The 221,020-nt window shown below is 42.7% G+C and overlaps 2 protein-coding genes and 1 long non-coding RNA gene across 5 annotated transcripts; all 3 read right to left on the reverse strand.

Annotated features, from left to right (window-relative positions):
- Positions 1 to 1,364: 1,364 nt before the first annotated feature.
- PRLHR (prolactin releasing hormone receptor) lies at positions 1,365 to 9,182 on the reverse strand. Of its 3 annotated transcripts, none has more exons than XR_005257477.1 (4): positions 9,039 to 9,182; positions 7,664 to 8,872; positions 3,733 to 3,783; positions 1,365 to 2,669 (listed from the first exon to the last, which is right to left on the reverse strand). XR_005257477.1 is itself a non-coding variant. In XM_038141537.1 (3 exons), exon 2 carries the CDS (start codon positions 8,738 to 8,740, stop codon positions 7,706 to 7,708), a length of 1,035 nt encoding a protein of 344 aa, XP_037997465.1. In that variant the 5' UTR covers positions 8,741 to 8,926; positions 9,039 to 9,182; the 3' UTR covers positions 1,365 to 2,669; positions 7,664 to 7,705. The 3 variants fall into 3 exon arrangements, 1 of the variants encoding a protein (XP_037997465.1); XR_005257476.1 differs by having other exon boundaries at positions 7,664 to 8,926; XM_038141537.1 differs by lacking the exon at positions 3,733 to 3,783 and having other exon boundaries at positions 7,664 to 8,926.
- Positions 9,183 to 68,589: 59,407 nt separating this feature from the next.
- Positions 68,590 to 112,284, reverse strand: CACUL1 (CDK2 associated cullin domain 1). Its single transcript, XM_038140417.1, has 9 exons — positions 111,848 to 112,284; positions 105,620 to 105,746; positions 101,311 to 101,413; positions 92,355 to 92,450; positions 87,815 to 87,917; positions 76,738 to 76,827; positions 74,227 to 74,365; positions 72,071 to 72,114; positions 68,590 to 71,626 (listed from the first exon to the last, which is right to left on the reverse strand). The coding sequence occupies exons 1-9, from the start codon at positions 112,107 to 112,109 to the stop codon at positions 71,586 to 71,588; spliced, it is 1,005 nt and encodes a 334-aa protein (XP_037996345.1). The 5' UTR covers positions 112,110 to 112,284; the 3' UTR covers positions 68,590 to 71,585.
- Positions 112,285 to 112,646: 362 nt separating this feature from the next.
- Positions 112,647 to 192,819, reverse strand: LOC119702402. Its single transcript, XR_005257352.1, has 3 exons — positions 192,628 to 192,819; positions 113,622 to 113,751; positions 112,647 to 113,149 (listed from the first exon to the last, which is right to left on the reverse strand). It is a non-coding gene; the product is annotated as an uncharacterized LOC119702402 (long non-coding RNA).
- Positions 192,820 to 221,020: the final 28,201 nt, after the last annotated feature.

Consider the following 221,020-nt stretch of genomic DNA (forward strand, 5'->3'; position numbering starts at 1 on the left):
CTGCAGCAACACTGTCAGTTTTTGGCGGGGGGGGGGGGGGTCCTGTGTGTGTTTAAAGGCTCTGTCTGCTGGGCTGAGGGGCAACTGATGGTGGTGGAAGGGCACCATGTTCATCAGAGGTTGAGTTCTGCTGGGAAATGGGATGTAAGGGATGCTGGGGGTAGGGAAAACAAGTTTTGTTTCTCTGATGAGGAAAGAATTAGTTAAAAAACAGCTGACTAACAGGTTCCAGGGAAACAAGCAATAATTTACGAGAATACTTTGGTGAATAAAGACCCAGCCACTTTATCAAATGTTTTAATGTTGAGTGCTGAAGGGTAGCTGGTATTAATTTCTTGTGAAGAGGTGGTGCTGGATAAACCTACTAGCTCAAATTCAGAGTTTGGATTTAGCTCTGTATTAGGATGATAATTACTTGTATTTGTGCTCAGCCTCATGGTTTGTGCCACATCTCCCCGAGCTGTTGGGAGGAGATACCTCAGACCTGGAATTCTTCCTCTTCCTAGAAACTGTACGAAATGTGTGGAGGGAGAAACTGCAGCATCCTGAGGCCTTCTGATCTAGAGGGAGACCAAAACAAACTTTTCTAATTCCCAAAAGGGAACCTGGGAATATTGTATAACAGGAAACAGGTTGGAACTGCCCTTGTATTCTATTTTCTCTCTGCTAATGTAGCTTAGAATAATCTGTAGGGTTTGCCATTTTGGCAACTATTTTTAAATAGATGAATTGTGAAACTCAATGTAGCTCCACATTACCTTTTATCCACCTCATTGATTCTCAATATTTGAATGTAAATAGCTTTAGATTTAGAAAGTTGTACTGACACTCTTCATTTAGATTTCATTCACAACTGTTAAAAATTTTAAAACCATTCTGTCAATCCAGCCTTCTCCAAACCCACCTTCCATCCCTGTTTTTAAATACTTCATGTGAGAGCTGGAAGAGAAATTGCTTGCATAATTATCCCTATTTTCAACGCTGTGAATTAAGCTGTTCATGTGAATAGTTTCTTCATTTAGCAATATGCAAAGAATATTAAGAACTGTGAAATAATGCAAATTTTGCCAGACACTACACAAGGTTTTTGGGGGGTAAGAACTGTTTGGAGCAGTGCTTTCCACAATGCCTTAAAAGCAAAGAAACCCATATTTTTGTCACTACAGCAAAACACAGGTCTTCAAAATCTTCCCTTCACTTTGTCTGTGTTGTTGTCAGAACTTTGACAGGTGATGATTTGCATTTCCTCTGTCCTCAGTCTGTGACAATTTTTCAAGAGGAGGTAGTATCAAAGCAATCTAGAATTAGCTGTGACAAGTGACAATTGCATCGGTGGCACAAAAGGCTTTTGCAAATAGACATTATTTTATGCAGCAGACATTAATACATGTTTTAATGAAGGAATGATTCACAATGATAATATTATTGACTTGTTAAGATTAAACAGGTCTGCCATATGCTGTCAAGTGCTTCAGATGGTTTCAAATTTATTTTTATTTTTTTAATCTGTGCATATTAACAACAGATGTTGAATTTTAAAATGATCCAGTAATCGAGGGGAAATCATTCCAAAGCTGAGTGATAATTTTGTCATGTAATTATTTGAAACACTTTGTATGTATTATATATTGGTTATTTAGCTCATAGCTAGCTCTTGCACATGATGTTTTTTGTCATCTTACTTCTTCCAGAGTTTCCTCCAGTTGCTGAGGAATGGGTTAGTTGAACATTTGCCTTGTAACTCCATCCCTAACCTTTCAATTCCTTTTATTAAAAAGAACAAAACGCTGTCACAAGTGCATCTGCCTTCAACTCCTGTGCCTCTGGACTGTACAGAAATGGGATGTGGGCCTCACCCTAATGTTCCTGCTTTTGCCTGGCTTGCCCCTGTTGCACTGAGGGGGTGAGGGGAGGGAAGAAAGATACCAGAAAGCAAATACACCGAGCTGACATGCCACAGGTCAGGGACCCCACTCTCAGAAGGCTTGAGTGGCTCCTACATTGGTACAGGAACAGCCTCTGGGTGATTACAGATTCACCCTTTGGCTGGTTATTGTTAGCTTGAAGATCAGAAATTTGGTTTTTTGCTTTCTTTCTTGCCCTGCCTCCAGGAGCCCACGATGGGGTTGGTTCACAGCACAAGCTGTTGCTTCTCCTTCCCACTCCCAAGCACAGCAGGTCACAAAGTGGAGCTGTGGGTGGTGGCAGCCTGGGACAGTGCACCATGGCTCCCATGTCGTTTGCTCTCACATTTTCACCTCTCTTGTGGGTGTGCTGGAGTAAACAAACACATCTCCCTGTGGCTGGGAAGCTCTGGAAAGTGAGACAACACCTCGAGCTGATCAGCCTCCCCAGAGCAGAGCTGCCCTGGGCTGAGCAGTCACCTTCTGGTGGTGCTGCCCAGCCCACACCCAGCACCAGCTTCTCCCAAAGCACAACATTCAAACCACTCCTACTGCTGTGAGCCACCAGCTGCCTTTCCAGCATGTTTTTTGGAGACCCAGAGCTGTGCTCAGCAGGACAGGCAGAGCCCATCTCCACGCTGAAAGCTGCACGCTTCTCTTTGCAGTCCTCTTGATGCTGCTTGGCTCCAGTGCCTCATGGAAATGTAGGAATTGTAGGAAATGTAGGTGTAGAGATTTTTGGCATCATCTCCTTCTGGATATTCCCTGCAGAAATTAGAAAAAAACAAAAAACAAACAACAAACAACAAAACCAACAAAACAAAACAAACAAGCAAGCAAACAAAACCCAACAAAAACCAACCAAACAAAAAAACAAACAAACAAAAAAAAAAAACCACCGGGAAGTTACAATGTGATAATTAACATAAACAAGATACAAAGGATGGAGAGCCTAGTCAACTTCAAACAGGTAGTAGTCATCTCAGATTGATTTCCAATGGACTGGGGACGTGAATTGGGGAGCTCTTGAGTTTGTGCTTTATTATTTGTATAGATTACTAGCTTCATTGACTTAATTTGACAGAGCAAGCTGTAGAAAGGGAAAGTCAATCCCATCTGCTTCTTAGTGAAGAGAGTCAATTTATAGATCCTAAAGGAACATAACTACCATAACTTGAGCTTCGTGCCCTTTACCTCTCACTTTTTGCCCTGCGGGGAGGCAGCCTGACTATCAAGTAGTTAGCCCTGAATCATTTAGGTTGGAAAACACCTCTAAGATCAAGTCCTTAGTCACTTGTGGACTAAGACCTCAAGTCCAGCTGTTAACCCAGCACAGCCAAACCCACCACTAAGTGTCCCCAGGTGCCTCATCTACACATCTTTTAAATCTCTCCAAGGCTGGTGAGTCCCCCATTGCCCTGGGCAGCCTGTTCCAATGCCTGACCAGCCATCTGGAGAAGAATTTTTTCCTACTATCCAATCACTGTGTAGTCCTGTGTGGTTTCCTTAAAGAGTGAGTACTTAGATGTATTTTTCTTCCCCAGGGAGCAATGAGGAAATGCCAATATTCCTAATTTCAAGTGGCAACAACCTTGAGGCTCCTGCTTCCACTGAGTAGCTGATAATGGCTTCAAAAGCCTGGGGGAGAGTTAGGAGAGCAGGGAGCAGAGAAACAACTAATACAAAATTTTATTGAAATCAACCTGGGGAAGCCTGTCCCAACTGGTTATGTCACTACACAGTAAGAATAGACTTCAAACCTGCTCTTGAGACAGAGATTGTGCAAATGATTTCCAAAGGAAAAGTCCTGTTAATATAGGGTGGATACCTCAGATGCATCTGCAGCTCCTCTCTGGACTTTCAGTGAAGCATCTTGTTGCTGTGGAGGGAAATCAGGAGCAAAGGATCAGAGTTAGTAATGGTTGTGACCCAAAATGTGGTCACTGAGCATGGGGAGAGGTATTTACTTGAGGTAAACACTGAAGCCTGAGCTCCAAGAGTCAGGCCAGGCCAGCTGAAAATCCTCACAGCAAATTGGTTCACTTCAGAACCCGTGTTTCTTGTATAAAGAAGAGAGAAGAGGATATTCTTCATTTTAGGAAGCCCTTTTCCCTTTAGAAAGCTCTCCCTCTCTGTATGCCTTCCATGAGGCAGAAATGTTTGCTTTGACCCTTGAGCAACCTTTTCTCCAGGGTAAGGAGGAGGCATGTGATTGATTGGGTTTTTTCCCTGAGAAAAGAAAAAGCTAGTGAGCAGTGGGAGGGAAGGGCTGAAGGTAAAAGTTTGTAATACATTTCTTCATGCAGAAATGGCCAAGATGGCAGTGGCTTTACCACCAGCATGTTGTTTTTGTCCCAAGCCTCTTCTCATCTGGTGGGGAGATTGATTGATGCATTGCATAGTTCTCTCTTTGACTTTTTTTTTATCCCCAGATGCAGGTGTACCATTTTCAGCTTATGTCCCCTTAAACAACTAATTACAACTCACCATTGACATCTCAACAAGGAAAAATTGCTCAATTAAAACTGTACAGAGCACCTGCTGTCCAGCAGGTATGAAAGCCACCAGCTTTCCCCAGTCCATCTATCAGCTGTGAAAGGCTCACCCTGCTCCTGTGAGGGATGCCCTTATGGCAGGAGCTGCTTTTGCCCCCCAGATAAACTGACATTCCCCAAATGTGATAAAAATATGAGTTTTCTTTAGCCAAGAACAAGGAAAATGTATTTAAAGCAATGCATTGCACAGACAAATTAGTATTTGGTGACTGTTCTGAGTAGATATCCCTGAGGTGGGGAAAGACCAACTCTACCTGACCCTAACTGAGGTTTCATTGTTTTCCTTTGGCTGGCTGATCTCAATTTTAGTGAATTTGGGTCACTTTCTAATCTAATTCCTGATCAAACACTGGCTTACTTTTCTATGTGTTTCATGAGTCCATTGCCTTTTAATGCCAGCCCCACTCTTTACTGCAGGGAGTAGTTTATGTTTGATCAAGCACTAGTGTAGTTTATAGGTTTATCACGTTTTGAGCCGAGCTACTCTACAAAATGAAAGCATGCCATGATTTCTTAAATTGAAATAAAAAAATATACACCAAAAATGCCTCAGTGATGAGCCCTGGTCCTTCCAAGAGCTGCAGCAGTTCCCTGGAGAGGAGTGGAGATTAGCAAACACGTTTCACATGACAGCTTTCAATATATTTATTTGAATAACTGGATTACAGAAGTGCATCAACATGCCTCTAAATCTTATTATTGTTTATTACTCTGGATATCAAAACAATAATTAAATTGGGCAGAGATTCTTGGGGCTCAGTTAACAGAACTGAGGCTCAGTGAATGTGGCTGTGCTTTGTTCTCTGCCCTATGCCACCCCCAGACCTCAAGCTCAGGACTGGACCTCCTTTGTGCAGGGAAAGCCCAGAAAATGGCATTACAGGACACTGAGGTGGACCAAGGGTGAGGTAGAGGAGAGAGAAGGAGCTTCAGGAGCCCACAGCTGGGGAATGCAGATCTTTTCAAGGTGCATCTGAAAAACTGCTTGTAAGGAGGGCCTGAAACAAGGGCAGGCTTTCTGCTGCAAATTCCCATCCTGATGGAATCAGGGCATGTACAGGTTAAACCAGCACTTAGATGAGAGTGCCAGCTGTGCTGGGCATCTCCAGGAGCTGCCAGACCTTGGCACTGTTCTAAGAGCAGCTCCAGAGGCAGCCTGAAGTGAGATTGCATTTGTCACAGTGGGAACAGTCTGTGCACTGAGCTGCCCTTCATTTCTGTCTCAAGGAAAGCAAATAGAGAGAGAAATCCTTGTTTGCTTCATGCAGCTCTTGGCAGTCACCATCTCCAGTCATTATTGTTCGAGAGAACATGAATAAGTCAAACTGCAGTGATGTCAAATGAGGGAAAAAATATAATGTGTAAGGAGGAAAAGATCCCAGGACTGCTGTGGTTTAGAAGTCTGGGAAGACTCCACTGGGCTTTGGATCCCTCTGGGTGACACCACTGTCTGTATTTAGTGCAGGAGGTTGTAGACATTGTGAGCCACCTCAATGTTAATTGATCTTTACAAACTGAAAAATTAGCAGTTTGAATTTACTTCATTTCACAGAAGAAAAATATCTAAAAATCAGGATTTTTTGTTATTTGAAGCTGCCTTTTGTGCTGTTGTTTCAGTGCTCTCTTGGTGTCCTGCTCTCTGTACTCTTTTAAAGAGTCCTGAAAATGAGATCAAAAAGCTTTTAAAATTAGGTTGGTTTGTTTGGAAGTGGGCTTTTTGCCTTTTCAAAGTGAATAGTTATTCCAATAACTTACTATATTGAGCTTCAAGGAAAAACCATTTCCTGAAATTCAGCAAAAGCAAAACATTCTTCAGAAGGTCACTCAAATCTTTAAATAGAAGTAAGAAAGGCAGGCACACATAATCACAGAGTGAATGCAAGTAATACCCAATTTACATGGACCTTCTTCATTCAGTGCCTCTGTAATCAGCTTTTAATGTCCTCATTACCAGCAGTAGAACAACTTGAAATTGTAGCAACTTTGTGAAATGGGACTTCAAATATTTTCCCAGCACTTTTCCCAGAGTGTTCATATGAATCTGGGGGATTTTTTAATCAGAATAATTTTACTGAAACACGATGAGCAAAATGATTTTCACAGATTCACTGTAGGATTACATTTACAATCTAAAACAGCCATTCTCTCTCTTCCCCCTCCCCTCCTGTCCATTTGCACTGCCCCCAGCAGAGAAGTCTCTGGCCATGTGCAGGTATGGTCAGAGAGATGCCCTTGCTGACCATGGCCAGAGCTGCCCCTGGATTGTGCTGATTTTTTAGCTGATGGCAGTTCAGTGCCAGGAAGTTTCTCATGCTATCCCAGATTGCAGCTGAGCAGGCTGGAAGAAGCCTCTCAGAACTCTGTCCTCTGCACTTAACTGTTATATCAGATATTTTCAGGGAGGAAGAAACTAGAAACCATTAGGCTGATTATAGCTTCTAACTCCCTTTGAAAGGTGAATGTCAAAGGAAATTGTTTCTTCACAAAAGACTCCTCCAAAGGAGAGTGCCTGCCCCTCCCCTGTGTTTGGCAGCTCTTTCTTCGACTGGCCATGCAATGCTCATGCTTGGCACAATATCCATGGCCCCTTCAGCCTTCTGTCTCTTGGGCCACCTCCAGAAGGGCAATGCCAAAGCCTCTGGCTCTCTCTGGAGATCAAAGCTGATGGCAGCATTGCCACATGTCCAAATCAGCTCCTCAAGGAATGATGGAATTCATCTCGGCGCCCACAAGGCTGTGAGGACAATGCAGCTGACTTGCAGTAGGGTCAGCGAACTGGGACTGTGTGAGGAAATGGCCCTAACCCAAAAAGGACTGCAGGAGTGCTGTGAGTCCTCTGCCTAGAGCCTGTGCTAAGGAATGGACTCTGGGTAGACACACAGATTTAATTTTTACCCAATCCAAAACACTCCCTCTTTGAGATATTTCGGTTTCCTATTCATCCTTACTTCTCTTTGTCCCCAAAACCCATGTCTGTACTGACAGTAATATCCAACACAGACAGAAAGGATCCTTGCATCTTACTGTGCTTACATCTCCTTGGCTTCTAACTCCAATTAAAGCAATAAAGATATTTTTGAGGCATGACATCTGCCTGCCATTCTCCATTAGAAGTGGAGGTGCACATGGGACTTGCGTTGTTATAATTGAGCCCTAAGGGCAAATGTCAGGAATGAGGACTAATTAAAAGCGGAAAGGACTTACAATGTTCATGTACAAAGGAGGTGCACTCCCACCAGCTCTCATTTACAGCACCACACTGGCCATAATGCAGTTTGTAGCGGGTCCAATTTTCTTCTTCCTCCAGGCAAACATTTTTTTCAGCTCTCCCCTGAAGCTGTCGTGGAGCCAGGCATAGAGGAAGGCATTGGTACAAGCAGACATCATTGCAAACCAGTGGCACAGCAGCTGGATGAAGTTGAAGTACTGCTTGTCAATCAAGCTGATGTCGATGTCCTTTATCATATTGAAGATGTGCAGGGGCAGCCAACAGACTCCAAAGGCTGCCACCACTAAGACCAGCAAGCGAAAAGTCTTTCTCCTCCTGGCACGGTCCCACTCAGCTTGGCCCTGGGTGACGTTGCCTGGGACTACACGGTTCTTCAGCTTGACTGAGATCCTCAGGTAGGACAGGGAGATGACAGCCAAAGGCAATACATAGGTGATGATGAGGGTGCTGTAGGCATAAGCCAAGCGATCTCTTTTCATGTGGAACCAAAACTCCTCGCAAATGGAGAAGTCCAGCTCTGGGAACTCTGCGTGGTAGGTGTGCACCAAGGCTGGGGCAGCCAAAGTGCAGCTCAGCAGCCAAATAGCAGCCAGGATGTAAGCACAGATGGGGATGGTGAGCCTCCTGCGGAACGGGTACACTGTGGCACAGTACCTGTCCACAGCTATGACAGTCAGGGTGAAGACAGACACAAACACCGTGACAGGTTGCATCAGGAAAACAAAGTAGCACATGAAGCGCCCGTAAACCCATCCCCGGGGCTCAAAGGCATAGGCCAGGGTCAGGGGCACACAGGTGGCACACATGAGCATGTCTGAGAAAGCCAGATTGCCTACCAGAAAGTTGGTGACGTTGTGCATTTTTTTTGTCTTGCAGATGACATAGATGAGAAGGTAATTCCCGATGACACCAATAAAAACCACCAGCGAGTAGCAGGGGATGATGAGTGGCTTGAAGGACTGAACAAACTGGAGCCCTGAGAATAAATTGCTGGTGTTTCTGTGAATTGCAGAGAGGAAGCTTTGGGAGGTTAAATTGTCCGAATTCATCATTTTCCTCCTTCTGTTGCCTGCCGTCAGCTGAGTGAAGTAGTTAGCGCTGCGCTGCTCCTGCGCTCAATCAGTGGGGATAATGAATGGATCACTGGCTGTCCAGAGGTTGCCACATGGATAGTAAACAAGCAGCTGGAAATGCAAAAGGTGAACTTGTAACCCTCGAGAGGCAGCTTTCGGCAAATCCTAAGAAAAATCAAACACAACCAATTTCCATTAAAGTCCTACTGTATTTGCTATTAAATCTAGCTTTTGACAGCATGCCACTTAATAAACATTTAATGCAGTGAGTACTTACTGCTGGGGGTTTTTAATCCCATATGATCTTCCTGTGGATGCCAAGAAGTGCCCTAGATGTCTGTCTTCTGCAAATCCAGGAGCGTGTATGTGTGTGTGTGTCAGAGAGAGAGAGAGAGAGAGAGAATATATGAGTGAGAAAGAGGGCGATGTGCATTTACAAGCTAAGTGGAGATCACTGTTTTTAAACAGTCTTCACTACTAGGTCATGACAGATTTATGTATAAGCTTTTATCCCCATTGGCTGCCCTGGGTATTACGTTGGTCTTTGTGTGCTTTTTACTGATAGCAATTAGTTCTAGAATATCCTTTCAAAAATTTCCCTCTCCTTCCAGTGCATCTATAATTGCCCCTCACATCTAAAAATCAATTTACTTTCATTAACATGAACCTGCACAGTATCTAATCCTAGATTAGCTTTTCCAGAGCCCCCAGAGTGTCCAAAAATACTACCTGTAATTTTGTTGCTATAATGTGACGGTAAAATAGAATTTTAATCACATGCTGAAGGTAAATAAGTGTTTATGCCACTAGAGGGTCTCAGCTGTGTACCTGTGAATGAAGTTAGGATTAGAAATGTGCATTTAGCTTGCAGCACAAAGGATCTTATTTTACTTAAATTTATTTTCCACTGGTGCTACAATGTTTACTCACCTACTGTGGCTATTTTCAGTAGGGTTTACACATCTTTAAAAGTAAACAAACATGTGTGAGCATCTCAAAGGAAATATTAGCATCCAAATAAGTTAGATGTAAGGGTTTACCTACAGAGAACTACAGCAAACTTCTACTAGTATTTCAGCTATCCAAAAATATTTGGGGTGTTTCTTCATTCTTGCATTAAATTTGTTAAACTCTTCTATACCAGACAAGTGCCAACCAGTCTGCAAAACAATCTATAGTTGTTTTGCTTGGTTCAGATATTAGAAAGCAGAAAAATCAGGATAAGTGCTTACCAAGCATTTAATTCGACATCCCTATCCAGTTCTTATCTATTTTTCTGATTCTCCCTTAACTCATCTCCATTTCAACCCAGGACCAGGATCTCATCTGGTGAAATACAGTGAAAATCCACTGCATCCATTTGTACCAGCTAGAGAAAATAAAAAATATCCATGGAACAGGCTAACTTCTGAATGCTTCAGAGCAGAGACTATTGTTAGATTTGTTAGGTTCTGCAAGGCACTCAGGGGATTTAGACACAATTTTAAATGACCGTTTATGTCCTAGTCAGACTAAGGAAATATTAACCCATTATTTTCTGGGAGGCTATGGGCAGAACCATATTCTTTTGATTTGATGTCATTTGACATAAATCAGAAGCCTAAATAGACTTCATTTTTTTGTCCTACTCCTTTCTCTAATCCTAAAACAGAAGTTAATGTTGTGTAGCCCTTGTTAGATCAGAGACATTCTGCTTGTGAAGGATGGGAAGTTCAAGCATGGCGAGAGCTGGCTCTGTGCTGCTGCAACCAGGGCTAGATTACACCATGGACTGGAATATGGCTGTAATTCCAGCCTGAGGGGAGAACAAGCATGTAGTCCCATTGCTCAGGAGTGGCATCCTTCACTGCATGGCTATAGTCACCTAGCCATGACCCAGACTATAAATGGGATGTTATAGCCCACTTCAGAGTCCAACCTCACCTCTCTGAGCCACATGGGGCCCAGGTGAATTCAGTACTTGTTTATCTCCACATACCCAAATCCAGAATAGGAGAGGGACCTGAGGGGAGAGGTTGCAAAGAGGCAAGGATATAGGAAATTCCTACTGCTGTCACCACCCAGTGCAACCACACTGCTTGGTGATAAGCAGCATGCTACAGAAATCCTAAAACCCATCAATTCAATTGCTCCATTTAATGGGGGAGAAAAGCATGGCCTGGTTTAAAGTAGGATTGCAGAAGGCTTTGTACATGGCCCCTTATAGAATCCAAAACATAGAAAAAATTAAGGGGGGGCATATGTAACACGCTTTCATACTGCCCACATCCCTTCATACTGCCCACATCCTCCTGGAATGACAAGCCTTGCACAAGGAAAGAAGCCTCACAATAATATAATTGCAAACAAAATAATTGAAAATTTCATTTTTAACTAAGTGAATTTTTTGTTTAATTCCCAAGAGCTGCAGAGTAGATCCTGTAAATATCCTCATTGTATTCCTATGAGAAAAAGGTTAATTCTGCGCTCTGTGAGAAAAATCAAACACAGTATCATCTCAAGAAGCCTTCAAGGTCACCTTAACACTCAGATCACAAAACCAACCTTACACATTCTTTTATTTTAAGCTGTAGCAGGCAATGTTCCTGCATTTTCCCTTGTCTTTAAATTTATTTTCTTCACCTCCGAAACCAGTAACTGATACACCTTTTGTTTGAAGGCTCCCACCTATTTCTCTTAGTGATTTTCTGTTTGTTTTGGCTTCAGGCAGAAAATGTCTTCAGTTCTGCTGTATGCCACAGTCAAGGTCTGGAAAGATAATATTTAATAAGGGCTTGAATAGAAAAAGTATTCCAGCAATTTATCCCAAGGAAATAATCTTTTCTCCTTCTAAAACTGCAAATATTAATTTTGTTTAGAATTTCCAAGGCTATCTGAGAGAGTCCTTCCTGAACGGACTATGAGTCCTTTTCACATGCAGAATTTCCTCATTAAAAGAGAAAAGGTCACAGAAACTGCATTATTGTCGTATGAGAACTATTTTGACATTCCAAGTGTATAAGAGTGTCACACACAGGAATGATGATGAGTGTCTGGTTGAAGCCTGGGTTGTCCCTGATGTTATGTTGTATTTAGAGCCAGACCAACACTTCACAGAAATGTTTCACAGCTGAGCTTTCATAATCTCTTACGCTAGCCTGTCCAGCTCACAGAGAAACTGAGTAAAACACATTGGAAGATGCTTTAAAGCTTTACAGACCAAAACATTTTCTTCTGTCATTAAAGTCACACACAGTTTCAGCTGTTAGTTTTCCATGTTCTTGTTCATTTGTCTTTTTTTTTTTCCATAAACCACAACATTTTTTGTATCACAGAGCTATTTTAAAAATTCTTTCGCATTCTTCCAGGATTGTTCTGTGCAGAACAGCTCAGGTAATTCTTGCAGAGTCTATAATAAAAACAGATAATTTGCATATTTTGAATGATGTCAGGCTGGGGGTTTCCTTTACCCAAATTCTTCTTTTGGCCAGCCAAGGAATAGGATTTTATTTCACACAACAATTTCAACTCAGGGAAGCTTGTACTTCATCCATTTAAGCATATAAATGCATCCTGTCCGTCCCTGTGAGACATCACAGTCCCTAAACTCTAAGAACCATGTTTACAGGGGGAGTTTTTGATTTGTTGTTTTGGGGATTTTTGTTGTTGTTGTTGTTGTTGGCTAGGAGTTTTTTTGGTTGTTGCTACTGCTTTTCTCAATTTCATGGCATCAAACTTTGATAAACACAGGATTTTGATTAAAATAATTCACTATAGATGAAAAAGAGTACATAAAGTGAAAGTAGTCTGTTAGCAGATTTATAGGAGATTTTAGACTAGATTTAAGGACAGAAGAAAGCACACAAGAGAGAGAGTAGACAGAATAGATACAAAGGAAGACTTTGTGAAATTAACTTTCCATCTATGTTGTTAAAATAATTTTCTCAACATAGAATATGTAGCAGTTCTCAGTTTGGGTTTGTGTAACTTAAGAGAAACCATCATCTATACCAGAGGAAATATCCTAAGAACTGTAAGGCAGGCAAAGAACAGCAGCACCTGCAAAGAAATTGGACCAGAAGACAGCAGCTATTCATGGTGCTCAAGAACCTTGTTTAGGATTGGCCAGCCTTGGAAGCTGTTTTCACTTTACCATGTTAGCACAAAAAACAGGACTGCACCAAGTAAATTTGGTAGAAACACCAAGTTTGGAGTCAGAGATGACATAGCAGATGACTGCACAATTAAGCAGTGAAACTTTGAAAGCCTGAGGGAGAATAGAAGAAAAACCTGTCATAAAAGAGAAAATCAATGTCACCATAATAATAATTTTCACTGTGGCTTAGGACAAAGCAAATTGTGTTGTGGGCCTATAGAAAGGAGCAGGCAGTGCATTTGAAATGCAAACAAAAGAAAATCTACTGCTCTGTGAGAGTTCTCAGGCTGAATTCACCTCCACTTTCTACAATCTCTGGACAATTTTGCTCCTATAAGTGTCTATTCACCAGGGCAGAATTGTACTGTATTCTTTAAAAGCACTGGGGAGGATGGTAAACTCCAGGGCAGGAAAACATATATTTAGAGAAAGGAATAACACTAATGAAAGAACAAATTCACTTTGGGCAAATTTAGGATGGAAAGTAGAACACTTCTAGGTTGGAGGGCAACAAATAGCCCCTTGTAATTGCTTGCCTTTTTAACAACCAGTGTATTATGGGGGATAAAAACATCCATGTGGACTGTTTTCTTGCATGGGGCATGGGTTTCAGGAGGTTCCTTTCCATCCTTCATCAAAACTGTACTCTCTCCTACTTGAAAATAACTCCACTATCACCTTTTTCAGCAGTGTTCCCATTGATAGTAGGAAGATAGAATTCAAAAGGTAGAATTAAAATTTGTATACCTGCACACCCACATGCATGGGCACAGCTCACACTCAGTCTTATTATGTTTGTAGTATTCTTTGTCATTTTTCAATGGGGAGGTTGTCACAGTAGTGCCTGTCAAGAACAGCACTAGAGCAGCACTTAAATATTTCCCAGACAAACTTTTCCTGTTGCTGGTCTCGGCACCTGCTCACAGCAGCTGATTTACAAAGCAGGGAGAAAGGCAGGGTCAGCACAGTCACTCTGTAAAATCATTTCAGCCACAAGGCCCTTCAGTCAGTACAATCACTGATTCTTCTTTCTCTAATCTGCCTTCCTACAAAATGACTTCTGAGAGACTTGATACATGCAGCCCTGATTCCACCATGTCCCCAAACCCTTTTCTTTCTCAGCCAAACCCATGCAGGAATTATTGACCAAGAAAAGCTGATTTTTTTTTTTTTATGTTGGGTTTTAGAATGCATTTATGAGGGACTTTTTTGTTTCTCTGTGTGTGTGTGCTGTGTTGTTGTGGGAGGGGGTTAAAATTTTTTTTAATTTTTAAGTAAGCGCAGGAGACATAGGTTGAACATTAGGATGACTAAAGAGGTATTTGTGTTTAATATGTTGCTTGAGCCTGCTAAAGTAGAATTTTGCTGAAAAATAGGGTCTGGCTAACAAGTCTGACTGTCTCTGAGTTGACTGGACAAACAGCAATAGAATTTCAGATTTTTACTACAGATTCTTCAGTAAACCCACAACTGAAATGGACCCTTTTCATGTTACAGTAAGAGAATGCTGCTGTCTTCAGCATTCCCATGGACAGGACTAGGAAACAAACAAACAAACAGACAAATCCAAGGGGCAAAATCTTTAGGAATATCAAAGCAAGAAATTTTTTTTTCATCTAAAACTGTAATTTTAGGCAATACTGCTGATACATCGTGGTAAAATGAGCTTTTATTTTTATAGCTCAGTCAGAACTCGCCTGGGAAAAGGTATCTGAATATCTCTGATCTAAAGGTTGTGGCAAGGAAGGATAAAAATGGAAAAGTATGCAGGCAGATTTGCATACTCATCTGATCCAACTCCTACCACTCCAGAAAAACTGGCATTTCTCCTTTGCTCACAGGTCCTGAAGGGATGCAGAGAGCAATACAAACATGTGCCCCAAGCCAGAGCAGACCGTGGGAACTGGCTGCCACAAATGTCTGCAGATTGGATGCTGAGCCCTGGATAAATTTCGTGATCCAGCTGTTCCCTGCAGCCCTGAAGAGCCGGGAGTCAGGCTCCCTGCACACTTTAGGGTCGTGCAGGCTGTTCAGCCTGGAGCAGCCGAGGGCTGCCAAGAAAACCCAACAGCTGAGGCTTGATGGGACAAAATGCTGCCCTGCCCATGACACTACTCTGCAGCACCGTGGAGAAACAGTGCACCAAAAAGAGGTGAGAGTGTGAGTGGAGAGGACTTTGAAAACCTTCCAGAGGTTTCCTGACTCCTGCAGCACCAGGGACAGCGGCACTCCAGGACTAGGGACAGCGACATTTCAGCATCACAGGCACAGTGGACAGCGACATTTCAGCATCACAGGCCCAGTGGACAGCGACATTTCAGCACCACGGGCCCAGTGGACAGCGACATTTCAGCACCACAGGCCCAGTGGACAGCGACATTTCAGCACCACGGGCCAGTGGACAGCGACATTTCAGCACCACAGGCCCAGTGGACAGCGACATTTCAGCACCACAGGCCCAGTGGACAGCGACATTTCAGCACCACAGGCCCAGTGGACAGCGACATTTCAGCACCACAGGCCCAGTGGACAGCGACATTTCAGCACCACGGGCCAGTGGACAGCGACATTTCAGCACCACAGGCCCAGTGGACAGCGACATTTCAGCACCACGGGCCAATGGACAGCGACATTTCAGCACCACTGGCCAGTGGACAGCGACATTTCAGCACCACGGGCCCAGTGGACAGCGACATTTCAGCACCACTGGCCCAGTGGACAGCGACATTTCAGCACCACGGGCCAATGGACAGCGACATTTCAGCACCACAGGCCCAGTGGACAGCGACATTTCAGCACCACGGGCCCATGGACAGCGACATTTCAGCACCACTGGCCCAGTGGACAGCGACATTTCAGCACCACAGGCCCAGTGGACAGCGACATTTCAGCACCACGGGCCAATGGACAGCGACATTTCAGCACCACTGGCCCAGTGGACAGCGACATTTCAGCACCACGGGCCAGTGGACAGCGACATTTCAGCACCACAGGTATAATGGACAGCGCCATTTCAGCACCACAGGCCCAGTGGACAGCGACATTTCAGCACCACGGGCCAGTGGACAGCGACATTTCAGCACCACTGGCCAGTGGACAGCGACATTTCAGCACCACGGGCCAGTGGACAGCGCCATTTCAGCACCACTGGCCAGTGGACAGCGACATTTCAGCACCACGGGACAGTGGACAGCGCCATTTCAGCACCACAGGCCCAGTGGACAGCGACATTTCAGCACCACAGGCCCAGTGGACAGCGACATTTCAGCACCACAGGCCCAGTGGACAGCGACATTTCAGCACCACTGGCCCAGTGGACAGCGACATTTCAGCACCACGGGCCAGTGGACAGCGACATTTCAGCACCACAGGCCCAGTGGTGCTGAAATGTCGCTGTCCACTGGGCCCGTGGTGCTGAAATGTCGCTGTCCACTGGGCCAGTGGTGCTGAAATGTCGCTGTCCACTGGGCCGTGGTGCTGAAATGTCGCTGTCCACTGGGCCTGTGGTGCTGAAATGTCGCTGTCCACTGCCCAGTGGTGCTGAAATGTCGCTGTCCACTGGGGCCTGTGGTGCTGAAATGTCGCTGTCCACTGCCCAGTGGTGCTGAAATGTCGCTGTCCATTGGCCCGTGGTGCTGAAATGTCGCTGTCCACTGGCCAGTGGTGCTGAAATGTCGCTGTCCACTGGGCCGTGGTGCTGAAATGTCGCTGTCCACTGGGCCTGTGGTGCTGAAATGTCGCTGTCCACTGGGCCTGTGGTGCTGAAATGTCGCTGTCCATTGGCCCGTGGTGCTGAAATGTCGCTGTCCACTGGGCCTGTGGTGCTGAAATGTCGCTGTCCACTGGGCCAGTGGTGCTGAAATGTCGCTGTCCACTGGCCAGTGGTGCTGAAATGTCGCTGTCCATTGGCCCGTGGTGCTGAAATGTCGCTGTCCACTGGGCCTGTGGTGCTGAAATGTCGCTGTCCATTGGCCTGTGGTGCTGAAATGTCGCTGTCCACTGGGCCCGTGGTGCTGAAATGTCGCTGTCCACTGGCCAGTGGTGCTGAAATGTCGCTGTCCATTGGCCCTGTGGTGCTGGAAATGTCGCTGTCCATTGGCCCGTGGTGCTGAAATGTCGCTGTCCACTGGCCAGTGGTGCTGAAATGTCGCTGTCCACTGGCCAGTGGTGCTGAAATGTCGCTGTCCACTGGGCCAGTGGTGCTGAAATGTCGCTGTCCATTGGCCCGTGGTGCTGAAATGTCGCTGTCCACTGGCCCGTGGTGCTGAAATGTCGCTGTCCACTGGGCCCGTGGTGCTGAAATGTCGCTGTCCACTGGGCCTGTGGTGCTGAAATGTCGCTGTCCACTGGCCAGTGGTGCTGAAATGTCGCTGTCCACTGGCCCTGTGGTGCTGAAATGTCGCTGTCCACTGGGCCTGTGGTGCTGAAATGTCGCTGTCCACTGGCCAGTGGTGCTGAAATGTCGCTGTCCACTGGCCCTGTGGTGCTGAATGTCGCTGTCCACTGGGCCCGTGGTGCTGAAATGTCGCTGTCCACTGGGCCTGTGGTGCTGAAATGTCGCTGTCCACTGGCCAGTGGTGCTGAAATGTCGCTGTCCACTGGCCCTGTGGTGCTGAAATGTCGCTGTCCACTGGGCCTGTGGTGCTGAAATGTCGCTGTCCACTGGCCAGTGGTGCTGAAATGTCGCTGTCCACTGGCCCTGTGGTGCTGAAATGTCGCTGTCCACTGGCCCGTGGTTCTGAAATGTCGCTGTCCACTGGCCCTGTGGTGCTGAAATGTCGCTGTCCACTGGCCCTGTGGTGCTGAAATGTCGCTGTCCACTGGGCCCGTGGTGCTGAAATGTCGCTGTCCACTGGGCCTGTGGTGCTGAAATGTCGCTGTCCACTGGCCAGTGGTGCTGAAATGTCGCTGTCCACTGGCCAGTGGTGCTGAAATGTCGCTGTCCATTGGCCCGTGGTGCTGAAATGTCGCTGTCCACTGGGCCGTGGTGCTGAAATGTCGCTGTCCATTGGCCCGTGGTGCTGAAATGTCGCTGTCCACTGGCCCGTGGTGCTGAAATGTCGCTGTCCACTGGGCCTGTGGTGCTGAAATGTCGCTGTCCATTGGCCCGTGGTGCTGAAATGTCGCTGTCCACTGGCCCTGTGGTGCTGAAATGTCGCTGTCCACTGGCCTGTGGTGCTGAAATGTCGCTGTCCACTGGCCCTGTGGTGCTGAAATGTCGCTGTCCACTGGCCAGTGGTGCTGAAATGTCGCTGTCCACTGGCCAGTGGTGCTGAAATGTCGCTGTCCATTGGCCCGTGGTGCTGAAATGTCGCTGTCCACTGGGCCGTAGTGCTGAAATGTCGCTGTCCACTGGGCCTGTGGTGCTGAAATGTCGCTGTCCATTGGCCCGTGGTGCTGAAATGTCGCTGTCCACTGGCCAGTGGTGCTGAAATGTCACTGTCCACTGGGCCCGTGGTGCTGAAATGTCGCTGTCCACTGGCCCGTGGTGCTGAAATGTCGCTGTCCACTGGCCCGTGGTGCTGAAATGTCGCTGTCCACTGGGCCAGTGGTGCTGAAATGTCGCTGTCCATTGGCCCGTGGTGCTGAAATGTCGCTGTCCATTGGCCCGTGGTGCTGAAATGTCGCTGTCCATTATACCCGTGGTGCTGAAATGTCGCTGTCCACTGGCCAGTGGTTCTGAAATGTCGCTGTCCACTGGCCCGTGGTGCTGAAATGTCGCTGTCCACTGGGCCAGTGGTGCTGAAATGTCGCTGTCCACTGGCCCTGTGGTGCTGAAATGTCGCTGTCCACTGGCCCGTGGTGCTGAAATGTCGCTGTCCATTATACCTGTGGTGCTGAAATGTCGCTGTCCACTGGCCAGTGGTTCTGAAATGTCGCTGTCCACTGGCCAGTGGTGCTGAAATGTCGCTGTCCACTGGGCCAGTGGTGCTGAAATGTCGCTGTCCATTGGCCCGTGGTGCTGAAATGTCGCTGTCCACTGGGCCCGTGGTGCTGAAATGTCGCTGTCCACTGGGCCAGTGGTGCTGAAATGTCGCTGTCCACTGGCCAGTGGTGCTGAAATGTCGCTGTCCACTGGCCCGTGGTGCTGAAATGTCGCTGTCCATTGGGCCCGTGGTGCTGAAATGTCGCTGTCCACTGGGCCCGTGGTGCTGAAATGTCGCTGTCCACTGGGCCAGTGGTGCTGAAATGTCGCTGTCCACTGGCCCGTGGTGCTGAAATGTCGCTGTCTATGGGCCCGTGGTGCTGAAATGTCGCTGTCCACTGGGCCGTAGTGCTGAAATGTCGCTGTCCACTGGGCCTGTGGTGCTGAAATGTCGCTGTCCATTGGCCCGTGGTGCTGAAATGTCGCTGTCCACTGGCCAGTGGTGCTGAAATGTCACTGTCCACTGGGCCCGTGGTGCTGAAATGTCGCTGTCCACTGGGCCCGTGGTGCTGAAATGTCGCTGTCCACTGGCCCGTGGTGCTGAAATGTCGCTGTCCACTGGGCCAGTGGTGCTGAAATGTCGCTGTCCATTGGCCCGTGGTGCTGAAATGTCGCTGTCCATTGGCCCGTGGTGCTGAAATGTCGCTGTCCATTATACCCGTGGTGCTGAAATGTCGCTGTCCACTGGCCAGTGGTTCTGAAATGTCGCTGTCCACTGGCCCGTGGTGCTGAAATGTCGCTGTCCACTGGGCCAGTGGTGCTGAAATGTCGCTGTCCACTGGCCCTGTGGTGCTGAAATGTCGCTGTCCACTGGCCCGTGGTGCTGAAATGTCGCTGTCCATTATACCTGTGGTGCTGAAATGTCGCTGTCCACTGGCCAGTGGTTCTGAAATGTCGCTGTCCACTGGCCAGTGGTGCTGAAATGTCGCTGTCCACTGGGCCAGTGGTGCTGAAATGTCGCTGTCCATTGGCCCGTGGTGCTGAAATGTCGCTGTCCACTGGGCCCGTGGTGCTGAAATGTCGCTGTCCACTGGGCCAGTGGTGCTGAAATGTCGCTGTCCACTGGCCAGTGGTGCTGAAATGTCGCTGTCCACTGGCCCGTGGTGCTGAAATGTCGCTGTCCATTGGCCTGTGGTGCTGAAATGTCGCTGTCCACTGGGCCCGTGGTGCTGAAATGTCGCTGTCCACTGGGCCCGTGGTGCTGAAATGTCGCTGTCCACTGGGCCAGTGGTGCTGAAATGTCGCTGTCCACTGGCCCGTGGTGCTGAAATGTCGCTGTCTATGGGCCCGTGGTGCTGAAATGTCGCTGTCCACTGGCCTGTGGTGCTGAAATGTCGCTGTCCATTTTCCTGTGGTGCTGAAATGTCGCTGTCCACGGGCCCGTGGTGCTGAAATGTCAGTGGACAGCGACATTTCAGCTACATTTCACTACAAAGTGTGTTTTTTTGCCTCTATGTGGAATCCATTGAAAAAGTTCAGACAAGAAGCTGTACTGAACTCTGCCCTCATTGGAGATCTCTCCCCAAGAACTAAAGAAGGGAAAAAGGATTACCTGCTTCCTGAATTGTGTGGTTTATCCACAGCAACCAGGCCCCGCACAGCCACTGCCTCATTTCCATCTGGTGGGAACCAGTAGAGTAAAAGTGAGAAAACTCATGGGTTGAGACAATGACAGTTTAATACCTAAAGTGAAAGCTGCCCCCTTCCTTCTTTCCCCAGCTTTACATGCTCAGCACAACACCATATAATAGGGAACACCCCTGTGGACGGTTGGGGTCAGATGTTCCAGATGTGTCCCCCCAACTCCTTGTGAACCCCCAGCCCCCTGACTGGTGGAGTGCAGTGAGGTGATGAGCAGAAAAGGCTTTGACTCTGTGTTGCTCAGCCATAACAAAAACCTCTCATTTTATCAGCACTCTTTCCAGCTCAAATCCAACAGCCCTGTATCAGGTACTGTGAAGAAAATCAGCTCTATCCCAGCAAAACCCAGAACACTGCACCATCCCAAAATTTCCATTTACCCTGGAGATGGGTAATGGACAAAAGAGATCAACAGCTACCTGATGTTCTTTAGCAACCATGTTGCCATGAGCAAATTTGCTGATTTCATGGAACAATGAGTTCAATTAATATTTGTCAAACAGAAAAGAAAAAAACCCGGAGGACCAACATCATTCCAGCTGCCCTACGTTGTTTATAAATAGTAATAAAATCCAACTTCCATTTAATTAACTATCCCACTAACAACAATCTGCCTGGGAGCTTTAAAAGCTCTTAATACTAAAGGTTTGTCTGGAGGACTGTCATCTAGTTTGATTATAGTTTGCATAATAATATTATGTAGAGATAAGAACACTATTTAGAATTGAGTTGTTCTGCTCTCTCATGCAAATTCCTGTTTAAAGGGAAAAAAAAGAGAAAGAGGATAAGAGATATTGGGCTTTTATAACCTACATCATCAGAATAAAATTAAACAGAACTTCTAATGAAGGCTTATGCATGTTTTCAGCATGCTTACATTAATAATAAGGAAAGGATGTTTTAAACAATAAAATAAAACTTTTTGTAGCATCTTCACAGCCAGGCTGGTTTATGATCATCTCACCTCAAAATGTAGAGATCTATATTTGCTCTCAGGACTATTGGCTCTCTGTGTGTGTGTGTGTGTGTGTGCATTGATCCTTTCTACCTACACTTCAACACCTGGATTTATTATCTTTCTTTGTCTGCATTTCTCATCCATAGTAGAATTTGGGTTTTTACTTTTCTCTGCTCACAGCAGCCATTAAAGGCATCTACTGTCAGATGAGTAAAAGAAGTCAAGGAGCTAAATGTGGAAGGAATTAAAGAAACACAGAAGATCAATGATCAGTTCATGAGGACTCCTACTCCATGACTTGACCCCCACACACCATTTCTGCTGTTTATTCTTTCTTGCCATTCTGATATGTGTAGCTGGTTAAAAATGGCAATATTACTGACTGAAGATTCTCTTCCTTTGAAAATCAATGTGAATTTTGCTGCCGATTTCAATATTGTCCAGTTTCTCCCATGCCCTTTTCTTTAACATATTTGCTTCAGAATGTTTCTCTCCAGCTCTGTCAGCTTCCCCCATTTTTTATTGAACACAAGAAGTTTGAAACCACAAAGACCATCAGATTTCCTTTACTATGACTCCTTCTGTCAGACCTCTGTCAGCCTCTCCTTTGGATATTCTTCCACTCTTTAATGAATCTTACCAAGAAGGTATCCAGCTCCATCTGCAGGGTTCCTCAGCTCATGTTTGTAAGTCCTATCATTCCCCATGAATACTCTTCCATTACCTGATTGCTCTTAGATTAAGAGTTTAATCTCATAGTACGTTTCTCCAAACATTTTTCTTAAAGAATTGTGGGGTTTTTTAAATTTTGTGACAGCATTTGTGATGGGAGAATTGTTCTTATCCATGGGCTCTGTCAAGCAGAGCAGCACTAAGAGTCGTGGTTTAGCTCTAATTTTATGAACACTCTTGTTTCAGCTGAACGCACTGGTTGAACTCCCATCAATTAGAAGACTTCAGCATGCTATAGTTGCTACTATAAATACCTATCCCATATTGTATCCATTTTTCCACGGTATTTTTATTCCAAAGAACAAGTTTGTTTTACTTTACAAGATTTCTAAGTGTTTGTTATCCATGGTCACTCACTTCAGGGCTGGATGTGACTGCCCTCGGAGGATGATGAATTATGGTGAAATCATACTCATCAAACAAAGCAGCTGGGAGACTTAACCTGGAAAATTATTTTGCCAGAAACTTGCAGTTAAGAACTGTAATGTCAGAATAACTAATGGATGAGAGCTTGGCTGAAATCTGTGAGGTCCATCATGCTCTGGGTATTTACAATTCTTACATCACTGTACATATATTTTGTTTCATCACGGCAGCAAAATAAATCTTTCCTATTAAGAAACATAAGTGTTGTTCCAGATATTTCATTCCCAGTAGTAGTGACTCATGAGAGCCATATCCTAATTAGAATAATCTAAAAAAGCACCATAAAAGTGAGCTGATACTTGTTATATGGGACTCATTTATTATTTTAACCCTATTGCTCAAGCAGTTCTCCAGGTGTGCAGAGGGACTTGCAACGGAACAAGGCAAGACGTGCCCAAACAGAAGACAACTTAATCACTGCAAATGGAACAAGCCCAGAAGCTCACAGCATTTTAAACATGATAATGAACAGGTCTTTCTGACACCAAGCAAAGATCACTGTCAACTCCACACCAGGGAGGATGACTCTGAGGCTGGGTAATTTTTACCCTGGAGCAGGACAGATGTTCCTGGTAGAACTGACAAGGGAAACCAGATCTGCTGATGTCTCATGTAGGCAAAGCACCTTTCCTTACTGCTGTGTGAGGTGTCATCACTCAAGAGGAGCAAGAAGACAAAAATTTCTTATTAACCATTCTCCCTTTCTTCTGCTTCTTTTCCAACATTCTAAAGCCAGATTTGAGCAGACAAAATCAAAATACACAGCTCTAGGCAACAAACTACTCCAAAGCCTCTTCTGAAGATGCCCACATTATTGTACTTTCAAAAAGGCCAAAACTCTTTTCTGTATCAGTAATGGTTCCTATTTTTGTTCTAGTAGGAAAAAGAGCTTTTAAGCCTGGTTAGAGTTTTACTCAGCAAAAGTATTACACAATATTCTGTCGAATAGAAAATGAAGCAGGAAAAAAGCCCCACTGAATTCTTGCCTCTCAATTATTCTTTAGGACCACTGAAATATTATTCCTATTCTTTTGAAAGCTTGGAGGGAAGTGGTGTACCTCAAAAACAGTGAAGAAAGCATTGTTGATGGGGGGTGATTATATAAGATGTATAGTTAAAAGCTCAAAAGGACTGAAGTACCTATATTTATTTAAGTTTTTCTTTCTTTGTTGTTGTTCCCATTGAGTATTTTAGTTGAAAAATACACAAGAGCTTCTAGAATATTCAGGATAACATGCTGTCAAATTGTAACTTTTTCCATTCTGTGGAATCCTGAAGGAACAGCAGCAGTTTGATTCTCTGTCAAAGGAAATGAAGCATTTGGAGGAGATGTGGGATGACACTGTCATTGACAGAGTTTTTTGCAAGTCCATGGGTCACAACCTTCAAAACAGAGTGAAAGGGCTACTCCTTGCAGCCAGATCTCAAGCCAGAAGAAATCAAGAGGAAATCAAGAGTGGACCAATAGATCAGTGCTCACACTAGCTGTTCCTGGTGTGCAGACTTCATTTTTCAGGGTAGAGTTTGTAAAATCTCAACCTTTGTTCTAATTTATAGTGAAAATTAGGAGTTTTGAAATGATTCTTAAACCATTTTTTCTCCGCTTCCCCTGAAGCACGTTACCCCAAAAAGTTCCAGCGAAGTCAACAGCTCAAAACAATGTGTTCCAAATCTCTTCATTTGTATCCTTGGGAAAATGGAGCTGCCATGAATCTGGAGTATGAATACCTGGGGTGTATTCCTCAGTCAATAATAACTTTCTGCAGCTCAGACTCAAGATCCTGTTTTAATCTGAAAACTCCATCTTTGCCATAGGTGCAATAACAACCCCCCTGCACCCTGGCTTTAAATATTCAAGGCTGTAATTCCCCTTCACATGACCTCTGAACCAACCCTACACAGCCCTGGGTTCACACCTCGCTTCATGACAGAAAGTTTTAACAAATTACGATGAAACCTCAATAGCTGAAAGCAAGACAAAGGCATCTTTTAATCGTCAAATTAGCTGGAGGGAAGAGCTGGAACTGCTTTCAGTCAGGAAAGAAGGGGAAATCATTAAAGGAAATCATCCCCTTTTCTTTCCCCAAGTAATTAGAAGAACCATCTGTATGTTCATTTCACTACAGTGAAGGGTGTGGATTAGCATTTCAGAGAGATTTGAGTTCAACCAGCAATACTTTGATGTGTTAAAGTGAATGATGGTAAAATTTCTAAGGCTTTCAATGTTATACAAGTTAAAAAGGGTACACATGTCACTTTCCAGTCATTCTTTTTAAATTACTATTCAGCAGAGCCAAATTTACATTCAGAGAATTTTCCTTTTATCTCCAAAAGCATATTTAAAAAATAATATGTTCCCATTAAAAGAAATTGTTTACAGAATGCCCAGCTACAACCTTTTGGATCTGTAGACTATACAGTGAGCACTGCCAGAATGAAATGAAAATTGTACAAAAGGCTGATAAAAAGAATCCAGATGTAAAAAAAAGCTAAATAAACCTTTCAGTTATGACTGCTTTTACTCAGTGGGAAAAGTAACCTTTGAAATATTTCTTTGGTGATTTACAAAGGTATAGCAACATTTCAGGCACGAAATCGTGAATCACTAAAGCACACTGAAAAGTGAAAATGAAGAAGAGCTACAGGCCTGGTTTCACATATATAAAACAACAGTCTCTAGCGTGGGACCAGCTCTGGTTAATCTGGAGACAAATCTTTCCCACTATTAGTTATCCAAGCACTATAGAAATCTGCACTTGACCTGAGGCAGAATGGAAATTATAAGATAATATAATAGACCCTACAGACCTCATAGATAAAAGGCCATGGGATGTCTAAATCATTCAATCAAGACCCCTCCATGATTGAAATTAGGTCCTATGGGTAAGTGGAGCTGAATTCAGTTTTCCCAAGATCTTTGTAGCCGTCCAGTTCTCTTAATATACTTGTTCAGGTCATTACACAAAGTTCTCTCTATTTATTTACCAAGAAATGGTAAACTCCAGATTCATCAAGCTTAAAATTGCCTTCCATGAGCCCAAGTCTTCCCTCATCATCCATCATAATAACTAACCAGTTAACTGAAAACAAAAATGCACATTTGAGGAAAAAGAGCTTTGAGACTTGGCCACATCTTTGAAATTCCCAGCCACATCAAGGAAATAGCATCTTTTCCCTTGAAACAAAATGAAATTTCCACGTATACTCTAGATCTGGGCATTGCAAAACACTAGCAGCTCTCACCATTTCTTACACAAATAATTAGGGAGAGGTCTCAACCCCCCCATTACAAATCTCTGCAATACCTTTGCTCTGTAAATGAAAACAGAATATGAAGGATGTTTGTCCAAATGGCAGCAGTTCAAAACAAGAAGAATGGCAGGGGAAGATAGAAGTAATTTGTTTTGCTGCATTAATTTTTTTAAAAGAGCTGATGTTGTGGTGTCATTTTACCACCATGTCGAGTTTTGTTCTTAAGTTCTACAGGCCAAGGATTTCACCAAGACAATATTCAAATGAGGTGGCTATTTATTAATTCTATTCCAATTAAATGGTATCAACCTGATTGAATTTGAACACGCACACACACACACGCACACGCACACACACAAAGAAATAATCTGTAATGCTTCTCAGTCTTCATAAGTCATAATAAGAGAGTTCTCTACTAAAACAGATGTCCACTAATACACTATGATATTGTGGCAGAGGTTCACAAGGGCTGAATTTATTCCAGAGAGCTATATCCCTGTCAAATGTGACACTGAGAGAAGGTAGTTAAAAAGCAGCAAAATTCATCTATTGGAGGGTTTGGAACCCAAATTTATCAGTCCCTTATCAAATAGGTTTTTGTTAGTTCTGGGTTGTTTTTTTTATTCTGTTAAAAGTAATTTCTTTAAAACTTAATAAGTTTCAGGGTTATGTTCTCTGATTAGCACACTTGATTCAATTACTCAGACACTCTTTAACACACTTTATACTGCACACCATATAACTTCAACCTCAGAAGGGTCAAGAAGGTTATATCTGAATGAGCAGAGTACAATAATTTAGTATTGCCACACTGCCTGCCCACACAAAACACCCCATTACCAACAGAGTAGTTTCCCTTCTGTCCCATTTCTCTCTGAAATTAATGCTGCTTGACTACGATGACTCACAGTACACAGTGCCCCATTATCAGCAAAAGTAGTCTATAATTCATAATAAAGCCATTTTTGACCCACTTGAAATGCTTTTTTGCACTTAGTTATTCTTTCCTTTTTCCACATTCAGCATGAGTTGCCTCTCTCCAGTCTAGCAGCTTAGTTGCTGTGCACAGACTTAATTCACAGCACCGAAATTGCACAGTGCTCAAAGGCTACCAAAATGCTGCAGGAGCAGTGAGGAAGAAGCACAACTAGCAAGAGATGACAGGAGCAGAGACCAGCTGAAAAACATGCTTCATGTCACTGGGGCTTGGAGGAGACATTCACAGCCATTGGCTCATTTGTTAAATGTGAAAGAGGAACAAAGCTCTGAGAGCCTGAAATGCAAAGGCTGGGACAGCTGCATGTCCTTGCCATGGGAAAAGGCACATCTAAGCTGGGTGAGGGATTTGTAGGCACCAGGTTATCAAACACCTTGTGCATAAAAAGAAGAGCGAGGTCTAGAAGGCTCTGCAGAGGAGTGTGTGTGGTGTAAAGGAGGGGGCAGAAGAAGGCGTGTAGATTCCCTTAATTTTCACCACACCAGACTGATAGAATCTTCCAAGTCACCTAACAGGGCCACAGCCTTGCTGTTTATAGCCACCGTCACCCCTGAGAGCACAGCTGGAAACAGGCCGAGCCAGCTGCCACACAGGGCTGCAGCTCAGTGGCTCCCAGAGCGTGAATGTGTGGCAATTATCCAGCTGGGGAGTCTAAAATTATTCAGCTGGAAGCACAAGACATTAACTCCAGCCAAAGAAAGAGTTATCCTGCTGTAAGGCTCCTGAAGGGAGGCTCGGAGACTCAAGCTGCTTGGCAGGTATTTTTAACACCAAGCAGGCACAATGTGGTCTGCACTGTCCCCACACATGTTGAGGTGTTTGGAGTCTTCCTTTTTAGTGGTCTTCTGTCACTTAAACAACTTAGGGGCCTCATTATCACAGACATCTAATAAGTTGTTCCATAAAAAACAGAATTACCAAATCCTGGTCACATAGATAGATCTCTTCAATTTCTCACACCACAGATGCTGTCTCAAAACTCATGTCCTTTATGACCCTCTCACCACATTGCTCTGGCTCCCCATTGAAACCTCCAGCTGGTGAGGACTCGCTGGCACTGGGAACCTCTCACAGTAAAGTCAGTATTAGTGATGGAGATGAAAAGACACTGAATAGCAAACTCTGCTGTGGAACTCATTTGTTAACCAGATGTTTGCCAGGTTTTCTAATCCCAATGTAACACAATCTGTCACAGGAACTCCCTTCAACTCCAACACATTAACAGCTGCTTAATTTTTCAAGTCAATAAAAGTTTGGTGTTGAAAACTTGATATTTCTGCCTAAAATTATTATGCTGAATTATTTTGTACAGATGTTACCTGTTATCTATTATTATCTATTATCTATTATCAATTATCATGTATGTGGTTATTATACAAACAGAGTTATAATATCCACACACTTTGAAAGAGGAAAAAATACAGGTAGCTAAAAAATAAGTGACATAGATAATTTTGGGTGGCAAAGAGGCACAGTGGTGAGTCCAAAAAGGTCTATGAGAAGGATCACGAAGAATAATGCAGTTAATGGAATATATAAATTATTATTCATATGCCATATGTAAAGCATGACTCACACATGCTTTCAATACTTTCATAATTTGAGCTTGTGTCTCATTAGGAATATGATTCAGGTGTATAAATGAGACTTCAAAGATTTTAACATGGGAGGAGAGAAATAGTCCCATAACAGCAGGTTGAAAAGGCAAATTGTGACTATCAAGTGAGGTGTGGCAAGGTAATGACAAGCCACCACTGACCAAATCTTCCTGTTCTTTCCCCTTTAATAATGTTGTGCTTTTTAGAGTCACAAACTAAGTTTGTGATTAAATTAATTTTAATTTTGTAATAGAAGAATTGTAGCACTAAGTTAATGTATCTACTCCAGCAGCCCATGTCTGGTAGGGACTTTTAGGAGAAGAGAAAAAGGATATGCTGATGCCTTCCCTGTAAAAAACCTTCCAGTGATCAACATTCCAGGTTCCTCTAAGGCAATGGTTTAATTCAGAGAGATTTGTTCCGTGGGGTTTTCTCTCACAGATTTCTCTGGGTTTTATTCATCCGTATCCAAAACAAACTACTAAAAACATGCCATGTTTTCACTTTGCAACTTTGGGTTTTAAGCTGACCACCTGATTGATAACTTTAGGATTTTTTTTTTCCTGGTTTCTGCTTCCTCAAGTTCTACCTCATAGTTTACTTGCTGCACTGAACCCTTAAAGTTATCCACTAGTCAATAGGCTTAAAACCAAAGACATGCAATTAAAACATGGCACTTTTTGGCAGGCATTCTGCCTGAATTCCTGCCTTCTTTCACCTACAGAAGAAGTCAAAAAAAATTATTCTTGAGTACTGCTAAAGATGCAGCTTGAATTTCTAAACAGGAGAGTATAGACCCACGTACCAGGCATTTCTGCAGAACTAGAAAAAAAAAGAATGTTCTGATGTTGAAAATTGATCAGCATAAAGATATAACATGAAATACAGATATCTAGTAGTTAAATTTTAACAAGTTTTTGTTCTCCATCTCTTCCTCAGCAATTTTCTCCTGCCTTCATTAGTTAACTCACTCTGCCTGAAGCAGTAAGCTTCTGATGCTTAAGAAAAAAACAGAAAACCAGTAACTCAAGAGACCCTCAGAAGCTTTGATCATTTTTTCACTCATGCTAACCTGCAAATCTTGCCTTTTTTCACTTTGAAACTTCTCACTATAAATTCCTGTAGGAGAGTCTCCCTCTCTGCTGCTGGGGTCCTTTCAGGTGAACTTCTTGTAAACACTTTCATTCTCAGGCTGCTGAGGAGAGTTCTCCAAAGCAGCTGAATGCCACAGAATAAACACATTAACCAGAGAGTCAGAGCTTCTCCAGATCATTAAGATATCAAAGATGTGAATAAGCTCAGCATTTTTGACTTGTGATTTCTCTCCCTCTGCAAAAGCCAGTAGAAGGCAGCCCTGAAACCATGTTGAGCTGGACAGTTACTCACCAAGGTTAGCCCTGCAATAAATTACCAGGAGTCTCATCCAAAATCAATGACAATGTTCATTTCTTCATAAAATGATCACTTACCATTTTTCCTCCAGTAACTTTATTAAGTCATGGTTCAGTAATTAAGAGCATCTTGCATGTATTATTCATCTTTAAAAGATCAGATGCTAAATCTCAGATGAAAAGAAACTTAATATTTTTGAGAACTCCAGCCATATGATCTGGAAACAATATTGATTTAGTTAGCCTGGTTAGTGTTAATGGCAATAAATACTACTGGGAAAACACAAAATAAGTTTAAAAACATTTCTTCCTTTTCCAAGTAATAAACTGCATCATTGACCTTTTTGTTCAAGTGCTATCTACATGAGATTCACACATTTCCCAGCAGAGCCACTGCTTTCAAATTAGGCAATTTATTGGAATTAAAACTAATTTGTAATTTAAAACTATTCATAACAGCATTAGGATTATTTTATTTACTGGATGACTGGAAAGTTAATACTGCAATGATGAGCTTCTCAAACTGCTTCCAGAATAATAATCATGCTGCAAAAACCTGAATACAACTGTCTTAAAACATTTATAAGTAAAATTCCCAACCCCAGACAGTTACATTCTCCAACATCTCTGTTAGAGAGGATTTATTTGTGATATCAGTCTATTAAAACATCAGATTGAGGCCAATTGAGGAGAGCAGCATTAGGAGTCAGAAATTCCTGTGCTGTCCTTATTATACCTTTGCTTGAACCTCAAGGGAGAAAGCTGTCTTGTAAGGTCTTTTAAACATACAGAGTGCCTCAGGCACTTACCCCTGCAACCATTAATCACAGAATTTTCTATTCTGAAGTACTAAAAGAACAAGGATTTATTAGTACTTTATTCTGAGGATGTACAGGAGTGACTTTTCTTGGGAAGCCAGCACTCCAGATCCTCTCATAAACCTACCCAAACAGCATCTGACCTTTCAAAAATGTGTGCTTTGCTAAAGGTTACATATTCTGACCTTCCCAGACCTGTCAGTGGAGAGGAATTTGCCTGACTCAGCACTTGAATTCTGAATCTTTGAAAATCACATTCTTTTTGATTTTCAATCCCCCTGCCAGCTCATAGAGACTGCATGACAAGTGTACAGCTTGAGATACGGTGGAATAATGGTTTATGTTGAAAGGGGCATAAAGATCACCTTGTTCCAACCCCCTGCCATGGGCAGGAACCAGGAACACCTTCCATCTGACCAGGCTGATCCGGGCCCCATCCAACTTGGTGTCAAACATTCCCATCCTTCAAAACCTCCCAGCTCTGGTCCTGTGCTCAGCTCTGTCAGAAGCAGGGGAGAATTTTTTTCTTTTGACATTTTGATCATGTCCAGACCCAAATTTCCAAAGGCCTGTGATGAGTTAACCATCCAACCAGTTGTAATGTCACAGCTGCCATTAGAGCTCAGAAGTTGTTTTCCTTGGAAATGCAGAATTCCCCTAAATAGCAGATCCAGCTGATGTAGCTCCCAGTTACAGCAATATTCCTGCCCCCAGAGCTGCCCTGCTGGAAGTGTTTGGGCAGCTGTCCAGTGAGCTGGGTTGGGCAACTGGTCTCATTGAAAAATAACAGTGTGAAAAACAAAATTATTAATAAGTGGGGTTGGTTCACAGGCTGTTCTCAAAGCATCTCTGACTCACTACAGAAGGCTGGAGGTGGACAGACCATGACCCTGACACCATCCCTTGTGCCTTTCTGACAGTGGCAGGAAACGCGTGGGTGTATGCAAAGCCACAAAAACCCAGGGTGCCCACGGTTCTGATAGAGGTCTCCAGACTGAAATTCAGAAGATTCTATTAACAGCTCACTGGCTCCCACATTTAACCAGATTATTTGCCCCCAATGCCCACATTTCAGTGTTCACATATTTATCTTCTCCCTGCACGTATTCTACCGCTACCCAATGGGTCCAGCTAATTTTTGCAACATCCCACATGCACACATATTTTTCAGCAAGTGGCAGCCAGATCCACATGACTCATCCTCAGAAATTATCTTTTCCTACAAAGCTCCAAGGGTACAAAATTTCAGCCATCTCCTAACAACCAGCCCTGTTGTTGAGTCCCTCTGGTAAGTGGTTGCTCCAGTCATAGACGTGGCAATTAGTGGTGATGGAGAAAGAGCCTTTAATGCACAATTCCCAGCTGTGAGCAGAGTGATTCTGGCTCTTGGCTGAGCTTATTGACACTCTGCTTGTTTCTCTCTCCACACACGGGAATGGAGAAGAAGATGAGGTCTGTGTTAAGAATTCAGCACAGGCTCGATGCTGTTTTCAGCAGAGATTCAGTGAGGCCATGGCAATATTCATCTGGTTCCACGTGACTAAATCACAGTATAGGTAAATAAATATCATCTTATAAGCTTCCCAGAGGAAGCAGTCTGAGAAATAGAGGTAATACAGAGCTACTACGTCTGCAGGGAGTAAAGTTCTGCCTGTTAATGAGACAACTAAGAAACAGGAAAACCTTTTTTGTATGTGCATGACACAAAATAATTTCTAATTCTTCTTCCCCCCCCCCCCCCCCTCCTCCCAGCTCATCAGCACCCAGAAATAAGAGGAACTTCTAGAAAGGTTTTTCAGACCCTTTTGTCAGACAACAAATATTTCTTTTTTTCTCCAAGGCATTGTCTACCCCAAGGCTGTGCAGGACAGCAAGAACTGGTTGTAATTGCAGAGGGAATAATCAGCCATGCAGAATTTCTGTCCTCCCACTGGCCATGGTCACACTGAGCCATGCTGGGCTCTGCACCAGCCAGACTCTGCACCCACCTTTGATCACACAAAGGGGCCTTCACAAAGGTTGATGGGGCAACCCACAGTTTGCAGAGAATCAGCACGGAGCAGACATCAAAGGTCACACAGCAGTGTCCCATTGAAAAAGTCTTGTCCCATAAAGGAGGAATCAGATTTACCAATATGCAGCCTTGAACAATCAATAGAAATCCTTTGAACAGTTTGATCTGAAGTTCAATGATTGCACCGGATGATTTATTTTTCTAATACTTTACACATTAGCCTGTCTTCACTATTTCTTTAAGCCCTGGCTGCCCTGTGTACAATCAGCTTTAATGGGTGCAATCAGGTATAAAAGGGATGTTCATTTCCACAAAAATATCACTAAGGATTTAAAGTGTCCTTGAGTAAAATTAAATAAAAAAAAAAGAGAAGTAAATAAAAAGAGGAAGTGAATGACATTGAAAACCATTTGCGCTTAAAAAATATAATCCTATTGATGTCCATAGAAATTAAATCAAATGGAGAACACTGAAATGAAAATTATCCTTTCATCTACACAAATTATTGGAAAGTAGTTAGACAAGGTGATTGTTATGCAAATGTAGATCCAATGCAATCACAAGGCCTGGGAGTATTTTCCAGGAAGGCACGTTAACTCTTTCTAACACATTATATCTGCTTTGTCCAGAAGCCCTTGAGTCTGGCTTTTCTATTCATCCCCATGTGCTTTGTCTTGAACAGAAATATTTACAGTTATGAGCATTCACACACAAATTCATTTGATGTTTTGCATGAGTTACAAATGTGGTTGATGAAGAAATGAGTGGTAATGTATATAAGCTTCTGTAAAGCATTTACATTACTGGCATATGGCACTTGGATTAAAAAAACGGAATGTACACAAAAGTAATTCATTTTAGAAAGTGAGCTCAAATGTAGATGACATATACTTGAGGGAGTAAGAGGTTATCACACCATCTCTGGGGAAAGGTTTATGCAGGTGTTTCGTAAAATAAAATTTTATTTTATAAAAGTCACAAGGGATAGGTTTGTACCCGCAGAGCAGCAGCAGAGAATGAAGCAATGACTTGTACCCCAGAGAGACAAAAAAGCAGATACCCCTGCACACATGCCAGGCTTCCTACAGCCTTGGCTAGGAGTATGGGGGCAGAAATGGCCACAGATCCCAGATTCGTACTTGTCAAACATAAAATTTTAACTTTGTGGTATGAATAAGTAGCACTTGGAGGAACCTGAGGGAGAGAGAGAATTGTATCCCAGTCACCAAGCAAGGCTGTGTGCAGGCACAGAGCAGCCAGAGAGGGCTCTGGTGGCTCCCAGCTGCTAGAGGTCCAACAGGAGCCTCTGGGATCCAAGCAGAGCAATATCATGCTGAGGGAGAGAAATGTTTGGTGGCAAATGATCCAGCCTCAGCAGCAGCAGAGCCACAGCTCAGTTTAGTGACAGCTCTCATGGGTCTTGTCGATGGATCAGCTGCAGTTCTTGACACCAATGTTTTTCCAGCCCTGTCCTCACCCTCTGTGTGGCCCCGTTGCTCAGACCTAAACCATCCCATTTCTGGAGGTGCACTGTCAGCTCCCAAGGTAGTCTGGCCTTCCCAGAGTATCCATCTCCCTCAAACAGCCAGGAAAACCCTGTTGCACCAGGCTGCTGGCTGTGCCTGCCCCACTCCCATTAATTGCACCATGGCTGGCTGCTGGATATTTGTGGGGCTATTTAATCTTTCCCAGTTTCTCCCTACCCTCTAAAAATGCCAGAAAACAAAATACTCTGTAGTTGCTTTTCCTAGAATTCACTGTTATCAGGAAAGCCTCAAGGGACCTCCATATGAGTGCATGCAAGAGGAGGTTAAAAGGTGAAGATGTTCTAATTCATGCAGACATGATGGGAACATCTGGTAATGGAGGGACTATTAATCAGCAAAAGGCATAATGAGAGCTGTAGGCCAAAGCTAGAGCTGGATAAATTGAAGCTAAAAATAAGGCAAAAAACATCAGGTATGAAGTTTATTGGGCATTGGAGAAATTTTCTGAGAATATGGGATTTTTTGTTGCTCAAAGTCTTCCTAAATATGATTTAAGGGCTGGTTGTCTTTCTAGAAGAAATTCTGTTCCTGACTAATGGATTACAGACTTCAAGTTATGACTGAGGCTGCTTGTGCCATACACAGCATCCAATTATCCAGAGCAAGTTCCCCTTTCCTTAGGAAAATGCACTCCTGTGGAAGTGAGGGAGGATAAACCCCTGCGTGCATTAAGAGTTAAACCCTGCATCGCTCTCTGATGCACATGCCCTTCTTCCTTGCCTGGGATTTGATTGTGAATCTTGCTAAAGAACTTTTACTTCTATTTAAAGCCATGGGTAGGGATGTTCACGAATCACATGCTACATCCCTGGGTTACAGGGACACGAATTTCAGATTGGAATAAACGGATCTGTGACGACAAAGGCTCAGGAGTGAGATTAATTTAAACTACAGGGACAGCTGCTGAGCATTTCCCAAACAAAAGGCTGCTGTTGGAACAAACCCTGACACGTTTAAAAGCTGGACAGAAGGAATCCAAGAACGCTGAGTGTGTTCATTGTACTTGCTAAAAGCATGCCTCACTCCTCATGCTATTTTAATCAGGCAGCAATACACAGAATTAAGACACACGTCTCCCACCAGACTGTCTCTTCTCCGTGTGCCTCTGCTTCTGCTCCATCTGTAACTTTTCCCAGCATAACGAGAAATTGCCTCACAGCAGAGGAATTATGCAGATTTTATTATAAGGTGAGGGGAGGCAATTCCAGCTCCATATGAGCTAAACAAGGGATCTGCTCCCACACTGAGGGACGACCATGGAAATGCTCCTGCTGCTGACAGCACACTGTGTATCTGACCTACACTCCAGTACCATTATTTTAAACAATGCAACATACTTGAAACAGCAATGAAAATTACACAAGTTTAGTTTAGCACTCTAGTTTGAGTTTTGGTTTTTTTTTTGGCCTCAGTTGTTAAAAAACCACATGATTTTTCCTACCCATTGAATTTATTTCTTGAATGTCATCCCAGAGGGGAGTTAGAACTGTGTGAAAGCCTTAAATGGATCCATAGTTAGCCAAAAAAAAAAAAACAACTCTGTAGCATAAAACATGTGCAATGTTTTTATTAGTATTACAAAATAATTTGTCTATTGAACACCTACTCAAATCCCAGCACCTGAACCTTCCCAAAGGAGTCCATAGTTAGTTTTGAGGCAGAAAATAAAAAAAAATTCCTAAAAACTTGACTCCTAAAAAATAAAAAGAAAAAAAAAGAGGGGTTTGATTGGAGTAAAACAAAAAAGAATCTACAAAAATTTCATTTTGGGCTGTGTTTTGCCCATCTGGGGTTACTTCAACTTTTCATCCAACATCAAAATACAACATGTCAGTATGAAAAGCCAAGGTTGCTTTTTGAGAAAAAAACCAGAGCAACATGAAAATTACCTATGTGGACAACTTCAGAGTGAAGCTTTTTCAAAATACTGAGGAAAGGCAGGTTTTTAACATTTCTTCTTCTTCTCTTCCCCTCTGGCAGAATCTGTTTCCTTAGTTCAATTCAAACTCACAAGTAATTTCTCTCCTCCCCATGTTCTCGAGAAACCCTCCAGTCTTGTGAACCTGCTACTTACAAAACAGACTTGAAAGACATAAAATGCATAGGAGTTGCTACTGTTCAGAGCTGGAGTAATATAAACAGGAAGAAGTTACAAAAAAAGAAGGAAATTTACTTTTCCCATGGTCAGGTAATCATTGGAAAATGGGGAGCATTTTTGAGCTAAAAGAGGAGAGATTTAGATCAGCTGTTGGGAGGAAATTCTTTACTCAGAGGGTAGTGAGGCACTGGGACAGATTGCCCAGGGAAGCTGTGGATGCCTCATCCCTGGAAGTGTTCCAGACCAGGCTGGATGGGTCTTGGAGCAACTTGGGATAGTAGAAGATGTCCCAGCCCATGGCAGGGGGTAGAGCAAGATGACCTTTAGGATTTTGTGGTGACTAGGATCTCCTCGATGCAGTTGTTCAAATAAAAGCCCAAGTGTTCTCCTGACGGGATTTGAGTCCTCAGCCAGGGGTTTCCAGCAGTGTTTTGTTAGATGGTCTCATGGAACAAAGGATTAGGGTGAAGCATCCTCTCCTTTTCCCATTCCTCCCTACATTTTTTTCAGTGTTACAAAAGAAAGGACATCTGTAACACCAGAAAAAAGGGGTGATGCAGGGAAGTGGCTCCTTCATCCTCACAGCTACACCTCCTCATGCTCCTGGCAACCTCCTCTCAAGATGATGGCCATCAGGTACACTCTGTGCCCATCTGTATAAATAGATCTATTGCCCATGAGGAGTAAATCATGCTGATACAGGAGCTGGGGCTCTGAGTTTAATCTCTGAGTTCGTGTTCCTTAATTAACTTTAATATTCCCTGGGGCTGTCATGCCTGCAGACCCACGGCGCCACTCGGATAATGACTCCGTTCCTCTGAGCAGCAACGGCTCCACGCTCCTGAAAACTAAACCCAGGCCAGTCCCTGCCTGGGGCAAGCTGACAAAGCCCTGCTGAGGTCAGCAGAGCTGGGCTGAGGAGCTCCTGGTTGCAGTTCTGTGCCTGCAGTTCGTCAGATCAAGGGCTGTACCCTCAGACAGCTGCCAAGTGTTTCACTGGTGAGCAGATCCCTCCCATCATGAACCCACATCTCAAACCGGTCACTGCAAGCCTCTGAAAGGAACAAGAAATTCACACCAGCAATGCCAAGTAAGAGGAAGAAATGCCATATAGCCACCTGCAAAAAAAAAAAAAAAAAAAAAAAAAAAGTTATTTTCAATCAAGGAGCACAGTAAATTCTGAAATTAAATGGATTCATCCTGTCCAGACTGCTGCTCTTCTCAGAAGGTGGCAATGCTGCCCAGACCACACTAAAGCAGCAGCTGGGCTACTCTGGGGTTTGCAGTGCCCAATGCCAGGTGGCAAACACAAGTAGCAAAAAGCCCAGCTGTCCTCTAATTGTTGACTGATAGTTCTATTTCATAAAAGAGACTAAATCAAATTCTCTTCCAAGTAAGTCCAACTGACGTGGCAAGGAGTGACCTTGGGGAGAGCTTTAGACTGCTAGAGAAATAAAAGGTTCTTGTTGACATTTTTCAGGGCAATGATGCCAGAAATCTGGCTCTCACCTAAACAGAAATTGTAGTACAAAGTATCTGTAGCCCATAAAAATTTGTATTCTGACTGAAAGATGAAAGCCTCACAAATCTGAAATATCCTTCTTCCCTGTCAGCTTAAATTTAGGGTTTAAAGGGAAATCTAAGGTACTACCCCCAGCTAATTAATAGAGCCCCCTTCAATAAATAGATTCAGCTAAATATTGAGAGCACGTACAATTTCTGTCCATGACCCTCTTCCAGAGACTCTGGTTCAAATTCAACAGCTTCAACAGGACCCTCACCAACTTGCAATTGAATAAGCCTGGTGACAATTTAATGATAACATGATCCTGTCCTCCAGCAGGGGGAAGGCTCAGCAATGAGACCTGAAACGATGGCTGTGCTTTGGTGGTTCTGGGTGTCCAGGCCTTACACAAGTTATAAAGGGAAGCCACGGTGGCATTAGGGGAACACCAGAGGAGGCCAGAGCAGGCTGCTAGTTGTCCTCCTGTTCCAGTTCTCAAAACCTGTTAATTTTCTACTCTGAGAGCTGAACACAGGGTTACACAGGAATTCAACCTGAATCAAGGCTGTCTCATGCACAACCCCATCTCCAATGGGAAACAATTCAGGGTCTAAAGAATTATTCAAATCATTTTATAACAAAGTAAAGAATACAGAGAATTTGGGAAAATGTTTGTTTTGTCAATATTTGGCTACTATGACAAGATTTCAAAGGAAAAGTTGTGAAAATCCTTGATTGTTTCAACTGCAATCCAGTTCCATTAATCATTTGCAAAGCACCTGGGTCTACCCTACAACCTGGTTTTCTAATTTGTGGGACAATTACAAAATAAATCCCCTGGGCAATTTAAAATCTGGCTGGAATAACCTGGTGTTTTCCAAGATTATGACAGAAAGAAGTGTAATAGAGAAATCGTTCATCAGCAAAATGACAACAGCTGGCCACTTTTGCTTTTGAATGTATATCAGCACTGCTGGCCTTTGTCAGACAGACTGCAAAGAGTGAGTGGAGGCTCTTTTTAAATGTGCTTGTTTCCACTGGCAACCAATGGAGCAAAAGGGCAATCAGACTGAATCAATTGATCTCAATGCGCCATGTTCAAAGAAGTTTTCTTTAAATGATTCAAGAGACAAAAGGAGGGAGAGAAAAGTCAAGCAATAAACTGTAATGGTTCTCATTAATGGCTATGAATCAACTTCTTCATAGTTTAATTTTGTTAGGAACTTCTGAGCTTTTCATATTGTCATCAGATAAAATCTTTTTTTCCAAGTGAAGACACAAAACTTAAATGTAGGCTCCAATCCCTTTGCTTGGACGCTGATTTTTCAACTCAGTTTTCCCCAGAATTGCAAACAATCAAAATACCTTTTCCTGTCTAAAATGCCATCAGCATTTTTCTTAAATACCTCTCCATACATGAATCATCTGTATTTTTATGCTGTTGCCAAAACGACATAAAAACCTTCCACCCAAATTGGAAATGCAATGGGGCTGGATGACATTTGCAAAGAACACTTCCTCAGAATAACCTAACCTTTAATAAGTGTATTTTCCATATATTTATTAACGTCAGTAGAAGAACACGATGTTCTGGAATCAAATATTTACGGAATTTCTGTGTCTTTGTTGCGTGGGGCTCCTGGTTCCAAGAACCACTCAGAGGCTTTTAAACTGTTCACCATGTCACTCCTGTCAAGTGGCACTTTTCAAGTGCTGAGCTCTCTGCTCTTTTTTTTTTTTTTTTTCCCTGTGCATTAATGTGCACTGGCATAATTTTTCCTTGAAATTTAAAGTGACTCTTAACAGCACCACAGAACACATCCACCTCACAGACCTTGCATTACTCTTGCTTGATTTAATTTTTAAACAGACCTAAATCTCTGTATATCCTGTTCAGACTCCTCAGCTTCCAGTTCAGCATGTTTAGGGCAGCTCCTGACTCACAGCCACCATGGAACCAAGCCTCTTATCCTCTCTTCCATGCTGCTTTCCTATTTATATTTCTCCACCTTGCATTAACCCTCATGTTCTCTGTTTAATTTGCCTGTTCATTAGCAAAAGGGCACACACACAGTGGTGGTTCTTTCTGCAGGAGATGTAACATGCTCTGATGCCCTGATCTCACAGCAGCACTTTTTGTGAGTGTGGTATTTCTCCGGGTGTGTTTTACCCCATTCCTGGGCAATACCCAGTAAGTTTGTTATGAGGAATGTGAGTAGATAGGGAGATCCTTGCACTTCCATCCTGGATTTGTTTTACTTGTTTCCCTCTGATTTCCCCTGTTATTTTCTTAACCCTGATTCTTTTCTGTTTCCTTCCATGATTCCTTTTAAGCTGTTTCACAAATGCACATTTCAATAGCCTAACACTGTATTTCTTCATACCTCTCAGGAGGAAAGAACATAAAGCAAGCAAAACACTTGCTCTTTGATGAGAGAAGAGTGCGTCTCATGTTTTCCAAGCCACCTCCTTGTGATGAGATTTCACTAGCTGGGAATTTGACATGATAGCCTAAAGTGAGAGTAGGACGTGCTCTGCCAGCCCACACTATTCTCAGAGCTTGCAAACCAGTTCCAGTTCCTCTTTGGAACAGATCTGTTGTTTCAAGTGTTTGTCAATATTCATAGCCTTTCTTCAGCAGTTGCACAATTCTTCACTTTCAATCAGGAGGTTGAAATGTTGGCAAACAGGTTGAGGAAGGTGTAAGATAATAAAAAGGTCAGACTGAACAAAGATTACGCTGCATGAAGGAGGAATGTAAAATTACTCTTTGTGATTTCTTCAGTGAAACAATGAACCAATCCAGATTTCTGCATTCTCAGGAAAGACAGTAATTCTCTGCTGGACTGAGGGTGACATGGGGTGCTGGTACACATGAAAAGCAGGTCAGGAAAACTTTAATTACATTGCAAAGTACTGGTAAAAACATCCTTTCCAACAGTCATAGCTGGTAAGAGAGCAAGAACAGGAGATCAAAGTTCAAGCAGGATTTTAATTAGACACCTTGCTTACTGCGGTGTGTCAGACACATGGAAAGAAGAAATTTTCTCATCTGCAGCCATGCTCTACACTGCACTTTGTTCCCTCTAGCGTGCTGGAAGTTGGTCAGATGCAGAGGAGAAATACAAACAGGTAACAGCACAGAGGCGTTCAGGAGACTGACACTGCCTTTCCCCACACTGGGCACAGCCAGACTCTGATCCCAGCCTGAGGTCACCCACCTTTTGGGGACAACATGCTTTCCATTTGTTTTGGATCCTGACAAAGCTCATCTGCCAGATTCACTGTGCTTTGGCACAACATAAACAAGCCCAAAGGTGAAAATAGAGGTGTCAGAGCTGGACCTCAGGGACAGGACCAGGACCTGCAGTGCCACAGGACAGGCAGGAAGCTGCTCTAGCAATAAGGTTTCTTATCCTGCTTTCTTCTCTCATACTAATTAATTTTTTCACTCTGAGGAGGAAGGACAACTATTCATTTTATAAGATTACAACAGATCAATAAAGGGAAACTATGATTCATTCAATACTTGGCAACAGATTAAATAAAAATCATCATTCTGGGTGTGCTCTAAAGTAAAAAATTAAAAGATAAAAGTAGATGTCTAGGGAGATATAAAATCACAGCAGTTTTCCTCCCTTTCCTCCTTTTCTGTCTCATTAAAACAGAAATTACAAATGGTTTTATTATCCTGTGTTCAGCAGACAAGCATCATGATGGTGAACAGTAAAGACATTTTTTAAATGAAATTCACACTACTGCAAGAATACAAATGTAAAAGTGAAGCAAAGAAAACTTTTGGGAGAAGACTGTTATATTCTACATAAACCTCGAAACATTGCTGGCTGAGTCACTGAAGATTTACTGAGTCACTGAGATTTAGCAGAGAAGGAGGCAGCTCTCCAAAGTATTTTACAGCTCTGTATTTTGCAAACCACAAGCCAGATTTGCTGTTCCTCTCATGTGCTGTCCTTCAGCCAACCCTGTTGCTAAATCCACTACACAACAATTTGTCAGGGACTTGAAGTTATTGCAGCTTTTTCATGCTTTTCGGAGAGATTGTCAAACAGATATCAATCTGCTGACTGCTCAGTGTTTTGGGTAACAGGTAACCTCTTCTGGAAATATTTGTGGCTTGATGAGCTCAATACCATATCAAATAGGGGACTGTGTGCTTTGCAGGTGGTCTGTTCAGCTAGAGACAAGGATTTTCCATCTCCAAAGTCAGGAGATTGCTCTTGATCTTCTCCATTCCACACAACTCACATCCACAAGACAGAGCACGTTGAAATAGGAATACGACAGTGAATATTTCTGAATTATAATCATTAGGCTCCGGCTGTTTTCATTATCCTCTGATGGGGATAGAAACCAATCACACTCAATTTTAACCACAATGAAAGACACTCTTCTTGCTCATGGCAATGACTTTTAAAATGTGCCTTGCATTGGGGTATAGGAATATTAGAAACGTGTCTGCTTGCTTCTGTGAAGAGCCAAGTATTGTGCAACACAATATTGAATTTCAGTAATTAATTACATTCTGCCAAATTCAGCTGTGGTTTTCCTGAAATGCTAGCAGTTGTTCCAGCTAGTCTTTATGGCTCTGCCTCAAAGCCCTTTAAAATGGATCAAAATCTCTCCATTGACTTCAAGTGGCCATAAAGCTGATCCTCACTGTCTGGGTGGTGGCTGGGAGAAGAAGAAAGGGACCAAGAGTTGTCTTACTCCCAGAGGAATAGAAATGAGAGCTTTGGAGTACAGCATTCGTTAAAGTATCAGTTAAAAATAAATGAAATTACTACTACTGCTACTAAGAGAGAAAATACCTGAAAAAATAATCTCTGGACCTCAAAACAGTGTGAGGATTTTTGGTTAGTTTTGCTGTCCAAAGCCAACAGAAATGTGTTCTCTTTTCCCTGCAACTGAGGTAAAATAGTGTCTCATCAAAATGTTCTGCAGGTGGTAGATTTCTTTTCAACAGTAATTTCAGGAGAGAACTGAAATAGTTTAATTTTTTTTTTAAATGTTACTTTGGTGCTTTATGGGAATGGAACCTTGGCTTCTTTACACTTCCAGTCTCCTATTAGAAAAAGCAGCAGCCAGCCAGACCTGGAAAAACCTGCAGTTAAAGGAATGTGATCCTGGTGCTGCCTGAAGAACCAGGAAAATGTATGAAAGGAATCCCATTAAAAAAAAAAAAATCAAACAAACAAGCAAACAAACAAAAAAAATATAAAAGGAACCAAAGAAGTAGATTTTGGGCTAAAAGAGTGGAATCAACAGTCCTGGGAACTGCAGGGGAATTGTGTCTCTGGAGGCTGGGCTGCTGTGAGCCCCAGCAGAACACAGCAGGAGCTGCCTCTTGGCTCTGTCCCCCTCGGGGCTCTCTGCTCTCTCAGATGCACTGTGAGAGCCTGCTTGGGAAAGAGCTGCTGAATACTTTGAGGAAAAACCAAACACTTATTCTAACGAGCAACCTTGTATAAAAGACATGCTAATTCACTTTTAATTGTAGTGTTGACTTTAAATGTGGGACTTGGATTGCATGAGCAGACATCCAGATATCTGAGCAAACCTATCCAAGCTGCAGGATGCCTCTGTGACAATTAGCATGGGCTGCTGTGTGGCTCAGGAGCCTGCACACATCTCTTGGATCTGTGAATCCATGTCCAGCTGAGCACAAAGGAATTCTGCAGCTCACTGAAACCTGCCCAGGAAAACAACTTTGGGCAATTCAGGGAAAAATTTGTTTTCTGTAATTTTTCTTGTCTATTGAAGTAAACTCACCCCTCCTTGATAGAGTGAAAATAGCTGGGGGGGAAAAAAAGTGCAGCAGCACAAGTAGGGATTGTAGAAAAAAAAACAGAATTCAGGGAATGAAGAATTCTTTTTGCTGTATCCACAGCAGAGGCAAAAAGAAGCCAACAGCACAAAGGATTCCTGGAATCTGAGAAGTCACATGAATAAATAATGTGTGATTTTTGACTCCTTGGAGCCCTGAGACTTGAGGCCAAGAATCTTTCAGAACAATCAAGAAGAAATTCATGACGTTGTTTTGATTAAGATGTGAATGGCTGGATTTTGAATACTGCAGAAAGCTCAGGGGTCTGTTGCCTCTACTGTCACAAATCTGTGTTGAATGTCCATGGTCCAAGCTCTGAGAATGGGTGCATAAATTGCAGAGCTCTCCCCACAGAGCAGGGTGAGTCTTTGTTTGGAGGGTGAGGGACCACTGGAGCAGAATACCCCATTTCCTTGCAGAGGTGAGACAAGTGACCCCTGCAAGGAGATTAATATACCAAAGAGGTGCTGCTGAAATTATTTAAAACTGTAATAGACTGACCATGGCTGAGTGGGGAAAATTCAACAGTTAAAGTGTTATAGGGATATTCTTCATGAGAACTTTCCTCAGTACTGATCTTACTTGTGGCTTTATGACAAAACATACCAAAGTGATAGAACAGTGGTAGAAACACAGGGATAGGATGATTTTGAGAGCAGGAGCTGTAATTGGTCATGCCTCTTGGACTGATTAAACATCACCACCTTGTTAGCACCTTAACAAGCAGAGAAAAAAAAAATTAAAGTTTCACATGATGTGCACTTGTTTTTGCAGTTGTCTCACCAGCACACCTGGGAACAGATGTGCCACACCGAGACTGTTAATCTCTGTGTCTGCTGCCTGAGATGGTAAAACTGTCCTGGTGAATCAGGTGGCTCAGTCAGTCTGAATGATTGAAGCTGCCAATGAATGCCATAAATCTGTAAAATAATACCCCTGGAGGTTAGAATTTATCAGCTGCAGGTTTGCCTGAGCTGGGAGCAGCCTCTGACACCATCAAGCAGATCACTACACACTCTGTACAGAACACAGAACTACAGAGCACCAAGGCTGATTTTCCTCAGTCAGGCAAGTAAAAGAGACAGCAGTAGAAGTCATGTTTGCATTTCTCTGTCTAAATTCCTCACTGTTTTCAAGCATTTTGAGATTTACAGTTAAGGATCTCCTGTTCTCCCCACAGCTTTTCCACAGGCAATTCTTGTGCAGCCAACTTGTTTTAGTCCCAGCTGAAACTTAAAAGAATCCTTTTGCCCAAAGCATGTTTCTCTGGGGATCATTCTTGCTCAAACTTGTTTGTCTCTAAGCCTCACATTTAACCATGCTGGTAAGAGTGCAGGCCAGATAAGTTTTTTTAATAAGTTTCTTTATAAAAAAAAACTTTAAAAAAAAAATCCTAAGGGAATACTTATGTGGAATTTGCATGTTTATATTCTTTTATATTCTGCACTTTATTACATGGATTGGATTTTTATATTCTGCACTTTCATATTCTGCACTTTATTAAGTGGATTGGATTTATTAAGAAATAATAAATGTCCTGAGAAGAGTCATTTCTGAGTCTTTTCAGTCACCTGTCCCATCCAACACACTTGGAGCCCATGGATGCAGCTAGAGAGCCTGAAGTACCACAACAAGAGAGATCATTGTGGGGCTTTCTTATTTCTGCATGGTGACAAATGGCTGGCCTGGTTTGCCAAGGTTTATCTCGTAGGGTGGCACTCCACATCTGACTCTGGATGAATTCAGATGTGGCAGCAACATGGTTAATCCAGTAACCATAACAACCATAATACTTGCTGCAGGACTCTAAAAACTTGTCTTGCTCCTATTTCTTCCTAAAAACACTTTTGCTCAAGGAAGATCAGGGTTTGCTGAAGTTTGGGGAGCACAGAAGAGCACAAATTGAAACGAGGAGGGTGAGTGAGGTTAGAATGAAAAGAGGATAATGAACAAATTATCAGGATACAAAGGGCTGTACAAATATCAGAACAAAGCACCTCCTTTGGTCCTGCAGCAAATGAGATATTAAATACCCCCAGAGGCATTTTGGAACACCTAAAGGAACAGCTTAGCCAGTCAGGCACTTTTCTGTTAAATCACCTTGTCATGTTTACAGCTCCCCAAAGCCCTCCTTAAATATGATAATAGGACTCTGTCATTTTAATTAAAAGCTCTATTCCTCATGGCAGGAGCAAGTAAAAAAAAATACAGTTCCCACTGCAACCCTACTGAAAATATGAATGTCTTCCTCTATAAAATTGCAAGCTTAGGGATTGGTCTGCCTCTGTTCCATATGTAAACATCCATAATTCACCTTCAAAAATGGGAATTTAATGGTTACTTTACTAACATGAAAATAAAAAGCCAACCATGAACCCTTTTTCACCCCGCAGAAAAACTTTTGTTTTTCTCTCTAGAAGATTTTTCATCCAGAAACTTCCAAGGTTTCCACCAATAAAAATCAACTGAAGCTGCCAATTTTATAAGAAAGTTTCCACTAGCTTGAAATTTGTTTTCAGAATTTTATTCTGCTTGAAACTGTCACATTTTAGCCAAACTATGAGTTACCCATTAAAGAGAAAATCCAGCTTCCAGCCTGTTCCATTAAGCCACATGACTGTGCAGAATAGAACAGCTTCAGTCCATATCCTTACATTTCTCAAGCTTGTCCAAAGCCACAGATTGCCAGGCACAGCAGACATCCCACTGCCACCAAACTCATTCCCACTCCCTGGATCACAGCTCCTACAACTTAATTCCCCCTTTCTCACACCTGGAGAGCTCCTTCAATAGTCACTAAATCCAGTTTGCACCTATTAAAAAAAAAAACAACAAACTTTTAAAACTTTAAAAAATTACTTTTAAAAGTCACTCTGGCACACATAACGGGGGAGGACAACCTTATCAGTCATTAAAAACATCATTTTCCTAAGTGATTGCTGGCAGCTGATGCTGCCCTTTCAAAGGGCAGAGATATTTATCTGAATAACTACCAGGTACATCCAGCTCTCGCTGTATGTGACCCTGGTCCTTTTTGGTGCACACAGAGAGGACTGGGGTATTTTCAGATGGTTTCTCTTTATCCAGCTGAGCAGTTCCATTGTCCCCCGGGTGCTCTGTGAACCCAAGAGGTGTCAGGCTGGCATTGTCATCCAGCAGCGGGTCAAGAACACTCTCAAGGGAGAAATCAACACTCTGAGAGTTCAGATGACAGCAGCAGAGACCAACAACAGCTCTGGCTAAGAGGGGTGACAGCCAGGAGCGTTTTGTGCAGTAAACTTCTCTATCTGCAGAGGACAAAGGGCAGCTCACACCCTGAAATGTTTTTGCTGCTTGGAAAATAAGGATGTGCAGACATTGCATCTTCAGCCCAGGCCGTGAACTGCTGCACCTTTAGATGAGGGACAGAGGGCAGCCGGGGGACAAAGGGACAGACACAAACACCTTTTCCAAGAAGAAGAGTTAAAAGATGAACACTAGAGCAGTACCACACAAACATCCTTCTTTAGCCAGCACAGCCCATGACTTGCAGTCCAGATATAGATATTTCTGTTTCCTAGAGCAAGCTGGAAGAAAAGATCCATCAGCAACATTCCCTTGTCCCTTGAGCTCACCATAAACACTCATGCTCTTTATTAATTCATTTCCTTTGCTGTTATTTAATAAAACTTTATTCCACTCTGATTTCAGATGTTACTCTACAGCAAACCTCTTCCCACAAATCTGTTGGTTTCTTTAGTGCACAGTAAAACCCTTAAATAAAACATTTAAGGGGAAAAAAAATGGAAAATTAATTAAGATATCCTCAAAAATCTTATAGCACTATGTGTAGGTACAAAATGAGTTCAGATATAGGCTGGGATTTTTGAGGAAGGCTGTCACCTGTAGGCAAGCAAATCTCCTGCCTGCCTTGGATCAAATCCCCTGGGGGAATTAAAGTGGGCAGATCAGTTTCTCCATCACATGTTTTTCCAGTAAAATCTCAGCTTCTTGTAATAAAAATAAAGCCTAATTGAAAAGCAAACCCAAGTATGCTTATGAGATGAAATTCTCTTGCAAAGCAGTCCATCACTACAAGAAATGCAAATCCTTGTCCATGGAGCAAGTCTCAGGTGGCTGCCAGAGGTGTCTGTGACCTGTTCAGGAGGGTGTGTGATGCACTCACCAACCTGCAGCAGCCTGCTGTCCAAGAGCCAAGGGAGCAACAGCCCAGCTTTGGTCCCAGGGGAGGAGCAGGAGTGTGGAAGTCACCTCTAGAATGGGATGTTTCAATCTTTGCGCTTTTCTGCTGCTCAGATTTTCAGGGAAGAACACAAGTCCCACAAAGCTCTGCTGCCTCCTCTTCAGGAATGCACTGCTGTCCCACAGGGCTTGCCCACTCTTTATAAAGAGAATATTAACAAAATCTGGCATTAGACTGCAAGAAATGAATTCACTTCAACGCCTTGAATAAGAGTTTTCTCTCTCTTCTGAGAGCACTGGAAGTAGAAGCACAATTTGCTTCCTGATGTTACATCAATCTTGTTTGACCAGGCAGTTGGGGAGACACCTAGAAATGAAGTCTGTGACTGCAAACACCATGCAAGAGAATATCTATTTTCACCCTGGCAGCATTAAGAACTAAGACATTTTTGTGGGAGGAGATAGTAGAAATCCTTGGAGAAATCCAGAGACTAGGTTTTAGGCTTGGAGGAGCAGCTAGGAAAGGTTTCAGCGAGGCTATGAAAATTTTCAAAGTGGTCCCAGACAAATCTAGACATCTTTTAAATCCCTTCAGGGATGGTGACTGCTTTGATGCCCTGGGCAGCCTGTTCCAATGCTTGACAACCCTTTGAGTGAAGAAATTTTTCCTGCTACACAATCTAAACCTCCCTTGTCACAACTTGAGGCCATTTCTTGTCCTGTCACTTGTGACTGACCTTCACCTCACTGCAGACTCCTTCCAGGTAGCTGTGACAGCCAGTGGCATATCCCTTTTTTTGCATTATATATCCTTTTTATACACTCTTGGCACAGCCAACACTCACTGGCAGAACAAAAACACAGCCAGACAGAAAAATAAATATCTAAGAGTTGCAGGTGCAATAGAAAAGCCACTGAAGTTTGAAATTAGGGCTGCATTCACTCACTGGAACCCAAAGAGAGCACTGAATTTATAAGTTTCTGTTTTCATAAGAGCTGTTCATTAAAATGAAGATCACATAGTTTGGAAGTGCTCTATGATAACCAGATCAGGATTTATGACATGGTATCTAATTTGCAGCCAACTGTGAAAGCCAAAACACTGGAGGCTTAAGAGTGACTGCAGGGAATGCTGGGGGCTGTAGGTTTGGGGTTTTAACAAATGCTTTCACCATCACATCCCCTTCAACACCCAATTTTCACCATCTCCATTGCCTTTCTTATAGAGTTTGCTAAATCACTAATGGACAAAAAAACATCCCTAGGTCCAGGCTGGGCACTGCCAGCTTCTCCTTCCCCCGTTAGTCAGAATTTTATGTAGTTTGGCTTTCCTCACATTTCAGGATATTTATTTTTAAATTAATCCAGCAGGTGTTGTGAAAATAATTGCAAATAGCAAATGGCTTCATGGAACCAATTTGGCTCCCTCAATGGCCAGAGCAGATTGTACCCACCCTGGAGAAAACCTTCTTCCAGCCCAGCACTGTGAGCCACAGCAACAGGAATTAAACATCCTGGTCCAGAATGCCCTTGGTGCCCTGCAAGGCAGGCACCCACAGGTTTCACACAGTGTTCTTCTTTCCAGATGTTCTTTTGTCTCCCTGCTATTGATTTTCAGTGTGATGGTGAGGGCAGGAAGCTGTTTCAGGGTGCATCTGGAATGACAGAAGCACCAAGGACTGGATCTTGTAACCTCTGTATTTAATAACATTCAGGCTCAGCACATGGAGAAGAGCTGAGCTGGGCTTTGTTGGGAGTTCTTCAATTTGCATACTCTATTATAGATTTAAAAATCAAAAGCAGGAACTCAATAGACCCTCCTCAACCTATGGGTAGACAATTAAAAAATCCCAAGAATTCTGTCAGTAAGTGAACTTGTCACATGCAGCATCCTGCTGCCTTTTTCTACTTTCATTTCTACTGAAGCTGCAGGTTCCTTTAATTATCTAAGTGAATAACTTAATGATAAATTCCATTCCATCTCTGACAGCTGAATAATTCAGGAGAATTTTAATAGGGAACAATAAAACATTCACTTTGGTTCCATCTCATCTTTAATTAAGTCAGTTCTGGAAAGATCCAAGTTCTAAAGGTCATTGAAAGATGTTGGCAAATTCATCAGCTACATTAAATTCTAGGGAAAAAAATACATAGGTTCAGTTTCAGGGCTCTAAGGTAATCTTAAAGGAAACTGTATTTTGTCATGACCAAAGTATCCCTCTATATTAGTTTGACATGTAAAAACTACCCAGGGTTAATTGTAAAATAAATACTTATATTCTTAAATTGCACTTGCAATAAATTTGCTTTAGCCAAAGTACACAATGTTGTTTTTCAATTAGTGACCAAAACTTCATTAATAATGATTTTTTTTCAGGGTTTGGGGGTGAACTTTGGAAAACAGTCCAGACAAATAAAACAAGAAAGTTTTGTTTTCAAGTCATCTCTGAGACAAGCAAACAAGAGCATTCTGCTTGGAGTCAGCCTGCAAAATTGTTTGATTTGAAAGGTTGTTAAAACCCATTTACTAACATTTGCTGTTGGATCAAAGTTTAAATAAGGGAAACTGTTCAATAAAAGTCAACATTTCAAATTAAGCAGTCAGTGCTTCCAAATGACAAAGTGATTACTTTCCCCCCCCCCAGCTGCAACAATTCACTAACCTTTCTCCAAATTGATTTTTTGGGGTCAGTTGCCTCTGTTGAACCCTTCACCAGATCAAGTTAAAACCTGGCAAGCCAGCAGAGTCTCCTGCAACCATTAAACGGAATATTAAAATATTCATCTGCTGCTCAGGAGGGCTGTTACAGAGGTAATCTAACAGGGGTGCACTCCTGCCTGACCAGACTTTAGGCAATGACAAACATTAATGAAAATTAATTCATGTATTTAGAATGACTTTACAAATATATATTTATGGGAGACATTCACTGCATCAATAGATACATTTTTATGGGAGGAGATAGTAGAAATCATAGAATGGGACTGCACTTAGCAAAAATCCTCTGGAATCACATTTTCAGCCTAAATGGATTAGTACCTAAACGTATTACCTTCTTAGCTCAGACTGGACAGGAGCAGAGCTGCTGTCCCACAGGAAAATTCATCATCCCAAATCATCTCAGCAGCCAAGAAGAAGACAGAGTGCAGATCTCAGAGCAAATGCAGCTGCACAGCATTCCAAGAACTGGTTTGTGCCTGACTTCAGGCCTGATGTTCACTCTCCTGTTTCCAGATGAAGCGAGTTCCCAGCAGCTAAACAAGCCCTGGCTGATTTCCTGCTGTTGTGGAAATTGACTCCATATCCACATGCCTGGTGAAAATGTATTTTCTCCTTGTGACAACCCAAAGTCAGGGAAGGTCATTTACAAGTAATGATGATTTAATGTAAAAATTAAAACAAATCTTGCGGTGAATTTGCGTAATTTGGGGGTTGGGGATTTTCAGCCTGTTCCAAGAAGCAAGATTCCATGTAAATTCCAGTTAAGACAAGATTCCCCATCACCAGTGCCATCCAAAAACCACTCAGGATTAGGAGCAAAGCAGTGTCTGGAAAGCAACGTGGCTGATCAGCATTGCCTGCTAACACTCTATGCCTGGTGATTTCCAAATCACCTTATCTGCTCCTCCAGCAGGAGCCTGCATGCCAAAGCTGGGGCCATTTATCTCCCAGCAGTTTTCATCTGCCTTCTCCTTTGGATGGAGGCATGCTGGACCCACCAGGGACTGTGCACCAGCCCCACCCTGCACAGGAGGAGCTGCTGTCACCACGGAGGTGGCTGTGACTCTTGTCACCACAAAGGTGAGCTGCTGTCACTGTCATATTTTCTGGAAAAATCCCCTTGCCCAGGATTCTTCTCCTGGGAAGCTGAGAAGCCTCAGAGAAAAAGGAAAACGATATTATCTCATTTGCTTCTCCTGTGTCTTGCTGCTTTGGAATGTGTTTGGAGATTGTTTATCCAGCAGGTGGTTGTTTCATTGGTTTCATGTGAATTGTTTTCACCATGAAGGTGACTTTGACTGTTGTCACCATGGAGGTGAGCTGCTGTCACCAGGAAGGTGACTGTGCCTGTTGTCACCACGAAGGTGAGCTGCTTCCTGCTTCCACAAGGGCAAACCCATAGTCACAAGCCAGCAGCACAAATCCCTCCCTCTTCTCTGTTGTTCACCCCCTTTTCGGGAGCTAACTCCGCTCTGCAGCGTGTTCCAGACAGAGTCTGCCCTGTGCAACCACTGCTGAGAGAGAAGGGCTTGCCCTCTTCACCACAGAAGCCAAGGAACAAAATCCCCAGTCAGACCCAAAGCATCAGGTGAGTGGTGTTAGCCAAGGCTGGAAATGTGATGCCATGCTGCCACTTCAGCAATTCCAGAGAAGGAGAAAGAAGGAGAAAGAAGGAGAAAGAAGGAGAAAGAAGGAGAAAGAAGGAGAAAGAAGGAGAAAGAAGGAGAAAGAAGGAGAAAGAAGGAGAAAGAAGGAGAAAGAAGGAGAAAGAAGGAGAAAGAAGGAGAAAGAAGGAGAAAGAAGGAGAAAGAAGGAGAAAGAAGGAGAAAGAAGGAGAAAGAAGGAGAAAGAAGGAGGAGTCTCTTTTGGGCAGATAGAGTCAAGAGGCAGCAGAAGCTCCCCCAGGCTGCTGGGTTATTCCTGTGAGGAGGAGAGGACGGGTTTCACGGTGCAGGCACAGCTCCTTGGAGCACTCCAGAAGGGAGGGATTTTGCCAGAGCCCCTGCAGGGGTGGGGAGCCCCATTCCCCCCACCCAGCTCCCACCCATCCCCATGGCCCCAAGGAGGAACTGTTCCTCCCAGAACAGTTTGGTGCCTCCCTCAGCTCGTCCCAGCAGGGCCCTGAAGGGAACACCCACAAAGGAGCTCTGTGCTGGTACAGTGTCACATCAGCCACTGGCACATGACAGGCAAACCTGGGTGATGATTCATGCATAACTGCACCACCTCATTTCCATAGACCTATGTGGCTGTGGGGTCAAATTAGGGAAAAAAGGCTCTTTGCATGCAAGATTGCCCAGGTGTGTGTACAGGCAAGACAAGAGAGCGCCCAGGACAGCCAAGCAACTGGAACATTTCCACAAAAATGCAGAAGGAATGAGACTGAAATGAGATGCAAAGCAAAAGAATAAATCTGTACAACTTCTCCTGGTGGGATTTACAGAAATACCAATTTGTCTTTCAGACTGGGATATTTCCTACTGCCAGAGGCCGTGGCTTTTTCTTGTTTGCTTTTAATAAGACCAGGTTGTTTTTTTTTTTTAATGTCTACAAATCCAGGCATACATTTTAATGCAAGCTATATTCCCAACATTTTGTGAACTTGGACCACCACCTCAGAATCAGGGAGCAGCTCACTATCTCAAGTCCTCCTGCTTGAAAATGCTTCCCCTCACATGTGAAGGGGAGCAGTCAAACCCACTGCTTGGATTTGGACCCTCCACTCAGGGGTCCTCCAGTTTTTCTTGGCTTGCTTTGCTAGGGAGAAGAACACAACATCAATATTAGGCCAGGCTTTGATTTCTGAGACATTGCATCTCTTTGGCTCAAGCTGATGTTCTCATATTGAGGGTGAGCAGATGATCTCAAATACAAAGAACAAGCCCATGAAGCCCGGGGGCTAACCTGGGGCTTTGCTTTGAGCTTGGGTGCATTCCCCAGCTCAGCAAACACATCCTGAATGCACTTTCTGCAGCTGCTCAAGAACTCACTGCAGCAGTGCAGCCCTGGGTGGGAGGGAGAGAGACAGGCAGATGCAGAGTCATTGCCCATTTGTTTTCCCCCTGTAGTTTACACCAGATGCCTGGAAGGAAAGCACAAATCAAACAAATACCAAACCTGATGTATTTCATTCCCCTCCACACCCAGAGCTGACTGCTCTTTGGTTGCCCTGAGTGTCTTTCCCCTCTCTTGAGGAATCCTCTCTAAAATGAAGGTGAATAAATCCACTCCTCCCAGCAGAGCCAAGGCAGGCACTGATCCCAGGCTTGCTGCTGACACTACTTCCCCTGCTGGACCCACTGGATCTGCACAAGTACCCACCCTGGCTCCAGCATCCCCCAGATCTGAGCACTCACCAGGGCTGCACCCAGGGAAGGGGCAGCAGCCCCAGATCTCCAGCTCAGGAAAGCTGTGCAGACTTCCCAGAGGGCTGCTTCCTACTGAAAGGAGTGAGTGATGACAAACCTGTGTCCAAGGCCAGAGAAACCCCTCAGGACAGGAGACAGAGCCTTGCCCAGGGCACAGGACTCTTCACACCGCCCCATTCCCAGCACAGGGGCTGCTGAGCTGGCTCCTCTGCCTCACGGGGCACATGCCATGACTGACTTCATCCCCCAAAATGTTTATTTTGAAGGCAGTGGTTCCAGAGTTTGACTTCATCAGTGCCACCATGCTGGGTCTGTCCACATCCGCGCTGGGCACTGCCACTGTAAATGTCAGTGCAGCTCATCCTGCCCCTCAGCACAGCCTGCATTCCCAGCCAGCTGACACGGGCTGAGCTCATCTCCTCTGCCTCAGAGACAGAATTATCAGCATCAACATCAGCCACAGGAAGTTCTCCTTAAAGGATCAGCATCTGATTCCTCAGCAGCCTCAGAGGCCTCACCCGTGTGACACAGCTCATTAATTAGGGCTCACATGATGGCTGTGGGAGTTTCACCATGCAGAAACCTGCCACTTGCCAGCTCGAAAGCTCACTAAAGGGTTCTCACAGGCATTTTTAACTAAAGCATCTCTAGCTCCTCTTGGAAAAGTTTTTCTTCAGCAGGATCTGTGGGCAGGACCAAGCTCAGCTGGAGGTGATTTCTGCCTTACCTGGCTCTGGCCCACTGGGCTGGGGGATGTTTTAAAGCCCAAGGACTGGGCTTACCACAGCAAATCTGTTCCCCAGGCCAGTCCATAAACAAGAGTCACACAGAACCCATGGTGGAGCAGGAGGATGAACACACAGAGGTTCCTGAAACACCCTCACAGCAAAGTTGCAGCTGACTGAGGTACAACTTGGCAAAAGATGGAATTCTTAACAATGAGCCAGTCTAGACATGGAGACATCTGGATGTGACACCCGTGACCCTCCCAGCAGCTTCTTCCTGCAGTTCATATCACAAAAATAAATTGCTCTTAATTCATCCAGCTTCACTTCTAATCAGTCCCCCTCTCCCTCACTTCTGTTGCTGTATAAAAAAGCCCTTTTATCACCAAGAATCATCTCCAAGGCTTTAGCTTGTTCTAATCAAGTCAGTATTTCCATTAGATAAACAGGCACGCCTGCTTCACCCTTCCAGGCTGTTTTCTTGTCTCTGGTTCTTTTCTGCCCACACTCGACTTTTTCTCCTTCATTTTAAGCACCTGGAGGCTGACCCTGCCCAGGGGTGCTCATACCAGCAGCCTGCACAGCACCACATCCCCTCCCTGCTCCCACACACTGCTTGCCTGCTCACCCAGGCTGCCAGCCTGTTTTGCCATCTACTTTGCATCATGATTAGCAAGACAAAAAAAAAAAAAAAAGACACCAGCAAAAACATAAGTGCTGAATGGTTCCTGCTCATCTCAGCACACTTCTCTGCTTTCTAGCAATTCATCTTGGTATTAAAAACAAAGTACTAATGACCATCATCCCATCAGTAATTGCCCTAATCTGATCAAAATTCCTGCACTTATCAATCACTACAAGTCCTCATTACCCTTTTCTCTTTCTGCTCTGTTATCCCAGAGGCATCTCCACCACCAACAGGAAAAATTTTCTTTTATTCAGAGAGCCTGTTAAGGATCTGTAAATCAGAGCTATCAATTTCCTAAACACGCAGCAAAATCACATTTTTTTTCCTAGTCCCAGAATCAATCACCTCAGAGTGATTCCAGTGATAAATTAAACTTCATATCTTACGTGCAAGATAGTGAAAATTATTGTTTTCCACTTGAATAGGTGCACAAAGGGGTGTAAAAGCCATTCACATGCCACTCACACAGCAACAGGTATCTCCAAGGACTCCTGCTTTCAATTAACGGCTTGAACAGAACACCCTGGCCAGGAAGAAAGAGTGTTACACAAATAACTGCTGTAGTCAAATTGCTGGATAATTGAAGAAGTTTGGGAATATTTATTTCGGTGAATGTAATCCCGAACAAGCCAGTGTAGGATGCCAAGGTGTAAATAGCCTTCCTTCAAGCAAAAAATGGAGTCTTTTAAGAACTTTTAGGCACGGTGAAGGTGAGGTTTGCAGCATCTGCTGTTCACAGGGCAGGGATGCAGCACCCTCAGCAGTCCGTGGTTCAGGGCCTTTTTGGGATTCTGGAGTCTGTCTTTGCAGAGAAGCACTTGCCAACAATAAAAAACAAAGCCCACAGGTTTCCCTGAAGCCTGTCCTGAGCAGCAGGCTCACAGACACGAGTTTAGATTGTGGTGTTTGGTGGATCTGCAGGAAGAGGGAAGAGATTGAAAATCTGACTCCATGTTCCTCAGAAGGCTGATTTATTATTTTATGATATTCTATTATATTAAAAGAATACTATAATAAAACTATACTAAAGAAATTGAGAAAAGAATACATCAGAAGGCTAGAAGAGAATGATAATAAAAACCTGTGACTCTCCAGAGTCCCAACACAGCTGGACTGGGATTGGCCATTAAGTAAAAACAATTCACATGGAACCAATCAAAGATTCACCTGTTGGTAAAGGATCTCCAGACCACATTCCAAAGCAATCAGATAATTATTGTTTACATTTCTTTTCTGAGGCTTCTCAGGAGAAAAATCCTGGTGAAGGGGTTTTTCATGAAATATCACGGTGACATTAGATGGTTTTACCTTGGCTGCAGCAACGAGCCCGAGGGCACAGATGAAGATGTGACAGTGCAGACCTGGGGGAAATGAATGCAAACAAAGGAGCTGGTACAGCACAGCTTCTAAATAGAGACAATGGAAATGACCCGTTCCCAGACAGCCCAGAAACTGAATTCCTGCCGTCAAAAGGCATCCCTAATCTCTTAATGCATTAAGGGATTCAGCAGTCCTTGCAATTGCCCAAGCATTTAAAGGTTAATTGCAACCAGGATCTTTCAATGAAGTTATGTCAGAGAATAAAGGTTTCAGGAAATTCAGCCGCTGTAATTAAGAGATTGATATCACAGATTCACATCTTCCAGAGCTTTGTGCAGTGCCTAACTCTGACTCCTCAGCTTTTCTCTGGGATTCAGAGCAACTCAAATAAGTATATGTCTCACAAATAAGTACATGACTCTGTGAGGCTGAAGGCTTCAAAATCCAGCTGATCATTTCTTCTGGGTCTAATCATTAAACCCAGGGCTGTATTGGAAGATACCACCCATTTCTTTAAAACTCCTGGATGAACAACAGCACCCCAGATACAAACATTATAATCTTATTTCTTGTGGCCTTTTTGTTAAGAGTTTTACTTTTGCTTCTCCTGAAGACGTTCAAATTCCCACAGTGACCCACAAAGGGATGCCATGAAAAGCTCTAGGGATGGGGTGCTGCTTCTCTCTACAGCAAAAAGGAACTTGTTTTGTTCACTTGTGGCAGCAAAAGGATTCATCACACCTATCTCTTTGTGTTTCCTGGGTGACTGCTACGAGGCCTTTGCCTGGGGTTAAGGAACGAGGGGAAAGATGTAAAAAAGCTTCTGGATGTGACACCAGGAATGGCTGAAGGTGATGGCTAGGAGTGTGAGAAGCTGATGAGCCAGACAGCACGGAAAGGCAGGTCTGTGTTTGGAGTGGTGGCAGAGGAGTTACGTGAGGAATAGCAAATTTGACATAATTGAGGGCCTGAGCTCCTGGTGGGGAGCAGAGGCAGCACTGCCCAGGTAATCAATCACATCTGTGCCTTCAGCTGCAGAGCTGACAGCTGGGACATCCACAAGCAGAGCTGGGTAACAATTTCATGCCCCAGCCCTGCCAGAATCAGCTCATTCCTTTAGTGCTCAGCCCATTTCATCCACCAGGTTTTCTGAGAAGAGTGTTTAGGAGCAAAGCAGACAAAACTCACATCACCTGCAGATCATCTGCCTGCTTGAAAAACTAGAAAATACTCTCTTAATCAACTGGTGTCCCATGGCTCAAAGGCTCCTACTTTGGGACAGTGATTTTCCTTGTGGAGCAAGGTGAGAACAGGCTGGCACCCAGATTCAGAATTTATTCTTTCTGGATCAGTCTCTTTCACAAGCCCAAGTCCATTTAAAGAGTAAAAAAAGAGATGCCCCAGAACAGAAACAAGGAAAGCCCTTGGCCAAGCATACAGGATCATTAGGACCAAGCTGGAGCACCTAAAGCCCAGTTTTTCCCCTGCTGCCTTCGCACAAGTGCCCAGCAGGAGACCAAAGAGGTGCTGGATGCTCCATCCCTGAAACATTCCAGGCCAGGCTGGATGAGGCACAACTTCTAGCAGCCCACATCATTACTGGGATTTCATTAGCAGGGTTGCCAATGAGAAATGGGATTGAGATACAAGTGAGCATTTTCCTCCCAGGGACAACAGATTGACCAATACTCACTAAAAGAAGCAGTAAAAAGCAGGCTGTGGGTTCTGTGCCATCTGGGCAGTTTCCACAGAGAACGTGTCTGGAGTCCTGGCAGACCTGGAGGAATCCACCTGGCTTCTGGTCAGAGAATGTGTTGCAAGATGCATTTGTACCTTCATATTTCAGTTTTAAGGTGCTCCCTAAGCTCAGAATTTGGAGTTGATGGGTGAGAAGGGAGCACAGTCCAGGCCTCTCTAAACCTGGCAGCAGCCACTGCTTTCAGACCGAGCTGAAAGGCTTCACATCCTGCAAAGCCTCACTTTCCAGGAAGAGCAGAACTCCACAGGCTGGCAAAGGTGAGCCTAAAACCTCATCCCCACGAGATGAAAATCAAGAAGAGCTCATACGATCTTGCCTTGGCAGAAACAGCAAAACAAGCAGCCCTTGGCAGGCAAGAGAGACGCTCTGTAATGCACTCTGGAAAGTGCCCCGCGGTTGTACTGACACTACCTGCTCAGCTCAACAACTGCCACAGAACACAGAGCAGGCTGTGGAAGGTCAGGTGGAAATTAGATTCCAAAAGACACACTGCACATTTAAAATTCTCCAGCCTCGGGAGGACAGAATTGAGTTGTTTGTTCAGGAGGAAGCATGTCTGGCTAACATTGAGTTTGCGTTTAATTGGCACTGATGAACAATAAAGTTGCAAACTCCTTTCACCGGTGCATGAATGTGCAGAAAACAACCTGCCACAGAGCATCATAGAGGAAATACTGTCCTTCAGCATCCTGCAGCCTTCTGCCATGTGAATCACAGCCCATTTAACAATGGCATGGATGCTGGGCTGCTCCGGGGAGGGAAGGGCAGCTCTGACCATTACACACCAGCCAACATCATTAGAGTCAATTACCCTATTAGCACTGAAACAGACCTGAAACGTGCACAGGGAGCCTCAATGCCCTTCAAGTGCTGCTTTCAACTGGAGATCAAAAATGGGCACAGGAAAACATCCAGCTGCTTGCAACCAGCACTCAGCACCCGGCAGCATTGGGTCCCTAATTAGGATTTAATAAGCTGGTAATTGTAATGGCAGTGGTCTCATTAGCCTGATACCTCATTACTGTGAGCACAGATCAAGTTGAGAAAGCCAGTCAACCTTGCAAGCCTTTCCAAACAACCAGACAAGAGCTGATTAAAGCAAGAGCTGCTTTTGAGGCAGTTCCTAATGAAAAGTCCAAATTCATGGCCAATGGGAAACCAACAGTAATTTGTGTCACTCTTTTAAAGAACATCTTTAGTGAGAGGCATGGGACCAGGAAGTTTGTTAATACTAAATAAATGCCCAAAATAAAAAGGAAGAATTTGTAGTCAGCACTACAAAACAAGGAGCAGCGAACTGGAACAATGCTCGCCCCAAAGACAGTCCATGGAAGTTCCTAATGAGTGCTCAGGGAAAAATCTCCAAAGCAGACCAACACATTTCTGAATCTCAAAGAACTTCATGGCCCTGGGCTACTCTCCGTGTTTATTGAAGGTGTCACTTCAGGTGCACACTTGGGCACTGCTCAATAGCAGGTGAAATCAGGCAGTTTTCACCGCAGTGCTCAGAGTGTCTTTGATCAAATGTCTGTGTGCTGACTCTCCTCTGCCTCTGTTTGTGCCAGATCACAGCTAAAGGTCCAAAATAAAGTCTTGCATGTATCAATAACAGAAATCCAATGTGTTTTATAAATACTTTTGATTTCAGGAGTTTAGCTAAAAAGTTAGACTATTTCATGAACAAAGTGGAGCACAGATGCCATCTCATGCTGGGCAATCCCCTAGAAACCAATCAATCAAGAATTTCCGAATGCAAATCAAAAAGCCTTTAGGCTCTGTTGCTCACCTTTATTCCAATCAAAAACATTAAGTTTACTGAGGCCAGGATTTTGCAGCAAGTCATTTTATGCCACCTTTTCATCTCAAGAGAGCAACATGAGCAGGGAGTTAGTAAAATGAATTCAGAATAACCAATTCATTAAAACTAAATATCAAAGTGGCTTCATGAAAATCAAATCTCTAACAAAAAAAAAGAGCATTTCTGAGCTTGATTTCTAAGTATCCAACTAGACAGTTTTAAAATTCCTGTGAGTGGATACCAAGGCAGAGACATGTAAAAAATCTTATACAGGTGGGAATGGAGGGATTAACCTTCTTTATTTTTGTGAAAAGATGCCTGCAGAACAAATCTTTATATAGGCTACCTTTCAGTCATAAAATACCTTGACCTACCACAGAGAGAAAAATGTGCTCTTATCCTCATGGGTAATTTTGGGATGGCAGAGGATGGATTTGCACAGAGGCCTTGGAGCAGCAGCCACCCCATGGGCTGTCGCTGGTGTCACTCAGCAGCTGTTACCTTCCTGCTCACAAAACTAATGAGGTTCATGGCCACCAAAAATGGAGGAACCCTTCAGGAGCCCGAAAATGAGATTTTTTAAGCACTTGAGGGGGCCTTCTTTACTATGCTGATATCAGCACTAATACTTCCTGGAGCCATGAGCTGGTGTCTACCTGATCCTGCAGGAAGCTGGTGCAGGGAGGGCACACAGCAGAAATCCTCTCCTTTGCCTGGTTTTGTGTCTTTCAGCATCAGGAAACGTGTACCTTTGTGGGAAAACCCCCAATGAGTTTTGATAAGTAACTTTATGGCATTACCATAAGGGGACCTTTTGTTCCAGTCCCAAGGTCTCCTTTCCTTCCCCTAAAATGAGATTTCTTTGGTGTAACTCAATGACCTCCACTAAGCAGAGCTATTCACTAACATCAAAATTAATGTTAATTCTAGAGTAATGCAATTTATGGACAATCCAAAAAAGCATTCAGCACTTACAATTAGGACATAATTATGAGTTTGAAAGGAACCCAAATAACTATACCTGCTTTTCCTCACACAAGTTACTTGTCTGACAGTCCCTTGCAAAACAATTCCACAAATCCTTCTGGAGTAATCGAGTAGGGAAGTCCTGGTCTTTCTAAAGGTATTTTTGTGTAACATTATGTTGCTACTGGAACCCACAGGTTTCCCTATATTTACCCAGAGGCCAGGCAGCTCTGTTATTTGATGGAGAAATCTATCTATCTATCTATCTATCTATCTATCTATCTATCTATCTATCTATATCTCTCTCTATTTCTTTATCTATCATCTATCTATCTATCTATATATCTATTTATCTCTATATCTCTATCTGTATCTGTCTATCTCTCTATCTATATCTGTCTCTATCTATCTATCTACCTCCATCTCTCTATCTCTTTATCTATCATCTATCTATCTATATCTATCTCTCTATTTGTCTCTCTATCTCTATCTATATCTGTCTATCTCTCTATCTCTATCTCTCTAGCTCTCTATTTATCTATCTAATTATCTATCTATGCACTATCTATCTATATATATATTTATCTCTCTATCTGTATCTGTATCGATCTCTGTCTATATCTGTCTCTCTATCTCTCTATCTATCTATCTATCTATCTATCTATCTATCTATCTATCTTTCTAGCTCTCTATCTAATTATCTATATATCTATGCACTTGTCAAGACAAGATGGGATGAATTCTGCCTCCTCACCAAAGCAGTTAGGCATTTACCTCATCGACTCCTCAGCCAAGGAATGGCCCAAAGAGCACCAGGCAATCTGTGTTTGGCAGATACTGCAGGCTGAGCACCTGTATGGCCACTGATGTGCTTTCTTCAACTGTTTTGGTACTGCCATCCCTCAAGGGCTGTGAGCAGAGCCATTTCCTCAGGGAAAGCCTTTCCACCCCTCCACCACCAAGGCTCAGAGAGCAGAGCAGGCAAGCTGAGCCCACAGCATCTCCTTTACCATTCCTTGGTGAAGGAAAGGATCTGCAATGAACTCTCTGAGGTCACAGGCCTCAGCAGACTCTAATAAATTGTGTAATTTATTGTCTAAGCAGACTCTGCATGGATCTTTCTCATGTCCCAGTTTCACAGAACATCCCTATTTGGTTTGTGCATATTTTGAAGAACAGCTGAGTGCTGTTTCCTTCCTTGTGCAAGACTGGACACAGCCATGAGTCTGAGCACTTCCCTGCACAAACACCTCGGCTCAAAACTGCAGCATTTGGTGTTTTGCAGGGAAGTCCCTGCCAAGTTCAGCAGGGTCAGAGCTTCACTCTGTCTGTACCCCTGGAATCCTCCACCACTGGTTTCTGCTACTTTGTTTCACTGTTTTCCTGACAACCACCACTTCATTTTGTGGTGCCAGGTTTCTTCTGTGGTTTAGAGGAACTTAAAGTATATTTTCTTACTAAAATATGGACAAGAAGTCACTCTGGGGTGACACTAGCCCCTGACATGCTGAAGCAATGGCCAGCACTGCCAGCTGGCCAGACACATCCATCTTCAGCACAGATGTCCCCAAAGAGCCCCTCTCAGTGTTTTTCAGTAATGAGGCAGATTACTGAAAGTTGGGGATTTTTATCTCCTCAACTTCCAGGAATTCTCCACCAAGTGGGAATAAGCCTTTCTGACAGCTCTGAGTCAGAGTGAAAGGCAGAAAAAGTGACAGGTTTCTATGACTTGAGAATAAAACCAGAGAGAACACATCTGCAACTTCATACATAGTGAAGTAGTCTACAAAAAAAAGTGACAGCAAAAGAAAATCATACAATGTTGGAACCTACAAATCAGGAGAACCTGAGTGACAGCACAGCAACAACTAGAGAATAACAGACTAGATATGCTGGTAGAAAATTTAAATATATTTAAATTAATTCCCCCATTCCCGAGAAAGCAATTATGTTGACGCTAGAAGTACCTAAGATTTCAATCTGTTTTGAAATATCAAGCTGTCAATATTTTCATCCATTTTGCAAATAACCATTAAGGGGAATTAAAATGCAACATTGCTCAAGGATTGCCAGTACATCATCCACAAAGGAGAGAGATTAAAGCTGCCTTGACAGCTGCAGCCTCGCCCAGCTGCAGCACATGAGCTGCCCACTCCAGAGCAGCACTCAAGGAGAGGAACGTGGAGAGAAAAGGAAGCAGACAGCTCTGACATGGTGTAAAGGCTCTCCAGAGCACATCTGGACTGCCAGAAGCACAGATCAGGATTATTTAACCCAGAGGATTTCAGGTCATGATGTTTCTCCTCAGGAAAAGGCAGACACTGTCTAGGTGCACTGCTGCTCTTCCTGAACTAAGCAGTCCTGTCCTGTCCCTGCCTTTCTCCTCCAAACATCTGATTTTGGAGACACACAAAGCAGTCCAGACTGTGCCCTGGCTAGGGGGGAAGATGGGGTTTGAAGGTGTCCAGCATGATCCAGCCAGAAGGCACTGGACAGCTGAAAAAGAGACAATATGTGAAAACCACATGAAAAGTTACAAATTTCAGACACATCTCAGGCAACACACTGCAGAAGCTAAAAAGGCTGAAATTGTGCCTATTGGGGCACACACAAGTTTTGCTCAGTCTCTGTGGTCAGAGATAAGCTCTCCCAAGTGGTGAAGTGCTCTCTCCATTCTGCTCATGAGTTGACATATCCAACATGACCCAGGGCTTTTTTTATGAGCTCTTTATGACTCTGAAAATTCTCAGAGATTAATATTGAGGGCCAAAGCTGTTGTTTAAAAATTATCTAGGCAACAAAAGAATTATTTCTTCTGTATGAATATCCTTCTTTTGCTTTAAATTCAGTTTATTAGCCTTAATTTGACTGATGAAAAATCAAATAAGTCACATGGTTCAATTAAAAGCAGCCAGACATGTTGGGCTTTTTCCTGTGCATATGTAGCCTACAAACAAAGAGAATAATATAATAATGGCCAAAGCATTTGTTTGTATTCAACAGAAGAAGAATTCATCAGACAAAAGCAATCTTGAACTAAGTCACTCTGAGGATGCAAACCAGCAGAAAGTTAAATTAGCTCCCCTAGGAACTAACTTCAAATGTATTGTGATTTCAGGATGCTTTTAAAAATCAATAGAGTTCTTGAAGTACTTTATATACAACCAACAACAGGCTGCAAAGCATCTAAATCAGTTTAAGGGTGGTTTGTCCTACCCTGGGAATGGCTAAAGGGGGAAAAGCACCATTTGTTGGTACAAAGACACCCTGCCCTCCCCAGCACACAGCTCCCAGCCAGGCTGGGCAATCCCACTCTCCTCAGAACACTTTTACCAGTAGCTCTAAACTCTGGAACATGTGGAAAAATGCCCACCACCAGCCAGGGGCAGTCCCTGCTGCTCTGGCAGGACAATGCTTTGTAGTTTGCCCAGTTTGATTCAGGTTTCTGCTCCTTTCTTCTCCAAAGCCCACGGGAGAGTGATGTTTTCATAGAATCACAGACTGGTTTGGGTTGGAAGGGATCTTAAATCCCATCCAGTGCCACCCCTGCCATGGCAGAGACACCTTCCACTGTCCCAGGCTGCTCCAAGCCCTGTCCAGCCTGGCCTTGGGCACTGCCAGGGATCCAGGGGCAGCCACAGCTGCTCTGGGCACCCTGTGCCAGGGCCTGCCCACCCTGAGAAAAGAATTTCTAATATCTAACCTGCTCTCTAACAGCTTAAAGCCATTTTCTGCTCACTTACATAAATACAGAGCAAAGGATAATCTTTTGTTTCCCTTTATCAGGCAAACCACCTCCCATCCCTGAAGGTTAGCCCTGGGCATACACACACTGTCATTAAACCTGTAATTAAAAACCTTCCTGCAGCCCATGTGGCCCAGGCCTGGGGCCCACTGTGCACCCAGCCCCTGCACAGCTGAGCACAGGCCCTCCAGCCCATCCCACCCAGGGAGTTGGATTTTTCCAGGATTTGGAAACAGGAAGCCACAATTTTGATTTCTTACAGAGATGATTTAGCTCAGGAGGGGCACGGTGGCTTTGGTAAATGTGTCTCAAGAGATTCCTGACATTTGCAGACCACTCACTGTGACTTATTTAAAGTAAAAATCAGAGAAGCAAGTGTGACAATGAGGCATTGAAGTTTCCTGTAGATGAAACAGCAGCAGGTGTGGATGTGAGACCTCAGCCAGAACCACTGGGGCTGCTGCACTGCTCTGCTCAGTCTCCTTCACTCAGCTTGGACCTTCAGGTGCCAGGAGATTCTCCCAGGATGAGCAGCTCTGCTGGCAAGCTGACAAGAGGACCTGGCAAGTTATAAACTTATCAGTCCAAGTTCAGAGAGTTTGCAGCAGATTTGCAGAAACTCTTTGCTAAATAGAGCAGATGAAATATTATGCTATATTTTTTCTTGTTTCCTTTTACCCAAGGAAATCCCCAATTCATCAGCAGGGTCAGACTGTGACACCGCAAATTTCCACCTGAACTTTTGTCACCTGTGATGTGAGAGTTCAGACCCTTAATTCTGCCCAGCAATTCCTATAATGATGAAGCTTTTCCACATAAATGGGAAGCTACACAGCAGGAACTGACTGTGCTCCCAACAGAAAGAGGTCAGCATCACATTCCCACAGCACTGGGGTCCTGCTCATTGCAGTGTTCACAATAAGCTGACAAGGAGGTGAACAGTGAAACATGAAGTTCATGTGCCATCATCACCCAGGGAAGTGCAGAACACTGGCTTCAAAGAGCCACAGGACTTCATTCCACTCAGCAAGGGGGTGAGAGCTCCAAACACACCTGATTGCAGTGACTTACAAAGAGAAGCACTGGGAAAAGGTGATCCTAATTCTGCTTTCACGAGGAGGAGCTGCTGCTACCCACAAAGGGCATCTTGGCACTGTAACAGCTGTAAGAAGGGTTAGCTTGATATACAGCAGCTAGTAAGAAAAGGCAAATTCAATGCTGGGAATTATTAAGAAAGAAATAGTAAAACATAATTATGCCAGAGCATGAACGAACTGAAGATGCAGTTTTTCATTCCATGTCACATTCCCCAGAGGGAAACAGAAGTATGGAAGCAGGATTTCACTTCATGGGTGTCTCTTCCCCTGCATATCTGTAACTATGGCACTCTCTGAAGCAGCTAACTGGCATGACTGGCAAGCACATTTCACTTGAATATGCATTCAGAAGTTGTAACTGAGGGAACAAATAGGATAATGAGATTATTTCCAAAACAAGTGGATAATCACCAGGTATGACACATCTCTGCATTTTAAGGGAAATGATTATTTTACAGCTTGGATGGAATTCTGCCCCAGATCCATTCCAACAGACATCCAAACTGTGTACCTGAAACAACTGAGGTTGTCTAAGCAACTGGGAACAGCAGGTACCTGCTCAATAAAGACTTAATACAGAAGCAATTAAGAAAAAGAAGCAAGCAGGCCTGTTTTCCTTCTGCTCTTGCACAGGGAGGACTGGTTCTGTCTGCCAAGTTCTGCTTCCAGCTCCTTCCACGAGGTGGGTTCAAGTACCAGCAGCCCATGGCCAGTAACTGAGGCCTCAAACCAGCAATCTGGGAGCACATCCATTTACTGATGGGTGGTACCTGCTGCGGAAGTCTTTTTTTTCACCTTGACCACACAGGGAATTTGAGTCAGGAATAGATAATCATTAGATTTCAAGCCCTGACCTGTTTCAAACTGAATGTCACTGCTCAGCCACTCCTGCCACAGGAACAGGCAGCTGCAGAGCTAAGAGGTGAGTTTGCAGTCCCTCAGCTCTCCCACGGTGGCTGTGCAGAGGCATTTGGGGTGTTTGCTGGCAGTGCAATTCACTCCATGGTCACTGGATGTTTCCACAGGACAGCAGTGTGACACTCACCCCAGGGATCACCTCAGCACAGCCTTCAGACCTCTCCCATAATTGAACAGGAGCTCTCTTCCTGGCAATGCACCTCGTGCGCAGGGCAGCCTCTACCAACCACCCTGAGATATTAATTCACAAACTGATCTCTGCACAAAGCCATCCAGTTTGCTGATAAATGGCCAGTGGTGCAAACCACAAATAATAACAAATAAATTATCCACTGCTCTCTAACAGAATCCTGCGCTGACCCAGGTCATCACTGAAACTGGAACAGCTTCTCATAAGGAACACTAATTGAAAAACAATACTAATGAGGCAATAAGTGCCATTACTAAATCCACTCTGTTGTCATCATTAGGCAAGACAACATTCCTGTTCTGTGCTAATTAGGTCAGATAGCAGAAGCTCAGAAAGATTAACATTAACCAAGTGCATCTGGAGCATTCCAGAGACAGCCAGAAGGGATTTCTGAGTACTCATTGCCTATGGAATTTTGGAATCCCTTTAACAAGTCATTCCAGTTAGATCAAGATACATCGGTCTAATCCTTTCTCTCACTCTCTCTAGCAAAGCACTTCATCAAGGAGTTTTCAGCTGAGGCCAAATCAGCAAGTTTGTCCTGTTTTGCTCATGCAGTAATGCTGATTTTCTGACCTTCCTGATAGACAGGGGACAACTTCCCCTCACAGGTGACTCTGGTCCCCATTCAAAGCCACTCTATTTCAATGCTACAAGGGTGAAATTCAGATTCTCCACTCTTTTTCTTTTAACAGTACCTTGCTGGGCCAGTATCACACTGACTTGTGCTAAATTTACAAAGTAAATTCCCATGGCTTGTAACTACTGGAATGACACCTGCCAGAGTAAGTCCACACCTGGTTCATGCCTGCCATGGTTACCCATACCTGAAGTTTGTAAGCTACCAAAAATATCCTCGTTTATCCCAGATGAAATCCAGGATGGTTGTTGTCAACTGACCCTAAAGGCCCACACTGTGAGCTGAACTAAGTGCCCTCTGGATACCTTGTGCATGTCAAGGCACCACAGAAAAATAAAAAACAAACAAACCCAGAATTCTTTCTTTTCTCTCTGCTGGAGCTGGGTTGATGACAGGACTCAAATTCAAGTGGTTGTTTTTTATTCCATAGTTCTACAGAATATTCCTTTCACTAGGGTTATCACAGTGTACATGAGAAACATTTTTCAGTCACTCAAAACATGCCCCTTGTAGTTCTTGGGGGTTTTGTTTGGTTTTTGTAATTTTTAGAAAGTAAATAATCATGTCAGGGACAAATTAAAAGGGATGAGTTTGGCTGACCACATTTCTAACAAATGACAGGAGTCAAAAACTTCAATGCATTAATCTGTAAACATTTCCCCAACAACTGCAGGAAGGAGATGCATCTGAAGAAGAGTTGGGTACTTGGTTACATCTCCAACCCCATCATTTGTACCAAAGACCATCTTAACCATGTATCAACAACTGCCAACCATTAGTCAGCATGCTGAATTCAAATATTTCAACTTTTCAAATAAAGAAATGAAATTAATCTAAAAATATTTTAATGTAGCAAGCTTGGCTATAGAACCAGTGCAACATAAAGAGGACACCCATTGTATAACCAACTTCACTGCTTAACAGAGTAAGCTACAGATGCAACAGATTCACCACAAGTTATTTGGTTAAATTAAATACTGAAGTTAGAATCATGCTGTTGGTAACTCTGGTTTTACAGTACCAATGCTCAAGTTGGCTGAGTTAGTTTGACTGTTAAGTAAAACGCAAGTTTACAGAGAAACAAAAAAAATTTAGTATAGTATCCTGTATTCTGTTCCATGCTCAGTCACAATGATAATGTCTTCAACAGATAAACAAGATTTCAGCATTATGTAAATAATGCCAAAACATACAGGAATTGTAATGTCAAATTTACAACATAATACAGTGCTTAACAAACAGATTCCTCAGGCATGGGGGCAGCGGTGACAATGCTAAACAGGACTAGAAGCATCCAAGCCCTACTCAGTGCATACACAGTGGACCACACTGACAGGAATGCTTTACCTTTTGATGGAATTGTCACTAGGAGTTTGTGTCCCAAACACAATGCAATGGAAAAGGAATGTTAAAGCCTTGCCTCAGACATGAAGCAAAAGCACTACATTTACAAACCTGAACCAGTAAAACCACTTTAAGACTAGAGAAAAACTGTGATCACTTGACAGAGATGACAGAGCTTGGTTACTGTACTGTGTGAACCAGGATGGTCCTGAAGTTGTAAACAAATTTAACCAAATTAGGTTAATGCATCTATTCTTAACTCAAGAATATTGCCATTTCAGCAGACAGTGATTTTTAAAGCTAAGGACACAATCAGAGGTTTTATTTTTGTTTAAAGCCAAAACTTTAAAAACCTGGAAGATGGCAAATTATTTTTGTTCCTTATTAACCTTCATTAACATCTCCACAGCACACTTCAACAAAATTTTCAAACCCCCTGATTTTATCTAATGCTGCTCCAACTTAAGTAGCTGGTAGCAAAGTTGAAGCAGACACTACCAACACCTGAAAATCCCTTTCAGGGAGGCTTGGTTTACAGCACTGGGGATGAGTTCAGATTGCTGGCATTGCTCTACATTGAACACAAAACACTGAAGCATTAGGTCTTACTTGGAAAAGAAACACTTCCTCAAAATTAAACAGGCTTTGCAAATATGCAAAGAAAGACACAGGAAAATCATATTTGAATCTCTCAATCCCAGCAGTGTCAAACTCATTCTTCCTCGCCACCCTCCAACCACCACATTGCCAAAGTGGCTGGTGAGACACTGATGGAATTAAATCCTCTGACATAAAGCCTGGATACAAAACAAAAAGAAACTTTGTCCCTGCCGCATCTATATTTTTCTTTTTTTCTTGCATTTTGTAATGAACCCATACAAGCATGAAAGGAGTTGTGTTGGTATTTGGTCTTGTTTTTTAAAACAGGCATAAGAGTTGTGCCAGACAAAACTGAACAAACTTTTATTTCACTTCAGAAATATTTTTTTATATTACCAACTTATTTCTGTTCACAACTAAATGTGATAAAAAATAAATCCATAGTAATGAAAAAAAAGCCCAAACCCTGTAATCAAACTGCTTTTTCAAGTATGTTTCTCCCCTCATGAAAGAGCTGCATTAGCCATACTGCTGATTAAAACCCACATCACAATGAGAAGGCTTAGCCCCTGGGCCCAGATCCCCTGGAGATGAATCTCCAGGACACAAAACTGGAGGCAGGAGGCAGATGGGCACATGCACACTTGACAGCACTCCTGAAATCCCTGATTCTGACTACACCCACTGTCACAGCTCCATCCCATCCCCCCAGCAGGAGAAATGGCACAGGAGCCACACAGCGATGTTGGACAGGTACCGTTGCTCAGCCCAGTGCAAATCTTGTGCTGATGGAGATGCACTTTGCAGAGCTACCAGACTGGAGAGTTTTGCCCGCAATGTTCTTACAGAGCACAACATAAACCACATCCTGGTATTTTGTTCAGTCTGGAATTCTCATCTTCATCTATTGCAATTATGGAATCACAGAATGACAGAATAGGCTGAGCTGGAAGGGACAAGGATTATCCAGTCCAACTCCTGAGGCCAATGAAATATCAGTGAGGGGGATTCTATAAGAGTTGGTCCCTGCATTAAACACTTAATACACGTGAAAAATAACTGGGGACAATCTTTCAAGTCACTGTTAGTGATGGTGATAGGTTCAACTTTCCTTCCTTCCCCCTTATTTTCACTTCCTATTAATGCAAGAGAAAAGTGCAACTTTGCAGCATGTTTGTTCACATCAAGTTTTTTCCTCAAGAACACATTTTGCAGTAACAAAATATGGTCTATAAAGTCGCAAAGTGCACAAGCTGAAGGCACAGAGTACAAACACATAGGAAAACAGATTTCAAAATATCAAGTAACAAAAAAAAAGAGATAAAATTCTGGAATTCAAAACTCCCTGACAGAAGATACATTTATATGGGACCAACTCTTGAAAGGTGACAGGTTTTAAACTAACAAACAAATATTGCAAAATAATGAAACTTTATTCTTATTATTTAAGTAGAAGCTCCAGAAAATAACTTGAAGTTTAAAATCTAATACACGGACATGTTAACTAGTTTTAAGAATGTCCTTAATATTAAGAAAAGAGTGCAAAAAGGATTCTTCCGTTCTAATGCTTTTGGAAGCTGCTGATTTTGGCTGCCCATTCCCACTTTGAAAGGATTGTTTTTCAAGGTGCATTCCTCACAAAGGTCACAGAAGAAGAGCTTGTTGATAGACCAGACCAAGGAATTTGTCTTTCAAAGTCATTCCAACTGTAGCAGCAACTGACATTTTTATATATCAAGAAGAAAGTCCAAAACTCTTCTTTGAGGCATAGTTTGTGTCAGAGCTTGAGTATCAGCAGTTGCCAAAGGAGGCTCCAGATAACACCTGTGCTCCTCCAGTGTCTGTTCTGGCTAGGAATAGAAGCTGATCCAGTATATTCACTATCTGTATCCCCTGGAGCTTGCACAAGCTGATGAGCCATCTGAAATAATAGAAAAAGTTAAGAAATTCTCTCATGTTAAACTTCCACGTTACGTCCCCCAAAACACAGCAGCGTCTGCAAAACATTCACACAGAAATGTCCACTCAGTCATTTCAGCCTGCAATAAGAGTTCATCATAAAACAGTGACATTTCATGGCAGGGAATAAAGTGAACACACTCAGCTGAAAGCACATGAGGAAACTTGGTGGTAAGAGGGCCATACAATGAGCAGAAGTTAACAACAGTACCAGAACAGATACCATTCCCCAACAGCTCCACATCCAAGCAGTTTGTATCACTTCCTGGCATGGGAAAGATTACATAGCAGACAGATGTTCCATGTGCAGATGCAGCCTCTGACACCTGTCCCCACCCTGAGAACCCAGAAGTGCACCAGGAGCTGTCTGGCCAAGCTGTGAGGGCAGGGCTGAATCTGTACTTACTGTAAGTTAACTCTTCTCCAGCTCTCTTGCGTGACTGGTCACCTCTGTGGGAGAAGGCAAAGAAAGGTGTTTTCAGGAGTCTCAGTTAAAGATGTCCCTGCTCCTCTGGACCTTCAAAGGTCCCTACCAACCCCAACCATCCTGTGAACTTCAAAACAACAGTGAAACACCTCAGCACAATCAGCAGCTTCTAGAGATTTAGAAAAAAAAAAGCAAACACAGTAATACTACTACTCCTCAATTTACTGGAAGTATAAGCTATATTTCATAGATTTAATTAGCACATCCTTTTGCTACAGACAGAAGGCTTGATCTCATAGGATAATTTTTTACTAAATGAAGATGAGGAAAAAAACGTTCATACGCAGTTGGAGCTTAAAACATGCATTAAATTGTTTTCCTCACTTTCAACTCCTCAACCAAACTTTACAGAACTATGTGAAAAAACTCTGCATCTGTCACTCTGAAAAGATGCTCCTGAATCTTACAGACTCTAAGCCAGTCTGAGCTGACAACACTTGCTCTTTAAGCAGAAGATTTTAGCACTTAATGGTGTTGATAAGCTGTTGTTCTTCAACTAGAAGCTGATGTGCAATTACTGCTGCTGAATACACCTCACTGTGCTGTGTTCCTCGTGGTTATTGCTTTCAATCTTACTAATTCTGTAGGTGGCTGATAATAGCTCTGCTTACAAGTGCATTTCACCAGTTTCACACTGCTTAGAGAACTAAACGTGACATTTCAAGTACTAACAGCCTCTATCCACAAAACCAACTGGTTTGAAATATGTTTTTCTTTAGTTACCTGAAAATGAGAGACTTGGCTGTGAAGTTCTTTGGCTGGTTCTGTAAGGATGAGAGACTATGAAAAGCTGGGAAGGGTAGTAAGGGACACTGACCATTGCAAGGCAAAATGCATTTCAAAAAACCAGGTGGTTTTGTGGATATAGACTGTTAGTACTCGAAATGCCACGTTTAGTTCTCTAAGCAGTGTGAAACTGGTGAAATGCACTTGTAAGCAGAACTATTATCAGCCACCTACAGAATTAGTAAGACTGAAAGTTTGACAACACCAAATTGTTCCCTTTTCTGTTTCGCTCTGTACATTACATTCTTTTGTCAGCATTACATGCCTACTCAGTTACAGAGTCTCACACTTCTGTTTCTTGGGCCAAATGCACTGCTTTTCTCAGCCCAGAGTCTGATGGTTTTATTGTTATGCTTATCTCTCAAAAAATTCTTTTCCTCAACAGCCAGCCTTTACAAGGAAAGAGTCTGCACCACATCATTTGCATTTGGGTCAATGGTACAGCCCTGCAGCTCAATAATTTACCAAGCTGTGAAGAGGGAGATGACCTTTGAGGAAAACCTTGGGGTATGAAATCCAGAAATACACCCAGCACTAAACATACCCACATCTAGTGGATGTTTAAACTACAGGGCCAGACTCACAGCACTGCACAGGTAACAAGGAAAAATGAAGATGTTTTCTCTTGATGAAGAAATTAACTTCTTGGGAGTAGAGCACCAGGCTGCCCCAGCCTGATCTTATATTGTGAGAGCACTGCAGAAATGGTGAAAAGTGCTGTGCCTTTGTCTGGGCAGAAAAATAGAACAGCACAGAGCAGCAGGCACTGCCCAGAGGGAACAATTTACAGGATGAACATTTTCTGCTGTGTCTTTTACTGTTTGTTCCTCCCCCTTTTCCCCCTCCCCGATTCAATACTCTGATGGGAAATGTCTATTTAAAATAAACACCTTGCCTGTATAAATAACTCTGAAAGTGGAGTAAGGAGAAAACTGACATTTCCAGAAGCACCACAAATAAAAGAGAGCTTATAGAAAATAAACAGCCAAAGTAAAGGTTAAAGTTGAACCATGATCATGCAGTAAAAGCACAACCAAAACCCAGGGATGCATGAACTGAAAGCAACCTGATCAAAAAGTGTTAAGCCTTGCATTTATCTACTTATTAGGTACCATCTGCAGAGCTGTTAGTGCTCAAAACACATTGAAAATAAGGCCATATTTCAGATAATGAATTGTGAAGGTTCTGCATTAACTCTTAAATTATTTCTTCAGTATTTTTAGGTGTATGCATTTTTACCATTTCAGCACTGTCCTGCACAACCACTACTAAAGATTAATAATGATTACCTAGTAAATCCATTCTGAATAAGCTCTCTTTGAAGTTTCTGGTCTTGAGCAGCATATTCCTGAAGCTCAGATTCCACAGCAGGGGGTAGAATATTTGGGATGAATTTAGAAAATAAAGCTGGTGCCATCTGTACCCATTCTGTAAGAAGAGAGAAAGCAATAAAAAAATACACAGAAGAGATATTTTGTGACATTTTTAGTGTTTGACAAATGTAACTTTATTTTGAATACATTTTAGGATCTTGAATTTAAAAAAAGAAAAGAAAAAGAAAAACCCCCAAATCCACAGAAACCATGCCTTAAAGCAGAACAAATAATGAGACAGTTGAAATCAGATGTTTACATGTAGATAGAAGAATTACTATTTTTCTCAACCTCCTCATTAAATTGAAATTCAGTTCTTGCTGCATCTCCCAGGACCTGCTGAGTCTCTGGACACTCTTAAGGACAGGCAACTGATGATCAGCAAACTCACTTGCATAATTACATCATGACTGTAACACTACTCCAGGAAATTTATCCCCAAAATGCACCCTTCTCTTCCCTGAGCCTTACTTCTAAAAAGCACAGTAGTATCATCATACAACCCTACTCCTCCAACCCCATTCCAAAGGAATTCCTGCATTTCTCTCACTGATCTTCCAAAGCTTAGAAAAACACTTTTTTAATGCTCATAATATAAGTCTAACCTGTACTAGTTCAGCTTCAGGACAGAACTGTGATTTAATTTCACTACACTGAACACTGTGTTACAGGAGCAAGACAATTTACCTTGAAGCTGCTTCAAGGCTTTAAGACTAAGCAAGTGATGAAAATTGGGTTTACAGCAACTATTTAGCAAGTTCTGAGAAAAATAAATAGCCCTCAACTATTTCTGCAGCCAGACTTTCCACAGGCTGTAGGAGTTACCTGAAATTTGATCTTTACTTAGAAAAAAGGGACATTTTAAAATTCACTGAAGAACATCACAAGTTTTTATACAATTCCCACAGTCCTGCACACCAGCTGAGGGAGCACTCGACCCCCTCATCCAGAGCAGTGACAGAGGCTTTAAAAAGGACTGGCCCCAGTACTGAGCTGGGATTAAAAGAGTTTGGAAGTGTGACAGCTGTTGGAAACCTTCAACCTGAAGAGGAAACAGAGGAAGAGAATGAGAAGGGGAAGCCCCTGGCTGCCCGCCAAGGCATTCAGACACCCACAGGCTGCTCTATTCCCACAGCACCTTCCCCTGGCCCCAGTTACCTGCTCACAGTCCCACCACACACCCAATGGAGCAATCCCACAGGGAAAGTGAGCAGCACTGCCTCTGACTGATTCAGAATTCATCCCCAAGAACTAGGATCACCAAAGAACAGCCTTTTACATCAAGAAGTCTATCCTGGGCTCTTCAACTACTCAAAATCTGCTTAGTCCCATGGTACCAACCCAAAGAAGTGTCTGCTGTGCTGTGGACAGCAAGACAGGGATCATCTGAAATGGAAAACTGTGAAATCACAAGTCCATCACCTACAATATGAAGTGTGTTCAAAGAACAACCACCTTGAATTGCTTTTAAAAGAGTAATACTTTTATACTTATGTATAGACCCTTCCTAACGTAGGTCCTGAACAATTTCTAAAACTGAAATTAGCATTGCCTTAAAATTGATGATGGAAGTATGTTCATTTTGGTGATGTAAACATAGTCTTTGCTTACAGAAAGTGCATTTTGTACATGTAGGGTCCACTATATTCCTGGTTTGTACACATACTAAATATTGCACTAAAGCTTTTTGTAAAGGATCCCAATTCTCATTTCTATTTCCATAAATGGGGGCTGCAAAAATAGACTGAAGCTCAGGCACAATCCTCTCAGGCACGCCACAGTAAGAAACTGTCAGTACTGTAAAAGGAAGGGAAACAGGTACCATTTATTTATGGATATTGTGAACACTTCCTGTTTCTAATAACTTCTCAAATACAGGGTAAGGCCCTCCTCAGTTCTCCAAAACTTGGAAGATTTTCATACAAAACTGACTGAAATCTGCAACACCATTTTCCTTTCAATATAATTGTTATAGCATAAAATGTCACAATGTATTCACAAGTTAAATTAAGCTCTTCCATGAAATAATACCAACAAAACAATGGCCTCCTAAAAGAAACAGTCAATCATTCACCTCAAGCTAAACATCTGATTGTTTGAGGAGTGACTCTAAATACAACTCCCACCTTGTCAAAACCATGACTGACCCATTAACATCCTTCTTTCCTTATTTCTACAGAGAAGGAATGGACCTTCTCTTTGTCTCCAGAACAGAGGGCTGGGATGTTTTTTTTTCTTTTAAAGTATTTGGTATTCACATGGTGCCTTGCCCAGATGACAGATAGGCAACAAGAAGCAGGGTGGAACTGAGCATTATGAAACAACACACTCTGATTGTTAACTGTTCATTAGTTAGAGAGCAGACACATTTTGGCAAACAAATGACAATCACAGGATGAGATCAGTACAAACACTTTTCCTTTTTACCTGGTCGTAGTGTATACAGGCCTTTCACAATATTTGCCATGGTTGAAGGAGTTATTTGAAACGGTGTTGACTGAGCTTCCAAAAGTAAAGCTGGAACAAAATGAACACAATCAGCAACTTGTTCAACCAAGCAATACAGGCTCTTACACACAGATTTTTTAAATCAAAATAATACAATAATGGTGCTTTTTTTGGCATCCGATGTCCTCACAAAGAAAACAGCCACATATCTGACTTCAGCTTGTTCTCAAGAGTAATAAAACATCACCTTTAGATAGAAGTATCCTGCTCAAATTACATATAATGAAAATGTGTTATAACTTCTTTTTCATTCATTGGAGGTAGCAGAGGTTCAGTAAACCAAGAAGGTAATGGCTCTAAGTATTCAGACACAGAACTGAAGCAAACTCATACCAAGCGTGTCAAACACCTGAAGATCCACAAATCCTTACTTTACAGCATTTAGAATCCTGCAGGCAAAACTAAGATGGATTGAAAGTCTATGCATTTGTAGTGCAAAAATTCAATAAACGTTCAATAAGGAAAGTTGTTCTTTTAAACACAAGTTAATAATTGCACCTTCCCCTTGAGGAAAACCCTGCCAGTAGCACATTCACTGTTTATGTTGTGATGTAAAGGTTTTTATCCTTATTTGTATTTATATGAGCTTTGTACATACATCTGAATTACAGAAACACACACACACAAAAGAAATAAATAAAGAAAGTGTAAACTATCTGCCACATCTTGACTTTTATTTCTCTACCAAGCAGTTGAGCACCTTTCTGTGCCCACCACAGAAGGAGAAATGACTCTTACAATTCTACCCACGGGACATGTCTCTTGGGCTAACATTGGAGAAGCTCTGCTTTTTAAGCTTCAGAGCATCTCTAGTTCTGGCTTCAGCATCTGCCACTAGGACACTTAAATAGAAAGAAACATCTTCAGGAAGATGTTTTTTCTTCTCTTTCTTAAACTATTTAAGTGGCTCATGTCATAGGGAAATTAATACAAAGTACTTTTTTAAACTGTCAAGTAATCAAAGTTGTTATATTTAACTGTTATGGATGAATTTGTTTTACAAAGAGCCATCTTCAAAGTGCTTGCTCATTTCAGCAGAAGCCATGAGGGTGTGAGAGCCTGTGATTTGTTCTGTAATGACAAATTTACAGACCCTTTCCTAGAGGTTTGACAAACAGTCTCTTAGCACCAAGAAAGTTGGAAATCACAGAATTAAAATGGGCATAGTACTTTATGTGACAGTAATGCACAATCCAAACATTTATATATTTAATAAGACTGTGGCCACTTCAGCCTAAGCATCACCAATAGATTCGCAAAGTATCCAAAGGACTGTGAATTTGTTCTTCATATGAAGACATTAAATTATGCAAAACAAATTATTTGAAACAAAAAATCTTCATTACTTTATTGCAGCTTCAGAAATTAACATATCTTGCTTCCTGCAAATGCACACATCACCTGCTACAATGCAGATTTAAATCACTCACTCCTGATTTACAGTCAATAAATACAAGCATGACAGTATTATGTTCAACAATATAACAAAGTAATAGCATTTATTTCCTGATTCTCAGTGAAGAAATTAAAGAATATCCTGTTCAAGAAGCCACACAGTATGAACTAACCCAGCTTGTCCAAAAGCTGAACATCAAGCCTCAAAAAATGAATGGCACTGCTGTAGGATTTGTGTTTTCAGAATGATTTCTGTAAGAGCAAACAAGACTCCTCTCTGGATAGAAGCAAAAGATCTCAATGTAAATTTAAAGACAAAGTTGTAAACTAAGATGCAAAGATGTAAAACTTCTTTGCACACAAATTCTTCTTCAGTTTTGCAATGAAACAAACTTAAGACATTCATTCAATCCTGCATTACTTCTTGAGAGGCTCACTCAAGGAATAGAAACAGCTCTGCCAGACGTGCTGAAATAACCCCTGTTGTTATTTTACAATCTTACAAAAGACTAACAAATACTAAGGCTTTGACTCTTGCTTTATTAGAATAATTAGTCAGAGTCTACAACACAGAAATTCCACAGACTCCTTGTACCCACTCCCAGAACTGCACCTGCAGCATTTACAAAGATAGAGGAGGGAGAGGCAAAATAAAGCTGAACCTCAGCTGAATGAGGGTGGCAATGGCACCATGATACCATCTGACCACCTCCACAGTGCTCACAAATTAATACCACATTCTACAGACTACATAAGTAACATGCAAACAAGTTAATTAACCTGGAAAGAGTCTGGGAAATAACTCCTGGCAGAATCAAAGAAGAGAAGTGTGGATTCCCATTATGAAAAGTATTAAACACAGAAAGATACAGAATACTTTGAAATATTCTTGAAGACAATATCCAAAATGGCCTCAAGGATTCTTGAGAAACAGTGAATGAACAGTACTGGAGTAGGTGAGGAATGAACCTGCAACACTTCAGGTACTCTGCAGTAACCAAGTTACCCCAATACTGCACAGCAGCACTGGAGAACCACGGCCCTTGATAAACATTTAAGGCACTTCCTAATTACAGTGAGGCACTTGGGGCAAGATCCAGGAGCCCAGTAATTCCAGGAGTAGCAGATGATATCTCAACAAGCTGAAATTCACTTGTTCATAACTCCAAGACTGACTTGCAGAAACTAGGGTTTAGCTGCTCTAAAAAGCTTTTTCTATCCTTCAACATTTGCTTGAAAATAGGTTTATTTTACTTGCTGAAGATGTAACTTTTCTGGCAGAACAGTGAAACTTCTGCAACAAGGGCTTTTTCTTCCCTCTGTAGTAACCTAACAGAATTTCTAAGTAAGCTATTTTAACAAATCATACCTAAGTGTGATTTAAGCAGCTATGTTCAAAGTCATAACTACTCAACAATGCACCTCAAAAAAAACAGAAACCATATTCCCACTAAAAGCAGCCCCAACAGCTTCCACACCAAGGCATTAGTGAGCTGTGCTCTCCAGTCTCCAACAGGAGCAGAACCCACTGCTAAACATAAACAGATGCTGGAGACCATTGTCCTGCTGTACAAACTGTGCTTTTCAGGACTTAATTCCACGGTGTACACAATGTCTGTATTATTGTGCAGAGTGACAACTTCAATACTTCCAGGGAACTGAGCCCTTACATAAATGCACAGCATTTCTGCCTTCTTAGGAAGATCTGCACATCCCATGGAGTCAAATCTGTAGTGGGATAAACTACCTTTCCCTCAGCCAAATTGTTCAGGGTCCATCTGACCACACAAACCTTTCCACTTCACTGGGATAAAATCCCCTTCACCCTGAAGGTGGTTCCTCTGTCCCAGTCCATGCACAGCACTGGATTGAACCCCAATGCCAACAGCAATTAAACAGGGAGGGAACTGCCACAGCTGGCAGCCAAAACACAGCCCAAAGTTTTCATTGTTGCCATTTTGGGTTGTGGTTTTCTGTAGGTTGGTCAGGTTTTTTAGTTTGTTTTTTATTGTTGTCATTTGCCATTTTTGGTTTGTTGGTTTTTTTTTTTTTTGCCTGCTGCCTGTTTTATTATTAAATTGTCTGATGAAGCTTGATCATATATTACCTTTTTATTTCTTCAGTTCCTCTATATTAACTACTGATCTAGAACTTCAAAAGCCTTTTGAAGAAAACTGACTTTCTCTTTGGCTTAACCCTCACATTTGCAGTTATATCAAACTCCTCATGATCCAGTGGTTTTATCTTCCTTTAAACAGAACTAAAAATAAATTTTTACCAACTTAAATTCATTGTAAGTTTGTAATGAATTAAAATGTAGATCAGAAAAAAAGTATTACAATGCATTCGCCACCAGCCATTTAATAAAGCCACAGCTTACTTTAAAAATATTCATTACATAGACCAAAAGCTTTATTAAGTATGCAGTAAAAATGCTACGAAATAAAAATTCCTAGTCTTAATCACATGGAAAATATTCAGTGCTGTAAAAAGAATAAATATGAAAAACAAAGCTATAAATGTAGAGATATAGGCTTTTGGACTTGTATAATTGGAAAATAGGGTGGTATTTTCACATTTATCATTTTTAAAGGTCTTATTGAAATTGGAGTATTATTCCTATTTCTTTGCCAAGGAGCTAGATTAACCATGGTGGTCATTACCTGAGACTGTATTTTCCAACTCAATCAACATGAAACAAGGAAAATAAGAAAAGTAGCTGCAAGTTTTTTAAATGGCCTAGAGTTCTTTCACGAAAGGTTTAGTTCAGAGACCAAATTTGCATGTAGATTGTTATTTAAAGAATTTGAATGTGTTCTACAATACTTGGTAACAACCCAGACTGCTTCCAGTATTGTTACAACACAATTACTTAGTCCTCTGCTGTCAAATTGCAGCTGTGACTTCAATATTAGTGATGGCCCCCTTGAACTGCTGAGCGTGTAAATATTGATTATTCCATCAGATCTACAGAGCACGGAGGGTATAAAACATTAACAGCTACAAAAGCTCTCTTAGTTAGTCCTGCAGAGTGTAAAGGTGTCTGCTGAGGTCTAAGAGAAGGGTGACATTCATGTGACAAAAGGAATGATTGACTTTCCTGCAACAGCAGCATCCCAGCACACTCCCTGTGGGCTGGGAAAAAAAGTGGAACAATACTGCAGGTGATTTTCACTATCAGTTACCTGTGTCCATCAATCTTTGGAATAAAAGAAGGAAGGAGAACACTGAAGGTTAGCATTGGAAACTTGAAGTGATTAAACTATTTGCCAACAAAAAGTAAGTCAGAAATTAAATCTTGAAATTCACAACCCTGTACATGCATAAAATTCTTTTAAAATTATTTTTAATTAAGAACTTTAGAATAATTGCATCCCTTCCCTACATCTCAAAAAAAGGACTTTTTATGCCATAGGACCTTCTTGCCCCCCAAATCAATTACTGTCAGAAGCTGGAACCTCAACACCTTCTCAGCTGGGGAAAAGAGTACATTACCTTTTAGTTTCAGAGGAATTCTAACAGAAATCACCCTGGTTTAGTCTGGCAAAAACCCACTGGTATTAATTGGTATTTTCTCCTAGTTTTCAACTACCTTTCTTCTTTATTAAGGTCCTGAGGAAGAAACCTGATTTCATTTTACCTATCCTGACACATATGCTAATTCTAAGGACAGAGTCATTCCACAGGCCAGTAATTCTGCCTTTTTTAATATTTCTTTTTGAAAGAAATATCCCTTTTTTCTGTCTCATTCTTAAACTTAAAAGCAAGAAATACAGTTTATGAACATGGCAGAATAGATTTGTGCAAATTTTCTTCTCCTACTAACTTTTCAGAGTTTAAGGAGAAAGCAAAGCACTGTCTAGAGGCTGAGTAACATCCAATATATTGCAGAAGGAAAGGGCCTCAGTAATCAAAAAAGACATTTTTAAAACACATTGCTTTTGTCATCACAGTAGTCACCCTGAATCCCAAAGCAAAAAGAATAATGATTTCAAACTCCTGAGGGCAGGTTCTATATTAAAGCTTTAGTTCAGATTAGAAATGTGATTTTGAAGCAAATTCCCTGATCATCCCCACACTGCTGCTCCTTGGCTGGTATGACAGAGCTGTCTTGGAGCATATTACTTTAATTCTTTTTGGATGAGATTAAACCAGATGTGCTCAAACTGCTACTCCCTGGCACTCGGTCCAAAGGAGCAGACACGATCAAGGAGGAAATAAAATTCTCCAAAAGCAGGGAAAGGTCATCACTGGGTCCTCAACACCAACACGGAGGCATTTCATATTCTGCTCCCTTTACACCACCCCACTTACTGATGCAGACATAGCCTAAATCATGCAATGAAACCCAGCTCGTCCTACAGAGCCCAAGCCTTTCAGATAAAAGCTCATGGTTCTGCTGCACCAAACCTATAATGATGCTCCAGGCACTGCTGTCAAAACCAGCTCAGGACAGACATTCAAGAACAAGATCGTTTTCCTTATGAAACAGTCATTAAATGTGACAAGGAAATGAGAAGCACGAAGAACAACTTCTTCAATGTCAGCAGCATACAGAATGGCTGGGGGCAATGCTCTCTGCAAGAACCTGAGACACCATGAGTGTGTTTTCTCCCCTTGTCAGGCATTTTCTCTGCACTTTGTGCACCAAGGCAGGAACAGGTTGCTTCTCATGTGCAGATTGTTTGAGACAGGTGACAAAATTGAGGAGGAGGGAAGAAATGCCACCTCAAACAGGGTGAATGTCAATTCAATCCATCTTTTTCTTGTCCATCTGTGCCGAGGGGTGAGGCAAGGGGAATGAATAAAAACACACATCAAAACAATCCCTGTGGTCTCTGTTGTAGCTGTAGAGTCAGGCCATGAACTTGGCATCAATCACAATCCTTCTCTCAGCCTTTTGCACTGCTCCTCTCAAACAGAGTTCTGTACTCAAACAAAAGCTGGACACGGCACTTATTCATGAAAGGCATTCTGTCAAAGCAGCACACAGCTGAAGAGATGAGGAGGATCCCTTGCTTCACTGACATCAACAGGCTTTGGGAGGTCAGCACAGCAAAACACAGCTGCTAAATACATAGGGCTGGGTGCCCACAGAGCAACAAACACCCCTGCTGAGGCACTGCACAGCAACAGGAGAATCCCTGCTCAGGCAACATCCTCCCTGCTGCATTCATCAGCCTCTAACAGATATAAATAGATCCACTCTCTATAATTTTGCATTGCATTGCATTTCCACCTGCTGAATCAAAAAGCTGGGCAATTTCATTGTTAAATAGCTGTTAATGTTCGAGTTAACTTTTCTGGCACTTTTTATAAAGCTGCAATGCATTGGAAATATCTTTACTGCTTTTATAAAGAGAAAAGCTTTTCCAACATAAACAGCCCTTCTATTGAACTTTAATACACCTCCAACAAAAAAAAAAAAAAAAAAAACAAAAAAAAGAAAATAAAATGGAACAACAAGATCTCTTCCCCTCATCTGACTCCAAGTGACCTAACTAGAAAGAAACAAAGTGGTCATACGTAAAGATCTTCAGAGAAAAGACTTCCTCTGTAACTAATGAGAAACTGAAAACATAATGAAGTGGGCTGTGAGTGGTCTCCCTCCTCCTGACTTTTTTCAAAGAACTTTTCTTGGAGACCATGAGAAAAACTACTTTGGCAAACATATGTGATGTATTTTTACACTGGGTTTTAGCTCTGAACTCACACAGGCACTGACATAAAGACTCACATTCTGCAACTGCCCACACGCCTTTGGAATCCACACACAGTAACCACTCTGTGTGCTCAGGCTTCAGCAGCTAATTCTGTAATTACCCCAGGCAACGAGAACAAAATCAGAAGTGCTATTTTGCACAAAGCTATTTTCCCTCTGATAAAGTTCACCTGACTAGCCAGTTGAATAACTACTGTACAGAAGTGCAGGCAGATGGTTTTTTGGGAAGAACCAACTTGTACTGAATGATCTGTACCAGCACATTGCTCTTTCAAGAGTAAAAAACACTTCTTGAACTCAAAACAGGAATGTGTAAGGCAAGAAACAGCCCTACACACACAGATATAAATGGCTGAAGTATTACAGCATAGAATTCAGAGAAGAGAGGAGAGGAAGACTGTCCTCTAAAACAGCTTTCACCTCTATGACCAGCTTAACCTTCTGTGGCATTTTCTTTAGTATGGGAACATCATCAACCTCCCAGAGCAGGATTACAGTCTAGCATTCACCCTGCTTTCTTCAGTTTTCAGGAGGAGAACAGGAATACTTGCAAACTCTTGTAATTTAAACCGAAGTGATCTCTCCACCAAGGAGACACAACACTATGCTCTTAATGGCTTTTCCTCTTTTGTTAGCTTCAAAAGCAAGCTTGGTTTGGGCACTGAGCTGTCAATATCCAAAGGGAGAAGAGTGGCAGTTACTTGCAAATACTCTGCCATTGAATTTTACCTACTGCAAGTACCAGAAGCAGAGTTTCAGGAGCTGCTATTCACTTTCCCACAGTAATTGCCATTTTTCTAGACAAGAATAAACAGGCAGGATGTTTCCAGGGCGCAGACATTACACTGCAGGACTATCAGAAGAGACAGAGGCTGCATAAGGAGAAAATAAACCTATTTCTGAGTTTTTCTGCTTACGAGTCACCTCATGCAGGACTGTAGCAGGAACAAAAACGACATTCTCCACCACCCCTTTCCCTAGTGACATGGGGATATTATCTGCACCTTCTCCCCCTCCTACACTAATTTCTGAAGCTGCCTGTAAATAAGATGCTGTATCTTTGCTTGTTACATTCAGTTAAGCAGTTCTGCACCCAGCAACTTCTCCCAAGACATTGAATGCAGCAGTCTTATCAGCAAGAGCCAGCCTTGGCTTTGTAAAGAAAATAATCAGGTTATATTCACTTAGTTCAAATGTACCCACTTTAATTTGAAGAGCACTGACTTGATAAATGTGTGAGTGTAAAAGTGTTTCACAAACAGCTGTGTTCATGGATCTGTGTATTGTGGGTTTTTATTATGTATTTACTTTAACTAATGAGAAGTCCACCAGATAGTCAAGTGCTTTTAAAAAAAAAAAATCATCTATCAAACCCCAAATGGAACCAAATCGGTACAGGAAAAATTTGCCAAAATAATGTTCACTTAGGCAATATTTCCTCTGTAAGTAATGAACTGACACCTTGATCAGTTAAATTTTTGCAACCAAGTGCTCAGAGAAGTGCTCCCAGCACAGAGACAGGCGTTGATCTTGCACCTTCCTGCCTCCCAGCAGCCAGAACCAGAATGGGGGGACTCAGCCTGGGGGAATCTGAGTGAGATCCAATGCCTGAGAAGAGACTGGGGCTGCACTGCTCTTCTGGCTTCTCCCCCCTCTCTTTCTGAAGTGGAGCAGGATTTTTTTCAAAAATCAAATGAGCCTGAAATGTACTTCCTGAACACAGCTTCAAATAGACATGCCAGCTTCCAGGCTCTGAGAGAATGACAAGGTACTATAAACAAAACCCACTTTGTACAAACATAGCAACAAATTTCAGGAGAGAGAGCAGATGTTACTCTGCCCCTCCAAGTCTAGATCACAAATGGATTAAACCAATTTTGTAATTTGATTTTATTTTCAACCAGAGGGGAGGCATGCTTCCTCTCACTGAAGTGGCAGTTACAGGATCTCTTTAAAAAACAGCTCCAGGATTCCATTTCTCCATACAAATCACAACTTCCTTTAATTTCCAAAGTATCCCCATTCACATCTGTACTTTTTTTTCCCCCCTCACAATAGCGAAACATTTTTTTGCTGAACCAAATCTGTATCAAATATCAACAAAGAGCACTACACACTGACATTGAGAAGCAAAGTAAGCAACAAACACTTGACTTGCATTCTATTTTCATAGAGCCCTTACATTTCCAAAAAGCAAGGTACTACTCAATTATTATGGCTTGAATTTCAGGAAGCTAGAAAAAACAGCTGAGAAAGGCAGAAAAAAATACAATACTACAAGTTTTTCAGCACATCTGCAGTATTACATCATGTGCAATGTATCTTCAATTATTTCCCAAGAACCTGTTAGCAAATTTAAAATTTTATTTAGGCATACTTTAACTCAATTTATAGAACCTCTTATCTAAGATTTAATTAAATCAGATCACAGCCAGGAGTTCATGCCTGTCAGTATTTATCAGCTTACTTAGGAGGGAGATAAAACCCAAATAACTTGGCTTTAATAAACTGATGGTCAGACTGAAATGAACCCAAGGAAATGAACCTCTTGCCCATTAAACAAGAGACTTCATGTACAGCAACACAGACATCTTACCTTTATTTTTCTTTTTTTGTGGGTTTTTTTTTGGGTTTTTTCATTTTACTTCTGCATTTAACAGAGCTGGGAAAAAGTATTTCTGATTCCACACATACACAACACCACGGGTCTTTTCCTTTCAATGGCTCACCTGCAATTTCTATTTGATTCTGCTCTTATCACTGCAGAAAGTTAATTACTTAGCAACAACACATCTGACATCACCTTTGTCAGAGGTTTATCCACTATTACACCTTTGCCTTGCCACTGGAAAAAAAATTCTTTGCCTGAAAAATGCAAACATTTTATGGCAATTATCAGCTAAATTTTCCATGATCTTGTTGCAGCAATCATCTTACCAGGTTTCATACCAGTAATTCTCCTTAGCACAAAATAAAACATGAGGCCCACGGCTGGGCACTTCTCATTGTTCTGGTATTTTTAAGGTGATGTGATCTGCTCCTAATGACACTTTTCCAGATGGCAAGAACAAGACTTCATCAGAGCTGATGACCTCTCACCCCTGCAGGGTGCCAGGCTCCCTGACCTTGCAGCCACCCACCCCTCTCCCAGAAGTCAAGCTCCTTTCCCCCAGCCCCTGCCTGCAAAGAGCAGGGCATTGCTACCCAAGCAAAGACAAAAGGAGCAGTAAACTCCACTCCCACTGCTCCAGTGCTTGGCTAGCTGCCCTTCTGAGGGGCCAAGCAGGCCAGCAGCAGCTCCCTGTGCTCACACAAACCCTGCCAGAGGTGGCAGGTTTCACACAAGCACTGCGGCTCACCACAGGAGTCACACTTCCCATCCAGTGCTCCTGTGGCTCTCACTTGCAGCACCTTATATTTGCATTAACCCATTAACCTCAGAGAGAAACTGCTGGCAGCATTCTGCTGTTCACCACCCACAGCACACCATGACAATAACCCCAGAGGTAGCACAGCTCTTTGACCACACCACCTCCTTAATGACACCTGTCAATAATGTCAATTTTGATAATGAAGTTGAAAAGTAGCAGCATAAACAACAGAACAATAAAACACTCATTCTGCCATAATCACAAGTCACAAGGGAAAATAAATATTGGTTCTCCCAGATCTCAAGCAAAACATTACTTCATACAAAGTCAGATTTCTGAAATATATAAGCTGAAGTGTGTCACATTTCCTCATGCCCCAAAGGAATTTGTATTGAAGTTCATTAATGTTTGGCATTTTATCCCTATTTGCTGTGGATATCCACAGTATCTGAAAGCACTGTGGCTCTCCAGGCTTCCACTATAAGAAAAATTCAACAGCTTTACTTACGCATTAGGTTGTAAATGTGCTTTTCTGCAACGTGTTCCGTAAACAGCTTTATAAGGTCATCTTTTAAGTCTCTGTTTAGCTTGGTTTCTATGTAAAATTTATTCTGGAAAATAAGACAGAATTTTGTTTCAAGTTTGTTTCTCATAATAGCAAAGAAAGGAAACTTATTTTTTCTCCCTGAATAAAACCAGCTCAGAATATTAAAGCTGTAGAACACTTCACCTGTAAAGTGTTTCCTTGGTGACTGCATTTAAACTAAATAGAGCATTCCTGTACAACAAAAAAAACATGGGTGAAAAACCTACTGACATACAGCCATACATATTTATTTTTCTTTCTGTAGCTACAGCTATGCCTTCATATTGATCCAGACTGGAGAGCTTGTACACAAAACACTTCATTTTAGAACTTTAAGAAATTGTGTAAATTCTCTTAACACCAAAATACAGCTGGATATCATGTTTGCAACAAAAGAAAATATTTTTCTCAATGACTAACCATTAAAATAGATGGGTTATAATAATAAAACATCAGCACAACTATCCACTTCTGTGGTTCATTGACAATCTCAGAGGATAGCTACTCAGAATGAATCAGCTGTGGAAATAAGTGATAGATACAAATCTACACAAAAGTGAACTACATTAAAATTTTTAGAATTCCATTACTTTGACCAACAGTATTAATAAAGAATTCATCTGAGGGAAATTCAAAGATAATTCTAATCATGAGTTCCTCGAGGGCCCCAATACCTAATGGTCTATTTGGTATCAATGCTCCATTTCCTGCAATTAATAGCAAGATTTCTTGTGTGTGTCTTATTCATAGAGGTGTTTTAAAAGCTGGGGGGAAAAATTTGCTTCAAGATAAATCTCCTAACATTAAAGAGCTAACCTGGAAGCAGAAAAGCTGAATTAAATACTGTGGGAAAATGGTGTAAAAGAGTTAAATAGACAATCTAACAGAAAATCAACTCAAAAATAATCCACAGGAACACTTATCTGAGAGATTTACTAGAAGAAGGGGTATCTTACAGGAGAAGGTTTTTCCATGCTTTTAAATCAAGTTTTTCTCCTATTCACTAAAGCATTTAACAAAACCAGAACAAACTCTCAGAAGACAGAGCAATCCTCATGTTTTTGTGAAAAACCCATTCTCTTGGCCATTACCAAAACTACAAGCACACAGCAACAATCTGTCCAGACAGAAACCCCTTAAACTGCTGAGAGAACATTCACCAGCAGTTATTCACCTTTAATAAAGACTGCCTGGCAGAACAAAGGCAATCTAAGGGCTGAATACATACCCGTGTTGTAGTGTAAGTTTGTTACAGTGATGAACAGCCTTGTAAAGATTTTTTTTTATTAAATTTACAAAACTTGCTGCTGGTGGTTCCCTCTGATACCCTGAATTTATCTTGTCCATAGAGGTTTATCAAGGATTAGGACTCAGTTGTTTTCCCTCACCTGGGCCTGTGAACAGAGATCGAGGGAAAGGCTCTGCAGACAGAATATCCTAATTGGAAACAGACTCACTTACTGGTAATGGTTTTGGTCAATGGTGAATTTCCATTGCAACAGAAACCCACAGCAACTGAAGATACACTTGAAGGAAATGTTAAGCTACACACCACACTACAGCCTCTCACCAGAACATTTTCCTAAACCAGTTTGCACAAGATGTGCAAATTATGATGCTTTGTTTTGCTCAGGGGCTGGAAAGCCTCAACTTTTAATTCTAGTAATTTCATTACTAGAAAAGCAACAACCCAGCAGTTACCAGACAGTACAAACACAGAAGAAATGTAAAATACTCTTCACATTTGCTTACTTGGAAACACCTTTCCAAAAAGATGTTCCACTTGTGTGAGCTTAAATAGACAGTGAAAAAGCATCTATCTGAAGTACTTCATTTCCAATCCACAGTGATGAAAGGAGAGAGAAGAGCTGTCACCTGCCCCATTTTTGTTAGGGGTAATAAATCAGGAAGATTTTATGTATAACTTGTCACTACCTAGGCCGTGCCAGTATTTTTAGAAAAATGTCTCAAGTCACATAAAGGTCTAGTGACATGTAAAAGGTAAGCAGATGTGAGTAACTGAGAAAGTCAGGCATGATACAAACATTAATTCTACAAAACACCTTATGATAAAGCAATCTGATGAATCTTACAAGATAAAACTCAGTTAATATTAAGAGGAGATCAGTAAGTGCTTGAAAGAAGAAAACACAGTATATATGTGTGCTTATCACATCATACTCACATATATTTGTGTATACAGACACACACAAAATGCCCTCTAGCTGATAAGCAACAAAATGCAATACCACTCAGTAGGGATAACAATATTCTGGAGACAATGGAAAAATTTTAACTATCCCAGAAGCACAGTGCTCACAAATGTTAGGTTCATATAACATGATAAAGTAATAGATTTTCAGCTATATCTCAAAGTAAAATGAAAAACTGAGATTCTATAAGAAAACTATATGTCATCTACATTCTATTTTTATTCAAGTGGAAATAGTTTTTATTCATGTGTGTAGCACACTGTGATATGTACAATCTGTAAGCACCTAGAATAATCTCACTTAAATTTACAAAACAGTATTCTGCAAGGAACAAAGCACTGTGTATGAAGCTGACTTCCAGTTACATTTGCTTTACCTTCAGTTACATCCCTGAACTTCTGAAGGAGCCTAACCCACAGAATCTCAGAGGGTCATTTGGTCTCTGTGCTTTTCTGACAAATCTGCTGCAGCAGCCTAAGACTGGAAAAATCCATCACCACGTGAAAAAACACAGTGGTCCCAGCAAAAGAAGGAAAAAGAAAACTCCCTCAGTTGCAAGGTCAGTCCTCTCAGCTCCTTCAGTTGCAAGGTCAGTCCCCTCCTGATAAGCTTGGAAACAAACACCCCTTGGTAACCATACACACCCAAGGTAAGAAATCACCTTTCCTGCTTTGGTACATATCAGGACAGAAAAGTGCTACTGCTGCTTTTAAGGCACACAGGAGTCAGACAAAGTATTATACCATATTCCAGTTCTACATAAAAGCTTTAGTTTTTCCCCAGCTTCATAGATTTTTAAAATATTTAAATGCATATTAAAAGTTTTCCTAAGCAGCAACATAATTATCCTTTCAGAACAAAGTCCTCAAGAACAACTCAACAGCCTTGGAAACCCCTGATTAAAGCAATCACAGAAATGGAAAGCCTCTCCTCACCTCTGACATAAAGGCAGAGTTTAACAACTTGATCCACTTCAAAATGCTTTGAAAAGTACCTATTAAAGGACCTGCAAAGCTGTAATTTAAACTGTAATTAGGCTTTCACCTCTTGCAGTTGTTTTTCAATTGTACTTTTGGACGGAAAAAAGGAAACTGTTGCTGCTGTATGAGAAAACTTGGTTAGACACTACAATGTAAGCTTGTAAGAGTACACAAAAGTACTTCCAAGTGCACACAGAAAACACTAAGAAACACATTTTTCACCCTGACTTCTCTAGACGTATTTCCCACATCATGCACAACACTGAAATTATTTCAGTGAAAAAGTGTGACAGCTAATTTGCCATTAGCCTTCTATAAACCAGCTGTACAGCAGAGCCAAGTCAGCACTGCTTTTGGCAGCAAGAGGAAATAACAGGTAACAGAACCAGATAAAAGGGCAGATTAGAAGACACCAAGTTCAAGAAAGGCAAATTCCTCTTTTAATGCAACAAAAATCTGTATGGTAACACAATGCCAAAATACTGTAGCAAGTTACCTAAATTCACTGAGACACAGGAGAGCCTGCTAAAGGCTACTGCATCCCAAACTCTGAAACTACCAATGAGAAAAACTTTTAAGAGTCTGAGGTTTATTTAATCCTTTTGTTTTTCTTTTTTTAATTTCTAAGTGATGTCAAAACAAGGACAGTTTCTGGGAGAAGGACAAATTTGAAGCTTAAGTTATTCATTACCACAAAAAAAAGGCAATAAAAGTTCTGGTACTTTGACAAAAAGGATGCAAATTATTGGTTTCTGAACCACTCCAAGTACACCTGACAGTGCTAGGAACATTATTTTGGCTTCACCCATCCAACACTCTGAATTGCTTTATCAAATGATGAAGACATTTCCAAGCCACATTTCTTCCTGCCTTTTCTGAATCTGTACTATTTGAAAGCAAAAAATAATCATCTCCATAACCTAACCAAACTAAGAAGCCAAAATTTAACAAGTCAATAAATGATCTCTGTACAAAAAGATATAAATAATGAACTATTTTTTTCCATTAAAATCAAAACCATTCTCCCCACTCCCAGGAAAGAAGTATTAGGGCAGAAATCAACTGCAAAACTCTGCATTTAAAAAGCATGGCTTCCCCTTCCTCTCCCCATACAATTTGATCAGTATTGTTAGGTAGGCACCAAAACTAGGCACGAATCATAAGTTTTACATGTCAGAAGTCATTACAACTGCATTTTATTCTTTTCATTTTCAGTCAGCATCTTGTGTATGGACATATTTATTTGAAAAAGAATTTTCTAAAACTTACCATATATATGAAAAGAGGCACAATGCTCTGCAATGCTCCCATATACTGTCCAAGAGCTACGTTAAATCTTTCAATATAGAGATCTGGAGGGCTGGCCTGCAAGAAACCGTAAAAGTCAGGTTGTAATTTGAACAAGAGAAAGATCTGGAACAGCATGGGCTATGCTTTCATAGCAAACTCAAACAACTACAAAGGATTTGATACACTAGGTTCACACAAAGCAAGCCACACATCATTCCAGAGTTTCTGCTCTAACTCCCTCCAGCAAAACCAATCTCCCTTCAGTTACTAGGTTTTCCTAGGACTATACATCAGTGCCCAGTACAAGGTCCATTCAGTAAGAAATACAGTGAGCCGGTAACAAGCTGACACTTAGCATATGCAAATAAAAACACTTTTTAAAGACCAGAGGTTTGTTTTGAAAGCACCAGCTGTCATGCCTAGAATCCATAACCAAATCTGCGCAAGTGCTGCAGTGTGTGCTCCCACACCCCTGAGCTTTCACTCCACCAGAGCAGGGTGGCATTAAGCTGCTGCTTTGCAGCTGAGCTGGCAAGTGGCACATCCTCCAGCTCCAGGGAACACTGCCCTCCACAGAAAACCCTTCTAAGTCACTGCTGGGTCGCCTCAGGCAAGGCAAGTGTTCAGAGGATTCAGCTCCACAAAGAAGCAACATCTTCATAGAGAATTCTGCATCCAGGTCTCATGCTCCAGGTTAGGCCTGTGGAAATCCAGCCATGCTCCAACACACAGCATCCCCCTGGAGCCCCAGCCTAAACTTGGCTACACAAAACCTGAATGTGCTATTTTCTGGCTACAATACCCTGTTTCCCAAAGAAGGGGATAAGGAACTTAAAAGATCTGCTCAGCAGCAGGTGAAGTTAAATTGAGAAGAGAACCAGAAGAATGGGAAGCACTAAGCACTGTTTCTGTTACAATATCCATTTGCAGGCCTGCAGGGGAGCTGCACTGGAGCATTCAGAAGTGCACTTAGATACCCACAACTGGAAGTAGAGCTACAGCAATGTCTTCCTCCACTACCCACTTCTCCACCCCAATCCTCCCCCTTACACTGCCCTACCTCTGGCCCAACCCCTGCTTTGCTCTTTCCAGAGGGGCTGGGTGCTTGCCTGAATTCCTTCTGCTCACATATATGGATACACCTATACAAACCCAAGAGCAAAGTGTTGCTTGCCAATGAGAAGCAAAACTTCTCTTCCCCTGCACTGTTTTCCCCTCTAACAGCACCAAGCCAAAAGAAGATGGAGAACACAGCAGTAACTGGGACCTTGCAAGAAAACAAGTTCAAAGATTTTCCTAAAGCCAAAGTATCTGTGGCACAAGAAAAACTTAAGGCTTAGTTGCACCTCGACCACCTTATCCGAACTTAAAGCTATTCTCACAAACATTTTTCAACCTTTGTATGGACACTCACCAGCAGCCCGAAGAGAAAAGTTAAATTTTATGTTGATATTTTGCTCGACTAAGTACTCTAAATTTATTACTTTTTTCCCCCTTAAAATAGCTTCTTTTGCCTCCCTTCTCAATATGCTTAATGAACACATGGATAATTTTCACAGCAAACACCAATACAGAGCAGACAGTTCAGAAAGGAAAGCCAAACTGGCAAAGGAAGAAAGAGTGTTATTTCACATGCAGTTGCCAAAGGCTATATATGGTTATTCCTCATTTTGATCATAAGGTTTTAATCGTATTGCAAATGCAGTTCTCAGGGGTGGCCAAACAAATTTTAGTTCAAAAATGCCAACAACATATAAAAGTGGCTATGAGCTCCAAGGACTCCCTTTCATATATAGCTACATATACAATTTGTTGCAAATAACATGCAATGAAATCTGCATTCTAAGCAGTATGTATTCCTGCTTCACTCCTTTTCAACCTCAGCTTTAAATATGGTTTTATCCTCTGATTTGTATACAGCTTCTAAGATTAAAGAAAAAGGAAAATTCTACTTGAAAGAACACGTCGGACAAAAGGACACCATAGCCTGACACAGGGCACCACTCTTCTCTCACTGACAGATTGCCATTTTCATTAAAAAAACAAAACAAAACAACAGTAAAGCCAACAAAAAAACAAACAAACAAAAAAAAACCAACCAAAAAAATACCCCCAAAAAAACAAAAAAAAACCAAAAAACCCCCAAAAAAATCCCATAGTCAGAAGCTGTCTGGGCAGTGGAGATTTAATCCCAGGCAATGTGTGCAGCCAGTCTGCCACACTTTTGACAGGGGATATAAGCACTGATATCTTTTTTCCCCCTCTGCAGATGAGAACTCTGCTAGCTCAGCTCCCAAAGGTGTCACAGTAAGGGAGGCTGTTTATGAGGGCACAACTTCAGAGAATGACCTCAGGAGCCTCTAATGGAAGGATACCCAGGAGCTGTCAACCACCACTTTGCCTTGCAATCAAGTGGAAAGCAACTGCTCTGGATAAAGACAAAAAAAGCTAAGAGAGGCTGATGACTTCAGAGGAAGTGCCTCACTAGTGTCAGGCAAGTATAAGGCTTTGGTTTTAACCTCTACAATGCAGAAATTATGGTGTTGTCTGTTTTATCAGCATGACATGTCACTTCCCAATTTTATTCTCCTGATAGTGTTTCACGTCAAGCCCAAACAGCCAAGACAGCAACAGCAATGGACAACAACAACCAAAAAAGCAAGCTTGACAATCAAACTCTGCTCAACTAAAGCTTGACTTGAAACTACCAAAATACCCAAGCCAAAGAGAAATCAATAATAGTACTTTCACAGCTCATCTATGAATTACTGTAATCTGTGTGGGGAAAACAGAACCATCTGTTTTCTGTTCATCACAGTCTTACTGTACAGCTGCTCCAAACTGCCAGACTGAAATCAATTATTTGCTTCAGCACAGAATTTTTCTCCACATCACATTTATAGGACAGTAACTGGGGCTGGAATAGTTTTATATAAAACTATTTGAATTTTGTAAACTAAAAAAGCACATGGCAACAAATTCATGAGTAAATAGAAATTGCTAAGATTTTTATATTAAGTGGCCATCATTACAGCCCAACTTGAATTTAAAATCTACACTTATTCAGATATAGCTATTAGAAGAAAAAAACCCAAAAAACTGCTTTGGCTGATACTTTTTACTCCTGGTCCCAGTCCAGAAAAAGAGAATACATACACTCAGCTGTTTAAATTACAAGAGGAGGGGCAGAATTAAGCATGACATTTACTTCTTACAACTCCCCAGCAATTATTAGGTGTTTAAACCCACTCCTATCTTACCTGAGGGATGCATTACAGATGGTATTCAAACATAGAAAATACACACTTCTATCTTAAAAGTTTTCCAGGAAAGAAGAGAATCCCTCATTCCTTCACTCCTCATCCTGAATCCTATCAAACTGTCAATTCAGGGGGTTGGGGATGGGTTTTTCTGTAAGTTTGTTGGCTTTTTGGATTGTTTGGGGTTTTTTTTAAACATTCAATACAGGCAGCCAGTTTAAATCCTCTCCTACATTTGCTTTTATCTACCTCTTGTAGGGTTAAGAACAGTTTTCCAGTAACAATTGTATTGTGTGTCTGTTCCCAAGAGCACTGAATGTTTGCTTGGATTTCTCAAACTCTGATGCAGTTGCATTTGCTTAACATCTTCAGCTTGGTTGTGAGTCAACTGCTTCTTAGAATAAAATACTATGGCTGCTGTGTAAAAGCTGATGTTAAAGACACAATTTCACCTCATTACACACCATAGTGAACATCTCAGCACGAACAGAAAGGAGAAGTAACAAGAAAACACATTTGGGAAAGGATTACATACAAGACACAGTCAAACAAAACCAGCAGCTGGGAATCCTGTGCACTAAATCACCCTGTCCTTATTTGAAATCTAATATCTAGGCATTTCAAGGCACTTGTGGGCAAGAAACTATGTATCTGAAAAAGATATAGGTTTTTTGAGCTTGAAAACCAGTCTCAATATCATTCTTAAACTGAACATACGAAATCAGAGGGCAGCTGCTGGCTCAAAACAGCTCACAAGAAAGACAGAGACAACAGTTCTGTGCTTGAGGAACACGAAGTTAATCTGTTTATGAAGAGTTGTCTGGCACAACCAGCAGTATGTGTAGTAGAGCTTACATTCCTATGGTGAATGGGTAGCTCCATTTTCCTGGGAATATGCTCCCTCCCAAAATGCCAGCACATATGCTGCAGCATCCCTCCCACGCCTGCCAAGTGAAAAGGGAGAGTAGCTATGACTACACAAATTAACCTGTTATTCATGTAAGTGGTCTGAATCTTCTAAACCACTCTTTGTTCTTTCTCAAGAAAACATAATTTGTTTACTTTGCTGTGCAATGTATGTGATGCCCAGGTCTACCTCACTAGACACTGGTATTATTAAAACATTTTACAAAAAACAGACATCAAACCAAAGCACAACTGATTCAAAGACTGTGTCTTCCTAGTCAAGCCCGCACTCAACCTGTTCAAAGCCTCATGACATTTTCTCATGTAACTGTCTTACAGAAGGTTACAGGCCATGTTCCATTCACGTTCTATGTGCTAGTATAACAAAAAAACATTGTATCTAAAGACCATCAAAACTGTGCAGCAGTAAAAAACCTTCAGAAGCTTTTCTATCTATTAAATACAGATTAATTTGTGCTATACTTACTTGTATCTTTCTGTAATTGCATCAAGGTCTGCAGCCTTAGTGTAGTGTGACAAAACAGAAAAAGAGAGCTGCAGAGATAAACAAGCCTTTCCAAAAAGCTGCAGACAAAAATGCTCCTCTCAGCTTAATTTGCTGATGGTTGTGTCATTTTTAATGGCAATTCGGTCACCCCTATTACTTCAAGTCAAAAGCCATCTTTATGATGTCCACACACAGAGATATAAACATTTATAACACTTCTGGTTTCAACCATCTGAGTTCAAATCATCCATATGAGCAGATTCAGTTCAGAGAAACTCACAGCAATAAATTCACTTTAATATTAAAGCTGCTTTGGCTGATACTTTTACCAGGGTTCTTTGAGCACCTTAAAGCCCTCACCCAGGACACCTGACTCCCATACACACTCTCCCAAGGAAACAGCAAGTGGGACAATACTTTCATACACTGCACTGACTGGTTTGAGAGCCAAGACAAAAGGCTGAGAAGTTGTAACAATTAATATCAGACAGGAAACCTTTCTGGCATTGCACAACAAAGACTATAAACCTGCAGGTCCTGGGGGCCAAACAGCAGACATGCAAATCATCTACCAACACCAGTGACTCCTCAGTGCAGTCATGTTCATTATAGAAAAATAGAATTCATCATCATAAAAAACCCCACCACAAACAGAAAACAACAGATCCCTTTTTCTCTCTCTTCTAGATAAATAAGAGGTGCAACATGACAAATAAATGGTTTTCAGCCCTCAATCATTTCAAAAAGGAAGCACTGAGTTCATTCTAACTAAAAGGAAAATACTGCACCACACCTGCACAAAAAAAAAGCTACATTTGTAACAAGCAGGCTCAAAGCCACAGCACATTTTGACTGTCAGTGCTTTGAGTACTTTCCAGCATCTTTTGCTGAAGTGCTAATGGGTAAAGTGCTTGATTTAAAATTACTTTATCAGAGTACATAAGAATAAATTAAGCCAGAAACACCAGTGCCTAATGCAAATACAGTTTTACTCATTTGAAAGAGATGTATTTAATTTGAAAGCATATGTTTGTGTATCCACCCTACCTCATACATCTGAATGACTCAGCAATTACCCACAAAAACAGCTGACATTATTTTAAACCACCACATAATGAACCATGTCCATTACCAGTGAAATGTTTCCAAATAAAGCATCTTAGAAAAATCATCTGCATGCTACAGGCTTCACAGACCTCAAGACAACAGGAAACAAGTTAATTTGTGTTTTCTGCAGCGACACATTATTTTTTTTAAGCTGACAAAATCCAAAATTCCAATCAGCTCAGGAATTAGAGAGATTGAACTCTCAATTACTGAAAGTCCACATGGTAAAACTCTCTCTTAACTAATGCAGAGAAGCTGGTCAGACATAGGCTGCAGGAAAGGAAAGCAATCCTCGCTGTGAGTCTCTCCATAGCAGTCTGAAGAGGGGATCATTAACTGACTGATACAGTAATGAGGGAGCTGGAAATGGCTTGGCATACAGGAGGCCCCAAATCAGCCTGGTGACAAGCAATTCATCTCCTCTAAATGCACCATTACTCAGCAAGCACTGCTCACTGCTCTTCACCCAATGTCCAACATGCAGAAATACATCAGCCCAGCCACGGTTTCCTGTGGCCTCTGCCACCACTGACAGCAACTCTCTAGAGCTGAAAAGCTGTGAAACAAACCGTCAGGAACACACAGGGCAACAAACTCCAACACCACACAAGCTGTCCTGCAGTGTGGAAAAGCCGAAGCCACACGGGATTACCAGGGTTTGTTCTGAGTGTCCCAGCACAGGACACCCAGCTCAGGACACGTGTCCATCACTCTGCTGACCCCAGCTGTGGCCAGGCAAGCACAGGGCTACACACACAGGGAGGGGGGCAATAAATATATATAAGGAGCTTCTGCAGTAATGCCCCGAAGAGAGAAACCAAACTCCATTAAGACTAAATCCATGCAAGAGCAAGTCTGACCAGTCCTCTGAGGTGCTCCCACTTTTACTGTTTGGTACCTGGGTTTTACTGGTTTGGCTGTTGATGAGTGGCTCCTGTAGGAGACAGCTTGCTCTGGCATGTTGGTTACACGCAGACACTCTGCAGCCCACTTGCCATTTAACTGTTACACTGCTATGCAAACAAAGTGCTGCCCTGTCCAGAGAAAGACTTTGCATTTCCCTGCCATTTCAGTTTTCTATAGCCATCCGTTTCCTTACACACACCAACATCCCTGCTTCTACTGGGCTACCTTTGCATCTCTGAACATAAAAAACCAACAACTTGCATCAAGTCATAGCTTGCCAAATAAACAGAACTCTTAAATGTTGTTGGCAGGTGAATGAGATTATGTCAAAAGAGCAATAAAACCACAAACTGTGCATTAAAAGGATTCACATATATTGGTTTTTTCATTGTTTGCCTGTGGGAACCAGAAACTTCCAAGCAACCAACATTTACAAAGTAATTTGCTATTGTTGCTGGGGTAAAGATCTAGAACTGCATTTTCAACATAAATTCTGGGTGACTGAATGTCACCAAAATGTACTAAGATCAAAGAAGTAGCACAATAATAAAACATATTGTAGTAATTTCTTAAGAGTAAATTTCACAACCCACAGCTAAAACTGTTTCTTTCTAGAATAATTTTTTGAGGCACGTGAGAGTTTTACCTCCAGCAGCTCAAAAAGATCCATTTGTCATCCAAAAGCCAAGTGATGTTCATACATCAGACAAAACCCACATGATGCACTCAAGGATGGTTTCGTGTTATATTACAGGTGTGTCTAACCCACATAAGGAAGCTTTTGCAAGGCTAAGATTGCATTAAACAGTTGTCTCATTTTTTTTAACAAGCTGATTTTCTGAAGGCAGCCTTGTTTTTAGGCAGAAGTATTTAGGCTCATATATGCTAAAACAAACTTTAAAATCAGCTGCCTCAGTTTTGGGACTTAAGAGAAAATAGTCAAGGATTAGTAAGTAAAGAATTTGGGGTATTCCCAAATTCAAATCAAACTAAAGCTGTGTATTACCATGGGATATATCAGAAGAACTGGCCAAACCTGTATAGCTGAAATGATTCATAGTTCTCACAAACAGAAAAAAAAATGTACAGGCTGCACCAGCTCAGCAGAACCAAGGGAAGGCTTTATTTTAAATACGACATTCACCAGCTCCAAGCAATTTTTACAGAACACTGAGGCTGTCACTCCATAAGGAATAAAGAGACCATAAAAGAGAAGAGAATAAAGAACCCAGCAAATATCATGCCTATTAAATTTCTTTATAAGGAAAGCCACAAGAGGAAAACAGCACAACAAAAAGGACATTAGAGAGATCACAGTGCTATATATTTTGGGAATGCACGTTTAGCCAGAAATATCTGATGCAGTTAAAGCATTAAGACTGTTTTGGGCTGACCTAAATTAGTTATCAATGTGTCAGAAGCACTGAAGAAGCTGCTGTAGTTCAGGGTTTCTTTGCATGTGGCTTCTCTACTTCATGCATTGCAAATCAGTACAGAACTCAAACATCAGCTATGGAAGTGAAAAAAGCTTCAAGGAAAAAAAAAATCAAGCAGTGTTGCTGCTACAGCAATGACAATTTCAAGTACAAATCTGGAGACTCTAGTCTAAAAGCAATGTCCAACAAGGTACACATGTGAAAACAACCATGGATGCACAAGTAAGATGCAGAAAAGGACAGGGATATACAAACTGTATATACTAGGACTGCTGCAAACCACTGACATCTACAGATAGGCAAGAAAAATGCAGAATAAGCTGTAACAGAACTCCGTGTGCAATAATTCTTAACTTATACTTCACAATCTATATTTAATTCACTTAATTTTTTTCCTTTTGATTTTCCCTTTTGCACTGCTTTTGGTTGCACAAAATCCATAAACAGTTTATACACATTTGCACAGGAATGGCAGACATTTATCTCATGCTCAGACCACGCTTGATGAAGTATTTACATCCCAGATTATACTACAGATTTCCCATTCCCCATTCTTTCATTCTATACCATATAGTCAGGTTTAGCCACTGCTCTCCACGTGGTTGAGATCTCCAAGGTCTGGCAGTGCCAGATCTTTGGATCTAGTAGTTGGTTGTCAGTCTGACAGCCCATTAGTGAGTGAAGTAGTTGACAATTTTGTAAGTTAATGTAAATCAGTCATAATAGCAATCCCCTCCATGGGCCACCTACATACTGCTCTGATAAAATCACAGATCCCAGGAAAGAGAGAATTAGATTGTGCAGCTTCTTACCTGCAGCTCCTTTGAGACTCTCTCTAAGTGGTTAGTTATCTTTTTTATTAGGTCACTATACATCTGTTCCGAATGCTGCTGGCATACACACTTATACACACAACTGCAGAAACAAATATAGGAACAAACAATGAACTTACAACAGTTTGCAATGAAGGGTAACAGACTTCAAAACATTTTGTTCAAGGTTTAATTTAGAGGATTATAGAGTTAATTGAATGATTGTTGAACTTTTAAATGCAGTCCTAATGTTGGAATGAGCTCCAGCAGGCTCTTAGGGCTCCCCTGGAGGCTCCAGGGTGTCCATCCCATTCCCCCTCCCAAACTTCACTTTAACTTATGATGAGTTCTCTTACAGTGCACTTCAAAACAGCCAGGACATTTCTGTCAACAGCACACTCCTACTTCTGGCTTTTGCCTCTCCTTTGTGAATAAAGTCTCCATTAAAATAAGCAGGTTTAACAATTCTATGAATATTCTAGGGCAAAACCCTCACTAGAAGAAGGGGAATACTGACAAGTAGCATAGAAGTAGCATCAAAACCATGGTAGTATTAAAAAGAAATGGCAAAAGTTCTACAATTACAGACCCAAGCATGCTTCTCCATTCTTTCTTACTTAAATTCTAAGAAAATTCTACACTTTCATAATAAAGAAAGATTCAGAAAAAGGGCAATAAAACTAATTCTGCATTCTGTGGCTTTGCTGTGTTATGTCTGGTTTTCAGTGCCACCTTTGATTCTTAAGATCACTTTATTGCTTTCATACTGCAATATAACATCTGCAGAACACGGCTATTCATTGAAGACATATTTACAGCAGTTGTAAAACAAATACATTTATTATTTTCAGCCAGATGTTACTGGAGTAACCATCACTGTCAGGACTAACACCAGCATTCATCTGTACCAAGCAGCTTTTACTCCTCAGTCAGCATTTCAAAATGTAGCTGCCAAATCCAAGAGGTCCAGGGAGACTTCACCTGGTATCCTGGGCAAGCCACATCTTTGTTCTGCTCCTCTCTCCCCTCCTCTGTACCAAGAACTGGGACAGCAAGCAATTCAGGCCAGAGACTGCTCTTAGGACATGTGCAAACAACTGATTTCCACTGAGGTCCAGACCTCAGCCTGGAATTCTGCAGGCTTTAAATGGCCCCAAAAGCCCAAAGCTACAGGACAGCTACACTGTATCTGTAGGGGAACTATGACTCTCCCTACTGAGAAGATGGCACAAAACCAGGCAAACTACAAGGATGGCAAAAGCCTGCTTATTTGGTGAACTATGTTATTTGTTAAAAACCAAAAGACACCCTACACCTCTCATTATTATATTTTAAAAATATTGAGTATCTGTAGTTTGATATTATTTATATATTATCAGTCAAGGTCATTGTTTTTCTTTCATATCAAATCTACCAACAGCAGATCCTATATTGAAACATGCAACTGCAAAAGATATTTTGGTAGAGTGCTCCTTGCTAAGAGCAAAAATATCAGTTTGGTTTGGATCAAAGAGAGAAACACTGATAACAAAAGTGAGACTGATCACTTTTGTGATCTCTTACAAAATCAGCCAGCTGGGTAACCACAGCAAATGGCCACACGTTTGTTTGCTCCACAGCTAACCAGTACACAGCCACTTCCACAAGCTGACTGCTTTATTTGTATGCAACTAAACTGCTATTTAAAGTGCACTTCTCCTTAGTGTTACACACACTATTGCTGCCTCTATTTCTGCAACGTTCTGTAGTCAAACACCAGTCTTCCCATGTGCACACAGGGTGTGTTTACATTTGATTGGAACACTTCTACTTAGAGGTTCCTTCTCCATTCTGAGATCCTGTTTTCAGTTCCTGATTGTGGGCTAATTCTGTGAATCATCCTCGCCCTGATATTACCCAAAAGAAGTCACAAGCTTGTTAGCTCTTTAACATAACCAAACACCTTAGGAAAAGGAAATCCCAAAAAGGACATTAAGAGGGTAAACAGTGGATGAATATCCAAGCTCTCCCGAGGAACGGAAAACTTTACTGCACCTGGGAGGCAGTGGAGACTGCCAGAAGGACAGCTTAGCTGCTCATGTTTTCCTCATCTCAAACCTTCCTTCACACCTCTCTGCCAATTTATCCAACCCTTTTATAACAGGAAGTGACTATGCACAGGCAGGCTTTGGACTCCGTTGGAAACAGACACTATTGACACTTAGATACCTTAGACATAAACTGCTCCATGGTAAATATCTGCATACACACCTTGGAAGTTATCTCCCAGCTCTCCCTGCTGGGGAGTAAACACCTACAGCTGTCACTGACCATATCAAATATAGCAAATATCCAAATATTTGGGTATCTAATAATGTATTTTGAGTTTGCATTATGAAAAACTTGATTCCTTTAGTCAGCACAAAGATGACCAAGAATACTACTGTATTTTCATGTCAGTTTCACTGCAAAGAAAAAAAAATATATACATGTAGCTGCCTGAACCACTTCAAGAAACATTCCATTTTTCAGACTAAAAAACTGGCTCAGAAGCAGAGATGATCTAAACTCCAAGTCTGCTACAGACTCTCAAAAACACTCCAAGTAAAGATCCTTATTAAATTCAATTAAAAAAAAATCAGTTATCTTTCCCTTGTCAATCCATCTTGTCCAGATTGTCAATCAAAGGAACAAAGTCTAAAAATATTTTTAAAAAACCAAAATCAATCTCCTGGTTGGAAGAGGCTGTGGCAGAGTAATTACAACTCCAGACATAATTTTTAAAACAAAACTGACACACTAGCTTTACCAGTAAGACTAAACTATGGAAAATCTTTAGCTTTGGCAATAGTAAAATATATGCAACAGATATCCATGCATCATTACAGTCTTGCACCAAGCGCCCCAGATGTACAGGCTTATCCAGGAGAAACTCAAAACCCAGTATTCCCTCAGTAAATAAAACTTTTGAGGAGTAGAAAGATGACAAGGATGAAGTCCAGTTATCTGCAAAGCATAACTAGGTATAATTAAACCATTAACTTTGCATACCTACTCATTACCAGAGATCACTCTTGAGAGATCTCTTACTGCAGACTGTTTGCACATTGGGGATTTCAAGCTGGGAAAGGATTCTGATTACTTACACTAAAGCTGGCTCTCAATTCAAACAGCCATCTCAATTATTTATACGCATGATGAGTCCTCTGAATCCTGTTAAAGCAGTTCCAAAAGTTTGCAGAGGAAAGAGGAAGTTTCTTGAAGTTTTCAATGGGAACTAAGGGGCAAAACTGAACACCTGCCTTTTTTAATCCGAAGTTTTAAACTGCAGACAAAGTGGCTAAGAGGAATTGACCATGAGGTAACAGAGCTGAAAGTCTGTAAACACAGCCATCAGTGACTGCAGCTGGCAGCATTATTCCACAGAGGACAACACTCTGGTGAGGAAAACCAAGACAGCAGTGCCACAGTTGTGCAAGGGCCAGGGGTTTTAACAGCATCTTGGGCAGTAAATCAGAGCAATCACCCACTTTCCATCCTGTTCACCAACACCCTGAATACCTGACACCTACAGAACAAACATCTCCATTTTAAGATTTATTTAATCTCTCTTAAGAAACTGCCAGGTCTCTACAGCATTCAGCACTTTGGTTTGGAGCAGCAGTGTGATGGGGAAGCAAACCCCCCACCATCCCCAGTACTGAGCACTAGTTTAGCCTGAAGGGCAGTTCTGCTGCATGATTAGATCCCTTTCAAACCAAACTGCAGCTCCAAGACAGCTACAGCCCAAGCCTTCTCCAGACAAGAATGGAGATCCAAAGGAGTGTCCTCTAAACTGCCTGGAACTTGGCAAGGGGAGAACACACCAAATCACCTGAGGCAAAACACACAAATGACAATTTACATCAAAGGACATTGGCACCAGGTGCTTCTATTTCCTTCTGCACATGAACCACACCAAATTGGTTCCCATTAGCTATCATAAAGAAACCTTTTGATACATTAAATCAACTGCTTACCATGCCAATTTCCTTGGAGAAAAGGATGTTGAGTCTTTAATACATTTTTCCTAGGACATTACACTAAGCAACTGTGATGGGGTTTATTTTAATGTTAGTGTCTTCAGCACTTCAGCATTTTAATCCTTTAAGCACTTATTCCTGTTAACATGGTATGTCAAGATACGTATCTATTATTCACTCTAACCATTTAAACAGTACTGTCCAATTTGTCTCCTCAAAGGCACAAAATATGACATATGCATAGACAACTAATCAAATAAACATCTCCTTTAAAAAGTAGTTATGTAACATTTAAAGTATTTCCTTACCTGTATATTTGTTCATAGGAGATAGGGATGTAGTCACCAGGACTCTGAGTTAAAAGCTGATCTATGGCACTGTCCAACTTTGGCCAATATGTGCTCTTATAGTCTTCAATTGTTATAACATTCATTACTGCAAGAAAAAGACAAGAATAGATTTAATAACTTCACCTAAAAGACTAGAAACAAGTGAACACTCTGTGACTTCAGATCACATTAATAACAAGGCCAAAAAACCGGGAAAAGCTCACTTCCACCAAAATAACCTCACCTAAAACTAAAGCCCAGACTTGAATCTGTACCTTTGTATTTACAAAAATAAAATCAGAAAACCTACCAAATCAGTGCTTCTGTATTTCCATGGGGCCTAAGTAACATGGAAGAGCAAACTCCTGGGAGTTCTAACATGAAAATATAATAATACAAATTTATAAAAAGATTAGTTCAGACTAATAAATGATGTAACTTTGTGGCAGTTACATTAACACGGCATCTTCACATTCAGGAGAACAAGCTCTGGTCAAGACTGGTAGGTTTTTGAATATTCCTTCCCAGCAGATGTATTAATTTCACAAGTCTCAGGTGGGACCAGCAGCTTCCTTGGTCTAAAAGATGATGCAATTCCCTCTGCCTCCAACTGCAGTTAGGCTTCCAGGCAACTTTTCTGAATCTGTATTACAGTTCCCCTCTAGCAGGGACAATTACACTCCTTTTGCAGATAAAGATCACCACAGGGAAGAACAGGAGGTGTTTAAATTAGGGTTCCCCACTGCTCCATGACCTTCCTCCTGAGCTTCCCAACTGCACCCTCTTGCACCAGTGACTCGGGGCACCTTCACAGCCACAGAAGGGTTTGGATCTCTCTCCTTTCAGGGAGGATTTCTGAACCAACCACTCGTGGCTCAGTTCCAACAGGTTCACACCCTCCCTTCAGGGCCTTACTCGCAGCACTTCCTTGCTGCATTGTCACACCACCAGAGCTTCACAGCACCCACTCAAAAAAGCCCTCAGCAACCAACAGCACCTCAATCAAATCTATGATTTGAATTCAAGCAGTGAAACCAAATCAAATCTATCAAAACAAAAGGGGATCAAAACTATCCAGCCTAGGAAATCTAGAATAATTTCTTCATTTGAACTACACATGTGCATCTGGCCTGACTGAAACAGAATAAAGATACTTCTCACCCCACACAGACCATTTTAGACACAACACTGGAAAGAAATATCTTGGTTGGCAATGAATTTTAAATATACATTTAAATGTAGATTCACTGATGGGTTTGAGAAGGAGTATTTTTGAAAGGTATTTTCAAAGGGGTTGAGAGGAGCTGAGTGAGTGAGTCACTTCTGGCAGCATTATAAGGAACAATTGCAAGGAAATTGGAAAAACAGTTACGAGTATCATGAGGAAAATAAAAGATTGTAAAGAGAACAAGGAATAGAGAGAGGTGTGAGACAAGGAAGTGCTGGAACTCTATCTGTAGGAGCAAGTATTACAGATTTGTGTGCCATGTTAGCATATTTCAGCCAAACACTTTGCTTAGAGGAGGATGTTAGTGCAGCACCCCTGGCTCCTCTGCATCCAGCTGCAGCCATTGGAACCCTCTTGCTTCACAGCTGTTCCAGAATTCAGATCTGAAAGTGTCTGAGCAGCGACCAGGTCCCCTCTATCAAGCACTGCAGGACACTGCCCCAAGAGCCCAGGCTGCAATCCGAAAGGACATCACTGTTTGCTAACGAGAGAGTCAAGGTCACAGGGCGGGCTACACAACCGCCAGGATTTCAGTTAACAAGTGCAACGAGTCAGCTTCCCCATGAAAGAGCACCCATGCAGTCAGCAAGAGCAGAGCACCTCCCTGGCAGTAAACTCAGCCCTTATTCCTTGTCTTGCAATGCCTTGTTTGAGCTCTCATCCCTTACAGAGCCCACGCTCCAGGCAGATGTTCTCAGCAGCAGCTCCACACAGCACCTTTACTATTCCTGCTTACACTCTGCAGCAAAATCTGAGCTTTTTCTACTTTGCTACCCCAAAAAAGATGGGCCTCCAAAGAACCACTCTGTTCCACAGAAAATATTAAGATGAAGTCAGCGTAAACATTAGACCAAGTCTTGCTTTTAAGATTTCAATGTATAATCACGCCCACATCTGGTTTAACATATTAAATCAGACCTATTAATTTGAAAAGTAAGATTTGGGAACACTGCAAAATAATTTTAACAGGCTGTTGAGATGTTAATTTTTTATATTTTTTTACAATATGGAAAAAGAAAGCAGCAGCAGACAGGAAGGTCTGTCCATTAGACATGGTGCACAGGTAAAGGACAAAATGCTTTTACAAAAAGCCCCATGAGACTTGCACAGAAAAGTCTGCATAGAAAATTTACTGATAAATTCACAGTAACATTCCAGAAAAGCTTCATTCTCATTCAAAAGTCTCTTACAAGTACTATGTAATTTAATTTCCACACTTCAGTTCTGAAACTAAGCCAAGCACAATATTTACATAGCTAAAAGTCCAAGACTACAAACTGAACGATCACTATTTTTATTCTTCTAATCCAGAAAACAAAGTACTTTAAAATTTTAATAATTATCACAAGTTAGTAATGTCCTTTTTCTCCTGGCAGCTCTTACACACACAGAAGTGAAGGGTGGCCTGAAGACCCCCCAGCTACAAACTGCAAGAACAAGGTTGAGATCAGCAAGGAAGGAATCAGATCCTTAGCAAGGAAAGACAGATTTCCCTTCACTTTTTAATTTTTCTCTCTTTTTAGGATGCCATGCTTAAATGCTTATTCCTACATTAGGTGTTCAAGATTTAAAAGGATTTGCCCAACAGCTTCCACTCCCAAACTGCAATTTAGTTGGTTTCTGGGAAGTGACACTGATATTTTGTAAGAAAGCATACTAGAATGCTGGATTTTATCCAGCTCCAGCAAGGCTGGGGAGTTAGGACTGGGAGAGAAATCAGTCCAACAGAACTGAAAGAAGTCAGTATTTTCCAGAGAATTCAGCATTTTCCAGAGAATTAATAAAGACTTCACAAGTAAATCTTGAGCAACAACTGCTGCTTTTCCATACAAAAAAAAAAAAGTTCAAAAGGAAAACTTTAAGTGAAACGCAGCAGTGAAACCACTTCAGTAAAAAAGAATATGCATGAGCTATCACAACCTAGATATATCAGTATTGTAGTCATAATGGAAACACAGTCTGCTTCAACCTACCAAATTCTTTGATATCACCTTCAATGAAAAGAATGGCAAAAAACAAAAAAACAAAACCCATCAAGACTAGGTATACATCCCCCATGAAACTGGTAATAAAACTTACACACACTCCCTTTTTCAAATCTGTAGCTAAAAAGCAAGAGACAGAGCAGGATGGCTGATCCAACCCACTGCCAAGTATGCAGACAGCAGTCTGACAATTATCTGTCATTTATTCTGGCAACAAAAATGAAAGAAAGCAGCTAAGCATCTTTCAGAAGCTGTATTCATCTCACCAAGTGAGATAAATGAAACTTTACTGCTCAATTAGCAGTGCACCATACAATCCTCAATATTTTGCTGAAGTGTACAAACTCTTCAGGCAGCTGTCCAAGAGTCATGTACAGACTGTGGACCTGTGCTTTCCTGTTTCTCAGCCCCATGTGCATGTTTTCACAATAGATTGTGCTCTGCCCCCCTGCCTGACACATCCCAGCATACATTAGCAAGTTTATGAGTTTGCCCCGTGGTTGCTTCCAATTCCATTCTATTTTTATAACCTGTTCCTCAGCCTGCACGAAGGCTGGTTAGTAAAAGTAACTTTTTCTTCATCAGACCATTTGCCCACGCAGCAACGCACACACACTGCACTGAACAATGTTATGCAACAGGGAAGGCAGCAGATTCAGTGGATGTGCCAGTGCACACAGCCACACTGCCTGTCCCAAATGGCACTGGCATCAACAACATTTATAACCACCCTTTCTTGGAAAGGAGAAAAGAAACAAAATGGAAACTCTTCACCGTTCACCTCAATCAGGTTATGCTGCAATTACTATTATGAAGAGTTCTTCTTGAACTCTTCTTCTTTGCCTTCTTTTCCCCCTCATGAACTTTGAAAAATACTTTTCACAACATTACTGCTTTATAAATCCACAGCAATGACTGAAGCTGACCAACCGTAAATATTTAAATTTACTGCAACATAGAAGTTTTTCTTAAGTTGCTTTAAGTAGAAGAAAAGCTATTAAAGAAAAACTATTAAATGAATGATGAGCTATTCTAATTTTAGCTCTCAGTCTTACCAAAATCTCAAGAAAGGAGAGCTGGATTTAGCCTCTTTGAAAGACAGAAAGGATACTCTGTCCAGGACAGCCTCTGCATCATGAAGCAATGCAGGAGTTGTTGCTCATCCAGCTGCAGAACTGCCTTATGCAGCAGAGGACAGACAACTTTTCCATCAAGCTTAGGAGTGGCAAACTCCACACATGCTCTGCCATTAGTGGCACAGAGCAGGCAGGAGGGATCCAGCACATGCTGATTCCCTCTTAGGGAACACTTACACCCAAAGAGACCCTTCCTCCTTTTTCTGTGGGTGAAAATTAAACAAAGGAGATCAAGAGATCCTCTGTCTGAGCCAGGATAAGAGCAGGCAGGAGCCCACCTCAGCTCCTTTAGGTTCTCAGTCAATACCACTTCACTGGACTTGTTCTGTTCACTTACATATACCATCACAGCCATCCACAACACAAAGGTGTGGAAAAGTTCTAATGAATTTCACTTAGAGAATTTTCTGTTTTCCAGGAAAATAATTTAAAAAGAAAAAAAAAAAATCAGTAAAATATTATGTTGGGATACCAGTGCTGGAGAAGTGAAAACAAGAACTCTAGAACCACACCCTAAGCAAAATCACTCTGCTGCTGCTTCTCCTCCTCAGACATAAATTGTGGATTAGCTGGAAAATCACCTTCCCACTTGCTAGAGATCCAGCCTGAAAAACCATTTTCATTCTGAAACTGAAGGAAAAACTGAAATTCTGAATGTTTGGACTAAGACTTCAAGAGCCTAGTTCAGAAAGGTTGAAGGACATCTCATTTCAACTGTCTCCAGGGTTTAGAAGCCACCCCAGGTACCTGGAGACCTGACAAGCAAGGCAGGCAAAGTGCCAGGGAGCTCACAGAGCCTGGGAGTCTTAACTTCAAAGCAGCCAGCCTTGGCCATGTGCCACAAAAGCCAGGCTTACCCAAGAAGCAGAAATCCAGAAGCCTGAACTTTGAGCTTCTGATCACCTCTGGACATGGACAGGTGAGAGAGCACTGGGGAAAGCAGGGAGGACACACAAAGTGCATTTCCCATCTAAATTTTATCGTGGCAAAAACACAGCTGCACTTCCAGGAGTGCTTTTAACTATCCAAATCCAAGTTTTCCAATGGTCCATAAGAAAAAAAAAAAAAAGGTTCATTTTGCCCAGAAAGGTGACTTTTGGAAAAAAAGTAGAACTGAAATAGTACAGTAGTACAGCAAAAATAGTAGGACAGCAAAAAATCTTCGATTTGAACTTCCTCGATCTTAACTCAGAAAAAAACAGGGGGAAAATGCCATTTTTGTTAGAAGCTACACGCAAAAGCCATTTTGGAACCCCCAAGGCCAGGATGGACGGAGCTCTGAACAACCTGGTCTAGAGGAAGGTGTCCCTGCTCAAGCAGGGGGCTCGGAAGAATACGGTCTTTAAGGTCCTGTCCATCCCAAACCATTCTCTGGTGTTATGATTCTATTTTGGGGGCTAACCTGGATGAATTAACCCTCTGTCGTTCTCATCAGACCTTTGCAGATACCCATCCCTTCCGGGACAGCACGACCCTTCCAGGGGCTCTGCCCACAGCTGCCACCAGCAACCCCCTACAGGCTTCCAACCCACCTCTAGGTTTTTCAGGCTGAGAGACAAAGCGTATAGGAAAGTTCTGAGCTAAAAGGCTTCGGAACCAGCAGCAGCCGAGAGCCCTGCCCACGCTCACTCTCCCAGCTCTACAGCCACATCCACCGTGACAGCAAAGCAGAAGTCGGGGCGCTGTGCGAGGAAAGGTTATTTTCGCTTTCCAAGGGGTCTGACTTCGCTTCGAGAACCTCTCGAGGCGAGCCCAGGTGTGGGTAGGAAAGAGCCGAGCGCGGCCACAGTGCGGAGCGGGGGCAGCGGGTTGAGCGCAGCCGGCGAGGCCCCCCCGTGCCCAGGCCCGGGTCACTCACGGAACTTGGAGGTCGAGGCGCTGATGTTGATGGCGGCGATGGCCCCGGCCGCCCCCACCCTGCCGGCGGCAGCCCCCGGCTCGCAGCCCCGCAGCCCCCCGCCGTTGTGCTCGGGCCCCGCGGGGCACGGCGGCCCGGCCGGCGGCAGCAGCCGCTCGCCGAGCAGGTGCCGCCCGTAACCGCCCGCGCCCCAGTTGTTGTGGTTCTGGTCGTCCATCATGGCCTCGCCGCCGCCGTCCTCTTCCATGCTCTCCTCCTCCATGGCGGGCGCCTGGCTGCGGGAGCGGGGCGGGATCAGCGCCCGCCGCCCATCGCCGCCGCCTCAGGCCCGGCGGGGCTCGGCGGGCTCGGCCCGGGCCCCAGCCCAGCTCCGGCCGCGCCGCGCGACACTTCGCGCCGGGCGGAACGCGGCAGCCGCGCCGAGCGGCACCGCCGCGGGGCATGCTGGGGGATGTAGTCCTGCGGGGCGGAGCGACTGGAGGGGCGCGGAAAGAGGCGCGGCCGGCGCGGAGTCCGTCCCCGGCCGCGCCCGGGATTCGCTCCTCCCGGTTCCCCGGGGCCAGGGAGGGTTTCTCTGGAGCGGGGAGGCTCCGGTAGGGCCCGCTCAGAGAGAGGGCCCCGTGCCCACAGCGCTCCCTGGCGGGAGCGCGGCTGCCGTGAGGGGCCCGCTCTGAGGACAGAGCAGGATCGCGATGGCGCTTGGCACACCCTCTCCCCGCTCTTGGGCACCGCCTCCACCGTGCGGGGTGTCCCTGCCCATGGGGGCTTGGAAACAAACCATCCCTAAGGTCTCTTCCAGCCCAGCCTGTTCCGGGAGCTGTGAAGTGCCTGCGCAGCGCTGCTCCCTTCCATTCTCCTGTTAAAAGGGGGAACGACCCGCACAAATAATGTATAAACCCGTTGGCAATAAACAATGTAACAATTAAAAAGTATTTTTTTTTAATATGCTCTTCGCCGATAACTGTAGTTATAGGACAAGGAGTAACGGATAGAAATCGAAAGAGGCAAAATTTAGGTCAGGGATTAGGAAGAAGTTCTTTACTGTGAGTGTGGTGAGACGCTGGAATGAGTTGCCCACAGAAGTCGTGGATTCCCCATCCCTGGCAGTGTCCAGGGGCACTCTGGATGAGCCTTGAGCAGCCTGGTCCAGTGGAAGATGTCCCTGTCCATGGCAGCAGGGTTGGGAATGGATGGTCCTTAAGGTCCCTCCCAACCCCTTCACTTTCCATGATTTTGTGATAATATTGCCTTCAAGCTGGCTTCAAGTACACTTTAAGTTTTATTTTTGTTTTCGCCTGGGCACTGTGATGGAAGAATGGAAATGAGTAGTGGGTTTTTACTAAAAATATATTTCCACTGTGTGTGTTTTTGATCTTGCTTGGCAAACAAAACAAAAACAAAACAAAAAAAAAAAAGTGAAAAATGTAGATAAAATCAAAGGTGCCTTGCCTTCTTTCCAAAATGTCCCATAAAAAGTGAAAAGCACATCATCTTTCTTCCAAGTAGAAACACCAGTTTCTATTTTAGCTTGAAACAAAGTTGTTCTGTTTTATAAAAGCAGAAGATGCCGCTGATTTCACAGCAGTGTGGAACCATCTCAAGTTGCTTTGATAAAGGCAAGAGATGAAAATAGTTTGTTCCCATTGCATGGGGGAAACTGTACATTTTTGAAATAAGAGTGTTTTCCTCAGATGTAAAATCACACCTTGAACATCAATGCTCTGCTCAAACCAGCAGACATTTCCCCCCATTTTCCATCTTGGTAAACACCTACCAGTCACAATTTGGTCTCAGAGTCCAGAAGCTGATTTGGCACATCATGCATACATCTCAGATTACAGCTTCAGCAAATTCACAAGCCTGCTCTGGCTGCTGGTTTGTTTCTATCCACACCTTTCCCACACCTGGAAAGAGAACAGACAGGACCTTTTTGTTCACTCTGCTGCAACTTGTGTTTAGTGACTTGGATGTGCAATGTCCTGCAGGTATCAGTACAGTCATTTGTAATGGATGTTAAACTTGGAAAGCTAAAGCAGCAAAGCATTTCCACCTTAGGTAAGTGTTGATAACCACAACTCTGATAACCACATAGAAAAGTAACTGGAGTTTGCATATCTTCACAGCTTCGAGGGAGGCATGTTTGTGTTCTCAGCCCTCAGAGCAAATCCACTGTAGCCTCCCACTCATCTGCTCTTGCTGATCTCAGGAGTGGGTCTCTGATTGTTTGCCAGTGTTTAAAAACATTGTGAGCCGAGGAGGAATCAGAAACTTACTCTTATCAGCAGAGATTTATCTTTGTTTTACTAATTTCAAAAGTGCTTATGCTGACATCTAAGAGCAGTGGACAAACTCAGCATTTTTCAGTTCTAGAATTACTGCTTTTCATTTTCAGTTCAAAAATGTCTTCTCTTTCATGCTCTCTTGCTGCCTCCACCTATTTCTGCTGCCATCTCTGTAATTTACTGAACAGCTGGGGTTTGGTTTGGTTTGGGTTGGGTTGGGTTGGGTTGGTTCGGTTTGGTTTGGTTTTGTTTGGTTTGATTTTGTTTGGTTTAGTTTGGTTTTGTTTGGTTTGGTTTGGGTTGATTTGGATTGGTTTGGTTCAGTTTGGTTTGGTTTGGTTTGGTTTGGTTTGGGTTGGTTTGGTTTTGTTTGGGTTGGGTTGGGTTGGTTTGGTTTGGTTTGGTTTGGTTTGGTTTGGTTTGGTTTGGTTTGGTTTGGTTTGGTTTGGTTTGGTTTGGGTTGGTTTGGTTTGGTTTGGTTTGGTTTGGTTTGGTTTGGTTTGGTTTGAGTTGGGTTGGTTTGGTTTGGTTTGGTTTGGGTTGGGTTGGGTTGGGTTGGGTTGGGTTGGGTTGGTTCGGTTTGGTTTTGTTTGGTTTGGTTTAGTTTGGTTTTGTTTGGGTTGGTTTGGGTTGGTTTGCTGGCTGGGGGGTTTTGCCTCAATTTTTAAAGGTACCTTGCCCTTCTAATTCCTTTTCACAACATTCCATTCCCTGTGACTACACTCCCTGCACTTCCTTGTGGCAGGAATCCAAGAAAGCTTAGGAAATACTTCACCAAGCCTTTCTCCTCCATCGCCTTGTGCAACCAGGCAGTTCATCTTACCAATCAAACAAGAAGCCCTTTCTCGCCTCCCATGAGGCAAAGAACAAGTTGCAACAGTCAGGCATGGCTCACACACTATTCCAAACACGCCTGCATGCTGATAAAGGCACTATCAGAGGGCTCATCACTGCAGCAGCACTTGTTCTTGCACGGAGACTTCTCTGCACCGCTTCCTTTTTTCCTCGTCAGCACGTGAAAATTCAACTCGGGCTTTAAATACTTCCTTGGCAAAGTCAGGTTTTGAAACACCATAACTATAATTATTTTTGCTGTTACCTGAGAATACCACATAAAAATTCAATTCTGACAAGACCTGAGGATCCTCACGTCTCTGTAACATCCCCGGAGACTCGAGGCTTGTCTCTATTGTAACGAGCTCGTCAGTAGACTGCAGCAATTTCGATGACAAAGTAACATGCAGATGTCACACTTTCATTTCAGTCTCCAGGATCTGCATGTAATTACCCAGACAAGTATCACAAGTGTTTTTTACATCTTCATCATAATTTTTTTCTTTTTTTTTTCTCTCTTTTTTTTTTTTTTGGCTCATGACTTTTGATAACTAGGTCACAGCCAAAAGCTTTGCTACAAATTTAAATTGCCTAACAGTACCTGTCCATGGAAGGCGTGAGGCATTACAGAAATATTTTCTACACAGAACTTCACAGAAATGAGACTAATGAGACTATAAGGAAGCTTTTCCTTCCAGCTTCTCAGAAGCAGACTGGGACACTTGCTAGATGTTTCCTCTTGTGCAATTTCAATTTTGAACATTTGTATCAATCAGATAAGGGAGTTTTGTTTTTCTCATCAATTTGTGTTTATAAAGCAGAATTATTAGGTAGCCCAGAAGAGCTGTTTCTGCACTCTGTGTCCCAGCTGGGAGTATATAGGTAGCAGTTAAATGATAAATAGGTAGCAGTTAAATGATATATGAGGCATATTGGGAAAAGATGTGTGTGTTTTGGTTTATTTCCTGCCACTGGTAATAAACATTATGACATGGATACAATTCTTATTTTAAAAGACACTTCCTCCTGATTTCCCAAGCACCAATCCCACTGCAGTCAGTAGGAAAGCTTTCATTGATTTCAATGGGATTTCAATCAAGCCCTAACACAGCGTGTAAAATGCTTTTCAGATTTATAGCTCTGGTTCTAAAAACCAAATAAAAAAAAAAGAAAAAAACTCCAACAAGAAAGAAAAATTAATGCTAGGCAGAGCCTTAAATAGCAGTGCGTCAGGAGGAGCATACAACACAGCTCTCTCAATGCTTAATAGGACAGCCCCTTGCTGAGTGCTGGCAGAGAGCAGATAAACCTAGAAGGAGGTTTAGGTGCTCATTATTTTTGAGACATATTTTGACAACTGATGATTGTTCAGGCACAGGGAACTGAAAGGCCCATTGCAGACTGGCAATTTGTGGCATACCTCTTTCAACAGCAACTCCCACTTTGGGCAAGCTGATCAGTGTGAAGTTTTCCTGAAAATGTGCCAGTCATGGAATGGACTTTGTGAACACTGACTATACAGAGTCTCTCGTTTCATGATGTCTCAGTTAGTCTCTGCCTAAGCAGGAAAAACAATGGGAAAACACAGTTTCTGTGATAAGTCCTTGGGAAATAAAGGCTGTTAACACATTTGACCAGCACTATCAATTTCTGAGCTCGACAGAAGCTGTCAGTGCACAAGCAGAAATCACCTGCACCAAGAGGACTAATCCTTGCCACAGGCAGAAGTCCTATTGTGAACAAAGGAAATTCCAGCTAATCCCCGCCAAGACAGCAGGAGTGTGTTCATGCCAGGTGCCAGCAGGGTGCCTTTGGCGGAGAAGAGAAGCACCCAGCCAGGGAACAGCCAGGGAATGGCCAGGGAACAGCCAGGGAACAACCAGGGACAGCCAGGGAACAACCAGGGAACAGCAGGGTAGATGTGAGCTCTGATCAAAGCTAACATGGGTACTCCAGGGATGTCTGTCCTTTCCCTGTGCTGTCCCACACAGCTCCTTTGCAGGGCAGAACACAAATACGGAGTCAAATCAGATAATATTCTCCTGAAATGAGCTAAAGGGTCACTCCAGGGTCGGCTGCTGTACCCTGGGTGCATATGCAGAAACTCATCTTGATAATTTGCACTTGGGCTACGTGGGATAGTTTTAAGTAAGGCTCAAGTGTGCCCTGCTTCTGTCCTTCAGCAAGGCTGTATTCCTACTTCTCAGCCTTACAAAGAGGATAGGACCCAGAACTGTGTGAAAATGTTTAAAATGAAAATGTGCACTGAAATTTTTCCAGTTTCCCCACTAGTGGTCCCATTCCCTGCATCATCTGTGCTGGTGTGAGGGCCCTGAGTACACTAATTTGCCATAATTAACAAGACCAGCCTCACTTATATTCCCATAAAACCAGTGCCCCGTTTAAGCTCAGAGCTTAAGGTTCACTCCATACCTGCCCTATGCTGTGTATACCCTGTCACCTTTCTCTGCCAAGTCCTGACATGTTCCTCCCTCATGAATTATTTAACAGGATTATCTCAAGGTCTCTGTCACCGAGTTCCTGCATATGAGAATAGCTCAGTGGTTGGCCCACAGAACAGGGGACAAGAGAGCCCAGCCCAGCCGTGTCCCCTGGGGCAGAGCCACCCTGAGCATGCTCTGGATGCTCTGTCGCATCAGTCAGGCACATTAAACAGTGTCCTGAGCCCAGCCCTGAGGGCTGCAGGGTGGGAGGTGTGTGTACCCTGTAAAACAGGACTATATTTGCTCTTGCACCAACACAAAGCACAATTCTTTTCGTGTAATTGCACTACAAGCGCATTTGTGCCGCATGATACAGGTTAATCCTTCCAACTACAGGCATGACCAGACTATTCCATCCCATAAGCCAATACCAAAGGGGTTTCATGTTAAATAATAAAATATATTGCCTGCTATTCATTGGTAACCTCATTTTTGGCTGTTTTCTGGGCCTTTGGTCAGCCAGTCTCATTTATCAATGAGGGCAACGAGGCTGGTGAGGGGCTGGGAACACAAACCCTGTGAGGAAGCACTGAGGGAGCTGGGGGTGCTCAGCCTGCAGAAAAGGGCTGCCCTCATCACTCTCTGCAGCTCCTGACAGGTGACTATGCTCAGCTGGGGTTGGGCTCTTTCTCCAGGCAGCACTGACAGAACCAGAGGACACAGCCTCAAGCTGTGCTAAGGGAAATACAGGTTGGATATTAGGAAAAAGTTTTTTAAAGAAAGAGTGATAAAGTTCTGGAATGTTCTGCCCAGGGATGTGGTGGAGTCACCATCCCTAGGTGTGTTTAAAAAAAGCCTGGATGTGGCACTGGGTGCCAGGGTTTAGTTGAGGTGTTGGGGCTGGGCTGGACTCGATGATCTTGAAGGTCTCTTCCCACCCAGTCATTCTGTGATTCTGTGAATTTTGTGATTCTGTCAATCTGGGTGACACTGGGCCAGCACAAGCAACAGAAAGGACTCTGAAAATGTGCTCAGTCCCTTTCAGAACCAGGCACCTGGAGCTGCCCAGGCTGTTTCACCAGTGCTGTTTCCCAGCCTGGCATTAGCTGCCCACAGCTGGGACCACAGGAATGGGAAGCACATCCAGCACGTGGGTACATCCAGCAACAGGCACCATTTGGAAATAAACACAAAAGGTTCAGTTTTATTAATGCAAAAGGAAAAAGCAAAATAGCATGTAAATTTTCTGCTATTTCATCATGTTTTCTCATCTGACTTGCTCCATTATCTCCCAATAATCTTCTGCTGAGCCTCTGCCTCCACTCGGGTGTGCAATCTCTTGTAAGATCTCTAAAAGCAACCCATTTATCAAAAGCAAACTCTAGACTTCCCGGTGCAGATTTTGTTCTTTTTGTTGTTAAGTATTTAATTTCTTAGAATGTATTCAGAGAGTATGTGAGAGTCCATGAGAACTTTGGTTCCAGTAAAATAAGATGCATTAGTGTATGCATTAAGTCATTAAGTGACATTTTCAGAGAATCTCCCAAAGGTTTTGAACTTTAATCTGAAACCCATGTTTCCCGTTCCAGTTTTTTAGCTGAGAATGCAAATATAAAGATGTGTTGGGTAAAAAAGCATGAGAACTTTGGTCATTTAAAAAAAAAAAGTATTTTGATATTACCTGATACCAATAGGATTCCCTTAGTAGTAAGAAACTTTTTTTAAAGGGACATTATCCACATGTTTACGTGTGAAGCTTAGGAAATATTTGGGGGTTTTTCATGATAAGAGTGAATAGAGTGAAAACTTTCCTTCCTCCTAGACTTTTGGCAGGTAAGTGTAACAGAAGAAATGTGCCTGTGACTGAGAGCCATCTATGGAACAAAACAACCTGGTCTGATTTCTCCTAAATGGAAATAAAAACCTGAGCAAGGAGAGCTCTCAGCCTGCAGAGCCAGCTGTAATTGGCCTAGAGGTGGAGCCAGTCATCTGCAGGGCTCAACACAGAGCAGCAGACGTTTTCTGAGCCATAACACAGGGAAACAGAAATAGTAATAATGTAAGTCAGGGATTTGCTTGAATAATGGCTCTGTGGGTGTAATGCATCCTCACCAATAGTGAGCAGCAGATTACTGGAAGGTTTAGAATATAGCTGTGGTAGCCACAATGGAATTTCTCAGGGGGAAATGTGGGAAGGGAGCCTGGGGGGGAGAGAAAGAATCTCTGCAGAAATGAAAACCATACATGAAGGAGAAAAAAACAAGTAGCACCTTCCTCACAGAGCAATGTTTTGCTGCCCTACCATGCAGAGCCCTGCTGCTGATTACTGTCTTGCACAATTTTTAGGTGTCAAGCAGCAATTCTCTTGCTATTTCAAGAAAAGGCCTTTCTAGGACTGTTTAATCAGATACTAGGGAAGCTTTCTTCATCACATCTGTCATTGGCTTTCACATCTAAGGCATTCTGGAAAATAATTTGCACAGCACTTATCTGGGCTGGCGTAAGCTGCCATTGTGCAGCAACAAAAGAGTGGGCACCCAGTCTTTGTTTTTTATCAGATACTGGATATCGACTTCCTCATTATTTGTATTTTCTCAGGAAATGGAAAAAGAGCATCCATAGTTCCTCCTGCTGGAAGATAATGCACGAATTCATCATGCCTTCAGTTTTAAACCTGACTGTTTTATTTCCAGGGCTATAAGAGAAGAGATACTGGTCCACTAAAACTTTTTTCCCTGTAAGTTGTCATGGTGGGGAAGGCTTTAAAGAGAATTATTTTTAATTTTTAATTTTTAAAAGCGGTTTTTTAATCTGCTTTCAATTTAATACTCTCAAAGAAGGTTCACCCATGTATTTTGTGGGACCTGCTGCTGCTTCCCACTTTCCATTCTGCATTGTCCAGATTTGACACCTGCTCTGGTTCACTCCTAAATCGCCAAACTAATGTTCCCTCTGTAAAATACTTCAAGGTGAAAGGAAATACACAAATGCAAGGGGTTTTAGAGACAAGGTTAAACACAGAAATAAAAAATGCAGGGGATTTTCATGTGTTGTTATTCAAGGATCAAAGGCACACAAATGCCAGCCTCTAGCCCTCATGATTACTGCTCTTCCTAGCACAGCAAGTGGCCTTATCTTAATCAAACTTCTTTATCAGTGCTTCAGCCTCATCCTCTTCAGTCTGCCCAGAGCTCTGGCATCATTCACCACCCACAATCTTGTCTTGTCTGGCTTCTTTACTCAGTACTCTCTAATTTTCTTCCTACTTCTTCAGTTATTTCTTCCCTTCAGCCTCTCCTCCCCCGCCCATGTTGTGTTTGTGTCCCTGGCTTAACTTTCTCTCCTCCCTTCCTTTCTGGCAGCAATACAACCCCAGCATATCATAAACCTCAAAGACATCTTTAACTCTTCCTCTGGACTCACAACCTTATCTCCTTCCCTCCTGTTCCTTGGGCACAGTCCCATCACCCCACCTGGCTGCTGCCCTTCTTGAGAACTGCTTCAGGTAACATTTTGGCATCCACCCTCTCTTAAACCCCCAAAGGTGCAGCTCTCCCCAGCAGGTTCTTTCCTCTCTTACAGTGGCCTATTTTTTTTCTTTCCCCTCAAAAGACATGGTTATGTTCCCCCCTTATCCATCAAACCTAAACCATCTCAGACCCCTCTTGGGTTTCTGGACCCTCTTCTCCATTGCATCAAACAGAAGCTTCACTTTCAAGGTTCTTTATGATGCAGTTCTTGTCTTTCATTAAGTGTCAGGAAACCAACTCTGTCCTCTAATCCATTCAGGATAAAAGCCCTTATCTCCCACTTGTTAAAACACTCACTTAGGCACCTTTGTGCTTTTTCCCAGGCAGCCCTAAGTATCTGTGAAACTATTCTCATTATCCTTATAATTCTCCTGTGGCATTACGTCAATAACATCCTGAAGTGTTAGGCTGTGGGTTTGCTGCAGCCCTCTGACTCAGAGTGGCTCATGTGTCCTTGTGCCTCCCTCCCTGTCTGTGTCCATTCATTAATTGTCTGATAGTGAGGTCTGGGAAGGACAGACATCTCCTTTCTGTTCCACAGCCCCCACCACAGTGAGGTCTTGATCCCTGACCAGCTGCTGTATTGCAACAGTAAGGGAATTAATCAATCCACAGCCTTTTCCCATCAAAATTATGCTTCTTTTTTTTTTTTTTAATTTCTAGTAGCAGATTTGTCCCAACTTCGCCACAGACTGGAGGAATTTAGATGCAAATGACACATATTACACTATGTAATAAAAGAAAGCAATGAACTAGCAAGAACATAGATGAGAATTATTGAAGACTAATTCTGACTTCACGCCAGAATGAAAGAAAAAATAAATATAGAGCTCCTGGCAGCATATCAGCAGAAAAGATAAGAAAAGGCAGAAGCATTCCTAGGAGGTTTTTTACATGTGCCATGTTTTAAATTCACACCTTTTCTTCTATCAGCTATTTGTCAAACCGGTAGAACTTATCAGGAAATAAGTATACAAGAGGAAGACTTTTAAAGCAGTCTGGGACTAAAGCACCTTTTAATTGCCATCTTCTGATGTTACCAAAAAAAAAAATAAATCTAATCCAATCCTGGTTTTTGGTTTTTCCATGGTAATAAGTAGCATTAACAGATTATGCTTCAGGTCAATCAGTTTCTCTGCTCTTGCCACGCCCTCTTGCAAGCTGCTCCTTCCCTGCTTCAAGACTGATTCACCAGGACAGATTTTATCCCTAAATCAAAGACCTATCCACTTGGCTTCATCCATGTCTCCTTGAAGTGAAAGCAGAATTCAAAGAAAATACTCTTTTATATTCATGTGGTCAAAACCATTCTGTTTTGCTGTTAGACGACAATTTCTAAGCCATAAATCTTTACCAGGAGAACTTTTGCTGGCAGAATTATAGTGGCAGCAGAGCCAGTATAGCATTCCAAACACCACCAGTCTGACATATGCTTAAGTCTAGAACAGAGGGACTAAGCTTTTAAATAGCTTAATTCATTGCTGCAATTTCTTTAATAAATATCAGCTGAAAATGTCATGCAGGATCAAAATCATCATGGAGGTGCTACAAAACAACACAGTGAATGGAAAGCAATGCAGGAGGAAATAGAAACAAAATAAGATTTATTTACAGTAAATAAAGTAAATAAAAGGGAGTGGAACGGTAATATCACTTCTCTTTATGTGTATTCATTAGTGTCCCTTAAGGCATGTGGAAATTTCGCTGCAAAACTCACTGCTGCAGTACATAATTAATGAAAGCAGAGAAGGGGCTGCTCTGCTGTTACAGCAAAATCTCAGCTGAATCTAACCATCTTTCATAGACTTTTCCTTCATGCATTCTCCGATGAGGTACAATGAGAATTAACACATTATAGGTGAACATCTATCTGCTGCTTTATGGAAGAAGTTAACATCTATGTGAAAAAAATATAACAAACAAAGAAAAGAAAACCCACAAAAACCTAAACAAATAAATCACTGTAGAGGAACTAACAGGATCAGACAAAGCAAATTAAATACTTAGAAATCTTAAATAACTAGCTTAAATAAAAGAGGTTGCAAATAGCCTGTCATATGTGTTATTTTCACAGACAGAAATTACTTTAAGTTTTCTTTAAATGTTTATTCTGTAAGTGAAACAGGTAAAGAAAAGCCCATATGACAATAATAAGGGGAATTAGGTCAGCTTCTGAACTCATCCATCAGTGAAATGCAGCACATCTCCAGCTCATACAATTCCAAAATCATTTAAAGTGATTGTTTTCAAGTCAATCTTCTATCACCCACCTTTCTTTTTGCCAGAGGCCAGAAATAGCACCTCATAATTTATCTTCTATGTCAAGCTTTGCAGTAGCTACCCCCTTCTGAGCCACTGAACTCAGTTTGCTGCATCTGCTTTCAATATACACACTGGAACCACATTTTCTCTCTTGCATTCACCTGTCAAATATGGTTTAGGAGAACACGCTTCAGATCCTGCTAAGAAATGCTACATCCACAAGACTCAGAGCTCAGAATTCAGTGTTTGTGAACTCTTGAAAAGCTCAGGAACTTCAGCTCATTGCAATGAACTAAAGCTGCTAACTTGTGGGCTGGATGCCAGAGACAAATTGGTGATTTTTAAATTTATAAAACTGGAAGCTGCCTTGGACTCAAGCATTCAAAATTTCCACCTAAATAAATGGTGAAAGCTTCTGTATTCTTTTCCACCCTGCATTGTGAGCAGTCTGGGACACTTACCTCAGATAAGTCAGGAGCTCCTGGAACTTTTCTTGGTTCACAGGTCAGGGTGTGAAAGCCCTACACGTGCTGGCTCTGTGAAGATAAGGCTCAGGCATGACAAGCCCTTTTCCCTCTCCATCTTGCCCTTGATGCTCTGCTTTTACCAGAAGTACAACTTGGCTGCACAGGTGGAAAGCCAAGGCACTTTGGGCAAGTGGCAGTCCTGGGCAGTCAGGAGAAGGATGTACCACAGCTTGTGTGTGCCATTCAGCACATCCTTCCTTTCAGGAAAGCTGATTACAAGATCCCAGTGTGCCCAGGCTGCTGTGCACAAGCTCTTCCTTCTCTGCAACTTGCCAGAAAGTCTCTCTGGCTTTCCACATTGCCCTGATGGAATTGAGCCTGATCCAGTAGGAACAGCCCTGGTAGAAGGGACCACAACACTCAGGCCATTTATCATCTGTTGCAGGAGTCTATTGGAAACACGTGCCCAGTGCCAGGGCTCTGCTGCACCAAGCAGCAGAGAAGAGAGCAATCTGGCAGCAAATCTCTGCTCTGCACAATTCACTGAGCAGATGTTGGACAGAACAAAAAGAACAGTCCAGACAACAGGAGAAGTCTCCTGAAGGTGAACCTCACCATGCCAGTTTATTTATGTGTTTCCACACCCTCACTGCTCTGAAAACAGAGATTCACTATTCCTGTATGAGTGTGCACAGCAAGACTCAAGTAAATGGCAAATAGCATGTGGCAGGTCAAGTCCCTTTATGTTGGTGTCTGCTTCTCCATCTTTCAAAAAGCAGAAGCAGCAGCCATTCTGAGCTGGAATGCAACCAGCTTTGTGATGAAAAGGGAAGAATTCCCTTTAAGAGGTCAGTATCCAACCTCAGCTTTGTTCAGCACCACCTCCTGAATAGCAAGAATTATGTTTGAAAGGTATGTCCCTTTGAGCAGCTCTTGAATAGGAAAAACTATAGGAGACTGCACATTTTTACAAAGAGAGGATGTGCTCTTCCCCATTTACTGATCCAATGCTCAAAGAGCTCAGAAAACACCTCCTGCAGGTGCCAGGCTTTGAGAACAAAACAAAACAAAAAAAGAAAAATGGATATTCTGGTAACTATGGAGAGCCAAAAAAAACCCCAACATTTTTCTAGGTCACTGAAAGCAGGCAAAACACAGAAAGTGTTTTCAATTGCCACTCCACTCTCCCCTGTGCTCCCCACAAACATAAATAGTTCTGTGATTCATTGCAAAGCTGCTCTTCCCTTGCTGAATCTCAAAGAGAATATAATTGCTTTTTCCATACACCAGTAATGATGACAGGGACCAAGATGCCTTTTTGACACAAAATGGGATGTCATTCATTAAAATTACTAATGCCTGAGTGGGAAGTTTTCAGCAGAAGTGTCATCTTCTCAGAACATGCATTGAAAGGAAATCAGACAAATAGAAGTTTTTTCCTCTTACTTTTGCACAACACATCAACCTAGTTTGCAGCTTAACAAAACCTGTCTGCATGTACTCATAGGAGCTGTGGGTTTGTTGAAACACCAGCCCGAAGCTGATATTAAAAAATTAATTCTCTGTTATACAAAGTGTGACCAAATCCACCCCTAGTGAAATACTTCATCTTTTATAGCTCTTTGCATTCTAAGTTTGTGGATTTAGACAACTTTTGAATAAACATACACCATTTGTTACAGCACTTCCATCAGCAAATGGAAAGCTGTTTGGGTTTAAGGGATGTGTTTCAGTAGGAGGGAGGTAACCAGGAGACGTGGCCAGAGAAGGGAGCATCACCCAGTGAAGCAGCCTGGCTTCTCATGCAGTTGTCCTTTCCAGCTTTAAAACCTCACAGAAATTCTCTCCAGGGATCATCTCCCCACCACTGCCAGGTGCCCAGTATCAGCAGCAGATCTGCCCGGGCTCAGTGGCCTTCATTCCAGGAGAACTTGTATCGCACAGAATCCCAGCGCTCCCGTGCAACGAAAATAACGGTGTGCCCTTGGTCAACAGCAATTTGTTCTCTGTCTGTCAGCTCGGTGCCTGCAAGAACCCCGTGCCCATCATGCAGGGCTGGGAGATAAAGGTGAAACATGCCCTTTTTTCCGAGAGCAGAGGCAGAGGCAGAGTGACATCCTTTTGCCTGTGATGCACCTCGCTGTACAGCAAACGCAACACATCAATTGCTGATGCTATCAAAGGAAATAGCATTTCCAGCCACATGGGAAATATGTCAGCAAAACAAATGGATTCAAATAAACAGCAGCAGAAGGCACATAGCAATATTGATTCATGGCTTTTTATCCTCTGTCCTTTTGAAATGGTCCCTTTCCAGCACTAAGGCTGCTGTGATAAATACCGCCTCGCCCTCCTGCACGCTTGACTACTGAGAATACATTTTGTGCCAATTTTTTTTTGAGCAGAAAGGAAAAAAAAAAGGATGAAAAAAGAAAACGACACCTACTCTTTGTAGTGATTCTAGTTTTGAGCCATTAGCTTGCCCTACAGTATCAAGCATAGCTTTGAACCTCTCCCTAATACAACAATGGCTGATTTGTATCAAGGAGCTTCTCAGTAAAGGCAAGGCATTTGAGAAAAACACTGAATTATCTGTCATTTAAAAAAAGGTTAGCAGTAGAAATACATCAAAGGAAGCAAGATCAAAATTTTTGTAAAGTGAGCAATTGAAGCAACTGGAAAAGTCCTTCCCATTCAGACAGGTCACCTATTCAAGTCCAGCCTGAATCAAAAGTGAGAATGAGTCTTCTGTAGCTTTGGAGAAATGAGACAAGGGGTCTGTCTACTGGGTTTACATTTGAAAGACAGCCCCATTGCAAAATGAGCTGCAGTCAGTTTTAACAGAGGACAGGGAAGGCTTGTAGGTTTGGGTAATTCCAATTATTTGAAACAAAAATATTATGCTATTTTTTGAATAAACACCACCACCTGAAGAACTTTTTTTTCCACCTCACCATAAAAACACAGGAAAAAAAAAGTGCAAATGGTGTTTGTTAGCTCCTGGTTTATGAATGAAAAAGAGTGAGGCCAAAGCTCAGGCAATGTCTGAGGGCTGTGAGCTTTCAAAAAACCCCATGGTGAGGGTCTCGCTGCACAGGATTGTCAGCCACCAGCAGAAGTGCCTTCTCCTGCTCTCCTGTGCCAGCTCCAGGGAAGGACAACTTGCTTTGGGGCTTGCAGACAAACAGGATTGTAAGAGAGTCATCAATGCCAAAATAAAATGAAACAATTGAGGAATACCAAGAAAGCTTTAACCCCTGTCCTTCAGCATACCTAATGCCCTGGTATCTTGAGCAGAGCAATGCTGCCAGCCCAAGTCTTGTGTGTCCCCCTCACATGATAATCCATCTTTGGAGGCAGCAGAGAGACATTGCTGACCCAATGCCTGTGCCCTGAGTGCACTGCTCAAAGGCTGTATAGGTACAGGAAGAGAAAAAAACCCTTGTAAACCTAAGGAACTGCTTGTGCTGACCTCAGGTTACCCTGGCTTGCACTGATCTTGTGACAGGACTGTCTTTCCTGCTCATTCTAATGGCACACCTCACTAAAATTCCCTTCTTGAGCTCTGGGGTCCATAGCCCAAAGCACAGTTCTTGGGCAGGAATGTGGGGTTTTAGTGAGTCGTTCTACTAAATGATTTGCAAGTGCCTATTCCCCTCCTCCAACCCTAGCTGTCCTTTTTTACTGTTGTAAAAATGTTAGCATGACTGCCTCTGATGAATTTCAGAAGTTTCAACACATAATTTAAAAGCAGAAGTCATTAGCAAGTATCTGTTTGATCACTGACAGCTGAAGCAGTGAGAAGAGCTATCATTTAATAACAGTTAAGGTTAAATATATTCCTGTACTTTATCATCATTCACTTTCTTTAAATGCATGACTTCAGGTAGTAAACTCTGAAGGAAGGACAGTGTGAATTACATTGTGTGGCAGCCATCAGCAGCAGGCTTTAACCTCAGACCAATCCAAAACAGGAGTCTGACAATTCCAGGGGATCATCACATGACATTAAAGTCCTCATAATATCATCCTTTCATGTATGTGATATATTGGAGGCAGCTCTTGGGTAGTTCTTAATGGCCCAGCTGCCACCACAGTGATGTATGCACTGTGTATTGAGGAAATGAAACAGGAATTATGCACAATGCATCATTTCTCCTGCTGCTGTCATTGGGCAGGGAAGACGGCAGCACCCTGTTGCTTCAAGATAAAACAGGATCCTTAGTGCTCATTGATATGGAACAGAACAGAACATTTCAGTTGGAAGGGACCTGCAGTGATCATCTGGTCCAAATTTGGGCAGGTGCAGCAGACCCAGCAAATGAGGAGACACTAACCCAGAGAGCCCAGATCCATTCAGAAAGCCACACCTCATATCATGAGATACCAGCCTCTGCCTTTCCCAGCTGTGCTCCCAGAAGATTCACTTTACCAAACTCAACCCCCAAAACAAGCACATTTCCTCCCTGCTCCAAGCTCTGCTCTATTCCCTGTTCCAAGGACAAAGCTGGGAGAGTAAAGAAGTGGCCACTACTCCCTGATTCAGAGCTTTCCACATCCTGGACTGGTTGGAGCAGATTTGGATGCTCCAGCATCCAGCATTACCCTTCCAGTAAGAGAATGGAAGTCCCTCATACCAGTGTGAGTGTGGAGTATTAAATACTAATCTATAACTCCACATATCTTCTGCAGGAGACTGCCAGTGCACAATAACAAAGCAAAAATACCAGCTATGTCTGTCACCTCTGCTGCAGCAGGCAGCTTTTCAGTCCAGCTTTCCAGGGCACTCATTTATAGCAGCACAGAGCAGGTGGGAATCATTGCTGCTCTATCTGGTGGCATTTTACACCCACTCTGACCAGAGAAGATCACTATAAGGAGAGGCAAATACATAGCACAGTCTCCTGAAGACAAACATTTGGCAGCACCTAGTTTTCATCCTCACCATCAAATTCTTGAAAATAAAATTAGGCTGTCTGGGCAAATGTAACTGTGAGATGCTCTGGTGGGCTGACAGGGGATGATTTAGATACTAACAGGCACATCTAAGAGCAGGTGATAGTCCCAGCTCCAGCCTGCACATCCCTTGCCAGGGCAGCTCACCTTTTGCAGATTTTTCCCTCCCTCGGGAGCAGGTGAGGCAAACTGACTCTTCCCAACAAATTTGCATCTGTCATTCAGAATCTGTGTTTTCTTATTACACAGCTGACAAAGTGACAGCAATAATTAATCTTATTCTGTATGGAGTTCATTGATATCAAGAAGAATTAAACTATTGTAATCAGGTTAGCCTGTTGCAGATGTGTGAAGTGCTAGAGTTTATCAAATTCTGCAGGCACACAATTTGATTCTGCATAACAAGGGAGGACAATACTGACAAGATAGCAGAGAGCCAGCAATATGATGCAGGATTTCATGAATGCCTTTTTTAGCTCTTAAAAAGTGCCACACTTGTCAGCTGTGCGAAAGATGCCATGACATGTTAATGCATGTCATGTCAAAATTGTCAAAGGATGCTGCACCCTGGCTCCATGGGGATGTGCTCTGTGTCCAGATCTACATGTGCCTGCACAGGCTTCTTGAGAGGCACCTGAATTCAGCAGTTTCTGGAACCAAATAATGGCAGGAAATGTGCACATCCATGAAGGTGTGAAAAGATGCTGCCAAGGGGGATGTTGAAATAGAAGTAAAGCTCAACAAGGGCAATTATCTCTGTCAAAGGCTTTTGGTGATCGGTGTCAGCTGCTCTCACAGTTGGAGCTGGGAGAACCACAACATGAATATTTGATTAAATTAGGCCAGCCTGAAGTCTCTGCCAGAGCATGTGATGCCACGGGTGTTCTATGAGATGGCAGCATCTCTCCTTCACAATGGATTACATCTTTGTCTTGCCTCACCACTTTCTTCTTCAGCTGAAATGCTTTTAACATCCCAACAAAAGGCACAGCTGGGCAGTGCCAGGGATATCTGGCAGCCAGTGCCAGCTCAGCACCCTCCCCAGCAAACCCAAGGTGCAATTACTGCGAGTGGGCTGAGGGCACAGTCAGCCGAGCTGATCCAACAGCTGGCTGCCTGCAAATCCAGGCTGCCCTGCTCCTCCTTCCACCTCTCCTCCCCAGTTTAGATCTGTACATTCCTGCCCCTTTTTCTTGGGGCTGGCCCTTAGATTAACCCCCGACCTCCCTCCAGCTGATTCCATGCTCTAAGCAGGCAGATATCAAATCTGGGGGACAAAACCAAGAGATGCTTCCAATGGCACAGCCAGTAACAAAGCCAAGGGACAAGAATGTGAGCGAGGATGCCAGAAGGGGGAAAGAGGCACAGCTCCTCTGGTGGCACTCTGGAATTGGCTCAGCTCTCCCAACAGCCAGAGGAGCTGTTGTATTCAGTAGGAGCAAGTGCTATCAGACCTTTATTTGATGCATCTCAGGCAGCTGAACAGCCTGGAGATTGCCTCCCCAGAATTTACTAACCCCTTGGCATTTATTCCCTTTTCACTCACGATGCTCTACATCTAAGCCAGATGATAAATGTCCTGTACTCCATCCTGCTCTTCCTTGCCTTCAGAGAACTGAGCTGCTCTGCACTCCCTTAGGCACTATGAGCTGTTAACAAATCAAGCTGAATGTTTGCTTGCAAAGCCTAACCTGGGGGGAATGGCTTATTTTCATTAGCAGCCTGGTCTATTGTTCAACACAGATCCTAAACCTGAAGAGGTTGTAACTCAACCTGCCCACTCTGATTCCTAGAGACTTTTCTCCAGAGCAGCCAGCGTTTTCTGGCAGTTTCCCCCAGAACAGGAACCTCTTGGTACTTCAATTCCACAGACCATCCTGCTGAGATGTCACCTCTCCCTATCCCAAACATGCCTCCTCAAAGAGGGACTTGTCCATCTATGCTGCTGACCCCCTTCTCCCCCAGCATGGGAACAGAGCTTTCTAATCCACTGAGGCAAGGAAAGCAAGCAGGAGGGAGTCAGACAGGGAACTGAATGTTTCCTCCCTAAGGAAGAATTGTTAGGGCTGGAAGAGACCTTCTAGCTTGCTAAGACTCACTCCTGCCATCACACACAGCTCTTCTGTGAAAAATGGCACATAAATTGATCAAACTCTCTCCTTAAACTAATTAAGTCTGTTGTGTCTGTTGCAAGGCCACACTCCCCTAATGCCTAAAAGCTCTGTCAGTTCCCAGGCTCTGGTCCTTTTGCAGCTGGTTTATACTCATTTTCTCTGCTTACCTTCTAAAAATTCCATTGACCTCATATTATTTAGTGTTTTATTGTGTTCCTTCATGCTCCAACACGAGCAAAAGAAGTGCAAACACAGGAGAACATATCAAGGAGCAATAGGAAGAATCATAGAGCTTTAATCAACTATGAAAGGGTGGGGCAAAAGGTGGAGAATAGCCCAGAGCTGAATATTGCAGTTTTCCACATAATAAATAAATAAAATAGGACTTGAAAATTTGACCTATGAGTGCAAAATGAAACAAGATTCTCCCTGCAAATGGAACATAGCATCAATGATATCATACAATGGCCACATCTGTGTCAGAGCTGTATTAATTGGGCTAAACAAACACAGCTGGAGAACCAGCTTTGGGAAGATGAAAGACTTGAGAAAAATAAATTAAATTGTTGGAAAGAGCCAAGGTGGCAAATTTGCTGTTGTTGGAATAACATGGCAGAACTCACTGAGCAATCCCTGTGAATGAGAGGAGGGAAGTTACAGTTCCTGGGGGGGGGTCTGCAGAGGGAAAATAAACATGGAGAGGTCGTGTCTTACCCCTAAGCAAGCAAGAGCTTTTTTGGGCTGTGGGAGAAGGACCAAGGTTCAGGAGCTGGATGGGGCCCAGGCTGGACCCAGCCAGAAACATCCTGGACTATGTGAGAGATCATTTCCCTGCAGCAAACAAGGCTTCCCCGTTTGGGTGGTTTGCTCTTTGAAGAAAGCCATTCTCTATTCATGCCTCTCCAATTAACAGCATCCCCCTCCCCAAAATTACCAGAGTGGACAGTACACAAGAACAGCTCTTAAAATAGAGCAGCTTCCTTCCAGTGAAAGTCCCAAGTCTATCTTGCTTGGCTTTCAAGATATTCCTTTGCAACACCTCATCTTTTAATAACCAAGATTCAAAGTTTCCAAAGTCTTTTATGAAAAGTCTCCTACATTGTGTCACATAATTGGATCACGGAATGGCCTTTCAGAGAACATCTTGAACCCAGGCAGTGGAAAACATCTTCACAGGCGAGGAGCAAAGAGGTAACGTAACAAAGAATCATTACAGGAACAATTAGGCTTTCAGATGGTAACATCAAAGAGTTTATTTATTTGTTACAGGGCTGGAAAATAGACCAGAAAGTGTTATAAAATGTTCCAGCTCATCTGAGAGTGAGTACAAAAGCTTCATGTGCAGTTATATCACCCTTTCTAAGCTGAAAGCAAATAAAAGCCTTGTGATTAATTCTGTGAGTACAAACCCACAAGAAGCAGGGGTCTGTGACCACAGTGCATTTAAGAAGCTACAGAGATGTGACTTGGTTTAAAGAAGATCTTGAGAACAAGTCAAACCTTTTTCCTTGCTCTGTTTAAAAATGTTTGAGCGTTTTTGAAGTTGCACAGAAAAACTCAAAGATTGCTCTTTTTTTCTTCTTAATTTAAAACACAAAAGCCTAGGGTTTAGCAGCTGCAAACCACTTTTTCCATATTTTTTTCTCAAATAAAAACTGAAGCAATCTGAAAAAAAGGTATTATTGGTGCAATTTCCATTTTTGTCAAAGCTTTTGCCACTGAAAATTCTGGCAAAGGGGTTTTGTTGTTGCTGACACTACTGCTCCTTTGTAAAATTCAGGTGAATCACTACAGACCAGCACAAGCAACTCTCTTTATTGCACTATAAGGTAGTTTCTTGTTTTGTTTGAAGGTACTGCTGGTTTGCTCCAACACAAGAGGTTCAGGATGAAGTGAGTAGGGGATCTGACCTTTCTCATTCCCAGCAGCAGAAGCTGACATGTTTGTTTTTTGGTTTTTTTCTGCTAAAAGCATTCCAGGCCTTTCATTTTCACATTTTCTGAACAACATATTGTGTTCTATGTCAAAGAAATGCTTTGGCCAACGCAATCCTTTTTAGCTTTTTTATTTTACACTTCTGTGGGAAGATGAAAAAAGTTGGGGGGATCAGCCCACAAGCATTTTCCTCACAAATTCCTAGTTCACTCAGTAAACCAAAAAATCAATTCTTCATCCATTCCTAGTGCTCAGGGTCACTAAAAGTGAAACACATTCTTTTTCAGTAAGTCATTCCTAATAAAAGGCACAAAACTCAGTGGGCAAATGCCTTTTGTGTAGATCTGGAGATATACAAACTGAAATTAAACCAGTGCCCAGCATTTCTTTCTCCCTATAAAAGGCAGATATTGCAAGGGAATTGTTTTCTAGGAGTTAGTGGCTGTGTGGGGTAAATTGTTCAATATGTCCCGTGATGATTTTGTTATTTGTTCAGCATAAGTAGCATTTTACTGTAGCAATTTCTATACAGAGGAAGGTATTGGATGAATTTCAATGAAATACTTTCCTAATCATCACTATTATGAGGTTGTTTAATAAACAAATGATAGCAGGTGAATGGTTCTCCTTTCAATGTCCAATTTTCTTTAAATCCTCTCTTCACAGAAGGGGCTCTTGTAGTCATGTAGAGAGAGGGGGAGGCAGCAGAGTGAGCAGATTCCTTGCTGATCTAACATTTTATTCTCTGCAGCTACCCAATTCCCAAAATGTCTCTGCAATATAAAATTCTAAGCCTTTACACAGCACCTATCAGCATGATGGGGAGGGGACAGTTTGATTTTCACCACAGGGACCCTCTTGCATTCATCAGAGCACAATTTAACAGTGATACTAAAAACAAAGCAAAGCTTTCCACCACGTAGGAAAAGAGAACTCACTCCTCTCCTGCTTCAGCCCACACCCTATGTTCATCCAAAAAAGGTGATTGAGCTCCTGTCACCTCTCCAAAGCCCAGGGTTATTTCATTTTCAAGGGTTTGGAAGCTATTTCCCCTATTTTTTCACAGTTGGCCACTGAGGAAGATCTCCTCCAGCACTAACCCAGAAACCCTGAGCACCTCCTGCCCCATCACATCACATCCCTCACGGCTGCACAGCTCCCAGCAGAAGCAATGCAACCCCTGGTTTGTGTCTTTTTCTGCCCACAGTTTCAGGAGACAAAGCACCTGCACAACAGGTTTTTGCAGAGCTGCAGGGGTCCCACATCCTGTGCCAGTGTCCTGAAGGAAGCCTCAGCGCTGCTGTGCCAAGTGAGGGGATGCTCAGGGGACAGAGGTGTGGCACCCACCAGGCACAGCCACTACACCTCCCACTGCCAGCTCCAAAACCAGCTCTGCCTCCTTTGCCTGGCTCTTCCTTTGCCCCGGAAGAAGCTCTGGTGCAGTCCAGCTGTTGTTTTTGTATTTGGAAGGTTGAATTTTGCCAGCATGGCTAGGGAGTGGTGAGCCAGGTCTTTGAGCAGCACAAGCTGAGGTGGCCACACAGATTGTCCATAGCCAGTGGACAGTCTGTGTCCAAACTGTCTGCAGACCTCTGGACAGCATCCAGACACATTCCCTCCACTTCAGGGTTACATTTATACTTCCAGAAATCATTTACTCATGCCTCCTAACATTAGGAGGTACAGAGCTGGCATGGGAGGGTTAATCCTGGAAGTGTGAGCAGAGATTCACAGGGTGGGAGGGGACCTGGCCAAGTTTTTTGCTCTAGTGCAGCGCACAGTGTGTCCAGCCTGCAGCTCGCTCACTCTAGGGCAGCACTCCAGCTGTACAAAAACATGACTTTTCCTTACCCACAGGCACACACATACCCACTGAGGACAAGGCTGGAGCTGTAACTCCATGGTATGGCTTTGTCACAGCTGTCACCAGTTCAGGGAAAAGAGTAGTGGAACTCCTCTTCCATTTTGAGCTAACCACTGAGCAGCATGTTCATGTTCTGGGTCAGCATCCCAGGATTTTCCTTTTCCTAGCATGCTGTTCAGTACTCTCCACTCTTTGACATCGTGTACAACTTCTATAGCAAGAGAGTGCTTAATCCTCTCTGAAGTAATTTCTTTCTTCTTTTATGACTGGAGCCCTGGACAGTCTGTTATGCTCCAGCCCTGGTGCTATATTTAACTCAACCATCTTCTTCATTCTTCCTCTCATCTACAGCTTGGCTAAAAGGAAGAAACGCAGCCATGAATAAAATACCAGAAAGAAAGTCAAATTATACAACACACTTTGAGGCAAATTGCAGCACTTGCAACATTGCCCATTCTGTTTAGGAGGGATTTGCATCCAGCTCATTGCTTGCAAGTGGAATGGGTTGGGAGAGTTGGGAATTTAGGAAATGGGGCAGAATTTGAAACAGTGGTGAGAGAGCAGTAAAATTACTCTTGCCCTAATCTGAGGGCTTGCTTCTGCAAACCAGGGGATAGCAGATGCAATGGCCCATGTATAGATTTTACTTCCAGCGTATAGATTTCCCAGAATACTTCCCAGCAAACCTTGCCTACTTCTGTACAGCCCTGCCCAAGCAAAACTAGTTCAACATGGCATTTGTCACCACTCCCCAAACAAGAAAATTCCATTTGTCTACATTTAGATGCCACAGCACTGTACATAAGTCATCCTTTTCCATGTTAATCCTGACACCCTTTCCAAGAAAAGCACCCTCTCATTTTGTTATATCTGCAGGACGCAGACACAACACAATGAGGAGGAAGGACATGAATTAGAGCTGCCTGGCTCTGACATTGATCATATGCCCATCCTGCCTCAGCTGTTTGAGGTGGATACACCCTTCACCATCTCATGAACACAAAAAGAAATTACACGATTCACAGCAATCACAATCCTGCAATGTCTTATGCACAAAATTAAACATTTTTGTTTTGTCTCAGTACCAGTCTTCAACATCTCTGCAGTTTATTTAATACTACTTCATTCATGTTCAGCAGAAGTATCTTCTCCTGAGGCACATAGAGAATGCATTGGGGAGAAAGAAAACAGATTTTCCAGATATCTGTGCCTAAAATGAAACATCTACCTACATGCAAATACCCATGAATACAAACAATCTGCTCTTCAGAATTATGGTAGATTCAGATAATTTTTACTGACCCGGGGGGAAAAAGGTGCCAGTTCTGTTTCTATTCTGTTGGTTTTCTACATATGACATTTTTATTTTCTGTTTCACTGGAGTGCAGACAACTGAGATGCCCCAGGTTTAGCCTTTGAAATGTTGGTACAGCTGCAGGGTGACAGCTCACAGAGCAGACACCAGCACACACACACACAACACAAATGTTCAGGGAAGTCTAAATTCACTAAAAACCTAATGTGCTGGAGGAGTTCATCGGCAATCACACTTTTAAACAATTTCAATCTGCTCTATTTCATGTTTCTCTTGGTCACAGCAAAACCTCATGCAAATCTCCTGCATGTTCCCAGCAATAGAAGGGGCTCACGTACGTGTTGGCAGCAAAAAATGAATTTCACATTCAGCTTTGAGATTTAAAACCAGCTGGACTCAAAACTCACCTACAAAAGCATGACCCACACTGAAAGACTCTCCATTCCAAATGTGCCAAGCAAGAACTGCCTCTATGCTGAATCTAGACCCTTTTTGACTGTCCCCCAAACCTGGAACTGATGCCAAAACCACAGATGAGACAAAAGCACCAATATTTGTTTAGCAGCCAGTTAAAGGAAGAGCAAACTCCTTTCAAACTTCAGATTGGTCTGAAAAATGTCAGGGAAAAGGGAACAGATGAGACAGGAGAAACTGAAGCTTTTAGCCTGTGACATCCTGCTCTCAGCAGGGATTTCTATCACAGACAGATGCTGCATATCCCCCAAGCCCTCTTAATGACCCAAGTTCCAACCACAGCAGAAATTATTTCTCTGCACCCTTGGCCACAGAGAGGACTGCTGGGTGACAATGCCCCCAGCCACCAGCCAGGGATCTCTTCCCTATTCCCATTGCCCCTGTGACAGACAAGTGGGATGTGGAAAGGGCAGATCTCTTGCACCAGCCAGGAGGGAGGTTGGAGGAAGGCCAGCCTCCTCATTGTTCTGCGAGGCTGCTCACAAAGACTAGTTTGGGGGTTTTTTTATTATTGTTTTGTGTCTGTTTTGTTCCACCAGACCCACTCTAAATAGGCATTTTGTTTGCCATTAATGAAATCTGCTTCAATTTCAAAAGTTCTGTTTGCAGGCTGTAATCTCAGTCCCAGTCCAATTTAAATATCTGTTGTTTTGGTGGTGGACTTCTGGACTACATCCCTCCAGCTCAGTGCCAAAAACATAACGGAGAAAATTTCACCCACCGTTAGGAGCCATCTGGTTCTGCTGCTCTGAAAAGTGAGGCAGATAAGGAGCTGTATGATACCCATGTAAGGCAATTTGCTGGCCTGTTTATCATACCTGACTCTGGGGTGCACAGCTTTATTTTGATTTGATAAAAAGCAAAGGAGTACAGCTGCAGCACACTGCTGCTTCACTAAGTCGACAGATGGGCATCACTGTAAGGAAGCCACATGGCATTTTTTTGTTAAACTCAGCTCATTAGGTTTTATCTGCAATATGTTGCTGTATTGGCAGAAAACCTTTCAGAGAGCAGAAACATTAGCCAAAGTTTGTCAACAGATACAGGGAAGATCCTATTGTGGAAGGATATGTGCTGGGGCAGGGGTAGGCTGTGATTGCTTCTCAATGCTCACAAGTCAACTCTTGAAATGTTTTTCAGCTCTCTCTATAATTTGTGCCATAATGGCAGCTCTGACTTGCATATTAATAGAGCTGCTATTCACAGCTTGTAATTGTTGGGGCATTTCAAGACAGTTCACAAATCACATTATCTGAATGGGTGCAGGAAGTTTGTCAGCAAAACCTGGGAAGTGGAAAATTTTCCTTAATAAAGGAAGATAGATGCCCAAATTCTTATACTGAAAAGTTCATTTCTAAGCTGAGAGCCACAGGCTGTATTATTTTCAGGCAGTTTGGGTTGTAAACAGTTCTTTCCTATTTTGAGGAAAGATAGGTTTAATTCCAATGGGCCAGTTTAACTCTGAGACAAAAATGAAGCCACATTCTGTGTGTTAGTAGCAGCTCTAGCTGCAGATTGGCATATGTGAAGAGCAAATCAAATTGTTCTCAACTCCCAGAAGAAATATTAGAAACTTTGAAAAGTTCCTCCTCGAGGAAGGAAATTGGATGGGCTGCTTGGTGAGCTCACAGGCATTTCAACAGCTGCTCACGTGGAGTCCCAGCAGCAGCCATTTCACAGACTGAGGGGGGTCCCACTGAGGTTTTAGGAGCTCTCTTCTGCCACATAAACAGCAGCAAGTCATCCAAAGCCATTCAGGGAGCCAGCAGAAACCACACCTATGTCTCAGTCCAGGCCAGAAATGTGCTTCCAAACCAGCCATCCTGACCATTCCCATTTTCTGATGTCCAGAAAGGGGTCTGGCAGCACCTGCTCTGGTTCCTCCCAGATGGAGCTAAACCACCTGCAGTAATGCCCCAGCCCGTAGCAAGCACTCAGCTCCCAGGACCAAATTAATCTGAAACATCCCCCCAGAAACACACACAGTTTGGATATCAGGGCTCAGCACCATTTCTCCCTACACATTTCCAGCCCTGGATAGCTTGCTAAAGCAAAAGCATTGAAAAATCTCTCTTGTTTAAATTTACAGGTGGTGAATTTAATTTTACATCAGGGGTTTTAATTTACTTTAAACTCAAACTAAATCAAATTAAACTCAACCAAAATTTAATAACTCCAGCTTAAATCAAAGTGGGAATATCCACTCAGTTTTCTGGTTACTCTAAATTTACCAGTCTAATATGGTAATTTGAATTAAACCACACCAACTCAGAATCTAAATGTAACCTTAGTGTCTGTAAAAGAAAATATTTTTCAGTGATAGAGCGAGCTGAGCTATGTTTTCCATTAGTGGAAAATGTGATCACATTCTGAGATACTTTATATTTTTACACTGGCTTTTATTTTTAGCCGTTTCTGTGTTAGAGCAGTGCCCATTATCTCACTCTAATTAAAGGTCACTGCTCCTGTTACTATCTATAGCTATAAACCTTTGTGGTAGGCTGCCATATCTTGACCCAAAATTAATAGATGTATTTTATATCATGCATTTCCCCCTTTCTCCAGCTGCCTGGCCCGTGTGCATGTCACAGACACTGTCAGCCATTTTAGGAGCTGTCTGGAAGATGCTGCGGCCGGGTGAGATCACAGTCTCTGGGGACAAAGCTCTCACCATCAGTGGGATCAATCCCTTGCCTGGAGCAGGCAGAGCTGCCACGGCAGGGAACGTGCCAGCCCTGCTGGTTTGCTCACCAGGGGAGCCTTGAGCCCTTGGTCTCCTCCCCAGGGAGCAGCTGCAGGGCTGGGGGTGCCAGGGAGAGCCACTGCCTTTGGTGATCAGGGTCCTGCTCCAGCAGTGGCACCTGGCAAGCCTCTGCCTCCAACCAAAATCCCTTCTGGGTGGATTTGCTTTCTTGCTGGATCTCTGCAGAGCAGCCAGCAAAGTGGAATGCTAACCCATAAGTAAAGTTCACTGGCATTTTTGTAATTCAAATAAAGAGTACATTGGACTTGCAGGCAGCTCTCTCTGGGCTTGCTTTACTGCCAGGCAGCCAGAGCTTACTGTACCATGGGTAAAAGGGACTCTGTGAAAGAAAAAGATGGTTTCATGTGTAGAATGGAATAGCTGTAAAGTTTGCTATATGATTTTGACCTTTTGTTGTCATGTGCGACTGCAAAATAAGAGTCACAATTATTCCCTCAGAAATAGTCCTATTTCCCAGTAGCCCATAAACTCCATTCAACACCAGACATATTCCTCCATCTCAAGCACTAGAAATTCTTCTGTCCTTTTAAATTTCAGTCTTGCTGGAGAAAAAAAAAAAAATACAATATCTAGTCACACATGAAAGAGATAAGCTCCATGGTAATTGAATGGCAGAGATTCTGCACTCCAAATTCTGCCTGAGAGCCTGTGTGGATATTGCCTTTCAAGGGCAGAAAGGGGAATGGCTTTTCCTGATAACCATTGTATATATAGATGCTACAGGAAAAAAGCAAACGGCTATCAGCATGGTGGGAGGCAATGGGAAGAAGAAATGGCAGGCTTGACTTTTGAAGAAACACCCCCAGATTTTACCTGAGACAGGGTTTGTACATAGAATTGGGTCTTGACTCTGATGAAAATAAGAAAAATCTTCTGGCATCCAGCTTGTAATTGATATTCATGAAAATGTGTGAGATTAATGTGCTCACTTGGCACTGCCCTTCAACCTGGTAATGAAGGCAGTCAGGTCTGCAAGGAGGAGGCAGAGAATAAAGAGGGACAGGAAAAGTAGAAGTGAAACAGGGCAGAGGGATAAGCAAACAGAATTGATTGATTGAAATATTTCCTTGCTACAGAATTGCTGGCCACGTGCTGGTCTCATTTTCACACAAGCACTGCAGTTAGATGAGATTTACCCCGGTGACTTGAGCCACCCCAGACCTGTGCTGTTCTCTATCGTGCAGCAGAGCTGGATGCAGTTTTCCAGGCAGGGACTGCATGTCCATGAAATCTCTTGGAAGATGAAGCTGCCCAATATCCTGACATGCTGCCACTTTTTGTTTGTGCTGTTCCCTCCATCCTGCAGAGGGTCAGCAGTGTCACCTTCTCCTTCCTTTTGCAGGAAACCCAAATCCATGTCCTACAATCCTCCAGCCACTCTTTGGAGGACCAGGCCCTGCCTTTAGACACTGTTGCTCTCTAGCAGAACATTTCCAGCTCTTTGCATTGTGCTGATTATCTCAACAAGACTTTCAAGTGATTTCTAGGAGGAGGAGGAGGAGGAAGAAGGTATTGAGAGATAGCAGATCATTCTGTCCTCTGCCAGTCATCACCCTAAGGGACATTTATGCCAGTGTTGGCTATGGCTTGGTTCAGCCTTTTCATTAACAGCTTGATGGAAGGACTAGACCACCATATGGCACTTAGTGAAATGTAATTGTGCAGCCAAAGAAACTGTTCTGATGGCTTTCAGGATTAGTCTCAGTAACAGTGCCTGCACTACAACCCAAATAACCTCGCAGAAAGGATGTTTGCCTGGAGTTCCAAAAAAAAAAAAAAAAAGAGCCAAAAATACAGCTGAGAGCTGTAGGAAGGACCTTGTTCAGAGGCAGGGGCTCAGTGAAGCCATCCTCAGGAACAAAACTGAAGTGATGCACACCTCTCTTGTTTGCAACCCATCTGGCTCCACCTACCCTGTAGCTCCTTCTCCCACAACTGTGCAGCTCAGTGGCTGTGCAGCAGATCATCAACCTCACTGCTCAGCTTTGCTGGCATGCCAGAACAAATACGTGTGCAGCATGTTTGACATCAGACCTAAGCTGCTTTACAGTGAAAAAAACTCCCCCAAACTTGAAGCTCGTTGTGGGAAAAAAAAAGCCAAAAGTTAAATATTGCTGCTGAAGTAGTACCACAGAACCTCCTTTGAGTAAAGTTCCTGTGCTCCAGGTTTCTCCAGAAGCCATGTACCCTGTCATCTTCTATCCCCATCACACACTACAAAATATTCTCCAGGGTGAGGAGACAGCTGTTTGTGGTGCAGAAGGGAACAGCCAGTCCATCTGGGAAATAAAAATCCCATGACAGCCTTTCAATATTTCTAAATAAAATGTTATTTCCAGTTATCTGACTTAAAAGAGGTGAGTAGAGGACAAAGTAGGGACTTTTTGAGAAAAGTTTAGCTAAATAGGAGGTCCAGTTTGTTGCTAAAAGCAGTGTCAGAGGATGTTTTCAGGCAAATCTAACCAGTTTCTTAAGGCTAGCAGCAGAGTGTGAGCATTTTGGGGGAGTGCAGCAGGGGCAGGGTCTGGGGAGGAGCTGCTGCCAAGAAAGTGAAGCAGCTCTGCAGACTGAGGTGCCTATTGAAATAACACGAACAGAATTTTTCTCCTTTTTTTGCTAAGAAAATCTTGCCTTAAAGCACCCCAACTTAAGGATCATGAAAGAATATGCCAGGACAAAACCTGCCTGTACTTGGGGGTGGGGCTCATTTGATTAAAGCAAGAGAGAGAATTGCTTTGGGCCCTGCTCACTGCACTTTCAGTGCAGCACCCTCGTCACTGCAGATGGGTGCTGCTGCAGGAACTGCACCTCTGCAGGTGCACTCTGCTGTCCCCTGCCCTCCCATGCAAGCAGCACACAGGTGGTTGGACATTCTGTCTCCGTGGATGCTGCAGTGAGAGCTGGCAGGAGGCTGAAGTTCCTGCTGACCCTGGTGGGAAGGGAAGGGATTCAGAATCCCCTCTGAGGTCCTGCTTTGCCATTGTCTCTCATTAAAAAGGGTTGTTTGTACCGTTTTGAAATAAGTAGGTCAGACAACCCTTACCAGTGTTCCAGTCTACTCATTTTGCTGCTGATGTGGATTAGCACTAAAAAAGTAACATTACTCTTTTCTCAGACGAGGCTGCAAATTACCTTCTCATGTTTAATTCCCTCACAGGAAGAAAGGACAGCTGAGCTGCCCACATCTCCATTTGGGTTTTCTTCTGTATATGTTTTGCTTGCTTACCAGGACTTCCCATCCTCCCTTTTGTACCAGCACAGTGACAGGACCTTGTTAGGTTGCCTCTTTGTATTTAAGAAACCTAATCTGCCCCCCTGCCAGCGCTGAAAAACACAAAGGAAAGAAAAACACTTTCTGACCTCCAAAGGATTTTATGAATTAAGTAGATCCTTTCTTTTTCACCAGGAACCACAGAACAAAGCTGGCAGTGATTGGTCTGTACGAAGTCAAAGATATCAGGAACTGATGCAACTCAGTATTCAATGTGCCATTTCCCCAGAGACAAATTCCCTCCAATTTACCTTCCTGGATTTGTTCCTCTCTTCTTTGGCCACATTGTCCTCCCTCTGCTCTTATCCCAGTGCTGAGGAGGGACAGCATCGAGGTCCAAGCTGATAAACAGCAAATGAATTCTTTCTGTGCTTTAAGTGACTTCTGAGGTCAGTGAGGACCCCATGGGCCAGCTTTTCCTTATCTCCAGAGTAAGAGTGCATATGGAATGGAGACATTTATATCCAGCTCCAGGAATGGCATGATAACTATATTTATCTTTCCAGGTGACTGTGCCAGACTCATCACCATGGTACCTGCAGTGCACTGACTTCTAGCCACAACCTTTTGCTACAGAAGGCTTTTGGTGGCCCTCACCCCCCTGCTGGGAGCCAGGAAGTGCAAGGGACCATTGATGCTGCTCCTGAGTTCTTTGGGGAGGAGGGTAAATGTTAGTGCTGTTAATCATTCCTCACTGTTTGCATCGTGGCTCACTGTGGTATGCTAAGTGCCTGAGCTCTCCTGGCAGGATGAGGGCTTGTGGATTATTAATCACCCCTACTCTCAAATATATAAATCATGATCCCAGTACAGGCAAAGGAAGAGAAGCAGCAATCTCCTGTTAACCCTTGCAGCTCAGAGGATGCTGTCTGTCCTCATCTGATCTCACCAGAAGTCCTGCTTTGTCCCTGTGCCAGTCACCTTGCCAAGAGAGAGGCCCCTGTGTTTTTAAAGTCTCCCTCAAACCTACTCTGGCAGTATTCTCACATCTGCCAGTTTTGGGGTTTTAGGCCAGGCTCAGAAGATTGGGACTGTGAGTTCCCAAGTGCCAGACTCATGTAATGAGGGAAGGCAGCTGGCTGGACATCAGACCCCACTTCATTCCTCGTGTGAGAGCCTGGAACAAACACACACAGCACTGCTGCAGACAGAAATAATGTTGGGTAGAGGAAGAAGACACTTTGGGCATGTAAAAACCACAGGGAAAATAAGCTTGATGGGATTCTCAGACCCATAGAAATCAGGATCATTGAATAAAAATTCCCAGATAATTTGATGTTAATACAATTCTCATATAGAAAAGCTAAAAAAAAAAAAAAGAAAAAAAAAGAAAATTTCCTCCTTCACTCCTTTTGAATTATTCTATATTTCTGAACTGGAGCAGACCTTCCTCAGCTGATCTAAATATTATATCCAATAAATAGTTATTGGGGTAAGGCTGCACCCAAGCCAAGCCCACAGGCTAGACAGTCTTCTAGTTTACAGGAAACCTTTCAAACTGTAGAGCCCTTCATCAGTGCCAGAAATCCATATTGACTCCAACCCCAGCTAATGCTGCTTTCAAAAGCCAGAGGAAACCACTGCTCAGGCTGGACCCTCTTTCAAAGCTGCAACAAGATCTGTAATCCAGGAATCACATTTTCAATCAAGCTCCAGACAGTGCATAACCACACCATGTGATGTATCACTACACTGCTCCAGCTCATCCCAGCTAGGAACCAATTTAAGTTCATTCTAAGTAAATTTGCAATAAAGAAATAGGCTTAAAAAGGGTTATTTTCCAAATGTCCATGCTTCTATATAATATTTTACAAAGCACTGGTATTTCAGGTTAGGAAAGAAAAAGGAGTGTGTAGGGTAGGTTTTTGAAAAGAGAAAATGTTTCAATAAGATCATGATGTAGTACTAAAAAAAAGATATTTTATGACTGAAAAGACAAAATTTGCAAACCAACATTGCTTAAAATTATTTATCTCAAGGGAATATTGTGGTCTGAAGACAGAAAGATTCAGCTCAAGTGATGTTATCTGAAGACAACAATGCCAGCCCCGATTCCTTCAGTTCTAGGAATAAACTGCCAGCCCACAAAGAGGACAATGCTCACTTCAGTTCCAGGACCAGATGCTGCATGCAAGAAAGATGCTGCTGAGATCTTCAGAAGATCCCCTATGGGTGGGAGGGAGCTGGCTAAATCATTGGGCCAGATCTAGAGCAAAAATTTTCCACCAAGACAAGATTTTATTTCAGGCAGACCTCTCCTTCCCCAAATTCATGTATGGACATGAGGTCTGCCCATGCCAAGCATCCTAGGCTGGTTTGGGAGAGGAGAAGCTGCTGCTTCTTGGAGGAGAAGGCAGCTATTGCAGCAAAAATCCACAGTATACGTGCTCTGGTAGTATTTTGTCCAATAGTTTGGCCACTTTAAAATTAAATATAGCACAGAGTGAAAAATTATTGCTAATTGTCGTGACTTGCATGTATGTTTTGTGCTACAGCACAGATTAACATTTGGGGTTTTTTTTCTGTTGTGCTCCAGTGTTTACAGCAAATAGCAGTAAATCTGGGTTTTATGTCACCATAAGCTAGCCATAATGCTCCCAGGGCCTTGCAGCAAAGCAAAGCAGCAGAAATCCCAATTACAGTGATGATGGGCAAGAGGTCTCAGCATTTCTCAATGGTTTGATTTCAGCTTGAGCTGTGCCCTAACTACGCATGTTGATAAGAGATCACAGAGGTTTGGTTTGTGAGCTTACACAGCCTGATTCTCCTGTAAATCAGCACAGCCCTGTTCCAATCCCCTGGAGCCCTGGGCTCCAGCCCCAGGGGAAGGGTTGGTGGCAGTGGAGCTGCATCATTCCACGGCAGCACAGCCCATTACAGCTAAGAGTTTGCAGCACCAGAGTGGGTCTTAAATATTGAAGGTTTTATGTTGCAGTGGGCTAAAAGGATTCACATGTCCTTGGAGCAGCAGGCAGTTAGTACATCTCTGGAGGAAGGCAGAGCTCTGCACAGTCATTTTCTGTTACCATCTGAGCAGGGCTCTGTAGGCACTGTCGTGGTGGGTAAAACTCACCCCTGTGAACACACACTGCTGGAGCACACCTGGGCTGGAAGGTCCCTTCAGCCTTTGAAGTGAATACAAATGGATTTATGCAAGGGGAAAACTCCATCCTCTCTAAATTATCCAGCCCTGGAGCTAAAACCCCCTTGATGCACAAAACTGCATCCAAGATCTCTGCAGATGGGATTGGGTCAGTGCAATACCTCTGCTCAAATTCAGATTGACAGCTACAGAGAGCAGCTGGAGCATCCCTAAAAGGAAAAATACATCTGATTCCCCTCTCTGCTAAGACTCAACAGGCCCAGCATAAAGCATCTACAGCACCAGCAGTGCCTCAAGAGCCATAATAACCAATCTCATCTGCATAAATTAATCAGGTATTTATAAATAGCTAATAAAATGGAGAAATTTGTGTGTGAAGCAGGAACAAAAAGATGTGATTATGCTTAAGCAAATGTGAGCTGTTACAAAGTTTTCTCACTTACCTGTGGTTAAGGCATGGCCAGATTCAGCCCCTTGTGTTCCCACAGGAGGATGAGGATAAGCAGAGGCATTGGAATCCCATCTAGGGCAGCCTGGGAGGGTGAAAAGCCAATGTATTCTTTGGAAAACAAATATTTTGCTCTTGGTTTGGGAATGCTGTGGCTCACAGAGCCACCCAGGGGTTGTTGGCTGGCCTAGATGTAGCTGGAAGCGACTTTTCAAATGGACAAGCTCTCAACTCTCCAGGCAAAGAGGTTTCCATCCCCAAGAGCTGCTTCAGGGAACCTGCTTTAACACAGAAAAAAAAGCTATTCCCTAAGTAATGACGCCAGGAAGAAGTTCACTATAACTCAGAAGTTGGATTTATCTGGACACAAAACCCACCGCAGAACACCTGTAGAGCAGCAGGTATCCCAGAACAGCTCAGACAATCAGTCACAAACAAGCCATCAATTCATCCTGAGCCATCCTGAATTGCTGGATCACAGAGTTGCTTAGGCTGAGAAAGGCTTCCAAGATTGTAGAGTCCACCACTAAACCATGTCCCCAGGTGCCACATCTGCACACCTTTTAAATCCTCCAGGAATGGTGACTCCACCACTTCCCTGGGCAGCCTGTTCCAGTGCTTGGCACTGCAAGCTTTGGGCTGAGAGTGACTTTTCCCGGATGGGAAAAATGAACAGGAAGGATTTGTAGCCTGGATGAAGCTCAAGCAGTATTTCCTGTACTCTCTCATACAATGAATTTCAGGGCCCTATTGCAAAGCTGTGCCACCCAGAGGGGGCAAATTCAGCTTTCTGCTGCACTGGGGGCAGAGGCTTTGCCCTCACGTAATCAGCAGATATTAACCCATTTGGGGTTTTGTTGTTTTCTCTGATGCCACCTCTTATTTTTCTAATCTACCTAGGAGTAAATATTGCCAGGAGCAAGACTCTCCTTAGAAGAGCTCGTGAAATGTTGCAGTCTTCAGGGCAGCCAGGACTTGGTGAAGAGGAGAAATCTTGAGTCTATGTTTCAGAAGGCTGGTTTATTATATTATGATATATATTACATTAAAAAAGACCACACTAAAATTATACTACAAAGAACAGAGAGAAAGATTCATCAGAAGGTGAGACAGGAATAGAAAGGAATGAATAACAAAGTTCTGTGACTCCCAGAGACTCCGAGAGCTGCTGCCTCCTGGATTGGCCACCAAGTAGAAACATCCCACATTGACCAATCGAGGAAGCACCTGCTGCATTCCACAGCAGCAGATAACAAATTGTTTACACTTGAAGCTGAGGCCCTTCAGCTTCTCAGGAGAAGAAAATCCTAGCAAAGGGATTTTCATAAAATATCATAACTACAGTGAATCATCTTTCCTGTTTTCTAAGATCATTTGAATTAGACCAAGAAAGCCACCCTGTAGTCATATAAGCTACAGTATATTGAGCATACTCATTTGATTACAATTACTGTGGTTTCCTGGACTAATGTTTAAATGGAAAAAGACACTCAAAATGAGTCAATATTAGGTATAGGCCTTGCAGGCAAAACACTTATTGTACTGAAAATTTGGAATACTGCAATATGAGGTCTGAGGGAAAAATCCTGTCTAAATATTTTATGCAAATTGTATGAATGCAAGGAAAAAAAACAATACCAGAAACACTACAGAATCCACCAATTACGTGTTGTTTTATGGGCAAGTTCTTCAGCAGAAAGCAGTTGCAACTTACATTTTCCACAATGAAATAGAAAATGCACTTATATGTAAGTATAGTGGATTATGACTTTGTGAAATATTGCAGGGGTTTTTTATTTGCTTTTGCAGGTAGTTAAATTTTAGGGCTACTTACATTCCCCCTCATCCCCAAATTTAAAAGGCAATAAATTGCTTTAGTGTTTTCAATTTCTTTTCCTTCAAGAGATGTAAATTGATTGCCTGAGTCCCTCTACAAACTCTCTGCTTATGAATAGGGGGGAATAATTTACAAGGCCATTGGCCCCATCCAATCCCCCTTTAGCTCCAGTACACCAGCAGGATGGGGAGAGGAGCGAATCACCCCACGGTGCTGCCCTCCCCAAATGCTTGGATTTTTCCAGGAGCAAGGATCATTCCCTGAGCAAAGCCTTGCTGCCATTCATGACAGAGATGCCACACAGCCTCTGCAGCAGATTTGCAAAATGGAAACCTGCAAAGCCTTGAAGTGTGAACGGGGCTGATCCTGTAAATAACTCGCTGCCTGGGAAGGACAGATGCTGAGATAACTCTGAGATAAGCCAGGGGGTGCCCAGCCAAAGGCACATCCTCCCCAGCCCTCCCCGAGTGCTACACACACAGAAATCCTGTAATCCCACCCTCATCTGATATCCAGTGACAGCCCATCAAACATCCCCTCTTTATTAAATTCAAGTGTGAACAAAATCAGCAAAGAAATATAGGGTTTAATTAATGTTTGCCTTCACCGTAAATGAAAGAGAACTTTAATTTTTTTTGCTATATTTTACTAATCAGAGTCATTCAATATCTTGGATGCTAGTAAATTAATTCTGAACTAATGAAGTTAAAGGAGGTCATTTGTTACAGAAAACTGATTACATATCGAGATCTCCCAGGGACCTAAATGAGAAAATCACTATAATGAAAAAATATTTTAAATGATGCAGGTCAACCAAGTAAATCATTAAGGATGCAGGGGGGATGGAAATATTAATGACACCATGACAGGGAAATGCCAAAAGGGAAGTGAGCTGACATAAGTAAGCAAAAAGACACTTACAGAGAAGGCAGTCTTGGTTCTTTTTTTCTCCTTATAATGATGAATCACACAAATTTCCTTGCTTGCCTCAAATTAATCACCTGTGTCCAGATATTTCAATGACAGCAATGAACTAACGTGCATTATGCACAAAAATTTATTTGTAAGGCACATAAACCTGTTTAGCAGTATAAATCACAGTGGTACCTAAGGCCAAACTATGGGCTGTATTCTACCAGGCATGGGAGAAAATATGCCAGGGGAAAGGAGGGATCCCTGCTTCTCAGAGCTTTAATTTCAACAAACAAGCAGCAGTTGAGTGATGTGAGATTTTGTGGCACAACAAGCCAGGCTAGGGCTTGAACAGTGGGAGCAGCGTAGCCTGGATGTGCAAGAAATACCCCCAGAGACTGCAGCTCTGGTCTGTCCAGCCCAGAAATCCCACTGCCCCTAGATGTGCAAGAAATACCCCCAGAGACTGCAGCTCTGGTCTGTCCAGCCCAGAAATCCCACTGCCTTGGGACCAGGGCTCTCTGCAGCCTGCTGTCCCCCTGCTCCTCCATGATCTGTAACTGCAATAAGGACACAGAAAACACTGCTCTGGCTGCACTGTTTAGATCCACCACAGACCTGCTAGATGAAATTAAATGTGTTTAGTCCCATTTTGAATCTCCTGGGACAACACAGCCCAGAGGTTCACTGCCTGCTATGAGAAACAGCAATTTCTTTCACCTGTCTGACACTTCTTTCCTACTACTTTCAAAGAGTTCCTACACCCAGAAGCAGTGCAGAATTTGGTGAGAAATACTTCCAAGTCCACCTAATTCATGACTTTAATAACTTTTATGATTGTATCTTTCTCAGCAGTAAAACAAGTCCCAGAGCTTTGCTCTCAGCTAGGATGTCCTGGATCCTGTGGCTGCCGCTGCACATGGATCTCATGATTTCTGAGCCTTCAGCAATGTCTCTCTCCTAACTGCTCAGTGCCAGTTCTGAGCATTGTGTGGGCAGGATTTAAACCATTCTCTGTTCCCTATGCCTCGACTACTCTCATGAGAATCCCCAAAAAAACCTTTTTTCCACATTCACATAAACGCTGCAGATGGGAAGGAGCCCAATCCTGCCTGGCAAAGCAAACAGAATTCCACACATCTAGACAGCATCCAATGTCAGGTTTGCTGAGTTTCACTGAGCCACTTTACAGGGCTTCTGAATACTCTCAGGAAAAAAAAAAAAAACTTAAAGGGGTGATTGAAGGTAGAAACAAAACAAGACAGAAGGTGCAAGTCAACCCAACGGGGAGTGGCAGACGTAGCTGGTAAGGAAAGTTGCAAAGTTGGATGGTATGGCTAGAGAGAAAAAGGGGAAAAAAAGAGGAAAAAAAAACCCAGATCTCTGTTCTGTATTACAAAGATGGGATCCTCTCATGGATTCAAGCAGGGAGAATTTAGAGAATATTAGAGGAGAAATGAATGTACTACTGAAGGAGAAACAGCAGTACCAAGAAAATGAGTTGAAAGGATCCTTTATGAAACAGGAACACACTGTTCATAAAGATTACTAGAAAGTGGTTTATTCAAAGGAAAGAAGACTCTATAGTGATTCAAGATCCACTAAATCCACTTTTCAGGATTTCTTGACCAAGTTAGCCATAGAGAGATACATTAGTCCCACAGAACAGATGCAAAGTATTTAAATTAGCACATCAGGCAGTTCTACCACAAAGAGACATAATTAGATTTGAGGAGCCAATACCTCAAGCAGAGCCTGAAAGAGTGATCAACAGTTTACAGCTTGGAAAACTCCCAGAGCTGGAAGCCAAATCCTTTGGAGCATTTAACAGAAACTCATCCCCTCATTAATTGGAGCATTTGCTGAAATTCCAGGAAAGGCTAGGATGAAGCCACCATACTGACACTGCACAGAAAAAAGGCAATGCCATTTATTATTGAGGGTCCTGATGATTTATTTCTCTTTAAAACACAGGCACCAAAACCAGTGCTACAAGGCAGATGACAAGATGGAGATTGCTTTCTCCAACAGTAAGAATTTCTGATCTTTTAGTGCCCAGTTGTTTAATTGCGATCTCCACATCAGCAATAACAACAATTGATTTGTGTTCATTAAAACTCTGTTGTAGAACCAAGAAATAACACTGATGTTTAACAATGTAAGGATTAGGCTGAGCTAAGTAATGACATCAGTTAATATCATCATGATTTCACTTCCATGTAAGTATGCCTTGTATTGAACCAAAAACTAGAATTCCTGTAAGAGCTTCATTAAATAAATATTCTCCAAGGATGGAATGAGCCATGACTGTCTCTTTTTAATTGGTCTTTCAATGAAAGTTTTCTGCCAACTTCAAATGAGAAAGCAAACACTTCAAACCCAACTCTACTTCATTGTATAGGGTGTATCTCCTTTTATATCCATTATATTGAAATATTATGAAAGCAGGTATTAATTTTAAAAAGACATCTGGAGTTATCAACTACCTGACACAAACCCCCCAAATCTCCAACTGTTTGTGTATAATGCCCAGGAGAAAGAGCTGCCACAGTCAACTGAAGATGTTCAGGCCAGTACAAATTAAAAACAGGAAAAAGGCAGTTCCAGACAGCTGAAAAGGAGATTACTGACACATGTAGGGGAAAGGGAAGAGGGTTCATTCCTGCAGGAAAGCATAAGGATGGTTTAAGTTAATTCTACACACAGACATACACCAGTCACTTCACTGGCACCTGGGAATTCACTTCTGCCCTACCCCTCTGCCTTTGCTGTGTGAGTGCTGCCCATGAGATCACTGCCCCATGAGTAGGGTGGAGGAACACCACAAGCTTCAAAGGAATCTGCAGTGTATTTGCTCTCACCCCAACCAAATTAGTAGGGCCAGAAGTATCAGAGTGATGTATTTCTCACTCCACTACCTCTACGTGGAGGATGGCATTTATAAATCAGCTAATTACAGTTCATATCATAAGTAAACACTAAAGCTGAGTTTCATTTTAGTCAGGTGCATAAATCTTCCTCACCTGTAAAAGCTGGAGTGATGTACAGTGGCTGTGCATGCCTGACATCACCATTCCATGTGGTTGATCCAGATAGAAAATGAGTGATGGTTTGCCCTGCTTGGTGTGCACATTCTGAAGGCAGGATATTCTCCATGCAATAATTTCTCCGTTCCTAACCGTGAAAGAACCATTTTTTTTGTATATGTATGTATATGTGTGTGTGTGTATACATATATATATATTTAATTTAAGGCACTGATAGACCTAAGTTCCAATGGTGCAAAATAAAGTGCTCCTCTGACAGGTGTTCATCACAGTTTGGTGACACCTCCCAGATTTCTTACGATGTCTTCCCCTTCTAGTGCAGTAGTCTCTGGAACATAAATTCCAGCATTTTGGCCTGGCCCAAGTTGTGCCTACAGAAATGAGTTCTGGTTGCCGGTGGAAATTCAAGCTCAACTCAAAATGCACACATGATCCAGCTGAAGAGGACACCTGTGACACCTGCTCTGATGACAACTTCAAAAAAGAGTGAAATTTATCATCAGTGAAACACAGGCATTAATTTTTTTTCATCATCATTGGCCAAAAGACCCAGTGGATCCATTACTAATATTTAGCAAAATTATTAGCTTAATAAAAACAAGAAATTACAAATAACAAGGGTGTCTCTGAAGAAGACCACTGACACTTGCTATTGAGGAATTCCTCTTTACCATTTAACACAAGACCTTATTGAAAAGATTTTTTTTCTTATTTCTAAGACCAGAGAGAAGTTCAGAGATTTATTATGAAGACACATCCAATAAATTCCTTCTTTTATTTTCCATGTTTGAAGGGTTTCTGCCCCGTTGGCAGCAGATCTTTGTTCTCAATAGCTGAGAGGGTGCAGTAGAATTCAAGTGAATTGAAGCACTGTTTCAAAGAAAACATTTCTGCCTCTAGTCCAAACATTTCATGGCATCCTAATGTAGTTACAATATTCTATGAAAATCCCTTTGCTAGGATTTTCTTCTCCTGAGAAGCTGAAGGGCCTCAGCTTCAAGTGTAAACAATTTGTTATCTGCTGCTGTGGAATGCAGCAGGTGCTTCCTCGATTGCTCAGTGTGGGATGTTTCTACTTGGTGGCCAATCGAGGAGGCAGCAGCTCTCGGACTCTCTGGGAGTCACAGAACTTTGTTATTCATTCCTTTCTATTCCTGTCTCGCCTTCTGATGAATCTTTCTCTCTGTTCTTTGTAGTATAGTTATAGTGTAGTTCTTTTTGATGTAATAAACCAACCTTCTGAAACATGGAGCCAAGATCTCTCCTTCCCTTCACCCAAGTCCTGACTGCCCTGAAGACCGCATCATCCTACCACAAGAGGCTGAAGGAAATCTGGTAAAAAACCACTCTGGATTCTAATCTTTGTTTCCTACAGCTGTCAACCGGAGCATGGCGATGAAACCATGGGGTTTGCACCACTCAAAAATATTGCAATCTCTTGGCTGTGAAGGAGGAGTGGAGCTCAAGCTGCAGCAATCTACTTCCCACCAGTCTAATCTTGGTGTAATTAGAGGATCTCTGCCAAACAGGAGCATATGCTTTGTCCAAAAAATCTCAATGCAAATCTCTGTGTGTCTCTATGTGTGTTGAATTATTAAATTCAGAACCCCATAGCAACATCTATGATAATACATCCAGCTGCTATTATTATACACAAGAAGCTCTAAAGTCACTTTTAATCAAAAGAGATCCTTTTAAATCTATACCTGGTTTTAGTGACATTACTCTTAACACAGCTGATGAAATATTAAGCATGCAATTACTGTACATGTTCTATAAATGGCTTTCCTGATATGCAGGCTGTATAGAAGGCTGTGTCAAAATGAGAAGGAAGTTATTTTTCTCCTGAGTATCATTTTCCCAGAGAGAGATTCAAGATCAGGTTGAAAGCATTTCACTCAGAAGTGATAAGAACCCCAACCAAATACAGAATTAGTTATATATTAAAAATTAAAAAAAATAATAATTCAAAAACAGACTGGAGGAGAGAAACCATCAGAATTCTCAGTTGCTGTCCTGCAGAAGGCTGGGCAGCCACACTCAGGCTCCACACCTTGGGTCCCATCTGGATTGTGTGGATTCACCCTCAAAAGAAAGGGAGAGAGGCAATCTTCTCAAGAAAGCTTGTTACAGCCTTGCAGGCACATACCAGAACCACAGGATAAAGGTTACTTTGTGCTCATTTTTCTAGGGAAACAGCAGTCAGAAATGAGAGATGCCACAGTGCAGTTGCTGGCACAGTTCATGCTCTGCACAGAGTGAAAAGGGAGGTTCATTTTGCAGGCATCCTGTTCCCATCCCACTTTTGGAACTGCAGCCATAACCAGCATTGATTGATGGTGTCTAATGGCCTGATAGGGCTGTGCTGCTGTAATTGTATCTGCACAGGCAGGTGTCAGGAAAGCACTGACACGAGCATTTGGAGAGCTCCAGTGTCTGTCGAGCTCACAAGGCTCTGAGTAAAACGCAGCATAACCAAAATACAGCTCCTCACTGCAGTCACTGCAGCATGCCACTGGCAGGACTGACCATCACTGGCACAAACAGGTAGAGACCTCACAAAGGCAGTCTCACTGCAGGACATTGATTACCCCTGGTGATTAGGAAACCCATTAGGAGCCCATCACACGGCTGCTGATTGCTGTGGTTGTGGGCAAGCTGCTCGTTATTGAAACAACACGCACAAGAACAAAAAGAAAGATAAAAAAGTAGGTCCCTTTTGCTGGCACAGGGACAAATGTTCCTGCTCCTTTACACCCCGCATCCTTCCTCTTGGCCACTGTCAACTGCTGCTGCAAACTGAGGGAAAAGTCTCCTGTTCTGGGGCACTGCTGTCTGATCTTCCCATGGTTCTCCCACTCTGAGATGGAAGAAGCTGGCTGCCAGACTGGGGAATCCTTTCACTCCAGCACCCATTCTTACTGCTCTCAGAGCTGTGCCAGAAACCCTCATTCCTCCTGGACTTGAAGCTCTTTCTTACATTTCTGGCTCCCTGTAGCACAGTTTTCTTTCAAAAAGAGCATCATCAGTCCCCTCTTATTATACAGAAGGCTTTTCAGGAAAAGGCATAGCTGGAAGGATCCCAACAGCTGGTATTTATCCAGGAGGCTGATAATTGTATGCAACATGGGCCTCAAAAATTATTAGACAGCTCTGGCTTTATAAAGATGTGATGTAGAGAAGGTCAGGCTAAATGCAACAATCCCTTCCAGACTTAAATACTGTGAATCTGCTAAAAGATCATTTGTTTTATTCAGTGTCTCATAACTAAATGATTATGCTCACCCTTCCTCCCAGCACATCACTATCAGTGACAGATGCATAAAATAATAGTGCTCCAGACAGAATGAAAGATAATAGGCTCAAAAGAGGGGGAAAAATTAATCTACAGTATTTAGATATTACTACCAGGAGGCACAAAGATATTACTCACTTTGGTCTCGCATTGGACAGCAACATCTGCATCAAAACAAATGCATTCTCACAAAAGCAATAAAAAATTACCCAGCTGATACAGCATCTGATGTATTTGTGGTATATTGCATTATTTCCATGCAGCTGGAGTCCTGCAATCAGTATCTTAGCACTCTGGGTCTGGAAAGAGGTTCTTTGTTCCCTCATGAGCCTGGATATGGGATACTGGATGAAAACCTAAATATTGAAAGTACTGTTCAAGTTTGTTAATCTATTCCACTAAACAGTCTTTCTGCACATATTCCAACATAAAGTAAAATGCTTTGTGCTGCAATGGAAGAATCACTGCTATTAAAGGATTTAATCCCAAACACCACAGTGCATTTCTTTATACAACCAGCAGAGTCTAAAGGGCTGCTGTTTTTATCAGGTTTGTATTTTACAGAGAAGCATTAGGTGCAGGTTACACCTGCTGCAGGTTCACACCAATGGTTCCCCACCATAGAAAAGCAGAGTTTTGCAGAACCAGCAAAGCTGGACTGTTTTAGCTGGAAGTACTGCAGGTTTAATCATTATGTGAATGATTATAATATATTATTATACTATTATATTAATTATAGTATATATATAATTATGTATTAACATATTATATGTTATATATGTTAATGTATATGTATATGTATATATGTTATATAATTATATTAGTTACATTATATTTATATATAATTATCATTCTATAATAACATAATAAATATATAGTATATTTTATATAATATATAGAATAATATATATATTAGATATATTATATAATATATAATACATATATAATGATAGATAATGTATATAAATATATAACTATAATTATAGTATATATATAGTATCAATTATATTACAATTAATATCATTAACATATTTTCATCCTCATCTCCCTGATTGGCCTTTCCACAGCAACAGCTTTCCCTGGTGCCGGGACAGATTCACCAGTAAAGCTTGCAAAAGCAGCCACAGAGGATGGGCAGGGACATGCTGGGCTTGGTGACACAGCCAGGGAGAGGCTCCCAGGAGCTGCTGCCCACAGGACACAGGTGGCCCTGGGCAGGGACAGCAGGAGCTGCTGGACAGCCCAAGGACAGCAGAGACACCTGTGCTGGCAGAAACAGGAAAACCCATCACAACAGCTTCCCAAAACAGAGTTAGGACTTCCTTTGTCAGCATCCTGGAGGGAAGGGCAGCAGCAAATGAAATCAAAGCTGAGTGGAGACAGAGGATTTTACTCCAGAGAGGTGTCCAGGGCAGAGGGAAGGTTGTTCACAGCCCATGTTTGTCTTGCTGGCTGCCCACAATAACCAGAAGGGAGGGATGCTGGGAATGAGGAATGCAGCAGTTTGAAAGTATTTGCAAGTATCTCCTTCAGTCTCAGTAGGAAGTAATTGTTGTGGCAGTTTGGGGCTTTTGGGGAATACAATACATTTAAATGAAAATGAAAGGGAGGAAAAGTAATATTCTAAGCTATCCAAGGATTCAGGTAGATGCTATTGGCCTGCGTGGGGAACGGATAGCTGAAAGCAGTAAAGAAATTATGAGAAAAGAAAGCACTGGACAGGCAGCAGGAAATAATCAAAAAGGATTGGGAGACACGAGTCTGATTTTATGAAGGATTTGATGAGGGATACAAGAACCAGCCAGCAGAAAGTCAGTGTCAGATATTTAAGAGCAGAGAATGACAGACTGAAGAAGATGCAAAAAGGAATAAAGTCCTCAGATATTACTTCAGAAAAGAGATGTACAGCTAAAAACAGGGGAATATTCATTGCAGAGGAGAGGATGGGATTAATTCTGAATCCTTCTGCACTCTGCATTTCAAGGCAGCAGTGAAATTCTCGACTGCAAACAATATGTTCACAAAAAAGGCACTAACAGGCTTGCGCTTACAGTGATGTTTTTCAGGACATCTCCCTTTGATGCAGGCTTGTTACCTCCTCCTCCCAGCAGCAGCAATGCTGCCCATGCAGACAGCTAAAGACATTTTAACTGCTCTTTCTCCTGGTCTGCTGCAGATAAAGTACAGCAGTAGCAGTGACAGTGCTCCCCCAGCAGCAGGACTTGCCCTGGGGACACTGGAGCCAGGTCGGGTTTGCTGAATTGGCCTCTGAAGAAGACGTTGGTTGGAGACCTGCAGAATTCACTGGTGACAAATTAAAAGGGATTTACTCTAAACTGCTTCAAAGAGAAAGGACAACATTGTCTATCCACTGGCACTAAAAAGCAGATGAGTCACTGGAAAAGAGGAGTGTTTAATTCAATTCACCATCTTTCATATGCCAGAGGTTATAGAGGTAATTTCTCTTCAGGTTGTGCTGAAGCACAAGCTCATAACTTTGAAAGAGTGGTTTAAAATCCTGGCTTTGCTGCATGGTGTTCCCAGAGCAGAGAACATAATTCAGCTTAGCCCATACTTATTTTCCCACATGCAAAAATAAAACACTCACACATTTACCAGCCAGGGCTCAACATCCACAGGAGGGTTGGCTTCAAGAATCTGATGTCCAGATTGACAGAATGCCAAGTAAAGGACAGATGTAGCAGCAGCCCTCTTTTCAGAATCACTGCTAGTATTTTTCATCTCAATATGTCCATGCCATAAAAACCTTTCTGCCCAAGTTTTGCTTTTGCAGTACCTGACAAATTTGGAAGAGCAGCTCCAACAGGGCAGTTGGAAAAGCAATTCCAACCATTTGAACAGTTTCTCTCCACCTTATCCATTCCTTCCCAAACAGGTTTTGAGGAGAAACTCTGTTTCCACAGCAGGGAGTGCTTGTTCCTGCTGCTAATAAATTCAGATTACAAATGGGCACCAGTTCATAAGTAATGGTCTGACATCAACATGGTGGAATTCAGTAAAGACACAAATAGAAACCAAACACAAAAACATGAGTCAGGCATCACAGGTTCAGCAAAATCACTGCAGAAATGGAGTTTATTACAGACCATCCAAATGGCCACCATGACACAAGGATGGTCCTGCTCTGGGAGGCACTGGCAGATGTGTCATGTGCAAGACATGGGAGATGGACATTCTGCTCTACACACAGCTGGAATATTGCAGCTGGATTTGAGCATCTCACTAAGAAAAATGTAGAAAATTTAGAGATGGTTCAGAGAAGATCAGCAAGAATCATACAAAGTACAGACAAACACAAATTACAGGGAAAGTTGGAAACAATTGGTCTGATTTTCACTATAGAAGCAGTCACCTGAATATAAGGCAAACTGGGTATCAGTCTCTAAACAGGTAAAACAAGAACCAAATTGACAAAAAGACTAGATAAATGTGTTCCCAGGCTAGAAAGACCTGGTTCTGCAAAGGATCAGGGAGATGAAGCAGGGCTTGACCTCTTAAATGCACCCCAAGTTAAATATAGCGACATATTTAAGATATATATTATATGTTAATTTTGATTGATTTTATTAATTCCTATATTAAAATTTATATTTTTCTATGTAATATATTTTATATACTTATGTATATAAATATATATTTAGGATATACTTAGGATTTGCTATCTATAGCATAGGATATGCTAGTGGAAAAAAGTGTCTTGTTTGTTAAGTACTCTGAAGCATCACAAAGTAAATCTCAAGGATATTAATACACTGAAAAAAACCTGCCAAGGCCATACCTGCACACATGCGTGGCATAAGCATTAGGACATGCAGGTAACATGGCTTGATAAAACATCAACATCAATTGCACTCAAAAACACTGTTGCTCTCAGCAATTGCATTTCTTGTAAACACATTAAAGGATTGATTCAATAATCAATCCTGGATTCATCCAATGAAACTATAGCCAGGAATATGCATGTTGATCACAAGGAAAGTTACTAAACCTCATTCAGCTAATAACATTTTCTAGCTTGAAGCTTGATACCTTTATGGAATTTGAGCTGGCAGAGCAGCAGCTGATATTCCTACTTTCCATGCAAATGCATAATCCTTTTCTGAAGGCTACTAAGCTCTTTGCCACCAAAATCAGTGGAACTCTGGCTGTTTACATCGGATCTGCGAAAGGCTTTGAAGATGAAAAGAGCTGTGCAAGTTCTAAGTGCAGCTATTTTGGCAAGGAATCCAGACCAGAAACACAGGCTATTACACACAGGTCCTATTGTTTCCTGTCATCCTTGTCAGATGGCACAAAGCCAGCAAAACCCAGGCAGTCTGATAAAAAGGACAGAGGGAAAAAAATCATTTTCCTAAGGATGCTTTCAGAGGCACTCTTAGCAGAAGGGCACAGTAAAACTTTGCTTTGTGTCCATTGCTAATCCTTACTTGTATCAACACTTTTATTTGTTCTGACATGGTCTTTGATCAGTCACTAAGTCAGCATTTAGGGGACTCCCTGTGAACATCAGTTCATGCACATGAGCAGGACAAGGGTGGGGAGGGTGAGCTGAAGAGGCTGGTGGCAAAAAACAGCTCAAGTTGAGCAGGAAAAATAAGAATAGAAGGATTGTTCTGGAGAACCCAGAGCACAGCAGATGAAAGAGCCCTAGAAGAACTTCCTGGTTCAAACAGAAGAGAGCAGGTGGAGGGTTTTTTGTGGTCTTTCTTGTGCTTATTGGTTGTGGGGTTTGGTTTGTTTTTTTAGACTAAGGAGTCAAAAGTCTCACAGTTTAGAAAAAAGTTCAAAAGAGAAAAACTATTAAAAATGACTTTGGAAACACATGCTACAAACAGGTAGGGAATCCACAGCTAAAGAACTGAACAAACCAATTCCTCAAGAATGGAAAGGGTAAGCAATGAAGAGAAAGAAGAGGAATTAAGGGGAAGGTGAAAAAAATAGCTAAACAGGCTGGGTTTAGGGCAGGATAAAACACACCAGAAAAAAAACACCAACACAGTATTTTAACAGAAGTCTTGGAAAAGTCTGCAGGACTCAACTGAACTTGATAAATTATTTTCATAAAATCTGAACAAAAGTGGATGAAAGACCACAAAACTCACCCCAGGAATTATTAGAGGACAACAAAATATAGGTTCAGGTATCCCAAAACCCTGCAGGCTCTCAGGGCTACAAGTGGAGAACAAGAATCACAAAGACACTGGAAAGAGAAGGATTAAGTTGCCATTGACTGCAAATGAATCAAGAATATTGCAAGATCCATGTGGTTGAAACTGGGTTTTTTCCCAAAATTCATAACTGAAGCAAGCCAGCAGCCTGGAGGGAAGCAAATGGAGAAAATTCATTGGCTGCAGAAATTGCTTCAGGTAAAAGGTTATGAATACACAGAATAACAAAGTATAATGGCACAGGGTGGCAGGATCATAGAATTGTGAATTACATGGAATAACAAGGTCTAATGACCCAGAGAAATGTCTTATTTAATTTCTGTTGTTGCATTAACAGACATGCTTCACTTCCAAATTTGTGGAGCACAGAGGTAAGAAACCAGCCAAACAACAACTGTCTTCAGCTTTCCCATGTATAAAATTAAACTCAGTGTCACAGAAATGTGGATTTGAGCTAAAACCCACCAGGGCCAGAAACACCCAGCCACTCCTGCAGGTCCACCCCCAGGAGGAGCACAGGGAATCTGCTGTTCCAAGAAAACTGAGCACCACATGAGCCACCCATGGGTTCAGGCCATTGCCCACAAACACAGCCATGGTGCATTTACAGAGTCTTCCATCGTTTCTCACCTTGTATTTGATGCAGTGGGTCAGGAGGATTTCAGAGGGTTCCTACAACAGCAGAAGACTGAGGTGTTGGGTACAGACCTCTGTGACAGCTGGAAGTGTGAATCCAGCTTTTCTAGGATCAGCCTCCTCTTCCCCATGTGTCTCTACCCCACAGAGAGAGCTCCAAAGGCTCAGAGGGAAGCAACCAGCAGGAGAGAGCTGCATGATTCCCTCATCCTGTCCACCCCATCACACATTTGCAGGCTCTGTGATTTGGGACACAGGACCCAATGTCCCTCTGCTTTGTCTCTCTCCTGGATCCCCATCTCCAGAAAGATGCCAAGGGCTGCCCTGGGCCCACGCATCCTAACAGCTCTTGCTCAAGCCAAATAAAACAGGGGGAAGAGTAAACTTAAAAGCAAATGCTGGCCGTCATGGTGAATTTCCAAACAGCCTGTGAGTCACTTAGAGGAAGTTTCTACATGTTTATGTCTTCCAGCTCAAATAAAGTAATTAAATTATCTTAACTACAGAGTAGAAAAAGCTTTATTATTGCAATAGCTAGGTCTGCAGATGAATCATGGTGCCCTTGCACAGCACAGGTGGTTTATCACAGAAGGCATCCAATAGCCTTTTAGGACAGGTGGCATTTACTGAGAGAAAAAAACCCATGCTTTTTAATGTCTAAGCAGAAAATGCAATCCCAAACATTGCCTTTTCTCAAAAAAATACATTGAAAAAGTGACTTTTAAAGGGGAGAGGCAGGCTGCAAAGCTGTTCTGACACTAGTGATTAAATCCTAAGAATTTAAGTCCGTGTTGCTCTGCAGAAAGAGATGAAAATACCAGCAGCCCATAACCAATACCTTCTGCAGGCTGAATTAGTGTTGTTGACAGTAAGATTTTCCTTGAACACAAATGAAGAATGGGCCACGTATGATCCAAGATGTGGCCATACCACTGCCACAGGATATGCCATAATACAGAAAAAAAACAAAGGTGACATGCAAAACATTTCTGGGGGAGGCTCTGAAGCAGGCTCTGCTTCCATGCCATCAGCAAAAGCAAGAGAATTTTCTAAATGACTTAGCAACCAGCATGTTAAGGTCTTTTGTAATTCTCCCCAAAGTAACCAAAAAAATAAAGTTGCTGAGTATTCAACACTTTCAAAACCATGGTTAAGACAGCAGAATGCTTCTCTCACGTGCCCTTGACAGAGAAAGGCTGCTACATCCAGTTTTACAAAGGGCCAGGAGGGACAGACCCTGCAGAGAGAAGGATTTGTGTGGGTAGCTGTAGTGAACCTAGGACCAGTCAGCTGCCCCTCAATCAGTGTGAATGAGGGCTAATAAAAGCTGTGGTAGGTCAAATATGGGTTTGGGGTTGTTTTTCTCCTTCCAGCTTCACCAAAAAAGCCACAGGAGAAAGGACAGTGTGGTGCTCTGACCTCTCGCCCTCGTTTGCTCTCGTGTAATGGGAGCTGTGACTGTCCCTTCTTTTTCCATAGAGAGCTCAGATTATGAAACCAGAGCAAGAACAAGTCGTGTACAAAAAAAGTTCCTTAAAAAGGCAAAAATTAACCACCCTTGGAAAAACAATAAGGGAGGAATGTGAATAACACAGCATTTCCCGTGGCCTGTGTACTTATCCCATACCACAACGATCAAGTGGCTTACTTGTCTCTGCCCATCACAAAAGGGATTCTTTGCATTTTCACGTGGTTCTGCTCCACAACCAACCACACAGTTTTACTACTTTGTCTTAGCTATTTTGGTGCTTAGATACTCAAATCCTTTCCCCTCCCCCCCACTAAGTAAATTTTCCAGGCTAAAGTTCAAAGTGAATTCCAATGTGATTATATAAACACATGCATACTGTAGATTGACATCATACAATGCTATTCTTTGTTGCTGGATTTTTTTTTTTTTTGTCTTTTTAGTTTGCAACAACTTCAGTATGCCTGGCTTGCTACCCTAAAATAGTAGCTTATTACACCCTACTGAATAAGATAACACTGTATTAATTCCTCTGGCAGTTTGGTTTTTGCAAGGAAAAAAAAAAAGCTCAAGATTTAATTCATAAAAATAGACTTGCAAAGGAAAAATAAAAGTAACAGACCTTATGAATCTCTCTGTTTATTAAGGCATGTGAGTAGTGGAGTAGAGAGAAAGCAGGTTTATATGTTTCAGTCCATCATGACTGTGAAATTGAACTGTAAATGGTACCTAGTGCAGCCAAGTGAGACAGACACCATGCCGGGAGTTAATGGAAATGTGGAGAGCTTTTCTTTTTAACAAAGTACTAGAGCAATTATTCTAGCACACCCACAGTGAAATGAGATAAAGTTAGGCTGTGCATTACAAAGGCTGTTAACTGCAAAATAAATTTACTGACAGCCATTGGGAACCTTTCATTCCTCGTTCCTTTTTCTGCACCTATTAGCTAAAAATTCCAAGCAGTGTTGGCGGGGCTGAGCAGCCAGCAGGGTGGGAGGTTTGTTACATGCAAATCTGCTGGGCTGTCACACTCACCTGGCAGAGAGGTGGGGCTTGGGGAGCCCTGCCACCAAAGCAATGCAGGCACAGAGTGCTTCTGGCAGCCCTGAAGCTCCCAGGGCTTTGGATTGACACTAACATTTCACTGCAATAGTAAAAATACAGCAGAATTCCCAGCCTTGCCTTTCCCATCACTCCCCGGGCTCTCCTGTGGCACCAAGGAGTTGAAGGTCATGTTTGAGGTTCAGCCTAGTGCTGAACTCCAGGGACAAACAGGATGAAGGGCAAGTTCCTCCTTGCCCTCTAAAACGATCCTTGTCCAATGGCTTATTAAAGCTCCTCTCCCTCCAGCCCCAGCTGCTCCCCAGCAGCCGTGTGGCCACACCAGCGTGTCCAATGGCCAATATTGATCTCCTGGGGCACAGCTCACCCCCTGTACACGGTCAGGCAAAGCCCTGCCCAGCTGTGTGCAGCTTCTCATCCCCCCCATCCAAAGGGAAGCTTGGTTGGATGAACCGTGCAGGTGAAGACACAACCGCTCTCTCTCAGACAGGAAGCTGGGAGCAGCTTTGCCTCCTAAGAAAATCTCAAACAGACACCAAGAGAGAAAGGCTGCTCATATAGAAAGTATTCATCATTGATCACAACGGTTTTCTGTGGATTTTCCATTTAAAGGAAAAATCCTTCCCTTTCAGAAGGGCTTTAGAAAGCACCACTGGTGTGTTATGGATTACATACCAGAGGAGACTGGCCTCAGCACCTCGTGAGAAACCCACTAGAGAAGCCAATATAGGAATGCTGTTAAAATGTTTTGAAAAAGCAAACTATTTCTATATCAACTACAACTTCTATTTTACAAAGTCCTTTATTTCCTAGCAAGGCCTGTGCTCAGACCTCTTTGATATATCTTTTTGTGATGGCAGCACACTATCTTTTTATCATGCTACATTGAGAGCATCTCAAATGCAGCCCTGCATCAAAACAGCACATTGACCCAGAGTCAAGCCACGTTTTAAGTAATCCCCATGACATCTCTTACACCTATGGCAACACAAGCGAGCTCCTTTTTCCATTTCCAGTGCAGATAAAATGAGAGCTATTCACACACAACTCTTCTCTTGCTGTTCCTGGCGTCTGTCCTGAACCATCAGTCTTTTCAGCAGGTGCACTGACTTTGCTAACTCTCCCTTCTGGAGCTCATTGTCATGGCTTGTTGCTGTTAGCCTCAGTTACACAACCCCTGAAAGCACTGCTCCCTTCTTCTCAGGGAGGCATGATTTGAAGGTCTGTATCTTTTGGCCTCACAGCTATTATTTGTGGCTGTCAGTCAGAAAACAGAAACTGGAATGAAAACTACCAATGCTCTCTCCTCTGTAGCAGACCTGTCACAGCCACTTTTTCCTGACTTTATTCAACATAATCAAAATTTATTTTGTTTTCCTTGCTCATGTGTCCTATATAAGCATCCTACACATGACTAGCCAACACTCTCTCCATCCCCTCCCTACCCATACTCCAATCCCCAGCCAACAAGAGCCAGTTACCTCCAGGAACTGCTCTGATTTCAGCCCTCCAGAGCCATACACATACAAAGCTGCCCTCACACAGCTCCTCCCTGCTGAGGAGGGACACTATTTTGCAACAGCAGTTAGACATGAAGCCAACCTGGACCCTGGGGAAGTCACTGCTCCATCCTGCCCAGAGCTGCTAATGCACATGGACCTGCTCCTCTTCTGCCTTGCAGCATTTCCATTGCCTTGCACGTCTGTCAGATTCTTTCCATGTTGCTTTTCCTTTTTCTGTGCAGTGTAGCAAGATGCCAGCTTGCTTTCTTTTTTTTTTTTTTTCCCACTGTGTGTGCTCTAACATTATGATTCAGATGCTATCGAGGAGCCAAACGTGACACGATTTCAAGGTTGACCTCAAGGTGGTTAACTCTGAGAGTCAGCCTTTCAATCACCATCAGATACCCATCAAACAAAAATAGATGAGGGCTGACAGCAGGCTGGCTTATTATACCCTCTATTTCCAGCTGGTTTAGTTCAGGATGTTTTCATCAAGTGAGCCTCCAGCTCACCTCACTAGTATGCAAGGAAGGCAGGAGGGGAAATGGGAAATGGTTGTACAAAAATGGAATAGTTTGTGATTTATAGCTGAAGAAAAACTAAGACAATGGTTTCCCCTGAGTCACTCAATGTAATTGTGCCTTGAGCATCACCATAAGACAAAACAAAGATAAAACCAGTCTGGGGGAGGAGAGGGGACCCACAGCTGCAAAGTTATAGTTTCAAGATGCAGCTTCTCTCTGTCCCCTTGCATAAACATTACGTCAAAATGATCATAAACCTGCAGCTGCCCAAACGGCACTTGTGTCCTCACACAGAGCTCACTATTGACTTCAAAGGAGCAGAAAGGCACTGAGAATTTTTACCTTTAGTTTTCCATGCTGATAGAGATCAGGGAGATTTGCAGACTTTGATCATCCCTTGTTTAACTCAAGTCAGATGGAGCCCAGTTGAGTTGTGAGGGTTCAGCTTCAGCAGGGGACTTTACACCCCAGCAGAGTTTGCCCCAGTCTTTCTTCCCCTCCAAAGCATCTTATTCTGACCCAGCTGATCTCAAGCTCTTCTTTTTATTTGTCTTGGGGACTTCCTGTGATTATCACACAGGTGTCTCAGGTGAAGGAGCTACACTTGCTCTCCATTCTAGCCTCAAATACATTTTTAAAAAGAGACTTTGACTGCTCTACAGTTCCACAGCCAGAGCCTCCTAAATACAGGGACATATCTTAAATCAATGTCTAATGTAAGTTCCAGTCTTTTACAGACACTGCTAATTTTTGCACCTGTAACCAATTTAAACAGTGATTATGAGTGTAGCTGACCTAAGAATAAAGGAGAGGATAAATGAGAAGTTTTAGCTTCTTATTAAATACCTGAGGTCAGCTTTCACAGATTCATAATTTCTCCTGAACAGGTTCTAGACAATCCTAGCACTGCCTGTTCTCCAAAATGTTGTCTCTACATGTTATGTTGTCTTTCCAGCTTGTTTGTCTCACTTTCAGCAGGGATAATTGCCCATGTCACAGGGCAGAACTGTTGTGGCCCTCAAAGCACAGCACCTGATTACAGAGAAATGTTTACTTTAGAAGAAACAACAGCAAACCACAGGTCCCATGCAATGCCCTGAGCCCACAGAAAGCTCTGCAGAAACTGGCCTCTGCTCTGGCTCCCTGTGCAAAGCCCCATTAATTTGGGGGGACCTTCTCATCCATAGCTCCTTCTGAGCATGAAAGGACATCAACACCTCATATGCAGTCCCTCATTCTTGGGTGGAGGAGCACAGCCCTACTGCTGTGGCTACCAAACCCCACCAAATATCATGGCTGCGGCTGAAAGGCTATTCCTAGGATCCAGAGAGATTCCCATTCCCACCTGAGAACTGTGTAACGTGGTCCCAGCAGGATTAGAAAACCTTAAAAGAGTGAGGAGGAGCTGGGGTGGGAACGACACTTGCATTGCAGGGGTGACAGGCCAAACAACATCCAGGTGCCTCTGGATCTCACATCCTCCAGTAAATTATGAGGGAAAACAGGAGCACCTTACCACTGACTCCATACAGAGTCACAGCTCCTGCTGAAGGTACCAAAGTTACCTGTCTGGAGTTAGAGAGTCTTAAAATCCCATCACTAGTTAAGGGTGCATGTAAAAGCTGTTCTAACCAGTGGGATTTTGACCTAAATTTGGTAAAGATCTAACAACCAGCCCTTTCTTCCAGGGGCAGAATCTCAGAGCTTCCCAAAGTAGATGCATCGGTGGGAATTAAATGTCACCATCCACCTTTGGCTGATTAAACTCTGTTTTTCCCCATCTGATACAATTGTAAGAGTGCACTGTGCTTATCAGGCACACATTTTGCACAAAATGTCACGCATGTTTATTATTAGATTAAGCCGCAGTAGGTTTAATTTTAGATCTTTTGATTCAAGTGGTGCAATGAAGATTAAATGTTAGGCATTATTAAAGATGCAGATGTGGACATATTGAATTATAAACCTCATTAAGTGCAACGTCCTAGACAGACTTCTGAGATAAGCTACAAAGGACTTCCTTACTTCATACCAAAGTTATTAAAATATTAGAAGGTAAATCTAATCATAAAAATATTATGACAGAATGAAACTGATACTTTAAAAGTGTTATTACAAAAGACTGTATTTCTTTCATGTATAATTACTTCCTTCTCAGTTTAGATTGCTGGACTGATATTAAAATGCAAGTATTTTCCCTCTTTTGAACACACATAAAAAGTAAGTACAATAGAGCCAAATTTTGTCACTGTTTTCAGTGCCTGAGCCTTGAAAAATCCTCCTCCTCAATGTCAAGCTTTTAGTTCTCATCAAGATTAAAGTTATCCACTCATGATTACATCTGGTAGCAAAGCCACCTCCACTTGCATGGATGTGGGAGTGGCCAGGACAGATATCACAGTAAATATATGACAAGATTTTGGGATGTCTGAGGTGGCTAAATTTAGAGAAGGTGGTTTCCACCACAGAATGGTAGAACAGGACAGAGTTCATTAAAAGATAAAGACACATGGGGTGCATTCTTATATTCCCTCATCAAATTCTTTAACATCAGTTAATTGCTATAATTTCCTCTTCTGTTGTTGAAAAGTTGGGGATATACAATGAAATTAGAAAGGACAAAAGAGGAAAGTTTCAAATTCATGCAATGATTTTTTTTTTAACCAACTACATTAGTCCTGTGGGACTAATTTCTACAAGTTATGGAGATTCCCTGTCATTCCACGGCACAAGATTCCCTGTTGGCCTGGATAATAAGAATTTCACCATGTCACTGGTGAGGCCAAATGATCTATAAGGTATAAAAGCAGTGCTAGCCCAGGCCATCAGCCAGCCAGTGACTGACAGGTGGGAATTCCTGCAGGAATTTCATAATTGCACAGTCTAGGCCTTCCCTTGAGAGGGTTTTTCTCTGGCTCTTAATATCAAGACCAAGACATTGCTCTAACACAGTAGAGTAACTGCAGCTCTTTGAACCCAAGGGCAGGTACAAACCATCTCAGACTGCACCAGGACTTTGATGGATTTTGTCAGAACTCACTGGAAAGCCATATCCAAGTTCTGGAGAAGTTCTCACCACTTCTGCTAATATTCCCTCCGTTGCAAGGCAAGGCTATGATAAAAACGTTGCCCAGTTATTAGATGGATTGCTTCTCCCTCCAAATTAGACATCAAATGTTTGTCCCATCCTGGGCCACCTCTAGAAAAAGTCCATAAAATCCTTTAGTTCAACATCCATGTTTTCTTAACAGGATTTTCCTCTATTTCCCCATTAAACTGTGCCAACTCTGTGGCTGCAGTAGATAAAGGCCATTCTCATGCACTGAGATAGCAATTCTACTTCTCATTTGCTAAACAATTGAATTTGTAAAGTAATATAAGGATTTAAGAGCATTTTCTATAGCTGTGTTATGTCAGCTGAATGAAGTGACCACAATGGATTTGATCCATGATAAGATATTTGAATTTGCTTGTTTGCAAGATTTGCTCGATCTGATAACCTGTTTTGTCTCTCAGAACACAGAGCAGGTCTCTTTTCAGATAAAGCTGAGAAAGAAAGCACCAATTTATTTGATTGCATTATATTTTACATTAGATGTTCCTTTTGGGATTCTTGTAAAAGCTGGCATTTATTTTTATCTATCTGTCACTGACTGGAGGCACTTGATGTCAGAAATGGCAAGATAAAAAAGCTTGTTTTACAAATAAACCTGTAGGAGCAAAGCTACAGCAATGATTTCTGTAAAGCAGGCAATCGCATTCTAGTGGGTTAGAGTTTGAATATTGCAACCATTATGAGAAATTGAAAATAAAACATGGAATACCTCACTGCCACTAGAAAGGGAACTGAGGAACAGGGAAAGCAAGACTAGTAGCAGATTATCTTTTTTTTTTTTTTTTTTTTTTTTTTTTACATTTTTCCAGTAGAGAGTTAACAATTCTCCTTTTAGTTGCTTTTGTGTGTAGCAGGCTAAATATTTTTAGTAAGAAGTTTCTCCTTTACTAAAACCAAATTCTATTTAGCACTGTTTTTTTGTATTGAGCAGAATAAAAAACCAGGATTTAAAGAGAAATATTAGATTACTTCTGAGAGTTTCTGAGAAACCCTCTGAGCATGGTTAGGTACTTTTATCTTCATTTCCTTGTCTTTTGCAATTTTAATTTGAGAAAATGCACATACTGTGAAAAGTTCAGTTAAATATTTCATTGTTAGTGCATGCTGCAGAAAGAAAAAAAAACAACATAATACTCTAAAGATAAGCTCTTCTGTATTTGTTTTGGTGGGTAATTTGTTAGTGTAAATGAAAAAAAAAATCAAGATTCCTACTGAGAGCAAACGCTGTGAAAGAAGGCAAAAAGTAATAAAGCACCATGATGAATTCAGATGTTTCAGACAGAACTACTAAATAAAATACCCAGATGGGGGAATCAGGACTGTTGCCTTTCCTTCTGCTCTATAAACACAGGTCTGCAGAGCTCAGATTGTTTCTGAAGCTGGAAGCTACAGGCTCCTGTAGCCTGGTTTTGAGTAAAACCAGCCATGACAACATGATCTCTTGCACAGCCTGTACGTTTCAGCACATGGACGACTGTAAGATGACTCACCACGCTCTTAATTGCAGCTTTGATCATTAAATCTCTCTTGAATTACTGAAGGCTCTATTTCCGCTTTCCAGTTACAAAAGCCATCAGAAAAGGATTTGAGGTTTCAGGTCGGAAAGTTCAGCTTTGCTTTTTAAATCCCTGTCTCGTTCAGTGAGGATCCATAAAGGGCTGCAAACACCAAGACAAAAGCACAAAACGGATCACAACAGACCAATCTTCTTAGCCTTGAGCATCCTATGCTGGCACCCACCTCTTCATCTTGTCTGCCATTTCCAGGCCAGAACTTCTGTTGCTTTGGTACCCCCGCTAAAAGCACGGATGCTTTCATTGTGGTTGGCCTGCTTCTGGCACTAACCACTGTTCTCACGTTAATGAGATGCTGTTTATGGTTTTTTCAGTGAGATGTTCTGCTCAATAGCCAAGGAAGGCACCACTAGATGGCTCAAGGGACTAGTAGGCTGCTCCTGCTTCCCAGAAATCCCTCGGCAGGGTGCTGGGTGCTGACCCCCAGAAGGCTGGGCCACCAAACCCAGCTTCTTCTGGCCATGGAGAAGCCATTTGGGCAACACAAGGCAGGACTCAGCTTTGCCCTGTTTGGAGCAGCCATCCAGCAGTGACATCCCTGTGGCACCACGGGGACACCACTGTGGCACCACTGACACCTCTCCTCAAACAAAGCAGCCTCCAAGCTGTCGTGCTCTAAAAGAAACAAAAGGGCAGATTTGCCTCGTTAAAGGGCCCCATTTCTGTGCAATGTGTCAGCAGTCAGCAGAGGGAGAGGGTGATCCCTCACTGGCACACTGAGTTTGCTCAGAAATGCTCGTTCTGGCTTGTTTCCCTTGCACGGCCACGCGGCTCCCAAAGCAACTCGTCAGTGAGTTTTAATTGAAGCCGATGATTAACGCAGTTGGTGCTCGTAATCACCAAATGTTTCCTCGCTGTAAATCTAAATCTCTTCCCTGATGGAAGCTCAGGACCATGCCACAGCCCAGCTTGCTGGGACATTTCCTCTGTGCAAAGAAGGAATTAGGCATTAGCGTAATGGACTTTTAAATCTCTCTGGTCGTTGGCCCCAGAGAGGTGCAGCCAACTGGATGCCTCCAGTAGTTAATTTGTTCCACAAATGGAGAGGGGATTTTTCTCTTCAGAAAGCTTTTTAGTGGGACAATTTCTCCCCTAGCCAACATCAGTTTGACTTCTGCAGAGTGACTTTAGATTTGCAGTGATAACAAGGAGGTAAAACTCATCTCCTTATTATACAGCTGAGCGGGTCTGCTCAGGGAACTGCAAAGAAAGAGCAGGGGAAATATAAGAGGAAATTACAAATAATGTTGATAAAAGCAGCAAAGAACCACAGTTCTTATCCAAGTGTGTGACAAAAAGTTCTCCCAAAACAATTTCACTATTGTATGGTCTTTTCCTACAACAAAACTTATTTCATCTACTCCCACTCTTTGGCAACCCTCAGGTGGTCAGTCTTGCTCAAGTAATTTTCTTATGGGGGTGGGTAGGAATTGCAGCATTTTTAATATTACCATTTTAATATTTGAAGTTTCACACATGCAGTAAATACAGATTGATAAGCTACAGAAACCTGGTCAGCTTTAACTGAAATGCAGCAGTACAGCAGCAAATTTTTCTGGGATGTTTAGAAATGAAAAATGGGCCAGTCCACTTATTAAAGGAAACCTTCCAGCTTCCAAGAGAGCTTTTGGGCAGCCAAGGACTCATTGGTAGGAGTCTCCACAAGCCTTGTTTTTGTCAGACTTCTTACAACAGGGCAATATAATCAGGTGAAATTAAAATTGCCCCGTGTTAGTCAGCAAGAAGAGGGCCCAGCCTTCAATTAGTGCCACCACTACTCAGCCATGCGAAAGAGAATATAATGGATCTTGGCTGATTTCCTGCCAAGTTTTCCAGACCTCACTCTGCTTTTTTGACTTTACACAGCAAAGTCAGTATCATATTTAGCAGGACTAATGAGCCTGCATTCCTCTAATGGGCCCTCCCCAGCATGTGGGGATTTGTTTTGTTCTCTTGTTGATGAGCTCCCTTCCTCAAGAAATCAATGTTTGAAAAAGACAGATCTTTGTAACACTTTAATTCCAAGGCCTCTGCTTTACCCCCACTTTTAGAGCACACTGATGATTTTTGACTAGCAATTTCAGAGAAAATCCCCAGGAAATGTCTTTCTGCAGGACTGCAAATGATTCTGCTCTTGCTGCAAGGGCCTTGAGCACCTCAAATAGTTACTCCTAACTGGGGAAACTGATGGACGAAAACATAAGAGACATAAAAGCAAAAGATCGGCAGAATTCATACAAGAAATTCATGCTGTGGTTTCTAAAGAACAGGGTATGACCAAAAGCCATCCAGTGAGGCATTTCAGCATCACCTCTGAGAGATCTGCCAGAGAAAACCACAGGCTGGTTGGTCCCACCTTGAGCCCTGGGAAGGGGTTGACTCCTGGTGGTTTTTGCTCCATTTCCAAACATCTGAAGGAAAAGAATGTGACTGGGAGGAGTTGGTGTGTGTTTGTGGGAGAGCAGTGCTGACACTCCTTCTCCTCAGAGACCTTGGGGGCAACTTTTAGGTGTCTGAGAGCCCTTGGCAACATGAAGAATTTGGTAGAGTCAAGTAATCAAAAGCAAGAGAAGAGCTTCACTTTTGAGCATCACAAGAATCCACAGAGATAATGACTGTACTGTTTTCTTCAGACATTAGTATTAATAAAATTCACTCTGTAAAGGCCATGACATTAAGTGCTAAGCAGATGATGAGCTCCAATTGCAGCAATTACTTATTGACTGTGTAATGTGCCCTGCTTTTTGCTAATGCCATCCTTGTCCTCTTCTTCTCCCTTTTCCTTTCTCCAAACATTACCCAAATCTTTTTAAGCAATGGACTGTGGAGTGAGACTTCATGCATCTGGCATTTTATTTGCTGATTACAGTCTCTCAAATTCCATTCCTACAGTGATTTTAATTTTTTTTTGCTCCCTTTGTTGATTTATGGGGCTATCTGTAGGTTCTCCAGCCTCAATCCAGCTGGTTTTATTCAAAGAGCCAGTAGAGACACAATTATTACAGGCACTTTTTATGCCTTTTGAAGAAAAATGATCCAACAGCTTCTGATATGTAAACCATCATAAATTCATGTCAGTTTGTTTAATGTAAAAAGAAAGTCAGAAAGTCAAAATTTAGGTAAGAAATTAAAAAGCCCAGGTGTCCTCGGGATCTAGTAGGTCATGTGGTCTGAACAGATTTCTGATGCTCATTTCAGTGTGGAACCTTGCTGCCTGGTGAGGTGTTCCCACTAATGGTAGTGTGGAAGTTTGCTGAGCCATGAGAAGTTTCCAGTGCAGAAAGTTTCTTGCTAATTTCACTGAGTTTGAGAAATTACCAGAATATAGGCTTCATTAAGAGTTGCTTTTTTATGCAGATGACAAAGAGAAATTGCAGCCAGTGGTGTCTTTGCTGAAAAGACTCCATTAGACTGCCATTAGTTGCTAATAATATATCATAATTATTTTTATAGGGTTAAGCTTGTCTCTTTCCTCATCCACCTGCCTTGCTGAGATAACCTCTAAGAATACCTTGAAGGACTGTCAGGCTCCAACTCAAAAGCTTTCCCTTAGCTAAATTTTCTAAACAATTCATTACCTATAAAAGATTGGTGAGAATACAGAGATATAGCCCTTTCTCTTTCCAATTTACATTCTCATAAAACTCCACTCAATGCCTAGTCAGACTCTGGAATAATTTGATTTTTCTTCCATTATTACTATGCAAAGATATTCTGTATATTAGTGGAATATCCATTCATTCCTCAGAACACATTTGCTGTTAACTACACAAACACTTGACTGCAGTTAAAGAATTGTTAATCAGACATGTCACATATCTTATTTGAAATATCCATTTCATTTATTGTGTGTGGTATGGTTTTCAAAAGTTTGAGCTTTAGTAGTGCATATTTCTATTTGAAGATGAAGAATAAGCTCTCTGCTAAGACATATTTGTGAATGTGCACGTGTGGTTGGAAATACTAAAAGTTGATATTCGTTTTCTTCTTAAATGCTTTGCCTTGAAGTGAAGCTTATCAGTGAATCTGTCAGGTCTAACAGCAGCATCTGCTGCCTGACCTTTATGCACGTGTGTTAGATTATTTTAATTGTGAAGCTGAGCACCACCGCTGGATAAATATGAGCAGCAGAGCAGCTGACATGACTAAGTCTTGCCAAAAGGCTTGTTCTACTTTTCTGCTTAAAATCCTGCTTCTGTGGGCTGAGTTCTGCTATGCTCTGGACTTGTCTAAGCCTGGAATTAGCTCCAACATCCTCAGGAGAGGAGCAGGCAAGATCTGTCCCCAGGACTAGGCATTGGTGACTCGACCAAGAAACACTGATGAGGTTCTACAGCCTAGACCTGAGTGTGAGATGAACCAAAACCCAAAATCACCTTCCAGCAGTGAGGGTCTGGCACAACAGACCCCTGGCCACCTGCAGAGCAGGGCTGGCTCAGCTCACAATAACCAAGCAAGGCTGCTCGCATGGGCAGGTCAATGACTTTTTCTGCCACTACGGAATGATATCTTCACACTGCACGAAATGCTAAATACTCATTTTCTCAAACTGAATTAACATCATTTAACTGAGGGCCATGTATCTGCATTCTGGACTTTGTTTCATTGCAGGAGCTCTAACTGGTGACATGACCTCACCAGCACATTTGAATCCCCACTGCAGAGACCCTCTGAACAAAAGCCAAGTTTAATTATAATATGAAAATTTCCACAAGGAGAGTGAATCAGACTTCCTTGTACGAAACCAGAAGATGCTGCAGCACTCTCCAGAGAATGCTACACATGTAACCAACAGAAACGAAACCCAAACTGGAGCAAATGGCAATGTGCTCTGGGAAATGTATCCCTGAAAAAAAATTAAAAAGTGAGATGGCAAGGGGTTTTCATATTCTATTTGAACAATGCTAAATTTGCAGAGATGGAATTTGGGAGGAGACAAAAACTAGTAGTGCATCAACATTCAAGTTTCAGGGGAAAAAACAAGAAGATATCTCCATCTGTGGAAACACCAAACCCAACATGGGCAGCCTGCTGCATCTGACCCTGTTTGTGCAGGGAGGATGGAATACATCATCTCCAGAGGTCCCTTCCAACCTAAATGATCTTGTGATTCTCTGACACTAAAAGTATCAGAATAGGTTTTATCTTCATGTTTTCAAAGGGAGTGGGGATTTCTGCCTTAAGCAGGAGGGGAGATTTCTCTTCCAAACTCAACATTTCTAGTTTAGAAATGCTAAAATACTTTTAGAAGTTTTCAGCTGTTTTGAGTTGACATTTCAGAATGACACATATGAAGTATAAGTTTTTTAAGCTGGGGTGACAGAAAAAGGAATAAAGCCTAAGTGACTTCCAAAAGAAAAGAGATCATTAAGGTTGGAAATGACCTCTAAAATCATTGGGCCCAGCTCTTTACCCAGAACCACTAAACCATGTCCGCAAGTGCCACATCCACATACTTTTGAGCACTTGCAGAGCTGGTGATTCCACCACTTCCCTAGATAGCCTGTTCCAATGATCTTTCCATTTGAGTCAAAAAGAGAAAGTTTTGTTTGTTTTGCCAAGATAAGTTGATTTTTAACTATTATTTTTAGGTTCAGCCCTAGGAACAAGATAAGAAAAATTTCCATCTCAGTTTTTAAATACAGTTTCATGAAACTTCTTGATCTCTAATATAATTTGTATGCCAAAAAAAACCAAGTAAGTGAAACCACATCACAGGAACATTGTTCTGGGTTTTGGGTGCTTTCAAAGCTCAGAGATGCCCCAAAAGTAATTTATTCCAAGCAACAGGAGCTATAAGCAGCTTTAATTTAACATCGCAAGTTGTGAAAGATGAAGTATCAAATTTCCATCTCATATTTTCTGCTTAGATTTGTCCAAACAAATCAGCATATTTCAGGAATATTTCCACTTACTTTCATCTACCTGGTTATTACAGAAGGCTTAACATGTCCTATTTCCTTTTCTTATCCAACCACTTGAATAACATCTGCCCTCTTCGTCAGCTTCCTAAAATAACCACCTTTGGCATGTTAGAAAAGATTTTTCATTCTCTGGTGCAAAACAGCAGTCAAGTAATGAACTGGGCTCAGCCCAGCAAATATTTAATTTGGCAAGTGCTAAGTTTTAACTTGTGATATCTCATCTTTGCATTCAAATGTCCAAAGCAGGTGATACATGTGTAATGCTAAAAGCTAGAAGCAAACACCACAGCATTTAGGAAATAGCTGCAGGGGTTTTTGCTATGGAAATTATTTCTGCTTAAAACATCAACCCGGAGTAATTGTATATTTTGTTTAGAGTGACAGCTGAATGTATTTGCTGCCTTTTGATGGCAGATAAGTGGGAAGGAAAATGCACTCTCTGAAGGCTTTTATCAGAGAAAATCACTGTCAGAAAATTGCACCGTGTAGCACAGCAATATTTCCATACTTTACTGCACTTACAGAGAGAAAACTGTTATTAAGGCTAACAGGGTGTCATATAAAAAGAGATGTTTCTTTTCACAGATCCTTTATTTGGCCAGAATTTTTCCCCCTGCTGTTGCAGGGGTTGGGAGGCCATTTTAGCAGAATTTAAAGCATTAGACTTCTCAGTGAAGTGCAGCTAATATTGTAAGGAGGGGATCCAGCAAAATTCCTGCTGGCTCTGAAGACTGGGATAAAACCCAGGAGGGGACAGACCCACCCTGGGAAATCTATCCACCTGTATTCCCATCCTGAACCAAGGAGGGAGCAGAAATCCATCCCTGAAGCCTTGCCTTGCTGTTGAGAGCTCTGATGTTCCCAGAGGATAAGGATCATCCCTCTGGTGCCCTTCATGCCTGGTTTGTTGGACATTTCAGAGAGCATCAGCAAAGGCAGCTGGGCAAGCACCCACTGAAAGGAGCTTCAGGAGAGCTGTTTGTCTTGGAGTTCTCTAGAGGACTTACAGCCTGCTGGAAGGGGAAACAGCTTGTAAGGGACCAGGCTGGAGAAAAACGGGGTGGGCTGCAGCTCAGGCGCCCTGTGGTCTACTCCTGCTGCTGCACTGACTCACCTCTACTGAATTTACCAATGCTCTAATTGCCTTCTGCTAAGCATGAGCCCTGACTCATAGTAAGAGCAGCTATTTCTACTGATAGGGATGAAACTCCCAGTGGACAAACCCCTGCAGATTCTCAAGAATCATCACAGCAGCTGGAAAACCGTTTCATCTCCCCGTGACTCAGCAGCGCTGCTAATATTTCAATTATTTGCAAGTTTTGTAAACAAATCTATTCTGGGATGCTTTGGAAGTGCCAGTCTCCTTTCCAAAGGCCAGCAGTTAGTCATGGCTTCATTCATCAGAAGCCCCTTCACTTTGGGAAGCTCTCACCTCACCCTTGTGCTGCAGCTTCTCCTCTGCATTCCCTTCACATGCAGGAACATAACACCTCCCAGACCCAGATCCCAGTGCCATTTGCTCTCTCCATGGGTTATTGCAATCATAAAAGAGGCAGCAACTTCCTGAAACAGATTTCTTCTCAGCAGAGGGGTGAAAAATATCCAGGCCTTCTCTGCCATCTTAGCTTGACAAGTGATAAGAAGATCTGCACCCGTTTTGTCCCTTTAAAGAGATTTGAAATTTAAAAAAAGAAGCAAACTCTCAAACACTGCTTCTACTCCCAGAGCAGTATTGGCACAAACATGGGTACACCTTCATCCCCCTGTCAGGGAAAAATTTAGTGAAAAAAATGAAGAAAAAATTCTCTCTTTCCCCTGACAATCCCAACCAGCTTGAAGCTGCAAGCTATATCTGGTATTACAGCAGGCCCCCAAGGTAGCACTGCAAAAATTCCCAACCCGAACCTTCCAATTTGCAAGCACAGAGCAAGATCTCAGGCTGCCCAGAAGACCAGGGAGGTTCCCTGGCTTGTACTAGGGACAGCTTGTTTCCATTAGGAAAAACTTCCCTGTGGGATGTTGCACAGATTGACCCCCAGCCCTGGAGAAGACAATTTGACTCCGCCATTAATGAAGTCACATAACTCATTTTTGCAAGTGAAACACCCTGAGCTGTTGTTTGGGGGTCCCCATCACAAGATCCTTCAAATATCCATCCTTCTGATGAAACCTTCTCATGGTGGAATAATTATTGTTGTTCTCCACACAAATAACTATTTGCTTTTGTGTTTCATATTATGGATTTCCTCTTTTAATTACCTGAATTCCACTCAGCATCCAGAAATATCAAGCACAGCACTGAAACAACTTTTTTTTTTTTTTCTTGTCCTGCCAATACTCAACTCTTTATCCACGGCTTCAGCAAGGAATTGTTTTTGCTTTATTTGAGATACTTCAGCATTCCACTAGAAACAGATAGAAATGCTGCTGATTTTATTTTCTTCTTAGTAATTGATCAGATGGAATGGAGGTAGCTCTACAAAAAATAAAAACAGAAAAAAATATTCTCATAAAGCTGTTGGTTCTTCCACAAGTTGGGTTTATTTTTAATTTAATTTTTTTTAAAAATCAGCTTTATTTAAAAATAAGCCTTTCTCTCTCTTAATAGAGAAAGAGAGATTTGGTCTAAATGGACAAAACTATCAGAGATTTCACCATGCAAAATAATAGCAAATATTGACACACAAAATAGAGGGTAGTCAACACCTCTTATGAAATCATGACCATTCTACTTTATGCTCCTCTTCTCCCTTTTAAGAAATTCATTGTTTCTAGTTCTTTAAATGAGGTAAATACAAGCACAGAGTAGGACCTTAACGAGAAGGAGGAAAGTGATGCAGGAATGGACGCTGGACATGGACTGCAGAGTCCATCCACTCTGCCCCTGAGAGAACAGGGGAGGCCCACAAGCTGACATGGATGCAGGTAGTTTTCCCACATTTTACAGGGTTTTTAGTTGCTGTTACTTTACAAGAATAGATCCAGTGGGGTTATATATCCAGTGTATTTCATTCTGGATTTAAGCAGATAACAGACTGGTTTATCTTTAAAAAAAAAAAAATAGACCTATTTCCTGCACTTTTGCTTGAAGATATCACTTTTTCAAGTGATAACTATGGAAAAATAGAGTGTAGGAATGTGAATAAGTGATATTACACAGGTTTTCTAAAGAGAATTATTGAAAAAACCTTGCAGATCACATAGTTTATTTCCTTGAGAATTAAAGACCAAGAGGCTTTTACAACATTTTAATGTAATTTTAAGCCAGCATTATGTGAAATAAAAATTATCTGAACATTCTCCTGTCTTCTAAAGAGGATTTTAAAAATTAAGCAAAATACTTTCCATCATACCATTTGATACCTGATCACAGAACTTCAGCTACTCCTGCCAGAAGTACCATTTCTCCATATTTATGGGTTTTTTTATCTAGTCCCACAGGAAAATTTTTAAGTTTACCTGCAGAGCAGGATATCAGCATTGCTATGTCCAAGCCAACTTGGTGTGCCTGTGTGTGAAGGTAGGGAAACAAATCAGAGGCACTTTTCACCTCAGTTTTCTGACTCTAAGAAGGTGAAGTGGAGGATCTTCTAGATGAGTGAAACATTCTTGCACAAAACTCACTCTCACAGCATGAATAACTTCAATATTAACAATTCATTTCATTCAAACTGAGAAGTGGTTCGAAATAAAGGCACTCTCATTTCCCATGGCTATCGTTCTCCACGAGCACCAGGAGCCACTGAGATCACTGAGATGGAACTTCTTTCATTTCACAGGAGAAAATGCTACTCTGGAAGCAATCAGTGGTCAGCAGAACATAATAGCAGCTGACATTTCAGGTCAATATGAAAGCAGTTTGGAGCCAGCCAATTTGGAAGTGCTCCAGTTTGTCACTTCATTGCTAACGAAGACAATGTTGCAACATGTTTTGTTTAATATAAAAACCAGGATAGAATCATGGGAGAATTATTTCCCTCTCAGCCTCGCCCCCCTCCAGTCCTCTTTCCAAATGCAATTGTTCTATTTTTAAAAAGCTCATTTGTTCTTATTGTTCTTGCATCAAGCTGGCTGCTCACCCATCTGTCTCCCACTGTGCTTAAAGAGATGTCATGATCCTGCAGTCCCAAACACAGTCCTGATGTTTCCACTGAACTGAACCACATCTGCAATGACAGCTTTCACTTAGGAGTGAAGCTATGTTTTAAAAAATCATAACCTCTCACGTCAGATTTCAGATGGATTTATCAGAAGGAAAAACCAAAATAAAGCCCCAAACCAGTGCCACCTCATCCAAGGTACCAGGATGCTCATTGGCTAAGACATTAAACAAAGTTTAAAGAATTCCCAGCTCCATCATACATATTGTTTGAGAGCAATAGCACACAAAGGTTGTTGGGAAAATGAGTCTGCCTTCAGGGCTGCCCAAAATCTGTCAGAAACCTCTTGAAAAAACTCCCAGCCCAAGAAGATCCCATAGGATCCCTCAGACCTGTGATGGCCATATCAGGTGAAACACCCCTGGAAAATTACACTTGCTGTATGTCAGAAAAGAAAGAGACTGAAAGTGAGCAGGCAACCAAACCAATAGGTTAAAGTAACCATTTTCAGGGTTTCGAACAAAATTCTTGCAAGTGACTAAAGACTGATCCACTATTTTGTTTTTCCATGCAATGGAAGCTGCAGTCTCATGGACAAAATCAAACCACATGTGCCTTCACTTGCCTAACAGCAGTGAAATCTGATGGAGAGAGTCAGAAATGTAACACATCATCAGTCCAGCTCCCCTCACACTCCCTGCTGCCCCAGGTTTTGGCTGTCTTGCTGAAGGCAGCAAGGCCTTCAAAGCTGGCCTTGGCTCTGCTTGAAGCACAGGCTGCTCCAGAAGAACAGCTCTGGTTTTAGATGAGACCTCGAGTGCAAAGGAGTAAAAACACTGAGAAACTTTCAGACCTGGCACAACCTCCAGAAACCTCCAGTTTCAGACCCTAAATATGTGTACCCTGGTTCTATCAGTGGATTCCATCATCATAAGTTTGGGATTCAGCTAAGAGGCCCCAGGACTCTTTGGCCTTGTGGAAAACAGAGATTGAGGCGCTTTTCTCTCTCATAAACTTCTTCCCTGTGAATAGAGGGTAGACACACACTTGCCCTCAGTGTGTTTCATGGAATAAACAGGTTTGACAGCTGAGAATTTTTGGCAAGAGCTGCAAACTAACTTGCATTTTTTTAAGAGGATTAAAGCAGACAAACAGCCACACTACTCTCCTCAGAGCAACAAATCCTGAGGAGACCTTTTTTATTTTTTTTCTTATTGCATTAATGAATATTCTGCCACTTTAGCAGGCCAAACATAATTGTTCAAACTGCTATGCTGAGACTAATTGCCCTGTCATTTACAATTAGAGGTGTTAATATGGCCATTAAGATGTTACAAACGGCTCCTGATACCCTCCCAGGCCGGCAGGATGTATAGAGCACCCTGGCAGAGCAGCAGGGGGAGTTAGAGCTTGGGGACCTCAGCAGGTCTGGGTGCCATGAGAAACCTGACAAGGCAAGGACATGCCACAGCTTTCCTTCCTGAAACCCCCCCCCAAAAAAGCAGCTCAGTTCAGAGAGGACTGGCACCTCTGCCACACCTGCCAGCCCCCTGACTCCCTGGCTTCCACATGCTGCAGCTCCACCAGCCCTTCCCTCCTGGAAGCCGAGCAAGGCAAGTGGTGCCACAGCCTCCTGGCAGCAATTTGTCATCAGAATTAGGCTGAGAGCTCACTTACAATCTTTTTCCAATGGATAAACCATCTTGTAATTAATTTCTTCTGTCCTCAGAGCAGCCGACACACCAGGGAGGGGACCGTGAAGCTTTCAGCGTGTATTCCACAGCTCGAGAGTGCAATTCACCCACTCTCACAAGAAACTTCCCTCTGGAAGTTACAGCTGTTACAGCTTGGTGGGGGTCGGGTTGGTGGGGGCAGCTCCTGGACTTGTGTGCCATATTAGCTGGAAGAGGCTGCATTTGCATGAAGACTGCAGTCTCCAGCTACATTCTACTTTGAGATGATCTGGAGCCATCCTGTTCCAAGAGGTCAATTTTTAAGGAGGCAGGAACAAAAACATCCCTCTCTAAAAATAAACCAGCTCCTGTGAAAAGGCCTGGCATTCCCCTGTCAGGTTTCAGTGACTGGGAGAGAGAATTGTCTGTCTGGTGCTGGCTTCCAGCCACAAGGAAGTTCATATCTAATATAATCAAGCCACATTAGAAAAAACTGAGCAGATAAGAAGCCAAACCCAACTCAAACCACAAAGCCTCCATTGAAAATGTGTTTTGACTTCAGAAGGGGGACAGGAAAAAAGAAGAGAGGATTAAAGATTCAGGGCCCAGCGTTCCTCTCAACTGCCCCAGATTTACACCCGTTATAGTCCAGAAGAGTTGATCCAAATTCTGCTTTGCTGTGAGAAATGCAAGTGCTTAACTTACATCAGCTGCAAAAACATTTCCTATTCCTTATCTCTTTCCTAATTGCCATTCAGGGGACAGTGTGATGTGTGTCACGTCCAGCCTTTATCCATTTATTCTGAAGGTTAAAAATGTCACAACGGGTGTGGAGTAACCAGCATTTCAAAAAGAAAAAAAAAAAGTTTGTAGATAGAGAAGTCTGTTATTGCAAGTCCAATGAGAAAATAATGCTCTCTTTGTACTTGTTTTCCCTTGACAGACAGCTTAAATTAGGTTGCTGAATAACTTGGTACATGGTACAACAGTAAACCTGTCACAAAAGCATGTTAATCAAAGCACAACTGATACTTGACATCCCCTGGTGAAAGGCATTTTTACAGTGTTTCATTAAAATTGAAAGGAGGATTAAGAGGCCTATTTCTTGATTAATGTCTCTCTCTGACTGGGAGATGTAATCCTATCCATAACCTCAAATTACTGGAAACAAAATTAAATTTCTGCCAGCAGATCATTCTGAGCACATATGACACAGGGCATGAAAGTGTTCATTTCTTTACACTTTTTATCCAACCTGGAGACCCTTTGAGTTGCAAAAACCACAGTGGGAGCTCCAGTTACACTCCAGGCTACAGGAAATGCTGTGGAAGAGCCCCTGAGACCTACAGGGGTTGGCCAAACATTTTGAAAACATTGCTTTTAGTGTCAAAAATTATTATAAAACGATGTGAAGAAATCCTTGGTGACAAAGTAAATCAGAGTGATAGAGACAGAGACAATTTCAGAGGCAGAAGTTTAGGGAGAAGGCATTCTACCACCTTTGCATGCCACAACAACGGGAACAGGGAAAAATACTGCAGCTGACAGGGCATAGCAGGGTGTTAGTCAAACACCCTGAGACTCTGGGAAGAGAAGAGAAGAGCCAGGCAGTGTGGAAGGAACACCATGCTGGGATTTCTGTCGGGACACATCCTGGCTCTCCTCACTGCCAGCGACAGGGATCCTCCTGGGAACACCTCTCTCCCTGCTGACCCACAGCGTGGTGAGAAGTGGATTCTTCCTCCCCACCACCACTGACCCAAGGCCAGGAATTCCATGTCAGGAGTGTCCGGAGTGCTGTCCCAGAGCTGTGCAGGGCAGTCCCAGCCCACAGGGCAGCCAGCTCTCTGCCAGCCACCTCAGCCTCTGGGACATTTGCTTTCAAACCTCAAGTCAGCAGTGCTCAGAGGCTGAGTGCCCAGGAGAAGGAACAAAAGATAATACAACCCACACTAACTTCAGCCTGTCCTGCACCAGGCAGGGCAAAGGCAGGACCAGGTCAGAAACCCAACAAACACAGCCTGGGCCACCTGCCAAAATCCCCGTGTCACAGCATGCTCTGCTCCCTCTGCATGGCAGAATCCTGCCTGGCTAAATCACAAGAACCCAAACCAGCTGCACATCCCATTGAAACCAAACAAACCCACGGCTCAGCAGTTCACTTCAGCAGCACATGGCTGCATCTCCCTTACACAGACTCTGCCTCCTCCAAGAGCAAACTCCAAGTGGGCTTTTGTGGCAGAGCTGGCAGCCATAATCTGGCCTCTCAAAGGCAGATTAGATAAAATCACTCTGCTGTTTCAGCCACTCCTCCCTTGAAATATTTTCTGGCTGCCTCAACCCGATGGTTTATCTTCAGAAGACAATAGTTGAGCTGGAAGCCTAAATTCCAAAATGCACAAGACACTCAACAGATGCTCCCAATATCTCTGGGCTTCAGTAGTCCTCTCATTCTCAAGGCCATTAACACCTAGGAACAATTTATTCCATTATTCCAATTTATTGGAATTATTTCTTTATTCCATTATTCCAATTATTACATTTATTCCAATTTATTCCTTTAAGTAAGGGCTAGAACTTTTCCAACTTTTCCAAGCACAACCTACATGCACTCAGATGTTAGCAAGTCACCTAAGGCTACATCATGTTTCAGCTTTGATCTCCTCTTTGGTCGATTTGAGTATCACTTCCCACTCTGCAGGGCAGTGCTGTGTTGCAGGGGGAAGCCCTGGGGTTTCAGTCTCCTTGGAGGTACTGCCACAGTCCCCACTACTCATCATCTCTGCCCACCCACTGGTACTGAGAGCAGGCTGGAGTCCTGCTTAGCCATGAACAGCTCAAAAATTTGCTTAAACAAAAGAAAAAAACCCAAAAGACTTGTGTAACACTGAGGTCTGGAAGGTGGCATAGCATGAAACCCTTGTTTTTAAAACAACATTCATATATGTTCATGTATCTGACTTGCATCCTGAACAAGCAGCCTTACTCCAGATTTCTGCAAAGAGAAATCCCTCCTTGGATTTTTCATTCCCCACTGACTCCTTGGCATCTCTGTTCTGAACACCTCTGTTCTCACCCCTGTTTACAGGATCAGGTTAGAGCAGTCTGTGGAGAAAGGCAGGGTTCAAGCAGTGGATGGGGCTGTGTTATCCTCAAAGTGTTTTAAGGGCAGCAAATATCAGGACTCTCCTCTCCCTCCCTCATGCAGCTCAATGTACACAACAGGAGAGCACATCTGAGAGATGAGCTCTGAGATACAGCCTTTTATAGCATCTGCAATAATTTAATAAGCTGCAAGCTGCTCCCAGAGCACATTCATGGGAAAGAGGGGTGGTTGTTGTTTTAGCCTTTGCAGCTTTGCTAAGCTTTGAACTGAGGGTATTGGGTTGAACAGCAGTAAGTGCACTGTGAGTTGCCTGATATTTTCCATTACACCATTTATATCATGTAATCTTACACCTGACATTTCCTGTTCTTATACCATATCCACTGCTTGGAAAAAAAAAAAAAAAGAGAGAGAGATGGGTGTTTTGTTGCTATTTATAACATGCCACTAGATCTCAGTGAGTTTTACCAAAGGGCAGGTTAAAGAGTAATTAAAAATCTAATCAGATTATTTTTTTTTTTAAAAAAGGAAGGATGTATCAGGCATTCAGAACCTTCAGGGTGAAGTCCTCTGGAGCAGTATTGAAATAGTCTTTTTTTGTTTTGTTGTTAATCTCACTTTGAAAACTCAATTTATTCTCATGAAATAACTTCCTTATTTGCAATCTAACTTGTAAGAAAATATTTACACCACACACACTGGCTTGTTTGTCTATTAAGTGAGCCATATGGCATCTAGACTGGCAATTTAAGTGGGAACAGACAACAAATGAGTGGTGCAGAAAGGTACACCTTAGAGAGCCACAAAGGCTGCTTCAGAGATGAGCTTGGATAAAGACAAAAGAACCATTTCCCAAGGCATGAAAGGAATCTTACACAGAGGTCATTGGGGAAGCCATGGGATCATCAGAGGGGTCTGCTCCTCTACTGCAGGTGTGTCAGTGTGCAGGGCAGACCCCAAAACTGGTCCAAACCTCTGCACAAACCGTGCTGGAGCATCAGCCCCTCCAGCCCTGCCCTGCAGCGACTCCATCAGCTCTGGAAACAGGAGCAGACCCAAGGGAGGCCCAGCAGGTTGAGCATTACCAAACACAAGGAGCCAGCACTCCTGGATTCTGGCTGTGCCCATGGCAGGCTGAGCATGGCGCAGCCCTTTGCAGGAATCTGGCAAAGCTGAGCACAAATCAGTGTCCTGAGGATGCAAAACCTGCCTGGCTGCTCCCTCCCTTGGGCTTCTCATGTTTCTGATGCTGGTGAGGGGGGAGGGAAGAATGTAAAACAAGATTTCTCTAGCTGCCCTAATCTCTGTTATGCCCCTTTTAAGCTCTCTCCTCACATTTCTAAGTACAGACATGGCTCTCACAGCACAATGTGGGCATAGATACCAACCAAGGACACGGTTATCCTGCTTATTTGCTCTAAATAGGGAGCAACAGCAGGGTCAGTGGGGAAAAGGGAGCTGCCAGGGGAAGGAAAGAGCAGATTTACATTTTCTGCATTTCAGCAGGGCTAGAAACAGTTAAATGGGTCACCCCACTGTGATAGGTTATCCCATTATTGAAGTTGTAAGCAGTGTTGGAGCATAAAGGTTTTGGGCACAAAAATGTCCATGGTTATTTTCAGAAAACAAATGTGTTCTAAAAGGCTTGAGTCTAACATAGAGTCTGAGTGGAGGGAAATACTGGAGTGATGGGAATTTTAAAAGACCCAAGGTATAAGCATTTACACAGCAACCTGATTTGGAAACCGAGAAATAGGAAGATTAGTTTATTATGGGTTAGTTTCTTTTCTGATTTCTATAGCAGAGTGTTTTTATCAAGTGTAACAACAGTCAGTGCCACAGCTAGTCAAATATAACAAGCGGGAGAGAGAGGGGAAATAATTCTGAAACCTTTCTAAAAGGAAAAGCTTTCTTCTAACTCAGGAGCCATAAATAAAATCAAGTATTTGCCCTCAGGGAAGAACTTAGCACAACTCAAATTCAGCTGGAGGAATCTTTCAGCAAGGCACGTCTCTGCCCTCCCTGCGACTGTGCCTTCTCCTCACTCTCTTCCCTTTGGGAGTCAGAGCCACTCTGCATTTAATAGCTACCAAAAGTCACTGAAGGAGCCAACAGAGCCAATAAAAGCTGGGCTGATTTCTGACAACTTCATTGCCTGAAGCAGGACTTCAGCCTGCAAGGCTTATCAGGCAGCTGCACACCCCAGCCAGCCTCACACCTCTGTCCATCACTGCCCAAGGCTCTCACAGCACCACCAGCCTGTTCCCTACAGGACACTGCACAATTTGCAGAGATTTTGCTGGTGCAGGATTGTTTCCCTATCTTCCACAAGAAACTGTTCCAGGCTGGAGGGCTTATTTCAGGAGGGGTTCACAGCAAGCCAGTCCATCACACCAAAAACCATTTGCAGTCCAAGTCCATGTCCCCCATCCATCTGAAAACCACACAGAAGCCAGACAAAATCACAAGTGAAGGTCACCATTCCCCCCTTCTTCTTTCACCACAGTGAAAGTCTCTTCCTTCCTTCCTTCCTTCAAAATCAAAACAAACCCTGGAACCAAAAGCAAATCACTTTTACGAAGTGGGGAAGGACAGTGCAATGAGTTGAATGATGTCAAAATGGCCAAAGACTTTCTAAAGTAAGTCTTAGATTAGCCACAAATCCAATTGCAACAGGCCAAAACTCTTTTTAATTTGACCTGTATAAAACCAAAGTCACTTTCCAATGAACTCAATAGAGCTGCTCCAAATTTACTATGGTATAATTCAAAGTAGTGTGGAGAAGGAATGTATAAACAAGGTCTTATTCAAGCTGGCTTGTGACAAATGGTGACATTTTCTTCTTGGAATAAAACCTGTCAAAATCACGTAATTAAGCAGAGAATGCCTTTGCTGAACAGAATTTATTTTCAAACACCAAAAACATCCTGTATGAAGTAAATCTGTGTTCTTGTTTTCCAAAAGTCTCATTTCCAGCATGACTTACGTTCCCCCTTGGAAGACTTCCTGAGCTAGGCTGCCTCAACCTCAAAACAGCTGAAACAATCCCAAAGTGTGTGCAGCAGTAAGGGGCTGCTGGGGCAGAACTGCAGTCTTGTGTCCAGCCTGGCTCTTTCAGCACTCCTGCTTTGCCTGTGTCTTCACAGAAGGTAAGGACTCCTCCAAAGGTGTTACACCTCAGAGCAAGATAAACCAACCCTTGATGGTTGCACCCATAACTGGTCCCAGGCTGCTCCAAAGCGTGTTACAGCTTCTTTGCAAAGAAAACCAATCACTCAGAAGCATGCTCACACTGTGAAACAGTCCAGGGAAGATTTGGGAGTTGTTTTTAAATAAAAGCTGCTAGCACAGCAGCTGCTGTTGAGGGGTGGGATTGCTCATTTTGGGTACAGCTGCCTTCTGCTGTTGTTAACAGCTCTCACTGTACAGAGGACCCCAAAACTCCATAGCTCAGGCCCCCAAGTCAGCAGGATGCCCCAGAGCCTGCAGAGAGCAGCAGCTTCCATTGCTTCCAGAGACTCAATCAGCAAAATGACCCAAATCCCTCACAAGCAGCAGAAATGAGAATCCACAAAAAAACAAACAAACAAACAAACAAAAAACCACAGGCAAAAACCATGTAAAACCTCCCCTTCAGTGGGAAGAGGAGGTTGCAGCCCACGTTCAGGTGTAGTGAGTGAGCTTTTCCAGAAAAAAGTACATCCCCACAAGGCCCAGCTAGGAATGTGCCTACAATAGCATGGAAATAATAATACACCAATGATCCAATTCCAATAACAACACTGGAAAACGCTGAGTTTGCCGAAGCTGATTCATGGGTCTGAGGGAGGGGGGGAACAAAAGGTGGTTTTGACACATCTTGTTCCTGCCTCCTGTTTCTCTCTGCTTCTTTGAATTTCAAAATTCAAATGCTATAATTGGAGTTGAGTGAAAAACAGAACTTGTGTCATATGACAAACTGACATTCTGGCAGTTTTTCCATTGAATCAGAACCAAAAAAAAAATGAAACTTTCTCATGAAGTGACAATCCAAAAAAACCCAGTTTTGAACCCGTCCATATTGATACAATTTAAAATTTTGTTTTGAGAACATCAAAGCAATGTAACAAATTAAATCCTGCTAAAGTATATCAACATTTTGTGTGAAGAATCCAAACAAACACAGAAACAAGGATTTTACCTTTCCAAAGCAAAACAAAAATGCTCCTTGGTTGTAAATATCTGTGCGACTGACACCTCTCAGGAAGACATTCTGATTTTGATGAAATTTCATTTTCTGACAGAAAATTGTTCCATCAGAAATTTTAATGAGCTTTCCTTCAATACAAACACGTCTGTGTTACTCATGCCTAGGAGAAAATGTCACTGTGCAATATTTTGCTTGGTGAGGTGCCTCTCCATTAAGATGAGGATATTACACCGAGTCTGAGTTGGCTTCTCCACATTCCCCCTCCCCATGCACAGCATGCCCATCTATCATCTGATTAAAAACATTATTTATCTTTATATAAAAACAGATATTTCCTAACGAGCCAAGACATTTATAAATAACTTATAATACTACAGCAGAGTGCTAAACATCATGATTTAGGATGAAAGAAGAAACCTTTCTGATCATTGTCCTTTAGTATTTCAAAGCCCATTTTTCATGTTTATTTGCTGTCACTGGCAATAAGTGATTGCCTTGCTGTATTGCATTTCCTCTGCAATGGTGAGTTGTTTGCAAAAGGAATGGAGGACGAGCTGTCACATCAAAGAGAAAAGGCTGAAACCCACCAGGAGGTGAAGCAGGGGTTTATTGTCTTTTGCCCTGGGTTTTGACAGTTAATTAGCTCTCATCCAATTTATGCTTGTGTGGCAGCTACTCCAGGGTCACCAGCAACAGCTCCAAGGTGAGGCTAACGCAAAGGATACAAGGCAGGAAAAGTTGTGACACAGCCCCAGCAAAGCAAAGGGCTTCATCTCTCACCCAGCCACGACTGATGGACTCCTTCCCTAATGAAGCCTTTGACTTGTTTGTTTTTTCCCCTCACCACACTGAGGACTCTCTCAGCAGCTTTGGGCGCTGAGGAATTGCCAAAGTGGCTGCTAAATTAAGCAGTCAGAGCAGCAGCACCCGTGGAAAACGCTGCCCCTTCAACTTTCATTGTGTCAGCTGCCTTGGGCAGAGGAAGAGGAGGAGGATGACAATGAAGGGCTTCACCGAGATGCTCTGCAGGGCTGGACTTCAGTGCCTGCTCTTCAGGACCTTACCCACATCTTCTGGCACCCAAAGATTTTCCAAGGCTTGGCAAAGCAGATGTTCTTCCCCCTCTTATTACCTGTTGCTCTCTCTGCTGCTTTGGTGGGTTTTGCCACCTGCACAGGTTTTAGCTCCTCTGCCAGCTGGAAACCCCAAGTGTAGGGAGAAAGCAGAGCCCAAGGTGTTGTCCTGGGGCAGGAGCACAAAAGCAAATTTTCATTTCATGGGATAAACCTTTGATCAAATCACAGGTCTCAGCTGCAATAAATGCTGGAAGAGTGCTGCCCTGCTTGATGCCTAGTGAAAAGCAGCAAGGCTTCCCCTCTGAAAAAAGACTCTGGATCAATTTAAAGGTCGGGTAGATGTCTCAGGGGAATATGACAGACAGTAGCACCAGAAAAAGAATTGGAAATGAGATGCAAATTCACTTTATATTAAACACCCACTGAATGGGAATTTCTAGACATAACTGAACCAATCAAGGCTCAGACTGGAGAGCCAGCCTTGAATATTGCAGAGCTCCTTGGCAATGTCCAAGATGTGCCCCATTTCCAAGTGAAATCTTCATACCTTGTAGAAAGCACCTGCTGCCTCAAAAAATAGTTTGTTTTTTAGAATTACCTGTTCAGACCTTACCAAAGCAGAGAGAGGCAGTTTCCAGGCACACACAGGAAGCATCTTTCTTGCAGAGACACTCCTGAAGAGTCAGCCTCATTTAGCCACATTAAATATGGAAAGCACTGCACTAAAACAGCACTGGCACAATATCCAGCTTCCTATCTCAATGCCCCAGCTTCTCTGCAGCTGGATCCTGATGAGATCCAGGGCCTGAATCAGGGCTCCCATTCCATGCTGCCATGATGGGATGCTGGATGTGCATCCCACCAGCAACACCACAGTCCTTTGTGTCCTTTGTGTTCTCTTCGTAAAAGACATTGAAAAGTCACCAGTAAATTGAAAGTCTGAAGCACACAATTATCCACCTTTCTATACTGAAGTCACTTCTGGAGAAATCTTTCCTAAGTGAGTCAGCCAATTACAGGAAACACCCAAAAAACCCCCTACTCACAAAAGCTGGAGCAGACTGGGATTTAAGCTCTAGTGAGATGCAGCAACAAGCTCACATGAATCACCTGCAGGAACTGAGCTTGGGTCTCAAGAACAGAAAAGGCTGAGAGATTCCAGCTGAGCATGAAGAGCCAATCCCCAAACACTGGGCCAGCAACAGCAGGGGAGCCAAAAGCTTCCTCAAACCCACCTGGAAGTACCAGTAGAGTCACCCTCTCAAATCACTGAATCACAGAATTAATTGGGTTGTAAGGTATCAAATATTTATCTTCCTTTTCTGTCTGGGTCGGGGTCAGGATTGAAAGTGCTCAAGATGGTGTTTTGTGTTCAGACTCAGATGTTCATTATTTCTTATCTGTATTACAGTCTTACAAGCCATGAGTTCTACAGCACTTCACTAACAAGCTACAAAATGGCCCTGTATTTATCTCTACAAGGTCTTTTAAGGAAAAAATGTCCAATTAAGAAATGACACCTAAATTTTTTTTACTTTTAACTCAATAACTAATCACCTGTGCCCTGCAATGTAGACTTTTCTGTCCAATTACAAAACACCACCCAAACTCATGAAGAGGACGAGAAGAAGGTCCAGCCACCACCCTAAAACCTCCATCTTGCTTTATAATTATTACTATATTCTAAAAGCTTGAACTCTAAGTTTTCCACCACATGGTATTACACACTCCTATTCAAACTCCACACCCACAATCCCATGGAAGCCTTCTCCATGGCCTCAGGTCAAATGCAGTGTTCTCTTGAGGGTCTGTGCCTTTCAACACAGAAAGTCTAAAATTCCCAGCATCCAGGGTTCCAACAGGAAGGGATCTCAAAGATCATCTATTCCAAACCCCCTGCCATGGACAGGGACTGCTACCATCCCACTGTGTTCCTCAGAGACTTGAACAGTTCCAGGATTCAAAGCACAAATGCCTCTTTCCTCTGACGCCAAGAAGCTGAGACCCACATCTACAGCTAGGTGTGATGATTCTAGCTCCTGCAGCCCACTCCTAATATCATCTGGAACACCCTTCCAAGCTGCAAACCCCCACTGCTGTCCTAATGAAGGACGGATGTGAAAGCCACTTGTGCCAAAGTGCTCTCACGAGACGCGCGCAGCGAGCGAAACAACAGACAAGACTCAGCGCGTGGGCTCGTGGCTTTGTGCTCCTCTCAGCCGTGAGTCATTGTGTGGGGTAGAAAGCTGCCTCCCTCCCCCAAAATATCATGGAAAGTAAGCAGTGCTCACGTTACACAGCAGGGGCCAGAGCTGTGTTACTCACAGGGAGCCTGAAGACTTGGCAACGTCGCGGCCAAATCTGTCAGTGACATTTCACACAGGCCATTGAGCAACCGGCGGAAGAAAAATCATTTTCAGCCAGTCTTGATCCAGCGAGGTTCAGATAAGAAATAGGATAAAGACTCTTTCAATTCAAGGTCACCTACCTCCTTTCTCTTCCTGGAAAGCTTCTTTGCAGTCTCCTCCCTTGCTGTGGGGAGCACTGTGCACAGCACAGGTCCTTCCCTGGGGTGATGTGATGTGAGACTGCTGCCTGGGGACTTGGATGCAGCACCTGGGAAGGCTGCCAGCTGGACGAGGCAAGCAAGCACCTCTTGCAGATTAGCAATGAGTCCAAGCAAGCCTTTTTTCTGCACAAATTTGGAAGTTTGAGAGTTGGAGCATGCACGCTAAACACTTCCCAGAAGATTTAACTAATTTGCATTGGCAAACATTCAGTGATTCAGCTCAGGCTCCTCACCCTCCCAAGCAGGCACGTCAGGTACCCTGGTGTGTGTTACCTGAGCATGTCCCAGTGAAGCACTAGGAGCTGCTGAACTGCTCTAACTCAGGCACTGCAACCATTTTGTAGCAGGAGCATTAAAAAAACAAAAAAAATAAAGACTGAATAGTCAACTCAAAGGGAAAGCAAGTCAGAAACCCTGAATGTGATTCTTTGGCTTTGATCAGGAGAAGGTTTCCACCTGTAGGTGCTTGTGTCCATCAAGGAAAACAAGTTCCTTCATACCTGCTCCAGGATGTAATCATAAACAGGAAGAGGCAGCCACCAGGGAGAGGTAAGAAATACACACAATATGCACATTGGCAGCAGTTTTCTGCATGTTACTGCATACAACTATTGTCCACTTTGGGACAGTGACCAAGCCTCTTGTGGGCCTTCCCTGAACCAGCAGTTAATAATGCAGTTAGCAGGAGTCAGGAAAGTCCCAGATGCCATGACCAAGGCAGGAGCCAGCTCTGCTGGAGAAAGTCCTCATCACACGAGGCAGGAGAGGGACTGAGTCTGGTCCAAAATCTTGCAAGACCAGCCAGGATGGGCTTTGCACCCACACCAAGCTTTCTCTTAGACGTTTTTGGTACTAATTTCCCCCAGCCCATACCTGTGAGAAACACCAAACACTCCTCCACTGTCTCTCACTGAGCATTATCAGCTATTTTTTAGGTTTACAGAGGCTGCATGGGCTGAGCAGAAGCTTGAGACCAATCACAGCACTTAACCACCCCCTTCCCTAAAAGGCTTTTTGAAATAACTGCTGCTGCTTGAAGAACCTGAACACACAGGATAGGCAAGACCCCAGCACACAATGACCTGCTGTAAATGTCTCTTTGCCTGTGGGAAAAACACAGTGAAGCTTTTGAGAATGAATTAGAGAAGGTAAAACTTCTAAAGGAAGATCAATAGTTGGACATCCTTTCCATTACAAAACCATACTGACATTCCTGACTTGTGCCTGTATATCTTCTGTCAGTGGAGCTGTAAGTGAGACTCATGAGGGCTGAGGGGGATTTTGTGCTACCCTCAACCCAATATTTTTATAAACATGGCTTTTCATTTCTGACTGCACTGCAAATCCATTATGGACAAGGAAAGCAGTCCTAAAACACAATTAAGAGATGGAGTCATGAGGTTGTAGCCTTGCAGCTATGAAGCAATGACCTCAGCACAAGGAATAGATAGAAGATACACTAATCCCTATTAAAGGGGGAAGCTGGCAAATAATGCTTTTTGAACCATTTAAATCTGCAGCACACTGAGCTGAGGGTGCATGAGGCTGGAGGAGAGCTGATGTAGCCGTGCCAATGGAATTCTCTGCTCCCCGGGGCTCAAGAGGCACCCTGCTAGCAGGGACACTGGAGAGCTGGATGAGCCCTGCGTGTCTAAACAAGCACACAAACACACACAGCTTTGGTCTCATCACCCAGGGACTGCAGGGGATTTCTGCTGGGGGCCCCCCTGCTCACACAGAGCAGCCTGGTTCTCACAGACCAGGCACAGCTTTATGTTAGGATGGCACAGCTCCAAAGAGATGCTTTATTAAAAAGTTTTTCCCAAGCCTTTCCTCCTACCCACATCCTCAGTGCCTTCTTAGTGCTCCAGGGGAGCTCAGAGCCCCCAGCATTTCTCAAGAGCCCTCTGCACAAAAGTTACAGCACAAAATCATGGAGGGCACTTTTCTGGCAAGTTCTTCTCCCTCCCCTCACCCAATTTCAGAGCTTTTGACCAAGGGCAAAGCTCTTGGCTTTGAGCGGTCAGTGGGAAAAAATAAACAATAAAAGAAACCTGTGAGAGGAAGAGATGTCAGGGGAGAAGCAGTAGAGCAGGGCAAAGTCTCTGCTCACCACAGCTCTGCTGGCAGCCCGAGATTGTGAGGCACAGCTGGGAGGAGAAGTGCCACTGCACAATCACTCAAAGCAGCAGTGCTTCTTTTAGAGGCATTCAGATGCCTGGGCATCCCACCGAGTCTCCAAATAAATAACATTTGATTGTGACAAGTGCCTAGCATGCTACTGAATGCAGCAAGAAAATAATGCACTGATATTATGAAAATATTAGAGAGGCACAAGTCAATCCTACTCACCCTATGAAGAAAAAAAAAACAAAAAACAAAACAAACAAAAAACAAACAAACAAAAAAAAGACCCAAAAGCCCACACAATTGATTAAATATAATGTCCTCAGCAGCATTTGCAATCATAAAAAACCACTTTTCTGGCAAGGCTCAAGCTACCTGCAGAGAATTCACTTTCCTTTTCTTCTGACAAGAAGCTCAAGGAATAAAAATGGCATCCATCCCTCTTTCCTCTATATGCTCCATTCTGCTCCATATGGTGCTGCCTGATAGTAAATGAGAAATTAAAAACATTAGCACCAGCCTCTGCCCCCTCCTCCCCCGCTGCTTTCTCCCTGCAGTGGCTGCACAAAATCTGCTGGCCCAAGCTGGAGGCAAAACCATTTAACTGCTGAGCTCTGGAGTCACATGTGAGCTCCCTCTTGTCTCCCTGGTTCATAGATGCCAGTTTTGCCAAGCACTGACTGTTCTTCTGAATTATTTCATCTTGGAAAATAACCCTATTGACAGACTGAAACTCACCCCATGGATTATTTATTTATTTATTTAAAACTGAGAGTAAAGATACAGAGACAATCATCAATTAAAACTAAAACCTTTGAGTGTGAGGCAGGAAGCGGTAACCTGTAACATTATATATCCCAGTCCTTCCAAAACAGAATTTGTAGAGATATCTTCTTATTAAAAATCAAAACTAAATTTTCCCAGTAAATTCTAGTCACAACCTGCAACTGCCACTTCAATTTCTCTTTCAGATCCCTTCAAAATCATCTTCAGCATGTGCCATGAGCAGTTGGCTCCTTCACAGAAGTATTGTAAAACACGATGCAAACATATTTTTTTTTTTTATTAATACTTGGGAACAGTCGAAAGAAAAGCCCGAGAACTGGGGGAAGTAGTCAGCAGGCACTGAATGAGGCTTTTTATTATTCCTGTAGCACCCAGGGCGGAGCAGGAGCAGGTACCAGGTGGCTTGGAGGAAGCTGTCCCTGCCCATCACACTCTCTAGGGGTCAAGGCCATCAGAGGAGGGGAGGTCACAGTGAAATGGGCAGGGTGAATGTGACAAATCCCTCACCACACGTGCAAACACATGAGCTCTGCAGATTAACCTCACAGGAGCCAGCATGATCATCCCATCTTTGTGGGCATCACAGCCTTTGGAAAGCTTTGAGCACTGAGGATAATTAAGCTTTGTTATTATTATTATTATTATTATTATTATTATTATTATTATTATTACCACAGCCACAGCCTTGCTTTCATAGCCCAGGAGCCTGGGCAGACAGAGACTGGGACCACCACAAAAGTTGCACCACGTTTTCAACCAGAGCTTCCAAGAAATGTTGATTCAATCTTTGCGTGAATCTTTCCCTGTTTGTCCATGATCTGAAGCAGCAGCAGGGCAAATCCTGACATCTGGCACTGCTCACACAGTGTCCAGCTCCAGGCTGCCCTTCAGGGTCCCTGTGCAAGGTTTGGGATGCTGTTATCATCACCCTCCACACCAAAATGTTCCCACCAAGGGGATAAGGACATAAGCCTCGAGCAGAGCTCACTCAAAAGGCCTGGAGAAATGTGCAAAGGAGAGAGTTACAGCAGAATGCAATTTTTCATCCATTCTGTGAGAAGAAGCTTGCTTCAAATTTAAAAAAAAAAAAAAAAAACCACAAAAAAACCAAAACCAAAACCAAAAAAAAAAAAAAAAAAAAAACCAAAAAAAAACCAAACCAACAAAAAACCCAAAACAACCCCACTGATAACTGCCAAAGCTGTCTCAGACTTCTTGACTGCCACATCAACAAAATCTATGTCTACAATTCACTCTGCACCCTTCAGCCCAGCACAAGCCACGTGCAGGGAAATGTCCTAAAAAGAGACACTGGCTTCATCCCTTAGCAAAACCAACAACCTGAGCAATCCCTGCTCTTTCCTCTCCACTCCCTCCTGCAGCAGCCATGGCAGCTATTTCCCAGGAAAGGATCATGGAGAACAAGATGCATGGAGCTTGCAAACTGGGGAATAACAGAAGTGACAGTAGCCTATAAATGCAAGGAACTAGAGAGAAGAAATTCATTGATAAAAGTGAGAAGCAGCCTGAAACTGGAAATGGAAAAATCCACGTTGAGTGTGGAGGAACTCTCATCAATGCAGAGAATTACAACACAAATCATTTACCTGGAGAACCTGACTAGATATGCACAAAAAAAAACCCAAATGAAAAGACACTTGAAGGGAAATAGTTACCACTCTAAATAGAAGATTGTTGGTGATACACTGCAATATTCACTCAATCTCTTATAAAAGGCAGAGATTCCTGCCTAGTCAGAAAATACAGCACAGCAGAGATCAAAAAGTGAGCCCTATCCAGTAAGGCTTTGGACAGAACAGCTGGCAACTACCTGCCAAACCGAGGATTTTTAAATTAAACATATTTTTGTCATATAGACTTAAAGAAGAATCTAGAACAGGAGAATGCTTCCTCTCACTCAGTTGTCTCTTCAGCTGGAAGGATGATGTCACATCACGCATCAGATTCAGGTGGAAACACCCAGCCACCACCCCTGGGGAAAGGGAAAGCCCCAGAAATTAGTCTGGGGATGCTTCAATGGTCTTTGATGGTTTAGGACCCCTCCCAAAACATGAGAGCACAGCAGAGCCAGTTTTGCCCCATCAGAAGGGATGAACACCCTGAGGCTGAGGTGTGAGTGTGACCTTCCCCCTGGAGGGGTAGGGGAGGACAACTGGCAGGATAAAAAACTTCTTATCTGGCTCAAAGCCCAGCTTGCAGCTACGGGGGTGGGTGTTCACCCCCTCTGTCCGACAGGCATCACCACCACACACCCAAAACCTAAAACCTCACCCCCTGCCCCTTGGGGGTGCCAACCTGGCTTCAGCAACGCACCCATGAATGGGCCATTGAGTCATTAACCATCAACATTCCAGTCTCTCACGGGTATATCCCAATATTATTTCCCTCCCCACCTTCCAGCCTGGTTACACTCGCTGGCACAGGGAGATGCAGCCAATGAAAGCAAAAGCAGAGATGAAATGTCCTTCCTGGGGGGAGGAGGGGAGAAAATCAGCTGTGGGATGAAGCCAGGCTGCAAAAAAGGATTCCTTTTTCAGTGGAATTCCTTTGGATCTGCAGTGAAATTCCTTCCAGACAGTTGTTTGCCAGCTCAGATAGGTGATGTACCCACCAACCTAAGCTTTGGTGGTGTGCTGAAACTAAAGTGTTAAGAGCAGAGCCTGTGCAAACCTGACACAGAGAAGGGCAGGCAGACCCCATGCCTCCCAAATCCAGGCACAATGATCCCTGCCATGGCCTGAGCTCCACTGGCAGATGTCCCCAGGGCTTTCCCAGGCCTTTGAGGCTGTTCAGCCAAGTGTAGATCTGTCTGTGAGCCCCAGCACTGCTTTAGCTTCTCTGTTTGAAGGTGTCTGTAGACTTGGGGCTCAGTGCTAATGCAGCTCAGGGGCAGGAACAGATCTGAGGGAAGCTTAAAATCAGGATAAAGGACTTATTATGGGTAATGATTTTCTCAGTATTTCAACCAATGCAGTGCCCGTCACCCAAAGGCAGGGCTGTGAGTCTCAACATTAGCACAGGCATGACAAAAAGCATTGTATCATAAGTATATATAAATAATAATAAAGCATTTATATTGAATCATAAAAATTGTCTGAATGGCAGTTCAGCAAGCCAGGACTTTATTCACAGACCTAGCGTGTTACTGATGCATGTGAGGTCAAGAAATACAAACAGAGCAGGTGATTAGAAGGGAAGTGTGGGGTGCTGAGCAAACACATCAGGCATGGGGAGATTTTCTGCTCTGGAAAGGTAGAGAAATTGCATTTACAGAACTACCTCGTGTTGGTTTGAGCATTCATGGAAAGCCAAGGACTTGCAGATTAACAAATACAAGATTATCAGCCTGTAGTATTGCAGCTCCTGTTTTAGGGTTTGAACATGGGACTCTGTAGAGAACTGAGACCCTACTCACCTGTGGCATAACACCATGCAGGCAGCCCTTAGAAGAGCTGTCCCCTTCTTTCCTAGGAAAATGAGATATCAGGGACAACCCTTGGAGACCAACAGGTCACATTCTTTGCTAGAAGAAATGAGGAGAAATGCTTTGCAGCAAACAGAGCTGTGCACAGCTTCCACCAGCAGCAAACATCAGGCTGTGCTGTCTTGTTTTACACCCTGGAAAGCAGAGCATGGACACCTCCCACTTGGAAAAATCAGTTGCCTTGTCTGCTGGGAGAAAAATCCTTCCTTTGACACAGAAGCAAAATATCAGAAGCTTTTCATTCAGCTTGCCTTAGCCACGAGTTCTGCTCGCTTCTGAGTCATTTCAAGATCTGGTTTAATTTTGTGTTTCACTTTCCCCTGAAAAGCTGGCAGCTGTTTTCAGGTGCACCAATGTGGGTGAGGGGATGGTAGACAAACAGGGCAAACAGGGCATCCTTGCCTGTAAGAGGCCCTGTCCTGTGACATCAGGCAGTATTCAGGTGCTGCAGAAGACACACAATCATCAGCAGAGCAATGCGATGCCATTGACAAAACCCCTGCACAAACACCCAGCTGGTAATACGATTATGCCCTGAGGAAAAAAAGATTGATAGTCCTGGTGATTTTACTGTGCAATAACCACAGAAGCTGCCTTTGTCCACACAGTTCTCAAATCCTTTCCTGAAACATCACTAAATACCCTTGCCTGACAGAGGTGGGCTCTCCAAATTGATAACACATCACAGAAAGAGCAAGCTAGAACCTCTGTGTTCAGCTGGAAGCTGTAACCCTTTTGCTCACTAATGAAGCTGCAGACACCAGAGATATTTTTAGGATGCCTGCAAACCTCGTTATAACCCACAAGGAAAAGTTCAGCTACAATAGGAAGACATAGAATGCTACAGAAAAATAAAAAGTAAAATAGTAAAATACTTCGCAGTGCTGTTAAAAGATCCAGTCAACACAAAAAGCCTTACCTGACATAAGGCAAAAATTTAAACAAATATTCTTCAGTGTTGTAATTCCTGGAACCAAATTTATTAGCAAATTCAAATTAATTCTGCTCCAGGCATTAGGATACACTATCAGTTACTCCCTTACCCTCCACCCCCCCCCCCCCCCAGGAAATATTTCCCTATTGCTGTCAGTCAACTGCTTGAATGCTTGGAGTTTACCAGCTGCATAACATATATTGATTTTTGATGAATGACATCTCTCTCTGGGCCATTACGGTTTTGTTTTCAAACCTTATTTAATTGTTCTCCTATTTTTCAGTGAAATAAATGCAAAGTGTTTATTCTCCAAAGGCTGTAAACAGAGATCTCAGGTCTAGTTTCTATGACAACCTCACTTGATACAGCAAACCTAGATTATCTCTAATGACAGACATGAAGTTTAAATTGCACATTCTCCACAAACAGTGCACTGTTGACCTTTTATTGAAAAATGGAATACAGAGTGATTAGCATAATGTGCTATGTGAAAGGAAAAATTGTGGAATAATGCAGATTGTACTTTAATCATAACTACAGTGCTAATCTCTAGCAAACTGTTTGCCAGAACGTGAAGCTTTAAGAATTAGGATTTTTCCTAGGCACCATTTTCAAATTCTGTTAGATAGTAATGCTATCACATTAAATAGTTATCAGATAACACTTGCTGCTCCTGCTATTCCTCTCCCATCACAGTTTTTAACAGGGGAGCAAAAGTGGATAAGCTTATGTAGAAATATGATACAAAAAATTCCAGCTATGAGAACTATTTTTAAACCTCCTGAAGGCATTTTTTTCTCATGCTTACAAATTGGTTTGGAAGTGAGAGCCAAAAGACACAGTCCTTTCTGTCGGGGGCTGCCTTCCAAAACCTGCATGTTCTCCTAGGAGGGAAATTTGCATGTATGTTGGTGAATAAATCCCAGCTCATCCTCAGAGACAGAAGCTGCAGGAGGCATTCTGCTCTGCAAGAGCAGAGATGGAAAACATCTTGCCTTCACATTCAGCAAGTTTTGGCAGGCTTTGATTTTGCCAGCTTCAATTTGTTGTTGCTCGCAGAAATGTCTGCAGCAGTTTACAAAATGGGAATTCTTTGGGGAGTTTGCTGCATGAATTTAGGTTCCCCCTGGAGCTGAAAGAGTCACATGCTGCTGTAAGGGGACAGCAGGCTGTTAAATCTGTCCTTTCCTCTGCAGAATACTTTTATTTCTTTTAAACTTCTCATGAAACAATAGGACACATTTCTATTTACTGAATGATATTTCAGCTCACTAGTATTCAGCATAATCAGCGAACAGTCTGGAGACAACCAAGCAAACAAAACCCTAATTAGTATCAAAATACAGTTTTAGGTGGTAGAACTGAGAGGTTAATGAATTGGGAATGAGGCAGAGAAACTTTCATCTCTGCATTACCCAGAAGTAATGCCAAGTCACTATTGTTTTCTTTCCTGCATTTCTAGAAGAAAAATTAAAAGTGGCAAATATAGAGGAGAATTATAACAGTAGCTTTCCCTTGTGTAGTAGAAAGTGTTGGATTATTCAAGCCTGGTCACAAACACTGCAGAGTCACAGGAACTCAGCTACCACCCCTTCTTCTTCCAGAGTGTGATGTTCAGCAACTCGATCTTGTTAGCATTACATCAAGGTGGTCTCTTCATCCTCCCTATTCAGCAAACAAGCTAAAAAATGGTATTCAGGTGCTTGTCTATGCAATGCCATTAGAGGAAACCTATTCCCCCATTTCTCTCTCACTCTGATGGATTTATGCCATTAATCCTGTCAGCTCAGTTGTTTTTAACCAGCAGTTAGGGCAGCAGCAATAATAAAGGATTTTTTTTAGTCCAGCAAACCCCAGTGTGCTCTATGCAGCTATTCACCACTGCTATTCTCTGCATATCAAGATATCTCTGGTTTTCAGTGTTTTCCATTTGGCAGTTTTACATTTTTCTTAACAAGCATTGTCTTCCACTACAGCAGCTGGCAGGAAGGAATCAATTAATTTAAGAGGCATCCACTTGCTTCCACATGGAATTATTATACTTGGAAATGTAATCCTGTCATTTGATATATCAGATAGCAAACTGTGTGTTTGGGAAGGTGATGTGTCCCACGCTTAGGTATTTTTAAACCCTTCAGTGCTGCCCAAACTTGTCCAGTGAAATTTAAACTTCACTGCCTCTTGTGATGGCTAAGAGCATTTTTGGTGCTGCTCACCTTGTGGGCTATGGGACAAAGGCTGTATTGACCATATCTGCACAGCCATTCAAAGGTTACCACACATTTTGTAAATCTTAAAAAGGAATCAAGGTAAATATTGACAAAAAACCGGCAGCAGAAGCCAACATGTCTGAGCAGTGATGTTACAGGCAGCCTCCCTACCTACTACTATGTCTAAACACAAATAAATTACTGCTTTAAGAGACACTGTAAATCATAAACCTATTTAAAGACAAGCTCTCACCACTAGCCTCTCTGTCAAGTACATTTCCTGGACTTTTTCTTCCACAGGTCAACAGAAGGGAAAAACTTCCTTGCTCTTCTGGCATATTCCTTCAATTTCCTGTGTAATACTTTTAGTTAGGATACTGACCAGTTTTGGTACCTCCAGTTAATTCTTCTCCTGTGTTTCACAGCTCCTTCAGGCACAGTTTGCATAGCTCTAGTCACTTGTACAAATATTTAAAACCAGCAAGACAAACCAAGCATAACAAATCCAGAAATAAAGCAACTCCCACAGAAGCTAATGTTTACCCAAAAGGGAGCATGAAACATCCCACACCTCCCTCCAGACAGCCTCTTCTGTCTCTCTGAGGTGGAACCTGATGGGGCTGTGGGCAATAAGGACCAAAGAGCCAAAATCCTGGCAGTTTCTGCATTCCCACCTTGGACACTTTGTTGTTGAGCTTTTCCAGCCTATTCTGTGACCCTGCAAGGGCTGCAGCTCCTGCAGGCTGGATGCAGGTGCAGACTTAGAGTTGATGAAGGTGACTTTGTCAGTCTCATACACAGCAGATACAGACAGTGTGGACCTCACCATGGGGCTGACAGGGTCAGGAATCACCATCCTGATGGTCAGGAATCACCATCCCCCTCTGTTGTCCCACGTTTTCAACCAAGCTGGGATATAGCTACCCTGGCAAAGTGGATGAAATAGTTCAACTGGGAAAAAAACAAAAAAACAAAAAACCAAAAAAAACCCAAAACAAAACTAATTAATTAATTTTAAAATTAATTTTAAAACTAATTAAATTTTGTCATCAAAGTAAAACACGCTGTTAAGAACATAGAAAATTCATGCTGGCTGCCACAATCACCTTCCTGCAGTAAGAAAACACCTCCTAGAAAAAGTCAGAGTGCTGAAATACCGTTTGTTTTGCAATGAACTTTTAGCCCTGCAGCACAGCCAAGCATCCACTTTTTTTTTTTTTTTCCCCCTGCAACATAACCAGCTCTGTGAGATGCCAGACAGCTAGGAGAGCATTCCAGGCTGGGAACAAAAAGATACTATTGTCTTGGGACTGCCAGAGTCATTGTTCCTACCTCTACTCATGCCACCTCTTCTGTGAGGCTGACAAAACAGACACAGAGAGCTCTTCCACTCACAGCTGCTTCACAAGCTGCAAATCTGAGCTGGAGCTGGAAGAAGGCAAGTAGCAGAAATGAAGCATAATATGCTCAGTTGCTGCTGTAAAGACCAGAATCAGGAGTCCCAAACAGCTGTAAGAACCCAAACTACATTTACCCAGACTTTTCTATAGACACAGGTAGCTCATTCTGCAGCTGAAACTGGTTTGCCACTCACTTAGAAACATTTCCAGTCCTCCCCAGCACAGGGAGCTGTGATGCCCAAAGGGCCACCAAACCTTTAAATCCCAGCCTTGGGTACCTGACAGACCCCACTTTGCAATCCCTGTGAGCACAGGGAATAGTGATGGCTCTCAGATGGCACCCAAATGTTTCCTGGGGCTCCAAAATAAAACATCCTGCAATTCAAGTTCTGTAGTTAATGTATGCTCTTGCTCATCCTGACTAATCAGGATGCTGTACTCTCTACCTCTATGTTCTTTGATCCAAGTGCAAACTAGATTTTTGTAAGTAAAAATTAGGGTGATGTATAAAGTTGTATTTTTAAAAGCGATTTCTAATTTGAAGAAAAAGGTATTCATAAAAAAAGGCTTCTACTCTTCACAACAGCTTCTGCTTCCCTCATTTGTTGCCACTTTTTTCAAATACTCTTGTAATAGGAAAGAACTGTTCAAGACCTCCAGCATCTATCGTGTTGGGAGTTCAAGTTCAGGTCTTGAACTCTGAGATGAGTGCGTTGGATCAAGGGATGTTGGGAAAGCGCTGTCCCATCCATGGAGGAGATTCTTAGCCAGGTCAAGAGAAGCATGAGGGTAAGGTTTCTCAAAAAAACAAAAAAAATTCTTCAAATCTTTATCTGCTCTACCCCGTTTCTTGTTTTCCAGCAGGGGCATGAGTTGACACAGCACCATAAATGAGAGAATGTGAAGAGACAGAGCAGTTCCCAGTTGGGTGATGCCGTGCAGTTAGGGTGGCTCCCAGCTGTGCTGGAGTCCTGCTGTATTGATGGATTGCAGAAGGATTTGAGAATTATATCATCATCCAGAGCCTGTGAAAAACAAGATGAGAGTCAAACTGCCAGGCATGATAGGAATGTTAGCAAAGGTGTCTGTAAACTTCTGCTGACCCCTTACACCAACTAGGTCGAGAGCTCTTTTATTAATGCTAATGCTTTTCATATTAGTGCTCACATAAAGAAGTCCTGCTGACTGCTGGGTCAGGGAGTTCACAAGATGTGTTGGCCACATCAGCAATGCACTGATGATTGTTCCTGACATGACCCCACAGCTAATGAAGGGCCATTTGTGGGGGAATTGCTTTTCACGCTGAAGAGGTCTGTGATGAAGGTATGGAGCACATCTGGAGCAGGACAGGCTGCTGTTTGTGTGATACACTAATGAAAGAGATCTCCACCCCACTGAGACACGGTGTGGCTGCGCCCAGTGTCCCTGGGTTTCTTCTTCCCATTCCTGTCACTTAATTTCCCCATGCACAAAGCACTGCTCCTGCTTCTTGCTGCTAATCGACCAACACCCCTCTATTTATGACTCCTCCCATCAGGTATTTCACCTGTAAAATTGGACTTTTTGAAGCCCAGGTCAATACTACAGCTCAGCATTTCTCATCCTGCACATCTTTCCTTTGGGGCCCTGACCGTTGGCTTTCCAAAGGATAAAAGGCTCAGGTGCAGCCAGGACAGGGATGGCAGCAGCAGGAGGTACAAAAGGCTCACCAAGGAGTCCCAGCCTGTTGTATTGCTGTGTAATCCTCCGTTAGGCAACATTTCCATTTCCTTTAGTAGAAATCTGTTCCTGTGCTTGCCTGGGCATGAATCTATCACAGAAGAGCAGTCTGGAGAGGGCTTTAGGAGGTCATCCAGAAAGGGACTCTGGCACTCGTGACAGACGTGTCTCTAACCCATTCTGAAAACACTCTCTGAAGATCTCCAAGAAACTGAGCCTGAGAAGCCACCCTTTGTGCCACTGTAAATCAAGATATCCTCTGGATCTCAGGAACATCCTTCACATCATGTAAATGCTCCTGTTTTGTGATAGCCTGGAGGCTCTCTTACCTAGCAGATAACACCTTATCTGTTTACAGAACACCTTCACAGACTTGCATGTTTAATTTATTAGTGAATAATGACTTCATTACCTAATAGGAGGGGCTAAATATATTATAGGGGATTGCAGAATTATGGGGAGTTTAATAATTTTCACACTGAGGAGAACAAGTTGCCATAATAATGTAGGGGTATATAGGTATTACATGATTCTGGGGAGGAAGGGATTGCATGCAAACCTGCAGAATCAACCAAGCAGAAAATCCAGAGATCATAAGCAAGGAGCAGTCATGCTGAGAAATTTCCCTTCATCACCTTGAAAAGGACCTGCTGGGAGACAAGAATTCCACGTTGTGAAAAATGTCAAGATGTCAGATACTCCTTTTCATCCCTCAGAGCAGGGTGAGGCCGTGTCTATCTCAGCAAGCCTTTTCTGTTGGATCTGTTGTTCTTTGCACAAATCTGGTATCATATCAAGCAAAGAACAGCAGTAACCCAGGCTCAGGATTTCCACCCCACCAGAGACCTGCAAAACCTTGGGTTCTTCTGTTGGAGCTGTTTTTCTCTGTGGTGCAGGAGGAATATGCAATAAAAAGCTCTTTTTAAAATTTAAAAAAAAAAAAAACCTTTTTCCACAGAAGGTTTTAACTTCCATGAGCCATTGCTCTCCAGCACAAATACATTTAGTCAACATTCCCAGCTGCATCATTAGCTTCCCACTCAGGTGGGAAGGAGGGGGAATGAGGCAAGGGTTCACAGCTGTATTACTGCTGCTGGTAGGGTTGCCATGGAAAACAGAGCTCCAAAAAGCTGCAGAGGACAAAGAATGTGAGGTCAACCCTCAACCTCAGAACATCTCCCTGGCCTGTCTCACAAGGTCACTTTGTCTTCACAGCACAAGTGGCAAAACTTCCTCCTGCAAACATCTACAGCTCAGCCACCAGCAGGGCTGGAGCCAGCCAGGAGGACGTGGACCATCCCTCTTCAGGCAAACCAGCTGCAGCTGACAAATTAGTGCAAAAGTTTTTAACAAGAGCTGAGCTGCTGCTTCAGCCTAGGGCTGGCACATTAAAAACAGGAGGCCATGTGTCCAAAAGCTTATCTGTTTTATTCAGCTGTATCAGCTGGCCTAAAACGACATATCTCTCCTTCCAGCTCCCCCCATGGAAATGGGAGTCATTTATCAAGAAGGAATTTTCCCTGAGCTACCTTGACCTTTTCTGTTTGATGCTACTTTTTCACTGTGATTTTTACACATTTAGGGGATACTCACACAGACTAATTTTAAATTATTCATAGGTTTATATGCCTTATATTAAATGCAGGGAGATCTTGGAGCCCTCCAGTTAGATGCTACTGCTTTATCTTACCTACAGCATTAATTTCTTCTATACATAGATTAAATATGGAGTTAAGTGGATTTATAATTATTTCAGTGTTGTTACAACACACACCATTATGTGTACTTAAAGCAAGTTCACAAAACTTCAAATTATACATATTTTTAAGGAGTCCTAATAGCACCATCTGATGTGGTAATTATTGATCTTGGCTTCCTGTAGGAAGAGCACTCAACCAACCAGCTAATTTCACACGTAAAACAGCTGTCACATGGTAATGGCATTAAAAGTCACTAAGCTGATCTACATTCAAAGCCATGCCATAGAGGTGAAAGGCCCTGTAGCCAATTATTGCTCCTCCGAGCCAGACAGTCCCCAAACACAAACAACATGTGCAGATCCATCCCTCCTGGTCTTTAATTAGAGCCTGCCTCTACCCTCTGTAGCAGCAGCAGAAGTGAGAAGGGCACGTGTTAGGCAGTGGGGAGACAATCACAAAGAGATCCCAACATGCTCTGTCTGGCATGTCCTGCAAGTTGTACACAGGAACTAAACCCAGCAGCCAGAGACAACGGTTGTAATGTCCACACTGCAAAACATCTGATTTTCATGGAGCTTAGAAATAAATGGCATCCCGTGCAGAACATCCCAAAACTATTTTTTTCACTGCAATGACTCTGTCAATGATGGATTAATGATTGCTGGTTTTTCTGGTAGCTGTGGGTACACAAGGAATACAAGGTTTGCACCCTTTGCTCACGAGGAAATAACTTTAAAAATATCACTGGCACCATCTGGTACAGCTTGAGTGAATCTGGTAAATCTACCAAATTTGCAGTGATTATGAAATTGGGCAAAAGCTAATAAAAAAGGTCCAAAGAAAGGTGCCAGAGTAGCCAAACTATCTTAGAGACTTTCCAGCCAAAAAAAATCTCACCTGGCTACTGTTGCAGGTTCTGACATGGAGGACCCCATGCTGATATCGATCATTACTCCCTGCAGGTTCCACTGGCTCTGATTCCAGCCTTTCTGGTGGAATTGGTCCAAGTCTGCTTCAGGTTCTAAGAAGAAACAAGACTTTCTGAAGTTTCCCTGATGCCTCAGGTTTTGGCTTTTCTATTTTTCAGATTCTGTGCTGCTTTAGTGTGTGGGTCTGGGCTTCCTATCAGGGGATGGTGAGCTCTGCACAGAGCAGGGAGACAAAACAATTCCTGCTCCAGCTGGGCACCAAGGACAAATGATCCAAATCTCAGGCCCAAGAGCACAAACAGCGTGGGCTGGAGAGAGAAAAACAAGCAGGGTGGGAGTGCCTGGGCTAAAGCTGGAATGGGACAATGAACTGCAAGGTGCAAATGGAGCAGAACTAATAAAAGTGAGAGGCCCTGTGACCTGTTGTGCATTTTGTGGCCATTTAGAGTTGTGCTGCCTGAGGTGGATCTATTGAGGCCTTCTAATAAATCCCTACTTTATTCTTCAACTCCATCTAGTCCCTGTTCTAGGTCACCCTTCACAAGGCATCTTAGGCCCTCCTAAGAGTCCACTGAAGGGAGGGAGAATTATCCTTCTGCCAGGTGAATCCCCACCATCCCAGCTGCTCCCCACTCACCACACTCCCCATCTGGCAGGACCAGGTTTCTGGCATGGAATTGACACAGCCTGCTGAAGAGAGTGGCCAAGAGATGGTCAGCCTGGACAGTCCACTAACCCAGAGCAGGTGTGGCAGCAGCATGCACAGGGATTGATCCACTGAGGATCTACTCCCCAGTCCCAGAAAGCAGCTTGAGAATGAAAACAACTCCCTGAAATCAGCAGACAAGAATCTCAACACCAAACCAACACGCTTGAGTCATACATAGTCATTCTCAGAGAAATCTCCGTCCTCCTTTTCAGTGCACTGACTTCACCACTTAGATTAACTATTTCATTTCTGAATTTCAAGGGCAGCAAATTAAAACAACATCAGAAAAAAAAAAGGGATTGTAGAATAAATAAACATAGCTGCACCCATCAAATGCAAGTAATTATTTGTTTTTATACACTGCAAGTCAGAATCTATGCATGGGTTTTTTTCTCTTTTCACTGATCTGCATGAACCTTAGCATGGATTTTAAAAATAAATGGCAGCTTAAGAGTTTCCAAAACAATGCAGTAAATTTCACTGTCAATGAGTCAAGAATGACCAATACTTAAGGAGTAAGTAGCAGCAGCAGGCTTCTGCTTTTCCCCTCAGAAACAAATGGAGACGATCTCAGAGCAGAGAGAAACCAACAGAGTGCAGGGAGCAGGAAGGGAGGGTCTGACACCGTGCCCTCAGAGCTGTGGCTCAGACTGATGGATTGTCTCTGCTTGGTTAAACCTCTGGCATTGCTAATCAGACAAGAAGCATAAAATGGAAAGTTCATTAGCAAGATCATAAAAGAGTCAGACTGACAAAGATCATTCGACTTGGAGATAGGAAGGTCAGTTACAGGAATCGGAAAATCACTTTATTTAAGGAAAACAGGTTTGACCAGAAGCAACTCCAAGTCCAGAAAAGACCTGCACTGGGATTCTGTGCAATGGTCTGCTTTATTTCTGGAACATAAACAGGGAAACATTTCCTTTGACAGTGGATAAGCTAGACTTTCTTTAATCAACATCATGCTGGGTAAGCTGGACAGTGTCAGCTTTCTCCCAGGACTGATTCATTTACCTCCACCCAGACCCAGCTCCCCACAGCTCCTCTGTAGGAAACACTTCCAGCACAAGTCACAAGATGGTCTCAAAAGTAGAATTTGCTAATTGTTTCAAATTACATGTGAAGGGTTTACAATATGGATCACTGCCCACTTGGGATCTAAAGGAGATTGCTAAAGTAATTTTAAGATTTCAGGATAATTCAGAAATTTTGTTCCCAGAGGTTACTAAATGCTCTTTTTATTACTACTACAGCCACACTGGACTGAGGGTTGGAATTTGTTTCTTCAGGGATAGAAGGAAGAGGAGGTGAAATGGTGGTGTTTTTTCCTATAATTAGAAGGAAAAAAACCAGAATGTGTATATTCTCCATATTTAGCCTGGTTTTCTAAAGAAATATGGAATAATAAATAAATAAATATTAAACAAAAAATAAATTAAAATAATAAGTAAAAGGATCCTTTTCACTTTTGAAGTCACTACCTTCTTTCAATCACATTTGGGAGACAAAAAAATGGGAAAAGGACTCATACACATCTCATGGACATGAATCAGGTAAAAAGGAGGCAAAAAATTTTTACTGTCCCTGGAGATAATACTATAACCTGAACTCAGTTACAAAGACTGCCAAACCAGGAAAAATTCCATTGGTGCCTTTGTAAGCCTTGAACAAACCCCACAAAAGACACAGAACTGGAGGAAATTGTCACAGCCTTGACACATGCAAAAAAACTTCTTCTAGTCCAACACCTCTACCTGGAGATGTTCCATCAGCCAGAGCAGCCAATTTCCAGCAAGCATTTTCCTTTCCAAAGAAATAAGCCAGCAGGAGTGGACAAGAGGCAATTAAGACAGAAAAAATTAAGAGGTTTGTCATTGTTTCTCTACAAGTCAGCAGTCAAGAGAAGGCCACTAGTCAAGGTTTTCCTGCCTCAGACCTGACCCTGGCCAGTGCCCCTCTCCCTGTAGGACTGAACTGTGTCCAGTTCCTTTTTTTTCTCCTTGAAAAACCAGCACTTTCCCTACCCTACAAGCAAGTGTTACAGTGCACATCAGGGAGGAAGCATTAAATAAATGCGGATGGCTTCTAAGCACGCTGCTTCATGCAGGATTAACTTGTTCAGGATACATTTTGGAGAATGGTCCTTTATGTTTATCGATGTCAAATCTAAATTGCAGAGGGGAGAAGTATCCTGACCACAAAAGAGCTCGACAGTTTTACAGCTAGGACACATAACACAATAACCATTTAGCCAGATTAAAGCATACTGAGAGCTGCATCAAATATTGTTTAGAGCACATAAAAACTGCTTTAATATTTAAATGTATCCCATGGCTGGGCTCTTTAGATTTGCTAGATTCACTGGGGGCTGCACAGCTATTAGCTTCTACATTTCATCTTCAATTCCCTCTTCACAGTAGGAGAAACATAAAAATGAGGGTCACTGCTTGGTCATTTCATTACCCCTGGCAGAGAAATGTGCTTTGCACAAATGAGGAAATATTTCAGATGTAGATTGTTGTAATGTTGGTGTGACAAAATAAAATTTGAGTTAAAAAATAATAACGATATTATAATGGTTATTTTGTAGAATAACATTAAAATAATATGCAGTGTAGCAGTGGTTCCCCTATCAAAGAGCCTGGTGTATGTCATTGTCATCATTTAAAAGGTCCATTAGCAAGAGCCCTGGGAATGTATGGCTCAAGGTCACAACCAAACTAAATGAGACTGAGCAGTAATTCAAAAACATTAAACTGTTTATGGTTAGAAATCTAATAAATAAATCCTCAGTACATACACGCACACACACAAATCTTAGCAGCAAACTCATCTACAACTCTTCCTTTATTTCTGTGAAAACAGAAGCTCAGTGAAAGAAATTTATAATCTGCTTAAAGCCAGAAATGGATTAGATAAAATATCACTTGGGGAGATGTGTGACTTCATGCCACAGCCATGGATTAGGCTGCACAATCTGTTTAGCCATGGGTGCCCCTGTGACCCAAACACAAACAGTGCCTTTGCCCAAAGCAGCAGCCACAACAGGCAAAAAATGGGCAAGACCCAGGCAGGGACCACGGGCTGAGCAGACACAGAGCCCTCCACTGCCCCTCTGCCTGGGGACAGCTCCTGTGGCCAGGGGAGACATCACCACAGCCTCGAGGAGGAGATTCAGCACAGGAGAAACAGGAACACAATGTTATTTACTAATCACAAACAGGGAGGAAAAAACCTAGCTATCTTACTAACCCTAAGCTCTATTTGTATTATTTAAAGCATGGCATTTAATCCATATTCTAAATATCTATATTCTATTCTATTTTAATCTATATTCTAAATTTCTAAACAAGAAACTTGATTTTCAGTCGTAGTCTTCTCCCCAAAAGAATTAGTGTGAGGTGTGTTCCTCTGCTTTACCAAATATAAATTTAGATGAGAAAGCAACATCCAAGAGAATCACTTCTGGCACTGAAGGAGAAATTTTGTTGAAATGAAAAACCCAGCATTCCTAACTGCAAGGCTACTCTTCCACATCTCTCTGGACTGGCCCTGAGCTCACCCTCAGCCCCTCACACTGGTCATGTCACTAATCCTGGAGGGCATATGTCTTATGATGATCCTACCAAGAATTCCTATGTCTAAGAATCATGAAGTTGGGCATGTTCAGCACAATCAAACTCACAAAAATGTGGGAAAAGTAATTTAGGTGGTTTTGAGGAGAAATATTTTAGTATATTTAGACACATATGCCAAAAGGTTCCCTTATGAGCAATGAATTTTAGAATAGCCTCCAATGCAGAATATTAGGATTTAAAGACTGAAGCTCAGCTGAGTATTAACAAACACAGGAAATCTTCTCCAGTCTTATTGCTGCTGCTTGAAAACCATTCTCCTAAACCTCCTGGTTTAGTATCACTTACTTTCACAAGCCTTATAAAAATACCACAAATGGAAACAAGATTCCCTAACACAGAATCACAGAATTGTGATGGAAACACACAATGAAACACAAATGCAATCAGAGAAACTGATTCTTGGGGGGAAAAAATGCAGGCAGTGTACTCTGCTGCCATTCCCGTAAACGGAATTCAGCTTCCAGGTAACTTACATGTCTTGCTGACAGAATGTTTTATTGATGTCATGGTGATCTTGTATTTCATTTCCTAGCTGAGTGTGGCTGCAAGGGAAAAGGCCTTTGCAGGCAACTGTGCTAACACTTCACATCTGGCTGTGCTCAACAGCTGTTTGGAGGCTGTCAGTGCCTGGAGAACAGTGGCACACCTCGCTGGAACTTCCATCCATGGCAGGAGCTGGATGCACATCCAACAAATGATAAGTTACATATGAGGAAAAATATTACTCTGCTAGCAGTTAAGTCACAGCCCTGCAATGAGTAAATTGCAAAGCAATGCAGCTTTGTCTAAGGACTATCAGTTGGGCAAAAAGATCTCAGGGATATGTAACACATGCGAAAATAAAAGCCCACACATCTTGATTTAGATATGTTGAAAGCATTTCCTCTGATATGGCTTTGTAGTTTTCCACCAGAACCTTTCACCCAGGCAGCCCCCAGCTCCCCAGCACACAGTAGCACAGCTCCCACACACAAACCCCCTCTGCCTGGTGGCTCGCTCAATCAGGGCTCACATCTTCCCTGCAAACAGGATATGATTCAAAAGTGACATAATGCACATTCATCCCAATCTCCCAATAATCCCCTTTCACCACTTGTGGAAATGCTTGGTCAATAAAAGGTAATGACATTATTGCAGTAAAGTCATTTCCAAGTTAAGTGCCTGGCTCTCTGTCCCTGGGACCCCACCAACAGTCAGGCTCCAATCCAGCAAGTAAACAAAGGCTTCAATTTTGCAAATGATCTCATTTACTAGGGGTCACTCCAGATTCCATTCAAATCAATGTGAGCCTCCTGTCTGTAAAGATAGTTGGGACCAGACACCACAAATGTAGGGCCCCCCCTTTCCCTCACACTCCCTAAATCCTTCCTTTGCAGGATTTGTCAGGTGCTGCACGATGCCAACCCCTCCGTGTGTCAGAGTCACCAGGCAGTCAGGACGTGCTGTGGCAGCCCCCAGGCTGGTCTCTGAGCCAGCTGCACCCTGGGGAAGTGGGCTCTGCACCAGCTGGCTTTGCCGGAGGTGCCCAGCTGCTCCAGCCCCAAATTTAGACACCATGGAGAGTGGTGCAGTGGTACCTGCAAGGCTGGAGGTGGTGTGCTCCAGAGAGAGTCAGCTCCATGTCTGAACTCCTTCTTCTCCCCCATGCACCAAGGCAAAGCTCCACATCACGGGGCAAGGGATGAGTGACAGAGCCCAGCCCTGGCTGAGCCAGGGACCACAAGGCAGCCCAGCCCAGCACCCCAACAGCAGGCTCTGCAGAGCAGGCAGAGCCAGCAGCTGCCTCTGGACACACAGACCTGGGAGCCAGCTCCAGGGCACAGCACCGAGGGCACATCTCACGTGGGATGTGCACATTGCACATCTCAGCAGGGTGACTGCTGCTCCCATGGCTGCCACCATCTTTTTCAGAGCCTGCTGCATCTCCAGCTAGGAAAAGTATCCAGCAGCTAAATAGCAAGCTTTAAAAGGAAAATATTTCCAGGCTTGGATCTGACAGGGTGTCCTGGAGCAGTAGAGAAAAGTGCTGCTATTTATTTGTGAGACGGTGAAAATGCTGCCTTCAAAAACACCAAGTGTCCTTTCCATTCCTTGCAAAAACCTCTGCTGCTGAGGATTGGAATTGCTGTTGAATTCTCTCCCTTGTAAAGAAAGAAATAATCCTGAAAATTAATAACCAACAGCAGAGCTGGGGAAGAGAAGAAGGACTCCCCCAAGAAGTGAGAGGAGCAGCAGAAGGTGGTGGCAGGGGAATGAAATCAAGTTGTCCCAAAGTAGTCGGCACTGGGAATGGGAAAGGAGTTCGTAGCTTCTCCCAAAAAACCACCAAAGCTCTTACAAGCAGCCACCCAGAAACTTCTACCTAACAGCAGCCTGGCATGGCCCCAGCCTTTATATTCATCCACTCAAATCCACACCCCTCCAGCGCCCCAAGAAAGCCAGCTGACAGGAAATAAAGGTCCCTGGAGGCTCCCATCCATGCTCCCTGTGCCTCTGAGCAGCTCAGCAGACACCAACATTCCCTGCTTGACGTGCACTGTGCCACCACGGGCTGCTCATGGTTACCAGACAGAGCACAAGCCCCACAGCACAAGAGCAAGCCCAGGGCTCCACTTTGCCAGGCACAAACATTTCATGGGTATTTCAGGTGTTTCTAATCCCTCCTGTTCTGTAGGAGGTGTTAGATCATTTCTGTCAACACACACCCTCGCTTCCAGGCAGGGGCTTGGGGGGAAATTAATTTATTCTTTGTTTAATCTTCTCTCTTCAATCCTAACTGCCATCATGGAAATCTGAGGGGCTCCCATGGAGACCAGACAGTCCTTTTCCCATTTTATCAGTCCCACACACCAAGCTGTCCCCTCAACCCCCAGCCCAGGGACCCACCAGACAGGGAGCACCGCAGAGCTTTCCACTTTACGTGCTGCCATTCATGAGGAGCCCCTGGGGAGCTCCCAGAGCAGAGCTTTGGGCTGGAACAGAGACAATTCCTAAAACCCCAGAGCAGAGAGGCAGTGACTTAATGACAGTTCAGCCCATGAATCCAGAATAGCAACTCGTTTGCTGTCTGAAGCTGGAATCCACTTTGTGTGATGACAGATAGCTTAGGAGAAGCAGATCCTGCCTGCCAAGAGAACTTCAAAAAGGACAAGGGGAAAGCAAAAATCTGGCTGGAAACCAAATGCTTTGCTAAACCTAGATAACACACTGTTTACCAACAGCAAACTAGATTAGGGGAGGGGGAAAAAAGGATTTATGCAAATGTTCTTAATTTAATAATTATCATCAGATATGGCTTTGTTTCTTCCATGTAATTTGTGTAATACAAATAAAGTACAAGGGCTCTCTTCCCCTATAGGAAATGAGAATTATTAAACATTGCACCGAAAAGCGAAGGAATGTGTTTATTGACATGAAAAATGATCCTGCGGATACAAAAGCTTTTGTATGTTAATTGCTAAATGTCAGAGCAATTTAGAAAGTGGTTGCAGAAGGAAAGAATTCCTTTCCAAAACAGAAGTGGCTTTTCCTCATCCACCATCCTGATTCAAGGCTGCATCTTGAAAGTATTTATGGCTGTGTTTTGATCGGTGACATTGGGTTGGTACCCAAAAACATCCTCACTTCATATTGATGTGGTTACTTGCTAGGAGGCATAAAGGAAGTGAAGGATTTCCTCCCAGTTTTATTACTGAATGCTCAAAATGTTTCCTGGGGTAAACAGCACTAAAGCCATCTGTTTTTTGTTTTTTTTTTTCTTTTTTTCTTTTTGGAAACAAAAGGAGAACAACAGTAGCAAGCAGGGAATGGAAAAATCCAGGTCTGGAGCAGTGCTGTGAAAAAGGCTTTGCTCTGGAAGAGGGAAGGGGAACAGCCACAGGTGTCCTGGGCTGATAGATGCACTCAGCAGCACTGAGAGTCTGCATTGGTGTCTCTGGTCTTCTGTCTCGCTCCACAAAGGAGAAGAGAAATGGAAAATGTGTGATTCAGCTGCCAGATAATTAGAGATGCTTCAATAAATTAAACTTTGGACTGGAAAATGAAGGAGCTTCTTAACATCTTTAATTACAGCCTGTTCATTTACTGCTCCGGGTGGGGAAACAAACCAACAAACCCAAACCTTTGCAGTCCTGATGGAGAAAGACAGACAAAGAAAACTTACCGTGCATCCATGAGCCGATTTGCAGAAGGGAATGAATACACTCTATTCAAAACCTGTTTGTGAGCCATGCAAACCCTTAGAGCAGCAGAGCAGCCACCAGCAGAACCAGTAGTTGCACTGAGTCAAAAAACAGGACATGTTTCACCATGATAAAACAAGAGAACCTGCAGAACACCCTGTGGGGTTCTCCCTCATCCAGCATCTCCTGGAGAACCTGTGGCTGTAAAACCTCAGGACAGCTTAACCAGCACAGAAGAAAGGTTGATGTGTCACGGGATGCCTGCCAAGGCACCCCTTCCATGTGCAAAACCTTTCTCTGCCTAACCAGAGCCAGCCATGGTCATGGAGAACTCTCCTTTCCTAAACCTCTCCTCAAAAGGTGCTATTTCCACAGCTCTGTGAAAGTGGCCTGTTAAATTAACATTTCTTATCTCAAAATTTACATGCAAATACATACTGTATAAGCCTGCTATCAAACTTTAAAAATTCTCTATAAATTCATTTCCCACAGTGGTCCTCACAGCTATGGACAATCCATGGCTTTCCCAGGAGGAAATCATACAGTTTAATGACTTATCTGGTCAGCTGGGTTTATCCATAAAAATTTATTTATTCCAATTATAGGGCAAGGGACAAGGAATGCAGGTGATGCCAATTTCCTGCAAGTCTGTCACTGTTAGGTTGGATGTGATACACAAAGACATGTTAGGGTTTAAGAAGAAAAAGTTTTTATTCTGTGTGTTCTCTAGGTTATAGACTCTTAACAAAGCGTGATTTTAAGTTGTTAACTACATCATAATAACTTATTATATTTATTAGTGTAAAGCAATTACTGTCAATATAATTGGTAGAAGTTGTATAGAAATTTAATTAGGCACGTAAACACATTTATTATGCACATAGTCTAGCTTACAAAATTTTACATGTATCTTTTTTAATTTGTTCTTATGTTGACAGCGTTGTCTTCTTCTTTGCTATGGATACACTGAAAAATCATCAATTGCTATTTCTTCTACAAACTCAGTTTTGCTTGTAGACTAGCTGTCAAGCCCCTCCATACTTCCCCCTTCACGTATTTGAGTGATAAATACAGCTGATAAGGATTTCTGTAGGGTAATTATTTTTTTACTAGTTAGAGTAGTTTACTCCATACTGTCTACATGGGAACAAGGTGCCTCTGGAAGTGTTGTGTTAGTTCTCAGACGAAGGAAGGAAGGAATGATGAATCTGACTCCATGTTCTCAGAAGGCTAATTTATTATTTCATGATACTGTATTATAGTAAATACTATACTATACTAACTAAAGAATACAGAATGGATATTTACAGAAGGCTAAAAAGATAATAACAAAAACTCGTGACTCTGTAAAGAGTCTCGACACAGCTTGACCCTGATTGGGCAAAGAATCAAAACAACTCACAGCAGAACCCAATGAAACAATCACCTGTGGGTAAACAATCTCCAAACACATTCCTAAGCAGCAAAACACAGGAGAAGCAAATCAGATAATTATTGTTTTCCCTTTTCAGAGGCTTCTCAGCTTCCCAGGAGCAAAATCCTGGGCGAAGGGATTTTTCCAGAAAATGTGAGTGCCACATGGAAGCCCCTCTGCAGCTGCAATCACACAGCTCAGCACCTGTGTTCCCCTGGCACTGCTGGGGGCTGCAGCTGTGCTTCTCCAGTGATCGTGGTGGATTCAGGCAGAAGGACCACAGACAACCCTTGGAGCTCTACTGTCTTCTAAGAAACTGCAAAACTTAAAGGATGAAGAAAACTGCCACCAAAATTTAAAGGCTGGGGAGGAGGAACTGCTTCCAGTGAGAAATTTGATGGGCAGGATTTATTGAGCTTATCAAAGGGAAGACCAAGGGTGACTTGATTACAGGGTATTAAGTACCTCCATGGAGAGAAAATACCAGCCATAAAGGGCTCTTCAATCTAGCAGGGAAAGGAACAAGAACCCACGGCTGGAAGCTAAAGCCAGGCAACTTCAAACAGAAAACACAGCGCAGATTTTTAACAGCAAGAGCAAGCTGGCAAAGGATGCAGTGGATTCCTCAGTCCATCCCAAAGAATGCTGCACAGCTGCCTCCATTCCCAGCAAGGGCCAGGCCTGCAAGGAGCACTGCTGAGATCCTTGCCCTGCACTCAGCAGGGCTGGAGCCATGGGAGCTGCTGGAAAGGGACAGGGGCTGGAGCTCCCACCTTGGCAAAGAGCACCTGGCTCTGCACCGTGGCCAGGTGAGAGATGTGCAGCAGGGAACAGTTACTGCTACAGGAGAGGAAAAGATTCATTGCAGCTGTTTAACAGATAAATTTGAAGTCAACCTTCATCAAAAAGAATTCAAATTTAGTGTAGCAGATTTTGGCTTTCCACCTGCAGAGCAAGATTGAAAGAACATTCGAAGAAGATTAAAAGACAGGGTTTTGGCTTCTGCTTTGTAAAGCATTTGGTATCCTAGTCATGTTTGGGATTCTTCCTCCTGCCTGACTAATTATTTCTATTTCCTGTTTTCTTTGAAATTGCTACTATGTTCTGCATTGCTGGAATCTGAAATATTGTTTCATGGAACATGATTGTATTTGTGCATACCACAAACTCCAGAGATGCCAAATTCCTTTTCGTGCTACTGCTCCAGCTCTTAAAAAAATATTTCCCATCTCCAACAAGTATCAACAGCTCTCCCCCAAGAAAAGTGTGAAAACTTCAAACCCATAAAAAAATGTTTAACCACTGAAACAAAAAAAAACCAGTGATGAAAAATTATATTTCTCTATTTGCACTCACTGGCTGCCTTACTGTGCACTCAGACTATTTGGTGAAAAAAACTTTGGTGGCCATTCATTTCATGAATTCATTTTATTTCAAAACATGATGATTTCCTTCAGCTGAAAGAAAAGTCTTGGAATTAAAGAAGAAAACAGGGAAATTGTGGATTTTTCCTAACACTATCACTGATTAAGAGATGGGCCCACTATCACATAGATGGTTTCTCTTTCACTGAAAAAAAAACATTAAAAAGTTATACTATTCAGTTACAGGAAATTCAGCATTTTGTGCTTTCACATCTGCAAAGGGATGCGGGGTCAGCTGATGGGAAGCCAGATGTATTTCAGCTCCTAGTTATATTCTCTTGAACAGGAACTTCAGGGGTTTTTTTGTATAAAAATCTGTGACTCTGCAAATAAACTCTTACTGAAATTCTACTTTTTATGTACTTCCCTGTCCCCAGCCAGGGTCAGGCTGCAGCCTGCACGTGTGTTGTACAGGCTTTGTCCCCTCCTCATATCCAGGGAGGTTCTCTGCTGTCCTGCTTCTATGTCCTTCTCCCCACACACCACTCCTATTCTCATCATTAATGGTTGATAAATAGCTAATGAGTGGCTTGGACATTAGGGCCTCCCTTTCCATCTGGGCTACATGCTATTTTACAGGCCCTGCTAAATCTTTATTAGATTTGGGTGCACATTATTGATTTAGGTAGATGAGGTCGTTGTAACCTCATCTCAAAGAGAAAGGAAGCAGGAGAAGCCAAATGTAATTCAGCTGTTATTTTCTGTAGCACTGCAAATCAATAGCAGGGAAAAAGTCAAAACAAAACCAAAAAGTGTCCATTAAAAAAAAAAAAGTAAAAAAGTCATAACTGGACCTTAAACCAAATACAATGGTCTTACAGGCATTTGAAAGCAGAGAATTGAGAAAGGCTATAAAAGTTAAGAGCTTTTCCCATTTTAGCACTAGAGAATAGGTGGTAGGTTCTAGTGAAGAAACAACATTAATAAAATACCAGGCTGTTCCTAGGGCAAAGTGACATCTATTTATAGAATAAGAACACTTTACCTAAGACACAGTGATGGCTTAATAAAAGGGCATCTTTTGGTTAAGTTATTTTTACTCCTGTTAAATGGCCATATCAGCACCTGCAGCTCTAAGAAAAGAAGAACTCAGGCTTTATACTAAGCACTTTTGAGCATCCTGTCAGAGGTAACTTAAGCACAGAAATCCTCCAGAAAGTCTGGCATTCAGGGCTGGTCCCTCTGAAAGATTTCAACCACACTGTCACCACCTATAATTCTATGGATGTGAACATCAAGGGTGTACATAGGTTCAAAAGACCCTGCATAAATCCATGAAAAAGGAGCCTGGAGGTGCTTTAGGAAAGAAATCCTAGCACAGATGTGTGCAAGAGATGTGTATTCATCCTTCCCTAAGCCCATTCCATGCACAGGGCAAGGTGAGCCAAGGGGGAGGACAGCACTGTGGGTTCACTGCTGTGTTCACTGGTGGCTGTGTGCCTCTTCCTGCTTTCCCCAGCCGTGGTGTCAGGCCAGGCTGCCCTCCCCAGCTCCACCAGACAGCTCACAGCTGTCACTTCAAAGCAGAGGTGACCCCAAGCTGAGCACCTGCCCCTAAAACAGAGGTGCCAACTCCACCTCAGCACCCCCTTAGCCCTCCCCATCTGGCCCCCACGAGAGAGGGCCTCTCTCTTCA

The sequence above is a fragment of the Motacilla alba genome, chromosome 6 (genome assembly GCF_015832195.1).
Source record: "Motacilla alba alba isolate MOTALB_02 chromosome 6, Motacilla_alba_V1.0_pri, whole genome shotgun sequence".
Classification (NCBI taxonomy): Eukaryota; Metazoa; Chordata; class Aves; order Passeriformes; family Motacillidae; genus Motacilla; species Motacilla alba.

Coding starts and splice junctions, on each gene's coding strand:
- PRLHR (XM_038141537.1), bottom strand. CDS start 8,740: ATGATGAATTCGGACAATTTAACCTCCCAAAGCTTCCTCTCTGCAATT.
- CACUL1 (XM_038140417.1), bottom strand. CDS start 112,109: ATGGAGGAGGAGAGCATGGAAGAGGACGGCGGCGGCGAGGCCATGATG. Junction 105,747..111,847: donor CGCCTCGACCTCCAAGTTCC/GTGAGTGACCCG, acceptor TTTTTCTTGCAG/TAATGAATGTTATAACAATT. Junction 71,627..72,070: donor TGGAGAAGAGTTAACTTACA/GTAAGTACAGAT, acceptor CTATTATTTCAG/ATGGCTCATCAGCTTGTGCA.